General features: G+C 51.1%; 3 protein-coding genes across 8 annotated transcripts; 1 reads left to right on the forward strand and 2 right to left on the reverse strand.

The window, feature by feature from the left end:
* The first annotated feature begins 29,347 nt into the window (after window positions 1-29,347).
* On the forward strand, window positions 29,348-60,949 carry GPAT4 (glycerol-3-phosphate acyltransferase 4). 3 transcript variants are annotated; one of them, XM_019921439.3, is made up of 12 exons: window positions 29,348-29,489; window positions 41,456-42,438; window positions 49,879-49,948; window positions 50,103-50,379; window positions 51,157-51,231; window positions 52,017-52,106; window positions 52,283-52,376; window positions 52,885-53,000; window positions 53,887-53,942; window positions 54,463-54,548; window positions 57,459-57,667; window positions 60,178-60,949. In XM_019921439.3, exons 2-12 carry the CDS (start codon window positions 42,274-42,276, stop codon window positions 60,284-60,286), a joined length of 1,347 nt encoding a protein of 448 aa, XP_019776998.1. In that variant the 5' UTR covers window positions 29,348-29,489; window positions 41,456-42,273; the 3' UTR covers window positions 60,287-60,949. The 3 variants fall into 3 exon arrangements, with proteins under 3 accessions (XP_019776998.1, XP_004314199.1, XP_019776997.1); XM_004314151.4 differs by having other exon boundaries at window positions 29,349-29,489; window positions 50,103-50,403; XM_019921438.3 differs by lacking the exon at window positions 29,348-29,489 and adding an exon at window positions 38,512-38,532 and having other exon boundaries at window positions 50,103-50,403.
* A 15,386-nt stretch (window positions 60,950-76,335) lies between these two features.
* Window positions 76,336-80,437, reverse strand: NKX6-3 (NK6 homeobox 3). Its single transcript, XM_033848916.1, has 3 exons — window positions 80,056-80,437; window positions 78,080-78,249; window positions 76,336-76,557 (listed from the first exon to the last, which is right to left on the reverse strand). Exons 1-3 carry the CDS (start codon window positions 80,435-80,437, stop codon window positions 76,336-76,338), a joined length of 774 nt encoding a protein of 257 aa, XP_033704807.1.
* Window positions 80,438-83,005: 2,568 nt separating this feature from the next.
* On the reverse strand, window positions 83,006-181,518 carry ANK1 (ankyrin 1). 4 transcript variants are annotated; one of them, XM_033848812.2, is made up of 42 exons: window positions 181,066-181,518; window positions 175,271-175,372; window positions 155,585-155,683; window positions 151,581-151,679; window positions 150,939-151,037; window positions 149,750-149,935; window positions 148,600-148,698; window positions 148,123-148,221; window positions 147,749-147,847; window positions 145,317-145,514; window positions 143,803-143,901; window positions 143,269-143,367; window positions 142,601-142,699; window positions 140,985-141,182; window positions 140,344-140,442; window positions 139,449-139,547; window positions 135,420-135,617; window positions 132,954-133,052; window positions 131,058-131,156; window positions 130,740-130,838; window positions 129,667-129,759; window positions 129,125-129,197; window positions 127,405-127,501; window positions 126,121-126,199; window positions 124,663-124,760; window positions 124,357-124,581; window positions 123,243-123,397; window positions 122,720-122,931; window positions 122,033-122,237; window positions 121,649-121,745; window positions 121,207-121,438; window positions 118,978-119,103; window positions 118,732-118,851; window positions 117,632-117,710; window positions 117,296-117,370; window positions 115,473-115,604; window positions 114,046-114,192; window positions 100,110-100,668; window positions 96,901-97,159; window positions 92,663-92,746; window positions 91,578-91,718; window positions 83,006-85,351 (listed from the first exon to the last, which is right to left on the reverse strand). In XM_033848812.2, exons 1-42 carry the CDS (start codon window positions 181,102-181,104, stop codon window positions 85,325-85,327), a joined length of 5,622 nt encoding a protein of 1,873 aa, XP_033704703.2. In that variant the 5' UTR covers window positions 181,105-181,518; the 3' UTR covers window positions 83,006-85,324. The 4 variants fall into 4 exon arrangements, with proteins under 4 accessions (XP_033704703.2, XP_073654831.1, XP_073654832.1 ...); XM_073798730.1 differs by lacking the exons at window positions 96,901-97,159; window positions 100,110-100,668; window positions 114,046-114,192; ... (34 more) ...; window positions 175,271-175,372; window positions 181,066-181,518 and adding exons at window positions 91,210-91,347; window positions 93,332-93,836; XM_073798731.1 differs by lacking the exons at window positions 96,901-97,159; window positions 100,110-100,668; window positions 114,046-114,192; ... (34 more) ...; window positions 175,271-175,372; window positions 181,066-181,518 and adding exons at window positions 91,210-91,347; window positions 93,332-93,828 and having other exon boundaries at window positions 91,653-91,718.
* Window positions 181,519-285,355: the final 103,837 nt, after the last annotated feature.

The following is a 285,355-nucleotide window of genomic DNA, read 5'->3' on the forward strand; positions in this document are numbered from 1 at the left end:
CACAGCATCCTGAGAAGCAGGCAGGGCTGGTAGTAGGTAAATAGGTGGGAAACAAGGTGGGCGTTTAGCAATAAGTCTGAACCCAAGTCTCCTTCCTCGGGGCCACCTTGTGGTCCCATGTCACCGTTGCCTCTGCTGTGGAGAGGAGAGGACTGGGCTGCATCATGTCACCCGCCCTGTTCATGCCGGGCAGCACGGAGGAGTAAGGTGGTCACTGAAGCCACAGAGCTCATTGCTCCATTTCCTAGGTCGCGTCTGCAAAGGAAGACTGGTTTAGATAAGCCATTTCGAAATAAAGGGGAAGTTGGATTTCAAAACCAAGTGAAGGGAAATGATGTGGTTTAGTGTGACGTCTTTAACATTTTCAATTTGTGGGGAGTATTTTGCTTTATGGTTAAAAACTCATCACTGGAAGCAGGATGGGACATTGACTTCAAACAGTGGCATCATACCTTATCATAAGCTTGTTGCCAGCGAGATTCCTGAGAAATGCTTGCATGTCCATATCTGCAGGTGCAGCAAAAACATGTACCAGCTGTGACCTTGGAGCAAGACCTGCTGTGTTTACTCTGTGCCCAAACATTGAGGCTTCAGTGCCCCCAACCCCGTGCACATCCACCTTCCGTCTGTGATGGCCTTGAGCTAACCATGAAACTCTCAGAGGGATTGTGAAGTGAGCACATCATACACCAGTACTTCAGATAAATGTTATATGATATCGTTTCTATGTGGAATAAAAAAAATACAAATGAACTTATTTCCAAAACAAATCCACAGACATAGAAAACAAACATGGTTACCAAAGGGGAAAGGGGGAGAGAGGGATAAATTAGGATTTTGGGATTATTTATTACTATACTATATATTAAATAGATAATCAACAAGGACCTGTGTAGCACAGGGAGCTCTACTCAATATTTTGTAATAACCTGTAAGGGAAGAGAATCTGAAGAGAGGGTACATATATATATAACTGAATCGCTGTGCTGTATACCTGGAACTAACACGATATTGTAAATCAACTACTGTATACTTCAGTTTAAAAAATACTTTATATAGGTCTTCCCTGGTGGCGCAGTGGTTGAGAGTCCGCCTGCCGATGCAGGGGACGCGGGTTCGTGCCCCAGTCCGGGAAGATCCCACATGCCGCGGAGCGGCTGGGCCCGTGAGCCATGGCCGCTGAGCCTGCGCGTCCGGAGCCTGTGCTCCGCAACGGGAGAGGCCACAACAGTGAGAGGCCCGCGTACCGCAAAAATAAATAAATAAATAAAAATAAACCTTCATATAATGTTAAGTAATTTATCATGGGAGGCTAAACATTCCAAATATTTGGAATTGTTCAAAATTGATTTTTTTCTTTTTTGTATTATAGTAAAATACACATAACGTAATTGCTGTCTTAATAACCATTTGTAAGTTCACATTCAGTGGTATTAAATATATTCACCTTGTTGTGCACCCATCACCAGCACCCGTCCCCACGACTCTTCATCTTGTGAAACTGAAACTCTGTACCCGTTAAACAATAACTCCTTCCCACCGTCCCTGAAAACCACCATTCTACTTTGTCTTTACGGTTTTGGCAACTCTAAGTACCTCATTAAGTGGAATCATAGTTTGTCTTTTTGTGGCTGGCTTATTTCCCTTAGCATAAGGGAAACCTTGGGAAACCCCAAGGTTTATCCATGTTGTAGCATGTGTCAGAAATTCTTTTTAAGGCTAAATAATATTCCCTTGTACGTATAGACCACCTTTTTCTTATCCATAAATCTGTCAGTGGACACTTGGGTTGCTTCCACATTTCAGCTGTTGTGAATAATGCTGCTGTGAACATGCATGTGCAGATATCTTCGAGATCCTGCTTTTAAATTTTTTGGCTATACACCCACAAGTGGAATTCCTGGATCATAATGTAATTCTGATTTTAATTTTCTGAGGAAGCCCCACACTCTTCCACAGCAGCTGTACCATTTTACAAGGGCTTCAATTTCTCTACATCCTTGCCTATACCTGTTTGCTATTTTTTTATAGTAACCGTACTAATGAGTGTGAGGTTGTATCTCATTATAGTTTTGATTTGCATTTCCCTAATGATTCAGCATCTTTTCCTGTGCTTATTGGCTATTCCTACGTCTTCTTTGGAGAAATGTATATTCAAGTGCTTTGTGCTTTTCTAATCAGGTTGTTTTTATTGTTGATGAGTTTTAGGAGTTCTCTATACATTCTGGATATTAATCCCTTATCAGATATATGATTTGCCAATGCTTTCTCTCATTCTGTGGGTTGCCTTTTTACTCTGTGGATAGTATCTTCTATGCATAAATTTAAAAATTTTTTTCATAAAGTCCAATTTGTTGATGTTTTCTTTTGTCACCTGCGCCTTTGGTGTCAAATCCAAGAAATCATTACGAAATCCAATGTCATGAAGTTTTTATCATATGCTTTCTTCCAAGAGTTTTATTTGCTTAGGTCTTAAATAAATTTAAAGACCTAAAGGTCCTTGATTCATTTTGAGTTAATTTTTGTATGTAGTGTTAAGTAAGGGTTCAACTTCATTTTTTTGCATGTGGATATCCAGTTTTCCCAGCACCATTTGTTCAAAAGACTGTCCTTCCCCCACTGAATGGTCTTGGTACCCTTGTCAAAAATAATGTTACCATACATGTGAGGGTTTATTTCTGGGCTTTCTATTCTGTTCCATTGGTCTGTATGTCTGTCTTTATGCCAATACCACACTTTTGATTACTGTAGCTTTGTAGTAAGTTTTGAAATCAGGAAGTGTGTGTGCTCCAGTTTCGTTCCTCTTTTTTCAAGATTGTTTTGGTTATTGGGGGTCTTTTGAGATTCCATATGAATTTTAGGATGGGTTTTTTCTGTTTTTGCAAAAAAAAGTCACTGGGATTTTTATAGAGATTGCATTGAATCTGTAGGTCTCTTTGGGTAGTACTGACATTTTAGCAATATTAAGTCTTCTGGCCCATGAACATGCAATGTGTTTTCATTGATTTATGTGTTATTTAATTTCTTTCAGCAGTGACCTTCAGTTTTCATTGTATAAGTGTTTTACCTCCTCGGTTAAGTTACTTCCTAAGTATTTTGTCCTTTCTGATGCTATTTTAAATGGAACTGTTTTTGTAATTTCCTTTTCAGATTGTTCACATATAGAAATGCAATTGGATTTTGTGTGTTGACTTTCTATCCTGCTACTTTGCTGAATTCATTTATTAGTTCTAACAACTTTTTTGTGGAGTCTTTAGGGTTTTCTACATATAAGATAAACATCATCTGCAAACAGATAATTTTACTTAGTCCTTTCCAATTTGGATACTTTTTATTTATTTTTCTTGCCTAAGTGCTCTGGCTAGAACTTCCAGTACTATGTTGAATAGAAGTGGTAAAGCCGGGCATTCTGATCTTAGAGGAAGAGCTTTCAGTCTTTCACCATCAAATGTGGTGTTTCCTGTGGGTTTTTAAATATGGCTTTTATCATGTAGAGGTAGTTTCCTCTTCCCATTTTGTTGAGTGGTTTTATCATGAAAGTGTTGAATTTTGACAAATGCTTTTTCTGCATCAGTTGAAAAGATTTTGTGTTTTTTCCTTCATTTGCTGATATGAGCTATTACATTGATAATTTTCATATGTTGAGCCATCCTTGCATTCTAAGAATAAATCTCAGTCATGTGTATAATCCTTTTAATATGCTGCTGACGTCTATTTGCTAGTATTTTCTTGATGATTTTTGCATCATTGTTCATAAGGGATATTAGTCTGTAGTTTTTTTATTGAAGTGTAGTTGATTTACAATGTTGTGTTAATTTCTGCTGTACAGCAAAGTGACTCAGTTATACGCATATATACATTCTTTTTAATATATTTTTCCATTATGGCTTATCCCAGTGTATTGAATATAGTCCCCTGTGCTGTAGTTTGCTTTTCTTGTAGTGTCTTTGTCTGGCTTTAGCATAAGGTTATGCTGGCCTCATAGAATGAGTTGAGAAGTATTCTCTCCTCTTCGGTTTTTTGGAAAAGTTTGAGAATGTTTGGTATTAGTTCTTTAACTGTTTGGTAGAATTCACAGTGAAGCCATCAAGTCCAGGGCTTTTTTTTTCCCCCCCGGTTTGGAGATTCTCGATTGCTGATTCAATCTGCTTATAAAATCTGTTTATATTTTCTGTTTCTTTGTGATTTAGTCTTGGTGCGTTTTGTGTTTCTAGGAGTGTGTCCATTTCATCTCGGTTATCCAATTTTTAGCAGACAATTGTTCACAGAACTCTTTTATAATCCTTTTTATTTTTGTGGAATCTGTAATAATGTCCCCACTTTCATTTCTGATTTTAGTAATTTGAGTCTTCTCTCTTTTTTTCTTAATCCATCAAGGTAAAGGTTTGTCGATTTCATTGATCTTTTTGAAGAACCAACTTTTGGTTTCATTGATTTTCTCTGTTGTTTTTCTATTCTTTATTTCATTTTTCTCTGCTCTAGTCCTAATCATTTCCTTCTTTCTGCTAGCTTTGGGTTTATTTTGTTCTTCTTTTTTCTAGTTCCTTAAGTTATAAAGTTAGTTTGTTGATTCTCTCTTTCTTGTTTTTTAGTGTAAGCATTTATAGCTATAAATTGCCCCCTTAGCACTGCTTTCTCTATGTCACATAAGATTTGGTGTGCTGTGTTTTTCTTTTCATTTGTATCTAAGTAGTTTCTAATTTTCCTTGTGATTTCTTCTTTGAGCTATTGGTTGTTTAAAAGTGTATTATTTAAGTTCCATAATTTTGTGAACTTTTCAGTTTTACTTTTGTTATTGATTTCCAGGTTTATCCTCTTGTGGCCAGAGAGGATACTTTGTATGATATTTATCTTTTCAAATCTATTGAGACTTAATCTGTGGCCTAATATATGGTCTGTTCTAGAAGATGCCCCATACGCACCTAAGAAGAATGTGTACACTATTGCTGTTGGGTGGGGTCTCTGTATCATATATGTCTGTTAGATCTAGCTTATTTTAAGTCCTCCATTTTTTTTCCTGTGTGTTCTGTCCATTATTGTGAGTGGGTATTGGTGTCTTTATTTTTGTGGAACTGTCTGTTTCTCTCTTCAACTCTGTCAGTTTTTGCTTCATGTATTTTGATGGTCTGTCACTAGGTGTGTAAATGTTTATAGTTGTTATATCATCTTGCTGTATTGAACCTTTTATTAATATATAATGTCCTTTGTCTCTTGTAACCTTTTGTGGTTTAAAGTCTATTTTGTCAGATATTAGTATAGTCACCCCTGCTCTCTTTTGGTTACTAGTTACATGGAATGTCTTTTTCTCTTTCATCTTCTTTGTGTCTTTGGATCTCAAGGGAGTCTCTTGTAGATGGCATATAGTTGGGTCATGTGTTTTTATTCATTCTGCCAATCTGTCTTTTGATCGGAGAGTTTAATTCATTTACGTTTAAGGTAATTACAGATAAGAAGGGACATATTTCAGTCATTGTGCTGTTTGTTTTCTATGTGCCCTGTAGCCATTTTGTCCCTCATTTCCTGCATTCCTGTCTTCTTTTGTGTTTTGTTGATTTTTTTGTAGTGAAATGTTTAAATTCCTTTCTCATTTTTTATACTCTATAGCCCTTTTCTTTGTGGTTATCATGGGGATAACATGGTAAAGCTTTAACACTCTAATTTGAATTTATATCAGCTTAACTTCAGTAAGTTTTTATAAAACTGCTCCTTTACAGCTCTGTCCCCACCCCTTTCATTTGCAGATGTCACAGAATTGCGTCTTTATCCATTGTATGCCCAAAAACATAAATTAAAAATTCATTGAAATGCATTAGTCTAGATTTAGAGTTACACACCAAAGTTACAGTAATACTAGCTTTTACACTAGTAATTGTTGGGAGTTTTTTTTCTTAAAATGTGTTAGTCTCTTACTTCATGTAGAAAACAAAAAGTACAGTTACAAACCATTGTTACAATGATGGTAGCTTACATAATTGCCCATGTGTTTGCCTTTTTTGAGATCTTTATTTCTCCATATAGCTTCAAGTCACTGTCTAGTGTCCTTTCATTTTACCCCACAGGACTCCCTTGAGCCATTGCAGTTGTTGTCTGGGTGGAGAGACAGCTTCCTGGCACTTCCTGCTCTGCCACCTCCCAGAATCCTCTGAGAATTGATTTTTTTTTAAAATGTATCTAATCAACTAGCTCTGAAAGTACTCTCACCTTGTCCAAAAAAACCCTTCATTTCTTTAAAAAGCAAAATCAGTATTCTTAATATTTAACAGACTTGATTTCAAATAACTTAGTCGTTTCAAAAAAATTGAATATCCTTTCCGCAGCAGAAAAACAACTACTGGGGGTATTCAAAGGCAGTACAGATTATCAATATAGAATATCAAAGGCACTGTAGATTCTGAAGGCAATAGTAATATCTAATGTTTATGATTTATTTACTATGAATCAGACGCTCATATGCTTTAAGTAGATAAACCTGTAAATCTTTACAACCACACTACGCAAGGAAAAACTTAAGATTTTTGGAATGAACAAAAGAGATTACTAGATATCCGTTCAATGGGATGCTTGAGCCTTGTAGGGTGTGTGACCACGTCTTTGAATAGGCTATTTTACAACTCTCTAGAGGTAGAAGTTAATTCATAGAAAACTGATAGTAATGTGAATATTCCCTAACTGTTGCTATGCAAGTGATTCCCATTCATGGCAATGCAAATGAATTTTGTCCTGTAGAGAATAAAGCTAAATCCTCATTTGAACTGGTTTTAACATTTTCCTGATTCTGTCATTAAAAAAAATAAGTTAATTCACTTCACCATACAGTAGAAACTAACAAGACATTGTAAAACAACTATACCCCAATAAAAAAATTTTTTAAATAAAATCATTGGCACATGTTCATTTTACATCTGTCCGAGAGTCAACAGTTCCTACTGTTAAATACATTTTTTAAATGTTTCATGTATTTGTAAGGTAGGTAATACTGATATCCCCATTTTATAGATGGAAAAAACAGACAGATCCACTGAAGGCCACACCCAGCTACTAGGTAGAGAAGGTGGGTTCAGACTCCGGTGAGCTCAGAGCTCCAGATTCCATCCTCTTCATTACCTTGTAATACTCTCTCCACAAAAGGAAAGAAGATCCAAAAGTATTTTGAGCCATGAGAGCTTCACTGGAGTAAATTCAAGTCTTCCATAAAGACTCCTTGGGGGAATAACCACTACCATTCACATGACTTTAGAGGAGATGGCATTTTTCTTAACATGGGAGTATTTTCTGCTTTAAGTAGGTCATGTTCTATATACCAAGATGCTCACGAATTCTCCTGGCTAAGACAAGGAAAAACAATATCAATTCAGTGCACAGTTACCTAAGCCTGGCCTCTTGTCCAATTCTGTTAGGTTCTATGAGAATGAGGACAAAAGTAAATGGCTATTTCTGCCCCAAGGAATTTACAAGGAATCCTAAGAAGACTTCCTAAGTAAATCTGAAAATATGAGATTGTTTGACTCAGAAGAAAAATTGTCCTAACAGCCGGGACTAAAAAGTTTGAAAGGAAATGATTTTCTTGGGTTCAGAGCTTTGTATATGACAGAATGTTTTCAGTGAATGTTTAAGTGGGGTACTGCTTGGGACCCAAAGTTGTTCCCAGCTCAAATGTAAATTTTTTAAAACTTCTACTAACTGCTTCTGTCATCTCTGAACCTGCAATTTTCCTCAAGTATAATTCTAACCATGTCATTGCTTCTCTTAAAAAGCCTCCGTGGTTACTTATTGCCTACAGGAAAGGAAGGGGGTGAAAGAGATTAATATTTTTTGAGCATCTGTGTCCTGGACAGTGGACTGATTGCCCTCCACAAATTACCTTGTTTAATCCTCATAACAACCCTGTAAGATAAGCACTAGTCTCACCATCCTATCCCAGCTTCCTGGTTAAATTGTATTTTCTCTTCCCCTGAATGGTTTCTAATCTCCTTTTCATACTTACATTTTTACTATTTTATCTTTCTTAAAATCCCACCAAGATTCTTTGGGGAATTAAGTAAGGTATAAATAATTTCACATTAGTAACACTGGGGCCAACAAGATGATTTGGGCATGGCTGCAATCTAATTTCCAGAACAGGTCATGAAAATAACCTAAATGAAAAATGGCATATGCTTCATCTGACTTCATCGTTAACAAACGGCCATAGCTTAGCTCTGTTTGCAGGCATGGCTGCCCTCAACCTCTGGGCAAGTCGGTTGCTCTTCAGTCTGAATGAGACTGTAGCCCGCCTCCTTCATTTTTATGAAAGATCATCAACTTTGCCATCTTCTGGTACCTAAAGCTTCCTGATCTCCAATCAACAACATCGCATGTCTGCACTCTGTGGGCTCAGTGATGAGCAGGCTGCTAATCAAGGCATGGCCACAGTTTGATAAGGGAAACGAGAGAGATAGTAAGGACAGTATCATCTGTCTGTTTCTCTTGGTTCCCCCAAGTTTTATTTCTATATCAAACTTGATGCCGGAAAGCAATACCCCTGGGCTAAGGTATAAGTTCCTTGCTTTTAGCGAAGAAATAGCCCTGTGAGCAACATCTCCTGTCTTCCAAAAATTATAATTGAAGACATGGTCAATTACATGACCTATTCTTTTCTTTATAAGGGTCCATGTAATAGATTTTTCTTAGAATTTAGTGCAAGTAAAAGTTTGCCTCTTCAAATGTCTATGATTTATTTATTTATTTTTTAATTTTTATTTATTTATTTTTGCGGTACGTGGGCCTCTCACTGTTGTGGCCTCTCCCGTTGCGGAGCACAGGCTCCGGACGCGCAGGCTCAGCGGCCATGGCTCACGGGCCCAGTCACTCCGCGGCATGTGGGATCTTCCCGGACCGGGGCACAAACCCGCATCCCCTGCATCGGCAGGCAGACTCCCAACCACTGCGCCACCAGGGAAGCCCTATGATTTATTTTTATCAGACAGATGAGTCCTATCACTTCCCCTTGTTAGCCTTCCTAGCAAGGGGCACAGAGGCAATTCCTGTTTCACTGTCTCACTGCAGCTTCCTGTAATATTGCCCTGGATCTTTCCTTAAACACTCTCTGATCTCCTTTTTATACCTCCAATTTTTCTATTTTATTTTGTCTTAATTTAAAAAGAGAGCCCAATTTGGGGAAGAATCAAGTAAAAGATAAATAAGTATGGAGTAGTCACTTGGGCATATATGAGTAACTTTGCGTCCCCAATTTTTAAAAATATGTGTGAGGGGACTTCCCTGGTGGTCCAGTGGTTAAGATTCCATGCTGCCAATGCAGGGGGCCCAGGTTTGATTCCTGGTCAGGGAACTAGATCCCACGTGCCACAAGTAAAGATCCCGCATGATGCAACTAAAGATCCCGAACGCCGCAACTAAGACCCAGTGCAGCCGAATAAATAAATAAATACATTTTTAAAATAAAATAAAATATATATGAGAATGAGCCATTTCACAAAACACAAATTCCTAAGTGAGGCACATCAGCAAAAGTGGTGATAAAGGCAAGAGTCGTAGAGTCCTGTCACTCTAGAACTCTAAAAAGAGGGAATAGGTCACGTCAATGATGCAATAAAAATAGTAGTTGCCGGGCTTCCCTGGTGGCGCAGTGGTTGGGAGTCCGCCTGCTGATGCAGGGGACGCAGGTTTGTGCCCCGGTCCGGGAAGATCGCACATGCCGTGGAGCGGCTGGGCCCGTGAGCCATGGCCGCTGAGCCTGCGCGTCCGGAGCCTGTGCTCCACAACGAGAGGGGCCACAGCAGTGAGAGGCCTGCGTACCAAAAAAAAAAAAATAGTAGTTGCTAACTGTAACTCCATTCAATTGGTACCTGAACACATAGGGTCAGACACTGTGTGTGTAACCTGCTTGTACCCTGTGCGTTCAGAGGAAGAAGGCTCCTGACCTGAAACAGCATGTGGTCTAGTGAGAGAGACCAACCAGAGCACAAATCCCAGGAGAACATGCTTTTATCGCAGTAGGAATGGGCGTGGAGCATTAAGAGAGAGCATGGGAAGGCCTCCAAAGATGAAGAAATCGCCAAAGCTTCCCAGAAGGGGTGAGGCCGAGCCAGGACTTGAGCACTCATGGAGTTAGCCCGGCCAAGGAGGGAAGAGGCGATGGCTGTTCTGGGTGGAAATGCCACGTTGAAAGGCACAGAAGCCATGGGCACATAGAGCATCCTGGGCCCTCCGAGGAGCTGGCTTGGAGCTTGCAAGAGCATAGGATGAGAGGCAGGGTGTAGCCAGAGAGCAGCTTCCCATTTCACAGGGTCTCATAGGAGGCTTATAAGACATGCATGATGTGTAAGTTTTACAGGAGTCTGATTTTCCATGCTAAAAAATTTGGATTTTTGCACTAAAACATTTGGAAGCCTCTGAAGGACTTTGATTTGATCAGGTTTGCATTGTAGAAATCTGATTTGCATTTAGAAAAACCCCTCTGCTGACTGTGGAGAATGGAGGCCAGACTACAGAGTTAGAAACAGGTGGCTGCGCTGGCAATCCAGGCGAGGAGAAATGAGGACCCGGCAGCACGTAAAGGTGGAGACACAAGGCGATGGGCCGGCATCTCCGTGGGCAACTCTCACGCTGAAGACAATTTATACACTGGATAAAATAGAAAAAGCGTTTTTCTAAAAACATCAGATGGCTAATGAGCTAGTGAGAAATTGTTGCACAAGGTCTAGGGGAAAACAAGTCAGGACAGGTGAGTGAGTCTAGCATTGCCAAGGCGACATGGTAGCCGTGAAACAGCAGTGCGCTTCCTACAGCAAATGCAGCGACCCTAAATCTGGGGTTCACAGACAGGTCAACTCAGGGGTCTGTTAACTTGGTTAAGAAAAACATTACATTTTCTTTTCACTAACCTCTAAATGAAGCTTAGATTTTCCTTCTATTATGAGTCTAGGCCACAAGCCTCAGTGATGTGTGCATGCCTGTGACTTTGTCACCAACAGAAATCAGCTATTTTCACACCACATTTACAGCTGTATGTATCTCAAAATGTTTAGGGACTTCCCTGGCGGTCCAGTGGTTAGGACTCTGCGCTTCCACTGCAGGAGGCACAGATTTGATCCCTGCTTGGGGAACTAAGATCCTGCACGTCGCATGGCATGGCCAAAAAACAAAGTGTCATTTACATTCATCACTATTTCTAAATTGCAGTCACTTTCAGACCTGCTGCTTGAACTCGCTATTTAATGCTCTAATAAGGAAGCACACATATGACTCTATCGCAAGGTTTTTATAAATGTTTTGTTAACTGTATTTCAATTTAACGGGCTTCCTCTGTAACTCTGTATATTTTTTTCCCCTTTAATTTTTTTCTATTTTCTTCTTTTATTTTTTGTTCTCTACATATTTTATGTTTTAAAAACCATCGTTCTGAGAAGGCGTCCACAGCTTCATCAGATTGCCAAAGGGACAGAAGAGGCTAAGCACCCCTGGCCTGGTGGAACTGAAACGGAGCCGTTTGGTCCTTCCCTGCCCCCCACCCCATGTCCTCAGCCTACCTTTTGTCTGTGGAAAAACTTTAGCTGAAGAATAAGTTTAATCAGAGAAGTGAGAAAATGCAGAAACAGAGGAAAACAGTCAAAGGAGACCAAATAATAACAGTTTAGTCATTAAGCATAGTTAAGGATCTTCAGTTCCTCCTTAAGGGCTATAGATAATATTCTGAGCCATGTCCTGTGAGCTGTCTTGTAGATACTGAAACCCCCACCAGATGGAAGAAGTTAACTCCATGATGACCAGGCTGTAGCCATGACATAAGCTGCCACAATTCCAAGAATTGGCCTCAAAGAAACGGAAACAAACCGACCCTGGAACTGAAGATTAACTGTACCTAAAACAATCGAGATGACACTGGTCAGGCCACCACATGACCAATTTCATGATGACTGTCAGAGCTGACTGTGCTGTTTCTGCATGTAGCCCCCTCCCTCTGTCTATAAAAGCTCTGGCCCCCTGGGCTTCCCTGGTGGCACAGTGGTTGACAATCTGCCTGCTAATGCAGGGGACATGGGTTCAAGCCCTGGTCTGGGAGGATCCCACATGCCGCAGAGCAACTAGGCCCACGAGCCACAACTACCGAGCCTGCGCGTCTGGAGCCTGTGCTCCGCAACAAGAGAGGCCGCGATAATGAGAGGCTCGCGCACCGCGGTGAAGAGTGGCCCCCGCTTGCCACAACTAGAGAAAGCCCTCGCACAGAAACGAAGACCCAACACAGCAAAAATAAATTAATTAATTAATAAACTCCAACCCTCAACATCTTCTAAAAAAAGCTCTGGCTCCCTGATTGTTGGGGGGCGGGGAGTTGGCCTTTGGACAGGTGTCCACCCTCCCCCCGGTTGCTCGCCTCTGAAATAAAGCAACCTTTCCTTTCCTACCAACACTTGTCTCTCTCGAGAACTGGCTTTTGAGCGGCAAGCAGCTGGACATGGGTTCGGTAACAGAAAAAGTTAGAGTCCAGGGCCTATGGAGGTTGAGAGTTCTGGTAAACCACCCTTCATTCAGTATCAGGACTCTACAAGTGCAGGTGAATTAGAAGCACACCAACCCCTCACACAGAGATTTTAGGCCAGCTTTGAATCCAGTGGATGGTCCTGAAAATTTCAAACTCGTAAATTAGATTAAAGCAATCCAGGCACCTGATAGGACTAAAATCATCTCTGAGGAAAGAGAACATCCTAGGCCTTAAATGATTTCTATACATAATTTTTCAAATACAATATCTAACATAGAGATAACTGGCCATAAAAGGAAAAAAAACAAAGGGGGAACAGATAACAGAGACGCAGGTCCTCCAGATGGTGGAACTAATAGACACAGGCTGGAAACCGACCATCCTCATGGAGATAAAACACGAATGCAAACATTTCAGGGAGGAACTAGAAGGAATACAGAGTAACACTGCAGATTTGAAAAAGAATGTTAGCAAAGAGCAAGCCTGAGAGAAGGGGATGAGCACTTAGATTGGAGGTGGGTGGGAATTTGAGTAAAAGAGAGAGGAAGCTGGGACTTCCCTGGTGGCCCAGTGGCTAGCTCCCAATGCAGGGGGCCTGGGTTCAATCCCTGGTCAGGGAACTAGGTCCCACGTGCAAGCCGCAACTAAGACCCAGCACAGCTAAAAGAAATAAGAAAGTAAATATTTTTTTAAAAGAGAGAGAGGAGGCTGGCTACCCATCTGATCTGGGTAACTGTGAAAACAACAATGCCATTCATTGGTACAGGATAATGTAGAACAATTTTGTAAGGTGGAAGTGGAGTAAAGAAAGTGATGGGGGCTTCCCTGGTGGCACAGTGGTTAAGAATCTGCCTGCCAATGCAGGGGACATGGGTTTGAGCCCTGGTCCAGGAAGATCCCACATGCCATGGAGCAACTAAGCCTGTGCACCACAACTACTGAGCCTGTGCTCTAGAGCCCGCGAGCCACAACTACTGAGCCCATGTGCCACAACTAGTGAAGCCCGCGTGCCTAGAGCCTGTGCTCTGCAACAAGAGAAGCCACTGCAATGAGAAGCCTGCACACCGGAAAGAAGAGTAGCCCCTGCTCACCATAACTAGAGAAAGCCTGCGTGCAGCAACGAAAACCCAATGCAGCCAAAAATAAATAAATTTTTAAATTAAAAAAAAAAAGTTACTCAATCCCTCTGTTAAAAAAAATATAAAGAAGAATTTTTAGAGTAATGCTAAATAGTTCATTCTTTAAAAGGACTAAACAGTAATATAATTACTTACACAGCAAAAGAAGTGTTCTCTGAACATGAGGAAGTCTCTAGACTACAAGGAAGATAAAATTGTAGACTGGGCAATGTTACAGACTGAATGTTTGTGTCCCCACCACTGCACCAACAAAATTCATGTGTTGAAGCTCCAGTACCTCCAGGTGTTGGTATTTGGAGGTGGAGTCTTTGGGAGGTCATTAGGTGTAGATGAGGTCATGAGGGTGGGGCCCCTATGATGGGATTAGTGCCCTTACAAGAAGATGAAGAGCCCAAAGTCCTCTTTCTCTCCACCATGTGAGGACACAGCAAGCTGGCAGCCATATACAAGCCAGGAAGAGGGCTCTCATCAGAACCCATCTGCACTGACACTGTGACCCAAGTCTTCCAGCCTCCAGAACTATGAGAAATAAATGTTGTTTAAGCCACTCAGTCTATGGTATTTTGTTTTACCACCCCAAGCTGACAGCAAACAAGAGACCCATGGAATTTCCATCCCTGGGAGCCTCTAAGAAATGTATAGCCCTGTCCTCTCTCAGGTGGGAACCTGGGCTTTCCTCACTGCTTGTGATTCACAGCCAACCACTGATGGCTTAGACTTCAGTGACCTTTAAAATGAACCTGCTCCATTTAATGAATTAACCAGAACAGCTGGGGGTCTGGACATGGTGATGAATGAGACCATCAATTTGCATGTGATAATTCAAGGCATATACTAGATCTGATGACCCAATTTGATCCTGATTTTTAAGGGGCAAATTAGTTTTGTGGGATTAAAAAATCCAGGAGGAAATGGTTGTGGAATTACTCAGCTGAAAAGAAAAAGGAAGGAATTAAGCAAGTTTTTTTGTTTTATTTATTTACTTATTTTTGGCTGCGTTTGGTCTTTGTTGCTGCCCGCGGGCTTTCTGTAGTTGCAGAGAGCTGGGACTACTCTTTTTTTTTTTTTTTGGTACGCGGGCCTCCCACTGCTGCGGCCTCTCCCGTTGCGGAGCTCAGGCTCCGGACGCGCAGGCTCAGCGGCCATGGCTCACGGGCCCAGCCGCTCCACGGCACGCAGGATCCTCCCAGACTGGGGCACGAACTCGTGTCCCCCGCACCGGCAGGCGGACTCTCAACCACTGCACCACCAGGGAAGCCCTGGGGCTACTCTTTCTTGCGGTGCATGGGCTTCTCATTTGGTGGCTTCTCTTGTTGCAGAGCTCGGGCTCTAGGCGCATGGGCTACAGTAGTTGTGGCACGTGGGCTCAGTAGTTGTGACTCACGGGCTTAGTTGCTCTGTGGCATGTGCGATCTTCCCAGACCAGGGCTCGGACCGTGTCCTCTGCATTGGCAGGTGGATGCTTAACCACTGCGGCACCAGGGAAGCCTGCAAGTTTTTTTTAGTGAATGTTAGAAGACCAAAAATTTATAATATTATGACTAGTGGGGGGAAAGCAATGGAGTCTTGTAAAAATCAAGCTGCTTTGGGGCTTCCCTGGTGGCGCAGTGGTTGAGAGTCCGCCTGCCAATGTAGGGGACATGGGTTCGAGCCCTGGTCCAGGAAGATCCCACATGCCGCAGAACAACTAAGCACGTGCGCTGCAACTACTGAGCCAGTGCTCTAGAGCCCACGTGCCACAACTACTGAAGCCCCTGTGCCTAGAGCCCATGCTCTGCAACAAGAGAAGCCACCGCAATGAGAAGCCCACGCACCGCATCGAAGAGTAGCCCCAGCTCGCTGCAACTAGAGAAAGCCCATGCTCAGCAACAAAGACCCAACTCAGCCAAAAATAAATAAATTAATTAATTTTTAAAAATTGCCTGTGAAACTGCTCTTGCCATCTACATAAGCTTTGATAGCAGTGCCAGGATCATGCTGAGCTTGGCATCAGCCAATACAAACAGAGGAAAACAAACTTACACAACGTAGGTCATGAAAACACTTACTGAAAGTACAAGAAAAAAAGAAGCCAAATCTAGAAAAGCACAGTCCAACTACATTCTGTTCCCCTACAGTAACTTGACACTTAAAATAGTGAAAAAGTGGATAACAGGGAAATAAGCAAAGCTGTAACAGACTGACATTGACAAAGCAAAATAGAGGTATCTATAGAATTATCAACATAGACTCCAAGGCGAAAAAGACTAGATAGGATAAAGAATTTTATCATCCATTGATATGGGATGAAATCACTTAGAAGATGTAATAGTGATGAGTCTTCACACACCGAATAAGACAGTGTTACAATAATATGAACCCTAAACTGTTGGAGAATATACGGATTTGAGAAAAACGCAAACCTCATAGGAGACTTGAACTCTCCTTTCTCAGAATCTGAAGATCAAATTGGGGAACCTCATTTGAACAAACTGAGAAAACACTTGCTTTTTTTAAGAAAATTTGTTCACATACTAGCCAACAAAGAAAAGCTCAATAAATTCCACATTTTCTGAATGCTAGGAATTAAACCCCAAGATGGTCAGCAACCTTGCCAGTTTTGTTCACCTTTGTACCTGAGCACCTGACACAATGTTTAGCACACAGTAGGCATCCAAAAGTATTAGTTTCTTAAGGAAGGAAGGATGACCCACAATACAACACAAAAGCAGCTTGAAGAATACATCCTCCCCCCCAATTAGAAATTTCCATTACACTCTTCAAAATAATTCTTGTGTCAAAGAGAAAACTGAAATGGAAATTAGAACCGATTTAAAAGTAAATGACAATAAGAGTACTGTGTATAAAAATGTACAGTTTAGGGCTTCCCTGGTGGCGCAGTGGTTGAGAGTCCGCCTGCCTATGCAGGGGACATGGGTTCGTGCCCCGGTCCGGGAGGATCCCACATGCTGCGGAGCGGCTGGGCCCGTGAGCCATGGCTGCTGAGCCTGCGCGTCCGGAGCCTGTGCTCTGCAGTGGGAGAGGCCACGGCAGTGAGAGGCCCGCGTACCACCAAAAAAAAAAAAAAAAAAGTACAGTTAAAAAAAAATGTACAGGTTGTCTTTGTGGACAATTTACACTTTTAAATGCATTTCTTGGAAAACATAAAAGATTGCAAATAAATGAAATAAAGTATTCTGCTGAAGAAAGTAGAAACAAAGTATTATAAAAAAAGAAAAAGGGAAATCATAAAATGAAAACAAAAGAAAACGAGCTAGACAAAAAGAAAATCACTGCCTAAAAAATTAAAGGAAACCTAGTCTGATCATGAAAAAAATAGAAAACACAAATAAAGTATATTAAGTATAATAAAAGGACTGCAGATAACACAGAGATTTTAAAAAATTAATAAAACACTATGCTCAACTTCACATCATTAAGTTTAAATTTAAAGTTTAGAAGAATGGCTGATTTTCTAAGAAAATACAAAGGATCAAAACTGACTCAAGAAGAAGTAACATCACCTTGGTTGGTCAAATATTTCCAAATACATTTTCCTAGTCTTTTGTTTGTTGATTTTTTTATGGTGTCATTAGCCATACAGAATTTCTCCCACCCCAAAACTATACAAATATTCTCCGATAATCCTTTCTTATGACTGATATTTTTTTAATTAAATTCTTCAGTTATTTTTGGTGTGAGGTAGCGGTCTACCTTTATTTTCTTCCAGCTAGATAGTCCACTTGCCAATGTCATTTATTAACCTAAGAGCTACTATGACTTAATTTAAAAATATACAAATGGCTTACTATAAAAATTGGCCAGAGGTTGGAATATGCATTTGATTGAGAAGGAAATGGAAATGACCAATAAATACGTGAAAAAATAATACATACCATTTTTGTTTAAAAATATAATCAAAACAATCATGAGATACTGTTTTTCACCTATCATATTGGCAAATATTTAAAGTTTGATCATTTTTAGTGATGGTGAAGGTACGGAAAAAGGGTAATTCTTCAAGGTTATTGGTGAAATTATAAATGTATTCAGCCTCTCTGGAGGCAGTTTGGCCATACTTAACAGAATTTTTAATGTGTACCTTTGAACTAACAGTACTCATTCTAAATATCTGTCAAGGAGAAATTCTCACACATGTACAAAAATGTATGTATACAAGAATGTTGGTTGGACTATTTTATTAGCCAAAAACATTGAGAATCCCTTAAATGTCAATAGTAGAGTATGGTGGACCCATATGATGGACTCCCATGCACCAGGGTGGAAAATAGGCTACATCTATAATATACTAATATGAAAAACGCACATTGCCTATATGTACTCTGAGGCCATTTTTGTAAGAATAAAATCTCCAAACCACTTTATAACCAACAACTTTACTTTCTTGCTGTTTTTTTTTTTTGAAATAAACTTTTGATTGATTGGAGTAGAACATACATACAGAAAGTTACACAAAGAACATACCTGACTTACCCCCACCCAGATCAAGAAGTGCATTATTATCTAGGAGTCTGGAGCACAAGAGAAAGGTGCAGGCTAAAGGCAGAGACTTGGGAGTTAGCATAGGAAAATAATTGACTATTGTCAAAATCGGATAAAGACATCCAAGAAAAAGGTATAAAGTGAAAAATGTGAGGGCTGAGGACTTGGGGTACATTAAAGCCTAAGGGGTAGGGAGAGTATACTCGGTCTGCAAAGGAGACTGAGAAGGATGCCCAAGGTAAGAACCCCAGGAAAGAGACAAGATGTTGGAATAGAAGGACGTGAGCTCCTATTCTTACAAAAACACCAAAATCACAACTAACTGCTGAACAACCATCGACCAAAAAAAAAAAAAAAAAAAAAAAACCCACACTGGAACCTACCAAAAAAAGATAACCTACATCCAAAGACAAAGAAGAAGCCACAACAAGATGGTAGGAGGGGGTGCAATCGAGATAAAATCAAATCCCATACCCTCGGGATGGGTGACCCACGAACTAGAACCCCAGGAAACTGGTCCACCACCTGAGACCATCTGATCCAGCAGAGGCTCAAAGCCCGCGAGTGCCATCCAGGTACACAAGTGGGATGCGTTATCGATGTACTTTGTATACTATGACCCTGTAACTCCAGCCACAACTGACTGAACCAGAAATCATTGCCCAGGGCTCTGTGCCAGCTCTCAGTATTGGTCAATGAGTGCCACACCCAATGACCCCCAAGTCTCTTTGGATCACACCTGTATCGAGTAGTACATCAACACAGAATCCAAAATGGAGAGAGAAGGCAGTAACAGAAGTGTGATTGGGAGGAAACCATGGTGCAGAAAAGCGGCCAGAAAGTGGGTAGCTTGGAGTAGCGTAAGGAAAAGCAGCAAGGCTGACTCTCACAGAAGCAGAGGAGAGAGAGTGCCGTGGGAACCCTGGGGAAACTTCTCACTCCTGGAACTGGAAGCCTGTCTTTCACAGCTGAAAGGGGTTCAGTCTCATCACCGTCCTTCCTCTCCCTATCACAGGTGACCCTAAGCCTGCCTGGTCAGGGACGGAGTGCCACCGCCTGCGCAGAGTGTCTGAGTCACGCTTCTTGTCACCTTTTCATTTCCCCAACCAAGTGTTTAAGACATGAAAGGCCTGATTGGCTGCGTCCCGGGCCGGTGCCTCAGTGCGGCTGGCCCTTGGGGGGTCAGGAGCATATAAATAGTTCTTGCTGGGGAACCTGGTCTCAGACAAGAGGAGAGACATCTCTGCCACCGCTGCTGCCCAGACCCGAGTGGGGTAAGCGCTCCTGCGTCCAGGAATTGGGAGCTCCCTGGGCGCGCAACGCTCTGCCCCTTCCTGCCTGCGCTTCTTTGTATCCACTTTCATCCGACACGTGTGGGCCGGCGACCCAGGGGAGGAGAAGTGCAGTGATGGGGCGAGGGGAAGGGGGTAGGCGGGCTGCAGTTGAGAATGCCTGGCCCTTCTGCCCTGTCATCAGAAGGCCCTTCCTTCTCTGTTCAAAGGTCCCTGTGCTGCCGTGTCACCCGCGCGCCGCCCCATGCACCTGTGCCTCCGCCGCAGCGCATCCCCGCAGCAGCGCCCCACGGACCGTTCCAGAGGAGCTGCGTCCCCGGTCATCCTTCAGCTCCTGCCTAGCATCGCCTCCTGAAGCCCGGAGACCCAGAAAGCGGATGGTGTTCGCAGACACCAAGGGGCCCTCGCTGACGTCGGTGCACAGATTTGAAGATGCTGTGGGCGGAGAATCAGAGGAGGACTCCTGCCGCGGGTCCAGCTGCGCGCGCCCTGCACAGCCCAGCTCGCCAGAGCCAAGCCTCTAGGCTCCGGGCTGCCCCGCCATAGGAAGGACTCCGGGTTCCCGGGAGGCGTCTTCAGACCCCTCGGGCGCCGGGAGCAGTGTGCGGGGCCGGGGTCCTCCTGCGAGGCGCGGTGCGGGCGCGCGGGCTGGGATTCCAGAAGGTGTTGCAGATGCGCATAGCCTTGGATGCCTGGGGTCTGTCCTTGAAGCGCCGCGTGTCACACGCCCGGTGCTGGCGGAAAGGGCAACACGTTCGCGCGGTGTTGCCGCGAGGCCCCCCGAGGCGGGGGGCACCATCCAGTCCTACTCCTTTTTAGAGTGTGTTCAGAGCTTTCGAGGGACGATGATCAAGGGCAGAATTATTGCTTGGCGCCTACTTCACAGTCCTGCTCATCGGAATGAAACTGAACTCGGCGAGGGCCCACAGACAGAGCCCTCGGGGATACTTTTTATGTGCAAAGCTTGAATCTCTTGCCCAGGACGTGCGCCTTTCCTCTCTTCCCTGGAGCCCATCTCAGACCCTTACAGCTCCTGCATCACAGTGGGCAGACAGGAATGACGCAACTCCTAGTCGTCCAATAAGCCTGAATGCCTTGCATTCTTACCTCACAAGGTCAGGAAGTAGACCAAAGAGATGAGATTTCCTTTAGGAAGATGCCACCAATGGCGCCCTTCACCCTCTGCAGGAAAGCTTTTGGAGTGTGGAAACAGAAGAAATGTAAAGAAAGCTTTTCTATATAATTTGTTCAAAGGCCTGGCAGAGAGTGTCCATGAGGATGGTGTGGAGGGTAGGAGGGGTGAGGGAGGGGTTCTTTGCATTAAGGCAGGAGGATGCAGCGCAGAAACAGCCTCTTTTACTTCCCTCCCTGTTTGGAAAGGTCTCGTTTTCTGGTAACTCGGAATCGTCTTGCTTCTTCAACTTTGGCCAAGAGAAATATTTGTTAAAGTATTTTCAAGTTGTAAACACTTGACCTTTCCCCTCTTCAGCAGATAAGAGGCAGGGACAAGTTTGTCTACTTTAAGTAGGTAGACTTTAAAAAATTAATGGTTTAGTACCGTTTTTTTCAAGCCGTAATTTACTGAGGCCCAGAAGGCTGACCTTTGCTCCCATGGCCACCCACACTTTCCCTGTTGTATTTACTACCCCGTATTGAAACTGCTGACTGAACTGTGCCTCCTGTAAGGTAAAGAATGTTGCCCACCATCCAGCTCTACAAGAATCAAGTCATTAGCCAGTGCAGTCCCTGGCCTACAACACACTCTGAAAGGAATTCAGGGCGAAGACCAGGTTGGGGCACTTCGTGCTCTGCGAAAACAGGCCAAATGAGCCCTTAGATAGTTAGAAATATTGCAGGAGACATTTTTTATGAACCTGGGTTCATGCATCTTCCTCTCCTTAGACAAGCACTAAAATCATTAACTGAGACACCTGCTCTTCCTAACGAGCAGTAACCTTCTGCTGAGATGTATGCTTGAGTGCACATACCCTTTTGCCAGAATCACACGTATGCTGATCTTATCTCTTCGGAGCAGGTGCCTCAGAGCTATCTGAGAGGCTGTCTCCCAGGCTATAGTCCTTAATAAGTTCCCCAATAAAGCTGAAACAGCTCTCACGTCGTGGGGTTTTATTTCAGTCAACAACTCCCTCAGGTCTGGGGAGGCTGGGACAGGCCTGCCATGTACACTGCAGTCCCCGAGCCTGGCCACCACTGAGACGCCCAGAATGTATGGGTTGGTATAATACATGAGTATTTGTGCCAAGCATGCCAAGTATGCTTCTAGCTTCAGTTTACAATATTCTGAGATCTTTAGGCTTTGGAAGATTTTAATCTCTTTTCAGAGTTTGTTCATTTCCTCAGTTTATTGTTCATGGATGACAAATTTTAAATAACCATGCTTTTCAAAAAATCTTTATCTGCTCTGATCCTTGACTTGTTGAGCTACAATTGTTTGTGCCAGTGGCTGGCTATATAAATGCAGTCATAGTGGTCGAGCAAGCAACCTTCTCTTTATTTTTCTCCCTAAAGGGCCTGCCCTGGCCAATTCACTCTGTAAAACAACCAGGTGGTTAACATCGTAAAGAGAGAGGCAGCCAAACACACAGGCTTCCAGGGACAGTGTGAACACAGCTGCAACTTCCTCATCTGAAAAGGGATGCTATTGTGACCGCCCCCGTTTCGTCCCCATCCCTATATCCTGCCTCTAGTCCTGACTCCATTAAGGAATGATTGGGTATAGGGTAGGTGGTCCCCACAGGTATGTTGTCAGGATTGGGGAACGAATGCTCTCTGAAATTAAAGCTGGTAAGACTTGTCCATGAAAAAGTTAATCAACAGTCAACCTGGGGCTTCCCTGGGGGCGCAATGGTCGGGAGTCCGCCTGCTGATGCAGGGGACACGGGTTCATGACCCAGTCCAGGAAGATCCCACATGCCGTGGAGCGGCTGGGCCCGTGAGCCATGGCCGCTGAGCCTGCGCGTCCGGAGCCTGTGCTCCGCAGTGGGAAAGGTCGCAGTGGTGAGAGGCCCGCGTACCGCAAAAAAAAAAAAACAAAAAGAAACCAGTCAATCTAAGAAAGAAATGGAAAATTTTATTCACGCCAACCTGAGGATTATAACCCAGGAGACAGTCTTTTAGAAGGCTCTGAGGACTCTTTCGAAGAGGTAAAGGGGAAAGCCAGTATATGTGTGATTTTGGCAAATGGTTTATGCAGCCACGCAATCATCTTGGTAGAAGGTTACTGCTGTTCACGATGAACAGATATCTTAGTTAATGGTTTTAGTGCTTTTCTAAGTATGGGAAGATGCAAGAAACTGGAGTCATAAAATTTTCTCCTGAAAATATCTAACTGCCTCAGGGCCAGTTTGGCCAGTTTTCCCAGAGCACAAAGTGCCTCATACTGATCTTGCCCCAGAATTCCTTTCAGGGTGTCCTGTAGGTCAGCGACTGCAGTGGCTAATGACCTGATTCTTGTAGAACTGGATGGTGGGCAGCATTCTTTATCTTACAGTCCCCTCCCTTGTGGTCTTAATTTCGACCAAGGTTTGGGAAGCATTTCATGACCAGTTCGTCTCACGTCGCTAGGAATGCTCATTCCCAGGCCAGGCGAGGATTTTCTTGATGGGCCTCTCAATGTGCTATTACCGCATCTGGTCCTGTTCAGAGCAGCTCAGAGCCTCTGGATCGCCAGTCTTACTAGTCTCTTGTGGTCCAGGAAATGGTTCCCTCTTCTTGCTTCTTCCCTTATCTAGAGTTACAATATAGTGCAGTCATTGATCTTATAGAACTATATAGTTCATCAATCATTTCAAGTCACCTAATAATCATTAACTTTATTTGAGACTCAGTCACACATTTGCAAGAAACAATAATCTTGTAAACTCGGCAGAATACAAGTATCAATAATATAGCTAGTAGCATTAATAAGGTCATAAGTCAGTATTTAAGCTAAGAACTTCCATTAGGTGTGGCCTAGTGTCTCCCCAGGTCATCTGACCAGTCTGTTCTACACGAACCACTGTCTTTAAGGGAAACAATATATTGGCATTGTACAGAAAGCTCACCAAAGGTGTCGGCACATACAAGGTGAGTGGTGGGTCATTATGACCCCTTACGAGATTGAGGAAGGAATGTTATCTTCTAAGGAGTTACATGGCTGGCGCCAGAAGAAGAAAAATGGATCTATGTGGCAAGTATTTCTGCCATCGGAGAGGTCTGGTTAACTTACAAAACAGATGCACAGTGCACACTGGAGGGGAGAGAAGAGGCCTCAAAGGACAGATTTTATGTTTAAATTTTGTGGGGTTTTTTGTTTATATTTATTTTATATGTTATGTTTAACTTTTTGTTTATTTTCTATTTTATGTTCCATTTTTGTTTATTTTTGTTTTATTTTATTTCAATTTTATGTCTGCCTTAAAATGTGAATTTTTCTTTCATCAGTGTCAACAGAAAAAGTAAGTAGCCAGCTATAAAGGTGACTTACCCCTAGAAACGTGTTGTAATACATTTGTAATGAAATTAAGGTTTCTAAAATCTCATCAATGAGCCTTTGAAAAAGTACTACTCATGTCAGAACTCACCACTGTGGAGCGGAAGTCTGGAAGACCATGTGGGTCTGGTCTCACAATTACGGGGACCTGGAATCTAGGTTTTTGATATTATCTCCAATGATGTTATACATGCCACCACAGCCATAGCTAACAGGATTGAAAAAAGATGCTATTCATCATCATCTGTGAATTTTGCAAGCCTGTAGTGCACTTTGAATTAATATTTGGTATTTTATAAAGCCTTATCTTGTAAATTGCACAACTGTGCTCATTGCCCCCTTTTCTGTTAGAATTGTTGATTTTGGAAATATGCACATGTACTATATGTCACAATATTAATCCTGTAATTCTTTTTTCATAGTGATAATCTCAAAAAAAATGAAAGTGGCTCAGGACCCTCTTGACCTCTGAAGACTCCAGACTAAGATAAACTGGTCTAATTTATAACACCCTTTCTTATCTGGGTAATATTTCCATTCACTGAGCTCTGATCTTTCTGCTGTTAAGAACCCCTTTTACTATTTTTCCCCACACACAATGTGTGTTGTCTACCAAATTTCATGCATTCAGTACTAGTTCATTTCATGATTTCATTAACTGCGTAAATAATTTGTCAAGTTTCTGATGGTTACATTGTGTAGTTTTTACTCATTCAACAAACATTGATTGAGCAAGTGCTATGTGCCAGATACTAACTACTAGGGATGGAAAGATGAATTTAAAAAAATCACAGTCCAGGGCTTCCCTGGTGGCGCAGTGGTTGAGAGTCCGCCTGCCGATGCAGGGGACACGGGTTCGTGCCCCGGTCTGGGAGGATCCCACGTGCCGCAGAGCGGCTGGGCCCGTGAGCCAGGGTCATTGAGCCTGCGCGTCCGGAGCCTGTGCTCCACAACGGGAGAGGCCACAGCGGTGAGAGGCCCGCGTACCGCAAAAAAAAAAAAAAAAAAAAATCACAGTCCAGTGAGGGAAGCCAGCCATATAAATAGATAATAAAAATGAACAGGGAATTCCCTGGCTGTCCAGTGGTTAGAACTCTGTGATTTCACTGCCTGGGGAAGGAGGGCGTGTGTTCAATCTCTGGTCAGGGAACTAAGAGTGTTAGGGGACACGAGGGAGAAATCGGAGACCACTTCCTGTTGGAGTTGCCCGCTATCATGAGTCCCTACAAGCTGAGCAGATGTTTGCCAGAAATTGCATTTTAGTCAGCTTAAGTGGCCTTATTTACATATGTAATTTCCACTAGACTTTTTGAATTAAAGCAACTGAAGCTCCCCTTTTCTTTTCTTGAGACTCTCTGGAAGGCAGCCCATTGTCTTAATGGAGGTGATAATGACTGGTGGGTGTGAATTTTAGAAAATGGAGAGCCTTAATGGAGGTGATAATGGCTGATGGGTGTGAATTTTAGAAAATGGGGAGCCTGGCGAAGAGGAGTAGTTTCCCGTATTCATCCAAGAGGATGCTTTGCTCAACCAAGGATTTTTCAGCTACGTGGCAGGTAGAATGCTGTACAAGTAGAATTTCGGGGTGTATCAGATTGCCAGAGCCTTTACAGTCACACATTTCCTTTCTTCTTCTTTTTGTTATCGTCAACAGCAACCTATTGGTATTGATTTGGTTCCCCAAGTAGATTTCCTACCGCTAAGGGTATGAACTGACCTATGGATTCTATTATCCCAGTTATATTATTCTACTATTCTAGTGAATTAAGCATTTTCAATTAGCCACCTAAATTAAGAAATAAGCCTTATCTTATTATCAGTGTCTCCTGTTGGCTTGATTACTACAGAGCAATCCCCAGAGCCGGATCATCCTGCTGTGAATTGGCAGGATTGAGTCTGTGTGCATTCACACTGAGGACCACAGTGTGGATACAAACTGAGAAGCTTGTCTTCATTTTGCTCTTAACTGCAAGGTCCTACTTAAGACCGAGTGTCCTTGTATTAATCTGATCCAACACGTATATCATCCATATTCCGAGGATTCTTAAATTTATATTACTAGCCTGGATCTCTCCTCCCAACTCCAGACTCATATGTCAAAGAATAGCATCTCAAATGGTGGTTCCCCCGAAGTTAAAAAGAGAACTACCACACAATTCAGCAATCCCATTCTGGGGTATATAACCAAATGAACTGAAAGCAGGAACTCAGATATTTGTACATTCACGTCACAGCAGCATTATTCACAGTAGCCAGAAGGTGGGGGCAACTCGAATGCCCACCAGTGGATGACCAGGTAAAGAAACTGTGGTCTACACCTACAGTGGAATATTACTCGGCCTTAAAAAGGAAGGAAATTCTGGATGAAGCTGGAGGGCATTATGCTAATTGAAATAAGCCAGTCACAAAAAGACAAATATTGTATAATTTCACTTATATGAGATATGAGTACTCAGAGTCATAGAAATTGAGAGTAGAATGGTTGGTTGCCTGGAGCTGGGGGAAAAAGATTAGGGAGTATTTGTTTAATGGATACAGAGTTTTCTTTTTACAAAATGATAAATTTCTAGAGATTGAGTGCACAATAATGTGAATATACTGAACACTACTCAACTGTATGCTTAGAAGTGCTTAGGATGGTCAATTTTATGTGTATTTCACCACAATGAAAACATTTTTCAAAAAGAACCCAACTTTTGCTTAATTTGGCCTTTTCTCTAGGGGCTTGGAAATGAGCATCTCTGTTGCTGGTTGTGGATTCACCTCTCAATAAATGTCAAAGGCTTTGCACACATAAAGGTGACTTGGATGGGAGAGAAGTTATACAGCACACGAATGGGATTATTCTGCTGGGGGAAGGAGTATCATTTTTTTTTTTTTTTTTTTTTTGGCTGTGTTGGGTCTTCGTTGCTGCATGTGGGCTTTCTCTAGTTGCAGCGAGTGGGGGCTACTCTTTGTTGCGGTGCGTGGGCTTCTCATTGCAGTGGCTTCTCTTGTTGCGGAGCATGGGCTCTAGGCACATGGGCTTCAGTAGTTGTGGCACACGGGCTCAGTAGCTGTGGCTCGCAGGCTCTAGAGCGCAGGCTCAGTAGTTGTGGCGCACAGGCTTAGTTGCTCCGCGGCATGTGGGATCTTCCCAGACCGGGGCTCGAACCCATGTCTCCTGCATTGGCAGGCGGATTCTTAACCACTGCGCCACCAGGGAAGTCCAGGAGTATCTTTTAAAAGGAGTATCTTCCCAGTTCATAGCACCGTGTGACATACACACAGCAAACACAGTGATTGCAGAGGCGCATTTTGGGAAATGAGTTCAAAGTTAGGACGGCGTGGGAGGTTATTAAACTTCTCACTGAGCTCTTAAACACTGTGATCCCCTACTCTTAATGGACTATCCTTCATCAGGTTTTTTAAATTACTCAGGTAATTTTTGTAGTATGAGAGTATATTCATTCTAGAATGTGAAAATTCCTTTAACAATAATCTAAAAGTCCCAATTCACCGTGACAAGGAGTTTACTGTTGGATATAAGCTGATCATGCTATAGGCAAGAGGCCTCCTCTGTAAGTAAACCTACTTTGTGTCTAACTTTTCAAGCTGCCTGCTCATTTTCTCTCTCCCATTTGTATTCCTCATGCCTAGAAATGACCATGACAGAGATGTGACCAGATCACTGACCTTTGCAAACAAAAGTTTGGAGCCTAAGGGAATTATATTAACCCGGTTCTTATTGGCTTCCGCTTTGGAGAGAAGTCTTATTGCCTTCCTGCACTCAAGAAGTTTAGAGATGGTCTCAGGGAACGTGTACATATTCTCTCGCGCATGTGTGTGTGTGTATGTGTGTGTGTGTGTGTGTGTGTGTGTGTGTGTTGATACCCAACAACTGAGTCTACTATTTGGTTGGGCAAAGAATCAGTCAACACTATTTGTGTTCAGTCTCTAGTATGTGTAAAACATTTTTAAATTTCAAAATTATTATGTACAAAGAAATGTAGTGTATGGTAAGAATTGTGAGGAAATTTAAACATGAATATATATGAGCAAAGCAGGTGAATGGATGACTTCTACATTTTGACTGATTCTGGATCAAGAAAGGAGAGCAGATATAAGAACTCAAAGAGCATTTATGATGGTGGTGGCCACTTTAAAGCCCTATGCCTCGCATTGATGATGTCCAGTTTCTCCTTTTATGGAACTTAATCTATTTGAAGATTAGACATAGCCATGCATTGTTTGGCTTTGCATCATTGGGACCAAAATTTGTTAAATGAATGGATAAGTGATTGAGTTAATGAATATGGGATAAGTCCCACAGGTGTGGTAGCATTTAGCATGGGGATGAGCGGTCCAGTGTTTGAGAGCAGAGCCATCATTGTTATATGATGATTTTGAGGTCTAAGAATATGGACTTTACCCTCAAGCCTTACTATCAGATCATTTAGCATGGATTGGCAATCTGACAGCAGTGTGCAGAATAAACTAGGAGGGAGGACTTGATCTTTTAAGAACAGGAAGGAAAAGGGCTAATTTTTTTTTAAGGAGAACCAGTTTTAGGGCAGATGATACAGGTTTGGGTTAGGCGTTTGAAGTTTAAAGAGATGGTGAGCAATACACATGCAAACTCTAGCAGGCAGCAACTAGAGTTTAGCAGAGAGGTAAGTTACAAGTTGAGGTAGACGTTGGAAAGTTGCAGCTGCGAGGGAACAGGGAGATGCCTACACCAACCCTTTAACTCCTTGGCTTCGCTAGTTGGCAAATGAGACTCGGATGATGATGGTGGTGGTGATGACAGCTAATATTTCTTGAGCGTGCCGGCCGCAAGCTAAGTTCTTTCCATACCGATCTGTATCTCACTGTATACTCACAACAGCCCCAAGATGACAAGGCCATTTGGTGACTTCAAGCCTTTTCTCGCTAATCAGGCTGATTTCACTCTCTCCAGAACCTATAAGAGTGTTCTTTGCGGGAAGCAGCCAGCGTTCGGGCCCTGGCGCAGCTCAGAAGCGTGGAGACCTCTCTTTAGGAAGTGCTCCCCTTATCACAGCAGGAGTCTCGGGGGCACGCGCCAGGCGAGGAGCAGGCGACCAGGGCCCGGCGCGCACAGTACCGGTCTCTGCAGCAGCTGGCCCGGCCCAGGCAGCGGTCCTCGCCCGCCAGGTGGCAGCTTGGAGGGTACCGGGCGCGCCCACTTGGGGCTCGGGACGCGGAGCCCCGCCTCCTCGGCCCTCCATTCGGTTCTCCGTCTGCCCGTCTCCCCGGCGCCCCGCCCTTCGGAGCCCCGCCTCCCCATCGCCCCTCCCCTTGGCGCCCCGCCTCCCCGCCTCCCCGGCCCAAGACTTGGCGCCCCGTCTGCTTATCTCCCGGCGCCCCGCCCCCATATCCCCGCCCCTCGGGGCCCCGCCCAGCCCGACCGGGCGCGCGCCAGCGCGTGGGTACTGGGCGTGAGGTTAGACGACGGGAGGGTGGGGACTGGACGCGAGGGTCACGTCAAGGCGGCATAGACAAAGGGCGGGCGCGCGCACGTCCTTACGCACGCCTCGGCCGGCGGCGGCGAGGGCGGGGCGGACGGTCCCTGGAGGGATTTGCCTCCTGGAGCCTCGAGGAAGGTGAGTACGGTCCGGCTGGCCCGTTCCTGAAGGTCACGGGCGTCTGCGGGAGCTGGGGTTTGGGCCGGCGCCCGTGAGGGCTGCGGTCGAGCGACCCCGCTCCCTGCGCCCCCCACCCCACGGCGTTGGGAGGCACCATTGCCGCTGCCGGGGGGTTCCCGGCGCCGGAACGTGCCGCCCTCCCTGCGGTAGAGCGGGCCCGCCCGTCCCCGCGGCGCCCTCCGGCCCGCGCCCCCGCGTGTCCTGCCGAATCCCGGCCCCCGCGGCCTGCCCTCCGCGCGTTCGGGAGGGTGAAAGATCACGGGGAAAGGCCTTCACCGTGACCGCTCAAGTTCTTTGGTGTCCCTGGGATGTACGTTTTCCGCTCCTGTTCTCCAGAGGATCCCCATTTTGCTTTCTTCAGGATTTCTTAACCCTCGATATCCCTTGCCTCTCCGTTTTGATTTCACGCCCTGCGAAGCATCCTCCTGCCGGAGGGTCTTATTTCCTCACTCTCCGTGTCACAGAGGGCTTTAACTTTCGCAGTTGAAAAGTTAGGGAAAATATACCGTATGAAACATACTGTAGTTCTGTGGAAGTAAGCTCCATGCTGTACTACATACCAGTGCCTCACGGCTCAAGGCCTCTGTGCCGCGGACCTTCTCGCTGATAAGTTTCTTGAGATCCGTTGAAGAATTTGCTTTCTGGTTCATTTTCCTTAATTTTGGCTGAAGTTTGAGTACGTCTGTTTAGTTTCATGTCTTGTAGATTCTATCTCAACCCAAGGGAAACGGTATGAAAAGCAATTGTCCTTATGCCAGAGATGGTAGAAAAGAGTCCTGTATTAATGCCAGTTCGGTATTATTTTCTCACTTTGACAGTGATGTTTTTTTCAACCTTGTATTATGCAGAATTTCAGACATGGAAAAGTAGATAGAATAGTGAGCCAGCATGTACCCATCATCCAGCCTCAAGAACTCACCTGTGACTGAGCATGTCTAATCCACATCCCCCTTCCGCGCGCCCCCATATCTCTGGGATAAATCCTTGATGTCAAAAGTAGCTTGAGAGGGCTTCCCTGGTGGCGCAGTGGTTGAGAGTCTGCCTGCTAGTGCAGGGGACACGGGTTCGAGCCCTGGTCTGGGATGATCCCACATGCCGCGGAGTGGCTGGGCCCGTGAGCCACAACTACTGAGCCTGCGCGTCTGGAGCCTGTGCTCCACAACAAGAGAGGCCGCGATAGTGAAGAGGCCCGCGCACTGCGATGAAGGGTGGCCCCCGCTTGCCACAACTAGAGAAGGCCCTCGCGCAGAAACAAAGACCCAACACAGCAAAAATAAATAAATTAATTAAACTCCTACCCCCAACATCTATTAAAAAAAACACCATGTTCCTTCAATGAGCCAAGTCCTTTAAAAAAAAAAAAAAGTAGCTTGAGAGTCAAAATAAAAATCTTACTTTATGGCTTTATGGAGTAAAGCCATAACTTACTTTTATTGGGACATAGTCTATTACAAGTACTTCAAGTCCAAAATACATAATAGCATTGGAGAAGCACCAGAAAAGGGCATCTAAAAATTAATTAAGTGGCTGGAGGACAGGTTAAAACAGAAGGTATGGATGAGAACTTCCAGATCATCTTGTCTTTTTCATTTTTGATGAGCCCTCAAGGCCCAGAGAGGTTCAGTTACTTGTCCAGATCTACAGAGAATGAGAGGTTGAACTGAGGCTGGAAAAGACATCTCCCAACTCCGCATCTAGTCTTTCTCCTGTACCATGCTGCTTGCATTTATGTTGTTTCCTTTGGGAAAGAGAAGTGTGTGGAAGGGCTGTAACTGAAAACTCTTCCGATGAAGGGCTTGGGTAGGCAAATATGAACCTTTCCACCAAAATATGGAATAATGAAACTAGGGGATAGGCCTTAAATTATTTCTTAAGCTAGATTTGGGACAAGTTGAAGAGTTCTCATCATAGCTTTTAGGAAACATGGGAAGATGCTGACCTTAAAAGTGGAAATCCAAACAGAATAAGTACAAGCTTTAAAAGATTTAGATGACATTCATAGCTATTGAATGAAGAGTGACTAAGGGAAACTGGAATGCTTTTTAGGGGGTGTACCCCTGATGCTCTGCTCTTGTGGCTGAGAGAACAGTAGCGCCCTCCCATAAAAACATCCTTCCTTGCCATGATCAGGTAAGAATCCTGGGCTGGGTTAGGCTTTTTTTTTTTTTAAACAAAACCATGGTTTGTATTTCCTAGCACACTTTAGGCAGTTAAGTTTCCATACCTCAGGAAAGACAGCTAAGTTCAGTACTTGGGCCTCAATTTTTTTTACCCTTAAATGCTACCTGAGGGATGCTGTGAACAAGGGAATCCTTGTATGTAGACTTCTTGGAGTTTGCTTGTAAGTTCAGTTTATATGATATGACATAATTGTTTATAAATTTATTTTCAGGATGGACTTTTCTTCTGTGAGTTTGTGACCTAAATACAGTAGTTGTCATGCACATCCAGTTTATGGAAATGCCGCTCAAATGAACAGCATCAGGGTGTCTTGGTAAATCATTGCCCCTGAAGACATGAGGGGGTGGGGGAATTGTATGTTTTGGCTGAGGGGTTGGTGTGTGTTGGAGAATATTTGGTCCTGGTTAAGCTTGAGCTGTACTGCAGAATTGTTTCTTCACGTAAAACAACCTCATCGTGGCATGTCATTTACTTCTTACTGTATCACTACATTCATGGCGAGGACCTGAGCAAATGTCATCAGTTCCCTGTATAATAATGCTTACTCTATAGCATGATGAATGCTTTTTAAGAGCACAGAATTTTAGAGTTAGGAGGAGTGTTGTAAGTGCTTGGAGTTTTTCGTAAGTCCTTAAAGGTACTCTCTCTTTTAAAACACATTGATACATGCACACGCCACCCAGCCCTACAGGCTGGTTTGCTCTCTGGGAGCTCTTTTTATTTTGTCTTCATAATAGTTGTTAGTGTGTTTGCCTTCTATTAAACTGTTAGCTCAAGATCTGCAATTCTAGAATGATGCTTTGTAAAAAGTAGGCACATGATACGCTTTTGTTGACTTTTTGAATTAAAAAAACAGAAACCAAAAAGCTGGTGGGGAAACTTAAATCCACAGAAGGTGAATGACTTATTGAAGGTCACACAGAGCAGAGAGTAACAGAGCTCGGCCTCCAACCTCAGACGACTCCTGAGTCCATTTCTCAGTCCCTTCCTTTGCACTGTTCTCTTCACACCTCCGAGGAGTAGGGCGGGGAAGATACTATATGTATTTTTTCCGTTACCAGTTGGAGATACGTTATCTTCAGAGTCTGCCTTAAAACTTTGTGGTCAGTGCTATCCAATAGAAACATAACACAAACCACACGTATAGTTTTTAAAATTTTTTAGTAGCCACTTTAAAAAAAAGTAAAAAGAAACAGGTGAAGATAAGTTTAATAATATATTTTATTTAACCCAGATTATCTAGAATATCACTTCAACATGTAATCAGTGTACAAATTATTAACGAGATCTTTTACATTCATTTTTTTTACCCTAAATCACTGAAATTCCAGAGTCTGTTTTACATTTACAACACGTTTCAGTTTAGACTAGCCACATCTCCAGTGCTCAAGGGTCAGACATGGTTAGCAGCGGCTGTGTTGGACAGTGCAGAATCACTGTCAGCTGAGCAGAAAGATGAAAGAGCATTTTATGTTCCTGGTAATATACAGGTCTGAGGTTAAAGTAGAGTTTGTGGTTTTGGTGACTTTTCTTTGCACAATTAGGGTTGTTTCAACCTTGTGGCAAGTTGAACCAAGAAGTCTGATGTTTCACAAATTTTGTGCCTTTGTGATGAAATGCTTTCTCATTGTAAAGAGACTGCTTAGTCATGGGAGGGAAGGTTTGACTTTTAAAAAATGGCTAGTGATAAAACTCAATAATAAAATAACCTGATAAAAAGTAGGCAAAAGATCTGAGCGCTTCACCAGAGAGGATATACAGATGGCCAATAAGCACATGGAAGATGCTTCATATCATTGGTCATGAGGGAAACAAATTAAAACCGTGAGATACCACCTAACATCCATTAGCATGTCTAAAATTAGAAAGACTGATCATATTGAGTGTTGGTGAAGATGTGGAGCACGTGGAATTTTCAGACACTGCTGGTGAGAATTAATGCAAGATGGTACAACCAGTTCAGAAGCCAGTTTGGCCGTTTCATTAAAAGCTAAACGTACACTTACGTCATTCCACTCCTAGGTATTTACGCAGGAGAAATGAAAGTATGTCCATGCAAGGTTTGTAGGTAGCGACTTTATTTGTAACAGTTGCCAGCTGGAAGGACCCATCACTAGGTGAGTGAATAGAGAAGCTGTGGCCTGTTCTACCAAGGGAAACAGCTCAGCAATGGGGAATGAACTGTTGACACGGGCAGCAGCATGAATGATTCTCAGAGTGATTATGCTAAGTAAAATAAACCAGACTCAAATTTTTGAAAAAAGAAGGCCAGGAAGTTGCTTCCAGTTACATATACAGTACTCAGATGTCAGAGCACTGATTTTGAAATGGAACTCTGAGAGCAGCGTTCGGGTTGGGTAACGAAACCTCTCGGGTCTTATAGTCCCAGCAAATGGAATTGTCCTTTCTTAAACTGATGGCCCCAGAATGTCAGTGTATCCTGTATCTTTGTCCTTTTTTTCTTTTCCAGCTTTGCAGGTTATGTTGCTTTGGGTTGAACTTGGTACCACATTTCTTGTTACCCAGGTCCAGCTGATGTGAGGCCTTTCTAGGCAAGGAGAAAGTACTTAGGGTCAGAATGACCTTAGTTAAGACCAAGACCCTGAAACTGACCATGTTCCTATCTTCTTCCTAGTGAGTTGAGTCATCCTTGAGCCTGACATATCCTGGCTTTGTCTTGGACCATCTGTTTTATCCAGGATTGCTGTTGGCCGTAAGCATATCCCTGGTTTTTCAGCAGTTCAGGTTCACTTCACCTAGCAGCTCTGTGCTGTCCCAACTCCTTGGAAACATTTTTACACCCTTCCTCCTAAGCAGCAGCGTCCTATTCAGGCATATTTCTTATACTCCACTGCTCTGACATGCTTGACATCAAATTCCCCCCAGCGTACATTTCCTCTGTGTACGTGCATTTATTTACCATCACATCAGAATGGGGGCATTTGCTGGGTCTGTGACCTGACAGAGTAAACTAGGAAAAATGGATGGCTTTCCTCTCAAGTGTAACCTGCCCCAAAGCAAAGGAGAGGCCAGCTTGGGGAGCAGAAAGACCACAAGACGGGGGGTTGGGAGGCAGATGTAAGTTCTAGTCCTGCCTCTGTTACTGGCCAATTTTGTAGCTTGTCTCGTCACTCAACTCTTCCAAGCCTAATAATTTAAGCCATTAGAGGAGCTTGCATTAGAATTCTCAGTGATTCACTAATAAAGTTGTGGTTTGCGACAGCTACCTTAGGGATTGTAAACACCTTTAGGCAGGAGTGGTGTCGAAAGAGATTTCTTGTCAGTGTAATGTCATGACTTCTTGGGAAATACCTTCCAGTGCCCCCTTCTCCTTCATAATAACAGGAACTTAGTGTAGCAGTAATAACGGTTAATGTATTTTGAACATTTACCTTGTTCCAGACACTGTGAAATGTGAACATTCTTTTTAGTAGATGTTGAGCAGAAGTTTAAAGAGATTAAGTAATTCACGCAAAGTCACACTCACACTACCAGTTAAGTGATCGAGTGAGGATTCAAACCCTGAAGTGTTTGTTTTGATTCTTGAATCATGAGTCTGTTACCTATTCAAAAATGATAAATACAGTTTTAAAAGTACCAAAAAGATAAAGTGATGCCTTCCTTCCATTCCTAGAGGCGGCTGCCATTGCCAGTCTCCTGTGTCTCTTCCCAGAGATGTGTGTCTTTGCAGGTACACACGCACCCTGTATGTATTTGTCCTTTTCCTCCCTCCCTCACTGTTGGTATTTGCAGTGGACCTTGTTCTGCATCTCACTGGGAGGTTGTTTCTTCTCGGTGCATATGTAGATGTCTCACTCTCTCTCTTTTTTTTAAACAGATGACTAGTATTCCACTGTATCCTTGACTAATGGACAGTGATGTTTCTCTTGATATTACAGACAGTACTGGAGTCAGTAACCTTGCACATACCTCCTTTTGCACAGGGTTTCTCAGCCTCCGCACGGTTGCCATTTGGATACTTCCTTGTTGTGGCAGGGGCGGCCTGAGCTTTTTAGGACGTTTAGCAGCATCCCTGTCCACAGTCAGCGCTGGATGCCAGGAGCCCCGCATCCCAAGTTAGGACGATCACAAATGTCTGCAGATATTACCAGATGTTCCCCAGGGGCTACAGTCAGTCGCCCCTGGTTGAGAACTACTGTTGCAGTTTATCTTTAGCGTAAGTTTTTAGAAGTAGAGTTGCTGGATCTAAGGTTATATGCATTTCAAGTTCTGACGGTGATTGCCGAATTGTTCTGCATAGAGGTTGTACCGTTGTACACTCTAGTCAGCAGTATTTGAGGGTATTTTCTCATTTTCACCAATAGGGTGGGTTATAAGAAACCTTTTTTGCCCCTCACTGTACTTTTAATTCACATTTCTTGGCTTTACAGCTCCCCTTTGTATGAGCACTTAGTGCTTGCTAGGCACCACGGAGTAGTTTTTGCTTTGTGGGTTTTGTGACATACTTTGAAATGCCTTCCCCTCTATCTAGCCCTCTTAAAAAGTTTGGTACTTAGAACTGCAGACAGTGCTCTGGGTGTCTTCTGATCGTAATGAAGTAATAATATGTGCCATTTATTGAGATCTAATATATATAACAGACATTGTGCTTAGTGTGCTTTAAAAATGCATTCTCCCAGTGTAGCCTAAGCACTTATTTTTAATGAAATGGCATATCTTCTCCTTTTTGAGTTCGTATGTGGCATGTCTCTGGACATATTCTGGTAGTAGGTATGGTCTCCTGAAGTGTAGGATGTGTCACAGAGTCATGGAGAGCTAGCAGAAAAGAAGTTTCTATAGCTGCAAATCGTAATAGTCTCTGCCTTGTGATCGAGTCAGAACTGGTTTAGAAGCCCTGATTTCCCTCCTTTATTTTCTCTTCCAGGACTCTTATATTTTTTTTTTAGTTGAGGTGTAGTTGATGTACAATATTATGTAAGTTACAGGTGTACAAAATAGTGATTCACAATTTTTAAAGGTTATACTCTATTTATAGTTATTGTAGAATATTGACTGTATCCTCAGTGTTGTACCGTATACCCTTGTAGCTTATTTTATATCTAATAGTTTGTACCTCTTAGTTCCCCACCCCGATATTACCCCTTCGCCCTCCTCACCGATAACCACTAGTTTGCCCTCTATATCTGTGAGTCTGCTTTTTTGTTACATTCACTAGTTTGTTGTATTTTTTAGATTCCACATGTAAGCAATAGCCATACAGCATTTGGCTTTCTCTGTCTGACTTATGTCACTTAGCATAATGCCCTCCAAGTTCATCCATGTTGCTGCCAATGGCAAAATTTCATTCTTTTTTATGGCTGAATAGTATTCCACTGTATATATGTACCACATCTTCTTTGTCCATTTATCTCTTGATGGACCCTTAGGTTGCTTCCGTATCTTAGCTATTGTAAATAATACTTCAGTGAACATTGGGGTGCATGGATCTTTTCGAATTAATGTTTCTGTTTTCTTTGGATAAATGCCCAGGAGTGGGATTGCTGGATCATATGGTAGCTCTGTTTTTAGTTTTCTGAGAAACCTCCATACTGTTTTCTATCGTGGCTGCACCAGTTTACACTCCCACCAACAGTGCAGGAGGGTTCCTCTTTCTCCACCTAGGACTCTCTTCTTGTTGGCAGTCATCGAAGTGGGCAGTGACGACTGTGTATGTGCCTGTTTGCTGAATACTTGTCTCTAGGCACTGAATGCCTAATGCCTAACATGGTGTGTGGCACGTAGTTTGTGCCCTGATGTCGTCACCCTGAGAACTGAGAAGCCCTGGAAAGTGGGCCAATGGGGGCCCAGATTTGCCATTCAGTGGGTTGAAGAGTTTCATTAGCTTGGTGGTGGACTGCCACATTCCTAGGATGAGGCCATCTTCCCTCCTAAGAGGCTCAGAACTGGTTGGGTCTTCTCTTTTTCTCTGGACCATATGGACTGTTGGGGGAACATTGGTCCAAGCGACTCTCAGTGGATTTGGCTGAAAGGTGTGGAATGGAAGAGAAGGGGTAACTAGTGCTTTGAGCTGATAGCTTCCCCTGCCTCCTGCCAAGGAGTCGTGGTTATATTTACTTGAGGCAAAGTGATAGCCTCTCTTACAAGAGCATTTATCTAGAAATTGTGTTGTGATGGAGTTCTCATGTGAGCAGTTTCCCGATATTTCCAGAGACCAAAGTCTGTGTTAAGGGGCCTTAAGACGCCAGCACCTCTGGCTGTGATGGCTGGTCCGCTAGTCCGCCAAGACGTTTGGAGGCCTGTTTGATAACCAGTGTGCTGGCCTCATCTTTGCCTCTAAGAATTCACGAGAGGATTGTTTAATGTTGGCCACAGAACTCATTTGGCTAGTTGCTGTTGCGAGTCCTGGAGTCTCTGGGGGTGCGGGGAGTGGAGGGCAACGAGGGGGAGGTCACTGCCTTGGAGGGGAGGAAAGAGCAGCCGGGACAGAGGTCTGCACACTGTTGCTCTAAAGGGTCAGATAGTAAGTAGTTGAGGTTTTGCTGGCCGTGGTCTCTGTCACATGTTATTCTTTTTTTTTTTTTTTTTTTTTTACAACTCTTTAAAGATGTAAACACCGTTCCTAGGACACGAGCCTTGTAAAAAGTGGCCCAGGTTTGTCCTGTGGGCCTGGTGTGTCCACCTCTGAACTAGGTGACGAAATTATTGCTAAATGTGTTTACTTTGATGTTTTGGGGACACGAACCCAGAATAACCTTGGAAATTCTCAGTTGATTGTGATCCAGAGGAACGTGATCTAAGCTCTGGCTTGGGACGTCAAAGTGACCCCGGTGTTGGTCACGTTTGGTTCATGGAACTCAAGGTAACCTTGGCTAATGTGACAGCAGCTGTGCAGTGGGGCAGGGATGGGAGAGTGGGACAGAGGTGTGGCCCTGGAATTAGGCTGGAATTGGACAGGTTTAAGGAATACAGTGACTCAGCGAACTGACTTAAGTCTCAGAAATACCTCTAATTTCCTGAACGTCCGTTGGGATGTCATTAGAAATCTGGCATGTACTGTCAGCTTGGCCAGTTTTTAAAAATGAACGAGCAGGTTTGTACCTTGGATTCTGAGAACACCAAATTCCGATGCGCGAATCCAGATTTGTCTTGTGGTTTTCCTCCGATGGCAGGAAGTTCTGTCGAGCAGGCCTGGCGTGAAGGCCGTGTTAATGTAGCTCAAGGTGGTTTGAAAGCTAGGAGGGCCTGGTGGCTAAAGAGCGGGGCTGTGAGACAGGCGCACGTGTCCAGATTCCTCCCGTGCCATTTATAGCTGTGTGGCTCCGGGCGACTTTGTCCTCTAAGCTCCGCTCCCTCACCTCTCATAGCCGTGATGGTAACTCCCCTGTGGGGTTGTTGTGAGCATTCAGTGAGGACGGCGTGTGCATTCAGTGAGGACGGCGTGTGCACAGTGCTTGTTGTATTAGCTCAGTGTCCGTGCTGTGAGCAGTCAGTAAACGTTAGCAATGATTATGGTCACGTGAAAGTGGAAGAAGTGGAGGATCCCTGCCACTGAAACGTTGTCTTTTTAATTTAATTGCTAGATGTGTGGGATGTAATGGGAGCAGTTAGGAGTCAGAGAACGGGATCCGTGTCTCCCTCGCTTAGTTTCCTAACTGGTAAAATGGAAAGAATACATACTGACAGGTTGTGAGATAACATGAGAAAGGGCTTTGAATCCTAAACAGCACTGGACAGAACTCAAGGTGAAGTCAGTGACCTGTTCATTTGTTCCATTTCTTGAACGTCTAAAAGTATTGGAACCGAGCCAGAAGGTGATTGGCGTGAGGCCAAAATGTTTGCCAGAGAGACATGATAGGATGTTCCCAAGTTCAGAACTTGGAGTGGTAACTTGTGGTTAAGAATGAGTAATATAAAATTGAAATAGTGAAATTTAAAAAAATAAGTGGCTGTATTAAGTAAAAGAAGCCAAGAAGGCTGCATACTCTGTGATTCCAACCGAATGACATTCTGGGAAAAGCCAAACTATGGAGACAGTGAAAAGACCAGTGATTGCCAGGGGTTGGGGGTAGGTAGGGGTGAATAATCTGAGCACAGAGGATTGTTAGAGGAGTGAGAATACTCTGTGTGGTGCCTTAGTGGTGGATACATGTCATTATACATTTGTTGGAACCCATAGAATGTACAACACCAAGCGTGATCCCCAGTGTAAATAGTCTTAAAGAACAAAAAAAAGGGTGTCCAGAAAGGCTGCAGGAGTTAATCTATGTAGAAAACGTGACAATGTCTTGTAATACTGAAACTGTATTTCCTAAGTCAGAAGCGAAACACAAATACTGTGTATTCTTACATAAATGTGGAATTCAGAAAATATGAACTTGTAGAAACAGAGAAAAGAATGGTGGTTACCCAGGATCAAGGGGTAGGAGAAGTTGGGAAATGTTGGGCAAAGGGTAGAAACTTCCAGTTATAAAATAAATAAGTTCTGGGGGTCTAATGTACAGTGTGGTGATTATAGTTAACAACACTCTATTAGATACTTGAAAGTTGCTGAGAGGGTAGATCTTAAATGTTCCCACCACACACACACAAAAGGTAAATATTTGGCTAATACTCTGTGGGTGTCACGCTGCGATATGCAGGTGTGCAATATGTAGGTGTATCAATCATGCTTTGTACTCTGCAGACTTGCTCAGTGTTACCTGTCAGTTAAATGTCAGTAAATCTGGGGGGAAATAAATAAAAACAAGAGTTATTATTTTTTTAAAACCTAGATTTCCTTTTCCCCTGCAATTCCATTTCTAGGAATTGATCCTGCAAATATGTTTGCATGTGCATTTTGTATGCTAAATCGTGTAGGCACATTCATTACATTATTTATAACAAAAAAAAGGGTAGAAACATTGGTGTCCAACCTCAGGAAAGCAGTTAACCAAATCAGGGAACGTTCTTAACAGTTGAGAGCCATGCACCTTCAGAGAGTAAGGGAGCTCCGTGTGCACTGCGGGAACACTCTCCCAAGACACGTTAAGCTACAAAACAAAACAAAAAGCAGTGTTTGTGGTGTGCCGTCATTACTGTTGCCTGGGCGCGAGGTGGGCCAGAGTCATTTCCTCTTGTGTGCGTAGAACGTCTCAGGAAGAATACGAAGCTGGTGATGCGGTTGCATCTGTGGACAAGAACTCTGGGCAGTGGGGGGACAGGTAGGAGGCACGTGTACTCCGCCTAGTACACCCTCCTTGTCTTTTGAGATGCGTCTTATGTCCATGTATTTTCTTTTTCTTCTGTTTGAAGTCTACGGTATTGATTTTTTTTTTAATTGAAGTATAGTTGATGTACAATGTTGGGTTAGTTTCTGCTGTGCAGCCGAGTGACTCAGTTATACATACACATTCTTTTTCATATTCTTTTCCACTATGGTTTATCCCAGGACATTGAATATGGTTCCCTGTGCTCTACAGCAGGACCTTGTAGTCCGTCCAGTCTATATGTAATAGTTTGCCTCTACTAACCCCAAATATGCATACATTTTCTATTAGAAAAGTTTGAGCGGCCACAGGTCGTCGTTTCACCGGGGTTGAGAACTATGAAACATCTGTGGTTCTCCTCCACACGCGCGTCTGCCACCTGTTGCTCTGCACAGTCCCTTTGACCTTGATGTTGTGAGAACGGCACAGGCTCTAGGCTGACCCTAAAACGCGCCGGGCCCCACCCCAGAGCATCGTGATGTGTCTCCCCTTGGTTTGTGTTTGTGTGACGGATGGTGTTTCTGTCTCCACCTCCAGCTTCGGCAGCATGTGAGCAACTTCTTGCCAAGGACCCGGGTCACCGCTGAGAAGGGCGCCTTAGGGAGAAAAGTATCCAGAGGAAACCAGCGCCAGACGCGTCTGGAATTCCACGCACCGCAGGCAGCATGAGGCGTGCCGTGCCAGCACCTGCGGCCTCCTGGCACAGCCTCTAGCTCTCCAGAGAGGAGGGTCCTGGGAGCAGTGCGCCTGGAGCCTCTCCAGGGGAAGCACGGGGCCAGGTGTGAACCCTCTATGATGGACGCAATTTCAGCTTATGAAGGAGTTTTAAGGAGAACAGTTATTTAACTTCCACATATTCATGTTCGCTAGCCTTCTGTGGGAAGCGCCAGCAGTCGCCCTCCTCCGCTGGAGTTATCAGGATTTTTCTGGCACCGAGTTGAACTCTTCTTGGTACTTCTGGCAATGACACATCCTCAGGAGAGATTTATCTGCTAAATGCTCTTGGACAGGAGAAAAAGTAAAACTCCTGGAAGCAGCGTGAGAGTAGCAGAGCCCAGATCGCGCCCTCGCCGCTCACTCGCCCAGACACTCTGTCTGGCCTCGGATGCTGGCACTGAAGACTGACCCTGCCCCGTCCACCCCTGCAGCCCATCTCTTCTGGGGGGGGCTGGCCGCCTCGGGGGCCCCCTTTTGCTCTCATCCTACTCCCAGGCTCTCTGTTCCGGCCGTCGAGTGAGGTGAACTTGGGAATGGAGTTGGTGCCCCTCCCCAGGCCGGTGCTGTCGGAGAGGACCATCTGAGGCCGAGCTTTGTTCGTGGGGAGGAGGGCGCTGGCCTGGCCTGCATCCTCCACCATGTTCCTGTTGCTGCCTTTTGACAGCCTGATTGTCAGCCTCCTGGGCATCTCCCTGACCGTCCTCTTCACCCTCCTCCTGGTTTTCATCATAGCCCCCGCCATTTTCGGAGTCTCCTTTGGTATCCGAAAGCTCTACATGAAAACTTTGTTAAAGATCTTTGCGGTGAGTGTGCTGTTTACAAATGGTTGCTTCACGGAGGAGGGAAGAAGTACCATTAGCAAAAAGAGCTGTTCTTGTCTGGTTGATTGTGAACTCGCTGCTGGATGTGGGGAGAGTTGGGAGAATGGGAAGGAAGTGGCATTTTGAGTAGAAAGAATAACTAAACGTGAGCTTGTGAAAGCCTTCAGCAGTCTTTCTTTTGAGCTAAGGGACTTGTGTGTTTGGTCTGTCTGAGCAAAGGCATCTATTCCATGACCCCACACCTTGCCTGTTTATTTCAAACGGAGGGCCTTAAGAATGAAAGAAAAAGTCACTGCAACTCAAAGCTGCTGCTGGCATATTCCCTGACTGATAAGTATGGGAGAGTCTTTTCTCTCTTTCAGATGTTTATCTTAATACGTTCTTGCACTTCAGACAAAAAGAAGTAACAGAAAAGGGCATTTGATGAATTTTTCTATTTTCTGAAAGAGGAGGAGAAGAGTATATTTCTTAACATATGTCAGAACTTAAGTCGTTATACCAGTGAACAGAACTGGTCACAGTGGGAAGGAAATGAGTGAGAAGTGATATTTCCTGGAAGTTGATCTCTGCCACAAGCCTCTTAACTGTCTCTTCAGAGATGTGGTGGTTTATTAGCAGGATCTGTTTTCAGTAGTCACCAGATCTTCAGGTTCATCTTTTCCATGGCTGAGACCATAATAGGAAACACAGCGCAGTTATATTTGTTCAGATAGTATCTTACGGTTCAGAATAGTCTCAGTCGTTTTCCTTTGGTTCCCTGTATGTAATTCTGCAGTGGCCCAGGGTATCTATCAGTGATAGACTTAACCAGTGAAGAAATAGTGACTCTGGAAGATGAAGTGAGCTGTATGAAATGCTACATTACAGCAGGAAATATTTTTAGGTATATTACTGAATCTTGAGTTTTGGTATTTTATATAAGAATATGACTTTTTTTCACATTAAAAAAATGGAGGTGAAGTTGACAGAACCTAAAGGTAACCATTTAAAGGGAAGGTTCGCCGGCATTCGCGGTAGTTGCCGCGTTGCCGGGCCACCACCTCTGTGTGGCTCCACAGCACTCTCAGCTCTCCGGAAGGAGGCCCCACACTCACTAAGCACTTGCCCTCCTTCTTCCCCTCCCCTGGCTCTGACAGCCGTGCACCTGGGCTCTGTCTCTGGCTTGGCCTATTCTGGATCTTTCATTTTCATGGAATTACATGAAGTGTGCTCTTTTGTGGCTGGCTCCTGTCATGTAGCATAACTTTGTAACATGTTTCAGTACTTCGGTTTTTATGGCCGAGTAGTATCCCACTGTGTGTCTGTACCATAATCCGCTTACCCATTCATCTGTTGACGGGCCGTTTTCACCTTCCGGCTGCTGTCCGTAACGCTGCTGTGGTGCGCTTGTACTTACTTAAGTACTTACATTCAACAGTAAGATTTCTGAGCCCTACCTATGGTCTCTGGGGTTGTCTTGCTACTCAGAGAGTGCTCTGAGACCAGCAGCTGAGTGTCACCCAAGACTGGTTAGAAATGCAGGTCACAGGCCCCCTCCAGACCCACTGAATTAGGATCAGCATTCCAGCGAGCCCCAGGTGCACAGTAAAGTTTGAGAAGTAGTAATCTTGTCAGTCTTTAGTGTTTGTTTTAATTAATCAGGAAATGTAATTTTCTTAAACTTCAGTCCCTGAAAATCTTCAGTAGAACCCAGGGTTCCTGTGAACCACGTAACTACCCATGCCCGTTTGCCACTGAAAAACGTACATCAGTATAGAGTGAGTAGAACAGCTGATAAACTTCTAGGAGACAACAGTGAGTGATGTCTAGCTTTTATTCAAGTTTATAAGCAACTGATTAATTCATAGACCTATGGAAGTACTTATTCTTAAAACATAAAAATAGGAGTAATCAGACCAGAGTTCTTTGGTAGTAGCTAAATTTTTAAAATTTGGACCACTTTGGGTGGAACAAAAGACCTAGAATCCATGTACCTTCCCTATTCCATTTTGAAAATGTCCCCTCAAATTAGTATTTTAAAGTTCATAGCCAAGTAAGTCCTTATTACTATTGACTGTGTTTTTCAGATGTACGTTCTTGTGGCTTTTAATGTCGATTATAATCATATATTTTTGGGCCAATCCATGGGACAGGTAATCTTTTTTTTTTCCTTTTTTAATTAATTAATTTATTTATTTTTGGCTGCGTTCGTTGCTGTGCGTGGGCTCCCTCCAGCTGCGGTAAGCGGGGGCTACTCTTTGCTGCAGTGCGCGGCTTCCCATTGCAGTGGCCTCCCCCGTGGTGGAGCATGGGCTGTAGGCGTGTGGGCCTCAGCAGTTGTGGCTTGCGGGCTCCAGAGCGCAGGCTCAGCAGTCGTGGCACGTGGGCTCAGCCTCTTGGCAGCATGTGGGATCTTCCTGGACCAGGGCTCAAACCCGTGTCCCCTGCATTGGCAGGCGGATTCTTAACCACTGCGCCACCAGGGAAGCCCTTAGTTGCCGCAGAGCAACTAAGCCCGTGCGCCACAACTACTGAGCCTGTGCTCTAGAGCCCACGAGCCACAACTACTGAGCCCGTGTGCCACAACTACTGAAGCCCGCACACCTAGAGCTCCGCAACAAGAGAAGCCACTGCAATGAGAAGCCCACGCACCGCAACAAAGAGTAGCCCCTGGTCGCCACAACCAGAGAAAAGCCTGCGAGCAGCGACAAAGACCCAACACGGCCAAAAATAAAAAAGAAATAAATAAAATAAAATAAAATACACCTAAACTTGTGGGTGCTTTTTAATAAAGACGAGACCTTTATTTTGCCTTTTTTTATCCTCTTCATCCCTTCCTAAACTGGGGTGCTATATGTAATTTTGCAGTTGGAAGGAAGCTCAGAGATCATCTTAATTCCATGGGTCTCTTCCTAACTATGCATCTGAATCACCTGGGGAGTGTTTAAAAAATACTTGTTTGGGAGCACTAGAATCTCCCCAGAAATTCTGATTTCATTGGTTTGGGTGGGCATTTTTAAAAAGCTCCCCGAGTGATTCTAGCATCTACCATCAAAAGGTGGAGTCTGATTGCCCTCCTCTTGAGTTGGGGACCTGCCTTGGGGACTCGTTTCTAACATATAGAATGTGGTGGCCGTGACGCTGTGTGACGTGTGAGGTTAGGTTAGAAGTGGCAGTATTAACTTCCATCTGCCTCTGGATACTTGCCCCTGGAGCCCGGCTGCCACATTGTGAGGAAGCCTAGGCCCCGTATATGTGTTCCATATTCCAGTCCCAGGGGAGCTGTGACAACCAGCATCAGCTGACACCCAGCCGATGCCGGACCCTGTGCAGTTTGCAGATTCATGAGCAGAATAGATGGTGGTGGTATTTTAAGCCAGTGTTATGGGGTGGTTTGTTACACAGCAGTAGATGACCAGACAAATAATAGTAAAGAATTTTAAACATTCATTCATGTCTCACAGCTGACAACACCTTAAAAATTTTTTTGTTACCTTTCAGTCTTGGCAGTATTTTATGGCTGTGTTCATGGCATGTACATTTAATTTTATGTCTGCATTTTCTTCTGGGATCTTATAAGCCAGTTTTACAGTTTAGTAGGTAATCTTCATAAAGATGATCCAAGCTGGATGTCTGGTAGTCCGTGCAGTACACATACCTGTGCTTTTGGGGGACCTAGGTCGGCGCAGCTTGACAAATGGTTTCCCACGATCAGCTCATCTCCCCATATAAAGGAACCTTGGGGTACCTGCCAAGGGGGGATGTGTGCATGGGCGGGTCCTCCAGGTCTTTCCTCCTGGAAGACAGCTCAGTGCAGGTCCTTTTAATGCTGAGTTGCGGGAGATGGTTGTGTGCGGAGGGCAGCGTGTTACTTAAAGTACCTTAGTTGTCCTCATGTTCGTGCTTCACACTTACCCTCAGTACAGTGATGATGGGCCAGCTGTAATGAGCGGCGTCGAGCTCCACATCGGAATGGGTTGGAAACCAGTGATGGCCGTGAGGGGGGTGAAGAGACTGAACAGGTCGCGGGGTCCGGGTGGGATAGGCGTGACTTTTTGGAGGGTTTTTTACCAGCTCTGGAACTTGACCGAAGTCCTCAGACCCTGCAATCTACGTCCTCCTCTGGGGAGTGGGAGCAGTAAGGCCTCCTTCACATGGGTCCGTGCCCCCACCCCCCGTCCCAGCATCACCGGGGGTAGCTTAAAGGCCGAACTGAAGGAGATGAGAGTGGGATTATGGTGCTAGGGAGTGGTTTTAGGTTCAGGTCTGTCTTTCATACGGAGACCTTGATGAAGAGAAATACTGGGAGCTGGTAAATTAAATGCAGCCCTTACTGACTGCCTGCGAAGTGCAGGGCGCTTGGTCAGCTTCCGCTGGGTTCTGCCTCCTGCCCCTCGAGGCAGTTATAGTTTAGTAGGAAAGACAGATGTCTGCATACAGAACTAATTCAGAATGTGACGCCAGTTAAAATACACAGGCGGAGACGAACTGTGACTGCAGGAATTGGTTAGGTAGCATTTCATGTAAGATTTGGCCTTTGAACTGGATCTTAAAAGAGAGAAAGCATTCTAGAAGTGCAGTGGGTAGAGGCGAGAAAGTGCGGTCTGGTTTAGAGGCAGTACCTAGTTCAGGAGAGAAGAGCCTTTGGGGGCCTGGAGGGGATGTTGCATGGTGAGACGGGAGTGCGCGTCCACACGGCCTGGAGGGGGGAAGGCGGGGGAGAGAGCTGTAGGTGGGAGAAGCCGCGGGTGGATGAAGGGGGTGGCCTGACACTGGCAGCCAGGGAGGACCCTTCTCAGGCGGGGAAGCTTGGGGACCATGGAAGGAGGGCCGGGCGGAGGGGAGCACATTGGGGTCAGGTGTGTGAGGCTGCCTCTCGCTCTCAGGCCGGGTGTGAGGATGGGGGGACTTGCACACGGTCATGCCCAGCAGGTGATTGGAAACGTGAGGCTGACGCCGCTGTGCAGTCAGGATTGTTGATTTGACAGTAGCTACTGAGAGATTCCCGCGGAGCAGGGAGAGGGGATGTCGTCGCTGGCTGGGCGGTGGCCGGTGATGGGTGCTGGGGTCTGGTTCTTTGGGTGTCTCTAGTGCGGTCGTGCGAAGTGCGGTGGAGGCTGGCTGAGAAGAGGGGCGGGTCTCCGCTGAGATTAGTGCTGCAGAGACTGTCAGGCCTTCCGGTGCACTCAGTTCCTAACCCGCAGTGCTCAACAGCGTGCAGTAAAGATGCACTGTGGTGCCGCCCACACCTCTCGGGGCCGGGCCTGCGTTCACCTGCGAGGGCTGTGTTGGGTTTACTGTTAGCTCGAGTGCAGCATTGTCCTTGCCCCTAACAGTCTCTGTCTGGGAGGTGCTGAAAAGGGAATAATTAAGTAATCTGGTCCTGAACATCCCGGATCAAGAGAACGGAGGGGGTTGTGGGGAAATGACCTCTGAACCCGGAGCTCTCGCTTTTATTCTGGGCGTCTGGACGCAGTGCTTCTTGAAGTGAAGCTGGAGAAGCGTAGCTCTCCATCGCCCTCCCGGGAGTCACCGCAGCAAGGCGAAGGAGCCCGTCGCGAGCGCTGGCCCCTGGCGGCCCCGCCCGGCGCTCTTCCCCTGCTCTGCTGACCTTGGACGGTTCTCTCCTCAGCGCAGAGACATTTTGAGGTGTGCCTGAAGTTCGGAAAAGTAAAGCTCGAGTACAAAGCGGGAGGGCAGGAGGATATTTGTGACAGAGCTAGGGGACTAGACTCTCATGCAACCAGCACCTTTCCAGTTAAAACAGAAGCCACAGCCTTCCCGCACATTCCGTCGTGAGGCGTCCTCACAGACGTTGAGTCCTAGTGATCCAGCGGCCTGAAGGCAGGTGCTACCTGCCGCTTAGAAGCGGATCCAAGTATCAGAACTGTCAGTGCAGAACCAAGCTTCTCTGGCTCTGTGCTTTGCAGCTCCAGTGCAGAGTCCTGGCCAGAATGGACAACCCTCAGCTCTGGTGTGCCGGGCTTGTTGTAAGCTCTCTCGCCCCTTAGCCACCTCTTCCCTCGATGACATTCCCAGATGGAATTCATCTTCCTCCGTTGTAGGAGCTAGGTTTACATTTTCTTCTAGAAGGAAATCACCTGTGCCAGAAGCCATCAAGGGTTAACTGCCTGAAGTGGGCTGTGTGAGTTTTCCTGCCCTAGACTCTAACTGGGTGACTCTGTAAACTCTGTTTTCTCTAGACAGTGGTGTTTGAAGAAACTTCCAGATGAGGTCAGACGGCTGATTAAGCTCGTGTCCTGCTCCTGGCTCTGATGCCTTGCTAACACTTCAGGCTCTGACAGCAGAGTCTCACCAGAGGCTTTGTGCCGTGTGGATTCTGCTGCGTCATGGAATGATGGGGTTCTTTTCTACCTTGCAGAACTGTGGAAACAGAAGTGTGAAAACACACCTTTTAAAATGTCCGTTCTGTTTCCTTGACTCACTGCGGTCATAACTTTCTGTTCTGCGGTACCACGTTGCGGGAGGGTGGACAGGAGCCCGTGTGTCTGCCTCTCAGCATTGGAGAGCAGGAGGGACCCAGCCTCTGGCTCTCTTCAGGCAGCTAAAAGGATTTTAATGAAGGAAGGGAGGATCTAGGAAGAGCCTCACTTTCCTGGAGCCCATATTATTTCAGTGATACTGAGGACAATTCGGGGGGTTTGCCGTTTCCCGAGTTCTGTCACATATGGTCTCATTGGATCCTCGTGAAGTAGGAGGTTGAAGGACCATCATCCTGTTCTGTGGATAGAAAAGACTAGCACCCAGAGTGTTGGAATGAGTTGCTTAAGGGACACAGCATAACTGTCAAACTTGGGATTTGAGCCTAGTTTTGTTTTTGTTTTTTTATCTCCAAATAGTGTTTTTTAATACCTTTTTTTCTTTTAAATTTTATTTTATTTTAAACACTAAGCTATTCTCAGGCTTTCTGTGTCAAGTTTGTGGGGTCTCCTGTTAAAGGTTACCCAGAGGGTGAATGGGCAGTCCAGACATATATATTATTTAAATCCTTTATCGACTCGAAAACTAAAATTGTTGCTTTCTTGGAATAATTTGGAAGGCAGGCAGCACCGGGTGGCGGGCAGTAGCTTAAAGGGTGCTTGGTTTTGCTGTTGGTGAAGCGCTGCTGTTTGGCAGAAACGAAGGAACCCATGAGGTCCGTGGACTGTCGGACCTGGGAGGCCGTGAGAATCGAGGCCCGAGCAGCTCACCCCAGCTCCTAGTTCCCTGCTCGTGACTGCCGGGGACGTGGCTTTCGGTCCAGGTTATCTGGGACGGGTGTCCTCTAGGAGGAGAGGGCTCCAAGTTTCCTTCCAGAGCCAGTGCTCTCTCGGCCGCAGTCTGCTCTCGGGGCACCGGGCTGGAGTCTGTCACGGAACGGAAGTGGAGGTGCCCCCGAGCGAGGAAGGGACTCATCGCGGTGTGTGGCTGTTCCCTCCGCAGTGGGCGACCTTGAGGATGGAGCGAGGCGCCAAGGAGAAGAACCACCAGCTCTACAAGCCCTACACCAACGGTAAGACGGGGTGTCCGTCCCCCTGCGCAGCGGCCCCCTGGAGCTGCGTTCCCGCGCGCTTTCGCCCCGCTCCCACTCGTCACTGGTGAGCACCCTGAGCGTTCCCAGCGTGCTTTCTCCCAGTGGGCCGCTTGACCGGGCTGTTCTCTTGCAGGAATCATTGCAAAAGATCCCACGTCACTAGAAGAAGAGATCAAAGAAATTCGCCGGAGTGGTAGCAGTAAGGCTCTGGACAACACTCGCGAGTTTGAGCTCTCTGACATTTTCTACTTCTGCCGGAAAGGGATGGAGACCATCATGGACGACGAGGTGACAAAGAGGTTCTCGGCAGAGGAGTTGGAGTCCTGGAACTTGCTGAGCAGGACCAATTATAACTTCCAGTACATCAGCCTTCGGCTCACCGTGCTCTGGGGCTTAGGAGTGCTGATTCGGTACTGCTTCCTCCTGCCCCTCAGGTGAGGCAGGGCCTAGCCCGTTGCCTGATCTGCCTGCCCGTGCCCCCGGCCCCTCCGCTTTGCTCTCCCACTTTAGAGAGGAGGACAGTACCGTTCTCTCACCGGCCAGGCCATCTGGCTCTCGGAAGGCTGCACCGGGGCTTGTCCTTTAAGGGCCCTCGGATTGTCTGCGTATCAGACGTAGCTGGGTTTCTCAAAGACAAATTGCTTGTCTGGACTGACTAAACACAGGGACGGGGAACACGATGTTCTTCCTGGCCGCCCCTCCCCGGGCCTGGCTGATTCTGTTCCTGCAGCTTCCTCTCCAGGACAGAGGCAGTATTGATCTCCCAGTGTTTCTGTACCACATGCTATTCTGAGTATGTCTTGTCGGCTGCTGGTACCTTCGGGCCCTATTTCCTATTGCTTCACAGCGAAGCTGGGCCAAAGGGAAGGGTAAGACCACAGGGCAGCAGGTGCGTGAGGGCGGCTCAGCCATCAGTAGGCCGTCCCGTCGTTCTGGCTGCTGCCAGTGCCTGCGGAGAGGGTGTCGGCTGAATGCCAAACCCGTGGTGTCCTGCCACCCTGGAAGCGGAACGCCCTCTGCTTCTGATAGGCCTGCCCGCGTTTCTAGGGACCCGGACTCCTGTCGGGGTCCAGGTGATCAGATCTTGCGGGGGGGTTTCGTGACGCCCAGTTCCATTTTCACACGTCCAGTTCTGTACTCGGGGCACAGATTTGTCTGCTGTGTTGTAACTTGTCTTCTCGTTACAGGATAGCTCTTGCTTTCACGGGGATTAGCCTCCTGGTGGTGGGCACAACGGTGGTGGGATACCTGCCAAACGGGAGGTGAGCAGAGCGCGGGCATCCGAGTCTACAGGTACTGGGGGACGGCTCCCATCTTGAAGGCCAGGCCACTTCTTTGGGCGTAGCCCAAACCACAGACTCTTAGAGGGAGAAAGTAACCCAACGACAGCAATGACATAGGCAGGAAAGTTTTCTTCCAGCTGATCTTGCTCTGTGACTGTTCTCTTTGCCCTCCAGCCCTCACACTCTTCCCATTTTAAAGACAAAAGGGAGAAACCACAAGCCCGTAGTGTCCAGGACTAGCAGGTTTTATAGCATGTTGTTGAGTTTTGAGCATTCTGCTGTGTTGATGAATTGGTAAGAGGATAAGACGTGTAGGTAGGGCCTTTTTGTTTGTTTGCTTTTTTTTTTTTTTAATAAGAGAAATGGGCTTATTCTGGGAAGTTATGGGGCTGGCAAACCTCTCTTTTCCCCGGGCTGGTGGGGAGGTTTGACTCTCTGGCCTTTGCCTTGCCTCTGGGTGTTGACCAGCAAGAAGGAAAGGAGTCTAGGAGACTCAGGTGAGCTGGAAATTTTAGGGCTGTGAATTCTAAGCCCATTACCTTGTGTGAATTTGAGTAGCCCTCATCATTTCCTTCTTTCTTTCTTTGCCTGTAGACAGAAATATGCTAATACAGAGTTTTACCATAGACACTAATATTTGTAAAAATACTCCTCAGTCATAAAGGCCATAGGCAGTGATGGTTAGATGGTTGGACTCAGCACCTTTTCCTGTCTTCCTATATGTATGAAAAATAAAAACAGAAATCTCTGTCCTGTTGTCGCAGGTTTAAGGAGTTCCTGAGTAAGCACGTTCACCTAATGTGCTATCGCATCTGCGTACGAGCCCTGACGGCCATCATTACCTACCACGACAGGTGAGGGTGCTCGGGGTGGGACAGAGGGGTGCGCTGGTGTAACACGGGGGGCTGGCAGCCGGCCCGTGGGCCCTCAGAGCGTCGTTAGAGCCGAGGAAGCTGCTGAGGCCAGGCGGGAGTTCCAGATGAATTGTTTCACACTGATTTTTGTTGCTTTGCCTACAATTTAAACGCAGGAAGAACCGGCCTAGAAACGGCGGCATCTGCGTGGCCAATCATACGTCTCCCATTGACGTCATCATTTTGGCCAGTGATGGCTATTACGCCATGGTAAGGCCTCTCTCTGTTGCTCCTTTAGGCTGGTCGGGGCTGGGAGCTCTTTCTTAAGGGTGTGAACAGGTAAGCACGTTTTTATACACGGGCCTGACCTAGGTTGTTGCCTTTGTTTCTGTGGCCTTGGGGACTCCTTGGGACCTGGATGTTGTGAGCAGAGTGAGCACCGTGGGGAGGGGTGAAGGTGGGGAGGGAGGATTTGAAGGCACTGGGCTCGGGGGCTTTGGATAATCCGCCCAGGGAGGGCGTTGGACACAGGTGTGCTCTGCTTCACGGTTCGTTTTAGGGTTTTCAGCTGTGTTTTTATCAATAGTTACACATCTCTGGTATCACTGATTAGAAGGAGAATTTAAATTCAGAGAGTCTAATGGTGGTTTCTGAACAGTGAGAGCCTGTGGTTACTGATAAAGCGTTACGGGGTGAGAGGTTGGGGTCTGTGTCTCAGGGGACCTGGGGGCTTGCGTGAGGACGGCTTCGCTGCCCTTGCTCCTTTGTCTGAGAGCAGGTGGGGCAGGTGCACGGCGGCCTCATGGGCGTCATCCAGAGAGCCATGGTGAAGGCCTGCCCCCACGTCTGGTTCGAGCGCTCGGAAGTGAAGGATCGCCACCTGGTGGCTAAAAGGTAAACAAGTGACACACAGTCTGCGCTTAGGGGAAGCTGTGCGTCTACAGCCTTCTCCACTGAGCCCCAGCCGCTTTCATAGTAGTGTTTTTCTGAAACAGGGAGTATAAAAAGTATCAAAACCCTAGTGTTATTACTAACCCAAGGTAGTAATGTTTGTAACCTTTTTTATTCCTTGTACCCATTGTAATGAACACTGTATGAACTTTTAATGTGATTTGATTTTTTTTTAAATATTTATTTGGTTGTGCTGGGTCTTAGTTGCGGCTTGCCGGCTCCTTAGTTGCAGCACGAGGGCTCCTTCGTTGCGGCAGGCGGGCTCCTTAGTTGCGGCTTGCCAGCTCCTTAGTTGAGGCATGCAAACTCTTAGTTGCGGCATGCATGTGGGATCTAGGGAAATCTCAAAATGAATTCATTGTCACAAATGAAGAGACACTGAAGGCAACAGAACAGAGTGCAGCTCTGTTTTCAAGGTAAAAAAAAAAAGTAAACATGGTGCAAGTGATGGCGAGAGCTTTGCCGTAAATTGAGAGGAAGCAAGCATGGCTGTAGGAAGTCGGGGGTGCGCGTTTCTCGAGGCTGCTCTTTGCCGGACTCTGTGGAGGGTGAGCCCTTTAGACAGTCCTAGGTCTGAGCCATGGTCCCTGTGCACAGACTCACGTACTTCATTGAACAGCTGTGCACATTAAGTAGTAATCATCCGGTGTTCCCTGTCCTTGGGAGTTTTGTCTGTTAGCCCATGGGTTTATAAAAGAGAGGGTCGTGTTTGTTAACCTGCTTTTATACCACGTCCAGCGTCACGTCTAGGCAGGGTATCGATAGACGCCTTTGGGTGATGATGGACGTGAGGCTGTCTGACCCTTCGCTTTATTTTCCTCTTGTAAAGGCTGACCGAGCACGTGCAGGATAAAAGCAAGCTGCCCATCCTCATCTTCCCGGAGGGTAAGCTTCTGTGTGGGGAGGCCGTGCAGGAGGGTGAGTCCAGCGTTGTGTTGGAGCCCGGGCCCTCACCCTTGTTGGGGGGACCTGTCTTCACTGAGCAATGTGGGGGACCTTTAGATTGGTCGTGGGACTGAAAACTCAGGGGATTCAGAATATGGACTGAGAGTGCCGCCGTGTGGCGTTCCCCGTCGCGGGAGCCCCTTCTCTAGTGTTGCTGACAGGCTCCTTGAGCTTCCTGCAGGGTCCTCCCTGGACCCTCCCGAGTCGGCCAGGGCCTCTGGCCTCTCATCTGGGCTGCCGTGGGAACCAGGGAAGACGGTCCTATAAGAAGAGAAGAGGAAGCAGCGCAGTAGTCTGTTCATCTGTTTTCAGTGTGCGTTCAGGAGCTGGGGAGATGACAGGTTTATCCTCATTGAAGAGCCATTAGAATGATTTTTATTATTATATTTAATCATTAAACTCCTAATCTCTGGGGTAAAGGACGGAAGGAAATAGCATTTTACTCTCTCCTGCGTTTTAGGAACCTGCATCAACAATACATCTGTGATGATGTTCAAAAAGGGAAGTTTCGAAATTGGAGCCACAGTTTACCCTGTTGCGATCAAGGTACGAGCCCTCTGAGGCCAGGTGATCACCGCTGCCGCTGTGACGCACAGCGGGGAGCTGGGCCCCCTCTGCATGGAGCAGCCCACACTGCGGAGCCCTGAGCTTGGCGCATCTCCCCCACTGGTTCCTCTTTCCTCCTAAGCCCCGCCGATGTGGAAGGCAGTCCACCTGAGGGGCTTCCTGCGGGCACGGGGCTGCCCAGCTGGGTCTGTGCCTTTGGTCAGTTAGAGGTAAGGGTGGGTAGGTGCAGATGTGTCCTTGCTGCTGGAGGAAGAGACAGCCCTGCTGCTGTGGCTCCCGTGGTTCGCGTGGCATATGACAGACCGAAGGCCTCTTGTGAAAGTAAAGGGGCCTTAAACAAACCTGTTAGTCTGCCCCACCTTTTAAGAACTTGAACCTCTGAGAGTCCAAACTTGCTTAGGAAGATGGGACGCACTCAGCCAGTTTCCCCTTTTCCTCCTCCTCTCTCTCCCCCCTCGTATCCATCTGATTTTATAAATAGATACACATAATTATTTCTAAAAGAATGCTGTTACACTACTTCCTCAAAAAAAACACAGCCTTTGTCACTATGTTTAGAGTATTTAGGTTGACGTCTCAGATCGGGGTAAGAGTGAGTCAGAGTTGCTGTTAGAATTTAGTCTTCATACTTTTGCGAGCGTCTTTTGTCTGCAAAGGCTTCTGAAGAAATATTCCTCATTGTCACCTGGCAGCACAACTGGGGCATTTGGGGGAGGAGGTGTTCTTCTTGGTTAAGCGAACACTTTCCAGCCACGCTGCTTTCCCAGGTAGGCCGAGCACCAGGGCAGGGATGGTGAATGAAGGGTGGCTGCACAGTTACAGGTCCCTGGACCAGGGCTGCCCACGGGATTCGTTGAGGGTGCTGGGTCTGGAGCAGCAGAAAACGTTCTGTTCGTATTGTGTGCCGTGGGTGTGGGAACGGGGAGAGATGTTTGCATTGCGTGCGTGCGTCCCACAGTTTAATGTCCTGGGAGCCCAGTGCCTCACCCCACGTGTTTATTAAAAACCGGTTGCTGCACAGAAGCCCTTCCTGCTCACTCCAGAGCATCGGTTCTGTGCAGCTGCGTCAGCATCACCTGGGGGGGCTGTGAAAAGGCAGATCGTTGGGCCCCACGCCTGGAGTTTCTGAACTTGCGTTTCTGACCCGTCCCTGGGCGCTGCTGACACTGCTGGTCGGGGACCACACTGAGAGCCTGCTTGCTCTTCGCCACTTTTGGAACATGGACCCTTGGACAGTCGTGCCAGCTCCAGAACACGGCGTATAAATTTTCCTTCCACCCACAGGTTTATTAAAGCTCACATGTGATTAAGAACTTCTGCCTCCCAGATACTTTTCTAGTTTTTGTGAAGACGTCATTGGTAACCAAACTTGCATGACCTTAGCGGTTTTAAAGCTCTTGTTACATTTCCACCAAAATTAAGCCATTGTCTGACTTTGAGGAATGTATTGCTGTTTTGAACTTTTGCCTTGTTTTTCTCTCTACGGTGTCTGCCCAGCATGGAATAGGGAATCAGCCCTCAGCTAAGGTTTCTCTCCAGTCATGCCGTGTAAACTGTAACAGCACCTTCTTCCAGTCACGCACACTAGCTCCTGTTTAAGACTCGTTCTTCTCCCACGTTTCCTCGTGGTGTTATAACATGAACCCTTTAAGCCTTCTGTAGTTACATCCGGATTTTTTAGTTTCTATGATTAAGTCTAAATGTCTTCATTTCTGTAGTCAGGTGTGCAATTAGGCAAAATGCTCTAATTTTTATTCTGAGAATCATAAAATTTCGGCTTGAAAGGCCTGAAAAAAAATCATATAGTTGTAACCCAGCCCCCTCGCCCCCAAGTGTGAGAACCTGCACTCGGCATCTTGGCCCGTGTCCCTTCCCAGGGTCTCCGGGGAGGGGCGTCCTCCACACTGGTGGCAGCTGGGTCCTGTGAGGCCGCTCGTGAAACTGCATCTCCTTTGGTTTTTTCACTCGGGTCCTGGGTCTTTGCTTCACAGTCACACCCTCCATGTGACGGCTTGTCTCTGAGCCCTTCAGACGTGCAGTGGCAGTTCAGCCCTAACCCTTTTCAGGCTTTCTCCTCAGGAACCGGTTCCTCTCGCTGCCTCTTGTGTAACTTCCTGCGGCAGCTCTCCCTCCCGACTCGCCTGCACTAGCTCTTCTCTTTGGGGAGAATGAGGGTCGCAGCTGCGGCCACATGGCTCACAAAATGCCCCTGAGGCACAGCCCTCGCCTCCCTCGGAGCGGCTGGCAGGTGGCAGTATCTGACGCCCGCCCGCCCGCTGTGGCCGCTGCGACTTCCTCGGGGCAGCGCGGCCTCCTCACACAGACAGGCAGCTCCGTTAGAAGCGCTGTGACACAAGCAGAGCTTTCGAGTTGTTTTCTCCTTGGTCTGGGCACCAGAAGCGATCTTTGAAAGCTGGCGGTTGTGTAAGAAAGTCTCTCTCTGTGGAGGTACGTGTCGGTCTTTGTGAGTGTGTGACGTGACAGGAGGGGTTGATGGAGCCGGTGGGGCGAAACATTGGGGGTTGTTGACTCAGGGCGTGGATCCCTGGAGGATGTGCTCCTCTTCTGTGTGCGGATGCGCCTGAGGACTTGAGGAATAGATAGTAGACACCTGTGAGTGAGACAGGCCCCCTGGATCAAAGAGGGAGGACCTTGGAGGAAGGCTGCTGGTCCCCCTGAGTGATCTGCGCTCGGGGGTGGATGTGCTAGGTGTCACACCTGCGCAGGTGTGGGGCTCCTGCGGAAGCGTCCACGTAGGGGGCTGGGAGCAGCGTCCTAGTACCGGTCCTGCCCCGGGCATGGCAGGGAGCGTTCAGCAGAGCTGCCGTTGACGCTCACACAGGTTGGAACTCCTGACTTCTCACTGTCCGGCGTTCCCTTGTCTTGCAGTACGACCCCCAGTTCGGTGATGCTTTCTGGAACAGCAGCAAGTACGGGATGGTGACGTACCTGCTGAGGATGATGACCAGCTGGGCCATCGTCTGCAGCGTGTGGTACCTGCCTCCCATGACGAGAGAGGCCGAGGAAGATGCCGTCCAGTTCGCAAACAGGGTGAAGTCCGCCATTGCCAGGCAGGGAGGCCTTGTGGACCTGCTGTGGTGAGTCAGAGCCGGATCTTAGCAGCCGAGTCCAGGAGGATGGGAATTTCTGAAGCAGGTGCTGGGTGGTTGACTCCATTTACGAAGGATCCTCCTCTCCCTGGTGTGAAGAACGAGCCCACCAGTCCTGGAGAGTCAGCAGTTTGACTCACTCTCAGAAGCCCGGGATGTTTGGACGCAGCGGTGCGTTTGGCGCCCCTTCCTGGGGACACAGTCCACCTGAGCACCGGGACAGCCCTGTCTCTGCGGGCAGGGACTCCGTGCCAACCTGGAAACCTCAGAGGAGCATTGGGCTCTCTCATCTCGTGTATTTGGCAAATTGCACCATCCTTAGAAAGGCCAGTTTTGTTTTTTTGTAGCTTGTTACCTACTAGAGCCGGAGTTAGCAAACTTTTTCTGAAAAGAGTCAGTACGTATTTTAGACTCTGGGTCACATGGTCTCTGGTGCAACTGCCTGACTGCCATTGTAGCAGGAAAGCAGCCAGAGACAGTCCAGGAGCGGGTCCGTGTGCCAGTGAAACTCCACTTACAGACGTAGGCGTCGGGTGGATTCAGCCTGTGGGCCATGGCTTGCAGACCCTTACGCTAGGATATGAGGTAGTTATACTCCAGCTAACAGGAGGTTGATGTGGTTGAACACTGGGTCAGGGGGACTGATCCCCGCTCCTGGGACCCTTAGGTTTAAGTGCAGGGGTCAGCTCTGGAGTGCATTTGACTGACTGGGCGTTTAAACTGACCTGTAACCTTTTTTTATAAAATTAATTTTGTTATTGGAGTATAGTAGATTTACACTTGTGTTAGTTTCTGCTGTACAGCGAAGTGAATCAGCCATACATATGCGTATAGCCACCCTCTTCCAGACGCCACTCCCACATAGGTCACCACAGAGCACAGAATAGAGTTCCCTGTGCTATACGGTGGGTTCTTCATAGTACTTATCTTTTCTATATCATAGTGTGTATGTGTTAATCCCAATCTCCCAGTTTATTCCTCCCCTCCCCTTTCCCCCTTGGTAACTGTTAAGTTTTCTACATCCGTGACTCAATTTCTGTGTAAATACGTTCATTTGTATCATTTTGTTTAGATTTCACATATAAGCGCTACCACGATTTTGTCTTTCTCTCTCTGACTAATTCATTCAGTATGGCAGTCTCTAGGTCTGCCTGGCCCTTTTTAAAAATGCTGACGTTTATTGGGCATCTGCTGCGCGCCAGACACAGTGCTGCTGCCGCTGGTCTGATCATCTCACCTCACCCTCAGTAACTCCATGAGTAGGAAAATCATTACTGCCATTTTTCAGATGAGAAACTGAAACTCGGAGAGGTTAAGTAACTGTCTTTCAAAGCTACAGAATAAGCCCTGGAGTCGCATGTTGAGCTCAGGTCTGACCGGCTTGAATGTTTAGCCACTGCCCCACGTTCCCTGTCGCTGAAGCCCAACGAAGACAAGGGTGGCCGCTTTCCAAAGGAGGCCTTTGCTGGGGATTTTAAAGGATGTGGCAGGTGTCAGGGCTCCCAGGGTAAGGCGGGTCCGGTGGTGAGGGCTTCACCAGAGACGTTTCCTACCAGCCCGCCTCCACACTCAAAGTGTGAGAGAAAGACTGCGGTGGGCTTGGGTTTGCATCAGTCACTGAAGATGATGATTCTAGGGTGCAGGCAAGGCGTTGGGGTGTCTGTCAGGTGGGAGGAGACTTTGAAGAAGCGAATCCACGTTTAGAGGATTTCTTTGGGGCTATTGGAGGAGGTGGGTGGTTAGCCCCAAACTCTGCGTTACTTCCATTCCCTTACGGGACCATCCCTTGAGCGCGAAGAAGTAAGAACTTGTATTTTCCATTGTGTTCATTTGCGTGAATTTGGAGAATCCCGGCGTCTGAATTGTACAGATTTTATTTTACAGATCAGTTTTACAGATTCATTATAAGTCCTGGTATTTCTTAAAGCTTGGCTCACCTTCCATAAAGCCAGGGCCTCCTTTGCTTTCTGTAAGGTGAGGATGAATGTTTGAGCAGAAAGAACTTTTAACTCCTTGGCAGGTGTGAGCAATTAGAAAGTACCCTGGATAAGAGGAGTGAGCTCTGACCCCAGGGCAGGGGTGAGAGTTGTAAGGCGGAGAGGGTGGGTCCCACAGGCCCAGGGCCGGTTTCCGAGGCCACTGTGACGAGGGAGCCGCTGCGACTCTGGCAGGCTTCTCCGGGCGGGAGCGGCACGGGCGGCCGGTGGGGGCACACCTGGCCGGGGCGCAGGGCAGCCGCGGGGCTTCTCCGGGTGGGAGCGGCACGGGCGGCCGGTGGGGGCACACCTGGCCGGGGCGCAGGGCAGCCGCGGGGCTTCTCCGGGTGGGAGCGGCACGGGCGGCCGGTGGGGGCACACCTGGCCGGGGCGCAGGGCGGCCGCGAGGCTTCTCCGGGTGGGAGCGGCACGGGCGGCCGGTGGGGGCACACCTGGCCGGGGCGCAGGGCGGCCGCGAGGCTTCTCTGCTCTTGCATCCAGCCCTCCTCTTTCTCTCGTCAGGGACGGTGGTCTGAAGCGGGAGAAGGTGAAGGACACGTTCAAGGAGGAACAGCAGAAGCTGTACAGCAAGATGATCGCTGGCAACCACGAGGACCGGAGCCGGTCCTGAGCCCGCGCTGCCGCCCGGCCACCTCCGCCCGGGACGCAGGCGCCATGGGCCGCTGTGCGCACAGGACTCTTCGGGCTTCTTCGAGCCGCCCGGGCCGCTCCCAGGATGAGCTGCCTTCTTGTTCCTTCTCCGCCGAGTCGGCGGGAGGAGTGCCATTAAAGTCCCTTCCCCACCGTGCCCGTGTGGCCTGAATGCTGGGCGAGAGCCTGCCATCCCCACTCGGGACCCGGGGTGCGGTCTGTCCCCAAGACCCGCCTGTGGGCGGGGACCTCACCAGGCCAGGCCCGCCCCGAGGAAGGCGCAGCCTCGGGGGCCCCGCAGACTCGAGAAGAGAACATGTGGTCTGCAGGGGCCCTCGGCAGACTGACGGTCCCCGGCCTGGGCCGCTGGCCACGGGGCCGGGTGGGCATGGGGACCGGTCCTCCCACTCCGGCCGCACTCTGCCAGCTCGGCCTCAGCTGCCCCGCTGTCCCCTGGGCTGGGGGTGTGGCGACACCTACCTCACCGGGTTGCTGTGGCAGCTCACGCGCTACCACGAGGGGAGGCCGGTCAGCTCAGCGTTGCGGCTCCAGGGCCGGGGTGGGGCGGGACGAGGGGAGCTGGAGCTGCCCACGGGGCTCCGGGTTTGTTTCTGTGAGTAAATAAAATTGTCTTCGATGGTGACTGAATTGCGGGGTCTCTTCCTTCACGCGCACGCCCCTGGCTGTGGGCCCGAGCAGCATGCTTCCCAGCAGCAGGCTGGTTCTCTGACTTGAGCCGTCGCGAAGACTTGGCTTCTGGAGCAGGGACTAACGCAGGTGGGAAGAAGGTAAAGCCCTCGTGTTAGGTGTTTGCGTAGCTCTGGGTGATTTGGGATTCCCCACATATGGCTGCCGTGGGATTGGAGGTGTGTGACGGCGGGTGGAGGGCGTGCAAGGCGGTCTGGAGGTGAGGGCGGGGGAAGCGACAAGAAAATCCCCGGACAGGGCAGCAGCGGGGGCTCTGGGGGTTGGGTGCCCTGTGGGCTTCACGCAGCAGAGGGAAGCCGCTGGCCGCCTGCGCCAGCCTGTGGTCACCTGGAGGCAGGTCCGAAGCCAGGCCCCTTCCCCCTTATGGCTTCAAGGCTCGCCTGAGTTCACATCCCTCAGGGGAGAGCTGCCTCTCCCCCAACTTCTCTGTCTGTCCATCCGTCCCTCCCCGCTCCCTGCTCTGGCAGAGCAGCCACCACACCCTTCAGGGTTTTGCCGCGGCCGCGGGGAGGGTCAGCTGTCCGAGCCGCCCTCCAGCCTCGACGAGGGGAGGTGGTGGCAGTGAGCCTGGCTCCAGGGGCTTCTGACCTCAGTCTGAGTCTCCACCCAGCTGCCGGCTGCTCCTGTCCCCTGGATAGCCTCTCATTTCCTCCTACCCGCCCCTGCCAACGGGCAGGAAACTCTGTTTCTCTTTCTATTCCATTTATCTCAAACTAAAACACTGTTAGGACAGTAAGAACAGCCTCTTATGAACTGTTTTACAAAATGTGCAAGAATAAACAGTGAGTTTTAGTCTTTTGTAGGCAGTACTGTTCAGTGTTTAAAAGCTGTCTGGGGACTTCCCTGGTGACACGGTGATTAAGAATCCGCCTGCCAGTGCAGGGGACACGGGTTCGAGCCCTGGTCCAGGAAGATCCCACATGCCACGGAGCAACTAAGCCCGTGCGCCACAACTACTGAGCCTGTGCTCTAGAGCCCGTGAGCCACAACTACTGAGCCCATGCGCCACAACTACTGAAGCCCATGTGCCTAGAGCCTGTGCTCCGCAACAAGAGGAGCCACTGCAATGAGAAGCCCGCGCACTGCAACGAAGACCCAACGCAGCCAAAAATAAATAAAATTTTAAAAACCAACAAAAACACCATTAAAAAAAAAAAGCTGTCTGGAATGATCTTTACAAACTGGTCTTAAAGATCAAGTTCCATTTCTAAAAGTTCCCTTTTCTTTCTGCCATTTAGTACGTTTATTTCATAATTTTCATAGGTACTTTTAAACATTTTGCTTTTAGTTTTCTTACATTCTTTTCAGCACATCTGTCTGTTGCTGATGACATAGCAGAGGACTGCAAGAACCTGGTGTAAAATTGCTGCTATGTAAAGAAATACTTGTGGAGACTAATGATTCTTTTCACTGTTACCAGCTGAGAAGGGATGTGAATTACACCCCTATAAATAGAAATTTTTATTTAATGCTTGTTACAAGAGTACAGAATCATCAGACCACTCCATCCTTTTAAATTGGGGACCCTGCAGGCCCCCAGTTGTTCATAACTGGCTTGGGATAACTGAGTCGGTCTTGTATGGTTAAACCTCCCGACATTTAGGAATAACAACAATGAAGCAGGTAAAGCAACGTAATGTACAAAATACGCCCACTTCTGGGATCCCAGCACCCGGGAGGACAGGTCTTGGAGTGAAACCAAGTGGTAGTAAGTAGTGGGATGAGTACTGGCCAGCATCAAATCACCTTCCCGACCTGCTACTCATTTGCCGTTTGGGCTTTATTTCTATTTCCTGATCCATAACTTGGGACTTGGGCTAGGTGACCCCTAAGGCCCTTTCCACATCTGAAATGTCTGTAATTTTTAAACCCCTAGTTCAGACAACTCTGAGCTGTAAAGTCATCTGGGTTCAGACATAAATGAGTTTGAATCCTCTTGCTTCCTGCAGAACACTGGGCTTGTGAAACTCCTTCAGAGGGTGTCACAACATGTCAGAGAGTCCCCAGGGTTTTAGGTGGTAGTGGGGCTGAGTGGATTTGATTGTGCATCTTGGGAAGACCTTTTTTCACTGAAACGTGAGCTATTTTTTTTCCCAGCAGGTTGGTGAAGGAACTTTGTGAAAAGGCTGGTAAGATCCCCCTGACGGGAAGCTCTGTAGAAGGCTGTCTCCAGGCTGGGGCCCGGATGGGAAGCTCTGTAAAAGGTTGTCTCCAGGCTGGGGCCCTGATGGGAAGCTCTGTAGAAGGCTGTCTCCAGGCTGGGGCCCTGATGGGAAGCTCTGTAGAAGGCTGTCTCCAGGCCGGGGCTCGGGGAGCTCAGCTTGGCCGAGCAGTCTGACGTGACGTCCAACTTCAGAATTTGATTCTTTACTGGGTCAGACCCCACTGCCGGTCGCCGCCCTGCAGCCCGATGTGAATGTGTGTGTGTGTGTGTGTGTTTTGGGGGGACGGGCCGCAGAGGCCTGAGTGCCCAGACCAGGCCGGGACGAGCCCTCGGGCACCACCCCAGCTCAGCCCTTCACGACAGCACCTCCCCAGCCATGGGCACTAACCCTGCTGTCCTGTGGAAGTCCTCCGGGTCTTTAAACCCTGGCGTTTCCTTCCTGGAGTTGACCTCAGTGGTCTGGGGGATGGCGCTTCCAGTGGTCCCTGATGATCAGAGTCCACGGCGTGGCATGTCCCATCCACCTGCTTTGCATCCCGGGCGGCCAGACTTGATTTCTCTGGTTGCACTTGCCCTGAGTGGCCCGTCGCCCGGGCTGGGAGGGCAGCTGCACGCACACTGCCTCTGGACGGGCCCAGAGACCGCCATCCCGCCATCCGTCTTGCGCTGCGCTAACCCTCCTCTCCCCCAGTCAATATGTCTCTCTCCGATGGGAAAGTTAATAAATTTTGCTCTAGATTAAAAGTATTGATCATTTCATTTGTAAACGATAAATAAAAAGGGGGAACTTTTCATCGCAGCAGGGGTAGCGTCAGGTGTGTTTTGCGGGTGAAATTGCGCTGGCTGTCGAGGGGGTGGGCTTCTTATATGCATTCCAGCCGGCCAGCGGCATTGATTTCCTATTAGTCTCCCAGCACCACCCAGTACCACATCATTCCGGTACCTGCTATTAATGGTCTTTTGATAAATAATCACTTGTAAGTCAATAAATTTTTATTAAACAGTGTGGCTCTTTGATTTATTAAAATCCGACCATGTTTGTCTGGGAGAAAAAGGATGCTGAATTGAAGTGGAGGTTTTCATACATCTTCCTGACGCCGAGCGGTCACGGCACTCCAGAGAAAAACAATTGCGTTTTAACAGAAACGAAACAGCCGAGTTTGGAACTTGGGCCCAGGGAAACTTTATCTCCAGCAGCCTTGAGGCTCACTCTGCAGGCAGCAGCTGCAGGCCGGGGGCACCGAGTCAAGAACTTGCTGTTTGCTTCCGAGAGGGGCGAGGTGCCGGGGCTGGGCCCCCGCGATTGCCACCTGGGCAGCACAGACCCTCGTGCTGCAGGCGACCCGCCATGCACCCTGGAGTAGTCACCCTGGACGGACAGACGTTTGGGATCCATGAGAAAAGTTGGACGGCGGGACCTCTTAGCTTCCTCCCTGGTCAAATCACCAAAGTCACATCTTGTGGCAGGAAATGCCAAGAGGTGGTTCATGTGTTAGGTGGAGATCTGGCTATACGGATTATCTTAGAAAGTGGGCTAAAGAGTTGAAGATTGGAGTCTTTTTTTGGTGAGATTGTCATTGGCATAAAATTCGCTGTAAAGGATTTGGCAAGTTTTCACTGAGACTGATATGGCCCCAAACAGACTTGTGTACAGAGAGGCCCAACCACTGGGTACAGAACCAGAACTCCCAGCCCGGAGGGAAGTATGAGACCCGGGAAATGCTCTTATTAGGACTGATGGCCGTCCCCAACCCTGCCCTGATCCAGGCCACTGCTGCACCCTCTTTTCCATTCATAACCAGCGTGACAGGTGTTAACGGGAAGGGGCTGCTGAAGCGAGAGTGGCTAGTAAGAAGTTCAGCTGAGGGCTTGAATGTTTTTAAACCTATTATAAAACGTTTAAATCACACTTTAAGATGTTTTAAAATTTTAATATTTTAAACCTGCTGCAAGGTTTCTCTTGTTGCTTGAGTTCCTTTTCTGTCCTGGTCTTGGGGGTGACAGCTGCGGCATCGGGGACCCTGAAGGTGGGCAGGATTCAGGTGCGCAGGGCAGGTGAGTGGTGACACGGCTGTCCTGGAGCGTGGCCCGTTCTGCCCCATTTTGAGGGGTTGCCCGAGATGCCCAGCCTCTCCCTAGAGGAGCTTTGGGTCCTGTCCCTAGGGGTTGGTCCCACCCACCCCTAGTGGGGCGTAGAGGTAAGCCCAGGCCAGAAAGCCACAGGACAGCTGTCTAGAACGTGAGTAACAGTAAGTATATTCTGCACTTCACACGTGCACAGTTCAAGTCCACTTTCAAGGTGAAACTGGAGACGTGGCCCATGCTTCACCTGGGCTTCACTTCTAGCCTTTGTTAATTCTCCCCGACTTCCCTCCCCTGTCCTTGCTCATTCAACTCTGCGTTAGGACTTCAGTGGGGCAGCTGGAGAAGACTCATCTTAGGGTTTCTTGTGCTCTGTGAGTTTCCTTCCGGGAATTCTGAGTCAAGTACATTAACTTGGGAGAGAAGTGACTCCTGCTGTCCGGCTTCTGTTCCAGCTGACGGCGGGGGGTCGGGGGCGAGTGAGGTCGGCACAAGGAGTTAGAGGGGCATCTGGCCAGCGCCAGGCAGGCACCTGCCGCTCCTGTAGGCACAGCCAGGCAGGAGGCGGCGGGGAACGGTGGACGGTGGGAAGCTCTGTTTCCCTAGAGAGTAAGAGTGGCGGCCTGAAGCTTCTAGAATGGAAGACCCGGTGATCCCGGAGACCTGTGACCCCAGGGTCCGCAAACTGCACTTCACTGCACATAATGCTCCGCGTACTGCAGACTCAGCGCCGAGGGGCGGGGACTGGGGTCGGGAGGTGAGCTGGTACCGTCGCATCAGATGCCATCCGGAGCCCTGGGGCAAGATGTTCTGCTCCCCCCCCCCGCCCCCTCCCGCCCTGTTTTGGGGGTCTGGACAGACACCGACCCTCCCGAGCTGAGGAGCGGCTCTGCAGGGGGGCCGAGGGCGCCCAGCTCTTGCGGCGCCTACCCGGGCTCGGGAAGGGCTGCGAGCCCTCGGATTGATCCCCCAGCCGTGATCTGTCATTTCTCCGAGGCAGGCGCTGTTTTCTCTTGCTTCAGGAGCCCCTTCGACACCTGCTTTATTTTTCTTCCTGTGCTGACGTGACGGGAGACAGGTGTTAAACTACTTAATCACTTTAAAATTGTTTTAATTTTCTGGTTTTTATTGATCGCTCCAGCACCAATTAATCAGCTCACTGGACCAGGCAGTTAGTACATTAAAAATTGTCAGGGAGGCCGTGCATCTTGCAAAATGTCTAAAAAATATTCGGCTAGCAAATTTCGTTTTTCTTTGGCACGCAGCAGCCCTTGGGCCGCAGAACTCCCACTCTCGAGGGGCCTCCGCCTCTGGGGCTCGAGTCCGGGAGTATTCGGGGTGAAGGGAGCTTCCGGTAGGAAGGACGGAAGCAGGTGCCTGTTTCATCACTGATTTGCATCTTTCCTTCCACTTTTGTTCTCTGCTTCCAGAACAACATTGGATCTCCTTTCCCCAAGAGGGTTGGTAATTTTCGGGGATGCAGTGCTCGCTCTGGACCCCATGTCTGGACCCCGAGGACTCTGCTATCTGTAACTGCCCTTGCGACTGGCCGGGCGCCAGGCCCGCAGCCAGGGTCCCTTTCCCCAGCACTTTTAACTTGTCCCGCTGACGCCAAAGCCACCTCTCTGGGGCAGCGGCGCTGCTATACTTGGTAAACTCTGTGGCAGGTGGCTGCGGGTCACGCCGCCTTGTCCCTGGCAGCCGGCAGTGCGCCTGAAGTCCGTCCATGGAATGTTCTGGACAGCCCCACCCCGTTGGTCACCCGGTCCTGTGCGGCAAACCTTTGCCACTTGTCTTTTATCACCTGATTAACTGCTTGGCTGTACTTTCTTTTTTTAAAAATTCATTTATTTTAAATTTAGATTCTATTGGCGTCTAGTTGCTTTACAAGGCTGTGTGAGTTCCAGGTGTACAGCGAAGCCATGCGGTTATACATATACATATATTCATTCTGTTTTAGATTCTTTTGTACTTTCTAAATTAAATAAAACGTGGACCGAATAAACCAGGGGCTTCCAAAATCATTTCTTGGGGGTAGAAATTTGTTTTCCGGTTTTCCCATTTTTGCCATTTTTTGCCACTCACTTTCCAAAAGCGAGCACCTTATATCTTCTGTGGCAAATGAAGTATCAAGCAGCCTGTCTGCGTGGTCTGAGTTGCTTGTCCCCTTCCAGTGGGTACCACCCTCGCAAGCATCTCTCACCCATCACACCCTCTTCCTTCTACTCCCAGCTGACTGAGGGAAGCTCTCTTTCTCTTCTTCTCCGCTTCCTTCCCCAACCCTTCACTGTTCAGTCTGGGGCCCCCTCTGGAACCAGGGCCTGCAGCCCCATGTGAGCCGGGGGCAGGTACAGGCAGCGCCTGCCTGTGGCTGGGGGACTTATCTCCCCCGGCACCCGGCCGCACCCGTGCTTATTAATTGGTATATGACTGGGCTCGGGCGTATAATCTCATATTGATTTTCCCTCTGGACGCCACAGCTTTATTTGCTCACATCTGCCCTGTGTTTAATTGGTGCTTTGCTCTGGAAAGGAGGGATCTTATCGGCCGGTTTGGGTTCTTTTCCTGGGGCACACAGGCACACACACACCCTCACACTCAAGTCAGTGGCCCAGCCCGGCTGCTCCCTGCCCCTCCCTCAGTGAGCCATTCCAGGGGCGGGGCGGTGGAGAACGACCCAGAAGGGCCTTCTGGAGTCTTCCCGTCTTTACACTTACCCTCACGCGCGTTGTACCTGATCCCGCCTGCAGTGAAAGTGCCTGTGTGAGGCTTACTGGGGAAATGCTGGCTTTGGAGTCAGACCTGGGTTCAAACCCACCTGCTCTCCATGTGTGGCCTCGAGGCTAACCTATTGCATTTTTCTGCACTGCAGTACCTCCCTTTTTAAAAATTTATTTATTTATTTAGTTGAAGTATAGTTGATTTACAATGTTGTGCTAATTTCTGCTGTACAGCTTGCCGTATCTTCTTTATCTGAGAAAAAGGCAGCATACCTGCTTTGGAGGATTCTTGGGAAATATGGGTCAGTCACCACACACAGTGCCGGGCACTTAGTAGGTGCTCAGTAAACAGTGGCCCCATTCAGCCCGTGCTGGTGTGAGAGATCATAGCCTTGTGTGCTGGGAAGAAAAAGAAAAAGGTGTCTCTCAGCCACTGTGTCCCCGCGGGGTAGGGAGCATGTGTCCCTAGGCCCACGGTGCAGGGAGAGAGGCTCTGCCCCGATGCACTGCTGTTACCACCCCCTTGTCTGCGGCCAGCACCTGGGCTGTGAGGTTTTGTTTTTCTCTTCTAACTACAGTCCCGCATCTGGGCGGTCCCGCACCCCACCCTGGGGTGTTCATAGCAAAGGGAAGACATAAAGGCCAGAGGTAAACACGAATTTCCTATTGACACAACATTAATTCTCCTGCTTGGACAGGTGAATGTGCTTTCACTCACTTTACCAAGATTAATGATGTGTGTTTGCCCACTAAGAGAGGCCTAATGAAGGGCCCTGAATGAGAGCCTTCTGGGTTGGCTGTGGGAAAGAGGCCGGCAAGCTGCTCTATGTGGGGGGCAACCAGCCTCTCCACCACTGCCAACATCACCGCCTTCCCCCTGGAACTAGTAGGACGAGACAACTGTTGGTTTAAGAATGTGTCCTGGGGACTTCCCTGGTGACGCAGTGGTTAAGAATCCGCCTGCTAACGCAGGGGACACGGGTTCAATCCCTGGTCTGGGAAGATCCCACAAGCCGCGGAGCAGCTAAACCCGCGCGCCACAACTACTGAGCCTGCGCTCTAGAGCCCGTGTGCCGCAACTAGTGAGCCCATGTGCCACAACTACTGAAACCCACGCACCTACAGCCCGTGCTTTGCAACAAGAGAAGCCACCGCAATGAGAAGCCCGTGCACCACAGCGAAGAGTAGCCCCCGCTCGCCGCAACTAGAGAAAGCTCGTGTGCAGCAACGAAGACCCAATGCAGCCAAAAAATAAATAAAAGTAAAAAAAAAAATTTCCACATATCAAAACATTAAAAAAAAAAAAAAGAATGTGTCCTGCCCCAGGGGGTTCTGCTGGAGGTTAGCCCGCCCAGCCCGCCCCCTCCCTGTCCTCTGAAGCTCTCTTTCCACCTGTGCAAACTGGGTCCTCGCCCCACCTGCCCCCAAAGCTGTCGTCAAAGGTCGGGTCAGCCTCTGGTTCATTGCTCTGAAGAGTGACAGAGTATTGGAGGGGCCAGGTCAGGGCATCTAAGGTGGGGTTTCTGGGAGAGAAGCATCAGGACCACCGAGGATGCTCTGAGCCCTTAGGGCAGAAGGCTCCTGGGCCTGCAAGTGACTGGTAACAAGACTGGATCTGAGCAGCTTCTGTTCTGTTACTCGTAGACTCAGCACAGCTCAAACATGGCAAGAAGGGGCCTGCAGCTCGACTCTTCTCAGCAGAGCAGCACAAGACAGATGATAGAGGAGGCTGCAGGGGGTGGCACGGCAGGGGGTGGGAGGCAGCTGCTACTCCAAATCCTGGACTCTTAGGGTCTCTGGAGGATTTCCTCAGCCTTGGGGGTGGGGCGGACAGACCACCCATCTCCTCCCAGGCAGCCTGAGCCGGCAGACATGCCGCCACCCACCGGCCGCAACATAAGTGTGGCTCCCCACCAGGGCTAGGCGCTGCTCTCATCAGGAATCTGATCACGGCTTGGAAGAATAAAAGCTGGGGATGGGAGGTTTAACACAGTCCCTTCCTGTCACGAAGGATGGTCCATTACCGGGGGCCAGAGCCGAGAGAGGAGAGCTGGGGAGTAAAGAGAGGAAGTGCGGGGACAGCTGTCAAGGAAGGAAGGCAGGGAAACCCGAACCCAGGGCAGCTCCCCTTTGGCCATCTGTCCCCATGTCCCTACAGGCTCCCTGGCAGGGCCAGCCTATAAGCAAACAACAGGGGTAAAAGAAACATTTTTTTACTCCAATAGTGTTCTTTGAGCTGTAAATTATAGAAACCCAGCTCAACCAGACTGAAGACAAAAGGGTGTGTCTTGTCTCCTGAAAAGGCTAGGCTTGGCTGAAACACTGTCACCAGTTCAGTCCCGCTCTCAGATCCTCTTTCCACCGGGCTGGCCCCTTCCCGGGCAGGCCAATGGCCAGGCCACTTGGCGCTCCAGGTAGAGAGGGAAGCGGGCACTCCCCAGAGCAATCTGGTCCTTCGCTCATTGGTCGGGACTGAGCCGCGGGCCCATCCCTGGACCAATCCGTCACGTGACCAGGGAGTGGCATTCACTGATTGGCTTAGAGTGGTGTCAATCATCCGTGCCCGGAGATGGGGGTGGGTCGGCCTGCCCACACAAGATCAATCAAAAAAATGGCAGGTAGGTTGTTCTCCAGGGTGGCCTTATCAGAGGCCGCAGGGGTCCACACCCGGCGAGCCCAAACCACAGAAGCGCGCTGTGCCCTTTTCCTCCTCGCAGAGGGGAAGCTGCCGTTTACTGGGCAGTGCACAGCACTCTACAGTTTTCCCGCAGCTGGGCTGCAGAGCCCTCTGCCCTGGCTGTTTTCACCGTGGCATGTGGTGTCCCGGCTAAAGCAGCGCTGGAACTGCAAGGCCAACGCTGCTTTCTCTTCCAGAACATAGAGGCAGCGGGTTAGCAAATTCCTTAGTTAGGGCAGGGTCTCTCCCAAGAGCCCTTGGAGGTTTGAGTGTATCAGACCTTTCCATAGTATCACAGGCACAGGACTGATGCCAGTGGCAGCAGGAAACCAGAAGGGTCCTGCCATCTCTCTGTCCTTCCTGAGGAAGAAGACCCAGACCCTTTGCACCTTTTCTTGCACCCCTGCTGCCTTCCCTGACTATGTGGGTCTTTGTCTCCTGGGCAGGAAGGAAAAGTTGTAGAATTCAGCGTGGGTCACAGAACAACTCAGGGAGAGCCAACGTGAATTGAAGTCAAGTTGGGCTTCTAAGATCACCATTTGCCAAATCTGTCCACTGCCAAGTCCTGGGGCACTTGTTAACCAGGCATATTCCAGGGCCACACCCGCCCAGAATATCCCGGAAAGGCCCTGGGTAGCTGTATGTCTGACAAGGCCTAGCGTCAGGCGAGCTTAGGAGACTGCCTAAATGAATATTTTCTCCGGCTGTGGCGTGTCTGCTCCACCCAGGGATACTGGCCATCAGTTATAAAGCATCAGAAACCATACCGAGAAGAACGGTGTTCACTGTAACCGTGCACTGCAGTGCCCTTGGTCAGGGAGCCTTTGATGAGGGGCCCTCATCTAGTCCGCTTGTGTGCGCTGCAGTGCCCTTGATCAGGGAGCCTTGGATGAGGAGCCCTCATCTAGTCCGCTTGTGTCCTCTGTAACTTGCAGGTCCTCATACACCTGGCAGCTGACACAGCCCTGGCCTTAGAATGGAAAGACAAGGAGTTTTGACCTTGGGTACGTAGATTCATAGCATTTGAAACCATGTAAAACACAGCTGGAACCTGACTGTGAGCAAAAGGAGAGATCATTCTGGGGACAAGAAAGCAGCTGCTACAAGGCACACGCAGCCCTCCCAGGCAAGGCCAGGGCCACCTCAGGTGCGGGACGAGGCTCAGAGAGGCCCAGAGCCGAGACGCAGGGCGGCAACTCTTAGCAGTGGCTGACAAAGGAGAAAGGGGGATTGCAGAAGCACAGGTCCCCGTGGGCATTTGGTGATGGGATAGAAAGCCCAACTTAGGTCAGTGCATCTCTATGTATCTAACAGTTTTTTGTTGAGCACCTAATTTGGGCCAGGCTCTGTGCTCTGAGAAAAGGAGGGTCGTCCATACACACTCACACGGTCATGCCCGCCGTCCATCTTCTCGCGCCTACAGACCACCTGGGGATCTGGCTGCAAACGCAGATTCGGATTCGGGAGGGTTGAGATGGGACCTGAGAGTCTGCATTTCTAACAAGTGCCCAGGGCAGGCTGCTGCTGCTCGTCCATGGACCATGTCTTAGGGTATCGAGGCTTCAGAGCAGGACGTATAGACCCACATGCCTTCAGGGATCAGGCAGGGGATGGACCCTGTGGGGACCAGGCCGGGGATGTGCCAGGAAATCGTGAGGGTCACTCACGGCACCAGGCTTGCTCGGCCTACAGACCAGCTAAAGTTTCTGTAAATGCACTGTTCTGCCCCCCAAACAAACACGTCTGCAAACTGAATCCAGCCCTCAGCATCTGACTTGACTCCGTGCCCCAGAGTCCAGAACCTCAGGCTTTTGGCAGGTAAATGAATCTGGTCACACGCGAGGCCTTCCATAACCTCCCGATAGCAGCTGACCTGCTGGGGCTTGAGTACTTATAGGAATGGGTAGCTGTGACTTTGAACCTGCCTGTCCCACTGTGAAGAAGACCCGCTTAGGACTGGCTCTGCCGCTTCCTGGCAGAAGGAAGGAGAGGGTGTGAGCACACCGCTATGGGAATGCCCGCCCCCTTTTACACCTTGCAGGTGATTTCAGTGCATCTTCTGCTGGGTCTTGCTGATAACCATATCAGCTTCACTTTACAGATGAGGAGACTGGATTTCAAGAGGTTACCTAACTTGGTCACGGTGACCCAGCGACTACTTGGTGACATGGGGACCCAGACTCGGGCCTGTCGGCCTCCACAGCCCTCTTGAAATAACATAGCAGATACTGTTGGGTGTCTGTATATGCCATGCATGCTCGTGAGTTCTGATCTTACAGAGACCGTGTGAGGTATGTATAATTACTCCCATCTTACAGATGAGTAAACTGAGGCTCAGAGGTTAAGTCACTCGCCCAGTGACACAGAGAGTGGTGGCGCCAGTGTTCGAGCCCAGCTCTAACTGAACCCAGTCCCCTCTGCCATGCTCAGGCAAAGACTCGGGCTGGCTGGTATCTGGGCTCAAATCCTGGGGGTGGCTGAGAAGGAGGAGGGATTGCCAGCAGTGAGATTTCAGTCCCCATTCTTTTCTTTGATTGTTGCCATTGGGATATGGCCATTCGGAACCTGCTAAGACAGTGTCATCCCTAGCTTCAGCCCCGCCCTGCTCGGGACACGTCAGGTCTTTCCTACACTGGAAGCCGCAAGCGGGAGGGCTGTGGACGGGGCAGAATCTTGCCTGCCTTGGGAGCCTCCTGGGCTGCTGGCAGGGCAGGACTCGGTCGCTCTCAGGAGCCTAGGGCTGAGCGTCTTTCTCTTTATTCATCCCACAGGAGAAAAGTTTCTCCTGTGGTCAGAGGGAAGTTGCCAGACGCATGAATATTCTTAAAGTTGTGTAGTTTTCTTTAACTCAGCGTATACAAGAAGGCCCTTTGTGACCAGGAATGGAGAAGGAGAAGGGGGGCGCTATGACTTATGATTTCTTTATGATGGATGAAGTGAAATAGTCCTGAGTTCCTCCCAGCTACACACACACACACACACACACACACACACACACACGAGTGTGCACGCATCCACAGAGGGCAAAATTTATCCAAATTACCCTCGGGCATCTGGGCCATTCACCTGTGGCTCTTCTCCTCCTTCAAACTGGGAATCTGGTCCCTAGATGAGGCCTGAGCAGTGCCTCTTCCTCGCTTGACCCCATACTTGGGAGCAGGGGTGAGGTAGGGGGACTCCAGGAAGGCTGGAGGCCTTGACTCAGAGGTTCCAGTGGCAGGTGTCCCAGAACTTGGACATTGGAGGAAGTTTTGTTTAGCTCAGCAAATGTTTCCTCGGCAGAAAAAATTTTCCCTTCACTTGATATAATACTGACCCCAGACAATGTGAATCAGACATGCAAGAATTATAGCTATAATAGAGTGTTAGGATTGTAATACACTTATGAAGAAGGCAAACGAGCCCAGTTTTCTTGTCCCTGGCTTCTCCCCACGCCTGCCTCATGACTTTGCACCTGCATTATGTTGAAAGCCTCCTCTGGCCAGCAGGCCCCAGACTCTCCTCAAAGTGCTCAGGAAATCCTGGGCCCCGTCTGGCTCACAGAGTTTTTCGTCTCTGTGGCTGTACCCGGAGGGTCCTTGGGTCCTCCCAGGTGGCCATCCGGCCTGCTGCAGCTCAGGACCCCCGTGTCAGCTTGTGGCCAGGAGCACGCAGGGCAGGTGCGTCCTTATTTCCTTCCCACCTTACGTGGAGAGGGACCGAGTGTGGGCCTCATTGTGGAATGAGGATCACAGCTCAGAAGCATCCTATATCTTCTTGCTATGGCCCTCCATCCTCCGGGTCCAGCAGGGTTATGATGAAGCCTTGGTGCTGCTGTTTCCAAGAGGCCCCGAGCTGCGGTCTCCCTCCCACCCTCCTTCCCGCTCCAGGCCAACTGCACCGGCCCATTCTCCCACCCTTTGGGGCCCAAGGGACCACAGAAGGACTTGCTGGGACAGCAAAGGGGGCAGGCTTCTCACAGCTCGGAGGCCTCCTGGAGCTGGCATAGACGGTTACAGCTGGAAGGTCCTGAAAGCACATCTCATCCCAGCCTCTGGTTTTACAGGAGAGGCCTGTAAACGGCGCCGCCCCTCGCGGTAGACGTGAGGGCCTGGGCGTCAGCTCAGGGGGCCTCATCCCACTTCTGGAACTTGGTGTAGGTACCTTCTGGGCCTGTGTTTTCTCATCCATGCAAGAGGGACAAGCCCTCCTCCCGGGTTTCCGGTGGGGTCACGTGACATCGTCGGGCCTTCCACGTGGGAAGAGTTAGTAGGTGTTCAGTCGTTGTCATTGCTGCTATTCTCTGCCCCGGGATCTTTTCCTTACGGTACCGAATTCCCCACAGATAATTTCCCCCATGAGGCCATGAGCTCCTACAGGTCAAGGACCCTGCTGAACGCCTCTCGGGCTTCTGTACTATGGCGCTGCCTGGCGCATACCACCGAGACTTACCCACGCCTGCAGGTCTCCTGATTCCCAGAGCCCTGTCCCCTGGGGGCAGAGACGCTGCCCTCTGGAGGGGCCCCCCGGCAGCTGGCTCGCCGGGGACCCCACAGACAGTCTTTCGGAAACACATGAGCCATGGGGAGGTTTCTGGGACTTTTATTTTTACCCTTTATTTGTTAAAAGCCAGTGAAGATGGGCGACTGCTTGGTGCCTTTTGTGCTGCATTCCTCTAGGGCCTCACCCACCCCGCCTGCTGCAGCCCCCGTCCTTCCCACCTGCTGGGCAGCGCCCTCCGCAGCACCAGCTCCAAGGCCAGGCTGCTGGGTCCTCCTGGGAAGGGAGGGTTGTGGGTTCCATGCGAGCGCCTCCCGCCAGGTCCTCTCCTCTCCTGCGGGGGTGCCCCATCGGAGGAACAGGGGCTTCTGAGGTCCCTCCCTGCCCCGAGTCCCTCCCCGGCGGGATGCTCCCTTCTCTCTGGGGGTCCTGTCTGTGCACTGGCAGGCACCGAGGGGAGCCCAGGTGGGAGGCTTTGGGGTGCAGCATGGGTGCCGGCGTTTCCCACCTTCTCTCTGCCTCTTACCCCAGTGGGCGCTTCTAATCTCTTCCCATCCTGGGTTGGGGGATTCCCCTCTGAGGGCAGAGTGGAGAAGGGATCACAGGAGGACAGCTCCTCCCAAGGGCACGATCCTTGAGTTGGGTGTCAGGGGTATTCCTTCTTTGCTGGGACCCATTTCCCCTCCCTGGGGTGGGTTTCCTCCCGCCTGGATTAGGTTTTGGGCTCTGGCCCCTCAAGTGGGATCCTTCCTGTGCCAGGGTCCGAGGAGGGTCCCTGGACATGCCAGCTCTTCTTCTGCAGTCAGCCCACAGGGAGACCCTTGCCGGAGCCAACGGTTTCCCTGGGGGAAGGCTCCCCCGCCCCCACAACTGCCACGGTGGCGTGTCTGGGACCCCACAGCCAGTGTCCTGGCCGCAGAGCCTGATCGCTTTTCATCTACCTGTGTACTTAGAATCTGCAGAGCTGGCAGGGCCAGGCCTGGGCCCACAGAGGTGCAGGACGGCGGAAGGTGTGCCCGGTCTCAGGACAAGTTCACGTCTCCCTCTTTGCCCCCTCCTCCCTTAGGAGACTGGCCCCCTCCCCCCCCTCCTTCCCCTCCGTCTCCTGCTTCTCCCCCTCCATCCTCCCCCCTCCCCACTCCTCCCCCGCAGCCCCCGTTAGCCTTTTGGGAACCGCGGGGACGCGGAGGCCGGCGGGGTCAGCTGTGCGCGCCCAGGCTGAGCACCGAGAAGGCGGCGCGGTGCTTGCGGAGCAGCAGCCGGATCTTCTCGTCGTCTGAGTCGGGGTCCAGCGGCTTGTTGTACTCGTCGTCATCATTCTCCGAGGCCGCGCGGTCCCCTCCCGAGGCCCGGGGCGTGGAGGACGAGGGTTCCAGGGCACTCTTCTTCCGCCACTTGGTCCTCCGGTTCTGGAACCACACCTGGGAGGAGAAGGGCCCTGAGGACACGCTGGCATGCAGCGTGCACAGGGCCCCTTTGGGGAGGGCGGCTCCACTCGGTGGCAAGTATCCCCCTAGCCTCATCTTTTTGTGTGTGTGTGCGGTACGCGGGCCTCTCACTGCTGTGGCCTCTCCCGTTGCGGAGCACAGGCTCCGGACGCGCAGGCTCAGCGGCCATGGCTCACGGGCCCAGCCGCTCTGCGGCATGCGGGATCCTCCCGGAACCGGGGCACGAACCCGTGTCGCCTGCATCGGCAGGTGGACTCTCAACCACTGCGCCACCAGGGAAGCCCCCCCCCCCCCCGAGCCTCATCTTGATCGTAAAATAAATGGTTCAGCAATGGACTAGGCTGTCATAGTCACACTACTTTTTTTTTCTGAGGGGGGCAATAAAATAAAAATAAATGTGAGTGCAGCAGCCCTTTCGTCTTAGCTCCAAGCCTCCCTGCGGTGAATCTGCCTCTCCTTTGCCATCTGAGTACTTGGGTGGAAGGGGCTGACGTGCTTTTAACCTCACAGACCTTCACTGAGCTTCATGAATCATTGCCCCCCAAATATAAAAATAACACGTGCTCATTACTGGAGACAGAAGCGTGCAGAAGGGACCCAAAGAAGCGGAGTGGTACGGAAAGGCCTTCCTCTTAGACTCGGCGCTTCCTCTCCTTGGGAGTTAACGTTGGCTGGAGGGAGCTGCCTGGGGGTTGGCCGGCTGGAGATGCAGCGCCCTGAGGGAGCCCAGGCCAGGGTCCCCGGCTGCCCCTGTGCTTCCTTCTCCCCTCAAGCCCGTCGCCTTGTCACAGTGCCGGGCAGTTACAGCATAGCCCAGAGCTTGCTTCTTTGGTGCCCCCCGCCAGAGCCCCTCAGGGAACAGTGAGCCTCAGGTTGCCAGGGGTCCCCCCGGGAGCCTGAGGGGACAGAAGCTGCCTCGCCCACCAAGCTCAGGCCCGAGGTGTGCAGTGTGAGAGGCAGCCTTGCCCCGAGCTGAGCAAAGAGGCTCAGACTTCATGGGCAGGCGTGGGGGGCAGTTATCTTCACTTTCGAGTTTGGTGAACCAAGGTGGGCTCGTTTGCCTGGCTAACGGAACAAGCCTGAAGCCAGCTCTGATCCGGCCCGGAGGCTGCCATCAGCTCTTGAAACTTCTAGCCTCGACGTGCAGAGGAGGGGAAGGCATGAGGTTAGAGCCCTCTAATCCAGGGTACTCACTTACCAGCCGGTGACCTGGGGCAAAAGGCTCAGCTGAGATTGTTTCTTCACCTGTAAGATGGGTAATAAGGCCCACCCGCCAGGTTGCTGTGAGGTTTAACTGGGCTGCTACACATAAGGCTCTCAGAACAGGGCTCAGGAGATGACAGCCATTTGGCGTTAGGGTCATTATTACCGTCTTCAGGGCTAGGTGGGCAGGCGGTGCCCAAACACCAGGACGGCCTCCCACTGAGCTGCGGTTGCCAAGAGAGTGGGGCTCCTCGCTGCCAGGCAGACACCTTCTTGTCCCTCACACACTCACCTTGACCTGCGACTCGGTCATCCCCAGCGAGTATGCCAGCCGCGCCCTCTCGGGACCCGCCAAGTACTTGGTCTGCTCGAAGGTCTTCTCCAGGGCAAAGATCTGGTGCCCCGTGAAGGTGGGCCGGGTGTGCTTCTTCTTGTGAATGCTGTCGCTCAGGGGGTCCGGGGCTGGTGGGAGGAAGGAAGTGTGCGGTTCGCGGGGTTGGGGGTGCCAGCCCTGTCCTGCCTCTCCCACAGGGTGAGCGCCCGTACGGAGAAGCCGCTGAGGTTGCAGGGGCGCGGTGGCACCTCTCACCCAAGCAGCACACCTCCACCATGTCTGGGTGGGCGGGGACCCCGAGGGCGCCTGCCCCAGGTTTCAGCTGATTAGGGCCAGAGGATGCTTGGAACTGGGTCTCCTTGTGTAATGCCCTCACTACGCAGTGATGCAGCCCAGCCCGAGGGGCGGTAGGAGTTTCCTCTGGGTCTCAGGGATGTTCCTTCAGGTCACCGAGAAACGGACTTAGCACCTTCCACACACCGTCAGGGCCCCAGGGGCCTGGGAGTTCCCCACTTCCTTGCTCTTGAGATCCCCTTTTCCAGGTTTTTGGGAAGCTAGAACCCTAAGTTCCAAGTTACTGCTCTCCCCTGCCACCAGGCCTGGGAGTCATGTGGCTTCAACCCCATGGAGAGTCCGGACACGGAGCCTCAAGAACTGACCCCTGCCCGGCCAGGGCAGCCTCTCGGGAGCTCGGCGTGGGGGGCGGGGGGGCGGATAGGGACCAGGGGAAGCAGAATGCCCACGTGCAGGGCCTTGTGCAGTGCAGCCGACCCTCACACCCCATGTCCTCACTTCACAGGTGAGGAAGCCGAGGCACAGAAAGGAGACGAGGCCTCCTGAGGGGCTGCCACCCTCAGTCCCCCCGCCTTGTGTTAATCCAGCCACTGACTCAGATACTTCCCTGTGTGTATACGTGCATGCAGGGTTGAAGAGCAGGGGTGTGGAAACGGGGTGTGTGTGGGTAGGGGGACATGGAAGTGAGAGACAGGGACAGCTCAAGGCCTAAAGCACCCACAAACCAGGTTATAGAATAGCTTCCAAGAGATGAGGTCTCGGCCCCCTGTGGGACTCGCCGTGTTTCAGGCTGACGAGGGGTGTGAGGGTCCCGAGCAGCACAGTGGGCGGAAGGCAGGTTGCTTTGGGCTTTCCTGGGCCGCCCCAAGCCCCTGTGCCAGTGGAGGAGCCCCCAGGTGGGACGGAAGTGGAGGCCCCCTCTGCCCCTGCCTGATCCGGGCCCAGGGGTGGCTCCTGCAGCCACGGTCACTCCCCCTGCCTCCCGGGTGACGCTCCCCTGCCTGTGCACGACCTGCCACCTCCTCCAGGTCTGACTGGCATCCTGGGGGCCCCGGACCAACTCTCTGAAAACCATGGTTTGGGGATGGGTGGGTGAGGCCCCCCGACAGCGAGGGCCCAGTGGGGCTGGACTCAGCAGCTGTTTGCGGAGGCTGGGTGGTACGGGTGCTGTTGTTGACATAAACCCCGAGGAGCGAAGCAGGCCCCCTTGATGGCAGCGGGACCGAGATGGGCTCAGGGTACATTCTGTGTCCCTGAGTGCTGCCGGCGCACGCGGGGGGCTCTGGGCAGGTGATGCAGTGGCAGATTCTCGCTGGGGACGGCATTTGCCTGCTTGGACGAAGTGGTGACACGGGCTCTGGGCGGGAGACGGAAGGTGAGCAGGACCGTACACAGGGTGGGGGTGAGCCGTGTGGTCTCCTGGGACCCCGGCTTCCCCAGGAGGGCAGCTGGTGAGGAGTGAGGGCGGGGGTCAAGATGCCCATCCGAGAGAAGCCGGGGTGGGAGGGGGAGGGGAGAAGCCTGTGCTGCACCAGGTGGAGGCCCGGACCCTGGGGTCTGCCCCAGGCTGTCGGATGGAGGCCGAGGACCCCTGTGAGCATCCGTTCCCGTCCCCTGTCACCCCCCCTCCCCGTACTCACTGTTGCCGCACGGCCGCCCACCTCGCCAGTCCTGGCCCGTGTCCGCCCAGCAGTTCCGGGTCCGGGTGGGGTACTCGTTCCCCGCCTTGGAGAAGTTCCCCACCTGGGGACCGTAGTAGACCCCCTGGGAGCCGAGCCCACCGAAGCCGGCCACGTGGGGGTAGCCGGAGAGGAGGCTGCTGTTCGGCGCGGCCACGGGCCTGCTGAGGATGTCCGTGATGCCGTGCGGGGTCCCGGCGGGCAGCTGGGGGCCCAGCCCCTGGGGGCTGAGCTTGTAGAAGGAGTTCTGCACAGAGTACTGGCACACAGGGGCCTTCACCTCCGAGAACTGAGCCAGCGGCGCGTTGTTCAGCAGGAACGGGCCCTGCAGGTTGGACTCCATGGCCCCGCCAAAGGGCCAAGGGGAGGTGGGAAGCCCAAATGCAGACCCCTAGAGCCCCCGAGCTCCGGCCCAGAATCCCATGGCAGCTCCGGAGGGTCAAAGCTGCCCGAGCCCCAGGCCGCCCTCCCACCCAGGCATCCAGCCCAGCCCTTGCCCGGGGCCGCGACCACGTCAGCCGCGGGAAGTCAGGTGCTCCCAGGGCAGGTGCGAGCCCTCTGTCCCTGCCCGGCCTGGGGAGAGGCGGCTCCCCCCGCCTCAGCTCAGGCCCCTTCTCTGCCTCAGAGTCTAGGGATCCTCCATGAGAAGTTTCAAGTTCAGAGAAGCAACATTTCCCTGATAAAGATGGGGCCCATTAGAATACAGACCCGAGACTGGCTGAGCTGCTCCAGCCGCGTCGCCATTGGTGGAAACCCTCACGGGCCTCACATTGGCTTTTCCTAGACAAATTGCACTTTGAAAGATTGACTGTAAAATCAGCCAGCGTGTGTGTGTGTGTGTGTGTGTGTGTGTGTGTGTGTGCACGCGCGCGCGCCAGAGAGAGAGAGAGAGAGAGAGGGAGAGAGAGAGATGGGCGGGGGGGTGTGGGGAGAGAGGGGGGGAGAAAGAAAAGAGAGAGTGCTCTGGAACCTATGTTCATTCTCAGAGGGTCCACCAGCTCCTGGTCCCCCAAGTGAGCATCTAGGAAAAAGCGCTCCGGGGGGCCCCCCCTGCGGGCTCAGGGGATGCTGTTCTGAGGTGTCCAGGCCCCTTTCTGTGCACATGCCCAAGCCTCTGGGGGAGTGTGCAGTCTGGACACGATGCTTCGCTTCCCTCCTCCGTGCTGGGCCGGGTAAGTGGGGAGGCTGGACTTTGGGGCCTGAGAGCCTGGGGGTGGGAACCTGCCCGGCAGCCTGGGGCAGGGGGTGGGAGCGGGGCATCTCTGGGAGTGCTGGCTGCGGGTGCTTCCTGGCTCTGCCTCTGCCTCTGGGCAGCCTTCCCTGATCCCTCTGTCCTCCCTTTCTCCTCCTCTGAGGACTCATTTGTGCCTCTGTCATGTTCTGCCTGGCTGGGCACCTGGGATGGAAACCTCTGATGGCTGAGATGGCCGCTGATTCAGTGGCGGCGCCTGTGCCGGGCTCTAGGTTGGTGTTCAGTAAATATTTGACGGATGAGACTAGGTTGAATCGCCGAGCACCCATATGACTTTCTTTTCCTAATGAATTTTTACAACATACAAGGCTCTACTGGGGTCTCTCTCCTGTTTTACCAACAGGGAAAATGCAGTAACTAACTTGGGTCATTTCTGCACGGAGCAGCATGCTTTCCTGCAGTTTTTTTAAAAATGGCAATCAGCATGTCGCTGGTCCGGACACGCAAAATGACAGGAGAAACAGCGGCTGCCTGACAGATGGACTTCTGTCCCTCCTCTGCCTGGCGGTCCCAAAGCCGCTTCTGACCAGCCCACGGTCACCCTCTGGCAGGTGGAGACAAGCCTGCTCCCAGGTTTCCTGCAGGAGGCCAACGGCGCAGGCTGAGGGGAGGCTCCCCTCTCACAGAGAGCCGGCTCTCCCCATGCTGCTGTTATCTGCTCGGGCTGGAATTGGCCATGACCCTGTAGCGTAGATGACGTAGGTTAACACAAGAAAGACCCCAACAAGGCTGTGGACCTTGTTTTTCTGGAAGTTTGGATTAAAAACGAGAAAATTTCTTATCGGTCTGAATTGGCTGCACTCCGAAACTGCCCATCACAACCATTTGGGAAACAGCTCCAGTTCCCAGTGTTGCTGCAGGAATCACCTAGGCATTTGTGATCCTGAACCTGTGCTTTACAAAACCCTCTGGGCGAGGCCAGTGCACAGCCATGGCTGGTCCCTTGGCCTGGATGTCTTTTCTGATGCTGAGAGAGAAGCTTCACAATCAGAGTGAGGGCGGGGAGTGCTCCTAGGACACTGTGACTGTGCTTGGCCACCCCCCGACCCCCCACCAATGATGGGAACTCGTGAGGAGGAAAACCTGCAGTAAATAATTTTATTCTTATTTATCGCCAAGCTTAACAAAGGCATTTGTGTTCAGGACTCCCAGGATGACAAACTGAAGAGACTTTTGCAATCGCTTAATCCCTTCCCCCATTTGACAGATGAGGAAACTGAGGCCAGCTTGGTGACCAGCCTTGCATGAAGTGTTAGGAGCTAGTTGGGAACAGGGCGATTTTCTTGGAAGTTCTTGAACTCTGAATGGCATTGCCTGCAGTGGCCAGATGCCTTCACAGGGAGCACTGTGGGGGAGGTTCCCCCTTAGTGTATGCCCACTGTGGGCTCAGCCACGTACCCTGGTGCTTGTGGTGCGCCCCCCTCCCAACATCTTGGACTTGACCCATCACATGGTCCTCAGGTGGGACAGAAATCTGCTCTACCATCTGCGGGCTGGGGAGTGCCTCTCCTAGAGTGGGTGGTCCTGATTAAGGGGCTGTCCAGGTTTCCAGAGAAGGTGGGCGCCTCCCTGCAGACTGATCACCCCCAGACTCCCCCAGCGCCCCCTCTCCACACTCCCCAAAGATGCGCCGGGAAGGAGAGATGGAGGCCTGTGCCATGAGTCGAGTTCTTTATTAATTTTGACATTTGTTCAGCTGGTGTAGGGAGAATGGTCTATACATCAGAGTGGAGTGGGGTGTGCGGTGGGAAGTCCCTCCCAAGAACAGAGCGTGTGGGAGTCAAGAAAAGAATCATTTTCATAACAATTTAAAAAATCAAGGTGATTCCAAAACTTCTAAACAGCGTCTAAGGTGCAGACTGCAGCATTCTCTAGGCATTATGTGGCGACCCCAAACCTCTCCCCTACAGCTCCTACTAGCAGCGAACGCAGCATGCCGCCGAGGCCCGGGGGCCGGCGGGCCAAGCAGCCAAGCCAGACAGAGCGACGAGCCAAAGCGCAACCGGGGCCGGGGCCGCGGCTCTACAGGAGCTACTGGGTCGGCGGCGGCAGATCGCGGCGGGAGGCGGCCCTGCGCCTGTCTTCCTCGGCCTTCACTGAGTCCGGCCGGCCGCGGCGGGGCGGAGGGACCGGCCGGCGGGGATGCTCTGCGCGCGGCCCCCGCGGGGGTTGGGTCTGGAGCTCGCGGACCGACGCGCGCGCTCAAGCTCCCACTCCCCGCCCGCCCCTCGGGGAGCCCGGCCAGCCCCGCCCGGACCCACCAGAACACTTGTGCGCCGGGGCCAGCCGGGGCCTCGGGGGTTGGGGGGCTCTGACATCGAGGGAGCTTCTGTGCTACTTGGAAGGTTCGGCTGTGTTCTGAAGACATCTCGGCAGAGAGGCAGGGAGGAAGGTGACCGGACATCCACACACAGTGGCCCTCGGGCGGACGAGAAGAGCCTGCAGTCTCCCTCCTGGCCCGGAGGGTGCCGCGCGGGGCAGGCGCGTTGTGCTGATTTGGGCCTCCCTCTGCCGGGGGCTCTGGTGTAACTTAAGGCTCTTCCCCGATGGCACCGAGGCGAGGAACAGCCAGCCGCCGTCTCCGTCCTGCCCTGACGGGGCCCTGGCCCAGGAAGGTCTCCTTCCAGGCTGGGGCCTCCTGGTGGTCAGCCGTTTCTCCCCCTGCGCTGCCTCTCCAGGGGGTTCAGGGTGGGGTGTTGGTCAGATGGGGGCACTGAGGCTGCCCAGCCCAGGCCCCGCATTCCCGCGGCTGCCTGGACTTACAGCACCAAGTTCGCTCTGGGAGACCTCGGGGCGGCGGCTGACCTGAGAACGGGCAGGTGCGTTCCCTAGGCCTACTCCCTTCCTTCCTCTTTCACTGAGAGACAGGCTGTACTCCTCCCACAGCTTGGAGAAGTCCTCAGGAGCTGAGCTGTTAGTGCTTTGTACATACTGCTAAAGTGTTTCTATTGGTTTGCATAGTATTTATTGTTTTTCATATACACAAGGCTGCTTACTGTACAGTTGACACTTTGAACACGGACTAGGATATAAGTGCTTGAAGATATAGAAAACCTCTTCTCTATTGAACATGCTGGTGCAATCCTGGGACAGCCACCGGCCTTCCCCCAGCTGGGAGTGAAGACCCTTCCGGATGGGCACTGGCTCCCTCGGAGCCCTACAGCTAAGCCTGGGGGTCCTCGCCTCAGAGTCTTAAGTCCCTAACACGAGGAACCCCGAATGCACTCTGAAGGTAATGATTTTCCATTGGAAGATGATTAATACTGAAACTGGCAGAGAGAGAGAGAGCGACAACATAAAAAATTTCCAGTTTATCCACAGGAGAGTCTATACAACTTCGGATGTCACAGTAAAATCTGTGTGTATACTGAGCAGAGGGGAGAGCGGTGTGTGTGTGTGTGGTGTGTGTGTGTGTATGCGTGTGTGTGTCCTGATGCCATGTAGAGAGTTCTGGAAGGTTCGGTCCACAGGGCAGCGGCAGGGCTGGTCACACGTGGAGCGTGGAGGTGTGGGGAAGGCTGGTGGATGAGGGTAAGGGATTAAGGTGTGGAACTGATTTCATGTCTAGTTTTCTTTTCTTTCTTCCTTTCCAGGAAGCTCACATGGATTTCTTACAGATGAGGTTGAAAAAAAAGTACCCTGTAACAAGTCGAAATTGAAATGATTTAAAAAAATATCTCATCCCAGCCACAAAAGAGCCCTTGTTTGCTGCTGCGTTCCGTGCTCTCCTGCGCTTGTTTTACGTCCCCCTCTCTCTCTCCCCCCTCTTGCTGCTTCTGTCCAGACTCCTGAAAGAGATCCACCGTCGCCAGAGGCAGGATAGAGGACTGTAGGTCATGCGTCTACAGTCGGTCGTTCATGCGAACAGGTGACTAAAGGACGTCCCTTACAGAGGTCATGCCGTAAGCCTCCAGGGATGTGTGCGCGGCTTCCGGGGCCTCGGTCCAGCTCTCGGGTGCGTGGCAGAGTGTGTGGAGTTCAAGGGTTGGGTGTCGAGGTGTGATCCTGAGGGACACACAGAGAGGAGTCACTTAGAATCTAGAGGCGCAGCTCCCAGCCAAAACCCACTATGCAGAGTTTTGTGCTGGCGGCTCAGGCAGGGGTGAGTCAGGAAAAGCAGCCTCCCCAAGCCAGGCAGGAGCTGAAAGGCACTGAGCTTGGCCCGGACCTTCCTGAAACACCAGCCATCCTTATCGCACTGCCCGACGCAGAGGCGGCCACTAGCTCCGTGCCCATCGATGAGCTCCCCAGGAGACCCTCCTGTGGGGTACTCTGTGCCCGCGCGGTCACCTGGGGAGATGTCCCCATGTACCCAGCACCTAGGAGAGGGGCCGTGTGCTCGAGCCCAGCAAGGGCCAGGCTAGGCGGTGGCAGCACCCTGGCTTGCTCGGTTTGGTTCAGCCAACATGCATTGATGTCTCCTGTGTGCCAGCCTGGGGACCCGGGGATGGAGCAGACACGGCCTCGGGAGCTCACGGCCTCAAGGGACCTTAGCGCCTCTTCGGCTCTGGTCCACAACCCTTACTGTCGGGGCCTCGGGCTCCTCTCCCCGTGCCCTTTGGACGGACAACCTCTATTGGGGCAAAGAGATCTTTGAAAACCAGATGGCTTCTCCCCAGGGGACTATGTATGTTAGGCTGGAAGACAGCAGCTTTGCCAGAGTGAAGTTCAACGCTGCAGCCTGGGAATCACAGAGACACGGGGCTCCTGCCACCCCGTGGGGCCTGCTCTTCCAGCCTGGGGGAGATGGGGGGACAACCCCATCTCCAAGCCCAGCCACGCAGGGTTCTGTCTGCAGGGACTTAACGTTAAGAGGAGCTGACAATCTCCTGGGTGGGGTGGGAAGTCACTTGAGGCACAGCTGTGTCCCCGGACAGGGAGCTCGTCGTGGGTGCTGCCAGTGCCAGGGCTGGAGGTGATCAAGGGGAACTCGACCCTGAGTGGCTCCCCAGGCATGGAGGGTGGGGCTGAGCTCCTCCCCAGAGCAAAAGGCCAGGCCTCCTACTGCCGTGGCTTGAGCGAGCGGTTGTGCGGGAGGGGACTGTCCCATCACCGCCAGCCAAGCCCCTCCTCCAAGTCCAAAGCCTGCACGCCCGCCTTTGTCCTCGGCTCCCCCGTCAAGGACACCATCCAGTCTCCACTCGGCTGAGGTTCTGCCCACCACCCTTCAGACCTCTCCTCCACAAGGCCTTCCTGAAGCCTTCAGCCTCCCCTTCTCTGTCCTCTCCTGCTGCTGCCTTGCGTGCAGAGTAACCTCAGAGTGCAGTGAAGAGTATGAACTCTGAAGCCGGTCTGCCGGCGTTCATATCCTGTCTCTGCCAAGTTCCTGCTGTGCGGCCTCGGTCAAGTTACTTACACTCTCTGGGCCTCAGTTTCCTCTGCCGTAAGACGAGGGCAGGAGCAGGACGTACCTCGTTTGATTGTCGTGATGCTGGAGAGCTAACGACCTAGGAAGTGCTCAGGATACTGAGCGGTACTGGATGCCGCCGTGCTTGGGCTCCAGAAATGCCCTGTCCTGTCTGTCCTCTCTCTTGTCTGCTTACTTCCCTGGCTAGAGTATAAACACTCTGAGGGCAAGAGCAAAGCCCTTACCCTTCCTACCAGTCCCACAGCGCCTGCCCCAGCGCTCAGCACGCCACATAGGAGATGTTATGAAAGCTTGAGCCTGGGGAAGACAGGCTACCATCTCCCTCCCACTCTTCTGCCCGGACACAGAGCAGAGGAGAAAGTTCAAGGCTGAGAGGTCATTCTAGCGTAACCGTTCTTCCCATCTCTGGGTGAGCTGAGGCTCCAGGAGGAGCAGGGACGGGCCCGGCGGGAGCCCCCCGGCAGCAGCAGGGGTGGGAATACAGTGCGTCTCTATTAGTCTCTAATAGAGCCGCAATCTGCAGCTGCGTCCAGTACTCTGCCACCGCCCTGGGTGCCCCCGGACCCGGTCTCACCCTATAAACGCTTAGAAAATAGCCTCCTGCCACTTCGAGTGGCTGTGCCGGTCGGGCTTTTTTCCTCGTGTCATCTCTCTGTGCTGTGCCACCTGCCCCTCCCCCGCCAGCGCCTGCGGCTCTCGCCTCTCTCCTCTCTCCTGCAGCCCCAGACTCTGATACACCTGCCGGGGCTGGCGAGTGAGGGTGGACTGTCGCTTAAAAGAGCAAAGTAAAACACGACCCCTGGCCTCCTTGCCCCCTCCTGTTGAGATTACTAATAGGCGAATTTTCAAATTTACTAAAACACTCTAGTCAGTCAGAGCCAACACAGGTCTTGCAACCACAGTGCCTAAATGGAAAGTGTCTCTTAAAAAGGGAAACAAAACAACAACAGCCGTCGCATGGGTGGTACCACCAGCGCCCGGCCAGGTGCCTCTAACCCGAGGACACAGGCTGCCTGCTCTCCGCTGTCCTCTGGCAGCGCCGACACCCTGGTTCTTGGACCCACGTACTTGGGCACAGCTGCTACTGTCTGCTGCACCCCATCAGGCTTTACTCCACAGCTATTTTCTAACTGCTTAAGTACAACCAGAAAGCACCCCTCACGCCCACGCCGGGCCTCCTGCAAAATCCTTCCCGAGGTTGGGCGTGATTGCAGGGGAATCAGAGCAGGCGCCTAGGATTGGGGTGTTCGGCCCTTTGGGGCGTTCCACGGCTTTGAACACTGTCACCATCACTCATCTCTGCTCACCCTTCAGGTGTAAATTCTACAGCTGTGCCACGGCACCTCTGGGAGGTTTGGGAAGGAAAACCAGAATTGGTCCTAGTAACCCACTCTTCAATCGGCATCAGAATCACTCGAGCTTACGGCCAAATCCCGAGCTCCAGACCTGTCATGCAGTAGGTGCGGGTCAGGGGCCAGGAGTCTGCATCCTAACCAGACTCTCGGGCGACTGGGATGCGGAAGGCACTTTGAGAATTGGTGGATTAGGACTTGACAATTCAGAAAGTCCTCTCACGAAGAGAAACCCATCATCGATCGCCATACAAAGGGAATATCGGCGTTACTGCCATTTCACAGCTGGGGCGCCTGAGGCTTGGGAGAGGTCAGCTGACCCGCCCCGGGTCACGCTACAAGGAAGACCTGCAACTGGTTGAGCGCCAGAACACACTGTTCTTACCCCTCTCAGCCATCCTCACAGTTACCCTGGTTATTTTTAAGCCTTTTTACACCAGTGTGACACACAGAGGGACTCATTTCATCCTCCCTCGAGGAGAGGGAAGCTTAGGGAGTGAAACAACATGTAAGGTAACCTGGGAACTGGAGGAGCCAGGCCTGGACCCTGGGCCCCAACCCACTTTCACTCTCTCCGAAACAGTCAATACCCCTTGTTCACAGGAGGCATGTTCTCTCAAGTCGCCAGGAGCCCTGAATTAGCCAATACTGGGACCACCGCTCCCGAGGACAGTACAGTGCAGGGTTCCTGCCAGCCTCTGGTCACAACGGTTTTGTCAACCAATGAACACACAACCTTGTGTGTCTCTCTTTAAAGACAACGTATTTCATGTACAATTGACCCTTGAACAATGTGGGTTTGAATTGCACGGGTCCCCTTCTGCATTGTTTTTCTCCAATAAATACAGTGTCTGCATTTTCATTTTACAGACCTTTAAATGAACTAAGTGTGGGGACAAGTTTGTATTGGATTACAGATCACAACACATAGAAATAAAAGAACTAGAGTTTGAGCCCAGGATTCTAGCCGCGCTGTTTCAGCTTCCCGCCCTGGGGGTGAGTCTTTCATCAGTTCCTTTACTTTTGAGGCAGAGAGAGGGGTGCTGGGATTTTCAACTGCCTGGGGGTTGGTGCCCCAACCCCCGAGTTGTTCAAGGGTCAACTGTATACTGTTGCTTTATGAACACTGCACTCACGTCCGACAGAGCTATAACTCGTGCCTGAACGAGGCTCCCCTAAACACGACTTCCCACGCACGGCCCATCACGGCCCTGCCGCTCTTAGGAAGACAAGACAGCAGGGCCATTTCAAACAGCGAAATCACCAACAAACAGCATAAAAATGCAAAAAAAAAAAAAACCGTGACACTGAATAGACCGCAAAAAGGGCAATTGTTCAGAGTGTGAGCTGAAACGGGGACAGAGAGAAGGTCTCCTTGTTTGACCTCAGCTGAGAACAGGCACGCAGGGCATTCAGTGCTTCACCACTGTGCGCGCGTCCCTGAAAGGCCACGGGAGGGAAGTGCTGGGAGCGCGACGTTTGGGGGTACAATAAACTGTAGCTAGTAGGCGAATTTGCAAGTTTGCAGTCATTTGGAATCCATCAATGCTGGGGGCCGTGCGTGCTTGCGAGTGGCAGGCGGTGCGTCTGGAGGACCAGAGAGCCCTCAGCAGTCTTTGTCTTGTTCAGACGGCAGGCTGTCCCCTGGGCTGTCCCTCCCGCACGCTGGCTTCCGCACCACGGTCCCCACTGCACGCTCCCCTGGCCTCTTCCTGGCAGAGGCCCCGGCCCTGTGCTACGGCCTGGCTGCTCTGCTCCGTGTCCCCTAACACCCACGCCCTGGGGTGGGGGGTTCAGCCACTTTGCAGATCACCTACAGAAACATTTTTTGAAAAATGTCTGGGTTCCTCCCTTCCCCTCGCCTGGCTTCTGGGCTGCCTCTCTCCTGTTCAGGAACACCAGCAAAACCTGAGCCAAACAGAAGCTGGGATTGAAAGCTTCAGTCTCTGCCCTAAGGAAAATAAGGCCCAAGAGTGTACTCCACTCTCTGGTTTTTCGAATTACTTGCACCTTTGGACTATTTCCAGGACTGATCACAGCTGACGTCCTAAACCAGCAGCCCGGCGGACCCCTGGCAGTGCGGGGGTTAACAATGTGACCTCCTTAAGCTGCTGAGAAGTCAGGTCTAATTTTATCCTATAACTGGATAGGCCAGACCTTTTTCTTTTGCCCAAGTGCTGAGGGAAGCCCGGAGTCAGCACTTCTGGGGGCTCGGGAGGCGGCGGCCCTGCTTTTTGCCGAATGCGGAAGGGGAGGCTGCTGGCCGCGGGCCCAGAGCCGGGCCCTGGGGGTGTAGGTGACAATAACCCGGTGCCAGCGGGAGCTGGGGCCACGTGCTTCCTGCTTCCGGCCGACTCCCACCCCGACGCGCCCGGTACTGAGCTGGCCCGAGCTGGGCACAGCGAAGGGCCTCGGGGCAGCTCAGTACAGGACCCCTCAGGGAGGACGGAGGTCCGAGCTGGCCCCGAAGCCCCCAGCACTGCTCAGCCCGCTGGAGAGCCTTCGCCGCGTCTTCTCGGCCTCCCTCCCTCCCTCACTGCACATCACGCCCCCGCCCCCCAGCCGGCAGTGCTCCCACAGCCTCCTGTTAACTTTGCCTCTTCCTAGAAAGCAAGGGCGCAACATGCTTCAGGAAATACCAAGGAGGATGGGAGCCTTGGGTTCAAGGTTCAAGGCACAGCTGGGTTCCAGGCCTCTCCCTGTCCAGCTCTTCCTGGCCACGTGCACTGAAACAGCACAGCCTAGCAGACCCCGCTGCACCCTCCAGGGCCCCGCCCCTCCTCCTCCAGACCCCCTTGCTGGGCTTCCAGGGCAACATTCCTACTGAGATGTACCGAGTGCTTCGCACTCACGGAAGCACTTTTTCAAATCTGTATTTTTGCGCTTGCCGAGGAACAGGTCAGCAGGTGCTGCTGTTTTCTCTCGGAGGCAATGGAGCTCAGAGGCACCGTTAGCAGGTGGGAGTCTGTGCTTGGAGCCCACAGCGGTGCCTGGTCCTCCTGTGTCATGCTGGGCAGCGGGAGGGGCTGGGAGGGGAGGGAGTTCCAGGAGGAGCGGGGTAGGGGTGCGCAAGTCCGCAGCCTCTCAGCGGGGCGTCGCGGGGGACCAGGCCATGCAGAGAAGACGGAGAACGACGGCATTACCTCCAAAGAGGCCATTCCACAGGGAGGGGCTCGAGATCACTGTTTCCCCCTTTTGAGGCTGGCCCGCTTCACTATCTGAGCCCCCTTCCTGCCCTCTATCAGGTCCGGCTGCAGGCTACTGTACCCTCTCAGCTCCACCTGGAGACAGCATTGCAGACACAAGGCAGGACAGATCACACACAGAGACGGCAAGAGAACACAGGCGCCCTACGGAGGTGGTGGGAACAGTGCCACCGGGGGCAGGAGGCTCGAGGGGGAGCAGAGAGGTGAGAGGTGAGCCCCAAGGGGGCTGGCGCAGAGGGCAGCAGGAGTCACGGGCCGGCCCCTCGGAAGAGCAAGGGCCTGGGAGGCTGCAGCTCAGGCAGTACCTTGGCGTGAGTCATAAAGTAATCAACACCGGCCTCCATCTCACTAGGGTCCTCCAGGGGCCCCCCAGAAATCACCTCCTCGGGCTCCTGGGTGCCATCGGCTCCGGATGGATCGACGTGGAGAACAACTTTGCGAATGATCTGCAGAAGAGAGGGAGGGCAGAAGGGGCTGGGGAAGCCGGCCAGACAGAGCTCGAAAAGAGCAGGTCCCGGAATGAGCTGGGGGGTTAGAAGCAGCCTTTGTCCCCAGGTGCCCTTCCCTGAGCGGTCAAGATCGGGGACGGCCTCTCGCCCCCATCGGGTGGGGAATTCGCACTGGGCAGCCTCAGAGGGGCTGGAATTTGCGGGGGGTTCTTACTGAGGCTCATGGATGATCGGGGTCTCACCACCGCCCCCCCTGACTTCTATCTCTAGCCCAGGGCGGTCCATCCTGCCTCCTGGTGTGCTGGAAGTTTACGCCCTCCGTCTTCCCCTTAGGACTGGGAGCCCCCGAAGGGCAGGGCGTTCCTGTCCCTGGGATCCACCTGTTCCCTATTCACGCATCCAGATATTCCAACGACAGTCTGCTCTGCACCTACCGCGTGCAAGCAGTGGGAGGTGAGAACACACACGAGCATGAAGCTCCCCGTGCAGGAGGGAAGACGGGGTCCTGCTCTGACCTAGCATGAGCCCCGGAGCAACACAGGTCTGCCTTCTGCCCACACCTAGCACCATGCCCAGCACCCGTTAGGCAGAATCACGTCTCCTGGTGTAAACCTACTGCCAACCCCATGCATTCCCACGTCCTTTTATCTCAGGAGGCCCACAGGGACCCCCGTACTGCTGTCATACAGCTGTTTTCAGGAACAGGCATCACAGGACTAGGTTTGGGGGGTTCCACGGGGCCCGGTCATTCTGGAACCCAGTCGGAGGAGCTGAATTCAGGCTGAATCAGGCAAGGTGGCTGTAAGGAATGTCACATCTGGACTGTGGCAGGTGCCTACCCCTCTGCTAGGGCAGCAGCAAGAAGCTGGGGGTGAGTCCACCACCTTTGTAAGCTTCTAGCCCGCCTGCCTCTGCCCAGCTCAGGGGGACTCTGCACCCACCTTCTTGGTGACGACGTTGCCCTGCTCATCCGTGAAATGCTCCTCTGTCACCTGCTCCCCTGGAATATTCTGAAGCTCATCCCCCTGGAATTAGAGAAAGGGAGAAAACTCAAGATTGATAAGCGGGAATTTGGGAATAAGGACAGAGGATGAAGAAATAAAGTGGCGCCAGCAGTAGCCACAGTCCCACAAGTCCCCATCCTGGCAGGAAACTGCAACTCGGCCGCCAAACCAGGCTCTGCATGAGGGGCACCCCGGGGGGTCCTGGGCCCAGGACAGGAGGGAGCCCTGGGCTCCCAGGAGCGCTGCCCCGGCAGCGGGGGTGGGCAAAACAGGGGCGATTATGCGGGATTTACGGAGACGGAGGGAGGCCCCCGATTTCTACTCCAACGGCACTTGACAGGAAAGAACCCCCTGCCCCAGACGCCTTTGCCCAGAGGGTGACTTGCTGCCTCACTGGGCTGGCTGGGGACAGAAGCAGGAGGGGGCCGGCTTCCTAAGTCCCGGAGCCGAGCTTCCTCTGCCGCGCCGGGGAGTGGGGGGTGGGCCGGGCAGGGAGTGCCGCCCAGCTGCGGCCCTGCACGTTCCACCCAAGGCCCGCCCGGCCTCTTCCAGCAGGCGTCCTCGCCAGCGTCCCGCACATCCCGGCGCTGCCCCCGCCTGGGTTACCTTCAGGAGGACCCGGCGCCGGACCACCCTGGTGGAGATGGTCTCCTCGTCGTCGCTCAGGCCCTCGCTCTCCCCCAGCTCCTTGTCCAGCTCCTGGTGGACGTGCTTCAGCACAAAGCACAGGGAGCCCCGGACGATGTGCATCACGTTCTGGCAGCTGACCAGAAAGAAGCCCAGCAGCACCAGGGTGACCAGCAGCTGGGTGATGAAGGTCCACATCGCCACCTCCTCACCAGTCTGGCCCTCCGGGGCCTGCGCAGCCAGGGGGCCACCAGGCGGGGGGCCAGCCTCTCATTCTCCTCTGGGACTCTGGAGGCCCCCTGGGACACCCTCCATTTTCTCCACGCGAGGGAGGCGGCAGGGCCCCTAGTGGAACTGCCGCCAGAGTGCCCTCCTGCTGAGAGCCCAGCTCTGCCCTCGGCCCGGGTGACGTCAGGCTCCAGTAATTTTAGCTCCCAAGCCAGCTGCTGGGCTGTCCGGCAGGGCTAGAAGGAAGCAGGCAGGTGTGCATGTCCTGGGCGCTGGAGGCGCGTGTTAAAGTCACCGTGTGCGACACCAGCCCTGAGAGCCGGTGGCCCCGTGACAGCTAGAGGCAGCTCTGCCCAGGAAAACTGTCCCGTTCGGACCTGGGAAAATAAGATGTCTCCAGAACGTGGCTACTTGTGTGTGTCCCTGGGCTGCTACTGGCATGATCAGAATGATGTCACCCCGCTCGCTCATGGGATGGGGCCGGCTAACACCCTGGAGGGTGCAGGGTTTGTTTCAAAAATAGCCCCTGGTGAGTGATTTGCTCAGGCCCAGCTCTGGGAGTGCAGGCGTCCAGGGAGGGGCCTGGGAGCCCGTGCAACTCCATCAGCCCCTCTGGCCTCGGTCCCCGCTTACACGGCACAGCAACCCCAAATGCGAGCGTGTCACTGGTGTGTCTATTTAAGGCCTGTCCTTAAAGGCTCTTCCCAGGCTGGGCTGTCAACACCAGGGCAGGAACCATGCGCATTAAACTCAGCTTTGCAGAGCTGACTCCCTAATGCAGCCCAGCAGCTGCGGCTGAAAGGAATTCCCCTCCTGGGATCAGGCCGTTCCTCTCTGGCCTGCAGCCGGCGTGGCAGAAAGAACCAGGAACTGGACCCGGCACACTGACCCTGCGGCTTCCCGCTGAGGGGCCCAGGGAAGCGGGGCGCCTTCTCTGGGCCTCGGTTTCCCCGGCGGTCAAACAGGGGCGGGTTCAGGAGCTCTCTTCCCGTTCTGAGAGTGCCGGGGGGTCGCACGGTTTGTGAGCCCACCGCTAGGGGTGGTGACAGCAAACACCCCACGCAGCCCGTTGCCCAGGAGGGGCTCTGTGTGCGTTTCACACACTAACGGTTACGCCTGCAGCACCCCCCATTGCGTCTCTGATTTTCCCATCTCACACAAAGGAAACAGAGGCACAGAGAGATTGATAACTTGCTACGTGAAAGAGTAAGGAAATGAGGGTCAGATTTCCAGCTCCGACCCCAGCACAATCCTGCCTCATCTCCACAAGAGAGCACCTGGGACACAGAAGCCACACGTGCAAGGGGGCACGAGAGCCCTGGGTCTGAGCCCAGCCTAGGAGTTCAAGGTCAGATGCTGCCCGCCGGGGCCGCAGAGAGGGACTGGCTGCCTTGCAGGTTCAGGCCCCCAGTTATACCCCACTCCCCGACCCCGTGTTTTTTGGGACTCACTGGAAATCCTAGCAAACAGGTGCTCTGCAAACCGTCACCGTAAACAGGGCTCGTTATCATCCCTGGAGCCCTGGCAGGTGATTAGGAAACAGCTCACCTACCCTCCCATCCGCCTTAGGCAGGGAGGTGCTGGCTCACTGGGACTGGGGGTCAGGAGGTCCCAGACTCTCCTGGGCCTCAGTTTCCCCATTTGTAAATGAGGCAGTTGGGCCAAATGACCTAGAGGGTTTCTCTCGCGGTCCCCTGGGGTGGTCCTGCTTCCTCTCCAGGCCTCCCCTCAGCAAAGCCAACCGCAGAGACGCTCCTTCCCCGGGACTCCGGGCGGGGGTCGGGGGCACAGACCCGGAGCGGGGCCATCTGTGCTATGGGACAAGCGCTCACTACCGGGAGAGGCAGCAGAGGGTCCCGTGGAACAGCCTCTCGGCCAAGAACGCACGGGGTGACCTGGGGTTAAAAAATGGGTGCAGCCGCCCAGCCGTCGGTGGTGCGGACTCGGCAGGGATGCCTTCTAAGTACCACCCTGTTTAATTCCTGGCAGCGCGTGGCAGCCAGCAGCCCAGGTCATCGTGGAGCCCGCCTGGTCCTGGGGTCCTCAGAGGTGCCTTCGAGGCTCGGGCTTGGACAGGAGCGAGGGGAGGGGAGGAGAGGGCAGTGGAGGGGAGGGAGGGTGAGGAACCGATGCTGACCGAAGAGAAGAAGCCAGGGAGGGCGGAGCACATTGTTACGTACGCGTTAAAACCACACGTGCACAGAGCAGCGACGCGAACTTTATAAAAACGCACGAATTAAAAAGACACGTTCGTAAGATGTCTGGGATTAACGTCAAGATAACGTGGGGGGACCCCTCGGGGGTGAGGGTGGGGTGATGAAACCAGAGGGCCGCCAGCAGGCAGTGGCAGCGCCTGGGCACTGCGTGCGCGCAAAGGTGACAGACTGTTCTGTCTGGTTTGGTATCTATTTGCAATCTTTCGTAATAAAACTGTTTCCAAAACCACATTAAAATGATGTCTATGGGAATGGGGAGTGAAGATAAAAGCAAATAAATAAAATAAATAAGTAGGGAGGACTGAAGGGAGGCCAGGAGGGCGGAGGGTGCAGGCAGCTGGAGCCTGTGCCGGGATCGCGCCCTCGGTCCCAGCCTGTTCCACCCAGGGAGCCCACCCGCACGGGCAAGGAGTCCCCAGTGAACCCTGGCGACAATCCTTTCTCTACCTCGTTTACACAAGGGCACCCGGGGCGGGACAGTGGCTGGTCCTCGTCCCTACAGACACGGTGGGACCCGAGTTAGCCTGGCCTCCAGGTCTCTGGTGCTAAGCCCTTCTTCCTAAACCACGACGGAAAAAGAAAGCAAACAAAACTAGGGCTTTGGGGCTTCCCTGGTGGCGCAGTGGTTGAGAGTCCGCCTGCCGATGCAGGGGATGCGGGTTCGTGCCCCGGTCTGGGAAGATCCCACATGCCGCGGAGCGGCTGGGCCCGTGAGCCATGGCCGCTGAGCCTGTGCGTCCGGAGCCTGTGCTCCGCAGCGGGAGAGGCCACAGCGGTGAGAGGCCCGCGTACCGCAAAAAAAAACCCAAAAAACAAAAAACTACGGCTTTGGCAACGGCCCTGCAAAGCCAACCTCTGACCCTGTGACCCTGGGCATCTGGAGGGCAGTGGAGGGGAGGTGCCTGGAAGTCTCATCAAGGTGAGCCTCTCCCCTCCCTCTCAGGGATCAAGGAGGCAGACACGTGGAAAGAGAAAAAGATAAGCCACTGCCACGATTTTTAAAGCTGGAAAACACGCCCGGCTAGGGGCCTGAGCAAGTGAGCAGCTGCCCCAGGCCTGGCCCTCTGGCTGGAGCATCAGTGGCGGCTCCCCGCGGGCTCTCACCTGTACGTGGTGGGAGAAGGTGCTGACAGCCTCCTGCATCCACTCGCTGGGGCCTTGTGGTCTCCGGTCCCTGCCGGCCTCGGGCTGCTCCGTGTGTGCGCGCTCCGGTGCAGAGCCCAGGACCTCTTCGTGCTCCCAAGACCTGCTGACGGTTCTCTGGAACGAGTGTGGGCCTTGCAGGGTCTCCTCCCCCCAGGAGCCTTGTGTGGCCTCTTGCAGATAGGAGACGATGGAGCCTTCCGCATCCCAGTCCTGCAGTCTGGGGCCCAGGAAGAGACCGAGGACACCAGTCACCCCCAGTCTCCGCTCTCAGAGACCCTCCCCCTCCAGAGCCCTGGCCCATCCAGGACGGATCCTGTCCCGCCCACTGGAGGTCGGGAGAGCATGAGCTGTCGCACAGCGACTGCCCTGTCCAGAGGCCCGCGTGGGCCATCCTTGCTGTCCTGGTGGAGAGGCCCACGGACACCGGTGGCGCTGGGCCCCACCCTGTGAATGGATGGCTCCACGCTCTGGGCTCCCGAGGCACGTGGCTCACGGTCCCGTCATCGGGGTCCCCACACCCGTCATCCCACCCACCACCCTCCAGCCCCTCAGGTCACTCCCACCGCACGGTCCTCACGCCTGGGCTCAGCTGGCAAAATGATCACCCCTCCCCCTTGACGCAGGCTCTTCCACAGCCTCCGGGACACATGTGCCTGTTTTTCCCTCCCTCTCTGGCCGTTCCTTCTCAGCATCCTTTGCGGGATCCTCCTAATTTCCCTGGCTTCTGACCCTGGAAGGCCCCAGACTCAGTTCTTCTCTGTCTACACCCACGTGCTCCGCAAGCTCATTCAACCCATGGCCTTAACCCCAGATGTGGGTCCCCAGCATCTCTTCCTTGAACTGCAGGTGTGCGTGTCCAACTGCCTCCTTGACGTCTGTCCTTGGGGTTTCTGATGGGCATCGCATGGGCAGCCCAGCCAAGTTCACACTTAGGGTCTTCTCCCCGGACATGTTCCAGCCATCCTCCCACTGCAGTAGATGGCAACCTCGTCCCTCCAGGTGTCAGGCCAAGGACACCCGTGTCGTCTTGGACGTCCTTCTTTCTCTCACACTCTATATCTTATTTGCCAGGAAACCCTTTTGGTTCAACTTTCAAAAACACACCCTGAACACGACCACTCCTGGCCACCAAACAGCCACCATCTCGGTCCACGTCACCATCGACTCCTGCTTCCAGCTCATCTTCCTGCCTCTACCCTTGGCTGTGGCCGGCCGTGGCCAGATCACCTCGCTCCTCTGCTCAAAACCCTCCAATGGTTCTCCATCCCACCCAGGAAATGCCAGTCTCTCCAGGACCCCGAGGCCTGACATGTCTGGCCCCATCACTTCCCTGACCTCACCTCCCGTGATCACCCTGCTCTAGGCACAGGCACCTTCTCGCTGCCCCTCGACTGTGCGGGCCGCACGCTGCTCCGAGGCCTCTGCCCTGGCTGGGCCTTCTGCTGGCTCCGCTCAGGCGTTCACGTCGTTCATCACCTGAATTCCTTTATGTCTTTCCCGCGAGTCACTCTCCGGTGTCCCTGCCCGCCCCGTCCATGATTTCAACCACCCCCTTCCCTGCTTTATTCTTCTGTTTAGCACTTAGCATTAATTAGCATCTCTCTTTTAATTACTTTTAATTCCATTTACTTTATCTGTTTATATCGTCAGTCTCCCCACTAGAACATAAACGTCTTGCATGTAGAGACTATCTGCTTTGCTCAATGCCACAGCCGTGCTCCGAGGCACTTCACACAGGGGCCTGGCGCACAGTAGGCATTCAATACACACTGTTGAGTGAGTGAATGAAATTCATCTGTCCCCATGGGAGAGCTGACCCAGGTCACAGAGCCATCCTGTAACGTTCTGAGGCCCGGCCCCCAGGCCTCTGGTCCCTGTCTAGGGACCCTGCTGTCACAGTGGTGCAGTGGGCGGCACACGGGAACATCCAATCAGTGCTTGTTGAGTGAACGGCCATCGCCAGCGGTTGGAAGGTGGGATTTCACTTGAATCCTCACGGCTCAGTGTGCCCGATTTTCCCGAAGCGTCGAAGGATTCGTTTGGGACACTAAATGAATCCTTGCTGTCTTGTCTCCTAAGCAACTTCGTTTTCCCTCCTGCTGGGGGATGCGGGCCACACCGAGTGGAGCCTGGGGAAGGGCCGTCTGCCCGGGCTTCTGGGAGGAGGATGCGGGTGGGAAGAGGAAAGGAGAATAGATTTCCCACGGCCTGGCTGGATCTGAGCTCCCTGGGTGGCCACAGCCTTCTGGGAGCACAGGAACTATCTCCTTGCTTTAGGAAAATTCAGGCAGCAAAGCGACACAGAGGAAAGGGCCTTTGCCCCTCCCTTCCTGTGCCAGCCCCGGAGGCCAAGGCGATACCTGTCACTGTCTGTCTCTCTCGCTCCAAGCCCCACTCTGCTCTCAGCCCAGTGCTGGAGTGTGGCGGATGTCCACTGCATGCACGTGGCCTGGGGACTCTGTGTCTCAGAGGGGCATCAGGCCATCTGCCTGCACTGCCAACGGGCATCCTGCTGCTGGACCTGTCATCACAGGCCTTCTCGTCGCAGGAAGGATGGTAAGGAGCTACCCAGGAGAATAACCATCTTCAACAGCTGAAGCTCTGTCCTGCCCCTGATAAGCCCGCTGGCCTCACTCCTTCAAAAGGGTGTAAGTAGAAAGGGCAGCCTTATCAGCTCTGTCACACGCAGGCTGTGTGACTGCACACATAGCTTCCCTGGGCCCTGGTGCTTCTAGGTTTCCAAATACGGTTTGATTTCAGCAATCAACACACAACAGCGACGGGGGCCCAGAGCACCCAGCTCAGCTGTACTTCAGGGACGTGGCTTCTCCCAGCCTTACAATCTCTCTCCCAGGGATGCTCTCCCTTCTCCCAACACCCTCAGCCTCTCTCCTGCTGGCCAAAAGATGGGGCTGGCGAGGGGGGTGGGGTGGGGGGTGGTTCTGGGGGAGGGACTGGCCTTTGCAGACACAGCTCCACTCTCACAAGACAGAGGCCTGAGCGCGGGCTGGGCGGCTTCAGAGGCGAGTTGGCGCCTTACTGAACTTATTTGCGCCAGTGTGTTTAGAACACAGCATCGGGGGACAGCGGCGCCCGAGTTCCCTCCGTACTCGCTGCCAGAAGCCCAGGACGGTGAAAGGCATCCCGCACGGCGGCCCAGCCCTTACCTGTCCTGGCTGGAGTCCATCACCCGACTCACGGTGTGGGATTCTGTGATGTGGGCTTGTACCCTCTGCTGGCCTGAAACAAGAGACACTTCATTCCCTGAGCCCTGCCCTGCACCTGTCGAGTCCTCCTGCCTCTCATGACCTGGCAGCTTCTCTTCTGACCTCTGACCTTCCTCCTGGTCAAGCAAATCGATAAGGCCATTTGCGGCATCTGAATCCACTGTGTCGTCCTCCACGAGGTCCAGAGAGCCCAGCATGGGGCCCTGGGGTCCCTCGGAGAGCGCCCCCTCCAGCTTCCACTCGTGGCCGGTGGCGTCCGAGTCCTCGGCCTTGCTGCACTCCAGAGAGGAGTCCTCAGCAGTGACCAACGAGGGCGTGAGGCCCGCGGACCACACCTGCATGTCAGACATCTCCAGCATGGCGTCATGCTCCGTGCCCGCCAAGGGGATGGCGTCTAGGACGGCCACCTCGTTCCAGTACTGGTCTGCGCGCAGCGGAGAGGGGAGCGCGTAGTGCAGGGAGGCGGGGGACAGCAGCTCGTCCTGCAGCGAGGAGTAACCTGGATGGGCAGACAGAGGGCGACATGCTCCAGCTGTGACCTTCCATCACGCGCGCTCACGTGCCGGTCACGCGCGCACAGGCACGGCCACTGAGGCGCATGCGCATTCCGGCGGTGCGGGCCTCCCCAAGCCTTGTGGCTTCTGCCCAGGCACCCGGGCAAGAGAACAAGGCTCTGGGGTCTGAGGAAGAGGGGGCAGCCAGGGGTGAGGGCGGGGAGGGGGCTCCTTTGCTGGACGCAAAGAGAAGAGGTTGGAATGCTTTCTCTTCCAGTCCAGAGCGCGGATCAAGACGTCTTGATCCAGAGGCTGGGGCTCGAGCCGTCCGCAATCAGGTGAAAGCCCCACTGCTCAGTGGCCGCGCGGAAGGCAGGGCTGCTGTCTCTTTGCACCAGCGTCCCTTGGGCACAGCCCTTGGGGGCTCTGTTAGGAATGCACCTCCAAGGGAGGGGGCAGCCCCAGAGCCAGGGTCGCTGACCGAGCCCTGGCGGGGCTGGCGAGCACACCGAGTATCCACAGACCTCGGTGCAGCGGTCAAACGGGAAACTGCTCGGTTTGGGATGAAGTCGCTTAGCCGCAAGCAGTGTATGTGTTCCCAGAACTGTGAATGAGCCAAAGTGGCACGAGGGCGTGTCCTCAGGGCGCACGAGGTCCCGGGCACAATGCTGTTTCCTCAGAACTCTGCCTGCCGATCCCGCCAGGTCAGCTGTGACCCAGGGGAAGGGAGCCGGCGGGCCCAGGCCCCTACCGTGCAGCCCTGTGGTCAGCAAAGCCTGTTCCCAAGCCTGTTCCCTGGGGACGGGCTCGGACACGAGTCGGTGATAGTCTCCCGGTTGGGTCTGGTGTGCAGACCAGGATGCTGAGGGGGCAGCAGGTTTAAGTGTGGGATCAGTGTGCGTGTCCTGGACGGGGTTCCCTTGGGTGGGGCCTCTGCTCTCCTCCAGCTTGGGGAGGGGGGCGGTCCCTGCAGCAGGGGAAGAGGGCCTCTGCCTCCCCTTCGGAGCAGGTGCCAGTCTGAGGGGGGCCTAGAAGGCAAGATTCTCCACTTGGCCCAGCCTGTCTGGGGACCCGGGAGCAGGTGTGTGCTCACAACCTCTGAAGATCCAGCAGAGCCGAAGGGGACCCTGGGCATGGGTGGGGCTGCCCCTGCAGGGTCTCCAGGGACCTTCCTGCCACGTCCCGAGAGGCCCCTAACCCAGTGTCTGCAATCTTCATCCTGCCATTCAACCCTCACCGCTCCCCACCCCTGCATCTGGCTTAACCTCTCTCCTGGCCAGACGGGCCCTCGTCACTCCCAACTGAGCCTCAGCTCCTGTCCTCCAGCTTCTCTGCTTCTGATAGAACTCAGCTGTCCTCCTTCACTCACTTCTTCAACCAGAAAATATGAAATGAGGTCTGCTTCCACGCCAGGCACCATACATGCTAAAGGGTTGGGGATTATAAACACACACAGACACACACACACACACGACAGGTTCTCTTTGTCCTCTTTCTTTCACAACGTTCTCCCAACGACTCCAGCTCACCTTGGATTCCCCCATCTTTGAGCCTGTCCTGGTTCGCATGACTGTCAACTCCAAGAACAGGGAACCTGTCTATGCTGTCCCACTGCAGAGCTTTCAGATGTGAGGGGGACACAGGAGCCAGAACCGATGACCTAGCCCATATGCAGTGAAACCGAAATTGCCAACGATTACAGGTGTTCAAGGTGCCGGCAACCAGGCCACGTGCTTGACATTCATTCTGCCTTGTAATCTTTCCGGAGAGTTTTCCTCCTGACTGATCTCTACAAGTCTACGTGGTTCCAGATTCCAAAATTAGGAGAACGAGAAACAGACCATGGCGGGGGGGCTGGCTGGGGGTAGGGCTGTGCAGTGACAGGGACCAAGGGACCCCTCCAGCTCTGGCCAAACTAGGAGGGACAAAGAGAGGAGGGTGGTGGGGGAAATGGGTGGGTCAGATCTTCCCACGACAGTAACACCAAGTCACTGCACGTGAAACTGTGACCTAACTGGGAAACCAGGGCAAATGGCCTTCCAACCCTCTACAGAAATCTCTCCAGATATCTGCGAGCAGAGCATTTAAGAATCACATAATTTTTTTTCTTCTTGAAAGCATTATTCTATTATTACCATTACTAATTGAGCTCTCTTTCATATGAAATATATCCAACATGTTATTTTTAATTGTCACGACAACATTATTCCTACTTTATAGATTAGGAAACTAGAGATTGAGCAACTTGCTTAAGGAACACAGTGAGAGTGGTCCTTTCACTAGATTTTGCCATTAATATATTTTAAAGATAGCTTCAAGGAGGTATAGTTGGCATACAATAAATCCACATATTTAAAGTAGATAATCTGATCATTTCTGATACAGGGAAACACCCATGAAACCATCACCACCGTGAAGAGAAGGGCCATTCATCATCCCTGAGAGGTTTCCTCAGGATCCTTTGTACTCCTTCATTCTGCCACCCGACTCCCAGGTAACCACTAATCTGCATTCTGTCACTATACAGGAGCTGCATTTGCCAGAATTGTATATAAATGGAACTATACAGTGTGGAATCTTTTTTGTCTGTTTTTTTTTTCACTCAGCCTAATTTCATCCATGTTGTTGCATGTATTGATAATTCATCCATTGTTATTGCTGAATGTCTAGATCACACTGTAGGTATATGTTTAACTTTTTAAGAAACAACCAAAGTTTTTCCAAAGTGATTGTCCCATTTACATCCCCACGAGCAGCGCATGGGCTCCCAGTTCCTCCACATCCTCAACACTTGGTATGTTTTTCATTTTTTTCGTTTTTTGTTCTAGCTCTTCTTATAGATGTGTAGCATATCTACTTATAGTTTTAATTTGTATTTCTCTGATGACTAATGACGCTGAGCATCTTTTTGTGTTCTTATTTGCTATTTGTCTATCTTCTGGGTTAAGTTCAAGTCTTTTGCTCACTCTAAAACTTGGGTTGTTTTCTTATTATTGAGTTTTGAGAGTTCTTTATGTATTGTGGATACAAGTCCTATATCAGATGATTATTAGCCAATACTTTCTCCCAATCAGTAGCTTCTTTTTCTTCTTCATTTTTTTAAACGGTGCATTTTAAAGTGCGGAAGTTCTAAATTTTGATGAAGTCCAACTTATCCATTTGTTCTTTTATGGATTGTACTTCGGGTGTTGCACCTAAGAAATATTTGCCTTATCCAAGATCTCTAGGGTTTTCTCTTATGTTTAACCAAGAATTTTTATAGTCACAGGTTTTACATTTAATCTATGATCCATTTTGTGGTAATTTTTGTATGTGATGTAAGGTGTGAATCCCAGTTCATTTCTGCATATGAATATCCAAGTGTTCCAGCACACATACTGTAAAGATTATCCACTGAGTTGCCTTTGCACCTTTGCTGAAGAGCAGTTTTTCCTGTATGTGTGGTTTTATTGTTTCTGGATTCTATCGTGTTCCATTGACTTATCTGTCTTTATGGCAATACCACACCGTATTGATCACTGCAGCTTTGTAATAAATTTTGAAGTCAGTGTAAGTCCTCCAACTTTGTTCTTTTTCAAAGCTGTTTTGGATGTTCTAGGTCTTTTCCATATGAATTTTAGAAACACTTTGTCACTTTCCACAGAGAAGCCTACTGGGATTTTGACTGGGGTTGCATCAAATATATAGATTGTTTCAGGGAGAACTGACAAAGTATCGAGTCTTCTGACCCATGAACACCGGTGTATCTCTACATTTATTTAGGTCTTTTAAAATTCCTCTGGGCAACGTTTTGTAGTTTTCAATGTGTGTCTTTCACATCTTTTATCAGATTCAGCTCCAAGTGTTTCAATTTTTTTCAGTGCTATCTTAAAGGGTATTCTTTTTTCAATTTCAATTTCCACTTGTTCATTCCTAGTATATAGAATTCAATTGATTTTTTTAATATACTGAAATTGTATCCTGCAACCTTACCAAACTCATTTTTTAGATTCCATTGGATTTTTATATATATCATGTTGTCTGTGAACAAAGACAGTTTACTTCTTCCTCTCCAATCTGGCTGCCCTTTATTTCTCTTACTTGCCTTATTGTACCGGCAGCACCTTTAGGACAAGGTTGAACAGAAGCCAGGGGAGCAGACATCATTGGCTTGTTACTGCACTTAGAGGGAAAGCACTCGGTCTTTCACCATTAAGTGTAATGCTAGCTTCAGGTTTTTTGTAGGTGCCCTTTTAGGGCTCTGCTAGCAGACTCTCCAATTTGGGGGACAGCGATTTGCCCTAAGTCCTCACTTCTCTTACAGACCCTAGAAGAGTTACTGATTTTTCAAACCGTGTAGCTTTTTACTTGTTGTTAGCATGGAGTGGTGACATCCAAGCTCCTTACATGCAGAACCAGATACTGATTTATTTTAGAATATTCAACCATTTTGCATTCCTTGGGTAAACCCCACTTGGTCATGATGCACTTTTATATAGTGTTGGATTTGATTTGCTAAAATTTAGTTTAGAGATTTTTGCATGAATGTTCATGAAGGATATTGGTCTGTAGTTTTCCTGTAATGGCTTTCTTTTTTTTCACCAAAAATGTAATGCTGGCCTCATAGAATGAGTTGGGAAGCATTATGTCCTTTACAATTTTCTTAACGAGTTATTTCTTCCTTAAATGTCTGGTAGCATTCACCACTTAAGTCCTCTAGGCTTGGAGTTTTCTTGGTGGGAATATTGTTTTTTTTTTAAATTTATTTTATTGAAGTATAGTTGATTTACAATGTTGTGTTAATTTCTACTGTACAGCAAAGCGATTCAGTTATACATAAATATACATTCTTTTTCATAGTTTTTTTCTATCATGGTTTATCACAGGATATTGAATATAGTTCCCTGTGCTATACAGTAGGACCTTGTTGTTTATCCATTCTATACATAATAGTTTGCATCTACTAATCCCAGCCTCCCATCCACCCTTCCCCCACCCTCCCTCCCCCTTGGCAACCACAAGTCTGTTCTCTATGTCTGTGAATCTGTTTCTGTTTCATAGATACGTTCATTTGTGTCATATTAGATTCCACATATAAGTTGTATCATATGGTATTTGTCTTTCTCTTTTTTTAAATAAATTTATTTATTTATTTATTGGCTGCATTGGGTCTTCGTTGCTGTGTGCGGGCTTTCTCTAGTTGCGGTGAGCGGGGGCTACTCTCCGTTGCCGTGCGCAGGCTTCTCATTGCAGTGGCTTCTCTTGTTGCAGAGCACGGGCTCTAGGTGCGTGGGCTTCAGTAGTTGTGGCGTGCAGGCTCAGTAGTTGTGGCTCACGGGCTCTAGAGCACAGGCTCAGTAGTTGTGGTGCATGGGCTTCGTTGCTCCACGGCGTGTGGGATCTTCCCGGACCAGGGCTCGAACGCGTGTCCTCTGCATTGGCTGTCTTTCAGCCAATGCAGAGGACAGAAAGGACTGTCTTTCTCTTTCTGACTCACTTCACTTTGTATGATAATCTCTAGGTCCATCCATGTTGCTACAAATGGCATTATTTCATTTTTTATGGCTGAGTAATATTCCATTGTATATATGTACCACATCTTCCTTATCCATTCGTCTGTCGATGGACACTTAGGTTGCTTCCATGTCCTGGCTATTGTGAATAGTGCTGCAGTGAACATTGGGGTGCATGTATCTCTTCGAATTATAGTTTTCTTCAGTCTTTAGTGATGTTGCCTCTCTCAGTCTGGCTGGATGCTTATCAATTTATTGATCATTTCAAAGAACCAGCCTTTGGTTTTATGGATTTTCCCTAGTGTTTTCTGTTTTCAACTTCATTGATTTCCGCTCTGATCTTTATTATCTCCCTTCTGTTTACTTTGGGTTTAATTTGCTCTTCTTTTTCAAATATCTTAAGATATTATAAAGCGGAGGTCACTGACTTGAGAACTTTTCTCTTTTTTAATGTGGACATTTAGTGCTATGAATTTCTCCCTAATACTGCTTTACTGGCATACCATACATTTTGATATCTTGATTCAAAGTACTAATTTCCCTTTTGCTCTCTTCTTTGACCCATGGGTTATTTAGAAGTGTATGATTTAGTTTCCATATGTTTGAGATTTCTCATGTAGCTTTCAGTTATTGACTTGTAATTTAATTTCACTGTGGTCAGAGAACATACTTTGAATGACTTGAATTCTTTTATATTTATTGAGACTTACTTTATAGTCTATAACACGGTCTATACTGGTTTGTTCTAGGGGCAATTGAAAAGAATGTGTATTCTGTTGTTATTGGGTGGAATGTTCTACATTTTCCAATTCCTAATGTCAGTTAGGTCAAGACGAAGGACAGTGTTGTCCAATCTTCTATATGGTTCCTCATTTTTCCACTTGCTCTATCAATTATCAAGATGGAGTGTTGAAATCTCCCACTGTAGCTGTGGTCTTGTCTATTTCTCATTGTGCTTTTCTGTTTTTGTTTCATGTATTTATAGCTATATTACTGGTACATAAACATTTAAAGATTGTGATGCCCTCTAGATGAACTACTTTTTATTATGAAATTATTGTCTTTATCCCTGGTAATATTATTTGTTCTGAAATCTACTTGTCTGATATTAATATAGCCACTTCAGTTTTCTTTTGATTAGTGTTAGCACAGTTTATATTTACTCATCTTTTTACTTTTAAGGAATTTGTGTTTTTATATTTGAAAGGCATTACTTATAGGCAGTATATATTTGAAATTTACCTTTATATCCAGTCTATCTCTGCCTTTTTTTCTTTAATTAATTAATTAATTAATTTTGGCTGCATTTGAGTCTTCGTTGCTGTGCTCAGGCTTTCTCTAGTTGCAGTGAGTGGGGGCTACTCTTCGTTGCTTTGCACGGGCTTCTCATCGCGGTGGCTTCTCTTGCTGCGGAGCGTGGGCTCTAGGTGCACGGGCTTCAGTAGTTGTGGCACGTGGGCTCAGTAGTTGTGGTTCATGGGCTCAGTTGCTCCATGGCATGTGGGATCTTCCCAGACCACAGATCGAACCCGTGTCCCCTGCATTGGCAGGAGGATTCTTAACCACTGTGCCACCAGGGAAGTCCCTATCTCTGCCTTTTAATGTGGGTTACTTAGGTCATTTACATTTAATGAGATTATTAATATGGTTAGGTTTAAACCTCTCATTTGCTAATTTCTACTTTCGTCCCATCTGTTCTCTTTTTCCTCTTTTGGATTAATTGAAATTTTCCACTTTATCTATTTTGATTGCTTATTAGCTATAATTCTTTGATGATTTTAGTAGTTACTTTAGGACTTTAGGACTTTTAGTATACATCCTTAAACTATCACAGTCTACTTTTAAGTGATGTCATATAACGCTTGGCATATAGTATAAGAACCTTACAATAATATACTTCCATATTTCTCTCTCAAATTTTTTGACTTTTGTACCATTGTTGTAATATATTTTACTTTTACACATGCTAGAAACCCAACATTATATTGTTATTTTTGTTTAAACAGTTATCTTTTAAAGAGATTTAAATAACAAGAAAATTATGTATTTGTTCTTATGGTTAGCATTTTGGCAGTTCATTCCTTCGCGTAGAGCTGTATTTCTGTTGCTGTCGTTTCTCTTCGGCCTCAAGGATTTTGTTTTTAAACTTTTCTTGTAGCAGTCACCTCCTGGTGATGAATTTTCAGGTTTTGTGCGTATGGAAAAGTCTGTATTTGCCTTCGTTTTTGGAAGTTATTTTTGCTGGATATAGAAGTCTACATTACTTTAGAGATGTGTTTCTTTCAAGATGTGTTCTACTTTAAAGATATTGTTCCACTGTCTTACATCCATTGTTCCTATGAGAAATCTTATGTAATCCTTATCTTTATCCCCTTGTATATAACAGGTCTTGCTTTTTTCCTCTGGCTACTTTTAACCTTTCTCTGTCACAGGTTCTGACCAATTTGTTTAAAATGTGCCTTGGCATAGTAGCTTCCATGTTTCATGCAGTTAACTGAACTTCTTGGATATGTGTATTTACGGTTTTTGTCAAATTGTAAAATTCTGGGCCATTAATTCTTCAAATACATTTTCAGCCCCCTTCTCTGCTGGAAACTCTAATTTCACAAATATTAGGTCACTTGATTTCCCCACAGCTCACTGATGCTTTTTTTTTTTCTTCCTGTGTTTCATTTTGGAGTTTCTATTGCTATGTTGCCAAGTTCCCTTCTTCTGTAATGTCTAATCCCATTCAGTGTACTTCATTCATCCTATACCTTATAGTTTCATCTCTAGGAGATTGGTTTGGGTCTTTAAAAAATATCTTCCAGGGCTTCCCTGGTGGCACAGTGGTTAAGAATCCGCCTGCCAATGCAGGGGACACGGGTTCGAGCCCTGGTCTGGGAAGATCCCACATGCCACGGAGCAACTAAGCCCATGCGCCACAACTACAGAGCCTGCGCTCTAGAGCCCGTGAGCCACAACTACTGAGCCCATGTGTCACAACTACTGAAGCCCGCGAGCCTAGACCCCGTGCTCCACAACAAGAGAAGCCACCACAATGAGAAGCCTGCGCACCGCAACAAAGAGTAGCCCCCGCTCGCTGCAACTAGAGAAAGCCCATGCGCAGCAATGAAGACCCAACACAGTCAAAAAAAAAAAATCTTCCAAGTCTCTACTTCACTTTTTAAACATCTGAAATAGTTATTAACTGCTTTACCATTCTTGTCTGCTAATTCTAATATCTGCGTCAGTTTCAGTTGATTGACTTTTCTCCTTATTATGGGTTGTGTTTCCCTGCCTCTTTGTATGTATGTCTGGTAATCTTTAATTGGATGTTGTGACTTTTATCTAGTTGGGTGCTGGGTATTTTTGTATCCCTATAACAATTCTTGAACTTTGCTCTGTTATGTAGTTGAGTTCCTTGGAAACAGTTTGATCCTTTTGAGTTTTGCTTTCAAGGTTTATTAGGTAGGAGCATTGACCAACCTAGGGCTAATCACTCTCCATTTCCGAGACAGGACCATTCTGTGCTCCCTATGCAGTGTCTGTGAACGATCAGTCTGCCTATTGGGAACAGATGATGAATATTCAACCAAAACTTGCGGGGAACCTTCTGGAGGTCTCCAGAGCTCTCTCTGTGTGCAGCTGTCTCTCTAGGGAACTCTAGCTGCCCTGGTCTCCTTGGACTCCCAGCGACTTCTCCTGAACCAGGGAGTCTTCTTGGATTTCTCTTCCTTCTGCCATGACTTAGAAACTCTTTCGAGGCAGTGATCTAGGCAACTGTAGGGTTCACCTCATTTATTTTCCATGTCTCATAGATCACTGTCCTTTGCTGCCTGATGTCCAATGTCTCGAAAACCGTTGTTTCATATAATTTGTCCATTTTTTGCTTTCAAGCAGGAGCGTATATTCAGTCCCTGTTGCCTCATCTTGGCCAGAAGTGGATGCATCACAGACAGTCCCTCAGATACGGCCGGATAAACATGTTCACTCCTGGGAATCTCAGTAAGACTTCATAAAGGCTGGGAGAGGGTAACTCTGCTGGTCACAGAACACCCGAGGCTCATTCTTGGTGACTTTTCCACCTTGAAACTTCCTGGGGTTCATGTGAATGGAATTTCACCCAAGCAAAAATGTGTCCATGAAGGGAACTTGTGCAACCCTCCCCCAGGACTTCTTTCTGCCTTGTGTTTTGTCCTGGAGGCCCTCCCCTGGTCGCAGTGTTTAGGGGCTACGCCCCCTGCTCCCTCTCAGTCTCCAGAAGACCCCGCTGACCCCACTCTCACCCCCGAAGCGTGGATCTGGGGCTGTAGGTGTCCATACTCAGTGGAGTGGGGATTACTGCTCATAGGGGCCATGCTCAGCGAGGGCCGTCTCACACGGTCTGGGGTGGACCACAGCACAGGAAGGTTTGCTGAGTCCCCTGGGTTGAGCTCCAGAAGTGCCTGTCTCTCTGGCAGTCTCACGTGGCCCTGCCATACCTGGGCCACCAGCCCATCCCTCAGTCTAGAGCTCTCCTCTCTGGGGCTGCCTTTTGGGGAAATCAGGTAACAGGCAACCAAACACACAGCTTTGGAGCAGAGCCGTCCAGCAGTGGCCCGCCCCCCAGCCTCCCCTCATCTGGGCTGTCACACTGGGTCTCCGTTAACCTAGGCCTAACGCTGCCCCCACTAGTTTGATGTCAGCAGCAAACCAGACAAGGGTGGACAGACAACCCTAACTCAGGCAGGAGCCGCACTTCACTAGCTGTGTTCACTAAGAGTCCGTAGAAATGAGACATACTGTATTTCTAAGTAGACATTGTGTCCAACTCATCACACCAAATGGAGTTGACCAAACAGGATGTGAGATGTCCATTTTTTCCTTTTACATGAGAAATCTGTTTTATTTTTAGGAACATGCTTTTTTTTCGCTCCACGGGCAATTGTTTTTCATGTTTATTCCAAGGGCCTGGGGTAGTTCCCTCCTGTGCAAGAGAAGCAAACTTGCTTTTTGACTTAAAGCCCCTTCTGCTCTGGCCAGTCCAGGCAAACACAGCAAGAAGAGCCAGGAAGGAAGGACAAGAGACCTCAGGTTCCTATCTTCCTGACACCACAGAGCAACCAGTCACTGCCTCGAGTGCCCACAGGGAGGCTGAGACGAGCAGAGAACGAGGTAAAGCACACAGGAGGCAAGGTGCCGCCGTGGCCATCGGCGCAGAGGCCTGGGCCGGCCCAGGACAGAAAGCCAGAGGAAGCGCAGGAGGCTGCTGTCCCCCTGTCCTTCCACCTCTGATCCCTCCTGCTCCTTCTCTCCGGGCCAGAAGGGCACCCACATGTGGGATGGTCTTCCTGGGACTGCAAAGAAGGCAGGAAAAATACACAGAAGCCAGCTCTGGTGCCCAGAAAGGCAGGATGGACCAAGCGGGCGTCTGCTTCTGAGCGTCTGCTCCGGCCTGGGGGAGCGTGCACACAGGGCACACGGCCTGCGTTTGCCGGGACACCTGCTGGACGAGGGGGTTCAGAAGGGCTGACAGGCGACAGAGCAGCCAGGAAGCACAGAAGCATTCAGAGTGTGACGTCTGCAACCAAAGCAGGGGAGGATCCCTTGTAAACTTGTTAGACCTTGTGACCCCTCTGCTCCAAACCTCCAGCGGCTCTCCATCACTCTCCCAGCAAAACCAGTGTCCTCAGGAAGGCCTGGAAGAGCCGCCCTCCTGCTGCCCCTGCCCTTTCTTCCTCCCCTCTGGCCCCTCACTGTTCTGCGGATGCACCAGGCACGCCCGCTCAGGGCCACTGCCCGGGACGCTTGTATGGTGCTCTCTCCCTCCTCTCCCTCCAGCCTTTGTTCAGATGCTACCCACTCCCACCCCACTATTTACTTCCTCAAGCCCAGCACTCTGATCCCCCTTGCTTGAGTCTGTTTTTTCCCAGCATCTACTTGCTAGTGCATTATACAATTCACTTAACATATTATATTTTTGTTTGCCTCTCTACACAAAAGGTAAGCTCCATGAAGGCAGAGTTTGGGACTTTTCTTTCTTTCTTTCTTTCTTTTTGTCTGTTTGAGAACTGACTTATCTGCCCCGCTTAGAACAGCCCCTGGCATGTGGCAGGTGTTCAGAAAATATTTGCCAAGTGAGCTGACCAACTGCACAGCCTTTCCACAGTCACGGAGCACAGGACCCAGGCCCATGGGGGGTCGGACTCTGCTCAGGCGTTAGATGAGAGTCTCCAGGCCCAACTGGAATCCTGAGGCCAGCGGAGACATTCATAAACGCCTGGGTCCGTAACTGCCCTTTTGAACAGTTTTTTTATTGTGATAAGAACACTTGACATGGGCTCTATCCTCTTGACAGATTTTTGATTGTTGTAACTGCCTTGTTTATACTCATGTAATTTTATGGGCCTGGTGTCCGTAGAACTGGGGGACAAAACCCCCAAAACTTGAGTTGACTTGATTGAAACAGCTCTGGGGATGTTAAGAAACCCAACCAAGTCACCGGTTATCACGTAAAAAAGGGAGAAGTGTTCTGTCACTTGACTTCTCCCAGTTTGCAGCAATCAGCCCCCTTCCCTCGCTCCTAGTGAAAGGGAGTTGGTCACTTAGCAGTCCCTGCTGTGTCCGCCTAGTCCCCCAAGAGCGGGGAGAGGGCCAGCCTGGGAGCCCTCAACGCTGGGTCTGAGGGGCAAGCCTCCTCCGTGGGAACAGCCCTGAGGGCACACAGGTCCCAGCAGGCAGCGAGGGCGCCCCAGCATCAGGGCGGGGGCCCTTGGTGACATGCATCAGTGGAGGCTGAGGGCCCCTGAACACCTGGCCCAGGTGAGACAGTGGAGACAGGCAGTGGGGGAGAGAGCGGACTTGCAGGCCAGGTGAGGTCAGAGGCAGAAGAGAAAGGCCACAGCACGCAGTCAACAGATGAGCCCTGTGCCCAGGGGCCCTGGATGGCATGTTTCAGGAGACACAGGATGTGGGAGAGTCACCAGTGTCAGGGGCACAGCATCCCCCCGGACAGGGCCCCTGTCCCCACCTTCCACTCACAAGACCCCCGCCACAGGGGCCCACACAGCGCGCGCACGTGCGCAAGGCCGGGAAGGCTGGTGACCTAGGAGCTGGGGGAGGACAGCGACGCAGCTGCGGGATGGGGCATGTGCCGGCCTCATGGAAGCCGGTTCACAGAACCATATTGCTTTTCAAGGCCTGTGAGGAGCCTCAGGTCTCTAATCCAACTTGCTGATTTTAGAGAAGAGGCTGATGACTCAGCAGTGGAGTCAGGCGGAAAGGGGATAGAAGCCAGCCTCCCGGCTCCCACTGCAGGGTAGGGCCTCCGCCCTGCTTCTGCACCCCTGGTCAGCGACAGAGATGGAGGGGCAGTGGGGGTCCCGGCCCTGCTCCTCACTTGGCCGCTTCCCCTGCTAAAAGGAAGGTGTCCTCAAAGGCCGCAGGGGTGGGTGCTGGGGGCAAAGGTCAGGACCCCCCGGGGCCCGGTCACATGGGGGCTTCTTGGCATAACGAACCACATCAAAACGAGTCAGGGGAAAGAGATGGGGCGAGAAAAAAGGGAGAGAAAAGCAGAGACCGGGCTGAAGAAAAGATCCCGCTTAGTCTCAGAGAAGGGGCGGCAATAGGGCTTCAGGACGCCCCCTGGCTGGTCCCCATGGGACCTGCGCCAGAACCTAGCGCCCTTGCGTCTCCCCACCGACTGGGTCGATGGGTGCGCGCATGCGCAGAGCTGGGGGGCGTGCGGCACGCGGGGCGTTGAGCGGGGCCTCGGCTCCTCCCGTCCTGCCCGGGCCCCGGGCGCCCCCCACCACCTCTGCGTTCACCACCGCCCGTCCAGAGAGAGACTGACCTCCGGTCACCGGGAGAGAAGGTTCCAGGGAGGGTCAGGAGGCGGCGGCTCGGCCCCTTCGTCCAGGAGACACTCACCATTCATCTGGGAGGGGGACGACGAGTAGTCCCGGTCCGTGGGCCGGCGGTCGGGCTTCAGGTTGCGGCCCTGCCTGCCCGAGCCCTCCAGCATGTTCACGATCTCGCCGCGGTCGATGTGCCGCAGGGCCGCGTACAGGTTCTCCACTGCGGGCAGAGGGGAGGAAGGAGGGCGCTGGGGGGACCGCTACCCATCGCAGGGCGCGCGGGACGCCCGGCTCTGAACTCTGGTGGGGTGGGGGGAAGACTGCGAGGAGGGGGATTGCAGGCCCCCGCTTTTGTCGAAGTCAAAGCAAACTACCTCTTTGGAGAAGACGGCAGATCTGGGGACACTGCGGTTCCCGTCCGGCCCACGCAATGAAGCCAAAATCGCGGTAAAGCGAGAACACGAATGTTGTTGTTTTCCCAGTGCATATAAAAGTTGTGCTTACACTACACTCTAGTCTATTAAGTGTGCAGTAGCATTCTGTCTAGAAAGACAAGGCATCTACCATACCTTTAAAATATTTTATGGCTAAAAAACGCTAACTGTCCTCTGAGCCTTCAGTGAGTCTTAATAGTCACATAAGGATCACTGATAACAGATCAGCGTAACAAACGCAATCATAATGAGAAGTTTTGAAATACTGAGAGAATTACCCAAATGTGACAGACACGAAGTGAGCAAATGCTGTTGGAACAGACCTGCTGAATTTGATTGGGAAAAAAACACAGTATCTGCGAAGCGCCGTAAAGTGAGGTAGACCTGTGTTTTGTTATCCTTTAACCGATCTTTTCCAGACCCTAACAGCGGCGAATTTCAAGGCATGGGAAGTGTTTTTTTGTAACCTAAGAGGAATACTACAAGAAGATGAGTGAGAATGATTGGATTCTGTCTTCTGGAAATCCTTGGTCCTTGCCAGCTGATTTGCCATGCAAACGTAAACACTCAATTTCCCCTTAGCGCTTTGTATGCGGGAATGGGGTGGAGGAGGGGCTGAAAAGAGTGAGACAAATCTTCCCTCCCCCGTTGGAGAAAATCCTGGAAGAAGAACTCCATCCGAGGGGTGACTCCTCACTGGGCTCTGTCCCGAGGGGACAATCCTCATTTGTTTGAGAAATTCAACCGGAAGGCACACACCCTACACAGATGCTGTCTGTCTTCTAGGGGTCCTGGTGCGCTGTGAACTCATTCTGAGGATGGGAAGAGATCACGGCCAAGATTCTCCAAAATCCCCTCCCGGCAGCCTTGCCCAGAAGACCAGGGATCCTGAGGGGTGCATGTGTGCGTGACTGTGCGTGTATGTATGTGTGAGACAGAGTGTGCAGAAGAGATTGGTTCCAAAGGCCAACACCACCCAGGGAATTTGGAGGGAGAACTACTTGGTGAGAAGAGGTCCTGGCACAGGCTTTGGGGAGAGAAGGCTCCCCAGCCCATCGGTACTGACTCTTTGCATCTTGGCCTTCACGGATGACCCAGAGGTTCAACAAGGCCACGCTCTGCTCCAGCAAGGAGTTGGGGTTCTCCACGCGGATCCTGTTGATGTCATCCACGCTGAACTGCAGCTCGCGGGCCAGCTCTGCGCACAAAGAACGAAGACCGGGTGTGAGCCCAGCCAGAGCCCAGCCCCGGCCCCCGAGCCCGCGCGTGGAGTGGGGCGCCCGGCAGGGACCAGGAGATAAAGAGCAGTCTCCCTCTGGATTCGGTATTCCTTCTTCCCAAGGAATACCTGGTGAAATGCTGACACTTACACTGTTGTATCCCCCGGGAACGAGCCAGGAGGAGGCATGTGCCCAGGAGAGTAAATAGGTATTGAATGAATGAGACTGAGCCACTTATCCAAGGTCACAGGACAGGCTGGGGCCACAGCGGGAGAGGGACGGACCCACTGACTCCCTCGGTGCTGTGGTCTGCGCTGCATGCCACTGCCTTTCCCGGGAGAAGCAGTTATAATGGAAATGCATTACTGTGTTTACGTTTCTTCCCGGAAAGGCGTTATTCACATTTAAAATGAAAATACAATTTCCCATCTAAATGCAAGGCAATACAGAATGCTAGCTCTTCCCCTCCCGTGATTTTTATTGTTATTTCTCTCAGGTGCTTTAGATGAGAGAACAGCATCGGAGTCTCATTTCAAGGATGAGGAAGACCAGAGGGGAAACTGATGGTGAGAATCAGCATATGCATGTACCCCCTCCACACACACACACACACACACACACACACACACACTCACACACACCACACACACACTCACACACACCACACACACACACCACACATACACTCACACACACCACACATACACACTCACACACACCACATGCATCACATATGCACACCCACACACAACACACAAGCCACACACATACACACCACACATACCACATCTCTCACACACACCACATACAAGCCACACACACAAACACACACAAAACCAAGAAGCAGCAGCAGATGTGCTTTTCGGGCTTAAAGGAGGAGCAGTCTCAACTTCTACTGTGAGCTCCGCCACGCCGCCTTCCAGGAAGTTACTGCTAAGGTTTCCGAGCTTGTCTGAAGCCCTCTCTGCAGGTGGCTGAGTGAAGGGGGCCTGTTCATCCAAAATCTCACAGGAAAGTGGGGATTAAGTCACAGGGCCTGCGACTGAGTAGGACGCAGCCTGAGCTGTCACCGCCTCAGTTGCGTCAGGTCTCCTCTCATGGTGGACGGGGCTCGTGTATGACTTCAGCCACGGCCAGAGATGACAAATGAAAAACGTCCAGACTTGATCTTCTTCCCTCCCTTCCCTCAGCCACGCCAGCCTGTGGGGCCAGCGGCGTGTGCGGGGCCGGGGCGGTGGCAGGCAGGCGGGACGCGCATGTGCGGGGCCGGGGCGGTGGCAGGCAGGCGGGACGCGCGTTTTTTGTTTCCTTGTTTGTGTTCTCGGTTTGCTGGCTTTGCAGGGCTCTGTCACTAACTCACTGCACAACTGAAGTCCCCCCAGTTAGCTAGGTCTCAGCCTCCCCATCTGTAAAATGGGCAGCCTGGATCCATGCTAAGGTCTCCTGTAACGTCTGCAGTTGAGTTTCTAAAAAGGAAAACCAGAGAGAAGTGGGGGAGGGAGGGAGCCCCCCTCTATTGGTAAACCATGGCGACAATCCCAGATCAGGGGCACACCGGTGGAGGGAAGAGGTTTAGAAACGCCTTCACCAGCTGCCCTTTAGCGGAGAGGAGGTGCAGAGGTAGGTGTAGACAGGCAAAGTGCTCTTCTGCCCCAATTGCCCCACTCACCGGCCCAGCTGAGGCCCAGGTGCTCTGATATAGTAGCCATCTTCATGTCAGCCCGGTCTGCGCCGCTGAGGACACCTGGGGGGAAGCATCGCGTTCCATTTAGTAGCCTTGGCGGGACACAGAGCCGACAGGCGTGGGCGAGGGACCTCAGAGGGGCTCGGGGCCCGCTCCATGTCCACCCGATTGCTGGCTAGGCCTGCGAGGGTCAGTGGAGACCCCAGCCAAGGGCTGAGCCAATGGTGTCAGCTCGGAGCTCCCGTCGGGGTGAGGGGACGCTGCCTCCCTCACCGCCCCCGGGAAGGGAGTGAGCACAGAGAGTCACAGAGAGGTTGGTACCCAATGTGGACTCGCTGAGGATGCTGTATCTCAGGGCCAGTGGCGTCAGGGTCCTCCTCCGGTCATCGGCTCCACTGCCCTGCCAGAGAGAGACCAGGAAAGAGCGCTGTGGGTGCAGGCGGGGAGGACGCCTGGCCTGGCAGGCGATGGGCAGCTGCACTGCCTGGAGCCTCGACACACAGGGTAGAAGTGTGGGCAGAGGGGGGGCGAGAGGGAGTCTTAACGTACTTTATTATTATTATCATTAAGGATAAGCTCACACGGCCCTCATCACGTGCCAGGCCCTGCTTGATGGACACAACTCCCTATGAGGTAGGTACCATCATTCCTCCCATCTCACCGGGGAGGAGGAAACTGAGACCCAGAGGGCAGACTAACCCGCCCAAGGTAACTCAGCTAGTAAGTGGGTGGAGCTGGAGTTTGAATTTTTAAAAAAGTTTTTCTTTTTGGATTCCTTTCTGCTCAAAAGACCGGTTTTTGATGCCCAAGCCTTCGCACGCTGTGGCAAAGCACCGGGATGCTTGTTCAAGGCTGTGGGAAACCCGCCTGTGAAAGGGAAGTCGGTTCTCCCTAGTCCTCAGACAGAAAGGAGAAAACGAGCCTCAGATATCTGGATGTGACCTTGTTTGTCTAGTTCGGCATGAAAGGCTGATGATGAAACTGACAGGACGACACCAGCAAGAGAGACCCTCCCTCCAGCGCAGCGGAGACTCAGCTGCTCCCAGGCACCAGTGACGCTTGGTGCCCACACCTCTGCTGAGCTCAGAGCCCTGGGCGAGCGCAGGGCTGAGACACCAGGCTTCCCTTCTCTGAGGGCCTGGGCAAGACAAGTAAGTAGAGGAAAAAGAGGCTCCAAAAGAGCCCTGACGTGGCTGGGACACCTTGAGCCACCGGCCACCCGGTTGTCAGGCCTCGCCTTCCAACGTCCTGGAAGGGGCGTCCTGGGGAGCTCGGGGCCTCGGTGTAAACACGCGCGTCGCCCTCACACCCTGACGTTTGTTCCCGAGCTTTGCGGGAAGGGCTAGGCCACAGCCCGTGTCGGGGGAGAGCCCAGGGCCTTTCTCCACCGGTTCGGCTGACAGTCCCGGCAGGGCGCTCACCTTGGTGCAGGGTGGCATGGTGATGTTTAGGTGGCAGAGGATGTGCTGCGTGTCCTCGTACTTCATCGCCTTGCGCAGGAATGACAAGGACCCTGCTGGATCTCGACTGCTGTCCCTCACCTAGACTCGGTCACACAAAAGGGAGAGTCAGGGGCCGCCCCACTGGCCACCAGCCCAGCTGGCTCAGAACTCTCCACCTCCCGGACTTCTAGACCCGGGCGAGGGGTGGGCGAGAGGAGGCCGCACCTTGACAGGAATGGCCAACCGGCTCTCCCGGAAAGACTGGAAGAGGAAACTCCGCTGCTGCGCGGCCTTCTTGATGGGCACCAGGTTCCCGGAGAGCTCTGCGAAGAGGGGCATTCCTTCCAAAACCTGCAGGAAAGGGAAAGCAAACGCAGCTGGTCAGGAGCAATGCCCAGATGCCCGGGCCCGCCTGTCCGCTCCCGTCTCTGCTTCCCCACGACCCCCCAGGGGCCGTGCTCTGGGAGGCCCCACTGGCTGTTTCGGAAAGGTTATGGTGGATGCTTCCTTCCTTCAGAGGAGTTTATAGTAAGCAGGACTCTTCATGTGTCCCTGCATGGTTGGTCAGCGTTGCTGTCAGAATACTCTAGAATTCCACTAGGAAATCACAATATGGCTTCTGAAACACATTGATCTCTTTTAACACCATCCAACCATGTTTACTTTATATGAGTGCCAGGAGGACCACGTTGTGGTTTAATCTCACCCATGATATAATGATCCCTACTGTGTATATAATGCTTTCAACTGAGACGTTATCGTGAACCCATTTGACAGTGGAGGAAACTGAGGCCCAAGGAGACTGGTTAGTGCCCAAAACAGCATTAGAGGCAGGTCCCAGCCCTGTGGTCCTTCTTCCGGGCCCTCCGAGCCCCCAGAAGGCTCAGCACAGCCTCTGAGGCCAGATCTTCAGAAAGGTCCTGCTTTGTCACACATCTTAACCTGAGTGAGGACCCTGGGATGGGTAACAGGTTCAAACCTAGTCCCCGTTCTTTACTGCTCCCCCATCTGCCCAGCCCCTCCCCTGCTTCCTCATCTGGGTGCTGCAAAACCCCTGGCGTGGCAGGGAAAGTGGGCTCTGTGGTCAGACTCCTGGGACAAATCCTTTCTCTGCCATTTACTTAGCTGTGTGACCTTGGGCAAGTTGCTTAACCTCCCTCAGTCTCGGTTTCCTCATCTGTAAACGGGGGATAACAAAAGGACACACAGTTATGAGAATCAGGGGAGATGACGCCACTCAAGCACTTTTTGCTTTGGGGCCACACGGTGCGGCACGCGGGATCTTAGTTCCCTGACCAGGGATTGAACCCGTGACCCCTGCAGTGGAAGTGCGGAGTCTTAACCAGGGGATGGGCAGGGAAGTCCCACTCAAGCACTTTTAAAAGTACCTGGGGTGTAAGAACTTTAATAAATGTCAGCTCCTAGCACCACAAATCACTGGGCTGACAGCCTGCTCTCTCCTTGACCCACATGGTGTCCCTCGGCTCTGGGGAAGCTTCCCGCTGATGCTTCTTAAAGGGACATGGCTCAGGAGCCCCTTTGCAGAGGCCGCCCTCCTGATAGCCCTGGGTCCCAAAGGCGCCGGCTGCCCGCGAGGCGGGAGCCCAGGGGGGCCAGGCCCTACCTCTGTGTCCCTGCTCCGGGCCACGAGACAGGAGCCCAGGGGGGCCAGGCCCCTACCTCTGTGTCCCTGCTCCGGGCCACAAGACGGGAGCCCAGGGGGGCCAGGCCCCTACCTCTGTGTCCCTGCTCCGGGCCACAAGGCGGGAGCCCAGGGGGGCCAGGCCCCTACCTCTGTGTCCCTGCTCCGGGCCACGAGACGGGAGCCCAGGGGGGCCAGGCCCTACCTCTGTGTCCCTGCTCCGGGCCACGAGACGGGAGCCCAGGGGGGCCAGGCCCTACCTCTGTGTCCCTGCTCCGGGCCACGTGACGGGAGCCCCGGGGGGCCAGGCCCTACCTCTGTGTCCCTGCTCCGGGCCACGAGACGGGAGCCCAGGGGGGCCAGGCCCTACCTCTATGTCCCTGCTCCGGGCCACGAGACAGGAGCCCAGGGGGGCCAGGCCCTACCTCTGTGTCCCTGCTCCGGGCCACGAGACAGGAGCCCAGGGGGGCCAGGCCCCACCTCTATGTCCCTGCTCCGGGCCACGAGACAGGAGCCCAGGGGGGCCAGGCCCCTACCTCTGTGTCCCTGCTCCAGGCCACGAGACAGGAGCCCAGGGGGGCCAGGCCCTACCTCTGTGTCCCTGCTCCAGGCCACGAGACAGGAGCCCAGGGGGGCCAGGCCCTACCTCTATGTCCCTGCTCCGGGCCACAAGACGGGAGCCCAGGGGGGCCAGGCCCCTACCTCTGTGTCCCTGCTCCGGGCCACGAGACAGGAGCCCAGGGGGGCCAGGCCCTACCTCTGTGTCCCTGCTCCGGGCCACGAGACAGGAGCCCAGGGGGGCCAGGCCCTACCTCTATGTCCCTGCTCCGGGCCACCTCCACGAAGTTCTCGTGCTGCTCCAGCGTCTTGTCCACCCTGTCATCCGTCGTCATGCAGTAGCAGCGCAGTCGCCCTTCTCGGGGGTCGTTCATCTTGGCGAAAATGACAAACTTGGCCATGTAGGGCACCGCGGTGAGCTCCTTGTACAGCAGGGTGGCGAAGTTCACAGCTTCAGCCGTCCGAGGGCAGTCCGACAGCCAGAACCTGAAAAGAGGGCAGCCGTGAGCCTGTCCCTAAGTGCCTGAGGGGGAGCGTCTCCCCCATCCAATGGCCTGTAAGCCGGGCGGTGGCCTCTCTGACAGCCCCGGTGGTGGGGTGGGCAGGTGACGGCCTAAGCATGGCCACCCATGGGGACAGCGCTGCCCCCTCACGCGGGGCCCGGGGACCCATGGCGCCGGGCAGGCGGGGTGTCACCTGGCAGAGACGTTGGTGGTGAAGGTGGCGCACTCGTTGGCGTACATGAGCTTGGTGGTCCCCGTGATGTCTTCCCACTGGGCCTGGTCTGTCCCTCCTGTGACAGCAGTAGAAAGGGCTTGGGGGACCGTCTCCAGAAGCCAACGCGGGACGTGCACACCCGGCCGTGGCCCCGAGAGCACACCTACCCCTCCGCCCCTCCCCTCGCAGCAGCCCTCCTCCGGGGTCAGAGGGCTCTTCGGGGACAAGGCAGCTCTACGCGGACGCAGCTGCTCGTCCCTCCGAGGAGCCCATCACTCCCTAGCTCTGTGTCCTCCCGTCTCCCCAGGTGTCGTGGAAGGAGCTGCTGCCCAGAAGGCGGGGCGGGGCGGGGGCACCGCTCACCAATGACGCTGCAGAGCAGCCGCAGGCTGGTGGTGTCTCCCTCCCCGCTGTCCCGAGGGTTATCCGTCCAGGAGGGCGGCAGTGGGACGCGAAGCCCGATGGGGCGGTGGAACTTGCGGCGCCTCGGCTCCACGGTGACAATGGGGCTGAACGTGGCCTGGTTGCCCAGGAGTTTGGTGACCAGCTCATCGGGTACGGGCTGGGCCTGTGAAGTGCCGAGGGGGCACACTCAGCCCCGGAGCAGCAGAGGGGCTCATGGACGGAGGAAGAGAGCGGCTGTCCAGGCAGGTGCGAAGGCTCCCGGGGCGGGTCCCGCTCCTGCTGACGGCCAGCCCGGCTGTCCTCTCTGAGCCCCCGTCCCCATCTCCTTGCTGCTCCCCACTCCCGGGGGCCTTGCTCTGCTTCAGGCACCTCTCCAGGAAGCCAAGTGGCTTCCCCTCACGCTAAGCCTGTGGTTTAACACGTTATCTGGGGTTTTCTGCAAGTTACCAGGGCGTCTGCCCTATCTCACCCACCCAACTTTCTTCTGAGCTTCAAGGTCAGGGCTCTAATGGGACTTTTCAGGCCCTAGACCAACGGGTGGAGATGTCCTGGGGAGGAGGGTCATCTCTGAGCGCCCTGACGCCTTCCATCCCTGAACCCGGTCCAGGTGATGGGGCCCCAGCAGGTAAGGAGAGGCTGTGTCACCTGCAGGGCCAGCTTCACTTTCTTGGTGACAGCATTTTCTGGGAAGGTGGCCTGCACCAGGGGGACGAGCGTGCTTTTCAGGGAGCCCCCCTCGGGGCCGATGGTGTCGTAGTCCTGGTAGAGCCTTGACATAATCACGAAGTACAAGGGGAAGTCGGTGGTAACGATGCGGCAGACCCTCTTCTTCTCCAGCTCCTCCAGGCTCCCCAGCTCTGCAACCACAGGCCCGTGCCCGCCCATCACCATGGTGGCTTCCCAGGGCCCCTGATCCCCACTCTGGCGCCCCCTCCCCAGGCCCCGGCAGGGGCAGGAGGCTGGGCCACCTGGAAGGAGAAAGGTCCTGGCCCAGGGGGTCCTGCACAGGACACCAGGCTGCAGGGGCCCGGGCGCCGGAGCTGGGCCACGTCTAGCCTCTCAGGGGGTCCCACACTCCAGGAGACCCCGACAGCCCACCCCAAAGTGCAACCCCAAACCCCGTCCTCCAGGAGGAGGGCTGTGCTCCGGATCCCTGGGGCTCGCGCACCTTCGTCCATCCCATTGAGGATCTGATCCAGGTAGCTTTCTCCGTAGCGGTTCTTGTGTTCCTTCCACACGGAGCCGTTTTCACTCCGCAGCACCACGAGCTCGCGGTCCCCACGGCCTTGGGAGGCGAAGTGGGGGACCTCCACGATGACAGGGCTGGGGGGACAGGGGACAGTGGAGAGGGGCCCGGACGCAGGTGTGCGTGCCGTGTGGGCGGCAGCCATGGGCTCAGTAGGGAAGAGTAGCCGGGTCCTGCCTGGAAAGAGGCTGTCCCGTCTGCAGCCTGGTCCTCACAGTCCGATAGACCCGCCTCAGGTCCCAGAGAACCCCCACCCCCGGACCCTCTAGCTACCCACCAGGCCCCAACCTCAGTTCACAGGGGGCTCTCCTGCCATGGCCACACGGCCGAGGCTCAGCAGAATAAAGCTGCCCCTGGACCTGAGCCCGAGGGCCCGCCTGACGTCCTAGACGGGCGACCCAACCCCTCTGAGCCTCAGCTTCCTCCCGTGTCAGTGTGTGAAAGGACATTTCCTTGGGAGGACGGCTTTGAGGACTACATGTGAAGGGGAAGTCAACGTGAAAGCGTTTCACAGCTGCTTTACAATCGGTGGATGAAAGCTTGGCAGCGGGGACAGGCCGTGGATGGAGATGGGAGGGCAGGGCCTCCTGGGCAAGACCCGTTCCAACACAGAGCCCGTGGCGCCTGAGGGATGCAGAGCTCCAAGGAGAAGCCCTTCTGCTGCGGGAAAGGTGAGGAGGGAGCCTCTGAAACCATCAGTCCTGTCCTTGGGGGCCATGCTGCAGGGCCGCCTTCTAGGAAGACCGTTTCAGAGCTTAAATAATCAAACCCTGGGGGCCCCGAAAGTGGCCATCTTCATCCCCCCTCTAGTGTCACACAGGCGCTGAGGGCGTTAAGCTCCCCCTGGGGAACAGACTCCTACGTGTACCTAGAACAGGCCGTGGAAGGAACACATGGACCCCTGGCTCTGACCGGTCAGGACACAGAGAACACGGGTGCGGGCTGCAGGCTCGCCTCCCCTCTGCCCGGGCTGGGCTGGGGCTGCGTGGTCGCAGCGCAGCAGGGACAGGTCGGGGGCATGGGAGTGACCTCTCACCTCAGGAACTGGACTCCCGTGGGGCCCAAGGCGATGACCCTGCTGGCCAGGCCCTCCTCCTCGGCCAGCGGGGGCGGCGTGGGCAGCTTCTGGGGCTTCACCAGGCGGCAGGTGATGCGAGTGGGTGCTGCGCACGTCCGGGGCGGGACCACCACCCTCAGGCCATTGTGCCTGCTGCCCCGCATGGAGCCCCCGCGGGCGTCCACCATGAAGCTCACCAGGAACCTAGGGCACAGCGGGTCCGTGTTGGCTTCTCCTGGGTGGGCAAGCAGGGCCAGAGCTGCCAGCCCCTCCCAGGCCACTCACCCTGTGTGCACAGGGCTGGCCACCGGGCTGATGTTGTCTGAGGTCTCTGTGGCCGGGCTGCTGGGGATCAGCGAGTCTTCATCATACTCCTTAGACGCCTGCAGAGGGGACAAAGGCCAGCTGTCCTGTCACCCCCGGGCCACGGCTGATGGTCTCGGCCAAGGTCGGGGAGGCTCAGCCGTGAACCAAGGGGCCCAGCGTAGGAGGCGCTGATCTGGAAGGGCTCCCACCACACAGCTGGGCCCTGCGGTAGTCACCCTCCCTGCACTCTGAGCCCCTCCCCAGCTGGACCGTCTCCTCCCACATCCTCCCACCCCAGACGGGGCACAGCGGGACGCCAGGAGACCCAGGTTCATGCCTCGGGTTCATGACTTAGGCAAGGACTCAGGGCACGGTTGGCCAGGGAACAGCAAGACCCGGGTCCGCTCGGACCTTCTCACTGTCGTCTTCGGCGGCCCCCGGGGAACGTGCCACTGCAGCCCCAGGGCCACGTTTGACCGGGTCTCCCAAATGTCACCCGGGGCGTGACACCAACGTCACACCACTATGATGTGCCCGAGGGTGGAACGGCGGATTGGACGGCGTCACAGCCGCCTCCCTCTGGCTCCACTTTCGGGTCGAGGGGATGCGCGTGCCTTCAGTGGCAGGGGAAGAGACCAGCCTCAGCTGGAAAACGGACAAGCCCGGCTCGGTGATCGGGCCTCAGCGTGGCCGGTCCCAACCTTCAAATACCACACTGCTTTCTTTTTACCCTAGAAAACCCCTTTGCCCAGGTGACAAAGTGCCAAATGGCCTAAAATTAAACCAAGAGGAATTACATTGTTTTAAACCATCCCACCGATCTTGGAGACAAATTCAGGTGGCATCCAGGGAAGCCACAAAATAGGGTATTGTAATGAGTAACAGCCCACGCCGGGAACAGCTCTCCTTGACGTCCTCTTTCCATCTGTATTGGTATTTTAAGCTCCCGGTAATCCCTTGAGGAAGGTGAGGCAGAAACTGTCCCCTTTTTTTATGGACGTGAAAGAAAAAAAGCTCAGAGTTCCAGAGCCGCCCGCAGCTTCACAGAGTGCAAATGCAGCCTCAGGCTCCCTCTCTGGCGCCGGGACCCTTGGCCCCAACAGGTGCATAAGGCGTGTGCTCAGGGGCTGTGGCCCCGAGAACATGGGCTTTGGAGCCAAAACTTCTGGAGCCAGTTCTCAGCCCCACTGAGACCAGCGTGAGGGTGTCCCAAACGCCCTTCGGCTCTCGGAGACCCAGATCATCAACAGCTAGGATAAGAGCACTGACAGCACAAGTGCTACCAAGAACACGTGGAATCTGGGACCTGCGGGGCTTGGTAAACGCTGCCAGCTCTCAGCTATGAGTTCCTATTGTCCTGCAGGTCGTCTCAAAACAATCACTGTCCAGGGGACCTGCTCCCTGCCAAGGGGAAGTAAGAGAAAGGATGCTTCTTACCTGCTCTGGCTCTTCAGATCTGATCACCACTGTCTCAGGTGTGACGCAAGGAATCCGAGGGATGGCTGGGGATTCCACCCTGTGTGCCGAGAACGTTGGGACATCAAGGGATGATCCTTATGAGTAGCCCCCCTCTTCCACGGAAGGCCTTAGTGAAACACTTCTGTACCCCCAGGATCACCTATCCGATCCGACCGCTCGCCACCACCTGAATCCCACTGGCACATGTGGTACATCCTGGCCTTCACACACTGACCAGCCTCCTCCCTCTGCCCCCATGCCTGTCCCCAGAGCCTGACTGTCCTGGCTGAGTGAAGGACCTGCCTCCTCCAGGAAGTCTTCCTGCATGCACCACCCCTGTTCTGCAGCCTTCGACCCCTTGGTGAGGGAACCCTCGCTCTGGCCATTACATCTTATTCTGCGTCACGATCTGTCCACTGGGTATGTGTTTTGATTCTACCAATATATCTGTAGGTTCTCCGTGGTCAGGGTCCGAGTCTCAAGTTTCTTTCTAAACGAAGTTCAGTAAATACTAATCATAGTTTTCCTTCTCCTTGGTCCATTGCCCTATTTTGTATAAGCCCTGGGACCAAGCTGGCACACGCCTGTCTTTTCAGAAAATACCGAGGGCTCAGTGTTTCTAGAAAGTTGTCACTTTTAGATTCATTCACAAAGTCCCCGGGTGTGGCGATGCACCCACGTCGCAATAGCTCACAGCATCTCAGGGAGGAATGAGAAACACAGGCAGACACAAACCCTCCATGGGTCTTCCCTAATGGACAGGCCAATGGAGGGACGTGGCCAGCCTCTGAGGCCAGCTTGGCAAAATTCCTTTCTTTTTTTTATTATTTAAATTCTTTTAATTGAATGAAAGCTTTTAAAAATTCTGTAGTGCTTTGCAATTTTCAAAAGTTTCACACACATGATTTCATATAATCCCATAATGACACTTCCCCCCCCGCCCTTTTTTGGCAATGGTTTCTAATGGCAATCTCCCTTGGTGGATTTTTTCTGGTGAGAAGCTGAGTGTGTGAGAGGGGGAGGGGTATGGAGACTGAGCGAGGAGAGAAGGAACAGTGGGGGGCAGGGACCCCTGAGAGGGTGGCTTGCGGTAGGAGAGACCTCTGCGCCTGCCTGGCACCCCTGGTGCAGGGCTAGCTTATCCTAAGGTGCTGGACCAGCGCTCCGTCCGGGCTCGGCCTTCCTGGAACCTTCCAGCTCTGGAATCTTCCTACTCAGTCCCCGGGGTGGACCTTGACCTGCCTCGGCGTGAGCATTACTTACACTTGGTCCAGCTTCGGCACAAAATCCAGCAGCTCTTTCTCTTCATCTATATCCCTGGTATCCTGCTTCTCAGCCTTGAAGCCAACAAGTTCTTCCCCTGAAACCGCACAAGTTTAAGTGAGTGACAGGACGGAGATTCCCTCTTTCTTTTTCAAAAGAAAAGAGGGAATCTGCTGCTCTTCTCAACGCTCACCCCGAGGAGTGGGGGAAGGTCTCAGATGCTCCAGGAGGACCATAGCAACGTCTTCAACCAGCCCTGACCCTGTTCCTCCAGCCCTGGCACCTGGAGCGGGGCAGCCAGCCCCTGATATCTTAGTCTGCACCAGGCTTTGGAGAAGAAAACAGTCCCATCAAAAAAAAGAACTTTTTCTGCCTGACAAGTTCCACTTCAAAACAGCCCTTGTGGCGTGTGCACTGACACCAAAGAAAGAGGTGCTTCTGTTCTTTCCGCACCACACGCAACAGAAGAATAAACAACTGTGGAACCAAACCCATCCATTTTGAGAGGCTCTAGGAACTTTAATAACCATGGCGGCTGAACCCTCATTATTTCCTAAGCGCATCACCAGGAGGTTCAAAGTCTGTCTGCAAACCAGACTGCCTCTTTGTTTCTCTCGCCTCCTTGAACTGGAGTTGGAGCCCTGGACCTTGCAGGGTCCTTTACTGCCCCTCAGCAGTGTGTGTCCTGGCGTTGTGATCTGGAGCCGACAGGATGGAATCACAGCAGCTCATGCAGTTATGATCACAGACACAGTGGCATGGGCACAGACACAGACATGGACAGGTTGGAGCCGCCCGCCAGGGCACGGATCTTACGGATGGAAATTTCCTGTTTTAGTCAAGCTCTGATTGTTATGAAAACCAGGGATGGATTAGTGAGATCTTGGATTGCTTAGAGTGAAATGCACTTGTGAGAATGGACCACAGGGAACAGAAAGTGTTTCATACCCATTATAGTTATATGAGCAGTTCCTGGAAAGCAAAGAAGAGCCAAGTTTAAGGATGGATAGGATTGAAGTCAGTTAAATTAAGAGGCATATCATCAAAGGGGATACAGGAGAGCTTTCATCGCCTAGCTGACAAAACTACATGACCCCTGGGTTACTGATATGCAAGGGGCCAGAGAGAAATCTGATCCAGCCCCACCCTTTTTTATCACGATCTTTCTCTTCCAAGTTCAGTGGGAAGACAGGCTTGCCTGGGGCACGAAAAATGCCATAAGTACCCGTGGCCACAGAAGTTGAAACTATAGTCATTTCATAATGACTGACTGTCGACCCAGCGGGTGGTTAGAAGAGCAGCTTATGAAAAGCAATTCTTCCAGATTTTAAATGAAACAAGCTTTGTTCAAAGCACAAGGAACACACCAAGTGGAATTTTATGACAGCTCCTTACAGCTCTGAGAGTTGACTGAGTTGAATCACAGTCCTTGTATGATATAGGCAGACACACATGTATTTGTGAAACTTTGTGGGATTTTATATTTTAGTCCCTGCGATGTAGATTTCCTTCTTCTAAAATCACATTAAAGGGGTCTTTTGGATAACGGACAGCATCTTTAGAGCGTGGTTCTGTCCAGCTCTTACTAGGTCGGCAGAGGTGGGCATGCTGTGAGGTGCCCCGGGGCGACAGCAGGGTCCCCCCCACCGGAGTGTTCAGAGCCCCGAGCACCCCTTTCAGCCTGACTTGACCCGGACGCGGTGTTGATCCCAGCCTGTACCTTCATCTTCAGAGACGTCCAGGATCTCATCCACCGTCTCGGGGAAGCTCATCCGGTGCTTGTCGCTGACCAACTAAAAGGAGAAAAAGCAAAGACTTCAACCCAAACACAGCAGTGGGCCCTTTCACCCATTCAGCAGTTACCTGGTTATGAGTGTGGAGACAGGAAGGAGACGGCAAAGGATGTTTGTCCCAAATGAAGAAAATGACAGCTAAGAGGGTCTCTGGGGTCTGGCAGGAACCGCAGAGGGATGAACGGAACCCCAGCTTCCCGGCGCCTGGTACCTGCCCCCAGTCCCATCCAGGGCTACCCGCTCCGGTCTGGTGGCGGCCCCTACTCCTCCGGCCGCTAGGTGGCAGTAAAGACCCGCCTGATGAAGGAGGAGCCCCGCCCCCCGCGCCCCGTCCCCAGTTCTTTTGGCTCTGAGCTTCCCGCGGGAATCCTAGGACACCTAGGCTCCCTTTCCCGGGGTACCCCAAGGGGCGCCCTGCGGCCAGGCTGTGTGTGTCCGGGGTAGGGGTGCAGGGGAGGAGCAGACGTACCGCGACACTGGTTTCATCGGTGACAACCTTGAGCACGTCTGTTACAGAAATGTAGCCCAAGCGCTTGGCTATGGCCAGAGGTGTGGTTCCATTCTGGGGAGAACAGCGGAGGGAGGGCGAGGTCAGACCGAGCTCACGCCCCAGTCGTTCATACCCAGAGCAAGACCGCTGCACACGCGTGGGCCCAGATGTGTGTCGCCGACGCCCACAACGACGCTGCAGGGCGAGAGGAGGCCACAGTGCGCCAGCCTTGAATGGGAGCAGGGGAGATCTTACCACCAAAGTCAAGGGTGGTCAAGAGGAGAGCCAGAGGGAAGGTCAGGGGGGCACCAGATGCAGTTGTAGGAATAGGAGGGCACCGGGCAGTACTGCCCATGGCTCCCAAGGCCGGTTCTTTGGGTGTCAGTTACTGAGCATTCAAATAGTTAGAGTAATCCACATACTTCAGTGAACTCTTCTCAGGCCAATCAGAAATCACGAGTCACCAGAAACAGGGGAGGGGCCTATTTCTACTCTGGTTTTAAAAGGCAGAGCTAAGCGACACTAAACGGATACTGAGGCTTTCTTTTCTTCTAAGTTCTCTGGTCCCAGGGGGTGCCCCGCTCCGATTCAGCCCCATCCACAGTTACACGGTTTCAGCAACCGCACCCACAAAGGCCTGCACGCTTGCTGAGCTGGAAGCGGCCGCGGCGACAACCTAGTAAAGCTGACAGTCGCGTTATCCAGGGCAGGAAGTTCACCCTGAACAGTGACCACGGACGTGGCTGAAGACACCGAGGCCCCCAAACCTCACACACCACTCAAGACATTTGGCTTTGTTCACTCCCACAGATTTCAGAAAGGGTTTTGACAATATTTTAAAAAACATAAAAAGGGGGGAGGGGAAACAGTGCTACCAGGATAACCTTCTGTCTTCCAGAAGGAGGAACTAATCCCAACAGCCCACGCCCTGGGGAGCCCGTCCAGGCCCCAGACACACAGGAGGATGACCCGAGTTTCCCTGGTGAAGGGATAGCGCATGGGGCCGCCCGTGAGAGCAGGTCTCTGAAATCAGGAACCGGGCGGGTACTTACCGAGCTGACCTCGTTTGGGGAAGCACCATTTTTGAGAAGCAGTGTCACGATGTCTGTATGGCCTTGTTGAGCTGCCTGGTGCAGGGGACTGTATCCGAGCTGTAAAGCAGGCAGACATTTGGCAGGGTGAGCTAGCTACGAGAGAAAGCACTGCCCACCTGCCACAGAGCGTGTGCGTCTTCTGTGTGTAACGTAGAAAGGCGTTTTCCCCATTTCCTCCTCCAGCGTCAAAGCTGAAAGTTGTGGTGGGGCCCCAAGTGCGCCCGGAGTGACCCTGGCTGCATCTGAACTTGGCACTGCTCTCAGGCAACCCAGTACCTTAGTCTTGGCATTGACGTCCGCCTGGTGCTGTAGCAGGAACTTCACCAGCCTGATATTCCCATAATGGCTCGCCACGTGGAGTGGAGTGTAACCCATCTGGAAAGCAAGAGAGGAGACAGGGTGACCAGCAAGGCTTCGGGGGACACCACGAGCCGTTCTGAGCTGGATGGGAATGAAAGTCTCACGACAGTGGTGACTGAAAGAGAGGATGGACGAGGAGGCCCTTTGCAAGGTCAGCAGTGGGGCACCACGGGCCTGGGAGGGACAGGGCTCGGTGTCAGTCAAGTGCAGTGTGAGATGACTAGGAGAGACCCAAGTGGAGAGGTTAAGTAGGTGACTGGAAACCGACACTGAGCCCGGGGAAGAGGGCAAGGCAAGGAGGCACCTGAGGGGAGTTGAAAGTCTTGGAGGTGAGAGACATCCCCCAGGATAAGTGTGGAGAGAAAAAGTGGGGCCCATGGACTGAGGCAGTACTTACAGGGAGGTCAGAAAAGAGGATGGGGAGGGAGCAGCAAAGAGGAGGGAGGAAAGCCAGGAGAGGCCCGTGTTACAGAAGCCAAAAGGGGTCAACCCCAGAAGGAGGGAACCGCCAGCAGACCCTGGGAGAGCAGCAGACTCAGATGAGCACAGACAGCAGTGCAGAGATCACTGCCGACCCAGACAAGACCTGCCTTGCACACTTATTTCCACTAGAAAGCTGAAATCCCACTGAAAAACTCCCCAGAAGGCTGTCTAGGTTACAGAGTTGTACCATAATGGAATTTATAGGAACTGGCCATGGCTAGAAATCGGTGGCTTTGGGCATTTGTTCATTTGAGTTTTGTCTGCAGAGGAGGTAATTGTCAAGAAAGCCATTCTGCTGAATATTTTAATGCTCCCTCCAAACGCCAACAAGCCAAGGCTCTCTGGGCTCCTCAGTGTCCCTGGGGAGCCCGGTCCCAGAGGTGATCTGGACCCAGACCCTGCAGGCTGGATCTGGAGTGATGGGATGGCTTTGGGACCCCCAAGTTCTAACCCACAACATAAGATCTCTCAGGACAGTACCCCAAAAGACAAAACCAGGCCCACAAAAGAAGCCTCAAAGATCCAGAACATTCTTTGGTTTAAAGCAGGTTCCTTTTGAAGCTATAGGCAGCTGGGGATAAAATATGTCTCTGGATTTTTCTCAGGGAGGCTTCAATGTCACACTGCTGCCCGATGTGCCGGAGGAACGCTGGAAGGGGCTGGGGCTACAGGGTCGTCACTTTGTCCCTTCCTTTGAATACAGTTGCCTTTTGGTGAAAAAGAACAAAATGTCACTTCTTCCAGGAAGCCTCTTCCTTCCACCAAATGGAAACACCCTCTCCTCCCTCTGTGCTCCGTGGGTTCACGAGAAGCCCCCTTGCACCGCATATCACACCGGCTGTCCCTTCCTGACTCTTATGTCATCTGCAGATGCCTTGAGGCTCATTGCACTGTGTGCTGGGCACTGGGTCCTCCTCCACCCAACCCCCACCCCCAGAGCTCCCTGCACACACAGAGGCTCAAAGAATGCTGACCTGCTTTTAGCCAAATGCCGGAGTAGAAGGGGCGGAATTTTCCAGTGCATCCTGACATGTTGATACCTTGCTCATGTAAGACAGGGCTTGGAATCATGATTAAACGTCCTTTCACTACAGAGGATCAAAGGTCTAGCCAACTTTTTAGACTCCCCACTGGAAAGCGAGCCCATTGGCCTGGGGTCCTCAAACTCCACTGCCGCCCCTAGGAAGTGGCAGACAGGAATGGGCCACTGGGTCCTCGGGGTATCCAATATCCTCAGATGGACCAGTGATGGAGGCCAGAGTGGGTAGGCCTGTGGGTGCAGGGGGAAAGGGGAGTCCCTGTGGACAGAGTGCCGGCTGCTGGCCTTACCCGGGTGGCGGCGTCCACCGTGACACCATGTTTGATCAGCACGTCTGCCACTGGAACGTGACCTTCTTGTGCGACCAGATGAAGGGGAGTGAGTCCACTCTGGAAAGGAAAAGCAGTTCATCAGCTTGGAGCCAGGAAAGAATTCCAGGCGACACTGAAAGAGCACTGAGGTTTGGGAGTCGAACTTGGCTTTGCACGCTCCAACCAGTTGTTTGACCTTAGACAAGCTCTTCTAGCCCCGCCCCCCCATCCTTAACTAAAATATGAGGTGGTTAGACTGAATCAGAGGTCAGCAACAGTTTCTGTTAAGGGCCAGATGGTCAATATTTTAGGCTTGTGTCTCTCTTGCAACTACCCAGCTCCGCCAGTTATAGTGAGAAAGCAGCTATGCCAACACGTAAATGAATGGGCATGACTGGCTTCCAATAAAACTTTATTTGTACAAACAAGTGGTGAGCTGGATTTGGACCCCAGGCCGTAGTTTGCTGAATTCTGAACTAGATGAACTTTACGATCCTTTCCAGTGGTAACATTTCCTATTTCCATGACTCGAGATGAGCTTCAAAGCCTTGGTTTGCTTATCGAGAAAATCGGGATTATAACTGACGAATCTCAAGGGCAAAGGAAGGCTCACTTGAGAAAACAGACGAAAATGCATTGTAAACCACGGCGGGACATTTAAATGCAGCCTGTGATCAGCACATCCCAGCCAGTAAACAGGGTGGAGGATCCTGCTGGGACCGAAACCCCCAGATTCCTGGAGTTTTCATCACAGCTTTCTCACGAGGATGGTGACGCTCCAGCGACCTTGACTGACACGTGCGCATTCACGCAAAAATGCCAGGAAAGGCTTCCCTCCCCCGGAGCCCGCTCAACACGCCTTCCTAACCGTGGGGCAAACAGGGCTGCAGCTCCTCTGTCATCGGAGCCAGTGGGCAGGGCCTGCCCCCTCTCCAGAGACTCCACTCGCCCTCCCCTGCCGTCTGCGCTTCCCCCAGGCTGATGGGAGGCCCAGCTGAAGCCTGCGCAGGCAGGTGGGGCTGCCCACATAAGAACAGGTCCTGGGTCGGTCACAAGCGTCCGGGTGCCCTGCCTGATCCTTGGGATAACGCGGTAACCTGACTGGTGAGTGTGGATGTGGATGAGTGGGGATGTCTCAGGGCAGGGCACCCCCCTCTCCTCCTGGCTCATTTAAATGGTACCAGCAAGAAACCAAGAGTCCTGTCCAACACAATGGTCCTGCCCTAACAGTTCCCTCCTGGGGTCACCTGTCCAAAGCCATCCCGATAGAGCCAATGGATCCACACGCTTTTAAGAAATCTTAAGTTACCCTCAAAACGCTTGCCTTTCTGAAACTGTATTATGTTCATCTGTCGTCTAAAGAAGTGACTCTTCATATCGTATGATTCCACTTGTACGAAATGTCCGGAACAGGCAAATTCATAGTGACAGAGAAGAGATTAGTTGCCAGGGGACGGAGGTTTGAGGGAAATGGGACGTGGCTGCTAATGGGTCTGAGGCTTCCTTTGGGGGTGATGGAAAAGTTCTACAGTTAGACAGTGGTGGTGTTTGTCCAATTCTGCAAATATACCAAAAAACCCACCGAATAGTACAGTTCAAAAGAGCGAATTTTATGGTACGTGAATTATATTTCAATAAAATTGGTGTTTAACAAAAGAAGTGACTCAGTCTTTCTTGGGTCATGCGTTCTTTTGAGAAGCTGATGAAAACCATGAGGGTGTCCCCTGGGAAACGGCTCCCACGCCCATCCTCCCACGTGCCAGGTACACCACATAGAGGGTTTCCTGCTCACACGTCAACAGTCCCTGGACTGAGACTCCATTGAAGGGACAGGTTGGCACTGAAAACAATATCTTCCTCACAGAAAAAGAATATTTAGTCCCAGCTTACTTAGTACATTCCTGAATGTAGACACTGGCCTATACTTGGGAAAGCATGCAATGGATTTCAGTAGTGATCTTTTTGTAGATTCTTGAGTCAACCTCTTTAGAAAGGACCAGCCAAAGCTTTGGCATCAGGTAGGCTTGGGGTCCTGCAATCTTGGAATAAGCAACCTTTCTGAACTTGTTTATTCATTTACAAAACTGAGATAAAACCTACACAGGGGGACTTCCCTGGTGGTCCAGTGGTTAGGAATCCACCTTCCAGTGCAGGGGACGCGGGTTTGATCCCTGGTCGGGGATCTAAGATCCCACATGTCACGGGGCAACTAAAGCCCGCGAGCTGCAACTACTGAGCCCATGTGCCACAACTAGAGAGAAGCCCACACACTGCAACGAAGAACACGCACACACACACACACACACGCGCGTGCACGTGTACGTGCGCATCACCTGATTCAGAACCGGGGCACACAGCAGGTGCTTGATCCTGAGATGCAGTGTGTCGTCAGCTGACCCCCCAATGTGATTGAGTCTGTAGGGATATTTGCAGACGCGTGTTTACCTTGTTGCCCAGGTTGCCGTTGGCCTGTTTGGAGAGCAGGAGAGCCACCATGTCCGCGTGACCCTCCTGGGCCGCCAGGTGGAGGGGTGTCACGCCTTGCACGGACTCTGCGTTCGCCGAGCCCCCGTACTGCAGCAGGTTGCGGGCCACCTCCATCTGGTTCTGCTTGGCAGCGATGTGCAGAGGGGTGTAGCCGTTCTGAAATAGAAGGGGCCACCGGAGCCTGGTTACAGGAGTGCTGAGTTGACAAGCTTAGCACATGCCTTATGTTTTAGATCCTCTGAGGAGGGGCCAGGAGGCCTGGTTCCGGGCTGGTGTCACCTGGGAGGGCCATTTCAGTAAACAAACCAACCAACCGAGTCCATTTGGTTTGGAGAGGCTCCCAGAGCCAGCAAATGCCCTACCCGTTCTCTCCATCTATCTTCTGTGGTTCTGTGGTTCTTCTCTGGTTCCCAGAGCCAGCAAATGCCCTACCCGTTCTCTCCATCTATCTTCTGTGCACAAGGTGCTCTGTCCCAAACAGATGCTAGGATTCAACCAGGCAGCAGGCCTATAGAACACCCAGCAAGCTAGGCACACAAGTAAATGAAAGGCTTCCATGCCCTCTTTCCTACAGTGAGAAACATGCCCCCCAAAGCCAGTTCATAGAGGAAAGGAACAGAGCTCTTCTCTCCTCGTGATGTTGGGCCAAAAGCTCCCCCTGGGCCTGGTGGCTTCAGGCAGGTGGCGTTAAGAGTACATGTCCCCAGCAAGGGACCTGGGGCTGTGGAGTCAGTCCTTGGTCCACTTTAACCGGCCATGTGACTAGGGGCAAGATGGTCAACTAGACTTCCTTTCGTATTTTTTAAGCCATTGTAAGAGGACAGTAACATCTACCTTGTTCTTAAAGTTGTTGAATGGATCAAATATGATAATATATGTGAAGGTGCTTTCCAAAATTGAGATATAAAATTAATAAAACCTTTGTATGGTTTTGCAGTGCCCTGGTTCACAAATCTGTTAAGTCCGTTATGAGATGAGGAGATCGGTCCCACAGTAAATCAGCTACGTCACTGTGCACTCTCTATTCAGCTGGCTTTCCTTTCCCCTTTGTCTTGGGAGGAAGACTTTCTCAATGAAGGAAGCAGTGCCTGGGAGCAAACTCCATACCCCACTGCAGGCAGCCTACTTTGATTATCACTGTTGGAAACCACTTCCACCTACATCATCCTTTTTGAGCTTCACTGCAACCCACGTACAGCAAGTAAGACAGGCATTTTTATTACTACCCTGCTTTCTGGATAAAGAAGCCAGTTCTCGGAGAGGTTAAACGCCTTTTCTAGTGTCACATAGTAAGTGAAACAACGGAGAACCCAAGTCTGGTCTTGTGACTCCAGATTCCAGGTTCTTTCAACTGGAGCAAGATTCCACTTGGAATCTCCGTAAAATGCAGATTCTGACTCAGACGGGATAGGGAGGCCCTGGACTCTGCATTTCCAACAAGCATATGGGTAAGGCTGATGTTGTCGGCCACAAAGCATTCAGGGCTAAGGGGGATGCCAGGCCTGAGGACCCCTGTGCCGGACCCAGGAGCTTCCAAGCATATGCCCACCCAGTCCTAGAGCAGATGGCATAAGGCATATGGTCTCCTGCCACGGCCAGCATCCTTCTGGCCATCCCACAGAACTGAATCTCCTTTGCCAGCCACTGCCGTATTGTGGAAACCAACATTTCTGATTCTGCCAGGATCCACTGATCAGGGAAAAGAAACAGAAAAAAAGGGGCCGACCAATACAGTAAAATCCCAGTTTAAAGCACTGGGGGACACAGTGAGACCCGTCTGTCTGCAAAGTAGATTTTGGGGAAAGGAAAGTTGTCATCTACCCAAAGAATAAATTGAATAATAAAAATCATTCTCTCTGAGTAATTATGTAAGATGATTCATCCTACTGTTCCTCCTTTTAAATTTGATTATGTTATGAGAAAACATTAAATTCTTTGTAGGTTGTGTTCCCCTGACAAGATCGGCATTTTGACTGTAATAAAATTAATTAAACAAAATGAGTTTTGTACTGTATCAAAAGGGAGCAAAGAAAAGCGGTGTGGTTCAGTGGATCAGGCCTGGGATTTGGAGTCATCCCCAAATGGAGATCCTTCTCTCTGAGTGTCAGAGAATCTTCCGACTCCAGAGCCCAGGTCTTTTAGCTGGAGCTGTGCTTCTCAAACTTGAATGTGTGTGAAATCACTTGGGATCTTGGTAAAGTGCAGATTCTGACGGGGGGGCCCCAGATTCTGCATTCGTAACAAGCTCCCAAGTCAGGATGAAATGGGGTAAGGCCGCTGCTCACCTAGGGTGCCGACTGCAGCCTGCCTTCCATTCCCTGCATGGAAGCAAGGATTATTAGGGCCTCTTTTACTGAACAAAGGACAGGAACTTGAGTACTTATTCACGTTAGCATTATCAGGAGTCCAGGCCACTTGGGCAATGGAGGATGTCCGCACTGGAAGAACGGCATCCCGTCCAGGTCAGGCTGCCAGGTGACCCGCAGTTAAAACCAAGATACAAGAACAACCGTCAGTCTCAGATCAGGGACCAACCCCTGTGAGCTTTCTCCAAGCTGGGACTACAGGGAATGAATGACCTTCTGTAGGTGACAAGGACGAGGGGCAGGGAGGCAGGAGCGTCGGGGTGGTGGTGGGGGGAAGAGTCAGGAACGGTGTGAGCCAGTAAAAGGCTCCTCTTCCCCAAGGAAATGCGCTCGTCCAAAGGAATGCGCACGCTGGAGAGAGCTCTGCCCAAACAGTAAAACAACATTAGCATCAAAATTAGAAAGGGGTGGGTTTGGTTTGGGTGCAGAGAGACTTGCATGTGAGATTCTACAAAATTGCCAGACTGCTTTGGAAACTATTTTTTGCCATGGAAACAAAACCCATCTGTGCAGGGTTTGTGCTTGGATAAAGCTCCCTTTAAATACCATGAGCCTGGTTCTGATGTCTTTTATATAAGGAGCGGTGCGAGTCCAGCGTTTTATTTTTAGAAGCAGGAGTAAGTCATGTCCCAGCAGGGCTGCATGCTGTCTACACAGTGATGTGGGCTCTGCTACAACAGCGCGGGACCGGAGCCCAAGGAGAAGGGGTGTCTGGGAGATGCTGTGTCTGCAGGAACGGGAGGCTGTAGAATTCAGATGAGCAGCCGTCCTGAGAGGGGAACTGAAGCCCCGCCCTGCCTTGCCCTGCGTCCCCGTGGAAGTCAGCAGGCGTCGGCTGGAATCACACTGACCCACCCATGGCTCCCTCCTGCCACAGGGCTGAGCACTGTGGCGCGCTCAGGGACCGCGATGTCCTTTGCACCCGAGCCCTGCCCCCTCTCCTCGCCCCTCATCTGCGTGGCCACCAGCCCCCTCGGCCCCCCTCCCCTCACAGATCCTGCACACCTTCTCACCCCACAGGAGACGGCCTGTCCCCCCAAAATGATCCTCGTGCCCAGCTTTATCCCTGTACCTTGTAGAGCGCCTTCTCAGTCCACTCTTACATAAGCCCCATCCACTCTCTACACTCCGGGTCCCTCAGGGGCGATGCACCACCCATGGCTCTGAGCATCTCAGGGGCTGGTGTGAGGGTGCACGCCAGCCACACCTCAACGTGTAACGTGTGTACAGAAACGGCACCATCTCAGAGCCGGAACTCCAGAGAGAAACAGATGTGGGGGGAGACTCCGCATTCAAGACAGGTTCCTCGCTCCAAGGTTCTGGTGAGTTCACCCCCAGCCCTGAATATTCTCCAGGTGTGGCCCTGGTCCCGGAATCCACGAGCACGCTGTACATGCTGACCTCTGACACCAGTTTGGGGTACACATTAGTTGTGTAAAACGAGCTCCACATCTGCGAGGTGACCTGTGGCTGAGAAGCGCTCCCCACTTCCCGGCCCGCTCCGGCTCCCAGTCAGCAGCCATCGCACTGCAGGCAATCGGGCTGCTTCTGCACAGCCCTCCCTGAGGGGTGGCGGCCGCCTGCTGTCCCGGGTGGGGGCGGGGTGGGGCAGGAGGCTTACCCAGGCCAGGCTGTGCGGGGAGCTGCCCCGGGGAAGCAGCAGTTTGACAATGTCCAGGTGGTTGTGGTGCACGGCGACATGCAGGGGCGTCAGGCCATTCTGCGGGGAGATGGACAGGGGACAGCCTTCGCTCAGGGGACATCCCACTGGCCATGCCTGTGGCTCCAGGCAGCACCACGTGGGGATCCGTATCACTTCTGTTACACAGGAAATCTGCTTGACACCATTTCAGAGCCAGTCTGGAGCTGAAGTCACTAAAGAACACACCAGCTGGACCTGGGTCACCTCCGCATTCCTGGGGTCACCGCCTCAGTCCTGGGGTCACTGCCTCATTCCTGGGGGGTCACCTCCTCAGTCCTGGGGGGCCACGTCCTCAGTCCTGGGGTCACCGCCTCAGTCCTGGGGTCACCGCCTCATTCCTGGGGTCACCTCCTCAGTCCTGGGGTCACCACCTCATTCCTGGGGTCACCGCCTCAGTTCTGGGGTCACCGCCTCATTCCTGGGGTCACTGCCTCAGTCCTGGGGGGTCACCCCCTCAGTCCTGGGGTCACCGCCTCAGTCCTGGGGTCACCTCCTCAGTCCTGGGGCCACCTCCTCATTCTGGGGGGTCACCGCCTCAGTCCTGGGGTCACCGCCTCAGTCCTGGGGGTCACCTCCATTCCTGGGGGTCCTAGGGGCTGATGGGGCAGTGCAGCATCCTCGCTCAGAGGGGCCACCGGGTCTTTGTAGAAGGGCAAGGCCTCTGTCAGAAAGATCTGCCTCCCCAGAGGCCATTCTTCCTGGACGGCTGCCCATGCGCAAGGGGGACACAGTCGGCTCAGGCAGAGATGACCACCCAGGTGCAGCTGCCCCTCTGCCCCGGGTCCACCCTGGCAGGAGGGAAGGTCAAGCTCACCTTCCCGGCGGCGTCTGGGTGCGCGTCATGCTCCAGCAGCAGTTGTGCCGCGCGCACCTTCCCGTACTTGGCCGCCACGTGGAGAGGGGTAAATCCTTTCTGAGGAGAAACACAGGCCGTCGGAACCGTGGGGAGGCCCGCCATCCTCCCTGGAGAAAGGGCCCGCGGCAAAGGAGGTGTCCCACCCCGACTGGCGTGGAGACACCAGTAGAATAAAGGGCGCAGAAGGTGTGATCCCGCTGAGACTCCCAGAGCCCCGGGGGCTGCCACCTGCCCCTCTCGTGACGGAGTCAAAACCACTGGTGCTGTTATTTGACAGCCAGCTAGTTGCGGGCAGGGCCTGGGCCGCCAGCCTTCTCGCATCCCAGAGCCTGTCTGGTCTGGCCAGAGCAGATCCTGAGCCATTCCATGATAAACAGACGAAGGCTGGTGGCTGGATGAGAAACGACAGTTCACCTTCCTGGGGAAGGACGGGACACACCCAGCTCACAGGTGGCGGCCAGTCCTGTGGGTCCATTCCTTCCAGCAGCCCTCAGCACAGTCAAGGCAATACGGAGGACCAGATGGGAACGCCCTCCCCTGCCCCAGGACCAGCTGGGACCAGCCTGCCGCTCTGGAGAACGGGAGGAGGAATGCTGTACCTTGGTCATGCACGCCTGGGACGCCCCCTTTTCCAGAAGGGCCAGGGCCGTTTCCACGTGGCCCTCTCGGGCCGCGATGTGCAGGGGGGTGTGCCCGGCAGTGGTGGCCAGGTTGGGGTTGGCGTCGTTTTCTAGCAGGAGCTTCACCATGTTTGTGTGGCCAATGCGAGCTGCACAGTGAAGTGGGGTCTGGTCATCCTGGAACCCAAAGCGAAAACAAAGAACAGGGAACACAAAGGTTACCTAACCCAACTCTTCATTTTATAAAGAAGGCAGGTGAGGCCCAGAGAGGTTAAGTGACTTTCTCAAGGCTACACAGCTAGTAAGAGGAAGAGCTGAGGTTCAAATCTCTGAGTTATGTTCTATATAATATGTTCTATATTATTTAATCCTTATAACAACCTTTCAAGTTAGTTGTTATTCCTACTTAATTGCCCAAAGGCTCAGCCTTCCCATCTGTAAAATGGGAATAATGGTATTGACCTCATAGGGCTATGGTTAGGATCAAGCAGACAGCGTGTATAAGATGTTTCACACCACGTTTGGCACACACTATACATTGTGGTTGCTCTTACGGGCAGACCTTGGAGACATTGTGGGCTCAGTTCCAGACCACTGCAATAAATTGGGTAACAGAGTAAAGCGAGTCACATGAATTTTTTTGGTTTCCCCGTGCATATAAAAGTTATTTACACACTATTACACTCCATTATGTGTGCAATAGGATTATGTCTAAAAAATACACTTACCTTAATTAAAAAATACTTTACTGCTAGAAAAATGCTATCCACTTGACAACACGGGGTTGCCACAAAACTTCAAATTGTAAAAAACACTTTATCTGCAAAAAACACTTTATTGCAAAAAACACTTTATCTGTCCACACTAAAGTGAAGGGCAATCAAACAAGGTGAACTGTACTGTCTCGCGAGTCCTGTCTAAGCATCCACTTGTCTTTCTGTCTGAAGGCTACTCTGGTTTTCTCTACGCCAGGGGCAATGGGAGGGTCAGACCTGGGGAAAGATGACTTTTCATCCCAGCTCCCGCCCCCCCCCCACCCCTTCCAGTTTCCTCCGGAAGCTGAGGGGGTCAGTGGGCAGGGTCTCTGTGTAACTGGGCCCAGCTAGGGGCCTCCTTCCCTTGGGTTTGTGGCTCAAACCCAAACCACAGTCCTGACACTAAACAGAGGCTCTGTGGTCTGTGCGGTAGGAAAGCCTGATCCTGGCCAAAGCCAGATTGCAAACTCGGCATCACTCAGTACCTCAGAGATGCCTTTTACATCGCGAGGGCATCTTGATTTTCACCGGCAACGCTTTCTTCAAAAAGTTGCTTCTCTTCTGAAACTGTGACTGTAACCACCACGCAACCTTTCAGCCCGCCCCGCCCCCCCCCCCGCCCCCCGCAGTACTGTTTCTTGGCCTTTTGTTGATGCCAACACATCTCTGGGCTTCTCAGAACCCTTGTAAAGCAGAACCAGAGCGTGTGCTGCAACCCAGCAGGTGTGACAAGGAATCTCGGCGCCACGAGCCCTGCAGCCTGCTCTCCGATCAGGGAGGATTGCTCCTCCCGCGCTTGAATTACTTCCGTCTGGGATCCCTCCCACCTCCAGAACCCACCTTGGCCTTGGCATTGACTTTGGCTTTGTTCTGGAGCAAATATTTGGCCACTTCCGTGTGTCCTGCTCTGGCTGCCATGTGTAGCGGGGTCTCCACTTTCTGTAAAATAACAAAATTATGGAAGTGTTAACACCTGCTGGGTTTGCAAAAGGGCACACACAGGGCTCCGCAGTGCCAGCCTGGAGTAGCTCGGCGGACATTCCTCCAAGAGGTGGAGATGCCCCAGCAAAAAGCAACTTCAGCCTTTAGTCTGCTGATGCCTGGGTGTGTGTGTGTGTGTGTGTGTGTGTGTGTGTGTGTGTGTGTGTGTGTGTGTGTGTGTGTGTGTGTGTGTGTGTGTGTGTGTGTGTGTGTGTGTGTGTGTGTGTGTGTTACACTTAAAGGTAAACCCCAGAGCTAAGGAATGTTTAAAAACATACATGTATTCCCAGATACCACTCACAGACATTCCCAAATGATCGTCCAAAATAAAACCCCCAAGACTTACACATGGGTGACACATTTAACTGAGAAAGCGTCAGTACATACAGTCATCTCCCCAAGTCCGAAGCGCCTGCTATTCTGAGAATTCTACCTCCGTCCTCGAGAGGAGAGCTTGGGATCGCTGGCAAACGCTCACCTCTGAGCCCTCCGTCCACAGGAAGGGCCTGCTCTCCCCACGGACTCACCACATTGGAGACGTTGGGCGATGCTTCCCGCTGCAGCAGGCTCTTCACGATGGGCAGGTGCCCCATGAAGGAGGCCACGTGGAGAGGTGTCAGGCCAGACTGGAACAGACCAGACAGGAGTGAGACGGGGGAGACTTGCCCACTCCTCCAGACACATAGCCAGATGGAGCTTAAGCTTTCCTGCCTCTAGGGGCTCCAGAAGAGTCTTCCAAGGAAAGGGAGTTCTAGGAAATGGGTCTGCTTCTAGGAAAATGGCCGGAGGGGGAAAAAAACACTGCAGGGTGATTCCACCCACATGTACAACTCAAAACATTTTGCAGCTGACCTTGGACAGCTCCCTGAGATCTGACACCAGCTCCTGGTCTTAGCGACCCCTGATGTATTCCTGAGAGTTCTAGACTAGCACACACACACACAACACACACACACACACACACACACACACACACACGCAGCCACAAAGAACAACTCTCAAGATGGCTATTGGAAGAAGGCCCGCGGAGACCGTCCACTCGTCTGCGGAGTTTCTCCTACCTCAGTGACAGCATCAATGGAGGCCCCCGTCTTCAGCAGCAGCTCCATGACGCGGATATGGTTCTTCTTGCAGGCGATGTGTAAGGGGGTAAAGCCATTCTGCAGCCCCACACAAAGGGAGACAGGCAAGCAGGGGCTCGCACTCAAGCCCAAGGAACACCCAGACCACCCTGCTGATGGAAAGGGAGCCCCTGCCCAGCCTAAACGTCAATCACTGTGAATCACGGAAGGGGCGGGTGGCTCTCACTGTGCACCAGGCGAGGTCCTGGGTATGTTGTCTGTAAACCCTTTTTCCAAATTTCGTCACATTTTTGGACGCACTGAAAGAGCCTGCCGTTTAAAGTTTCCTTAAGGGGAAATTTACAATAAAGAGAACTGCTGTGAAGCCCAGCACGTTCCCTGAAACCGCCGTGCGTTTCTAGTCAAATGGGTTTCTGAACCTCAGCCCTGCTCGAACATGATACGCTAGGATGTAAACTCCACCAGGGCAGGGATTTCTGTTTGTTCGCTGGGTTTTGCCCGTCTGCTTGTTTTTTCAGTGCTTTAACCCCTAGGGCAGTGGTTCTCAATGTGAGGGGAGGGGACTTTGTCTCACCACCCAGCCCCCGCCCCGGGGACACTTGGCAATGTCTGGAGACGTTTTTGATTGTCACAAGGAGGGGAGGAGTGCTATCAGCGCCTAGTGGGCGGAGGCCAGGGATGCTGCTAAACATCTATTCACGGGTCAGTCTCGCCACAACAAAGAACATCGGCCCCAAATGTCAGTAGTGCTGAGGTTGAGAAACCCCGACTACCCCAGACAGTGCCCCGCAAGTGGGGACTGCTCGGTGAAAGCTTTCTGAACAAATGAATGAATAAATGAATGAACGAGCCATCCTGGCGGCCTGGAGGCTGTCCGGCCTTCTAAATTCTCCTCCTCTGGGAATGGGCAGAGGGGAGATGGCGGGTGTGGGCAGGCTCCGTGCAGCGCTCCGGCCCCGCCAGCAACTTCCCCGGGAGCCCCCGGCCTGGGGCGAGCGAAAGGAACCACAGTCCCAGGAGGGAATTTGCTTTAGGCCTGAACTCACCTCTGCTCAAGCACCATGACCACTGTGAGCCCCTCTGCAGAGGAAGGATGCTTAGCTGAGCCCATTTCACTCGCCCCCAAAGCAGGTCAAAAAGCCAGGCAGTCACTAGAAATCACCAACCCTCAGCTCTGGGCACGGACGGGAGTGACATCCCGCATACCTACCGCACACACTGCTTGTGAGTCAGGTGTCCTGGGCCCAAACCCACCCAGACCTCAGCCTGTTACGGGGGCTCGGTCATTATGTGTGGGATGCGGCAGGGAGTAAGGTCACATCCGCCTGTGCGCTGCCACGCCCCGTGGGCCTCAGTGCCCCGCCCCCTGACACTGTCCCCGCCCTGAATCTCCAGGGCAGCTCCAGGCACCAGTGGGTACCTCCCTGGGGGGCTCAGCCATGCAGCTCTGGCCCTAGCCCCTCTGGCTCCTTTTCCGATAGCCTCCTACTCACCAGGGCTCTGGAGTTTGGTTTGGCCCCTTTATCCAACAGGACCTTGGCCACCCTGTGGTGGCCGCAGTGGGCAGCCACGTGGAGCGGGGTCAGGTGGTCCAGTGTGATGTCGTCTATCTCTGCATTGTATTGCAATAGGAGTCGGACACAGTCAAGGTGGTCTCCCTGAGCCGCCATGTGGATTGGGGACAAGCCATTCTGGTGAAGAGGGAAAACAACCAGTTGCATAGGAAATGAACATGGAAATTCAAGGCAGGCAATGATTCCAACCTCACTTCCCACCTCCTCCCTACACAGGGCTTCCATGTGGCTCCCGGGTGAGCCTGGTTCATTCCGGCCTCCGCGTTCCTGCTGGTCTCTGATTGCAAACCTCCTTCTTCTCACCCCACCAAATCCTCCAGGCCCGCTCTAGCCAGGCCCACGTCTTCCACGAGGCCTCCCCTGGCCACCTTTGATTCCTGTGGGCTTTTCTCATCTGTACCCCTCACTCGGACCGTACTTATATACTTGCCGAATTGTTTTCATAATTAACTTTTCAGGTGTATGTATCTTCTCTCCTTCCTTAGAAGCTTCTTAAGATCAGTGACTGTGCCTGGTATCTCTTACACGCCCCACGCATGCATGTAACACACACAGTGGTCCTTAATCAGTGTGGTCTTGAATGAATGCATGATGCTAAAATGGAATTTGGATCTAAAACCCTCCGTTCTTTGTCCTTGACAAGTGCACATCACTTTAAAAAACTGTTAAGGATCCTCACTGTTTCTTAAATAGCAATTTATTTCAAACAATTAAAGACAGAGAAGACTCACTCACTCATTCATTCAGACATAAATTCAGCAAATATTAAGTGATTAAAGTGCATCAGTTATGGGATAAGCTCTGGGGAAACAGAACAGACAGAATTCCAGGCCAAGGAAGCTGGCAGACTAGTAGGTTAAAGATGGGAAAAGAGATACATTGTTGCCACTCCGTGTGGTGACATCAGGAAGGCCTGATAAAGCACAGAGGAGCAGGGGAGTGTGGAGTCATGATGGGGTCGGGGGGACATGCGGAGAGAAGGCTTGCCAGGGAGGTGATCCCTGAGCTAGGACCTTGCCAGGAAGACGACACAGGAAGAGCATCCCCGAGAAGGGAATGGCGTGTGCAGTGCCACAGAGGCAGCCACCCTGGGACCCAGGGAGCTCCATGCAGGTAAGCACGCGGGAGGCCAAGGGCATAGAGCTGGACTCCAGGGGCAGGCAGGAGCTGCACCATGAAAGCCCCTGAGCGAGGAAACTGGGACGTTAGGTTTTAGCAAGAGACAACTGAAAGCAGGATTTTCAGCGAGGGAGGAACACAATCAAGCGGCATGACAGCTATTGTTAGTGACTGAATTGAACTGTGTCCCTCAAATTCACATGTTGACGTCCTAAAGCCCAGGACCTCGTGATGTGGCCTCATTTGGAAACAGGATCATTGCAGATGTAGTTAGTTAAGATGAGGTCACTGGTGTAGACCTTAATCCAATATGACTGCTGTCCTTATAAAAAGGGGAAATGTACACACACACACACACACACACACACACACACACACACACACACGCGACAGCCTGGGCCGTGAACATGACCCAGATTTCAGCGAGCTCCACTGAACACTCACATAACCCTCGGTCAGGGAATAAACTGCTCCTATGGTGTAGAATCTTATGACAGGGAGCTGCGCACAGAAAACCTCGGGAGTGGCCATGGGTGGGTCTGGTTTCTGCCTTGCTCTGCTCTGACCACCTTCTAAATTCACCCCAAGAACGAGGCAGTAGGCCTGGAGGCGGTGCAGGCAACACCAGGTAGTCTGACAGCTTCGGCCCCAGTAAGACTCAACACCTCATGTTAGAACTGAGGGCTGGGCTTTTGCTCTGGCCCCGAAAGGACCTCGAGAAGAACCGTTTTGTTTTCTTTTCAACATCATCCAGTCCGGCCCAGGCCCTGAAGACTCCCCGAGTGCTTAGTTCCTGTCTTTTCTGGAGCCAGGGTAAAAGAGATGAGGCCTGATCTCGAGCTGTACAGACACATGACAGCCCATGGGACAAATCCAGCCTGCTGCCTGTGCTTGGCAAGAAATTTTTACTAGAACAGGGCTGCTAGTTTGCACGTTATCCATGGCTGCTTCCCCACTACAGTGGTAGATTTGAATTGTTGTGACATTGACCAGGGCCTGCAAAGCCTAAAAATATTTACTCTCTGGCCCTTTAGAGAGAAAGGTGCCAACCTTGATCTAGATAATAATTAGAGCCGAGTGCCTCCTGTGTGACAGACATCAGGGTCAACGTCACACACACTGCTGAGTTAGTAGAATTAGCATCTCTGTTTCTCAGAAATGGGATTCGACCCGGGTCGGCCTGAGCTGGAGCCCCGCCTAAGAGATGCTCCTTGCAGAAAGGAAGCTCGCACCTTGGTTTTGGCTTGGATGGGCGCCCCGTGGTCCAGCAGGATCTCTGAGATTCGCAGGTGCCCATTCCGAGCTGCACAGTGGAGAGGTGTCAATTCATCCTTTAAAAGACAGTCAAAAAGAGAAAGCCCCAGAGGCACCCATCAGAGGTCGCTGGAGAGAAGGCACCTGTGGCATCATTCCAGCCGGAGAGGCACGAGAAGGCTTCCTTAAGGACCAGCCCGATGGAGCAGCCTGGTCTCCAGCTGCCCCTGTGGGCTGTTCTAGAGGCTGGACGCCCTTCCCTAGCTGGTCATGGGGAGCCCACTACCTGGGTGGAGCCCTGGAAGGCAGCACTCGCTCCCCTGGCCTTGCCGGGCAGCTGGCTGGCACCCACCTTGGTCCTTGTTTCTATCTGGGCCCCGCGGTCCAGCAGAAGCCGCACCATGATCACGTTCCCCCTGCGGGAAGCAATGTGCAGCGGCGTGATGCCGTTCTGGAAGGGAGGAAGGGACTGGTCAGGGCGTGTGTCCTTGTCTGGGAGGCAGCTGCTCTGCGCCCTGCTCCCCTGTGGCCCTGCCCCAGCCCAAGGCAAGCGGTCATCGGAGCCCACTGTCAGGACTCTTCTCGCCTAAGACAGATTTCAAAGCCTCTAAGGACACGCCAGCCTCTTGGTTCATCACAGCAAGCTGGCTGAGCCCAGGTCCCCCAGAATCAAAAACACAGGCTGCAGTTTCTTAGAAACCCACCCAGGGCTGCTTCACCCGCAGGCACGTCTGCAGTGCGGGGATGTCCTTGGTGCCGCAAGAGGCGGGCACTGGGTTCTAGACGCCCAGTCCCCGCATGCATGGGCGGCCTCACCAAAGGGCCTCACCTGGGGCGTGAAGTTGACACTGGCTCCCCGGTTGAGGAGCAGCTGGGCCACGTTGAGGTTCTCGTAATGAGCTGCGATGTGGAGGGGGGTGAATCCCGTCTGGCACACAACAGAGGGGGACAAGGCGTCACAAGCCACATACTGTCATTTCTACCTCAGAATCAGCCTGGGATTCTGAAAAGCCGGCAGGACCAGAGGACCTCACACAGCAGGCAGATTCAGAAGGAAGGGGTCAAGAGATGTCCCACGGCAATTACATCCAAAAGTGAGGTGCTACCTCTGGGGACCCCCAGTCTCCGTGGTTCACATGGACAAACCATGGACCAGGGTCACCTCCCACCCTGCAGGCAGGGCCCGTTCCTCTGAACGGTTACTTCTGAAGAGATTTTAATGAATGAGTGAGAAGTGTTATGGGGTCCATGACCTTAATCCTCGGGACGGTTCCAGCCCCCATAGGGGTGCAGTGGCCCCTGGGTGGCCAGCTGGGTGGCCCTTTGACCCTCGGTGGGTCCCTTGTCATCCTTCTGTTCCTAACCCCCGACCACGCCTAACCATCCAGGCAGCAGCTTTCCTGGCGGAACCCCGTGACCATGGGGCAGGGGCCTGTGTGACTGACTCAGTGCAAGTGCATTCGCAGCAGGAGGGAGACATTAAGTTTAGACGTTAAGTCTAAACTTACAGGTAGTGAAAACATCAGACAGCGTGTGCAGATGGCGGGCTGTCCAGGCCCCTGGGAGGCCCCTCTCCGGTCCCATCTCCATGTGGGAACCCTTCCCTCCCTCCCTCCAACCGGGGGGAAGCTGGGAAAAGAGCTGGAATAAACTTCTAGAACACCACCGGGGGGGGGGGGGTGGACTGCAAAGTCCTGCTCTGGCCAGAGGCCCCTCCCGCCCCGCCTGGACGCTGTTCTGGGTGACCTGGAGCCACAGCGAGCACACGTCCTTCAGCGTTGCCCGGGGGTTTAAAGGGGGGCGTCCCCTGTGGCTCTCAGCTGGCTGGTGGAACGGCGGGCGCAGCGGGGCGGGTGCTTGGGGTGCACGCTGGAGCTTCTGTGGTCTGGCTGGTTCCAGGTAACTGCCGGAATCGGTGGAGACCCCGAGGGCCCCGGGTCCGGGCCCCGGCATGATCCCGGCCCCGCCGGCCGCCTCACCTTGGAAAGCACGTCGGGGTTGGGGTCGTTCTGCAGCAGCACCGCGGCCGTCCGCGTGTCATCGTTGCGGGCCGCGATGTGCAGGGCCGGCAGGCGCACCTTCCCCTTCGTCCCGTAGTTGATGAGGTGCGCCACCACGTTCTCGTGGCCCTGCTGCAGGGCCACGGCCAGAGGGGTGAAGCCGTCCTGACCGGGGAGGGGGAGAGGAGAGACCGTTGGCTCTGACCGTCCTGACCACTCGGTCCTCAGGGCAGGACACGCGCTTTCAAGCTCAGGGCTCTTGCCCTGTGCCCGAGAAGACCTCCCTCCTCCACAGCCTGCGAGCTCGGCTGAGATGCCACCTCCTCCCTGCGCCGCTCCTGGCCCTGCTTTCGTGCCTTGCCGTCTCACGGCACCTCCAGGAATTTCCCTTTGGCGCGTATTTAACTTTTCCTTTAGGACGTGCTCCTAGTCGGAGCGTTGATGAGAGTTTTACTGCCCTGTCTCTTTGCCTCCCTCTCACCCCATCACCCGGTGTCAGGACAGTGCCGTGAACTCACGGCCGACCAACATTCCTTCATTCATCTCACAAGTATTATTGAACGCCTACCAAACGCTGGAAACCACACCAGGCACCGAGGTTTCAGTTGTGAGCTACTGTTATTAATCTCCTCGGTGTGCGCTAGGGGCACAGGGCCCCCTGAACTGGCAAAGTAGATGTCATCTGATGCTAAGAGTCAAGAGAAGCTTTGGTTCCATCTAGTCCGATTTCATCATTTCACCAGTGACAAAACTCAGGGTCGAGTGACCTGTCCAAGAGTGTACGTGGGTTCCCGGCAAGAGCCTTTCTCATTAAGGTCCTAGGCAGACCTGTCACCCACACGTGCGCACGCACGCGCGCACACACACACACACACACACACACACACACACACGTGCACGCACGCCTCCCACCCCAGCCCGGCCTCCAGTGTTTTTCACAGTGGGAATGACAGGCTCACCCCTGCTGTCACTTCTCTGGCACGTGTCTGGGCATCCCTCAACGGCCATAACTTTGTCTCTTGCCCCCTTGCAGGGTCCAACAGCACCCAGGACATTGATCATGGCAGAGAATGCATCCCAAGCCATGTCCCAGGAACACACTCCCCTGGGACCGTGTCCTCCCCCCAAGAGACATTCAGCCGTGAGGCCGCGTCCCCAAGGTACTTACTTCTGTGGCTACATTCTGATTAGCTCCGTTTTCCAGCAAAAACTTAACCACCTCCAAGTGATTCTCTTGCGCTGCCATGTACAGGGGTGTAAAGCCTTTCTGCAGGCGAAGAGAAAAAGCCATTGGCATTCGCCCACGTTAGTGACAGACGCTAAGACCAATGCAGGATCCTCCAGACTCGCAGACAGCTCTCCCTGCAACCTGTTTCCACCCAGCCCTTGCGGCAACATCCCCACCTGCGTCTCCAGCTATAAAAACACACGGACACTCTGCAGTGGCGGAGCGGGGTTACTTCAGAAGGCCACCAGGTGGGGGCGATCCTCTCCAGAAGTCTGCTCCTGCCCCTCCCAGAATGGTCAGCCTCTTCTGCACACCCACCCCCCGCTAATTTCACTCCTTTCCTCATCCCCCCTCACGTCCCCCCATGCACAGATGAGCCACAACTAAATATATTATTCAGCTAAAGGAACAGAGACGGGGTCCACAATGACCCACCCCATCGTGCTTAGAACGTCCACCGTGAAGCAGGAAAAAGCAAGAAGGTGCTTGGGGACATTTGAATACATTTGGACTCCGCCACACAGCGTGTCCACCCGGGTGAAGGGTACGGGCAGCCCCACCGCCCGGGGCCCTGAGCATCACCTGTGACTGGGCGTTGACGTTGGCGCCATAGTTGACGAGCTCCCGCACCACCTGGTCCTGACCCGCCAGGGCGGCGATGTGCAGCGCCGTGTTCCCCTTCTGAAACACGGGGAGGGAAGACAGGAGGTTCCCAGGGGCCCATCACAGGTACAGGGCTGTCACAGGTGTGGGATAAGGGTGTCGTCTGCGGGGAGGCAGCGGGCTTCCTTTATGGCCCCAAGGGGTGGACAACACACACTTTTGTGCCTGACCCATCAGACATCATGAACAGCCCTGGAAACCCAGGGAGGGAAGTTCTTCCCGTTCTCCTGAAAAAAGAATGCCCCAGAACAAGAACGCCAACTTCTCAGCACGGATCTGCTGCTCTTGGGCTCGGCGTCCCGACACCGGCCGACGGGCAGTCAGGATTCCCCGGGACACCTGCGGAAGAGCTGCCAGGCCAGCTGACTCCCTGGACGTCCGGCTCCTCCCGGGCTGTGGCCCTGCAGGACGGGGCGGAGGCCCCGAGCTCCAGGGAAAAGGAGGCCACAGATCCCGCGGGCCCAGCTCCCTCGCGCCATTACAGCAACACGCACCGGCCAAAGGCTGGACCAAAGGGGGCACGGGGTGAGGGGCAGTCAAGCATCAGATAGAAGCGGGAAGGGCAGAAATAGGTAAAGGAGTTGGGGGGAGGGTTAGTAAAAGGAACTATATAATGTACGTAGAAGAAAAGAAAAATATAAAACCAAGTGCGCAAAAATAAACAGAATAGAACCTGGCAGAGGAAAACACAAGGAAGAATATGAATAAGTAAAATACAGTGAGTCAGAGTTCACCAAGTCGGAGAGGAGAGGAAGGCCGGAGAGAAGAAACATTAGAAGCAAATGAAATTCACAGCTGTTTTAAGGTAAACTTTTCAGAAGCTGAGAACTGGTAACAGAGACTAAGACACCAGGCAGGCTCTGAAGGTGGTGGTAGTGGGGGGACGTGTGAGGTTTCTTGTTTGGATCCATCCTGGGCATTTAACAGCACTTCCTGGATGGGCGGGCTCAGGTCCGGCAGGCGGCTTCCGTTTCCAGGATGCGCCTCCCTGCCAGGCTCCTTCCTGCCTCCCTCCCAAGTCCCTCTCCCCGACGTGATCCCACGGGCATCCCTGCTCCGGGAGGGGCAGGCGGGGCAGGCCCACCTGACAACGTCCATCAAACAGGGACCACAGCTGGACCCATCTGTCCCTCTGCTACTTAAGGCGCACAGATCTCACACGACCTCACATTTTCTAATTCAGACGGCATATAGTTTTTAACTAAACTACATGAACACTTGCCAATCCAACTCAGGAAACCCACCAAACAGGGACTTCAAATCTAGTCTGTGCGCTGGGGCCACCGGCCACTGGGAGCCAAGCGCCTCCCCCAGGGGGTCTGAGCATCACAGGGCCACCCGGTGCCCCAGGGCTCATGTTTCTGTCTCTAAAGCGTGGCCTGTTTCAAGCAGGAGGGTCCTCTCGTTACCTCCCAAATGTGTCTTTCTGATTTCTCCTTAAGTCCCACTTGATAAGCAGAAGGGTTCTTCCTCAAATATCCATCAGAGAATAAGTGTCAGAAATGAGCATAAAGATGCTAAGTAATCTTTTCTCCTTCGAAGTCCGAAGAGCCTCCACTTAGACACCTTGGCACCTGGGTCCAACTCACTCGCTGTACCAAGTGGAGCAGGGCTGCTGGCACCAGAACCTTCTCTAGGAATCAGGACTCAGACCTCCACGCCTCCCCACCTAGAAGGAGGCATGCCGTGTCCATCCATCCACTCACCACACGCTGAGCACGTGTGTGTCAGGCACTGGGCCAGCTCGAGAAGGGAATTTCAAACATTTCCTTCCGTCTGCCCCTTCCTGCCTGAAATCCCACGACGACAGGACTCGCCCCATACAAACCCACGTGGAGGGAAGCTGGCCAGGGAGAGATGTGGAGGCCTGGCCGTGGGACTCAGCCCGTGACGTCTTCAGAACCTGGGCTGAGAGCAGCCCTGGTGAGGAATGCATGCCCCCCTCCACACACACATGCACGCGCCGCAAGGCTCAAGGAGACCCCCAGCCTCAGGTCCGGAGTCACAGGGAGATGGTTTTTTTCTGCTCCTCCCGCAGCATGAAGGAACATGCCCTCAAAGAAGCAGGAAAAAGTACTTAGCTATATTTGGATCCACAAAGACCCAATTTCTCCATTTCCAGGGAGTCCCAGAGCTCACGGCAGGGAGGGTGGCTGCAGTGGGTGCTGAGTGAGTGCCCGGGCTGGGGAGGGGGGTGCAGGGGGAGGCAAAGAATGCATTTGTTTCACGCTTTTAAATTTTCTAAGCACAGTTTAGGAACCTATATTGGTTTTGGCTTTTTAGTCTTGTCTTTTTTAATCTCGCTCCTGCTTGCGAGACCCGTTACAATTCCCCAATCTGTTGTGGCTCTTGCTTTGCCCACGGTTTCAGCTTCACCCTTTTTTTCCTCCCTCTGTTGGGCCCTCAGAAACCACGTTGGCTTATACAATTTCTATAAATACAGAGACACACCAAGCGTTCGCTTGCAGAATACCGATCCAAGGGGGAAATTCGGAGAGAGTAAACGTGCTGAAGCGTAGTGTTTCTGCAGCTCTTGTGGGGATGCCAGGGGGAGGACAGCCACTCTGGCCACCACAGCCCGTCAGATGGTACCATGCTTGCGGCCAGGCAGCTGACAGCATCGGATGAGAAATAACCACGTCCCTTTCATCCGCAGAAGAAGCCGGGTGGAAACAATTGGTATTTGTCACGGGGTTAGAAAAAAAATGCTCTGTACACGTTCAGAAAGAGCAAATCAGTCTATTTCATCCGTGAGATCTTTTCACCTTTGGGAAATGACATGAAAATTACAGAATTTTCCCTCGAGAGATGAGTCTACCTTCATAATATTTTGGAAGTTCACTTCATAACCATAAATTATATCTGTTCTCTACCTGTTGTTCTTCTGGTTCTCTGCTCACGAGGTGGTAACTGCGTGGAACTGAAATCGGGGCTGTGTGTGAGACCACGCTGAATAAACAGCAAACGGAAAATAAGAGGCTGCAGGGACCAGCCCAGGAAGAAAACCATGGGATGTAACAAAGGAAGGGGGAGAAGAGGAAACAGTACTTGACACGGTAAACAGAGGTGATTCTTTTGGTTTCATTTTGTTTGTTTTTAAAAGCTGGCTGCTTGTTGCTTAGTAAACAAATAAGATGCATAAGAAATGAAACTGATTTTGCAACATGTAGGTGCATCAATTTCATGACTGCAGTTTCTGGACTTAAGTCACTGGTGTTTATAATCTACTGCTTTGGGGAGAACCGTCCTGCTGTGAGAGGTGTGACATCACACAAATGCTTGCAGTAAACAGAACACTGTTCACTGTTCAAGGGACCCAGTAAGGAGAGGAAATGGGTTTGGGGCTGACCAAGGAAGACTCAGGGTTGGAGAAGGATGTGGAGAAGGACTCTTCCACAGCCCTCATGAACGACATAGTCACCAATATTTATTGATTTCTTCCTATATAGGCATTATATATTCACTACCACATTTGATTTTCATACCAATCCTGCAACTACATATTATAATCTCCATTTTAAAGATGAGTAAACTGAGGCTTCTCACTGGCTGAGTGACTTGCTTCAGGTCACAGAGTATGAAACATCTCAGCGAGGATTTGGACCCAAGGCACCTGCCTGTGGACCTCTTAGCTTGGGAAAGCATGAAGCCATGGGGCAAAGGGTTTTATTTTTAGATTTACAGTCGAGTGATGAGGATAAAGGCCCCCTGAATCCTTGTGGAAATGGGGTCCTGTGTTTTTCAGGTGACTTCAGGGGCTCACAGGACTAGGAAGTGACTGGAAGGATGAGAGGAGTTCAGAATCAGGCTTGGGTCTCTGTCATGAAGGGCTGGTTTCTGTGTCTTTAGGGTTTGGTACGATATGTGAATTTTGATGGAAACCTCCCGCCCCGCCCCCCACCCCCTGCCACCAAGAGACGTACCTTGGTTGTCGTTTCCAGGATGATCTCTTTGTGCAGAAGTTCGACCACCATCTTCACGTGGCCTTCTTTAGAGGCCAGATGCAAGCCGTTCAGCCCATTCTGTGAAGAGCAGAGAGGCAGGGACGGCGGGGTCAGAGGGTCCGTGCGTCCTGCTGGTCCAGGCGGCTGGACCGAGGTCCCTGACCGCGAGGGGCCGTGCAAAGGGCCCGAAGGGGAGACCCCGAGTGGTGTCGACATAGGCGCAGGGCAGAGCCAGCCTGTGACCAAAGCTTGTCTGACAGTTAAATTTTAGGGGAAAAAAACCAAGCAAACATTTTCCAGGGCCAACCATCAAGTCCACAAAAGCAGAACTCTCACTGGGTAGTTAAAGTTCCAGCCGCCCGGGCTCTAAAGAAAGCAGCCAGCGCAAGCTCACTGGTCCCCTCCTGCTTCAGACCCTTGTGACCCTTGCACTTAGATGTCTTGAAACTTTCTGGCAAAAGCCGCCTTCAAAGAGAGCTACTCAGAACACAAATAACTGACTACACGATGGAACTAGCTTTCAGTTCCAATGGAGAAGTAGATCTCGGCTCCGCACAGAGAATGATTTTCATCAGTCAGTGATCTCCACCCCCCTCCCTCTCCACCAGCAATCTCCCCTCTTCCCATCTCCTCCTTCCTGTCTCCTCTGCTGGTCAACTCTGTTCTCCCACGTCCCCTTTCGGGGGGAGCCCAGGGCCACCGTGGGCTCTGGCTGAGAAGAAAGACCCTCATCACCAAGATGGAGGGGTTGGTTCCTGATGATGTGAATGGAGGGGTCCCTGGCTCACCCAATATCTCTGCATCCCCACCATGGGGTCCTGAAACTCCCACTCTCCCTTTGTATCAGGGCATCATTTTCAGGAGATTCCAATTAAAACACAAATATTCTGCCTGGGAGTTCTAGTGCATTAACCCATTAACAGATTAGCCCTATTGCTTTGCTAAAACCAGCACTGGAAAGTACTGAGTGATTACTGCTGTAACGCTGTAACCTTTGCAGCTAGTCCCGCTAACCTGACAGCAGTGCCTCATGATGGGAGAATGGAACACGTATAAGAGGGCCTTGGACGGGGCAAATATAACTGGTGCCTTGGGTGTCAGAGAACAGCCCAGAGTAGGCTTGAAGGGAACTTTACCTACTTCCTATTTAGATCGGACCCGCCCTGCGCCCCAAACCCACAGAGTACAGCTGGCCAAATCTTCGCCCGTCAGCACAGCCAGCCTTGCCAGGGTGGGTGTATGTGGAGGGGATGGGAGAGCCCGCTGCAATATTTCCTCTCGCCAATGCCTGAAAAGCTCCGTTAGACTTCTTCCTCTTGCAGACTTTGGACACCGTGAAAATGTAGGGTCCAAAGCGGTGTGAGTAATCCACACCCCAGAGTGAATGAGTTTATCAGATAAAGGCGAGGTCAGAGCCCGTTTTGATAACAGAAAGGGAGAAAGTGGTTGAAGGCAAGACAGCAGGTCTGTGACTGCAGGAATCTGAGGGAGGGGAGGAGCTTGGGGCTGAAGCCAGTTCCCCTCAAATCATTCTGCAAAATACAAACTTGCAGAAAAGCCTTTGTCAGGCGACCCGCTCGGGGGGCCTGGAGCCACTCTCTCCAGCTTTGCGTCCTGACTGTACCCCGGGGAAGGGTCTGCACCGGAGGGAGCCCCTCCTTCCCCAGCGCTGCCATCTGCAATCCCCTCTTCACACCCGGCAGCGCCTTGTCTGGAAGGTTCCGGGCGCTGAGCGCAGGCACCCTGTGGTCATGTGGGAATCCGGGGTGGGCATACCACTGTGGGCGTCACAGTCTGCTCACTGCAGGGGACTCGGCTGGGGCTTCGAGCGTGCGTGTGCTGACCGCGGGGCTTTCAGCGCTCCCGGGGGGTGCAGTCACTTTCCAGGAGCAGTCGTTGGTCCTGAATGCCTCAAAGCTGGGGAAGTGGCCAGTCTACAAGGAAAACACTAATGTTTGCTGCTAACACCCCAGGGGTGGCTGTCCCTGCTCTTTGGAGCCAGAGTCAGGATCTCAATCCACAGGGATTCTAGACACACAGTCTGCCCAGAGGATGCTGGCGTCCAAAGGGTTATTGGAGATCCCTGAATGCTGAGGAAACCAAGGCCCAGAGAAGTCAAATGATTGGTTCAGGTCACACAGCCTTTCTAGGTCACAGCCACATATAGAACCAACCTGGATGCCCCAGGAAGAAAGAGTTTGGGGCTTTTTTTTAACCCGAGGAAATGGTATGTTTCTTTTCATCAGCTGATGAAAGCACAGGTTCCCTTTGTGATTACCAGGCAGCTTAGAGGGACTGCTCAGTCACCATAACCATCCGTGTGGGACTGGTCACGACTGCTGTAGGTAGTCCCCAGGATTTTACTCGCTGCCCTGGTCCCTAGGAAGCCCCTCTGCTTCCCTCCCTGGTCACACACCCCCTCCCAAAGCTGAACTCTGGCAGAAGGCAAGGGACCGTCTAAATATCAATAGATCTGTGTCTCTAATAGTTTTACTCAGCTTCCAGCTCGGATCCTGGTTCAAAGATCTCTTCTTTATGACTTTATTTTTCTTACTTTATCTTTGATTTGTTTCCAACATAGTCACACTAAGTTACTTCCAAGTCCATTACTGTGATGATCTGAATCCAACTCCCTCACCAGGGCCACAGAAGAAGCCCATGTGGCACAGCTATGACGGGTGTGCAAGAAGACCCAGGAATCTAGTGCAGAACAAAATCACACAGGGGCATGGCTATGACAAACTCCTGTCCCAACTACGGTTACCTCACGCCGAGCAGGCACTAAATCCGCTTCAGCGAACGTTTACTGAGAAGCTGTTCTGCGCCTGGCACTACGCTAGGGATGCCTGAAGCACAAACCCTGACCCTCAAAGAACTCAGTTTAAGACAGAAAGGAGATGCATAACAATAAATGCAAAATCACGTGAAAAACGCCCAAAATGCAGGTAGAAGACTGAAAGTAGCACAGAGGAGAAAGGAGCTGCTTGCTTAAGGGGTCAGGAAAGCTTCGCAGAGGGCTTTTCGGGGCAGTCTGCACACAGCCAGGGGTGCAAGTCCGTTAACAATGGCAACGTGAGTTTAAACATGTCTGAGTTTAAATTCTAAACCCATGAGCTCAGGTTTTAGAAACTATGCTCCCGGCCCTTCTCATCAAGGGCCCTCCTCTTTCTTCCATGAAGCATCTGGATTCCAGGACCGTACAAACATCCAGACCCACTGCAGCAAGTTTTCTCCAGCAACTGGCCTCAGCAGATGGATGGATGGCCACATCCAGCAGCTGAGGTCGCTGAAAGCCTGAAAGCAAGTTTAGGGCATATGTACCCAAAGGAGCTTGTACAACTGTCTTATTGGAGGCATAACTAGTCTAGGCAGGAGACCACTTCCAGTATTTCAAAAGAGCATTTCATGGATAAATACTACATTTCATACTTTCTTTTTCTTTAAGCAGACTTGTTATTGCTCAGATCTGAAGTGGGGAGGGGTGCAAATTCTGGGAGCTGCTCGTTCTTAACTAAAACTATGGACAGAGACGAACTGCAATCTACCACCTCTTTAAAATCAGGATCCGTGTGGTGTGTTTGAGTCAAATCAAGTTTAAGTTATTGGCTAAGAGTAAAAGGCAGGCCGCTGAATCTTCCTCGCACCTTTGCAGCTAGTCCCGCTAACTTGACAGCCACTCCACTCCACGCTGAATGGCAGACAGAATACTGAGGGGGATCACGGGGAGAAATCACATATTTCCTCCCCCAAATAACTGGGTGTAGAAGATAAACAAGAAGGAGGTGGAGGGATATTAGAGGAACTTCTTCAGCTAAATTAGAAGCTAGGGAGCAAAGCAGTAGCTACTTGTGGGCATTTTTTTTAACCACACGCTTTTCTCAGGAAAATGCCAGCTTGCCACATTCTTCTTCCCAAAGACACCTGCTTCTGTGTCTCCAGTTACGTGCATGTTAGACTAACTGATTTTGTTCCACAGCCCTTGACTGCTCTTTTCTGTTTTTCTTTCATCACTCTTTTTCTATTTTTTGTTTCAATTTTGATCATTTCTACCGACATGTCTTCAAGTTCTTTGATTCTTTCCTCAGCTGTGTCCAGTCTACTCTGGAGCCTGTTGAAGAAATTCCTCATTGCCATGAAAGTTTTTAAAAATTTCTAGCATTTCATTGGGCTCTTTCTTACAGTTGCCATCTCTCTGCTGAAATCCCCTATCTGTCCATGAACAGTGTCCACTTTTCCTACTAGATCCTTTAACATATTAAGCATAGTTATTTCAAAGTCCATCTGATAGTTCCAAAATCCAGGTCATCTCTACGTCTGGTTCTGTTGATTGCTTTGTCTATTGACAATTCTTTGTTGTTGTTTTTTTCTTACTGTGTGTATTGTAATTTTTAATTGAATGCCAGACACTATATATAGAAGAGCAGTAGAGACTGAAATAATTTGTGCCTGGAAATGGACATGCCTCTGCTTCTGTGAAGCTGTTAGCACAGGGCTGAGGATGGGGGCTGAGTCAATCTAGTCAGGAGTTGACCTGCATCTGGGTTTTGTTGTTACCACGGGTGCACACGGCCTTCAGATTATTCCAGAGGTAGGCTGCTGTCACGCGGAGCTCAGAGTAGGAGCTAAGGTGCCAGAGGGCTGTTCTGTGATCCTGAGTGCCGCTCAGCTTCCAGCCATCCTTATGTTGCCTGTGCCTCAGTTGGGGTCTTTCTCCACGCTCTTGCCCCCTGCCAGCAGTCCTATGCTCTTCCTTGTTTCAAGGTAGGAGCAGAGCTTCTCTTTTGTCCTGCTCCAGCTTCAGTCTTAGGCAGGCGTTGCTCCTGGGCCTCAAAGGTGGGATTTTTTTTTTCATCATTTTTCCCCTCTTCTCTGCAGCAGCAAAACCTGCCTTGTCTCTATACTTGGTGCTGAGTGAGATTCCCCTGCTCCTCCCCCAGTGGCAGCAGACCTCTGCTTTTTATTGGTATAAGGCAGTTAGTTATTTGTCCCAAATGGCTTCCCGCCCTCCCTGGGAGTACAGGGGGTGTGCCTCCCCCTTTACTGAAGCAGCACTGTGTCTCTGCCTGTCCTGGGGCTGGAAGGTTTCCTACCCTCCCCAGGGGCAGAGGGAGTTTGCCACTACTCCCCCTCTGGAGAGGGGATTTTGCCTGAGGTCTGAAGGGGAGAGGGTCTGTTTTGGCTTCACACAAGGGAAGGGTCTGGGGCCACGCCCCAACCCCACAGCCACAGGCACCACCTGCTCTCCTGTGCTGCCCATGGGTGTCCTCTGGCCTCCTGGTTTACCCCACTATTTCTCAGGAGCACCTGGTGGAGGCCTGGGGCTCCAGACACACTCAAGCCACACCGGCCTGCGGGAGTCTGTGACGACTTCGCTTGTATGGTAACTGCTTTTCTCTCCTGCTTCTGCCAAAGCTGAAATGGTGGCCCTCTCCCCAGAGGGCTCAGCGCTTTCTGGAATTCAGCTAAACGTCCATTGCCTTGTGGCCTCAGCCCTCTGATGGGCTCAGGGAAAACTGTCATTCTGTAGATTATCCAAGCTCTTCTCTCTCTGTTAGGGTGGGAGCAACGTTCTTCGAAGCTTTTTACATCCTAGAGACTCCCTATCCTGAGCCCCTGAGGCCACCTGGTCCCATATGATCTCGTCCCACATGGTCTTAACACGGCAGACAACCATTTTAGGATCTTTTGGGCAAAAATGTTCATGCCAAACATGCACACCTGGAGTTTCTCATCTGCCTTTGCTCTGTTTTTTCCAGGTAAAATGTCAGTCTAGAGGATCCTTCTGAGCAGTAATCTGTCTGATGGGAAGGGAGGAGATCTCAGCCAGGCCGTGTTTCTTTTAACATTTTTAAGAAGAAGAAGAAGAAAAATAAAGTCTCATTCAGCCTGAATGATTTAATTTGGAGTATTTTCTTGTACCAACTGTGAGAAATTCCACTGGCAAAATAGACAATTCCAGACATTTGTTCTCAGTAAATGATCCCTCTGTTGCACGTCTCCGATTGCCCCAATTACACTAATTGATTTCTCAATGTACAAATCCAGTAGACGTGTCACAGGAAACTAAACTCTCATCCTGTCCAGAGCAGAGGACGATTTCAAACCGAGAGGCCTTGGTGTCCGGAGATCCTCTGCCTCTTTGAAAACTCCAAGAACACCTCCGAGGCTGCTGCTGGCGTTCTCGTGTGGACACGCCCCGTTCCACTCCTTTTCTCACACCCGGTGATTTCACGCACACACACACAGGTGGCCCTGGAGCAGCCTCGGGCTGTGTCCTGAGGACCCTCCTGCCCACCTGCCCCTGCCGCCCCACAGCCCCTGAACCTCATGATTCCAGCCCCTACACCCTTTCTTTGAGCTAAGCAGTGTGTGCTCCTGTAGCAGCTGGGAAGCATGGCCTTTTTATTCATAAGCACCTACTACCCTGTTATTGGCTCCGCTTAGCAGATTAATTGGCTGCCCTATTATCAGAGGCTATGGAGCCTTGGGCAGGGGAGGCTTCGATGGGGAAGGAAAGGAGTGGAGTCCTGGAAGAATAAGCCAGAGCAGCAGCGGCAGAGAAGGCCAAGAAGCCGAGGGCCCCAGAGGGGAACAAGACGCAGCGGGGGAGGGGTTTCTAGGTAACTTGCCTTCAGGCCACACCCACTTTACCCAGGCAGTCAGCCAGGAGTGAAGGTCTCGCCCATAAAGGACAAGGATGTATACACAGAGGATCTCGCACCCAGTTCTTATATTTTATATGCTACTTTCCCATCCAGTCCGGATCCTCTAGTAGCTTGTTATATCTGTCCAGGGAAGATGAGCGTTATACTCTACGTTACGGAAGCTTAATTCCCCGAATAACAACCCGCCTGTACATTCGGGACCTCTAGCTTTGCTCTATTATTGGTTCCTATCTGTGGGGCACGATCACTGACATTACATATTTCCAGGTCTGCAGCCCTGAAACAGAGTAGGAAATAAAAATCTAAACAGGGCTATGGAGAGAGAAAAGGACTGAAATGGTTGCCATCCCGACTCCGAATCCTGAAATTGATGAGAAAGAGAGAAAGAGGGAGGGAAGAAGGAAAGGCAGAGACCATGGAAACCAAAGACAGAGGGAAAGATGAGCAACAAAGGTGACGGGAAAGGAAAGACGGAGCGACTGTCACTCTGGGCTCAACGACATGAGGGCATGAATGAAGCTGCTGGCAAAGAAACTGCTACAACAATATAAATCTTGGGTCCTCTCCTCAAATTGCCTGCATTAAATTTTCAGCCCAAACAGAAATGAAATCAAAAGGGAACAGGGGTTTTCCCATCTTCCCTTCTCTTCTTGTTCCCGTCCCTCACCTCCCAGCTGGAAGATGCTGGCATCTGAGGAAGCAGGACAGTGAACCGGAGGGGTGCCCTGCAGAGGCATCTGAGAGGGAGGAGGGGGCCGCTCTGGAGTGTTTGGGAGGTTGGCACATCGAGCGAATAAACAAACATGTTAAGGATGATGCAAATCCATGGAAGTCAGATTTCTCACTGTCTGAAGGGATTTAAAACCTGGAAAGAAGAAAGGCTGGGAAGAACCCTGAGGTCTTGGACCAGGATTACAAGTATTGGCTTGATCTCATGGGTTTTTAAAAATACACATACACAGATAGATGTAGAAACAGTTACAGATGTGTGTACACACATGACTAGCAGTAGCAGCGGGCACACTGAGTGATCAGATTTTGGTGTCTACGTACCAGCCTCCACTGAAAGGAAACAGGGGGCCTTGGAAAAGTGGCTGATCCAGGGCTGGGGCAGGGCAAGTACAAAATGCCACTGGGATAACTTATGCCAGAGAGTAAGGAAATCAAGAATGATGCAAACACGTCACATAACACAGAAGCCCGCTTATTGAAAGGGCTCCCAATGGCCTGGTTTAGACCTGAACATCAAAATAAGCCATGAGAGTATCAGATTACAACGCATCAAATAAAACAGGAACCCATGAGTCTGAAGAGACTCGTTATAAGTAAATAATGAATAAAAAACAAATCAATGAGGGAGAAGGGAAAGCTTATCCTTCAGTGGAATGCCAGCTAATAAACGCAGAAGAAATGATGGAGATGGAGAATCACTCCTTGGAACCACCATAGTGGTAGTGATGCAGGCAGAGGTCATCCGTGTATGTGCCAGGAATGGTGGCTGGGAGTTTGATGAGGGACAGGATACTGGCATTATATTGGAATATTACCCTCCCCAAGAAAATACTGATCAACTACAGAGGGAAAAATTGATGATTTCACAGTAGAAAAACTTGGCAGACACCAACTTCAGCAGGTGATCAAGGCTAACATCCTTGGAGTGGAAAGGGAGCATGATTTCTATGGGATCCTGCTAGGAATGCTCTGCCTCTGCCTGGTCACCAGGAAACATCAGCAGACGCAGCTGAGGTGCAAACTACAGAACGGAAGATGGTCAGAAAGAGTAGAAACAGGCCAAGGCTGAGGACGCATTCCAGGTGGAAGGAGGCCGATAAGACATGACAAGTGATCCCAGAGGGGCTTCTTGGAGAGACTCTGTGTCCTCACTACTGGGTGGTACGCACCGGCTGTTTAGGGGTGACGGGGAACTCCATCATCTGTAGTACATATTACAGATCAATAGAGAGGAAAGGTCGCAGAGAATCTGGGTGAGGGAGATGTGGGGATTCTTTGTACAGTTCTTGCAAATTTTCTATAGGTTTGAAATGTTACAATTTTAAAAAAGAAAGTGGGGGGTAGGAAGGAGCCGTGTGGGAGGGGTAGAAGAGGTTGTCAGAGAAGCGGACGCAGAGCTCTGCGTTACCCTGGGCTCTGGCTCTGGTGGGAGAGGATGGGCAGCCCGTTGCGGTTCCCGCGCGTGTAAGGATCAAAGCCAGAGTGAGAGGCTGAGCACGCACATCCCTCCTATTTCACAGGCCCCGCGAGGGGCGACCTTTACCGGAGGTGAGAAGACCGTTCTAGGCTGGAAACCCCGGAGAGCAGCTGAAGCCCCACGTGGGAACCAGCGGACAGGAGGGCAGGGCAGGGCCCCCACACACCTCACCGCAGCCTCCTTCTGACCCGGCTATCACGTGGCTCCCTGGAGACCGCTTGGTGGGAAAGGTCTGCTAAAAATATATGGCCCTGGGTCTAACACATCGGAAGCCAGAAAGAGCTGAAGCGATTGCTGTCACCCTGGCGGGAAATCAGCCCTCGTCTGCTTTGCCATCCTGTCTCCGGTCCAGGGCCGGGGAAGGTAGAAGCAGCTCAGAAACGGAGAGGAAGGCGTACAGTCAGAGGGAAAGGCACAGGACCAGCTCTGCACGTGCCCCTGCTCTGCTCTATTACAATCGAAGTTTACCTCCTTACCCAGGCAGCGCTTATGATTTAGAGGTTACTGGGTATTCACAAGGAGAAAAACACTTGAGTGCTTTCATTATCTTAAGAAAAAAAGAAAAGAAAGAAAAAACCAGAAACCCACACCTCTTTGGGAGCTCCGGGAGGAGATGCCTCGACCCGGTGCCCTTCCCTCTCCTCTCCATACACACCTGGGCAGCTTCCTTGTACTCAGCAGCTCAGCGGCCGCAGGGGCTGGAGGCCCTTGGGGACACAGAGGAAAGTGTGAGCTCAGGTTAATGAGACAACGGGACTAACGGGACTCTAAAATTCAGCTCAGCAGCTAAGAATATCTCCTGTGGACTAGAAAGAGAACCCACGTCCGAGATCTCAGCATTCCTTTAACAGGATAAAAAGAACCAGCTCTTCAGAAGCAGGGCAGTGGGGTTTACAGGCAAGAACGTCGGACACGGGACGAGGGCCTCTAAACTGTCCTCCTGATGTCTAGACATGTCACTTCACCTGCCAGGCCTCAGCCTGTGAATCTTCAAAATGACAGGCCTGCTTCTCTTAATTCCATAATTCCGGAATCGTGTACGTACTCTCAGAAGACAACTAAAATAGGGGAGGGTGGGACGAATTGGGAGATGAGGTTTGACATAAATACACTACCATATGTAAAACAGATAGCTAGTCGGAACCTGCTGTATAGCGCAGGGAGCTCAGCTCGGTGCTCTGTGATGACCTAGATGGGTGGGATGGGGGATGGGAGAGAGGTCCAAGAGGGAGGGGATATAGGTATACATATAGCTGAGTCGCTTCACTGTACAGCAGGAACTAACACAACATTGTAAAGCAATTTTACTGCAATAAAAAAAAAAACATATGTGTTTTTGCACATAGAGATGCAGAAACACATACGACAAGACTCCTGCCAAACTGTTCACAGTAATTTGGGGGGGTTGGGAGCAGAAGGGGAGACTAACAGAAGACTGACTTTCTGTATTTCTGTAAAGTGTGAATTTTTCAACAACTACCCTGCATTCGTTTTGCTGTTAAATGAAAAATCTCAAAACACACTCAGGGACATGGTTGTCACAAATGACAAAAATGGGCCTGGCACACACCGTGTGTTCCCTAAGAGTTGATGGAACTGAATTCACACACATGCAACCTGACACACACACAGAGCTATCTTTCTTCTTAGTCTCTCGAGACTAAGAATGCCACATCTAGTCTTCACGTTGTAAATTCACGGCAATCAAACCATAAAGTGGACTTTGGAGGGTGTGCTTTCCTTGTAACATGTTCCAGATCCTTCCTGACGATGCTATCACCCTTTCTAGTCCCTCGGATCCCAGAGATGTCCCCGTTGTTGCTACAAGTGGACATTTTTATACACCTGAAGCAGTCAGTTAACTCTCCCTTCACCAAGAGGGAAGGGAAATGAAAACAAAACCAGTCAGCCTGTCCGCAGGGTTCGGTACACAGAGGCCAGGCTAGGGGTTGGGAGGCCCCGGCTCCAGCTCAGGAAGACTCTTTGCCTCTTCACCGACCTCACTTATCAAGCACCTGCTCTATCCACTCCACAGGGGTGATGTGAGCCTTCAAAGCGGCCATGCCTGGAAGGGCTTGGGAAAGCAGAGACACCAGAGAACTGAAATCACCGTGGGTCACTCTGATTCATGTCAGGCAATCAACTTCCTTTCCAACTATAAATTAGCCACTGTAACTAGCAAGAGGAACACCAAGTAGCTCATTTCTGCCACGATGCAGAAGTCATTTACCTATTTAAAATAATTCAGGGGAAGGAGGTTTTCAGGTTCTGTCTTTTTCACTAGTACCTTTTCTAGCAGGAACCGGAGCTCCAGAAGAGTCCCTGGAACCAGGCTCTGAGGCGTCTAGTGTTCCCCTTGTACACCTGCACACCCCGGACCACCACTCTCCCACATGGGGGGGCTGCAATCACACACCCTTCCCCTTGCTTCTTCACTATTCCAGAGCTGCGACAAACAGCACATTTCCAGAAGCCTTAACGTTACCATGTGATCGTATGGTATACCACGTATCGAGAGGCTTTCTGTGTGAGTTGGGGGGTGCAGGTAGAATTAGGGAACAATGTAGTTGAACATGATCTCTACGCCTGTCAGCAGTTCCTAAGCAAAAGATGATGCCAGAGGGGACTTCCCTGGTGGTCCAGTGGTTAAGACTCCACACTTCCACTGCAGGGGGGCCTGGGTTCGATCCCTGGTCGGGGAACGAAGATCCCGCGTGCTGAGCAGTGCGGCCGAAAAAAAAAAAAAAAGATGATGCCAGAGAAGACTAACAGCCTCCATACTGGCCCTGATCCAGATGCACCCTCCTTAGCCTGGTCACCCCATCCTCCCCTCTTACATTTCATGTACCCCAAGCTCACCAACCTCCCCGCTGCCTGTGCCCTTGGCCACCCCTGCCTCTGCACAGTCTGCTCCTTCCCGCTGCAGTTCCCCGTTCCCAATTTCCCTGGCAAACTCCCACTCTTCCTTCCAGGGCTTTCTCTGACTCACCGCAGCCACCACCCCCAGACTAGAAGTGATAGCGGAGCACTCACTGTGAGTGGCTCGCACGTGGCTTAGTAGAGCAGCTCAAGAAATGTGTTGAGTGAATGAATAAGTGAATGAGGACAGCCTCATTCTGGATGGCGCTGGGTCTGTAACCTTCTGTTTACAAGCTGGACTTCTTCACTGGCCTCCAAGTTCTTTGAGAGCAGGGCATGGTTGAATTTAGTGTTTCCCAAGGTCCTGGGGGTGTTCTAAGTGCTCAATACATGTTTATAGACTATGGTATAGAGAACGGGAAGCAACGAGGTCCTGCTGTGTAGCACAGGGAACTCTATTCAATATCCTGTGATGAACCAGAATGGAAACGAATCTGAGAAAGAATATATATATGTGCATAACTGAGTCACTTGGCTGGACGGCAGAAATTAACAGAACATTGTAAACCAACTCTACTTCAAGAAAATAAAATGCATTTTGAAAAAGGAAAAAAATGAATTAAAAGAAAAATGTAAACATACATGTTTGTTGAGTACCTGAACGAGCAGAGAAACTTCAGGGGGTCTTTGCCAGCCCATCTCTCCAAATCCAAAGTTATAAAGCTCAGAAGATATTCAGAAGTAACCTCTAGACCTCAGCTCTCTGAGCTATAAAGTGACACAGAGTTGAATGTCAAGATCTCCTCTAAGTTCTAAGACTATAATTTGGAAAGGTAGCAATTATCACAAATCCTGATCAAAAGACTTGGCATTTGGCTGCTGTAGAAGAGATTATTCTGTAGCTCTTGTTCAGGTGCACCATTTATTTGAAATGCTGAAAACCCTTCACCTTCAAGATAAACAAGTACCCAGCAATGCTGGGTGCATGTGGAAGGCACATGTGGAAATTTAGGGAACATCAGTGGAACTAGCATGGTTTCACATGCTCTCGTGGGCTGTGTCGGAAATTGTTTATGTTTTTGTGATTGCTCAGATGGTCGAGCTTCTGGATACGGCAGCAAACACTGCCACGTATTTGATGAGTGTGGCTGGTGCCAGAAGCACCATCATGCAGGAGGGTCATTATCCTAAGAGGGACTATTTCACGCTGCTCTTAGAAGTGGCACTGCTTACGACGACGTGGATGGACCTAGAGATTCTCATACTAAGTGCAGTAAGCCAGACAGAGAAAGACAAATACCATATGATATCACTTATATGTGGAATCTAAAAAAAAAAAAAGATACAAATGAACTCACAAAACAGAAATAGGCTCACAGATATAGAAGACAAACTTATGGTTACCAAAGCAGAAGGGAGGGAGGGATAAATTAGGAGTTTGGGATTAAAATATACACACTACTGTATACAAAAGAGCTAACCACCAAGGACCTACTGTATAGCACAGGGAACTATACTCAATATCTTATAATAAACTATCATGGGAGAGAGTGTAAAAAAAGAATATATATATGTATAACTAAATCACTTTGCTGTACACCTGAAACAAACACAACATTGTAAATCAACTATATTTCAATAAAAACTTATAAATAAATAAATAAATTTTTAAAACTCAAAAAGAAAAAGTGGCAGTGCTTAGATGGAGTTCCTACATGGGCTAAGCGTCAAATAAATAAGGCTTCATCTTTAGTGGTTACAGCAGACTGGAGAGCTACTGACTGATTTTATGAGCACCTACTACGTGCAAGGCAGAATCCTGACAAGGAGTGCTGAATAAAGCAAAGTCCTCTCCCTTCGAGGTGCCTCCACTGTAGCAGGGAAGACAGACAGTAAGACACAGACGCATAGCAAGTCAGGCAACAGTAAGTACCATGGAGAAGAATAAGACAGGCTAAGGGGATGGAGGCTGCCTGGGATGCTCCAGAAAACCCTTCTTCTAACTCTTTGCCTCATGCCAGCGCTGCAGACAAGGCTTCTCCTGTAGGAGTGAAATTTCCTTTATTCCTATCAGGAAGGCCAATGAGCCAGGGTTTGTGAGCGTCATAAGAACAGCAGAAACCTAAAGTAGTGAGGCTTTTCGCCCCTGGAGTTAGAGCTGGCCGTTCCCAGTGGAGCCCCATGTAGACCGGGCAATTCTAGGAATTCGGGAGAACAGAGGCTCTTGACTTGCGGGCCTCTCGTTCTCTTTTTATTGGGCTAACTGCTAAGCACGTAAGGTCGATGAGTGCATCCCAGAAAGTATGTTTTTTTCTTGCTATGGCCGCCATAATAAAATATTTTAATTTGATGTAAGTAATCTAGCGATAATTCTGAAAATTGGACACACGAGGCTGCTGTTAGTGTGTGTCTAATTACGGAGCCATTTATTCAAGCCAGTATCGACCATATGACACGTCGTGTGCTGGGTGTTGAGGGGCAGAGGCAGCCATGGGCTTCGCCACAGGTCGCTTAGCATCTACTACGACAGATAAGACGACTCTGCTATGCTCTACGGTTGGACACGGCTGAGCTGTGAGGGGATCGGGGTGACGACAGCGGACATTGCTTCAGGCCCTGGGGACAACTGTGTCTTCACAATGGCTTTCGAGCTGAGACATGACCCAACCAGCCCACCGCCATGTGCGAGAATGACACGGTCCCAGGCTGAGTCAGGGCCCCTGGCCCCTAGATGCCCTGTGCCGTGTGTGCTGAGACCACCACAGCCAGGGTGACAACCCTGTGAGCCTGGCGGGGGCAAGTCCCTGGGCTTCGCTCCCAACCTTCTCCCCCCTTATTCAGAGCCCCCTCGGGATTCTGCCTGGTCCCCTGCCTCAGCTTCCCCCCCAAGTCTCCCCGCTTCTGTCCCTGTGCCCCAAGTCGATTCTCCACACAGCAGCCAGGGCGATCTCTTAAATACCTAAGTTAGATGGAGTACCTTCCAGAGGCGTCCCATCACCCTTGAAGCAAAATCCAAATCCTCACCGAGGCCCGAAAGCCCTTCAAGATTCCGCGCCGGCAATTTCTCCCACCTCCCCGCCTACCATGCCTCCCTTCCATCCTTCCACTGCAGCCACACTGTTCTTGTTCTTCCCCAAACAAACCAAGCTCACCCCTGCCCCAGGACCTTAGCTCATCCCCTCCTCCAGGAACACTCACCTCCAGAAAGCACATGGTTCTCCCTTACTTCTTTTTAAATCATCCCCTTAGAGAGGCCTGCCTTAACTACCCTCTAGATGAGGCCCCTTTCCCTCCCTCCTTCATGGGATGTCTCAGTAGCTGATGTTATGTATGTTCCTTTTCTTGCTAACTCTCTGTCTCCTTCACCAGCGATAAATGTCACGAGGGCACAGACTTTGTCTCTTTTGTCTATCTCGCTCAGTGCCTGATACCTGGCACAAACAAGGTGTTTAATAAATACGTGTGAAATGAGCCCCACGACGACACTGGGGGATTAGATTCAACACACCTCTCGGCCCTGTTCTCATGCGCCGACGCCCGCTTCCATGAGTGCTGAGTGGCTTCCAGATCTCTCTCTGGGTTGGACCTCTTATCTGAGTCCCAGGCTCAAATACAGCAATTGCTTACTGCATAGTTCACTGGATTCCTCAAAGACTCCCTAAGAGGATGCCCGCCCAGCCCTGCACACACCGAGGCTGCTCCCGCTTCTTCTGTCCGTGAGCAGTGCCAGCCTCCACGGCCCGCACAAGCCAGACACCCTTCAGCAGGGTCCCTGGAAGCCTCCTTCCCCTCTCCCAGCCCCTTCCAACTCACCCATCCCCATGGCCACGACCCTGACCCAGGCCCCCGACGTGTCTCTCCTGCACTACTGCTGTCATCTTATAACCCAGGGGTCCCCCACCCCCGGGCGCGGAGCACTACTGGTTCACGGCCTATTAGGAACTGGGCTGCACAGACGCTCCCTGTCGCTCGCATTACCACCTGAACCGCCATCCGTGGAAAAACTGTCTTCCACGAAACCGGTCCCTGGTGCCAAAAAGGTTGGGGACCGCTGTTATAACTGGCTTCCCTGTATCCACCTGTGGGCCCTTCCACCTGTCGTGCTCACAGTGGCCACCTGCGGCCTTGTCACTCCTGTGCTTGAATCTGTGGTCGCTCCCCTCGGCTCTTAGGATAAAGAGCAGAATCCTTAACCGGATGCTCTACCAGGACACACGGATGCAGCTGTGCCGGCGTGCAAAGGCTGAAATCCCTCCATCCTTCTCGGTCAGTCCCCCACTCCTGCCGTTCTTGTCCCTCCCCAAGACCCTTCTCCTCACTCGGCAACCAGAGGGTCAACGTGGGGCTCGGCAGGAAACGGTGACGCACACGTGCCCACACTCGTGATGCACACACACAGGGCTCGGGCCCTGGGGCACGCTGACCCAGGTGTTGGCCGCTGTTGACCATTGCCCCTGCCTCTCGGGTCCAGCACAGCCCTGAGGTCACCTCTCCGGCCTCATCGGGTCCCTGTTCTCTCCGCCTGCAGCCATTCTGGCTGCCACTAAACTCTCCAGGCTTTTCTCTGCCTCTGGAATGTTCTTCCCTCCCCTCCCTCATTAACCCCATCTCACCCCTCAGCTCAGTATCTCCTGTTCTAGGAGTCTTCTCTGACCTCCAGCCCTACCCCACATTTTTCTTTTTTTTTTTTTTTTTTTTTTTTTTTTCCCCACATCTTTCTTACACATTCTCCTAACACCCCCTGCCTTTCCTCATGGCTCCTAACATAGTTTGGTCTGCAGACCCATTTGCGTGATTATTTGATTTAACGGCTCTCACAGCCAGTAGACTATAGTTCAGAGACGATGAGGATGATGGCTTTTTTCTTCTTTTAACCACTAATTTCCTAAAGCCCAGCTCTACACGTGAGGAGGTATCCAGGGAGACACTGGCTACCCGGGTCTGAAGGCGGAAAAATGCTTGGATCAATGAAAGACGCGGGTATTCATGGAAAGATACTGGCGTAGGCACATGTAGACATGTGTCCTTGCGTGTGGACTTGTTCTTTTCTATAACTATAATCATGGTGATCAAAATCAGTAGACATAATCTATGCAATAAGAAAGCTGCCCTGAATATTCAGATGTCTCTTAAATAAGCCTCTTTTCACACTGCTTAGCGTTATTATTTCTGAGGATGGCAAACAACTCCCATTCTTTCCACGAGACACACTCTTTGAAAGCGTGTTGCTTATATAAGCATCAGCATTTGCCATATTACTGCTGTCATGGTCCACTGGCTCCAAAGAGTCAAGCAAAAGCAAATTCTCGAGCCACGACCCCAGGACAAGAGCCTGTTTTTATCTTCTCAAAACAGTGAACGCGCGCTTTAAAAAGAAGAAGCTCTCATCCCATAAGGAGGACGGGTCTGTGCGCATCACAGGGCAAGGGCGTTGCCTGGATGGTGTGCTGAGGTTCACCGAGGTTCAAGTTCTGGCCCCGCTGCGCCCCACCGTTCAGTCCTCTCCCCCCTCCCCCGCCCAACACACTCCACTCAGAGCAAAAGCCGAATCACCCGGCAACAACAGAAGGAGGTTCCAGCGATGCTGGCACTCCTGGGCGGGTCTGCAGCTCTGCCCCTGCGGCAGCACAAGACAAAGAGCAGCCGGGCCCAGATCTGGGGGAGGGCGTGAAGGAGCCGCGGGGCTAAACCAGTAGGAGGGGCTGTGCACCACGGGGAGCCCTCCTTTCGCACTCCCGCCCCCCACATCATTTCCTCGCCGGCAGCAGTTAGCAGTTTCCTCTGGCGCTAAGCCCATCGTAAAGCGTGTCCATGAAGCGCAAATATTGCCTCATGCTCGTGGAGCCTGAGATGAACCGAGGAGGTGCCTTAGAGGAGCAACGGCAGAGGGACAGGCCACCCACACGCCGGGGCCTCACCACCAGCAGCCCGATCAGGACCGAGCCCCTCCCGGTGTCATCAGAATCTTCCAATTTCACACGGAAAATCAGCTCTGGCTCAGCGCTTAGGGACATGCAGTTGCCCCCACTTCTGCTAAGTGGCTCCTTTGAGAGCTGGCGTCTTAACCCTTGGAAGGCCTCTGAGGGGCTGGTGCGTCTCAAGTGGGCGCGCTGCGGACACTCAGCTGGGTTTCTGGGCCTGAACAAAGGAAGCCAGAACTCGCATCCCTGCCGCCCAGAGATGCATCCGCGGGTGTCCCCACGGGGCTGGGGGGTGGTTGGCGACACCGCAAGGACAACTCACACAGCCCCTCTCCTGAGCCCTCTGACCTCAGGACTCTCCCGTGGCCCCCAGACTTCGCTCCTACTGTCTCTCCCCATGAAAGCAACGGGTCCAGAGTGTCAACCTCTCCAAAGGCGACCTTTAGGGCTGTACGTTTACTTAGAATCACCTCGAATGTCCTCAGGCCTGTGGACGCGCGCAGGCTGGGATATTTGGGTGGAGGGATGACAGAAGGGGGCTTTGCTTCTCCCCATCTAGTTTGCACCCCCAAGTCTGTCCACACGCCTGTCTCCCCTCTGAAGTTCACGGCCATGGCTGCTCCTTCGTATCACACACCTACTTGTTCCCCATCACACCACCACCCCCGCCCCATCCTCTCTGATCTTCCAGCTGTGGATTTAGACCACAGAAGACCAACTGGATCCAAAAGGAGTCTTGGCACAGGGTATTGTACACCTTAAGTAGGATGAGGGCCAGGAAAGTGAGGCTGAGGGGCCGGGGCCAGAGGCACGCCGCCAGCGGAAAAGTTAAGCTGCATTCCTGGTATTTCCCCTGCTGGCTTATAAAAGTCATCCAGTCCAGCACAACACGGATGGACCCTGAGGACACCGTGCTCCGTGAAATAAGCCAGTTACAAAAGACATACGCTGCATGAGTCCACTGTTATGCGTGAGGTACCTGGAGCAATCAGATTCCTAGAGGCAGACAGGAGGTTGGTGGTCTCCAGGGGCTGGAGAGGAGGGAAGGGCGAGCTGCTGTTTAATGGGTGCAGAGTCTCAGTTTTATGAGATGAAAAGAGCCCTGGGGATGGAGTGTGGTGACATCCATGGATGTACTTAAGGCCACTGAACTGTACACTTACAAACGCTTAAGATGGTCGATTCTATGTTATGTGCTTTTCACCACAATTAAGAACAATTTTTTTAATGGTTAAGATGATTTTTTAAGAAGTCACAATTGGTAACTTTCTTCTCAATCAGAAACGGAATCAGCTGTGTACGTGAACAACTGGCAGAAACAAACAAACACAACAAAAGTCATCCATCCACGGCCCTAGCCACACCCCTGTCCTCCTCCTTGGGAGTAAGATGCTCTCTATTCAGTCAGTGCCTAGATTTCTGGCCCCAAACCTGACTCTGTCTTCCGATCCATCCCGCACACTTTCAGTCCCCTCCCCCTCTCCAAACCAAGCCCTGTCACTCAGCACCAGAAACATCCAGAGAAGCCCTTTCAGCCGCACTAGTTCTCAGTCTCTGTCAGCATAGGACAGAGCAAGTCCTCAGCACTGTTTCCTTCTCAGCCCAGCAGCACACCCACAAAGCCCGCTGGTGGACAAAGGAGATGAATGTCACCACTGACACAGCATCCTTCAAAGGCCCTTCCTCCAGCCCACTTTCAAAGGCCACAAATTTTAAGACTGAGCAGGGACCAGCCAGAGACTTCTAAGGGGAGAGGCCGCAGGGGATGGAGCCGGGTGCAGCCCACACTGTTCGGGCACCAGCGCTTCTCTATGGGGCCCTGGGCCGCTGCAGGGCCACAAACTCCCGCCCTGCTGAAGGTTAGGGCCTTCAGCGGGCGGGAGCCCCGAGGGATGTTTGAGGCCACTGGGAAAAGGTGAACAGAGGCAGATTCAAGCCTTCAGGAAAGGGCACCAGGCAAGAGCCGCTCTTCAGAGACTACATGCCTGCCTGCACCCTGCATCTCACTTACCTGATTACAGGTGTTAATGTCTACCCCATTCCGCAGGTGGTCCAAAGCTTTGTCCAAGTTACCTGATCTTGCTGCCCTCAGAAAGCTGGTAGCAGCATCGGCCTGTAAGGAGAAAGAGAAGCTGTGAGTGGGTCTGTGTGACAAAGATCTCACGATCCATTCAAGCCCAGAGCTGTGAAAAAGGGCCAAGGTCACGGCGGCAGCCAGCACACCCTCCTGTTCAGGTGCCCACCATGGTCCCCAGGCGCGTACGGGCCTGGAGCCCCTGGACAGACCGCTCTCCGCCCACGTGCGGGGCAGCCTTTAGAGCTCAGCCTCCCTTCCTGTTGGTGTTTTTATGAGCAAGCGATCTTGGCTAGGACCCGGGAGGGGCCGGCCTTCGAGAGGGTTCCCATTCCACCAGTGACCGCTCAGCAGGCCTGGCGTCTCACTGCCTCGATGCCTCCACGGGCTCCGCCCTCCTCCTGAGGAGCCCAAAGCGCACTGCCCGGCCCCACCCACTGAGTCACAGCTGGAGGGACCACAGGAACCACACACAAGCTCTTCGGTGCTATTCTGTGGTTTTGTTTTTTAAGTAAACAGCGCGTAGCCCTTACTACGTGCCCAGAACCATTATCGGCACTTGACATATAATACGTATCAACACACACACACACAGATGCATTTCGTCATTTAAAATATCCCCAAGAGGTAAGTACTATTGCCGTCCCTATTTTACAGATGAGGGAACGGAGGCCCAGAGAGCCCAAGTGACTTGTGCAGGTTCACACAGCAGGGAAGAGGCACAGCAGGCGGTCTGGCTCTGCCACCTGAGCCGGCAGGTGCCCCTCGCCAGTTTTCCTGAATGACAGTAAAGCACTTGGGGTCTGTATGCTGAGGCTCAGACACCTACAGGCACATCCAGACCCTGCCCAGGACATTGGTTTGTATTAGAGATGAATGAGAGCTGGGGGAATGGAAGACAACTGCAGGGGCTCCGAGCAGCTCCCCTGCGTCTAGGGGGGCCCTACAGTCTGCAGGTACCTCTGCTCCTGTGTTCTTATCTGTAAGCCAGGGAGGGAGGGGGACAAGGCCTGGCTGTGAAGCTGAGAGGAAATATTATACATGACTATAATTATTACATCAGCACAAGCGCGGAGCACGGTGCTCGCACACGGTGTGCACTCTGGGTGAGTTTAACAGGTGAGAACTGTCAGGTGACAAGCCACGTGTGAAGTGGGGGGAGGTTGGGGTTGGGGGGCTTATGCCGTTCCTCCAGAAGATCCACCCAGGGGTGTTCTGTCTCCTTCCAAGCTCCCCTCCTCCAAGAACGTGGTGTAGTCGGCTGAACCGTGGCCCCCCAAGATACGCCTGCACCCTAACCCCTGGAGCCTCTGAATGTGACCTTACTTGCAAAAAGCGTCTTCGCAGATGTAATTATGTTATGGGTCTTGAGATGAGATTGTCCTAGATTACCTAGGTTGGCCCTAAATCCAGTGATAAGTGTCCTTACAAAAGACAGAAGAACACAGTCACACACACACACGCGCGCACACACACACACGCACACACACACACACACACACACACACACACACACACACACACACACACACACACACACGAGAGGTCGGAGTGAAGCGGCCACGAGCCAAGGAAGCTGGCAAGCAGCAGAAGCTAGAAGCTAGAAGCGGTCAAGAGCAGTCTGCCCTGGAGCCTCCGGAGGGAGCGTGGCTCTGCTAACACCCTGACTCAGACCTCTGGCCTCCAGACTGTGAGAGAAGATACTTCTCCCGTTTTAAGCCACCAGGTTTGTGGTACCCTGCTAGAGCAGTCACAGGGATGACGGTCCCTAAACATGTTAGATTCAAAGTCTACAGCCGACAATCTCAGCGTCCTACAATGAAACCAACGCAGGCCTGCACACCTTCACCAATTAAACAGTTAATCCAGGGCAGGAAAGATTCTCCAGCCTTACAGATCTTCACACCGGAGGGCTGCCCCGTGCCCCCGTCCCTGCCACCTCAGGCGAGGATTAATCTGTTGGTTCCTCATGAGCTGGATTCCCAGAAAAATCAGGCTCAAGGTTCAGTCCCTCTGAAAATGTCTGTCTGTGCCTGCTGGTTCAGAAAGCCTGTCTGGACTCAGCTGTCTGGAAAAAAATATAGTACATTATTTCCCCAAAATGAGAGTATTAGAGAGAGACACATCTCCCACTTGTCCAAACCACAATCATAGGATGTGGGATGAAAACCTAAGCATGGTGGATACAAATAGAGGTAACACCAACTAAGGACACTGTCACTATTCAAAGCATTGAATCTAGGAAGCAAAGGAGAATATTTATGACAGACAGACAAGCAGATACACGGAGGGCTGGGGAAGCCCAATCTGGATGAGGTGAAGAAGGCTCAATAGTTTCTGTTGTGTCTAATTGAACCATGAAATTATAATACTAATATCAATCAGTTCTATCTTTCAATCCTGATCACAACCCGTGAGGCAGGTGTAATTATTATGTCCATTTTAGAGGTGACAAAACTGAGCTCTGGAGAGGTTAATAACACACCCAAGTTCTGTGTTAGTTAACACTCAGGGATTCAGCCCAGGACTCCCTGAATCAAGCCAAAACCTGCCTACTGCCCTTGACCCCGAGGTGCATTCTCAGCGATTTCAAACCTGAGGGTGACCGGAAACCCATGACAGGTGTAGGGGCTGGGAGGGCCCCCATGCCTTTCCCAATTAAACAGTGAATCTATGGCAGAGAAAGGGTCCCTGGCAGGTCCCGGCTCTGACCCTGACCTGCTGCGTTGAGGCCAAGACAGGCCTCTAGGAAGGAATCATCCAGTCCCAGGCCTTCCCTTCCCTGATGATAAAACTGATGGTAAAAATAAAGTGACCGGCTAAGGTCACCTAGATAGTTAGAGGTGAAGTTCAATTGCTAAGGCTTTTTCATTTTCTTTTCAGTCTTCTCTGGGCATAGAGTCGTCAGGACCCAGGTAGGATCCTCAGGGTATCTTACAGGTGGATTATAGGTAATAACGGTGTCATTCCACTGTGTACCCCCCAGTTTTAATTCTACAACTTATTTCCTGAGGTCCTGTTTCAAGTCCAGAATCCTGCTAGGGCAAAGAGAGAGAGTAAAAATCCTGAATATAGGTCTCTGCCCTCGTGACTTGACAAGCAAAGTGATAGAGTTAGAAAGTGATCTATTCCACAGGCATGCAGTGGGCACCTCCTGGGTGCCAGAGAATACTTCAGCTGCAGAGCAAATGGCCCTCTTTGGAATATGAGACCCACTCTTGCCATCTTGTTCTGCTGAATCTCTAACTCAGTTTCCTGCAACTTAATGACCTGTCCTAGGTGCCGTTTCCTGGTGCGTCTAGGAACAGCCTGTAACCCAGTAGGGCAGAAAGAGAGTCAAAAGAATCCAATATGCTCCATTCAGAATATTTACCTGAGTAAATACCAACCAGAAAAACAACAATAATGACAAAATACGAACCAGACTATCTCAGCGCTAGGATAAATTGGACCAGAGTCCCCGGCCCTCCCTGAGCGCCCCGTCCCTGCAGGGCAGCCTCAGAGAGGCCTCTCTGTGTGGAGAGACCAGAGGAGCTAAAGAAAGCCGCTCGTTGCGTCCAGAAAAATCAGTCCACGATGGCCCTGAACCCTGTACCACCACCGAGAGCTGTCACCCCTCTGAGCACCCACACCAAGGCTGCCCACTTGCGCCTTTGCCCCTTCCTCATCTTGAGCTTTATTTTAACCTAATTTTCCCCTTGAGGAAACTGCCGGCACTGAGGGGAGGAGGGGGTCGCACACATCTCATTGCATACCCCGCCCACATCCCTACAGATTAACCCACGTGATGTCCCCGAACTTCTTTTCACAATGAAACAAGTCACCTTTATAAAGCCCTTCCTGTGTGTTAAGCCCTCTGCACCAACGACTTCACTGGCTCCTCCCAATAATCCCCAGAGGCAGGTACTTTCATTGTCTCCTCTTCACAGATGAGGTAAATGGGTCACAGAGACGTTAAGCATCTTGTCCGAGGTCACACAGCGAATCCTGGCTGGGCAGGAATCTAAGTAGTGCTTCCTCACTAGCCATGTTCTGGTGCCCAGAGATTCCACTCCAGTTCAGCTCTGGCCGGAGAGAGCCTTCCGCCTCTCAGCACTCAGAGGCTGTGCCCACTTCAGCCCTCGCTTCAGGAGGAAGGAAGCAGAGGGGAAAGGAAGGGAATGGAATTCCTCTTGGGACTCAAGTTCTCATCAGGGCTGCTCGTCAGAAAAGGGAGGTGAACCCTTGGTTACCTGAGATGCCCGACTATTATTAAACTTGCACTTCCTGAGTGGGGCAGATACGAATATAGCAATAGATAAGTAGCAGAGGGGACTCCAGTGTCCGGGGAGGGAGCGCCGGAAGCAGGGAGCTAAATGTCAACAAGTCTGCACCCAGGGGCAGGGGAGGCTGCCGAAACACCGGAGCCAGGTGGAGTCTAGGTTTAGACCAGGTGGGAGAACCCAGGGCCTCCTCACGCCTTCTCTGGGGCTTGAGATGGCCTCAGTTTTCCCAGAACAAATCATGACTGACTTTTTCAAGGTCTCCCAGTGCAAAATCTCATCTCAAAAGATGAATGGAAACTGAGCTCTCATTAATTTCTGTAAACAGTGATAAGACAGTATCTCCTTCCCAAAGGGTCTTGCTTGGGCAAAAGGCAGAGTCACTGTCAGAACTCCCAGTAGAGGTTCTGGACCTTTTCCTGAGGGGCTGCAGCACATCCGGAAGACCAAGTACAGCAGGCGGCGTTTGGCCTGTATATGGGAGGTGCCCTTCACATCTGAGAGTGTCTTCATACTCAGCGCCCGGGTGCTCCTTGGAGCCCAGGCCGGGCCTCCAAGAAAGAACAGGCAGTGCCCGCCCGCACACACCTGTGTGGCCCCTGCATTAGGCTACTGACGACAGAGAAACAGAAGTGAACCCTGGGCCCCAGTGTGCGCTTTCATTAGGTTTCTTTCATTTTTCTTTCCAGAAAGTTGTTCTATTAAAGGTGTCACTGAGGAAACGAGATGCGTAAGCCAGACTCCCAGGTCCTCTTATGACCTCTCCGCACAAGTACAAGGCCTTGGGGAAAACCCCGTCCGTTCCTGCGCTCTTCCAGCCTCATGCTGGGAGGCTGGGTGATGCAGGATGTGAGAAAAGCCACAGTGGACCCTGACGTTGGACAGACCTGGCGTGAAGCCCCGCTCCGCCACTTGATGCTGTGCCTCGCACAAGTTCCCAGACCTCAATTCCATTAATAAAATGGGGACGGTGCACAGCTCGCCGGGGTGTCCCCCGGCTCCCTCTCACCCCCATTCATTTCCCGCTGACTCTGGACCTCTGGGCGCTCGTGTTTCTAAGGTCTAGGGCTCAGGCGTGCCGCGGGCTTCTCCGGCCAAGGCCAAGGCCGGGGCATCCCCGCAGGTCCGAGTTGGTCCCCGCGAGGGGCGGCCGGTCGCCCCGCACCGCAGAGTCAGCCCCGCGGGACTGTCCTCCAGGCACCTCCGCGCGCCCGCCCGGCCGCCCGGCCACGGGTCCGGCCGCCTCCCGGCACCAGCCCCTCCGCGGCGGCGGCCTCCAAGCCAGAGGAATTTTCCTCTGGATCCCGCTAGAAGCCTCGGCGCCCGCGGACGTGAGGCAACAGTAGGGCGGCTGGCGCGCGTCCTCGCCCGCGCCCGCGCCGGGAAAGTTGGTGGCCGGCGCCCGACGAGCCCGCGGCAGGGGGCGCGGCGGCAGGGACCCCGCCCGGCGCGGGCCGGCCTGGCACTCACCGCGGCGTCTGGACCCGACCTGCGCGGTCGCGCTGCCATCGTCCGGCGCCGGCGCGGAAATCCGAGGCCGCGGCCGGCTCCCCTCCCCCGTTATCTGCTCGGCTGCGCGCGGAGCGCCAGCAAGTTAAGCGGCATCAGGCTAAAAATACAGGCGCCCGCCGCTCGCCTCGGCTCAGCTGGGCTCCGGCGCGCGTACCCTGGCGCCCGCCCGCCCGCCAGCCGCTAGTGGGGCCTCTTCATTTCCTCCTCATCCTCGCGTCTGACGCGAAAGGTAACGCGGAGCGATCTCCGGAGACGAGGCCCCTGCGGCCGAGCCCCGCGGCGCGGGCGCGTGGAGGGCCGCGTCCTGCGGCGGCAGGCGGGAGGCGCACACGTCCAGGCGAGGTGAGGAGCTCCACGCTGCATGGCGCTCCCGCCCTGCCTCTTGTCTCCCCGACCGCCCGGGTGAGTGGGCCCCGGGGCCGGCGGAGACGGCCAGGACGAGCTCAGCAGAGGCTATTTATGCCCCATCACCGATCTGCATGTTTCCAGCTCTTGCAGCGTGTCCTGAGATGCCAGCTCATCAGCCTCTTCCAGCTGCTGCCGGGAGCCGCGAGGCGGAGTGAAGCTGAGACGCGAATCTGTTACTACGTCTCCCTCATCCCCCCAGTCTGACGCTGTTTTAGGGAATGTCACCCAAGGCCGGAGGAAGCTCCCAGATTCTGCTCCGGGACCACCCTCACCTTTTCGTGTGGTCATTTCGGGGACAGATGTCAAGAGCATGTGTGTGTTGGGGGGGGGGGGGCGGTGACACCAGGGATTACGCTGAGTGATGAGCAATGGCCAGCAGAAGCAGTGACAGAGATTGTCACAGCCGCTGGCGATACTGCTTGTCCCAACCTGGATGTTCTGTATCATGAGCCCAGCTTCATGCTCTCTTCAAATAGCAGTTTAGACACGGCACCAAATGCTCTTTTCCCACCCCTCCTGCCCCGAAGCATGGGGGGCACCGGACAGCTGTGTGTTTGGGAAGAATTAACCCACTGAGTACCTATTAGGTGAAGGACATATTGCGTTACCTCATTTAACCGCCGCAGGCGCCTCTTGAGGTAGAAGATGCTATTGTAGTTGTGTGGATGGAGAAGCTGAGCCCAGGGAGGTTAAGGTCAGGACCAAGGTTACTACCAGTAAACAGAGGGGCCACCTGACCCAAAGCCCTTCCATTAGCAACACTGACAAGATCCCCAGCCCAAGTGTGCCCAGTGCCAGGAGGGGACAACGCGCGGGATACCCTGAGGTTAGAAAAAACGGAGTGTTTTCCACGGTAAGGTGCTCTTGTAAATTGGTGGAGCCACTGTGGAAAACAGTATGGAGGTTCCTCAGAAAACTAAAAATAGGACTACCATATGATCCAGCAATTTCACTCCTGGCTGTTTATCCAAAAAAACAAAAACACCAATTTGCATGCACCTCAGTGTTCATAGCAGCGCTATTTACAATAGCCAAGACGTGGAAGCAACCTAAGTGTCCATCAACAGAGGAATGGATACAGAAGATGTGGTACATAGATACAATGGAGTATTACTCAGCCATGAAAAAGAATGAAATTTTACCATTGGCAACAACATGGATGGACCTGGAGGGTATTATGTTTAGTGAAACTGAGTCAGACAGAGAAGGACAAACACTATGCTTTTTCACTTATATGTGGAAACGGAACCGTAAAACAAATGAATATTAACAGAACAGAAATAGATTTACAGATACAGAAAACTAGTGCTTACCAGTGGGGAGAGGGGTGAGGGAAGGGCAAGATAGGGGAAGGGAATTAAGAGGTACAAACTACTGGGTATAATATAAATAAGATATGAGGATGTAATGTACAGCACAGGGAATATAGCCGATATTTTATAATAACTTTAAATGGAGTATAATCTATAAAAATATTAAATCACTATGCTGTACACCTGAAACTAAAAACTAATATAATATTATAAACTATCTCTACTTCAAGTAAAAGAAAAAAAGTAAGGTGCTCTTCAAATCCATTCGACAATTAGGGGAACGTCCCAAATAAATGGAATAAATAAAGATCAAGAGAGAAGGACAGGATGTTGCCGAAAAAGAGTGATCTGAAGTGTATAATGCAACTAACCTCTCCCATGTGGATGAAAACACTGGAATTTGAAGACAGCGGCATCAGAATTTTCCAGGCCTGAGACCCTCAACGCCATCAGAGGACAGGCAACCTCTGCAAGGTGGAAAACGCCACACCCCTGTACCAAAGGCAGGTGTCTGGCTGGGGGAGTCACCACGGCCCCTTCTCCGAGCACAAAAATGCACACATTTTAAAGACACGGGTCACCCTCCAGGTCTCTTGCTCTGTGCTTCTTAAAACTGCTTCTCAGATTTGCTAAAAGCCTCCACATAGAGAGCTTCAATTAATAAATTATGGTTACTGGAACAGCCCTGATCATAGCCCAGTGCAGGATCTCAAGGGATTCCAAAGCACTGTTCCAACATTAATATTTAGAGAGAGAGAAAAATGCCCTACTCAAATGGCAGATGAACAATATAACAGTTTCAAAAGCACTAATTCAATTGACTCACACGATGGACTGAAAAATAGACCATTTTTAACAGCCGTGTTGAAGTGTAACCAACACACTGTAAACTGCATATTTAAAATGTACCATTTAGTAAGTTTATATATATATATATAAAAACATCTCTACAATCAAGACAATGTACCTCCAAAATCACCTCCAAAAGTTTCCTTCTGCCCCTTTGTAGCCCCTCCCGTTGGTCCCTACCCTTGCCAGCACTTGGTACAGTTAGCCTTAATTTAGACATTCTAATAGATGTGTAGGAGTATTTCATTGTCGTTTTGATTCGCATTGCCTCATAACTAATGAGGCTGAACATCTTTTCAGGGGCCGACTTGCCATCCACATAACTTCTTTGGTGATGTATCTGTTCAAATCTTTTGCCGATTTTTAAATTGGGTTGTTTGTTTTCTGATTACTGAATTTTGAGGGTTCTTTCTAGACAGCACATCTATTTTAAAGGTGAGATGAACTGAGATCTTACACGTAACGGGAAATGTTCAAAGTTAAATAGCAAAAATTCCCAGCCCAATTCTGATACCCAGGTAGTATAACTCCTAAGCCCCGGGTTCTTTATACCGTAATTGCTATGGCTTATAGACAATCACAAAGAAAAAGGATGAACTAGTCATAGTGGACCAGAAGCTGAATACAACCCATGGTACTGCTGAGAGAATGGGAGAGGGACTGAGGTATTATCAGAGGACTTGAGTACTCAGGACTGCCAAAAATTCCGTTTGTTTTTTTTTGGCCGCGTGGGGTCTTGGTTGCTGCGCGCGGGTTTTCTCTAGTTGCGGCGAGTGGGGGCTACTCTTCGTTGCGGTGCGCGGGCTTCTCATTGCAGTGGTTTCTCTTGTTGCGGAGCACGAGCTCTAGGCAAGCAGGCTTCAGTAGTTGTGACACGTGGGCTCAGTAGTTGTGGCTCGCAGGCTCTATAGTGCAGGCTCACTAGTTGTGGTGCAAGGGCTCAGTTGCTCCGCAAGGACTGCCAAGAATTCTTGACTCTGGCTGTGACCTCAGTAGGGTTGAGGTTTTGCAACTTAGATACGCAGAGTCGGACAAAGCCCAAGAGGAGAAGAAGGAAACAACTTCAGGCACGTTACCCAATAAGGCCTGAGGTTAAAGGACCTGGGGTGATTGACATTAAAGAAGAGAAGGCTCAAGGAGATAGCCCTTAAGATGTAAACCCCTCCAGCACTAGAGTCTGGGTCTCAGATTGGGACTACTTCTATGGTACCCCTTTCCAGGTGCCATACCCACCATGATTCAATTATAAGCTTCCTACAGGTAGAGGCAGCTTGGTTCACGTGTCCTGTATTCCCAGTCCCTCTGCTTCACTTTTCCCACCTGCTCCCCTATGTGACTAGCACAGACCTGGGCAGTGGTGCTGACTGCTGTATGAACATTTCCTCAGGTCATAAGGAAACTGTAAATCATGGGGTTACATTGATGTGGAGAAGGTTTAGATCAGAAAGAAAGAATTTTGTCCAGTGGTAAGGGATGTGACTTAACAGAACTCATTATTCAGAAAGAGCTGAATCTTTGCTGGGGATCTTCGGGGTAGCAGAGAAACGTAACTCATCATTTGATAGGGTGTAGAGAAGCGCAGGATAAACTAGATGACTTGGAAGGGTTTCTTTGGGCTCTAGGGATTCAGAAAGATAAGCCCTTATTTTTTTTTTACCATTAATTGACTGTCCCTCCTCAACCCTCCATCACTCCCATACCCTTCGACAACTGCTCCTTGCCTGTTTCCTAATTTTTTTCGTACCTTAGGGCTGCACTTTTATTACAGGTATTTAGTGTACCCGGGAGATTGCCTGTGAGAATCACTGAAACCAAAGCAAACAACCAAGGCAAAGGACCAGAAAGGAATTGATGGGCTAAAGAAAAAGACGAGGGGTGCTTGGTAAGGACCCCTTGTTCTATCTTCCAGGTTCATGGCGTGTGCAGTTTTTTTCCATCGTGCTAAATATTTTACCAGCTGTCTCTGCAGTTCCTCACAGACAAGCGTAATGAGGTGCTGGAGGCTATGGCCGTGGAGTTCTTTCCTCCAGGCTATATCAGCTACATCAGGAGGAGACAGTGTGGGGAGAAGAAAGGGATGCAGCATGCAGAACCCCCGGATGGAGTGGGAGCCTGGCACGGCTCCGGGGCCCCCCTGCCACGAACTCCCCCGTGAATTTCTGGCTCTTCCAGAAACTGGGAGGATGATGCTTCTTGCTCAAAAGCCTGAAGCAAAGGATCCCAGGTGTGCGGGGCTCTCAGATGAACCCCAGGATGCTTTGGGGGAACAGAGCTTCAGGCGGCAGCCAGCCTGCACCCAGGCTGGCTCCTCTCTACAGCGACGTCAAAGCTGAGATTCAGGGCAGACCCGGGATTCCAGAGACAGGCCACCTGGCACCTCATGCCCCGAGCAGTGACCACTTCTCTCCCCCTGCAGGTCACTGGAGGGCAGAGGGCCTCCTGCTTCTCTCATTTTAATCCTCTGCAGTCAAGTCAGACTTGGGCCTCACTGAATTGCAACGTCATCATTTGCTTTTCCGGGCATCCTTAAAATACTCACAATTAGCGGGCCGCCAACAGTCGAGCTGTGTAACTTCTGATAAAGGGAAGTAACTTTTCTGAGCATGGGCTTCCTCATCAGTGACATGAAAATAACCTTCTCCTGTCCCCCACCCCCAGGTATTGTGAGGATTATGTAAAAATGCCCAGCACCACTGCGGGCGCGTAGTAGGTCCTCAGTAAACGACAGGGATGCTCTTTTGTCCTCCGCCCCTCCCTTCCTTCACCAAAGCTTGGGTCAAAGGTTAACTCCCGCCTCCCGCTCCGAGGTAGGGGGTGTGACTGATTTTGCTTCTACGCTGGAAAATTAGGGCCCCGTCACCGCTTCTGCAAGGTCAGAACACTCACGGCGGGATACAGGCCCCCAGGCACCCCCAGCACGCTGCTGGAGCCACTGGACCTCTTGGGCTTTCTTTCACTGCATCATTTTCAATTTCCATTGTCTCTGCAGTGGAGAACCAATTCTCAGGGTGCGTGTACAGCTGAAGCCTTGCTCCCGAGCCCAGCCCGGGTCCACAGCTCCTCCCCTGCCGACGAGGCTCGCTTTGCCCCCCGCCATTCTTCTATCTGCGTCGCCCCGCGCGCGCTCAGGGAGTTGCCCCGGCCCCCCGAGTCTCTGTACGAGGCCGATAAGGGCCGCGCGCCAGGAGCCCCGCCCTTTCCACAGAAAGGCTGGCTGGCTTATCACCACCTGGGGCAGCGGTTAACCACCCGGGGAGTCTGCGAACCACCTAGAGCATCGCCGGGCGGGGCCGGGGGAAATGTCTTTCGTCGTGTGTGCCCTATGGCACCCTCCTGCCCTAACCCCCTCCGCAGTTAATTAGGAAGGAACTTCACAGGATAGATGCTCCAGCTGGCGTGTTGAATGAACCAAGAAATCCGGTGTGACTCCTCCAGACCTTTGGTAGTGAGAGAGGAGGGAGAGGCGAGGGAAGAGAGCCTGGCTTGTTTCTCCGTTTAACGCTGTGTGGTGAGCTCCGCGCCAGTTCAGCTGGCGCAAGGATCCCGAGAGCGGCGCCTATTTAGGGAAGTGATCGCAGCCGGGTATCGGGTGCCACGGTGCTGGCACTGGGCTCTGTCGTGTTCCTCTTAAGAGGGTTCGCAGGCCCGAAATCTATTTTTAAACCTATGAGAAGGTGCTACATGGATTCCACGGAGGGCCAGCGTTAAACCCGAGATCACACCGGGGAGACGGGGAGAGTGCAGCTGGATCTCGGATTTTCTGCTCACGTACACACAGGGCTTCCTCTTAGCCCTGGGACCAGACAGATACTGACGGTCCATCGAAAGGATCTCTTTAGTTGCAGGCCCCTCTTGGACGTGACCTTGTGGAATTTGACTCTTGACCATGAACGCTTGAGCTACTCGCTGGGACTATGTTTCAGTATTGAGATTTTAAAAATATACCCCCCGCCCTGTGAAAAATCAACATGCCTTTTTATGTGTCTGTCATCTCTCTTTTGATTTTCAAATCAGGAACAGAAACCCGCACATTCCGCCCGCCCCCCAGCACTGCACGCCCACAGTCAAGTTTGCCGATGCAAGCAAAGCCTGACCTCTGCAGGGGTCTCTGTGCCCACCCCCCGCCCTGGAAATCTCGTCCCTGTGCTGAAGAGAAGGGTGGGAAGGGGGCTCGAGGGGCGAGTCTGCAGGGCACGGGATTATTCTCCCAATAGTGAGAAGCCAACAGGCACCAAACTTCAGTTTCTCATCAAATAACCAGATGAAGGGAACACAATGTTTTATGTACAATAACAGGTTTCAGCTTCAGTATCCATTCCTCTTTTTGGATAAGAAATAGACCTGGAATTCCTAAGGCACAAACTGCCCTGAGAACAAGCACCTGCTTCTGCTGAGCAGTTCTGGGACCACCCGGGACCGCCAGACAGGGCAGTTAGGATGCGATGAGGCATCTTCTCCTGTGCATCTCAGACTCCCCATGCCCAGCACAGAAGCCACTCTCAGTAAGTGTCTCAACTGAATGGGAGCTGCAGCCAGGCCGGGTCAAAACGAGTGTTAGCACGATCCTGGCCACACACCAGAGGCTCAGTAAACATTAGCCAAATTGCAATCTGAACTGATTGATTCCGATTTGTAACTGTCACGTCAGTGAAAAAAAGATCAGATGTCCAGGGCTGTTTGACAGACTGTTCATTTCCCCATAAGCCATGATGGTCCCTGCGGATATAGCCTTGGAACCACTGTCGTTTCCTAGGTGGAGAGGTTACGATCCTAGGTGGACTGGGCTGCAGGCAAGGATCCCAGACCACAGCCCGCACCTCCCAGCTCTCACCCACAGCCTCCATGAGCTGCCAGCCCAGGCCCCACAGAGCAGCTCCGTCTCCTCACTCCCGGGACAACGGGGCAGACAGGTCTGCAGGAGTTCATACCTCTCTGCGGAGGCTGGGAAGGTGGTGAGCTTTCATGAGAGGCATCAGTATCCTGCCAAGAGCATCCCCCGTCGTCAGGTGCACTGGTCCACGTCGGACCATCATGCTTCGCTTTCCCCACAGTGTGAGGCGCTGGCTACGTTCAGAACTGACGCTTCAGAACATGTTGCCTCACTGCTGATTGCGGAGCCCAGACGCAGGGCGGAAATTACACACATTTTGGAAAACGTGTGTGAGACGCTATGCGCTGCCGGGATGGTCCCGTTGACTGAACTATGCCCGCCCAGTGCTTCCACACCTCACGGAACCTGCCCCTGTAGCCTGCTGGCATGGGGAGAAGAGTGTGATAACTGGAGAAAATGCACAACTACACTCACCTCTCACTTGCACATGCTAAGGTGGAAACCCCTTTTTTTCTTTCAGATTGCCCAGTGGGCTTGCGTATTGGCAATGAAACCCATGGTTCCAGAGTTTCTGAAGGGTGCTGAAGTGTCCATTCAGACAGCCCTGCATGGCCACCCAGTAGATCCTTTATTTGAACAGTTCTCCCTAAAGGGACAGAGCCAGGATGGGTGGTGGCCCATTGCCAGCCACCTGGAGACTTTCCTGAAGAGTTCCAGAGGGGCCCCAAGTTTGTCCAGCCTGTGTAGCAAGGCTTTCCCAGATTGGCAGAGGTGGCCTTGGGACATCCACTAGGAACTGGGGCCTGGGAAGATGATGCTGGGTGACCCCTTCCATGCCCTGTGGCCCATAATACTTTACTGTAGTGACAATGCAATACAGATGAAAAGGCAGAAGAAGGAAACGATTTGAAAATAATAATAGCTGAAATGTACAAGCCAGGCACCATTCTAAGCAATTTAGATGTCTTAACACCTTTAATCCTCAACAACCACCCTATGAGGTAGCTTATTGTCCCCATTTTACAGAAGAAAGAGTGAAGGCACAAAGACATTAAATAATTTACCCAAAGTCACCAGAGAGTCCTAGGATGCTTGGGGTGGTGTGTGGAGCAGAGTGAAGGTGGTTGCCCTGGCTTTTGCTTGATTACATGAGCCTAAGGTATTTTTAGGGTATGTGAGAAACGTGAAGTTCAATGTTCTCCAGAAAGAATTGCTCAGCCTTGGAAATTTGAGTGCAACTAGGGCCTCTCTATTAATTTGGCCATTCTCTCTAGTCAGAAAAGACCCCAGCCACTGCTCCAAGGCATGTTCAATGCAGAAATGTTAGACCACTGTTTCTATGAACCCAGGCCCTAAAGTGTTATTTGTTTTGTTTTGTTTTTAACTGAAATATAGTTGATTTACTGTATGATATTAGTTTCAGGTGTATAATGTAGTGATTGAATATTTTTATAGATTACACTCCATTGAGAGTTATTATGACATTTAGCTATGTTTCCCTGTGCTGTACAATATATCCTTGTATTTATTTTATACATAGTAGTTTGTGTCTCTTAATTCCCTACCCCTAATGGTAACCACTAGATTGTTCTCTGTATCTGTGTCTGTTTCTCTTTTGTTATATTAAAGGTTTAATTAGAGATGGTTGAAACTGTCCTTCCCAGAGGGTTGGGAAAATGGAGAGTCTTGAAACTATAAGGTTGACCTTAATCCCAGGCTACCCCAGTTGAGTTCTCTAGAATCATGACCGTGACTTCAATACCAACCCCTTCTGAACCGGGCGAGGGAAGGTTCAAGAAGCAGGAGCTAAGCCTGCCCAGCTGCCATGGGTGCTCAGCCCCGAGGCAGTGGAACCCTTAGGGACCCTCTGCAGTGGAACCAACTTCTCTCCCCTTTCATTCGGGCCTCAATGGTCAAGGGTGGACCCAGCTGGCCAACTGCTGACTGAAGAGGTTTCCTCTCTCTTCCCGGAGCCAAGACATTTCAAGGCAACCAAACCCAATTAAGCTACCACCCAGCCTACCTACAGCCCCCTGAAGTTTGCCATTTTTCCCAACTTGACGACAGGAAGGCAGGCTCGAGGCCAGGAAGGCGAGCATTCCTTCGAGATGCTCTTAAGCCCCTTTCAGCAGGGTACTTAGCGGCTACCACAGAAAAGCACCTTGGCATCTGCCTTCTAATTCTTGGTCCTATTTTCTCTTTACGACCAAGGCAACAGGGCAGATGCCACACGTAGTATCCCACACAGTCTCATCATAGTGTTCTTAATAATTGAATAGAGACCATTATCTTTCTAGTTAATCCTCTCGTGAATTCTGGCTGGCTTCTCTTTCGAATATCTTTTCATGCAGTATATTTATCACCCCTTTTATAATTATTTAAATGAAAAAAGGTGAGGAAATAAGCTATAAGTCATCAGCCTGATCTACATTTCTCTACGTCCTGCTTCATCTGCAGAAAACCCCACCTACCACAGGTGAATCCTGAGGTATGTTTCTCATTTGGACATTTCAAATCTAGACAATGATGAAGCATGACTAGATGTTCCCTCTCTGAAATCTTGGCTTCATATCTTTTGAAAGAAATAAAATGTTATAGATGTTTTGATGTTCTTTCCATCTCCAAAATGTTATGACTTTATGAAGACCTCATTTTTACTCTAAAATCACGCTTGACAACCACTTCCATGAGCTACCTTTCAACAAGACTTTTCTTAGCACCCTGACTTTGAACTCCTAAATAAAGGAAGGATAAGTATTAGAGAAAGAAAGTGAGAAACGGGCAGTGAATCAATTATCACTAATACAACCATTATTGTTTCTGTAATGACTGAGCTAGTCCTTAGCCTTCAGAGAAAGACATTTCCAGGATTTCTGAAATCAGATACCTAGAGGCCAATCAACATTTCCAAGGGAAAGTCATTGTCAATATCCGCATCGACCTTTAGTTCCACAAGCGCTTTTAGGGTGGCGGTAGCGGAGGTCAATTATCGACACTGCAGGACTTAGTGGTACTGATAAGTCTGCTTCTCCTCATTCATTTACCCTTCCAGTCAAACTGCCGAATTGCCATGCGCAATCCGAGAACATATAAGCATATTCTGTGGTTCCTAGCCTTGGGAAGATTGCAAACTAGTACAGGTGACAGATGTAGTTATATGGAAAATACATAGAACAATAAATGGGTTAAAGATTCAGTAACACAATAGCTCAAGAGATGAGTGTATGATCTCTTGAGTGTATGATTAAAAGGAAATGAGGGACTTCCCTGGTGGTTCAGTGGTTAAGAATCCACCTGCCAATGCAGGGGACAGGGGTTCAAGCCCTGGTCCGGGAAGATCCCACATGCCACAGAGAAACTAAGCCCATGTGCCACAATTACTGAGCCCGCATACCGCAACTACTGAAGCCCACGCGCCTAGAGACCGTGCTCTGCAACATAAGAAGCCACCGCAATGAGAAGCCTGCGCACCGCAAGGAAGAGTAGCCCCGTCTCGCTGCAACTAGAGAAAGCCCGCACGCAACAGCGAAGACCCAGTGCAGCCAAAAATAAAAATTAATTAATTAATTAATAAAAAAAAGGAGGAAATGAGAATGTCCATCGACAGAGGAATGGGTAAAGAAGATGAGGTACATATGTACAATGGAATATTACTCAGCCTTAAAAAAGGAAATAATGCCATTTGTAGCAACATGGATGGACCTAGAGATGATCATACTAAGTGAAATAAGTCAGACAAAGAAAGACAAATATCATATGATATCACTCATATGTGGAATCTAATTTTTAAAATGATACAAATGAACTTACAGAAACAGACTTAACAGATATCTAAAACAAACTTATGGTTACCAAAGGGGGAAGGTCAGGGGGAGGGATAAATCAGGAGCTTGAGGTTAACATATACACGCTACTATATATAAAATAGATAACCAACAAGGATCTACTGTATAGCACAGGGAACTCTACTCAATATGTTGTGATAACAGCCTATATGAGAAAAGAATCTGAAAAAGCGTAGATATATGTACATGTATAACTGAATCACTTTGCTGTACACCTGAAACTAACACAACATTGTAAATCAACTAGCCTCCGGTAAAATTCTTTAAAAAGGGAAATGAGAGTTTCGAACAAGAAGTTCCAGGAATTCAAAGGAAAGGTTGAGATCGGAGGGGAATATGGCGCTCGGAGGAAATCTTTTATTGAGCAGTGAGATTTGAACCAAGCCTTAAGGGCCGTCAGTTTTTAGGGAGTCACCGGGATCAATTTCAATGCTTATCTGGAGCCCCCTGTGTTCCAGGTGTTTGGTTCTAGAAGATAAAGGGAATGCATTCTTCCAACAGAAGGCGGGGATCCAGAAACAAACACTTGTCAATTAAAAATATGTATGTTAGTCAACAAAATAAATAGGCCTACTCTAGGAAATGGTGTGAAAATTACGTACAAGAATAATTTATTTCTAACGATAGTACAGGCTTTAAAGTTTGAAATGTCTCCCATCATGAGGTTGAAGGGAGTTTCCATCCCTCACAAAGATGGTTATGCAAAGAGGAAGATGAGATGATAGTTGTTAGATTCAATTCTTTCCTTAAAAAATATTTGTGTGCCTGTTAGGTGTTGGGACTGTTGAGGACCCAGCATTTCCACAGACAGAGAGAAAACCTGCTCTCACAGAGCTTGCCTTCTGATGGGAGAAGGGAAGTGGTTAGGGCCGTAAGTAAGACACAGGTACACGTCTCCTATGGGGAAGTGATAATTGCCAAGCAAGGAAAGGGATGGAGAGCCATGTGGGATGCAGTCCTAGACACACGTGGCCTCTCTGAGGAGGTGACACTGGAGCAGAGGTCTGATTGCAGGCAGGGATGGACATTGTGTGTCTGGAAATGCAAAGTTCGTGAGAGGTAAGCTTGATGCAGTCAAGAAACGCTCTAATGCCCTCCCCACCCCTCTCCCATCACAGGATACACCTCTTGCCGGGTCTGGAATGCCCTCCCCTACACCCACAGATCCTATGCGTCTTTTGATGCCCATGGGACCAGAAGAGGTACTGGTAGAGAAACCAAAAGAAAGAAAAAGAAGTAACATTTTGGGGGTGCTTACTGCATGCTAGGCACTGTTCTAAGCATTTTACAAGTGTGAACTCATTCAATCCTCACAGCAACATCGGAAGGTAGATGCTCTAATTGTCCTTATTTTCTGAGCGGAAAACGGGGGCACAGAGAGGTTAAGAAACTTGCCCAAAGTCACACAGCACATATGGGGTAGAGTCAGGATTTGAACTCTGCAATCTGGAGCCAAGCCCACTGCTGTAAGCATTGTGCTCTAGGGGATGATGAGACTAGAAGCATAGAAACCCTGGGGAACTTGGAGAAAGCAATAAACAAGAGATGGCAGGTCTGGCTGGGAAAGAGAGGAGAGAAAGCCTGGGAAGGTCTCTGCTCTCTAAGGGCAGCTTGGTGTGTTCTATGGCCGTGCAGATTGCAGGCACTTGCTCTAGTGGTCATCTCTCATTTGCTAAGTGCCAACTCTGTCCCAGAGCCCATCAGGGAGGCTGCAGTCACAGACCTTCCTGGGTCTTCCCGGGACCTCACCTGGAACGCAGCTGGCTAATCAGACCAGCTCGGAGGCCCAAGTTCACCTCCTCTTCATTTTGAACCAGTATCTTTCCATGATTTCCTCTTGGACTCTGAGTCCATAAATAGCATGAACATTTTTCAAGTGTCTGTAGGAGTTTGTTGAGTTAACCTGCGTGACTCATTGTGAAAGCATCCAGCTTCTTCTCCTCCCCGGGATGGGATGACACATCCTCCTACATCCCAACACCCCACGCCGGCGGCAGGAGGGGGGGAGCAGACTCCTCTGTGTTACTAGATTCTTCCCACCCACGTGATTGAAGCTTCTCGGGCCACGGGGGGTGGTTTTCCTAGACTCCAAGGCCGCAGTGGCTCCAATCCTTGCCCAGGGAATGGGTGTGCATCTGTGTGCATGTGTATGCACGCGTGCACGTGCGCGTGTGTGTGTGTGACTGTGTGTGAGTGCGTGTGGACCGTCACTGTCGGGGCAACCTCAGACGTGGAGACAAGCAGTGGGTCAGAGGGCGTTAGGCTCCGGGGCTGGGGGCTGGGTGGGGGAGGGTGCCGAGGAGGGCAGTGGCCTGCTGGGTTCACCGTCTTTTCTGTGGGTGGATGTGTTGCAGTTTTACTAGAGAGGTTACTGGAAGCGGGTAAAGGCAGGTGGGCTGGGGAGGAGGCCACACCACGTGTAGGGCGGAGTGTTTTCGGCATTTAACGTCTCACCATGCCTCACTAGAAAACGGGTGGAATCCCTAACCAGCAGTGCTCAAGAGACACTAGAAAACGGGTGGAATCCCTAACCAGCGATGCTCAGGAGAAACGTCTCTGCCCTGTGCTTCTACATTGGTGGGAAGTCTCCCTCTCCAGGAAGAAAAAAAAAAGTCATCCTTTTATGTTTTAACTGGGGGGACTCCATTTGGGAGGCTCGAGAGAGGAGAAGAAAGTCATTGGAAGTTGTGAGGGGAGTGGGGTTCATGTGTGCCCCTCGCCCCGAGCCTTGTCGGCACCTCCACCTTCCCTGCCCTCTGCAGTTTTCCTAGACGGTCAGCAATCTTTGGATCATCCACAAACAATTAGGGGTGCTTCCCTAATTGCTTTGGAATCCCCCTAATTTTTGTGTGATCCGAGAGATCCCCTTCAGGCCGGGTACCACAGGAAGCATCCCCTCCCAGCAGGGGTGCCGCCTGCCTTCTGCTTGGGGGCCACACCCCAGGGATCCCAGCAAGACCACCTTCCCAGGTTCCCTGACCCTGGTGCTCAGGCTCTGCTCTCGCCACCTTCCCTCCCCGCCCTCTTTTTACTTCCACCACACACACCGCTCTTGCCTTCTGCAGAGGAGTCAGCCTGCAGTCGTTCCTAATCTCAACCAGAGTGGAAATCAAAAAGCAAATTCGGAGTCGCACGCTCTGGGTGCAGATGGAAAGGCACAGATCTTGGGACCCGGGAACAACCCTTCAACTCTGGGTCTGGAAAGATGAAGTGATGGGCTCCAGGTCACAGGTCGCGGTGGAAGTAGGACCAGAAACCAAGTCATCCGTCCTCTGGTCCAGTACCTTCCACACCCCTGGATGGCCACACCCCTTCTCCCTGCCATTCCTGGGTGGGAGTGTGCTCAGGACATAGAGCTAGAACCAACAGGCCCAGGAGAGGGGAGCAGGGGAGGGGAGGCACAAGGTCCCCAAGGCCCACAGGGCCAAGTTCAGGTCCCATCCCAGAGTCCAGGGCTTGGCAGGTGAGAGCAAGTGCTGGGAGTAAGGAGCAGATTGAGCGGGGGCTGGGGGCCCATGGCTGTTCCCAGCTCACCTGCATGAGCATCTGGGGAGGCCCCCCTAAATGAAGGCCAAGGACAGAGCAGTCAGAGACAGCTCTGGCCAAATGGGGAATGGAGCTAAGCAACCCAAGGATGTAAATCATTGGTACAAAACAGGAGCTCAGCCAGCATATGCTGAGTCCTTGGTTTGGAGACGGTAGACCCTTCATATGCCAGATACCAGCTTCTTGTACCTGGCACCAGCCTCAGGGCGCCAGGAGCCCTCCGGCACAGGGATGTGCCTGCCACGCCCTCATCCCCGACAGGAAGTCACCCCTCAGCCCACCCCAGTTCCGGGAGAGTCTACCCCTGCTCTGAGGCTGCCTGATGGAAGGAGGAATATTTCCTGCAGGGCTGTTAAACTGAACATGCACACTCTCAAGCCCAAATACAGAGCCAGAAAAAATAGAGTATGTTGTAGAAACGCACATCGGTGTTGATGAGGATGTGCCTGGCGTTCCCTGGTGGGTATTTCAAACTGGGAGAGCAAAAAGCTGCCATCCTTCAGGCTTCCTAATATCACCCCTGCATGTCTCCCTGGATCTGTTTGCCGGCAAGCAAGTCACCCAACCATTCCGCTCTGTCTCCACCTCCGCGACATGAGACCTTATTTCCCAGCGGGAGTGGCATACCGAGTGAGTCACTTCTGCGTCCTGCAGGTCTGTCCCTAAATATCCGTACCGCCCTCCCACCCCCCAGGTACTTCCTAACGCCAATGAGGGAAAGGTGCTGCCTGCTGAGAAGATCTCAGGGGGCATCTCTTGGATCCTTAGTGAATCAAAATCTGAGCATTTTATCTGAATCAAAAGATAGCACATCACATAAATTAATTTTTATTTTATCTTACATGTTTGGAACTAGGACCTCTCTATCTCTAATGACCTATGCAAATCTAAGTAAATAAGATGTAACCCTGGGACTTCCCTGGTGGCGCAGTGGTTGAGAGTCCGCCTGCCGATGCAGGGGACTCGGGTTCGTGCCCTGGTCTGGGAAGATCCCACATGCTGCGGAGCGGCTGGGCCCGTGAGCCATGGCCGCTGGGCCTGTGCGTCCGGAGCCCGTGCTCCGCAGCGGGAGAGGCCACAACAGTGAGAGGCCCGCGTACCGCAAAAAAAAAAAAAAAAAAAAAAAAATGTAACTCTGGATCCCAAATTAGATGAAAGAATTCCATCCTATTCAGCTTATAAAATTTCAAGGATTTCATCGACTTGATCATTAGACACCAGCTAATCAGAACGTCCCAAGATTTTTAACTGCCGTATATACTAAATGGTAGAGGCATTCCTAAAATACCCACACTGGAAAAAGCTCCTTTGCTCATCCCAAATCCATTTCCCCTGATTGAATGATTTTCTCATTTCCGCAGAGAGCTGTTAAACCAGCCATGCAAGTATCAAGGCCCCACAGACCCAGCAGGAGAAAGAAATTAGAGGACGTTTAGATAAGTCAACCCCCTAACAAAGTAACTGTGCACCGAAGTGAACGCAGCACATGGAGTGTTTGTTAACCGAACCCTGCTTCCGGGCTGAGTCATGTATCTTATCATCACGTCATTCAGGGCTATCATTTCCAAGGTCATCTAAGGTCATCTAAGTCCTCCCCCCGGTCCACCTAGCTCCTCTTCCTGACCTTCTCGACAGGCCTCTGATCAAATCCTTCCCTCTTTGGAGAGTTCTAACCATTGGAAAGTTCTTTCCCATTCAAAATTTGGACCCTACATATGTACTCCAGCGATCGATGTCTGCCCTGAAATGAAAATCTGAACACCATCCTCTCCATGGAAACTGAGACTCCATTTCCCAAAGTGTGTTCCCAGGAACACCAGTCTTGTGCAATGTCACCCACTGCACCCCAAGGGTGCGCTGGCCAGGTAAGCGTGGGAAATGCAAACTTTATCCTTAGAGATTCAAAAACAATGGAGCATATTAAGGCTCTGAGTCTTCTTGGGGAAACCCTGATCAGGGGTGTTTAAGCCCATGTTCCCCCATGACATTTGACTCTATTTATTTTCGCCCACGTGAGGAAAGGTTGGTCATTTCACTCTGACTGATGTCCAGCTAGTTAAGCCTTATAACACTTCATTGCTCTGTCGCCCTAGCCTCCCCACTTGACCCCCGTCTCCTCGGCCCCCATGAACTAATAACATAAAAACAAGAACTGCAATAGCAAACTATATTTAGTGGATTCCTTCCTAAGGCAGAACATCCCTTGGGGATGTAATTAATCAATTCCATAATTCTCCTGTCTGGGACACGTGAACGGGATTACATCTTCAGTTCTTCAGTAAGACCTGTGAAACGATTCAGTGCTACCACATGGATACTTTGTTTAGGTGATTGGTGTTTGTCATTAAATTCACTGACAAGTATGAAAGGTAAGGAGAAAATTGGAAACATTTTTAGGTACTTTCAGCATGTACAGTATATCCGAGTCTATTCAGTTAAAGCTTTTTATTTCCTTTTTTTTTTTTGCCTTCCATGGAAGTTTTTATATATTATAATTTTCCTATGCACTTGGGAGCTAGCTACTTAAAGAAGTCCCACAGCGAGGCTTTTGCAAATTAGGTAAACATCCTGCCACACACCTGGTTTTTGAGTTCAGATGGGCACCGCTTACTGAGGTGGTCCTGCTTTGGTTTATAGAGCACAGGGGGCCCAATAAGCCTGGGCTGAAGGAGTGAGTAGAGGGGGTGATGCGAAGTGTCCAAAAGCCAGGCCTGCAGGATCCCGCCACAGAGCCACACACTGGCACCCTGGAGTCAAGCACTCAGCCAATGGGCTCGACAGCTCCCCATGAAATGCCACCACAGGACCCGGCAAGATGGATGCCAGCCGTCCCCAGCCCCTGCCTCTCCTTTTGAGCCTTCTGCTTCGGCAGCTCGCATGAAAGCAGAATAAGGTACTGGCTCAGAAGCCAGGCCCTGGGGCCAGCTTTCCTGGCCACTTATCCTACTCCCACTGCATACTTGCTGTTGCAGCCGTGGGCAGATTCATCTCTCTGTGCCTCTGTGTCCTCAGCGTCACACGCAATGACCTCACAGAGCCGTGGCTGGGATCCTGTGTATCCTGAGAATAGAGCCTGTAGGACATCCCCAGGCCCTTCCTGGTCCCCTTTCCAGCTAAGCTTCCAACCTGAACTCATACCTCCGTTCCTGTCCTGCCCCGAACCGACTGAAGATGAGCTGACCACTCAGGGCTGTCCACACACTCTGTTCCCTCCCTTGGGACACCCTTCCATGCTCTCTTCTCCCTCCACCCTCGACTGTCTGCACCAAACCTGTCCCTTACAGCCAACTTGTACTATCTCTGTGGAACTTCCCTTGATTTGCTCTGCTCGAAGGATTCTCTCTCTTCTGAATTTCCAAAGCCTTTTATCCCTCGTGGCAGGTTCCTTCCTTCTTTAGAATCTTGTGGTTTCTGTACCCGCCTCCTCTCCCCTTCCCGGCTGCAAGTGCTTTTTTTTTTTTTTTTTTAAATAAATTTATTTATTTTTGGCTGCATCAGGTCTTCGCTGCTGTGCACAGGCTTCCTGTAGTTGCGGCAAGCGGGGGCTACTCTTCCGTTGCAGTGTGCAGGCTTCTCTTGTTGCTCTAGGTGTGCAGCCTTCAGTAGTTGTGGCACGTGGGCTCAGTAGTTGTGGCTTGCGGGCTCTAGAGCTCTGGCTCAGTAGTTGTGGTGCACGGGCTTAGTTGCTCCGTGGCATGTGAGATCTTCCCGTACCAGAGTTCGAACCAGTGTCCCTTGCATTGGCAGGCAGATTCTTAACCACTGCACCACCAGGGAAGCTCCTGCAAGTGCTTTAAGAGTGGCCACCCCAGGCTTAATGTCTGCAGCTCCCCAGGACTTTCCCTATCTCAGGAGCTCAGTAATCACTCACCAGCTTGGGAAATGATCCAGAATAAGACTCTGAAGGAACAGGAGCGAGGGCAAGGCCTGCTGGGGATGAGGGAAGGAGGAAATTTCAGAGCAAGGTCTCCATGTGGGAAAGGCATGATGGAAGGGAGTCTTCAGGCAGCTCTGCATGCCACCCTGGGCCCAGGCACAGCTGCCTCAAGAGGAGACCCACTAGATCATGGGGGACCCCAGAGACAGACTCCCCAGCTCAGCCATCAGCAATTTCTCTAAGCAGGGCACACCTGCATTGTTACGCAAACAAAATTAGACACCAACAAACAAAGACTTTGTTGACTTTCAATCAACAACTTGAGGCTGAAGACATGGAAACAACCTAAATGTCCATTGACATTGATGAATGGATAAAGAAGACGTGGTACATATATACAATGGAATATTACTCAGTCATAAAAAAGAATGAAATCATGCCATTTACAGCAACATGGAGGGACCTAAAGATTATCATACTAAGTGAAGTAAGTCAGCAAGAGAAAGACAAATACCATATGATATCACTTATATGTGGACTCTAAAATATGACACAAATGAACCCATCTCCAAAACAGAAAGAGACTCACGGACATAGAGAACAGACTGCTGGTTGCCATGGGGGAGGGGTTTGGGGGAGGGATGGAGTGGGAGGTTGGGGTGAGCAGATGTAAGCTATTTCATAGAGAGTGGATAGACAACAAGGTCCTACTGTATAGCACAGGGAACAATATTCAGTATACCGTAAGTAACCATAGTGGAAAAGAATATAAAAAAGAGTGTATATATTACATGTAGAACTGAATCACTTTGCTGTACAATTGATCGTAAATCAACTATCCTTCAATTAAAAAAAAACAGAAACCTTAAGGCTGCTCTATGCACTACACACTCCAAATATATCCCATTTATTCAACAGCTGGGGACAAAGTTCCCAGTGGCCACTTTGGTGATGAATGGGGTACGGAGAAAGGGCTCGGACAGGGATCCTAATCCCAGAGCATCTATCTGAGCATTGCTGTGTGCCTGAGACGTGCAGGACAACCTACTAACATGAACTCAGTGCCTGACACGAAACTCCTTCATGGTCCTCGGTAGCAAGTGCATGCTTTCAGATGGAGAATCAAGCACTTTCAAAATGAAGTGATTTTTCAAAACACTACAGGAAGAGAGTTTAGATGGCGACTGAAAACCCAACCCTCCCAGCTTGTCAGTTCACCACTCCATCTGCAAATGCTTTTTAACCAAATCTGAGAAAGGCTGCAATTCTCCTTAAAGGCTGTTTCAACGAGGGAGGGGTCCATAAGGAGAAGAACAAAGGCAGCGGTGGAGCACGCGCCACTGACTTGTCATTCAGTGCAACAAACTCCACACATTGTCGCATTTCACACACACACACACACACACACACACACACACAGAGGTCAGAGGTGGTGTTCAACGGTTATTCACTTTTTTCACACCGTAAATATTTATTTATTTGGTCCAGAGCCATCCCAGTGCAGAGGTGCATCGCCTGCTAGATGAGGACACAGCCTGGGGAGGACAGGAGGGCGGCAGGGTCATGGGAGCTGGCAAGGGGGGACCGTGGGACCCTCTCCGGCCCAGGGGAGGGTGGCATTTGGATGGGCACAGAGAGATGGGGGTGGAGACAGGCCCGGCCCAGAGGCCAACAGTCCTGATTTGTTGGTGATTCTATCAAAACTTTGGTTGGGGAAGTTGGGCTGGAAAGCTCCATTCTAACAGGGACGTGCGTGGCAACTCACACACGTGTGGCGATGAGGCAGCCTCCACTGCCATCACTTCAGTGCCGGGGGGCAGGGGGCTCCATGTTCCCACAGACTGGGGTCTGCGCGTGGACCCTGCCACTTCCTGGCTCTCTGACCTGAATTTAACCCCTGAACCTGACAGTGGCAGCCAGGAAAGACACGTGCTATAATCTCACCCCCGAGAGTTAAGCAGCAAAATCAATACCCAACGCACAGCACTGGCTCGCTTCAGACGTCTGCTTGACAGATTGGATGTCTCTCAAATCAACAGCAGTCAGAACATGGCTCACCTGAATACACCTCAAACAAAGAAGAAAAGCAGAGGGAAGAAAAAAACAGCGATGGCCAGAAACGGCTGCTATCAACACCCCAGCCCTCCCCCACCTGGCGCCCCGGAAGACGCTGCTAATTTATCACGACGCTTCCCCACGAGCCTCATAGCGGCTCCAGAATCCTCAGCACAGCACCCCAGGCGGCTGCTACCAACCGGATGGGCGTTGACACAGGCCACGAGACCCATTTGCTACTGCAGTGTTGTTTCACAACGTGTAACGAGTGTGATGCTCTCGGCTGTGGGGCAAGGGAAGATCATCAGGTCTCACCACGGTCTCGATGACGTGTTCAAGATGATTTCGCCCCGTTCCTCTGACTGCGCGCTCACCAGACACTGCTATAACTGACTGGCCATTTAGATTCTCTTAAAGGGACGAACGCACTGACCAGAGAACACAAGACAGCAGGACACCAGAGGACCAGAAAAGCCATCCTTCTCCTTGTGAAGTTGGTGAGCCAGTGCCCACACCAGACTCCTGTGGGTTGAATTAGCATTAAGTCACTTCCCAAAGCTGCTTGTCCTCTGGTTGTGCCTCCAAATCAAGTTGCTGAGACTGCAAGCTGAGGACTGGATCCCAGACCACAGGGGCACCCTTATGATGCCCCAGACAGCAACCTTATTTCCTCGCCCTTCCCGGCTGCAGCAAGACCCGGTTTCCTCGTCGGTAATGCGGGTAGTGATTCCTGGTGGGACTGCTGTGAGCACTGCATGAGCTGAGGTGTGTGACTCGCACAGCGTGGTGGCTGGTACCCTCAATAATGTCAGCCGTCCGTCATCCTCTTAATTAGGACCTCATCCAGTCTCTCCCGGAGAGGGCGACATTTTCCTAACTGGTTTCCACTCCCCACCACTCTGATGGCCCCTCTTCCTCTCCTGGCCAGAGCCAGCGTTCCAGTCGTGACACTGTCCTACCCAAAGCCCTTTGCTGGCTCCCCAGCAGCTGTAGAAGAAAGTCCAGAGTCTGAAGCTGCCGCTCAGAAACATGCACACTCCAGCCTCCAGCATCCTCTGCATCCTCATCCGGTACCACGGTCCACCACCTGCCCATCCCTGAGCACCGGCCTCCTGCCCTGGCCACGCTCATGCCCATGCTTCCTCCGATGCCCGCGCCTTCCCAACCTCTGTGAAGTTCTACTGGTTCTGCCAGGCCCGTGCAAAGTCCTCTTCCTCTGCGGCGCTTCCCTGATCGACTCCCTTGTTCTCCCGACAAGCGGACCTAATTCTGCCTCATCCCAGTCCCCCAGTAATGGCTCACTTACCACTTCTTGAGGATTTTTTAATCTTGTTTCCTACTCAGCAGACTCTGTTGACCTGAATTGAAGATACACTGAAGGTAGAAAGATTTATTTATTTTTTTAATTCCCAAAGTTCTTGGCATGTTGGAAGTTAGGGGTCCAGAGCCGAACGTGTGATTCTCCCAAAATCGTAATAACCAACATTTCCTGGTACGTCAGCCTCCGATCTCATGTACAACTCCAGGACAACCACCATTGTCTCCAGTTTACAGAGGAGAATATAGAGGTACGGGGAGGGTTTATAGCAATTTGGGTATATAAACAATTTGGTTTTTTCACCAAGTTGCTGGTTGAACAACACCGGAATAGAAAACGGGTCTCGTTGCCTGTGTCAACGCCGATCCGGTTGGTAGCAGCCGCCTGGGGTGCTGTGCTGAGGATTCTGGAGCCGCTACGAGGCTCGCAGGAAAGCGCGTGTGATAAATTAGCAGCGTCTTCTGGGCGCCAGGTGGGGGAGGGTTGGGGTGTTAGTGGGAGGGTCATAGCAGCCATTTCTGGCCATCTTGTTTTTCCTTTTTCTTATCTCTGTCTTTTTCTTCTTCCATTGAGCCGTAATCAGATGAGCCATGTTCTGACTGCTATTTATCTGAGAGGCATCCAATCTGTCAAGGAGACATCTGAAGTGAACTAGTTCAGGCGCCACCTAGAAAGTGGCAGAGCAGGAATTCTAACCCAGGTGATCAGGCGGCAGAGCTCAGAGGCTGGACCACGGCGGTCACAACGTCAGCCTTTAGTGATGCTCGTGTGAGACCCCTTGCCCTGCACAGCTTGGGCATTGGGGTGCAGACCAGTGGGGAGACGGGCACATAAAATAATGATTTCAGCATGGCCAGTACGTGAGATGAGGAAGGTTCGCACCCGTGAGCATCGTCTAGAGGGTGTTAGGAAACAGACAAGAGCCGGGAACCTGGCTGTGGGACACAGAGGACCGCTCAGCCTCTGCTTCCTCATCTGGAAAGTGGGGATAATAATACCCACCTCATGGGGTGGTCTCAAGATCACATTCAGATGAAGTATGCAAAGCAAGTGCTACATTACTCTACGTAGATTAATGTAATAATGCAAAACTACATGATTCCGCACAGCGTTTGAAAGTCTAGTGGAGGGCAAGAGAGAAAACCCTGGGCACCGGGGCTGAGAAGCCCAGCCGACTCCTGGGCTGACAGCACAGCCACCCGGATGGCATGTGCATGAGGAGGGGATTCAAACTCCACGCAACTCCACCACTGGTCCCTACTTCCACTTTCAGTCCAACATCATTTATCAAACTCCACACTGTGACAGGAACCCAGACCTCCTGGAACCCACATCCTAGGACGTGTGAGTACCTCGGAAGGAGCCATGGGCCCAGGCACTGTCCTAAGCGAGGGGTGAACTTTTCCTCCCTTTAGCCCCTCTATCCTCCCCTCATCCCTCTCCGTCCCATTCCAGGAACCTGCCCTAAATCCCACTCCCCGCTTTTGCCTAATCCTCGGCTAATCCCACAAGATAAGAGTTAGATCCTTGCTCGAGATCCTATTGGAAAGACGTAAGTGTATGCAATGAACAGAAGACTTTCAGAGATGAAAATCCCTTTAAGAACCTACGGGACGCTTTCTAATGGTGGAACTTCGGGCTTCACAGCTGAAGGCTACCTTTATTTTTATTTATTTATTTTTTGCAGTACGCGGGTGTTGTGGCCTCTCCCGGTGCGGAGCACAGGCTCCGGACGCGCAGGCTCAGCGGCCATGGCTCACGGGCCCAGCCACTCCACGGCATGTGGGATCTTCCCGGACCGGAGGACAAACCCGTGTCCCCTGCATCGGCAGGCGGACTCTCAACCACTGCGTCACCAGGGAAGCCCCAAACGGTACCTTTAAATCACAGCACTTAGACAGACATGTCAGCCAGCCCCGGGGGGTGACATACAGATGACACCCCCCGCCCCGAGCCATTCCCTTCCTTTGGAGAAAAAGAAAACCACAGGTACACACCATGACCCAGCCCACCGGGGAGGTTGCCACAGTGGAAAAGGGAGTGGAGCCCAGAATGGGTTTTCAGAGCAACTGGGATTTGTTCTGATGTTTGCAAATCATCATCCCCTTCCATCAATGGCTGGACCAAAGCCAGCTTCTTTTCAGCTTTTATAGGCATGAGTTTTCCAAAGGGAACTGAAACCAGGAGCTCTTCCTTACAAATTATGCGGCTTCACAATCCATCCGTCCTGGAAAGGCAGAGCGGCATTCTGACCAATACGCTCTTGGGGAGGGGGCCAAAACAGGCTTCCCGCTGCGCGCTCTGTATCCTGGCAACTCTGGTGCCTGCAGTTTCCTTAGGACGGAACCGAGTTCCAGCCACCGCCCCTGGGCAGGAGAGAAGGGCTGGGGGCAGGGGGTTGTTTGCTTGTTTTGTTTTCGCTCATCTCTCCATAAGCGAGTTTCCTGTCGAGCCATCCAGGCAGCCTGCATCCCGCCGCCTTCCCTTGCCGGCTGACAGATTTCAGCAGCAGGCCGCTCAGGCCCATGAGCCGTGGGGCCGCTTCCTCCCTGAATGCCCTTCCTTCCCGGGCCGTGACAGTAAATTCAGGAGATAAATCAGCCTGGGCTCGGAGAGCAAGCCGCAGAGGGGTGGTGGTGGTCAGGGGTGAGTGGGAGGCAAGGGAGAAAACAATTCAGTTTCTCACTGGAACTCTAATTGGTTGTCACTGCCTGTCGGGAAATGATGACAAACTTCGAGCCTGCCCTGGGCCAACTCACGTGGACCTCCATCCACGCCGGGCATCTCAGAGAAACCAGGCTGTATGGCCAGCTGGGCACCGGGCTGTGACTGCGGCTTCTGCATGGGGTCTGCAGGAGATTGATTTTCCAAATAAACGCCCCGATATATTCCTAACACTCAGTCAGGGCTCACAGTGTGGGTAAGTGAAGGAGAAGCAAGAGTTCAGGCTCATTCATTGGTTTTAAACGACTTCATTGAACAAATATGTTTTTTTTCAGCCCCACGTTCAAGACCTGGGTTGGTGCCTGGGAACATAAAGTGACTCAGACATGAGTCAGCTGGGCTGTTCCCTCCTCCTGCCGCCCTGGCCTGTGGGAGATGATACCCGTGTAAATAAATGAAAGACGTGGAAAATGACAAGTGCCTCAAGGGAGGTTCCAATAAAACACAAGGAGGCTTCAGAGGAAGGAGAAACTATCTTGTGCGTTGAAAAAAAAAGTCTCAAGAGCAGAGTATCTAAAAAGTCACACACACAAACCACTAGAGCTCGGACTGCAGGTTTGTGACCAAACTAGTGAGCAGCAATCAGTCGTGAGGTGCTTTTTGCAAGTAACTTTTTGTTCATTCACACATGCAACGGTATTTCATGAGCACCTGCTCTGTGCTGGGCACTGTGCTGTGTGCCGAGGAAACAACAGTGAACAAAGCAAGCACAAGGCCCCACGTGTGAAGTTTACAGATGCAACAGAACAGTTTCCAACTTTGGAGGAGCTAACAGGTCTGGAAACACAGAGTAGGAAGCAGGGCGGGCAAAGATGGGCAGGCAGGGCGGGAGGGGTCCCAGGAAGGAGTTTGGACTCCATCCTAAGAACAAGGTGAAGCCATAGAAGATTCGCAGCAGGGCAGTGACAGGGTGGGATGGGCTCGCTACAGAATCACCTTGGTTGTGTGGAAAGAACGGATCCCGGGGGTTTCCCTGGTGGCGCAGTGGTTAAGAATCCGCCTGCCAATGCAGGAGACACGGGTTCGATCCCTGGTCCGGGAAGATCCCACATGCCGTGGAGCACCTAAGCCCGTGCGCCACAACTAGTGAAGCCAGCGAGCCACAACTACTGAAGCCCACGCCTAGAGCCCGTGCTCTGCAACAAGAGAGCCACCGCAATGAGAAGCCTGCGTGCAGCAACAAAGACCCAATGCAGCCAAAAATAAATCAATAACTTAATTTATTAAAAAAAAGAAGAAGAAGAATGGATCCCGGGGAGCAAGGCCTTCTATAAGAAGTAGACCATTACTACTTTTCAAAACTTAGAGCAAATTCAAGCTTCCCCCTCTGGCAACTCTGCTTCCTCACGCTTACCCAGTAAGCCTTCTGGGCAGCCAGAGCTCCAGAACCTCAGTCCGCTCCATCCACACGGAGGTCCAGAGAAAACAACGAAGGACCTGCAGCAGGAATGGCAACTTGCTGTACTGCGTGCGAATTGTGATTTTATAGTGGCTTCTGTTTCCTTTTTAATTTTACCCATGGCAAGTTTTTAAGTAAAGAGCATCTGTGGCACTATTTATTTTCTCATTAAATCGCAAAGTGTAAGGGAGAGGGGGTTATCAATACCCGGGGGGTGGCCGTGAAATCGATCATCCACAACTATGTCAGCAGTCAGCCTTGTGCATCCCAGAGGAAAAAGAAAGGCTGAGAACAATTGCACGAGAGGTCAGAGATAACTCCGTCCCTCGGAGTTTGGTTTCAAAGGCGTCAGAAGGTTATGGGTCAAGGGATAAGTTGGATCACACCATCTGTCTAATCCCAAGACTGTCTAACATCTCTTATCTTGCTCAGGGTAGAAGTAATGTCCTTCTGATGGTGCACGAGGCCTCACGCATTCTGTACCACTGCCCCTGCCCCTACCCCATCCTTCCCTTCTGCCACCGCTGTGACCCCACTGCCTCTTACTCCGCCTTCGTCTTGCTCCAGTCATGCCTGCCACAGGGCCTTGGCATCTGTCATTTTATTTTTTAAAATATTTATTTATTTATGGCTGCATTGGGTCTTTATTGCTGCGTGAGGGCTTTCTCTAGTTGCAGTGAGCAGGGGCTACTCTTCATTGTCGTGTGTGGGCTTCTCACTGCGGTGGCTTCTCTTGTTGCAGAGCACGGGCTCTAGGTGCACGGGCTCAGTAGTTGTGGCTCGCGGGCTCTAGAGCGCAGGCTCGGTAGTTGTGGCACACGGGCTTAGTTGCTCCGCGGCATGTTGGATCTTCCTGGACCAGGGCTCGAACCTGTGTCCCCTGCATTGGCAGGTGGATTCTTAACCACTGTGCCACCAGGGAAGCCCGGCATCTGCCATTTTTTCCAGAGCCCTGCAGGACCTCCCTCACCTCCTTCAAGTCTTTGCTCAGCGTTTTTTTGTTTTTTTTTAAATAGGAGGTGTAAAAAGTAATATTCTTTGTTCTTAAGAATATTCCTAACCAAGATCATTATGTTTGTTGGTGCCCATAACACATTTAACTAGCCACGCTATACAAGTTCCCCACCTCCCCAAATCACAATGGGCAAATACAATCATCAGCAGTTTGACGTGAGAAATCCTGGCAACCCAGAGACAAGAGGCCTAAAATGCCATCCACGCAGCTGGGCCAGCCAGAAAGGTGAGCCTCCAGCCTGGGCCCACCGGAGCCTCACGGGACAGCGTACGCAGGCATCGCAAATTCTGCTGGTTTCTAAGGGAACCCATCTCAACAGGGATGATGTAACTGAGAAATCTGTAGCTTCTGACAATCAACGCAGTCTGATATTTAAGATTCTGGACAGCAAATTACAATCCTTTATTAATAGTCCTGTGGAATCTAGCTTTGAAACACAACAGCCAAAGTCAACCTCCCTGAGGCCTGCTGAGTGCCTATTTTTTTTTTTTCGGTACGTGGGCCTCTCACTGTTGTGGCCTCTCCCGTTGCGGAGCACAGGCTCTGGACACGCAGGCTCAGTGGCCATGGCTCATGGGCCCAGCTGCTCCGCGGCATGTGGGATCTTCCCAGACCGGGGCACGAACCCATGTCCCCTGCATCGGCAGGCGGACTCTCAACCACCGCGCCACCAGGGAAGCCTCTGAGTGCCTATTTTAATGGCATAAGTCCCCACGCATCTTAGCCCCTGCCTGCTCCCTGCCTCATAGCAACTCTCATCTTTTAATAAATGAGGACTCATTTATTTTGTTTTTAGTCTGTCTCCAGGCCCTGCTGCATCGTCAGTTCCACAGGGCAGGGCTGTGTATGTTTTGTTCACGGCTGCGTCCCCAGGGCCACACCAGGACTGCCACAGTGGTACGTGAGGAGAGCTGCTTAAATGCTGGGCAGACTCTGAAGACGGAGATTTTCCGTTACTTTGCCTTTGTCTTTGCCTCTCTTATCTTTCTTACTTTCTCTCTTTTATTTTTTTGGCAACAGCAACAATGAAAAGCCTGCCTTTCTCAACGTGTTCCGCTCAAGATAAGTCAGCTGATTTTGCAGACACTGGCGGGTGAGGGGTGGCGACCTGGGTTTAGAAGCTCATAATCACTGACCCCTGAAGTCAGGGGTCAGCTGAGTTTAGACAGCCCTGCTTATAGAAACCACCCTCAAGACTTATTTCCTTTCCTAAGGTTTTCACATTCAGCTTCAGAGCAGACCCAGTTTCCAGAGAGAGAGAAACACACAGAAAACAGTGACTCGCACAAGGCAATTTGGTCGACGAAGGCGATCACACTGATTTTAAGCAAGTGGTTCATAAGCCGTTGCTCATTCATTCCTGCAAAACGTCGGGCGTGTATTTGGCTCTGGAGATAGTCCCTGTGTCCCATGTGCCACAGCCACTTCCCTGCGTCCTGAGGTCCGGAGTGAGCGGACCTCCAAGAACTCAATGCGAACCTGAGGCCCAGGTGACCAAGTGAAAGGAACAGACTCTGGTGACCTTAACCTGACTCGTGCTGCTGAAGAGACTAAAACGGGGTCACTGGCTTCCTCCACAGACCCTCCCCCTTCCTGGGGGGGGGAAAAATCAATCATCAGAAAAGCAAACCGTGAAGATGCCAAACCACTAAAAAGAAATTCCCACTAAGTGTCGTTTCCCCCGCACCCGAAGACTTTCAGACGAGGGGAAGGGCAGATGTCCTTCCTGGAGTCGACTCCAGCGTCCCTCTCAGCCTGTGGCCTGGGGTCCATCTCTGGCCTGAATCCACCACCCAAACCAAAGAACCTCACCCTGACCCAGGACACCTTACAAACGGCACAGCTGGACGTACAGTGATACGTCCTATCATCACTGGGAGAATCAGGGGTGGGGTGACCCCTGTAACGCTCTGTGGCCACTTTAAGAGCACCCTCATACCCTCTATCCCAGAGCCACCTTCAGCCCTTCTTTCTTAGACATTTTCCCTCTCCTTAGTCAGCAACATGAATCCGAAGTTCAGTGTTTCAACAACGGAGCAGTCATGACAATGAGGTGACTGGCTTTTGTGGGTCTTTGAGAAAACAAGCCCCTTCCGGACAGGGGTGACCCGGCCCCCTTCAGAGCACCCCCTGACAAGTGCCCTTATGCTCCCTCAGGGCCAGAGGCCTGTGACCCCACACCTGGCAAATGCATGGCTCAGTAACATCAAAGGAAAGCTTCTAGAATCTCCACAGACAGACTGAAGAAATAGAACCCAAAGATTCTTCTTCCCAACCCCTAACGCAGAGAGAACATAATTCAGAGACCCAGGTAGGCGGAACTCAATGTGACAGCAAATTTCGGGCTGTAAAAAATATGAACTGGATTAATTGAGTCAAGCAGAGGCCACCTGCTACCTTCGGCAACGAAGAGCATGAGTGATGATGTGATTGTAAAGCTCAGAGCCCGGGGTGCCTGCCCTGGGTGAGCACACAGGTCCGCTCCTTCCCACCCACTCCTGCTTCCTCATCTTTCCCGAGCGCCCTCTCCCCTCGGAGCAGCTGCTCCAGTACTCACTTTGCTGAAGCCCGGGAAGTGCATCCCTACCAGGATCTCTGAGATCAGTCACCACTGGCTGCGGGAACAGCTGGGGCTGCTGCAGCCACGACACCTCTGCGGGGCCTGGTAGGCTGGAGCCTGGGGACTTTATCGGCAGCAGAGGCGCTATCGGGTCCCGGAGCTGCGCAGAGGGGAGGCGCCCGCCTGGGGCGTGTAGATTGCAGGGGTGCCCTCGCCCGCGCGCTCAGCCCAGAGGCCTGACTCCACTGCCCCAGGCCCCTCGGGCTGTGAGCAGAACGGGCAGCTCCTCCAAGAGCTGGGAGCAAGGGCACCCCTTGCCCACCTCCCCCTGGTTTGGGTGCAGGAGTCCTGCAGAGACGGGGCTGCCTGGAGGAGGCGTCTGGAGAGGACAAAGCCCCCAAGTGAGGGTGGCACCCCATCCACGGGCAGAGGGCTCTCCGGGAGCTGCTTAACCAGCCCTGGGGCTGCAGGGACACGAGGTCTAGGTTTTGACCTGCTTTCACTGGGGCCCCTGTCTTTCTTCACTGCTGATTTGTAGGCAATCTGGGCCTGATCTTAATAACACTGGGGTCCAAAATAACCATGTTCCTGGGAACCAGAGGTGAGTCACCACAGACAGCGGCAGCCAGGGAAGGGGACCAGGATTCTTAACCACTGCACCACCGGGGCTGCTCAGCGGCTCAGCCGTGGCCATGCTCCTGAGGCCTGGCTTGGAAGGCTTCTTTTGCAAAACCTGTCCATTGCCCGATGGGATGAGGGGGCACCTGCTCGGAGTGGCTTTATCCGGTGAGGACACGGTGCCGTGGAATTGCAGTCAGTGGCCGCGGGTGAGGATGAAATGGGAGGCCTGGTGGGTGGCGTTTCCCGTGGGCCTGGGGGTGGCCTCCCCTGTGTGTGGGCCGCCACTTAGGTGTTCCACATCCATGTTTTTCCTTCTACAGGTGTATGGACGCCGCTGAGTTCAGTCCTGCCTGAGAAGGGTCTCTCCAGCCTCCCTCCTGTGCCCCTCGGCCTCCCTCTGGGCTGAGGCTTGTCCAGGTCCCCCAGCGGGCAGCCATCTGGCCTCCGAGCTTTTCTGCAGATCCACGCGGGCCCTGCTGTGAGGCCACAGCTGCCGTGAGAAACGCCACAAAGGCTGCTCTGTGACCCACTGTTTCCACAGCAGCTGGAAGGCCCCCAGTGGAGGCCGGGCCATCCCCCAGCAAACCAGCAGCTGACATGGCTGTGGAGGCCAAAGCAGGCTCCAGGCCACATTTAGACTAAAAATACCCACCACAGTCATTATAGCATAGAATTGAAAACAATGGCTGTTTTTGTTTTTTTTTTTGAGGGGCCAGAAAGGTAAAAAATATAACAAGCAGGTCATGTGAGGCTTGCCTTCAAACAAGTCGACCACAGGACAAATGGTCTTATATGGTGACAATAGTTGTGCTAGGCTGGCTAACAGTGGCAGGGCCCTGCCCACAGCCACTGGGCGTGGGAGGACTTTGCAGTCCTAGGAATTGGCACAGAAGTGCTTAGTGGCGGTTCTGGACGGATCCATGGTTGTCATCAGCGGGGTGATGAGACCAAGAAGCCGTTTCCCCATCCGGGGAAGAGGAGAAACTGTTTTCCTCTTCAGAGTCCCTGAGATCTGAGGAGAACATGCCAGCAACACCTAAACGCAGAGCGTAACAATGACTTAGAAAATGCCTGTAGCAGAAACTACAACTTCAGATCTTTGGCAAGGAGACCGTCAGGCAGGCTGGGCTCTGCGAGGCCCTTGGGTGGTGCTTGCAGTAACAAGATGGACCTCACAGGCCCCTGAGCCTTGAACTTCCAGCAGCTCTGGGTCTCCGGGACCCAGGGTGCCTTGGAATTTACCCCAGAACCAGCCCTGCAGGCAACACAAGGCTTTTCTCCCATGGATCCATCAAGAGGGAAAGGCCAGGGCTTCCCTGGTGGCGCAGTGGTTGGGAGTCCACCTACCGATGCAGGGGACACGGGTTTGTGCCCCAGTCCGGGAAGATCCCACATGCCGCGGAGCGGCTGGGCCCGTGAGCCGTGGCCGCTGAGCCTGCGTGTCTGGAGCATGTGCTCCGCAACGGGAGAGGCCACAACGGTGAGAGGCCCACATACCGCAAAAAAAGAAATAAAAGAGGGAAAGGCCAGGCACACACAGGGTAAACCCAACAACCAGGCTCCACTGGGCTGCAAAGAGCTGGCCTCACAACGCACCGAGGCCCCGATTCTTCCCTGGAGCTGGGTTTCTGTGACAACCAGGCTAAGGGTGGGTGCACTGTGTGATGGGGGATGAAGTGACATTGTCACCCCTGGTCAGCAGACTGCTCCCAACAGCTTTCACAAGTTTTCTGCCTTTCTTTTTTCTTAACCTCTTAAAGGGAGCCACAGAAGCTGTCCCAACCCGTCAAGTGCAAGGCCTGGTTATGTCAGGATCGCAAGGATCCCCTCAAAATTCAGCACTGCCCCCTTCCCAAGCCCCCCCTCCTTTGTTCCACTGACTTATTAATGCACAAGCTTACACCTGGGGCTTTCTATGTGCCAGACTGTTCTAAGCATGTGACATTCACGCATATAATCCTTATACTTACCTGTAAGGTATTCATTGCCTTACACCCAGTTTACAGAAGAGGACGATGAAGCACAGAAAGAACAGGAAACCTACTCAAGAAACAGAGCCAGTTTTCAACCCCAGCAGTCTGCACCCGGGGCCTGGAGGCCAAGTCGCCATCTTGCTTTGGGATGAACACTAATTCCATTCAAACAGTTGGCCAGTCTGTTTCCCTTAATAAGCGTGGAATTCAACAACTGTCTGAATGCTTCAAGGGTTCTTATCTCGGTGTTCCATTTTTAGAAGATGATAAATAAGTTGATGGAAGAGATTTTTAATAGATTTTTAATTATGAAAGTAATGACGGGCTTCCCTGGTGGTGCAGTGGTTGAGAGTCCGCCGGCTGATGCAGGGGACATGGGTTCGTGCTCCGCTCCGGGAAGATCCCACATGCGCTGAGCAGCTGGGCCCGTGAGCCATGGCCGCTGAGCCTGCGCGTCTGGAGCCTGTGCTCCGCAACGGGAGAGGCCACAACAGTGAGAGGCCCGCGTACAGCAAAAAAAAAAAAAGTAATGACTCCTCATTGAAAATTTTTTGAAAAATGCAGGGTATCACCTATAATCTTAGCCCCTGCACCCCCAACACGACCACACCCAGATTTTGATGTATTTCCCTCCAAACTCTCTTTCTACACATTTCTTTATATATATATATATATATATATAAATTTAATTATTTTATTTTTATTTATTTTTGGCTGCTTTGGGTCTTCGTTGCTGTGCACAGGCTTTCTCTAGTTGCAGCGAGCTGGGGCTACTCTTCAATGTGGTGCGCGGGCTTCTCATTGCGGTGGTTTCTCTTGTTGCGGAGCACGGGCTCTAGAACGTAGGCTCAGTAGTTGTGGCGCATGGGCTTAGTTGCTCCACGGCATGTGGGATCTTCCCGGACCAGGGCTAGAACCTGTGTCCCCTACATTGGCAGGCGGATTCTTAACCACTGCACCACCAGGAAGACCCCTGCACATGTTTCTTTTCCTTTAATATTTCTATTAGGAAATATTTCAAACAAAAAGAAAATTACAGAGAATGTCTATACAAATACTCCTGTGCCCATTTCCCAGCTTCATCAAAATTTTGCCACATGTCAGGTTTTCTAAAGAAATAAAACTTAATTGATACTTTTTTGTTGTTTTTTTATGGAATATCATCTCTTGCTCAGTGGAACTGATGGGGTTTACATCTATTCTTTCCTATTAGATTGTGAGGAAGAGCGATTTCACATCCTATTAATATGTTCTCACAAATATATATATATATATTTTCAACTTTTTATTTTATATTGGAGTATAGTTGATTTACAATGTTGTGTTCATTTCAGTTGTACAACAAAGTGATTCAGTTATACCTATACATGTATCTATTCTCCTTCAAATTCTTTTCCCAATTAGGTTGTTACATAATATTGAGTAGAGTTCCCTGTGCTCTACTGTTAAAGGCCCAGTGCAATGCATCTCAATCCCATCCCCTTCTTGCTTAGAGGTAACAACTAACCAGACCTTGGTGTTTATCAGTCCCAATAATTTTCAATACAAAAAAACCCTATTCCATGGAAGGCATAAAGAAAGATATTCAAATGAACACCAAGTACCCTGACCCAGGTAATGAAGAGAAGGTTATAGGTGCCCACGCCCACGTCTTCCATCTGATTCCTTCTACCTTATGCCCTCATCCCGCCCCCCAGATGCAAACACTATCCTAAATTTTGTGTTTATCATTCTCTTGCCTATGGTTTTACCACTTCCAGATGTATCCCTCAAAAATATATTGTTTAGGGCTTCCCTGGTGGCGCAGTGGTTGAGAGTCAGCCTGCCGATGCAGGGGACACGGGATCGTGCCCCGGTCTGGGAGGATCCCACATGCCGCGGAGCGGCTGGGCCCGTGAGTCATGGCCGCTGAGCCTGCGCGTCTTGAGCCTGTGCTCCGCAACGGGAGAGGCCACAGCAGTGAGAGGCCCGCGTACGGCAAAAAAACAAAACAAAACAAACAAACAAAATATATATATTGTTTAGTTTTGCATGTTTTCTAGCTTTGCGTAAGTAGAATTATGCTGTACAGATTCTTCTACTGCTTGCATTTTTTATGCAACATAATTCCTGAGATTCAGTTGGAGTAATTTATTCCTTTCCAGTGCTGGTAGGTGTTCTGTGGGACGCGTATATCACAAATTATTTATCCATGTTGCAGATAATGGAATTTGATTGGTCTTCAGATTTTTGCTATTTACTGCTATGAATGTTCTTATGAGCACTTCCTGCTGCAGGTGTGCGAGATCCATCTGGCGTGTGTGCCAGCGGGAGAGAAATCACGGGATTGTAATTTGCACTCTAGCTCTCAGACCCCGGGGAGCTGTGTGTGAAGCTCCCAAGAGCAGAATATACAGCTTCTCCCCAGTCTGATCATCAGCACTTGCTACTGTCAGACTTTTACACTTTTGTCAGCCGGGTGGGTGTAAGATGGTCCGATGTCGTGGTTTTAATTTGCATTTTCTGGATTACTAATGAGGTTGGGCATCTCTTCACATGTTTCTTGGCCATTTATTTCTTGTCTCCGGTGAAATGATGTGAAGCTCTTTGCCCGTTTTTCCATTCTGTTGTTTGTCTTTTCCTGAGTGAGGTGTAGGAGCTCTTGACATAGTCTGGATACCAATCGTCTCTCAGTTACACGCATTATAAATAGCTCCTCCCAGGGTGGGGCTCAGTTTTTCACTTTTTAAAATAGTGTCTTTTCATAGAGTACACTTGTGGTTGCTAAGGGGGAGGGGGTGGGGGAGGGATGGACTGGGAGTTTGGAGTTAGCAGATGCAAACTATTACATTTAGAATGGATAAACAACAAGGTCCTACTGTGTAGCACAGAGAACTATATTCAATATCCTGTGATGAACCAGAATGGAAACGAATAAGAAAAAGAATATATATATGTATAACTGAAACATTTTGCTGTATAGCATAAATGAACACAACATTGTAAATCAACTATACTTCAAAAAAATAATTAAAAAAAAATAGTGTCTTTGAATAACAAACGTAAGGTAGATAGCTAGTGGGAAGCAGCCGCATGGCACAGGGATATTGGCTCGGTGCTTTGTGACCGCCTGGAAGGGTGGGATAGGGAGGGTGGGAGGGAGGGAGATGCAAGAGGGAAGAGATATGGGAACATATGTATATGTATAACTGATTCACTTTGTTATAAAGCAGAAACTAACACACCATTGTAAAGCAATTATACCCCAATAAAGATGTTAAAAAAAAATAGTGTCTTTGGATGAACAGAAGTTGTCAATTGTAATGTCGTCGAATGAATCCATCTTTTCCTATTTAGTTTGTTCTTTTTCTGTTCTGTTAAGAACTCCATCCCTACTCGGAGCTAATAAACCCATTTTCCTGTATTTTAAGTATTTTCTAGTTTTGGATTTCATATTTAGGGGTTTAAATCCACCTGACTCGTGTTGGTGTGAGCTAAGAATTCTCATTTTTTTCCATATAGATGGGCAGTTATCCCAGCACCATTTTCTGAAGAGTCCATCCTTTCTGCCCTGGACTGCAATTCCTCTGACATCATTTGTTAAGTCTCTGTGTACGTAGGTCTGTGGGAGCTGCCTCCCATCACCCACTGGCCTGTGCATCTATCTCAGCGCCAATATCACAGTCTTCACTGCTATTGCTTCATCATGATTTCAGTGTCATTTGTGATAAGCCTTAATATCAGTGAGGTAAGTCTCTTGGCTTCATCCCTCTTTAAAAGTGTCACAGCTTCTCTTGGCCCTTTGCTTTTCCATGTACATTTGGAAAAAACTCGGTAGGGATTTTTACTGCAATTCCATAAACTTGTTTACCAGTTTCAAGAGAATTGACAACTTTATTATGCTTTGATATATATACAAGGTACAGTGTATCTCTCTTCAGGCCTTCTACAATGTTTTATAATTTCATAATTTTCTCCATCAAAGATCTTGTCCATTTTTATTAGGTTGGGTAAGATAGCCAATACACTATTGAATGGAAGCAGTGATATCAGCCTATTTATCTAGTTGCTCACTTAAATGGGCTGCTTTTAAAGCTTCACCATTAAGTGTGATGCTTGTGTAGGTAACCGTTTATCAGTTAAGAAAGTTACCTTCTAATCTCAGTTTATTAAAGTTTTTAACCATGCATAAATGCTGAAATTAAAGTTTTTGTTCTCCTTTCTGTGAAGGTAGTGCATTGCATTAACAGATTTTTCTAAAGCTAAACTATCCTTGCATTCCTGGGTTAAACCCTTCTTGGCTATAATGTATTATTATTATTATTATTTTTTTTTTTTTTTTTTTTTTGTGGTACGCGGGCCTCTCACTGCTGCGGCCTCTCCCGCTGCGGAGCACAGGCTCCGGACGCGCAGGCTCAGCGGCCACGGCTCACGGGCCCAGCCGCTCCGCAGCATGCGGGATCCTCCCGGACCGGGGCACGAACCCGCGTCCCCCGCATCGGCAGGCGGACCCTCAACCACTGCGCCACCAGGGAAGCCCCTATAATGTATTATTTTTAATCTAACACCACTGAATTAGAGTTGTGAGGTTTTATATAGAATTTTTGCATTCATAAGTTATATTGGTTGTATTAGTTTGCTACTGCCACATAACAAATTACTCCAAAATTTTAGTGTTTTAAAATACACACAAATTTATTACTTCATGGTTCCTGTGGGTTAAGAATTCATGGGCAGTACTATATATAAAACAGATAATCAACAAGGACCTATTGTATAGCACAGGGAACTCTACTCAATATTCTGTAATAACCTAAATGGGAAAAGAATCTAAAAAGCATATATATATATATATATATATATATATATATATATATATATATATATATATATATGTATAACTGAACCACTTTGCTGTATACCTGAAACTACACAACATTGTAAATCAACTATATTCTGGTATAAAATAAAAATTTAAAAAGAAAAGAGAAGAACTCAAGAGCAGCTTATCTGGGTGATCAAACTCAGGGTCTTTCATGAAATTGCAGTCAAGGTGTCAACTAGGGCTGCCGTCACCCAATGGCTCAACTCAGGCTGAAGGTTCTGCTTCCAAGGCTCTGCTTCTCAGGTGGGTCACTCAAATGGCTTTTGGCAGAAGGCTTCAGTTCCTCACTGCATGGACCTCTCCATAGGGCTGCTTGAGTGTCCTCATAACATGGCGGCTGGCTGCTCCCCAGGACACAGGAGAGCAAGGCAGAAGCCACAAGCCTCTTTTGACCTAGTCTGGACATCATACATCATCACTTCTACCAGATTCTATTTGCTAGAAACCATTCACTAAATCCAGCCCACACCCAAGGGCAAGAGTATTGTCAAAGGGAAGTGTAACAAAGAATTTGTGGACATACTTTAAAGCACCACATTGGTCTACTATTTTCTTTTCCTATATTGTCTTCAGTTTTCTTATCATGCTGTGCTAAACTCACAAAATGAGTCGATAGCTTTTCTTCCTTTTCTGCAATGGTTTGTCTATTCGAGGGGTTAATTGTCTGCAAAATCATCTCGCCCTTTGTCTTTTTCAAAGCGAGGGTGACTATTGGCAGGGAGAATAATGACTTGTTTTATTTAGTGTTATACATGTATTCAGGTTACAAGTTTGATAAGAGATCAATATTTTTATATCAATATTCTATCAACATACTCCAGACTCTGAAAACTTTACTCCCATTTTCTTAAACCTTATACATCTTTATCTGCTCAGCACTGGCCTAGTGCTACTGCAAAATTCTTACATTCAGGTGAAACACTAAAACAGAGAAGTGACCTCACTCACTTAAAAAAGTATTTCAGCATGAAGAGCTGGGGAAAGTAAAAGGTTAAAGAGGTTAAATAATAGACACTTAGTTAATAACAAGTAATCCAATGGTAGACAGTCACTCATTCTGGTAAATTTAGGATAGTGACTCTCCAACTTTTTGGTCTCAGGACTGCTTTATCTTTTAAAATAATTGAGGACCCCGTAGAGCTTTTTCTTAAGTGTGGGTTTTATCTATTGATATTTACTGTATTAGCAATGAAATCTGAGAGTTTTTCTAAACTAGCGTTTACTAATTCACTTGAACATGGCATAATAAACCCATTTCACATTAACATAGGTAACATTTCTATGAAAAATAACTGTATTTTTTTTAAATGTCAGAAGAGGGTCATTGCTATTTTTGCAGATCTGTCTGATGTCTGGCTTAAAAGAAAAGGCAGCAGAATTCTCATCTGCCTCGGCATTCAGTTGTTGTAATATGTTGTTTTGGTTGAGGTACATGGAGATCTGGCCTCACTCAGGTGTGTAGTTGGGAAAGGGAAGAGTATTTCACAGCCTTTTAAGTTAATCATATAAATTCTAGTTTCAACCTTGGACACACACCCCATCTCCCACTCCTGCTGAAAGCGCCTGATGGACTCCCTAAGACTTTCAAAACTGCAGATAGGGGCACTCAAGTATTCTCTAACGCTGAGCTATTAAAGAATAATTGCGGAACCGGAGCATGAGAGACTGATCACGACTCAGAGAGCAACCACGCCCGTGTCCTTACTGTGAAAACGAAAGTGCAGCCCAGGAGATAGGGTGACTTGCTCAGGGCTTTGGCAGAGCCTCTACTGTTCCTGCTCCTGGGTGAAAAACAAGAGGAGGAAGATGGAGAAAAGAAAGACACAGAGGGGCTTCCCTGGTGGCGCTGTGGTTAAGAATCCGCCTGCCAATGCAGGGGACACGGGTTCGAGCCCTGGTCTGGGAAGATCCCACATGCCACAGTGCACCTAAGCCTGTGTGCCACAACTACTGAGCCCGCGAGCCACAACTACTGAGCCCGCGTGCCACAACTATGGAAGCCCATGTGCCTAGAGCCCATGCTCCGCAACAAGAGAAGGCACCGCAATGAGAAGCCCGTGCACCGCAATGAAGAGTAGCCCCCGCTCGCCACAACTAGAGAAAGCCCGCGCGCAGAAATGAAGACCAAATACAGCCAAAAATAAATAAATTAAATAAATAAATTTTTAAAAAAAGAAGAGGAAGAGGGTAGTACAGCAGCAACACAATTCTAAGACAGGCAACTCCAAGAGACCCCTCTTGTATTGTTTTACGTGCTGATTTTCCAACAGAGGGCTTTTTCAGGCCCTTCTCTTCCTCAGAAATCCCTTGTTAGTGCTGCATCGGACCATTCTCTCATTTTGAGCAGTTTCACCATCAGAAGTCAGGAGAAAAACAGGTAATCAAATTCAAATCGACAGAACTGTACTTCTTACCCTTTCAAGAGGAGGGGTGGAAGAATTAAGTTCTTGACAATAATAATAATAACCTTTATTAAGCTCTTATCATGAGCTTGTTCATTCATTCATTCATTCACTTTTCTTTCTTCCCCCTTCCCTTTCTCCCCTCCTTCTTTCTATCTTTCAATGTTTACCAAGCACCTATTACATGCCACACATGGAACCAGGGACACAATGATAAAGAAAACAGACACAGTCTAAATGCTTTGCATCCATCAAATTAGACCATCAATTTGATGGGGTAGATGCTGTGATAACCCCCATTTTCGTGATGAAGTAACCAAGGTAGGAAAGGTGCTTACCAAGGTCATGGAGCTAGTGAAGGACTACATGTCTTACTCTGGAGCAGTTTCCCTTCACCACAACGGTGCATTGTCTGCAAATGGCTCTCAGTCATTTGCAGTTCATTTATCTGAATTTATACCCCCCCTGAAGTCCAGTGTGGAAAATAGAGTCACTGTTGCCCCACCCCTTTCAACCCTCTCACCTTCTTTCTCTGAGTGTCTAACTCAACATTGTGACCTTATACCCAAGAGTATGACATTGCTGCTGCAACTTGACAGGAGATGGAGCTTAAGAGATGGCTGTGTGCTGAGCCATGATGGATCCCATGGCGATGGTGGTGATGGTGATGATGACAGTGATGGGGCAGGGTGGTACCCAAACCTCCGACCATCTCTAAATAGTCCTGAGATAATCATTAAAAATCTAAGGACATTAAGTTCCTCTCTTTTATTTTTAAATTGGAGAATAAAACACTGGTCTTCAAGGGGCCTGAGTTGAAGAAGGTCAGATTCATGTCGGTGAAACTTCCTTTTCTACAAGTGTCTACAAGAAGGAGAAGAAAGGGGAGAGTTGGATTTCCTTGTAGGAGAAGGGGGGTGTGGAAGAGGAGCAGGAGGGGGAGGAGGTGAGGGAGGAGGTGAGGGAGGAGGTGGGGGAGGAGGAGGGGAAGGAGGTGGGGAGAAGGGTGAGGAGGGGAAGGGAAAGGAGGAGGGGGAGGAGGGGGAGGAGGTGGGGGAGGAGGGGGAGGGGGAGGGGAGGGGGAGGAAGGGGAGGGGAAGAAGGAGGGGGAGGGGAAAGGAGGAGGTGGAGGAGGGGGAGGAGGGGAGGAAGGGGAGGAGGGGAGGGGAAAGGAGGAGGGGGAGGAGGGGGAGGAGGGGGAAGAGGGGAGGAGGAGAATGAGGAGGGGGAGAAGTGGAGGAGGTGGGGGGGAAAGAGGAGGGGGAGGAGGGGAAGGTGGAGGGTATCTTTCTGGAGAAAGAGCCTGTGTGGCCTATCTCCAGGTCAGCAGCTCTCTGCTCTGAGCCAGACCCAAAAAGTGTCCTCATGGATGGAATCAGGGCACGACCTCCTCTGGGGCACAGGGCTTTGCTTCCTGCTGCACCGACTCAGACATCCCTGCTGCAGACCCACCACCCAACTTCAGTCCCACCCAAACTCCCATGGATGTGTTTCCACTCCAGCACAGCTCTTCCTGAAAAAAACACTGGACTAGGAATCATAGGGTCTCGGTTTTAATGGAGCCTTTGTTACTTCGGGCCATGGAGCGTGGGACAGGCCACTCACCGTTTCTGAGCCTCAGTGTTCCTCACCTACAAAATGGGTATAAAAATACCTTCCCTGCCTGCTTCGTGGGATTGTTATGAGAACAAGTGCTTTAGTATGATCCACTGAACAATGCCATGCTCCAGGGTTACGTATTCCCATGTTCCTACAATTCAATAAGCTAGGGCCATATTCAAAATGCCGGTAGTGGGCTTCCTTGGTGGCGCAGTGGTTAAGAATCCACCTGCCAATGCAGGGGACACGGGTTAGAGCCCTGGTCCGGGAAGATCTCACATGCCTCGGAGCAACTAAGCCCGTGTGCCACAACTACTGAGCCTGCGCACCACAACTACTGAAGCCCGCACGCAACTAGAGCCCGTGCTCTGCAACAAGAGAAGCCACCACAATGAGAAGCCCGCGCACCACAATGAAGAGTAGCCCCCGCTCGCTGCAACTAGAGAAAGCCCGTGCACAGCAACCAAGACCCAACACAGCCAAAATTAAATAAATAGATAGATAGACAGATAAATTTATTAAAGGACTTCCCTGGTGGCGCAGTGGTTGAGAGTCCGCCTGCCAATGCAGGGGACACGGGTTCGAGCCCTGGTCTGGGAAGATCCCACATGCCATGGAGCAACTAGGCCCGTGAGCCACAACTACTGAGCCTGCGCATCTGGAGCCTGTGCTCGGCAATTAGGGAGGCCCGCACACAGCGATGAAGAGTGGCCCCCGCTCACCGCAGCTAGAGAAAGCCCTCACACAGAAACGAAGATCCAACACAGCCAAAAATAATAAATAAATAAATTAATTGATTAATACAAAAAAATTATTTAAAAAAATGCCAGTAGCCTCTGGTACCCAATCATTCCCTGTGTTGACTTCCCCATCTGATCCAATCGGGAGGAACATGCTTATGTTTTAAATACACACGCAACGAGAATTTATCATCAGATAAATGTTTTTTAAAAACCAAGTAGTTTAGAAAAAGAATAAAAGTAACTTGTAATCTCACGGTTCGAATAGAACTACTACTGAGAGGAAGGTTGTATCAAAACAGGGTTGTCAACCCCAGCTGTGGAGTCAGACGGACCTGGTTCTGCCCCTTCGCAGCTGCACAGGCTTGGGCTCCTTACTAACTGCTCTCAGCCCCTGAATGACCTCCCACTGTGGGATAAGAATACACCTGCTTGCCTCGGGGGCCGGTGAGAGGTCTAAATTGGATAACGCATGTGTGGAGCCTGCCCTGTAGCCAGTGCTCCAGAAACGTTAGGGGGTATTACTATTCAAGTGACTACACCCCAGACCTCTAAAAATGCACACATGACACATATGACTATATATGTGGCTCCAAAAATAGGCTTCATGGTGTTTTATATCCTGCTTTTGTTAACAACATATGTCATATTTTTCAATATGAAATATTACTTCATATTAAAATCAGATGTGAAAAAAATACAGATCTGCTCATCTTTTATTAGCTGCAGAGAAAGGGTTCTTAAGAAGGTTTGCTATTTCACTTAACCCATCCCCTATTGCTGAACACTTAGGTTCTTCCTAAAATATTTTGCCAGTTTAAACAATGTCACAGTCAATACCTTTGTGCTCTTGAATGTGATGATTTCTTTAAGATCGTTCCTGGGTTTTTTCCTAGGCTGGCTGGAGTCAAATGTTATAAACATTTCTGGGGCTTTGATGGGCATTGTCAATTTTCCTCCAGAAAATGGGTGCAACTGTTTCCCGGCACCTAGCTGGCAATGGGGATTTATTATTCTTTTTAAACTCTTTGAAAAGTGAGGTTCTTCCAGTAGGATTATCACCCCACACCACTCACCCAGCTGCGTGCCAGCCCTGCGAGTTGTGGTCTGGCCTGGGGGCCTGATGTGGACAGCCAGACTCACCACGGTGATGGGGCTCCACCCAGGGCCTGTGCACCCTCAGGGATGGCTTTTGAGAACCGTCCTTATCTGGGGAGTAGCGCCAACTCCCCACTGTGCTTGCATTCCTTACTGCTCCTCTGTGTACATATTACAAGGTAAGGGCATGACCACCTGGTTGGGCGGTTACACATCCTGGCTTAGCAGAGATTTATTTACATAATTATCCCACCCTTTGAGGAGCCATGAAACAAAACCTGCATTTACAGCAAATATGCACCTCTGTAAAAGAACCTCCAAAGCAGCGGGAGGTTTCCATCTTATAATAGTCATGGTAATAATGTACATTTGCAGAGCCGTTTGCAAACGCATCGGCTCACACTGTGAAATAAAATCCCGGATTTTTTTTTTTTTTTTTGCGGTACGCGGGCCTCTCACTGTTGTGGCCTCTCCCGTTGCGGAGCACAGGCTCCGGACGCGCAGGCTCAGCGGCCATGGCTCACAGACCCAGCCGCTCCGCAGCATGTGGGATCCTCCCGGACCGGGGCACGAACCCGTGTCCCCTGCATCGGCAGGCGGACTCTCAACCACTGCGCCACCAGGGAAGCCCCCCGGATTTTTTATTATCATTAAAAATGATGATTATTATTTGTTTTACAAGGTGGGGAATGGAAACGCAGAAAATCAAACTGGGTCGCCTTGGTCCTGCAGCTCATTAGTGACTGAGGCTGGAATCCATCCTTCCGACTAAATCACAGACTCACACTGCACGGCTTCCCCTACTTCGTGAAAGTAAATCGATCATGTTGTTGGGGGTTAACTGATCACAGGTGCTTTTTCATCATCATTTTAGAGTGAACCATAGGTATCTGATGGATGGGGGGGGGTGTATGTTAGGGGTGCAGAGAGAAGCAAAGGGGGAGGGAGGGAAAGAAAGAGAGAGAATTTCCCTCCGGAGTCCCCCCAATTCTAACTTTACCCTTGATCTAATGATAATAACGTTTGAAGTGTGGACTGTTCTGTCTCCCAGTCATTTTCCACCTGGAGGGCGTTTAGACGCATCAATTCTTCAGCTGACGTTTCCGATATGGCGCAGTTTGTCTGATCATTTATAGTCTGGCATTTCCTACGTCTAGGCAGTGTTTGGGGAGAGAGTCAGCCACACTGACAAATGCTGACGGTTCAAAACTCAGCTGAATAATCAGTGGATCTAAAGTTTCACGTTAGAGGGTATCAAGGTTGAAGATGGATTTTTATTCCTCCCCCAAAAGGCAAATCTCAGGTAACAGCAACTCATGCTGGTTCTCTCCGCCCCTCAGGCCATGGATCCCGCCTCTCTGGAAAGGAGCTGGTTTCCACAGGGAAGCCATCTGCGGCTCCTCCACGGAGGCTGCCCGGAGTCAGATCAATGACTCTTTTAAGGGCGGCAAACACGCTGTCTACACCGTGGGTCCAACGTTTCACACGCACCATGGAGCTCAAAGTGGTAACAGACCCTAAAGGCCATCTAGTGCCAGAATCCCTCTTCAGAGGGGGAGTCAGAAGGCCACCTCCCCTTGACCCTCCAGGATGACTGCTCCAGAGATTCAGAAGGCCCTTCCTACACGCTGGGGCTGCAATCCTGCACCTCCTCGCTGTGGCTCCCCCTCCGCAGGCCACCTTCCCTCCCGGCCACAGCTCTAGGGCCTTGCCCCAGCCCTGGGCAGCCGGGCAGGCTTGGGTACCCTCCCTAAACCTCAGCGTGTCCAGCTGTCTGGTGGGAATGAGCACAGTGGCTACCTTGCGGGGCTTCTGTGAGGACTCACGAGATCATGTGTGTACAGGCTCACCACGTACGTAGCGTGTGCTCAGGAAACATAGCTATTATTATTATCATTATCTTTATTTCCTCCACACTTACTTCTAGGCTGCCTGTGTTTCTCCAAGTCTTTCATCTGGAGAGCCTGATGAAATATTCCAGCATGTTCCAGCACAGGACACAGGGCAATCACAGTCTCCATTCACATGAACGCACGCAACGCTCCCCTTCCCCCAGACTTAGGTGAATACGTTCGCTACGTCTGCAGGCAAACTGGGGGGTTAACTAGTGCCCACCAAGGATGGGGCCTAGTACACATCACCAAAGCCCTCTCCTGGGGCTGGTAAAGGTCCACCAAGTAATCCACTTTGGGTATGGTTGTTCAACTAGTTCAAGTCACCTATCATCACCCAATCCAAACCGTCTTCAGTTTTCTGCATTTTATCCACAAAGACATCTTGAGCAACTCCGCCAACACAAAACACATACGAAATGGACAATCGGAACATGATATTAAAAGTAACTATTTCAGAAGTTCGAGGGTTTCCCTCCTCCCTGAAATGGGTGGTCCCGCTCGCAGGATCACTCTCCCTCGAGTACGCTCCTGATGCCAAATCCTGGCCACATTTGTTTATAGTAGAACCACTTTGCTTATAATAGAACCGCTATGTGGTGCCCAAGAAGTACTCTGCTTTATTAGAGGTATTCGTGTACATGTTGGTCTCCTTTATTAAAAGGAAAGCTCTTTGGGGGCAGAGATTCCAACACATTCATCATTAGATGTCATCCAAGCATGAGATCTTGAGCACAATAGATGCTCGCACACTCCCGGTCAAGTGGACCATGAACTTCACACATTCCCGGTCAAGTGGACCGTGAACTGTGCGCATGCACGAAGAAATGAATGAACGAACAATTTCTCCCAATAAACCACTGTCGAGTATGAAGAAGCAAAGGAATTCAGCTGGGTGGATTCATTCCTGCTAGACCCATGCCAGCTGCCAGAGACCGTGATTTCCCCTAACTGGTCATAAACCATCTGCTTAATAAGCCATGCTAAATTTTTCTTCCAGGAATGTGGCACTGTGAAATCTGCTTTCTTGAAAAGTGAGACATCTACCCGCCCCCGGTTTTCCTCTCCAACTTTTCAGGATTTCACCGACATTCCCCAGAGTGTCTCTGTGACCTCACATCCAATGTGCTCAGCACCAGGGAGAACATGTGTCTGGACAAGAAGACCTGGACTCATTTCACACGCGTGTGCTAACACAGCAGCTGATTGGAAACAAGATGGATCAGTGCCGTTGCGTAGACTTTGCAAAGCCTCCAAACTTTTTCAATTGCACACTCCTGTTAATACAAGTATTTCTGAGCATATACCTTCAATATCTGGCTATTATTTACCCATAAATCTTACACGTGTACGACTGTACCAATGCATTATGTACATTATAAAGCACACAATGAGATCGGAACTGTTAAAGGATAGATATCTTCCTCCTGCATCTTCTTGCACACCGATGGGGATACATGGACCCCAGTTTGGAGACCACAGGACTGTCAGGGTCATGAGCCAATTCTCCTGCAGGCCAGAGAGATTCACTGCCCTGCACAGCCACCTAGCTTGTACCCTTAACCCTCTAAGCATCTCCCAAATCGGAGCCACTGGTCACAAGATGGAAAGCCCCAACACGCGGCAGGATCGGCACCCCTTTATGGGGAGCGCAGCTCGAGAGCACGGGCAGCCGATGCCAAGTTGGGTGTGAGCCCCACTGAGCCACAGACTGTGACTGGGGACCGCCCAGGGGTGACTTATCCTGGGCAAGCTGCTGAGGACCACCAAGCTCCATTGCTCATCTATAAAGTAGGAAGGCTAGTACCTACGTCTCAGGCTGTTACGAGGATTAAATGAGGTAACAGGTGCCACGTGGGCACAGAACTGGTGCCCAGCCAACAAAGTCTGTCCCCTGTCACGTACAACGCATGGTCTTTTTATTTAGAAGGTGGTGTCTGGAAGAAACGAAGCCGCTCAGATCATATCAAGAGCCCCCAACTTGATGCATGGAAGTATTTTTCTTCTAGCCGGTGGTTGAAGATATAATAACTTAGAAACGCTGGAAGGGACAATCTAGGGGCAGAGAAGTGGTTGGTGTAGATAAGGAAGGGAGTGGGGCTAGGAGCAACTTGAGAAAAAAGTGCCCAACTTTGGGGAGAAACAGACATATTTACTCAACTTTCCCGCCCTCCACTTTTTCTCCAGTGAAGCAATCTTTATGTTAGAGATATCTTTTCCCTGTAGTTTTATTTATATTTCAAATGTATCCTACAACACTGAAGACATGCCCAAAGAGGATACAGAAACGTATGATACGCAGCTATACATCCAATACTCAGCTCAAGAAATAAAACACTGGAAACAGTTAAACGCAACTTCCTCCCAACCAATCATATTAATTCGGTATTTATCACTCCACACACGTCTATACCTCTTTATAACATATGTATGTATCCCTAAGCAACCTCTAGTATTTTACCAGTGAAGAAGTGAAGTATTTTTAAACTTAAAAAACGTCTTACTTTACATCATTTTGATCGCGTTGCTTCATTAACTCATCCACACAACAGATATCTATAAAGCGCCTACTATGCTGTCTGTGTCACGATGAATTATACTATGAATGGAAATCCCTTCACTTCCCCAGAAAGATGTCAGTACCAACTACGTGAAAAATGACTCCTCTGCAAAATCATTTTCAGACTTTGCAAATTCCTATTGTTTCTATTTCACTATCTCTTGAAAGAACCCACTGCTCTGTTATTAGGCTGAGCAATGAGGGATACTGTGCTTTGAGAAATGAGGCATAAAAAAATGTCACAGATGCCTCAACGGGTTCTCCCCTAGAAGGCCGGCTTGGTGTCCAGGACAGGGGGGCTTCCGTCTCGAACCCCCGCTCCAGAAGGCTTCAGCTCTAGACCACAGAGTCCAGAACAGAGTGGGATTCTCCTGAATCGCATCCCAGAGAGTTTAGTTGTGGAGGCATCTGGGTAGGAATTCATGCGAAAGACCCCCCTGACCCTCCCAGCTCCATCCACAGGTAGCTGTGTGTGCAGAGGGCTGGCTACAGACCTGCTGTGAGGCCTGGGACCGTGTGCCCAGGCTCCAGCCATGCGTCTCCTCGAGGGTGAACACCTCAAGCCCCCGCTTCTTGCCTCTCACGGGTCATCAGTGGTGGGGCGAGAAAGTGCGGTCAATTTCACCAATCCCCAGCAGAGTAGCTGGGGTGACTGCTGCAGCCAGTCCGGTTCTCTTTTCCACGGGCTTCTGGAGTTCACGATGCTCTTGTCCTTGGGACGAGATACATAGAAATCCTTCTATGAACGTAAGTGATCAACACGCTATTCATCTTTCATTGCAATTGTTTGTAAGTTGCAAAACTGAGTCCAGTCTCTGTGCCCCCAGAATTGACCTTGGGGGTCACGTTTTTGGTTAATCACACTCACACAGAGGTGTTCACCGACTGCACCCCTTATTCTGGGTGGGAAAACCACCTCCAGCCCCCAAGGGACGGAAATCAGTGACGTTTACCAGGGAAAATCTAATGTTTCTCGGGTCGCTGGATGGGTGAGTCCCGGTTAAGTGAGCGGTGGCATTAGCGCTGATTCTGTCCTAAGCGAAATGCGGCGAGGTTGCTCTTCCGCGCCTGGAAATGGCCATGCAACGCCCCAGGGCCCTCTTGATGTGCCCCCCACACACACTCAGGGCCACCCGTGTGGTCAAAGCTGTCCCGCTGGCCAAGCGGAGGTTCCCGGAGTCCTAGGCAGGCGCTCGGCACCAGGGAACCACCACCTTTCCGGGCGGGACTTTGGGACAGAGCGATGGGATCTCACCCCAATCCTGCCTGCAGCGATCACGGATCCATCGGTCCCAACCCAAAGACGCCCAGAAACTTGGGAACTCTCACCACTTGCTGATGGAGGTTTTGGGGCTCAGGGCAGCCCCCAAATACGCCTCCATGGCATATTGGTTACTTTGAATTAAAGTTACCTGAGAAATGCAAGAGGCACACACTGACCCTCCTCTCTGTTTCCCTGAAAGCAGGACATAAATCTTCCATGTGAAAGGTGCCCTCCCCATATCTGGATGTAGGAGGACACCCTTGTCGCCAATGTTGGGTAATTGGGGCCAAGAATCCTGTATAAACAAACCCTGGTTCCTCTTTAAGTGACGACCCTGAGGCCAGTGAAGAACTCTGATTCTTCACTAACCGAGCCCCCAAACCCTAAGTTTCTTTGTCCTGTCAATTCCTCACAATTTTAACGTTTCCTTGTGTAAAAAGTATAAAAGCTTCCTGCTTTGGCCACTTCTTAGGCCCCATTTCTATGAGCCCTTGGTGGGCACGAGTTGAGATTTGTTTCTTTTTTCTCCTGTGTGTCCATCTTTTGTCAATTCTATTATTAGCCCAGCCACAAGAACTCAAGATGAGTAGTGGGGGATTTTCCCTCCCCGACAGAGGGCATCCAATCCTAGGGATGGAAAAGGTCATCTCAGGGCCTCTCAGCGCTCTGGACAGCCCACTCTTAGATGCTTTATCTTCCCTTTCTTGTCTGTACAATTGCCCTATTTTTCTAGAAAAGGTTTTCTCTGGCCCAGCCAGTTATCTCACTGTCCACGTCACACTGGGGCCGAGGCTCTCGTTCCCTTGGTTCTGAATCATTCACTGTGACCGCCTCTGAGCTGGTCCTCCCCAGTACCCCCCCCCCCCGCCTCCCCCAACTGCTGGACAGGAGGTAAACGCAGCCTGCAGGGCACTACCCTCTCCACACCACCCACTGGCCCTCACCTCCCCGCCTCTGGGGCCAGGCTGTCCACCCACACATCTGCCCAGTGCTGGTCTGCGTGATCCCAGGCACACCCTCCCTGGGCGGCCAGGTGTTGGCCACAGGTACATGAGTACATCCCTCTCTTAATAAGGAAGACAGCGTTTTGTTTCCTTTTTCTGGCTATAAGACTAAGTCATTTCATTATAAACAAAAAAATACCAAGAAGTAAAAAAGGGAAACTAAAAATCACCCATCATCCCTCTATCATGTGACAAGCATTGTTTATATTTTGATACCTTTGCTTGCAGTTTTTTCTTGCATATGAATAAAACATATTTTTTCAAAATTGGATTTATACCGTGTATAATAGTTTGTACGCTGTGATTTTTTTTTCCAGCCTCACTCCCACAGTAAACACATCACTCTTATTCTTGCCTCTGTATCTCAGGCACACTGCTCTCAAATTCCCCTCCCCTCCCCTCCATCCATCTAAGTTTCCCCCTACCTTTAATTCCCGGTCCTATAAAGCCTTGCCTGATAATCCCAGTCTGTATTAATTTCATTCCAGTCAATATGTTCTGCCTTTGTTATACAGATTGCATAATTCAGTGCTTCATCTAGCATTTGTCTTTTCTAGTTGAATTGGTCTTATGTCCCTGTAATTAATATAAGCCCGTAAAGGTCAGCAACTGTGCCTCACACACAGTAGGTGCTGAATAAGTATTTGCTGATGTTCAGACAGCTTCGTATTTTGCGAATTCCATTACTCCCCCTGCCCTCTGTTGTTTGTACACAGAAGTGGAAATTCTCAGGGAAGCCACCAGAAGTCAGGAATAAACACCAATCTCATGGTAAAAACACTTCTGTCAAGTTGATCCTAGAAAAGTATTGGGCTCACATCTTGTATTTTCCTAATTCAGCCCTTCCCTTGGCCGGTGGAGGAGACATAACATGGTTCGATAACAAGAACCATCCTGGACCTTTCTGGACTGGAGTTTCCCGAGGGTGGACCATCCCAGAGCTGGACCGGTTCAAGCATCAAGCAAAGAAATAATGAGGTGCAAGCTCTCCTTCTCATACTCTCTTCAAAACTTAAAAATGAATGAAATAAAAAGGTCGTCAAAGGAAAATTTAGGCTCGATGGGATTGCAAATTAAGAGTCATTTGCTAACATTGAAGTAGCATTTTTCTGACCCTATTTTGCAAAGGCTATTCCCTCCCACTCCCACACAAAGATTCCTCCCCCACCCCCAGCTGGAGCAAGAAAGAGCCCGGGCCCCGCTTGCTGCAACTCACCTATTAGTGATAACAGACCAAGATAATTCATGAGTCCAGTGCTGTCCCAGGGCGGCAGAAACTAAATGGAACACTTCCTCCCTAGCTCACCAGGGGAGGGGTGGGGCGGATTCTAATTCCAGACCTCGGCATCCACTTGGAGTTATCAGTTTTCCATCCATTGATGTTTAATGCTCATTTTCACATGAAAGGCTGTGTGCCGGGTAACAAAGAAACAGGAAGTCTGGATGCTCCCCCTTCCCTCCAGACCCTCTGCCATTCCTCCCCGTGCACCCCACCCCTGACCCTGCACTTGCTTAGTTATCTGTGTGACTTGGACACATCACTTTACCTCTCTGAGCTACTTTTCCTTTTTCATACATGCATGGCAGCCTTCTTCCAACATTCTGTGAAATACCTTCTCCACCTTCCCCATCTCATGCTCCAGATTTCAAAGTGCTGTCTGAGGGGTGTGATGTGGCGACAGAGGGGCAGGCTCCATCTGAGGACACCAGCCTCTAAGTCCTGCCCGACTCCCCTTCCCTGAAACAGCCACCCAGGCACACCCCAGATGTCACCTCCTCCAGGAAGCCTTTCTTTCCTTGTAATTATATCATCCCCACCACCACCTGGAATGAACCTGCTCTGTGCTCCAAGTGCATTTTGTTTGTTCCTCTGTGGTGAGTCTTATACCCACGCTATCTGTCCTGCAAACAGGGGCACTGAAATGCCCTTGGGTGCAACTGTTACTGGATTAGTCCTGCTCCCAGGGCTGGGGAGAGGGCACTGGTAACAAAAATAGGCGTTGTTTCTCCCGCGTGCTCCGCAGCCCTTGACATTTTGGTGAGACAGTTACTTTTCATTTCCCTTTAAATGTTCCACGCAAAGCTGGAGACTTTGGGGGCAGGAGTTTTGCAAAACGGGAGGGGAGGGTGGAGGTGCTGGAGGGCTGCCCCTCCTCCTGGAGAACCTCGAAAACGACAAGGGGAGGAGGGGTTCCCCATCACTTGGCCCGCCGCGGAGACCCAGGCCCCCCGCCCCCGTCCCCGCTCCGGTCCAGCAGCGCCCCTCCGCCCGGCGCCGGCCTCCCCGCAGCGCCCCCTGGCGGCCGCTGGGCCGTCTGGGTCCCACCGGCCGCAAGCAGAGGACAGGCTCACTGCTTAAGATCAAATGAAATTAATCCTATCTTGACCGGACTTTAGAACCGTTAGTGGGGGGCTCTGGGGGGACGGTCCCCCGCTCACTGCACAGCCTGCCACCATCTCGCTGATGTCCCCTCCCGGCCTCCTCCGCCTCCTGTGGGGACCACTGTTTACACAGCAGGGGCATTTGGGGGAAGCACCTTCCCAGAGCTGTGAGCTGCTTTTCAGAAGCTTCCCTCACAAGGCTTCAAGGGAAACCCTCAACTGCGGTGTCTCCCAGAAAAAAAAAAAACATCTGCGGTTTCTTCCTGTGGCTTCATGATCTTAGACGGTGTTTCTGAGGATCACAGAACAATCCTCATGAGGCGGCGCCATCACTACCCCCATTTCGCAGGTGCAGAAGTTGAGGCTCAGAGAGGCTAAGTGCTCGAGGCTATGCAAGCAGTGAATGGAGCTGGCTTTGAACACAGGCAGTCCGACTCCAGAGTCCCAATCCTCTCCCTAAGCTCTGCTTTCTCCTGGTCTAACCCACTCTCCAAGATCTGGCATTTAGAGTTCCCTAGCATAGCGTAAACTGTCTTCCAAAATTGAGATTCTATTTCGATTCTCCATGTGAAGTGCACTAGGGGACCTCACTGTTCAAAGGACCGCCATCCCCCAAAGTGGAGTGTTACAAAGAAAAGCCTGACCTGGCAAGTCATTTTGTTTTTATTAGTGAGGTTCCCATACCCTTGCCCATATATTCCTCAGATAATACAAATGAAAGTACCTAGCAGGTTTTGCCTGGCACGCAGTGGGTACTCAATATTGGTTGAATCTAATTTTGTGCCTGCATGAATGCACCTGGAAACATCCACTCGGCCACCACCTGACTTCTCGGCTTGAGGGACACCACGGGTCCCTATGCAGAAGCAAGTGTGTCAAGCTGGGACAGTCAGTATACACCCCGATGCGAGGCCGCCAGAGCACGTCTCCTTTCCTTCAAGATACACACATTTCTTCAAGGTACACAGACCACCAGATAAGCAAGCAGTTGCTCTCTGGGGTCGTCTGTTCCTGATGAGAATTATTGAAATAGGAAACTATTTTTAAGCTAAATCATCAATCAAAAGTACTGTCCATTCTGGCATGGCTGATTTCCACAGATAATAAAATCCCATCACCTGCTCCAAAGAAAAGGTGACCTACATAACAATGACAGTGAGAATAACAATTAATCCTCCATGGAAACGTTCAAAAGCTGGGATTGTAGTCAAGGCAAGATTCCCAGGGAGTATCAGGACCTGCTGTCTTGATTCTAAACTTGGAGCAGATAAAGGAAGTGCTGCCTGGGACTCGAACTTGCAGGGACAGGACACAAGTCTCAAACGACAGCCAGGCGCTGGGGTACGATGTAGTCAGAACTGAACGAGACAAAGCAAACGTAACCAGTGCCCAAGGGGAAACCAGTTCCGTGTGGATTCTGCTTGAGAAGGTCTCAGAAGAATCATTTAGTAGGTGAATCACAGAAGAACTCTTTTGTAGGTGACTCCATCATTGCCAACCAACCGGGGCGAGGGCTGTGTCTGGGGTCCCCTCAACCCTTGAAGAGCAGTTTGGCTCGTCGATGTGTCCGTGTTTACACAACCACTTGGCTTTCTCCACCAAATGGATTAGTTCTTTTGGTCATGTTCCTTATCAATGGATGTTGAAGCTCCACGGTGGTTGGCAGGTGTGTCCCCAAAGGGCCTCCCATGAGAATGAAGTCGCAGCCGAAGCTGACGAAGGGGGGGTGTAAGACAGAGCAGAAAGGTGACCCGGGAGGGGGACACCCAGGCTCTGGCCTGGCCCCTGACGCAATCGGCTCTAAAACTCTGCAGTGGTCCTTTGACCTTCTGGGTCTCCATCTCCCAATCTGGAAAAATGCCATACGGCAATACGGTGTCATCGACCAAAGAGTGCGGGAGACTGTGAGCACCCACCGGGCTCCCCGTGACCATCGGGCCCGAGAGCGTCCTATAACGTCAGACATAGACTCGGCATGTGCTAGCAAGCCCACTGGGGGGTGTGTGTCCAAGGTTAAGTGAAAACCTATGTTCACACAAAAAACCCATACGTGAATGTCTATGGCGGCTTTATGTATAATGGCCCCAAACTGGACTCAACCCAGATGTCCTTGGCGGGCGAGTGGGTGAACGCTGGCACGTCCATACAGCGGATCACTACTCAGGAATGAACCACTGATACAGCCAATGGCACCGATGCCTTTCAGAGGCACTGGGCACGATCCCGGTTATGGGCGAAACCAGGCGCGGAGAACAGCGCTGTGGGTATGGGTCGAGGAGGGCCTGGCCAGTGAGGGGCAGCGTGGAAGAATCTGGGGAGCGACAGCGTTGTTCTGACCTTCACTGGGACGGCACAGGACTCCGTGCCTTTGTCCCAACTCATAGGACTGAACAAAAAGAGAGGTGGATTTTACTGCTATTGAATTTTTTTTTAAAGTAAAAGTTATTTTAAAACTCAAGCCCAGATCTTCCAAGACTGAAAAGAGAGGAGGGCTCCCCACTGGGACGAGAGAGGCAGGGAAAGAGAAGTGGTTCCCAAGTGAACTCGGTTCCCTGGGACCCACTTCCCACACCCATCTGCGGGCCTCCATGGGTACTGCTGCCCCTCGAGGACCACACCCTGCCCCTCCCCCAATGCTCTCAGCCCTCAGACTAAAGGCTTGGGGCCAACAAGGGGGAAGGAAACCCAGAGATTAACACCCAGCTCATGGGCTCCCTGCCTAGCTCTGCTCGGCACCAATGGGACAAAGGCCACTTCTCCCACCGCCAGGCTGGCCAAAGACCCGAAACCCCAGGAAAGCAAAGCCAAGAGGAGCGACCTTGGTACCTGGGCCCAGCTTCCCAATCCCCTTCTCCTGAATGAGGACCTGCTTCGGATTGATTGACACCGGGAAGGCCCACCCCCTTCAAGGGAGCCGTCTCCACCAGGATTGCCAGAGAAAATACAGGAAGCCTCATAAATTTGAATTTCAGGTAAGTAACGAGTAACGTTTTGGTGTAAGTATGTCCCGTGCAGTATTCGCATGTGTTTTTATTCGCTAGATCTGGCAACCCTGTCCTTCCCCCTCCCGACCCCCTCAGTGCAGCCCCTCCTACCAGACGTCAGAAGGTAGTTTGTTACGTCTCCATCAGTCCAGATCCCCGCCCTCACATTGCCTGCCTCCTGGCGCATCCTCTGGGGGTTACACACCGGGTCTGTTAGGAAAACCTGTCTACAAACCCGGCCCCAAAGCAGACTGGGGCCCTGGGGAAGGGGGAGAAAAGGCAGGGCAAAGGGCATACCCTCTTCAATTTCTACCCCCCAGCAGAAGCTGGACTCCAAGGCCAAGTGTGGGCAGGTAGGTGGGTGCGTGGGGAAGGGAAACCCAGCCTGATACTCTGCTCACAAACAGGCTGGGGCGAAGGCTACCCTGCCCATCCGGGGCCCCCATCCAGGATGTATCAGACCCTAGAGATATCAGGGGTCACGCTGTCAGATGGACTCTGCCACCAGCCCACCTCCTGGGTCCTCCCAGTCACCCCTGGGGGACTCACACTTTCTGAGGCCCTGTGATTATAACAGGTGTCTGGGGGAGGTACCATCCACAGGCCCCCGCCATGCAGGGAAGGGGGTGCCGCTTCCTTTCTGGTGCCTTTTATTTAGCCATTAACAGAGGGAAAATCTGTCCGTCATTTATATTAAAACTCCAGCAGATGCGAAGCAGCTGCTCTCCATCTATGGGGCTGATGGAACAAGGTTAAACTGAAGCGCCGGGGATTTGGGTTTGATTAGATCTCGGGAAGCAGTGGTGAAAAGAAAGATAGTCAAAGGTAGGAACGGTCCCTGCTTACAATCGGTCATCTCTGCTCCTGGGTTCCCCAGACGCGGGTGAGAGTTGCCTGCCACTCGAGGGGATCACGTTCTGGTGACCACCAGCGCCCAACGGGCCGTGCTGATAACAGAGCTGGGAGCACAGCGGGGGCTGAAGCAGGAGAGTTGGCCGGGTTTCCTGGAGGCCATGTCTGAGCTGAGTCTGAAAGGACAAGCAGAGGTGAGCCAGGAGGAGGTGGGGCTGGAGACTGGAGGAGGATGGAACTCCAGGCAGGGGACCCAGCTCGGCCAAAGGCATGGAGGCAAGAAAAGCAGAGAGTGTCCAGGAAACGGTGTGGCTGGAGCAGAAAATTGGAGCGAGGCAGGAGATGGGAGTGGAGGGCCTGGTGGGCTTGGCGTGACAGGTTAGGGGGTCTGACTGGATCCTGAGAGCATGAGGGTTTTTAACAGGTCAAAGTGCCAAGTCCAAGTGCATCTCAGGACGGGTGCTCGGAGGCAGAGGGGCGGGGCTGGCCTAGGCTTAGGATGCCGAGGTCTTGAGTAGCAGACTGGCTGGCAAAGCACTCGGGAGGCGATACAGCAGACCTGGGGATGAACTGGGTGTGGGAGGAGAGGCAGCGGCGGGGAAGGTGCACACCAGCTTTCTAGAATCCATGGCCCTTCAGGCTTTGAACACCAGTCACCTAGCGGGGATGATGTAAATGAAGTGGCTCTGACGTCAGGGGGCAGTAGTGGGGTTTCATTCTTGCAAAGTCCAGCAGCACCCCAAGCACCAGCCCGGCCGCTCAAACCCGTCCCCAGCCCGACAGCAAAGTCCGCTCTGCAGAGTCTCCAGCCTGGCCCCGCCCCGCCCCCATCGTTGCAGCATTGGTGCACAGGTGCAGCTGGACCTGCATCTGCAGAGAGGTGATCAGGGCCCAGAACGGACTTTTAGTGGTCACCACGGGGATGTCCTGAAGGCATCAAAGAGGTCACACAAAGTACAAGAATGTGGCCCAATCTTGGTGGAAGCACTGGCGGATGGAACCCCAGGTGAGGATTCTGGAGCACCTGCCCCTGTTCTGGAGCTGGGCATCCTTGTCTGCCCAGTGAGGAGTATGCAAAGGCCACCGTCCTGGGGGGTCCGAGGAGCCTGCTGAGGGTGAAAATGAATGAATGCCGCTCAGTGCTGCCGCCTACTGCTCTCCTCCTGCCATTGCATACACTCAGCATCACTGATCGCCCACTCCCCAGATGCACTTCCCAGGGCAGGGCTCTGACTGGGAGGGTCACAGAGCGCCAGGGCCAGGCTAATTCCCAGTAACTGAACTTCTGAACCGAAGGCAGGGAGAAGGCGGGCGTAGCTGGAAGGAGGGAGGTGTCCCAGAGACCAGTGAGCCTTTTCACATCCATTCGCAGGAGTGATGGGTGATCACTGCTGGGAAGACATTCAGGCCGGGGCTGGAAAAACACCTGGTCATGGTGGGCGGGTGGGGGGGGCGGGGGGGAAAGGGGCGGGTGCTTCAGGAGGCAGGAGGCGGAGCATGGACCAGATCGCGGTTGGCTAACTTGGGCCCCCAGGCCAAATCCAGCCACTGGCTGTTTTTGTACAGCTCACTAGCTAAGAAGGTCTTTTCCATTTTTAAATGGTTGAAAAAAGTCAATCAAGAATAACAGTTGTGACAGAAACTGCATGGTCTGCAGAATCTAAGGTATCTGCTGCCTGGCCTCTTACAGAAGTTTCCTGACTCCTGGCCTAGGGTGCAGCTGAGGTCTCTCCCATCTGAGATGTTGACCGGGGCCAGGCTGCCCGGGAACATCGTCACCCAGAGGTCCTGGTTCCTCCAGCAGACCGGCCCCACCCGCCCCAGACCCTCACACGCAGCATCCAGCCCGGCCAGTCTCCTGCGAGCCCCGACCACGGAAAGCGGACAGGAGCCGAGGGCAGGGAGGGCGGAAAGAGCTGGAAGGGAGCAGCCCGGGTCCACGTGCTGCCCCCCAGGGCCCTCTGCACCCAGCACAGCTGCTCCAGTGTGGGAAGGGGTGACGCTTCCCCCTTGGACTCTGTCGGGATGACACGGCTCTCTGAGGCCTCAGAAAAATACTTGAGCAGTTCTGGTGGGCCCAGATTCGCCAGAAAGTTCCCCTGTGCCCAGCACAACTCACAGCACTTGTCAAGATGACCTCCTTTCACGCTGCAAATCCCTTCTCGATGAGGAAAACCTGCTGATGATTCAGTTCCTTTGTTAACCTCAATTTTTTTCAAAAAAGAAGGAAGAAAACCTCAGTTCTTGCCCTTACGGAGGGGAGAGGAAGTCATCTGTAACATAAATGAATGAGGCAAGGTTTTCACCCTCCAGGGATTCTTGTTCTGTCTCCTGTCTGCAATGGCAGGAACCATCTGATTAAAGCACTAGCGCCCCATGACGGGTCCTGGTGCTGTGAGCACAGCCCGCGTGCCGGACGCCGTGCCAGGCCGTTTACTGACAGTACTGTCCCAGCAGTGCTGGCCGGGCTCCTGCTTTCCCCCCGGGGGTGGTGTTAGGGTGCCGAGTATCATGGGATCCTAGGCCAAGTTCCATTTCTCAGCGCCCCGGCTTCTAATGGCAGCCTGGGCTAAGGGCCGTGAGAGCAGGGACCTCTGGAAAGGAGGGCAAGGGGAAGTGGGGCAGCACATGGGCCTGGGTGTCTGGACGCAGAGGCCGTTGTCCTGGCTCTGCAGTCTGCAGCTGGGGACGCCTCCTCAGAGACTACTTGCATGGATTAAACAAGGTTACACCCGCAAAACGTCCCCCTGCAGAAGACCCCAGGTGAGTGTTAATTCCCCATACATGTCCTTGACCCCAAAGCTGGAGATCACATCATCAACCCCTTTCCCACAGTGTGGTTCTGAGGCTGGGGTGAGACGAAGGAAGCGATAGAGCTATAAACTACAAATCTCGACAGTAGTGTATTCACTCAGCAAACACTGATTAAACAGCTACTCGCTGCCACTTCCTGGCCTAAGGTCAGGGATGACGGTAACAAGACAGAAACAGCCCTTGCTCTGGCAGAGATTAAGTCTACTTTTCATAATAAGGATGCTGTGCTTTTAATTACTGGAGCACATGATCTTTGTGTTCAAGCGCTGGGGAGCAAATGCATGGACCCGTGGACACACATTGTCAGTGGTCTTGTGACCTATGGATGGATATGTGAGCCTTTGTTGCTCTACCTGTAAAATGGGATAATGTTTGTGAAAATTAAGTTGAAATAATATACATGAAAGCATGGAGCATCGTCTGTGGCACAGGGCAGAGCTTTAAAAAAAAAAACGTTACCTTAATCGGATGACACCCCAATAAACAATATAGGGAAGCGGAAGCATATTCACCTTCAAGACTGAGGCTGTGGGGAAAGCTTGGGTAACCTGAGTCCCCAGCGGAGGGGGGACTGCACCTCAGAGGCCACCTCCTGCACACTTCCATGCCTCCCCATTGGTGACCTCTCCTGAGCCCCTGATCAACACCTTCCACAAGGGCCGTGCCCACAGATGTGTTAATGACACCAATCACTCCTGTTTATTGAGCACTTACTATATGCCACACCTGTCATCTCATTTAACCCTCACAACAATGCTCTAAAGAAGTGGCACTGTTATCCCCATTTTACAGATGGGGAAAGTGAGGCACAGAAAGTTTTGGTAAATTACCTGAGATCACACAGCTGGTGGTGAGAGTGTTACCGACCAGCGTTCTTGGCCTTCCCTAATCAATAGAAATTGATAAGAGGCCAGGCAAGGAATTTGGACAAGGCTTTATTGGGGCCCCTGCTGCAGCAGGGTAAAGCGAGAACAAGTAACATCTTCCCTTGCTCACTCCCCAAGGTGAAGGGAGCTAGTTCCTTACATGAGGTCAGGGTAGGGGTATGTCCAGGGGTCAGGCCTGAAGGGTGGCTTAGGTGCTCTGCCCACCCCTTTGGTGGTGGTGTGTGCAGGGGGCATGTGTAGTACCTGCTTTTGCTCCAAACACCCTGTTTTTATTCCCAGCTCTTCAGAAGTGACAGTTGGGTTTTGGTCTTTTTGTATTTTGTCTTTCATAATTTGCCCCAGCTGTGCATGCACGGAGTTATTTTTAGTCCCTTATTGTTTCTTTGTATTTTGTTGCTGGAGGAGACGTCTAGGCCTACAGCAGAGGGTTCCTGGTCCCAGCCTGTCTCAAGAGCAGCCAGGATTTGAACCCTCGTCCATCTGACCTCAGAGCCTATGGGTTACCCATGGGGCTATAGGACGGGAATCACCTGGGAGGGTCAGGGGGCCGGCAATGAGCCCAGCTGCCTGTGAAACATACTATCCTAATGAGAGCTGAGGTTTGTGAAGAATTTACTATGTGCCACACACTCTTGTACTGTGTCTTAAAGAGATCTTAAAAGTATAAGAACAACCACACCACCTGCATCAGTTAGGAACGGTGCTGCGGAAGAGAACTCACCTGTCTCCTCCGTGTGTCAGTGATTTCCAGACACAACGGATACTTTTATATCAGAACCACAGTGGTGACTTGGTGCCGGGCGCGTCCAAGCTCTCTACACAAACTGACTAAGATGGGTGCTGCTGGCACCCTCCTGTCGACTGAGGTGGGGATGCCGAGTCACGTGGCAGGGCTGTGGGCTGCAGGGGCACAGCTGGATGCAGGCCCAGGCGGTGGGGCCCCAGAGCCGCCCAGCACCCCTCCCGAGCCTCGGAGGCTTGGCCTCCCCCGGTCCTGGACACGGCTTCCATCTCCGGCTCGCACAGATGGGTGGGATGAGAATTCCTCTGATTGAAATTTTGCCCAGGAAATTGGTGTATTTAGCTGCAAATCCTCACCCACTGCAGGAACTCCCCAACATAAGGCTTGGACAGCGTCAGCTGGGGGCCTCGCCCTCCCCAATGACTGAAAACAACCAATCAGCCAAAATGACATCCTAGAAAACAAGTGGCCACCAGTGCTCCCCAAATGTCAGCGTCATCAAAAACAAGGACGGTCTGAGACACTGCAGAGCCAAGAGGAGCCTAAGGACACACGATCCTTGCAGTGTGGCATTAGGGATGATATCCTGCAACAGAAAAAGGGCGTGAGGAAAGGACTGAGAAAATCGGAATAAAGTTGAATTTAGTGAATAAAACTGTATCAGCTGTGGGTCATTAACTGTAACAAATATACCACACTAATGTAAGATGCTAATAATAGGGGAAACTGGGTGCGGTGCATATGGGAACTCTCTATATGTGCAATTTCCTGTAAATCTAAAATTGTTCTAAAACTAAAGTGAATTATAAAAAATGCACACCCATTAATGATACTACTTAAATTTACAGTTATGTCCACTTTTCATATTTCAATTTGTCTTAGTCAACTTGGGCTGCTATAACAAAATACCATAGACTGGGTGGCTTAAAAACAGACACTAATTTCTCACAGTTCTAGACACTAGAAGTCCAAGGTCAAGGTGCTGGCCGACTCGGTTCTTGGTGAGGACCCTCTTCCTGGATGGCACACGGCTACTTTCTGGCTGTGTCCTCACATAGCTCAAGTTCTGCTGTCTCTTCCTCTTCTTATAAGGGCACTAACCCCATCATGAGGGCCTCATCCTCATGACCTCATCTAACCCTAACCACCTCCCCAAAGGACTCACCTCCTAACACCATCACGCTGGGGGTTAGAGCTTCGACGTACAACTCTGGGGAGAAAGCACTCAGTCCATAACACAGTTGACTTTAATAACGGTATATGAATGCCAAAAAAGAAAAAAGTGGTCCATTCAAAATGTGAGTGATCCTTCCTACTGCCGCACACTTGTCAGGGTGGCTGTTATCAAAAGAGATAACAAGTGTTGGCGAGGATGTGGAGAAACTGGAGCCCTTGTGCACTGTTGCTGGGCAAGTAAGATGGTGTGGCTGCTTTCGAAAGCAGCATGGAGGTTCCTAAAAACATTAAAAACAGGACTACCTTGTAGTCCAGCAATCCCACTTCAGGGTGTGTATCCAAAAGAACTGAACTCAGGATCTCAAAGAGATATTAGCATTGCCGTGTTCATTGCAGCATTATTCAAAATAGTATGGAAACCACTCAATACCCATGGACAGATGACTGGATAAAGAAAGTGTGGTGAATACATGCGATCACTATTACTCAGCCTTAAAAAAGGAAGGGAAACTTGCCATTTGTGACAATATGGATGGACCTAGAAGACATTATGCTGAGTGAAGTAAGTCAGACGCAGAAGGGCAAACACTGCCTGACCCCACTTGCACAAGGGACCCAGAGTAATGAAACTTACAGACACAGACAGTGGGATGGTGGTTACCAGGGCTGCGGGAGGGGAAATGCAGCCACTGTCCAGTGGGTACAACGTTACAGCTATACAGGATGAGGAAGTTCCAGAGATCTGCTGTACAACTTTGTGCCAATAGTTAACGATACGGTATTGTGCGCTTAAAAACTTGTTAAGTGGGTAGATCGCACGTTAAGTGTTCTTACACACACACACACACACACACCCAAAACTATAAGAACAAAACAAAGGGACACACGGAAACTTTTGGAAGTGATGGACATGTTTATTACCATGATTGTGGTAATGGTATCATGGGTGTACACCTATGCCCAAATTCATCAGATTACATACATCTAACGTGCAGCTTTTTAATATATCAGTCATACCTCAATAAAGCTGAATGGAAGGAAGGGAGGGAGGGAGGGAAGAAAGAAAGAAAAGAAAAAGAGAAAGAAAGAAGAAGAAGAGGAAAAACAAAAAAGAAAGAAAGGAAGGAAAAGAGAAAAGAAATAAAAAGAGACAGGAGGGAACAGGAGAGAAAGAAAGGAAGAATGAAAGCAGAAAGAAGGAAGGAAGGAATAAAGAAAGAAAGAAAGAGAGGGGGGGAGAGAGAGAGAGGGAGGGAGGGAGGAAAAGTGATGCTTCCCGCCGATCATCAGGGCCCTTTCCTTCTGTGGGGCACGCTTTGGCAGGTCCTGTTGGACGGGAGCAGCACACATCCCTCAGCCACGAGCTCTGTCTACTGGGAGCATCACTTCCAGAAAAAACAGCCTAGAGATGGGGTGACAGCCATGCTTAGAGCTGGGTGGAAGCTAGAGGGCGCTGTACCAATCACTAGCCCGGCCACCCTGGAGCCGGAGAAGGACACGGGGTGGCAAGAGGGCCAGGACTCAGCGGGTCCTGGGCAGAAAGAGGGGACGCACAGGGTGGCTTCTTGGATGCACCGTGGCTTTCAGGTAAAGGTGTGGAGGCGGGCCTTGGGACCCCAGGCAAACCGCATGTCTCCTTTAAGACTCAGTCACCTCATCTGTTAGATGGAGACACTCAGAGCAGCTGCCTCTTGTGGTGGAGATTAACCGAGAGCGTGTGTTAATACTGAGATAGGAGGCCCAAAGACCTAAGCGGAGAAGCAGTTAAAGCTGCTTTGCTGGGCAGCTGGGCCAGGGGTGGAAGGGATAGGGGAGGGACCGTTGCTTTCAATGAACCACGTGCATCCATTATTTGGATAAAGTTACTTGGAAAGTGTGTTTAAGGGTGAGATTGTGCACGTAAAGCTCAGCCCAGTGTCAGCACACAGAGCCAGCGCTCGGCACTGGTGCAAACCGGGTGGCCAGGGTCGGAAGATTCCTTCTGTCACACGAGGCAATCCCTGGGGCTTCCTGGGGAGGCCAAAGGATGACGGTGATGGGAGTCTGGGGAATCTCAAGGAGGGGGACCTGAGGATGCTAACTTGTTTACCAAACCCCGGAACACACCGCAAGCTGATCTCTCTCGAAGTTTGAAGGTGGTGATCTGGAAACGAATTTACAGCAGCTTATAAATGCATGGACTTTGTTAACCCCAGATACACTGCGGCCTGGAAATCAGAGAGAAGGAGGTTGGGAGGGCTTCCAGAAATCTTCCAGAAATCATGAAACCATACATTTGTCACTGAGGAGGCCAGTAGGCGTGGCAGTGTCGCTGGTCTTCTGAAGCTGACGTCTCAGAAACCAGCTGTGCCCGGCCCCATCCAACCCTCCACCTGCCAGACCCTGGTACCCTCTCTGGGACGTCCACAGGCAAACTGTGGGTGTGACCTGGTCTAATAAGGACGGCCGGACACAGGTGCAACATTGGAGTTGTGGGCGTCCAGGCAGACCCGGGTCATGAAGGAGGATGGACAGGGTCCCGGGCCCCTGCACCTGCTGACCCAGGACAAGCCAGCACACGTGACAGCCCCCCCGACCTCCATCACCCCTGCACACCCCCTACCTCACCCCTACACACACAGGCACACACCAGCCACAGCACACACACACGCTGCCATGGAGGGGTGAGCACAGAACACAGAGCCGGGCTCTACTGGTCCCCGGCACGTCACTTAATCTCCCCACAGCTCTGGGTACAGACCTACCTCCAAAGAGACTTGATAAAGAACAAACAGGAAAAAGGTCTGTGAAAGAGCTGTGTAAACCGTAAATCAGATTATAAATGTACGCCGTGGCTGTCATTAAGCGGTTGGTTCTGTTCTCAGCACATCGAGCGAGGCCTACAAGCAGGGGCGGGGTGGAGGGGCAGGAAGGGCTGGGGAGGGCGGGTCAGAAGCAGCAGCCTGGAAGGCGCCCTTGGGACCACCTTTCTGGACCCACCTGCCCCTCCACGGGCCAGAAACCAGCCCTGCGCAAGCCACAGGATCGCAGGGAAGGAAAAAGGCATCCTCACTCAGCTAATCCACCAGCTCATTTTTATTCTGAAAGAGACACTCCACCCCACAAAACAGCAGGGCAGCCAATCTCATCATGCAAAGATGGGAATTTCTTAGCTGACGGATGCTTCATTCAGCTCTCATCCTGCAGTGGACCGCTGGCTGGGGTTTTGCCGCAGGACCTGCTTCCCTAGAAGGCCTAAGGGACCCCCAGTGGGAAGGGGGCACGGGGGTGAGACTTGGCGGGGGCGGGGGGGTTGATTGTGAAACGGTGAGTCACTCCCTTCCTGCCGCAGTTCCCCGCACTCCGTGGGGGGGAAGGAGGAATGATTAACACTAGGAAAGCAGATCATTTGTCGAGAGGAACGTAAACGGTGCCTTCCTACAATCCGCCCAGAGCCCAGGCGAAAGGAAATGAGCCTTTCTGCCCCTCTTCCCCGTCTGTTTTTCTCCCTCCCCTCCCAAAACTATCTCAAACATCCCAACACGATCTTAAGCTTCCACATGCAAAAAGTACACGTCACTGCATATGTCCCAGAGACTTGCGGAATGTTTATACACTGGGGTCACCAACAAGTCCCACTTTCTTCCATCTTTTCCCCCCGCCTCATCCCCAAACCCATCTCTGCCATCTTGTCTGCAAAAGGGGCTGCTTCAGATTTCAGTGCTCATTGTTCACAGCACCTGAGAATTCTCGAGCTGTGGGGCACGTAGTGATGAACCAGACCAGGTGCTCCAGAGGGAGTCTGTGCCGTGCTGTCTCCCTGGGTCTAAAATCGGACAAACAAGTCCCCCTTGACCATTGTAGAGATGAGAAACAGTCCCAGAGCGTGGCTGTGGCCAGGTTCACACAGCCTGCTCTTGACACTTCCACGTTGACCCATCATACTGGCAAGCTGGTCCACTGGGCTGACTCATCTTCCTGCCCTAAAGACCCCTTTCCAGCAGTACTCACCCGCAGGTCAGGAGCAACAGATGAGCCAGGCCTGGAGCTAGGACACAGCTCTGCCGAGGCCCACGTGGGCCACAGCACATGCAGGCGCGTGTCACCTGTCCCCATCTGAGCCAGCTCCAGAGACCAGCAGCTCTGAAGGCTCGCAGGGCCTGGCATTCATCCCAGGAACAGGGGCCAAGGGCAAATCGCTTCTTAATTACTGCTTACAGTGCAAGTTTTTGCTTTGGCCTGGGCAACGGCCAACCCCGCACACACATCGAGTCTCTTATCAGCCTGCAGTGAATTGATCTTGGGAACTGAGCCTTGCCCCATCCATGGATTCCACTGTAACTGGAGAAGCAGCAGCAGCCGTCTCCAGACGCAGGCTCCTCTCTGCAGCTGGCGGATGACTGAAAGCCCTCTTCCTGAGCCCCTCTCTCCCCCCTCCCCTCCCAGGCCCTTCAGACAGTCTGAGGCCATGCCTTCCTTCTCAGGAGCCTCACCACTCAGCCTGGCCTGTACCACGTGGGCTCCTTCACAGCCACAGAGCAGTTTCACAATCATCTCCTATTGGGTCTTCACAGACAACCCTCCAAGGATTTAGGAGAATATATATTAGGGTGATTATCACATCAGCATTGCCAACAAACAACCCCCAAATCTCAATGGCTCAACACAAATATGTCCGCTCCTTGCTTATGTCACTGTCTACTGTGCACTGGGTGGCTTTCCAGGTGGCTATCCTCCAAGAGACCTCTGTCTCTAATGTTCACCTGGGGAGGTAAACGTGAGGAGGATGGCACAGGTGGATTTGTGGTGAGAACGCATACACAGTACTTCTGCTCACAATTCATTGGCCAGAACTAGTCATGTGACTGCTAAATGCAAGGGAGGCTGGGAAATGTAGTCTTCCTGTGGGACCAGGAAGAGGAAATGGACAGGTGAGCATCTAATCACTCTGCTCCAGAGGGATGATGACGCTTTTCTTGTGCGGGCAGGTACGTAAACATCATCTCATTCAATCCCCGTGACAGCTCACTGAAGATTATTCATCTTTGTTTACACATGAGGCGACTCAGAGAACCCAGGGCTCTGACTCCAAATCCCCTACTCTGACACATGAACATGGTCTCCCTGGACAAAACCGAAACAGTGTAGAGAAGACCAGAATCCTTTTTGGCCATCCTACCTTCCATCCCAAATCCCTCCCAAATTCACTGTTGTTGACAGTTTGATGCGTGTCTTCGTGGACCTTTGTGTGCATGCATTTATATTGCGTGAATGTACTCACAGTGATTATCCGATTGATTTGTCATTTTCTTTAAAAAATAGACCGGTACTACGTACATTATTTTGTAACAAAATCTAATGCACACCTCCTTATAAGTATCCAGTGTTTGATCACCAGATCACCCAACCTCCCAGATTTCAACCAAGGAGTAATTCTTTGGGCCTAAGGTACCATCTCCATAAGGTCTTGGCTAAAATGCAAATACCTCCCAAGAGAAATGTAGAGCACGAAGCACGAACAGGCATTCACACCTTAGCTCAACGTCACTTGTCTCTGTAGAGTCAGACCCAGGAGGGCAGGGCCAATGTCTTCTCTTGCCAGCAGCCGGCCCTTGGCCCATTGCCTGGTTTGGGGACCCTCACATCTGTACCTGAGACTCTGTCCTATGTCGACTAGACTCTGTCCTATGTCGACTATCTTTTAAACCACCCAGGATATTGGGGGCTGGGAAAAATAGGTCCCTGAGGGTGAAGGAAAAACTCACCCTTTTGGAAAGTGGGATTAGACGAAACCAGTTTGAAAACAGTCCGAGTCTGGACAGCTGAGTCTACTGTGCCCTCAAGTTACCTTGTAATCTTCACAATAACCCCTGCTATGCAGAGGGTCTGGTTACCCCCATTTTACAGCTGGAACGGCCAAGTTCAAGTGGGAGGTGGACTGCCCAAGGCTGGCTGCACAGTCATTCCCCCACCTGCACGTGAGGCTGCCTCCCCAGGCCTGGGGCCAGCAGCCCACCCTGAAGCTTTATTTAATGGGCTTCTACTCTCCAGTGCCAGACAGGGCCCCAGGGATTTGAACCAAACCTAAAAATGATCTGAAAAGCGCTAAACCGTATGAACTTTGAACCAAGTTTCGACATCATTTCATTGACCTCTGAACCACATTCGGAGGGATTACTCTCTCTCCTGCCCATCCTTGAAGACCTAACAGAAACCCAGAAACCCCTCTTCCAGATAAGGCTGCCCTGATGGCTCTGCATGAAGGGATCTCTTCTCCTCTGAACTCAGGGTCACATAACGTCTGCACAGTTAATGGGCCGATTAATCCACTTCACCTTGTGTCAGCTCTTTTTCGGTGCCAGGCTGCTGTTTAAATAATTTGTTGTCATAATTTATCAGGAGCTTCTGTTGTGTCTCCCCAAATAGAGGATAATCTCCTCGAAGGCAAAGGCAAACACCTGACCTTGACCGTGAGCCCCCAGAACGCAGCCGGATGACTTGCATGTGGAAGGTTCTCAACACACACTAGGGGTTTTACATCATTTCAGCATTTTAATACTTTCATATGTAATACTTTATATTATTTCCATCTAACAGGATAATGCCTTTTCTAAATGATCTCTTTAGCTCCTTTCATTAGCTCATGTCAATCACAATTTTTTCTCTTTTATCCTTTTAACTCTTTTTTACCAACCATGTTTAAATTTGAGAAAATGAAGTCACCACCAGCATAATAATCATCATCACCATCATCATTACTACCATCATCACCATTATCATCGCCATCACCATCATAACTATCATCACTGTCACCATCATCCCCATCACCACCATCACCATCATCACCATCACCACCACCACCATCATCACCATCACCATTACCACCACCACCATCATCATCTTCTTCACCGTTATCCTCACCTATTGAGGGTCTGCTATTGGTCAGGCACTTGCTGTAAGCAGTCAGCATCACAACAATGATCCCAATGTTCCCTTGTCCCACTGTTACTATCCCTTCACCATCACTCAGACGTCTTTCACAGAGTCCTCCCAGTAGTCATATGTTCGCTCACGTGTATGAGGTCCTCTCCACCCTGCATTCAGGGCCCTAAGCACAGGACATGAAGCACAGCATTTAATCCTCTGTAATGCACTGTAAGTGCATTTTCCCCCATTTTGCAGATGAAGAAACTGAGGCTCAGAGGGGCTCAAATCCCTGGGGCAATGGAGACACTTCAGGTCTCACAGCAACTTCTTTAGCATGTGTTACAGTGCCCTGTAATGAGTGGAGATTCAGTGAAAACTCTTCTTCTGTGTATATTTGACATTCTTCATAATAAAATTTAAAATAAAAAGTTATCTTTCCAAGCAAGAGAATAAAAGAATGTTATTAAAACAGGTATCAGACCCAACACCTTCACTGATGTATTCCAAGTATGCAGTATATAGTAGATGCTCAATAAATAGTTACTGAATGGAAAACAAATGAGTGAAAAGCTTGTGCAATGTGCTAGGAAAGGAAGCAGCTGAGCCGGAGCCAAACCCCCGGTGGGCTTCACCCCAAAGCCCACTTGCGCATCCCCACGCCAAGGCGATGAATCGCCACCACAAGGAAGTCCTTCGAAGGGATTCCAGCGGTCTCTGGAAAGGAAGGTCCCTCCACAGCAATCTTCCCTGTGTCTCCTCGCTCAAAATGCGCTCCAGCACCGGAGCTGGCTGGCGCGCCCGCCTTCTGACAGTAAGATGCCTTCCTATTCGATCTTAGTGCTTAGGGATCAACAGCGGCGCTGCAGAGTTCACAGAAGGAAATCGATCGCATCTGGATCAATATCAACAGCACGGCACGGTCATCAGCTTACTCCGCTGCGCCTCACTATGCCTTCCTCTCCCTCTCTCTTCTTTCTCCTTCTCTCTCGAAGGCTACTCCAGGACCGAGAACAGCACAGAACTTGGGAGACATGGCTGTTACAGGGTCAGCCGGAAGGCCAGGGCCCACCTAGCCACCAACTAGACCTAAATCTCCTGGAACTAGACCCAGGGGACCCAGAGGTGCAGAGAGGGTTCTCACGAGGCTAAACCAACACCAGGGCCTGGCACAGGGCCTGGCACAGAGCGGGCTCTCAGCCATGCTCATCCCCTCCCTCCCTCCTGCCTGCGGCCCTGCTTCTCAGCATCTCTGCCTCTAGGGATGACTCCTTCGCATCCAAGTATTGAAAGCTTCCGCCAAATGCAAATATGTTTGCCGGCGCAGCTCAAAACAATAACCAGGATCCGGGGCTCTCAACACATGATCCTCGGGTCTTCAGGACCTTATCGGTCAGATACCGTCACCCGGCTCTGTAGCTTCAGGGTGAAGGCTGCTGGAGCACGATCACGGTAGGTGGTTGAGCCCCGGCCACCTACCTGAGAGGGAAAATTCAAGTGGAGGGAAGGAGAGCAGAGTTTGGGATGCTGAGCCTTGAAGGGGAGGCCGGAGGCACAAGGCTGCCTTGGGAAGGCATCTAGGATGCGAGGCAGCTGTACTCTCTGGGAGGCAGAGAGTCGGGGCTGTTCGAAGTCATTAGCCATGAAACAGAGAGTGGGCCAGTAAGAGCGAGGGGCGCACCCAAAGCTTCTGGCCTGGGTGTCTGGGGCGGGGAGCGTGAGGGGAGCAGCTTGGTATAAAAACTAGATGGTACCTGTGCCGTTCCGGTGTGCCCGCACTCGTGAGAGATTCTGCTGCTGGATCTTGGCCCTCCCCACACAGATCACAGGGAGAAATACCACCTTTAGGAGACGGTAAGAACAGCCAAAGTAGGGACACGAATGGGAGAAGTGGGGAAAACACAGGATATCCCAGTTGGGTCAAGGGGCTCTGCACCAAATCACCCCGGGCTCTCCCTAAACGTGGCAACCCCGCTTACAGAGCGTCTGCTGCTTGCCTGGCGCAGTCCTGGTTCATCCTGCACTTTCTAAGGGAAACAGCCTCATCACAGAGTTGAGCAATTGCAGGCACTGAGGTTGGATGAGTTTTCTAGGACACAGCTGGTGGCTGATGGAACCAGCAGCCAAAGCCAGTTTGGCCTGGCCCCCTCCTGGTACCCTCACCACTTAGGATGTGGATTCGTCCGGCTCCTAAAGGCCTTCCGTGAAGAAGGCTGCTCTTAGGCATCCCTGCAGCTGGCCTGACTCTCCGAAAGGGTCTCCCAGCCTGAACCCTGAGGATTGTGATTGGGACAAGTTATTCCTCCTTCCCTTCTCTTCATTCACAGGTGGTCCCTGCTCTGAGCAGACAAAATATACAAAAATCCAAACCTGGAAAAAAAATTTTAATTGCAAAACAAGAGAGAGAGAGAAAGTATTCATTTAACCAAACGGGTTCTTTGTTTTTACAGGATTCCCCTAGTGCTTTCAAAAATAAGACTCAATTTACAAAATCCATTTGACACTCAACTTTTCAGGAACAATACTATCATCAGTTTACAGGAGAACAAAACTGTTCTCGTTCCTGCTTTCCTCCTGATACCGACATGCCAAAGAGAGTCAGGGTTTGCTGAAAAGTGATTTGCTTTACAAAAATGTTCTGGCAACTTTGCTTACATCGTCTCTTTAGTGCAGTGTTCAAATAAACTTCTGGGATTTCTGCATTGCGAAAACCAGCAAACTTGAAAATACTCTAATGAGATCAATGAAGTATATTTTAGATTCTTCCTTCTTCTGGGGTCTGAACACTTCATGTTTTTCTTCCTCTGGGTAATTTTTCAACTTGAGATTTTATTATTGATTTTGCTCTAGGCGATATTGATGTACCGCTCCTTTTAAAAATCACATTTATTTTAATTTTTATATCTTAAAGATGGTGAAAGGATGAGACTAGAATAAACTGCTTCTTGTCTTCCCTGAGTTCAATCCCCTCACATCCCCGCCACCTTGTAACAGACAAGAGGATGGGTGTTCCTGAAACACAAGGTCACCTCCCCTTGGGTTAACATTGTAACGTTGTATCGGTTAAGGAAGGTGTGTCACCGGCTCATCCTAGGCATAGGATACAACATACCCATTTCCCCATACAGGACAGGAATACTTTCTCCTTATCAGCCTCACTTTTAATATAGTATTTATTCACTAATTAATCTTGGATTAAATATTTGGCTATTTATTATGGCTGCCAATCTTGCCAATTAGTTAAATGGCAAAATTACATCTTTCTGCTGCAGACCACTGCTTCTCACTGGGTGGTACTAGGTCCTGTGGGTGGTACAGGTCCTGTGTAATCTCAGGAGAAAGAGAACGCTCTTAATAGAAAAGCTCACATGAAGAGGAGGAACCAAGATGGTGGAGTAGAAGGACGTGCGCTCACTCCCTCTTGCGAGAACAGCAGAATCACAACTAGCCGCTGGACAATCATCGACAGGAAGACACTGGAACTCAGCAAAAAATATACTCCACATCCAAAGACAAAGGAGAAGCCACAATGAGATGGTAGGAGGGGCGCAATCACAGTAAAATCAAATCCCATAACTGCTGGTGGGTGACTCACAAACTGGAGAACACTTGTGCCACAGAAGTCCACCCACTGGAGTGAAGGTTCTAAGCCCCACGTCAGGCTTCCAAACCTGGGGGTCCGGCAACGGGAGGAGGAATTCCTAGAGAATCAGACTTTGAAGCCTAGTGGGAATTGATTGCAGGACTTCAACAGGACTGGGGGAAACAGAGACTCCACTCTTGGAGGGCACATACAAAGTGGTGTGTGCATCGGGACCCAGGGGAAGGAGCAGTGACCCCATAGGAGACTGAACCTGACCTACCTGCTGGTGTTGGAGGGTCTCCTGCAGAGGCGGGGGGTGGCTGTGGCTCACCATGGGGACAAGGACACTGGCAGCAGAAGTTCTGGGAAGTACTCCTTGGCATGAGCCCTCCCAGAGTCTGTCATTAGCCCCACGAAAGAGCCCAGTTAGGCTCCAGGGTTGGGTTGCCTCAGGCCAAACAACCAACAGGGAGGGAGCCCAGCCCCACCCATCAACAGTCAAGTGGATTAAAGTTTTACTGAGCTCTGCCCACCAGAGCAATAGTCAGCTCTACCCACCACCAGTCCCTCCCATCAAGCCTCTTAGATAGCCTCATCCACCAGAGGGCAGAGAGCAGAAGCAAGAAGAACTACAATTCTGCAGCCTGTGGAGCAAAAACCACATTCACAGAAAGATAGACAAGATGAAAAGGCAGAGGGCTATATACCAGATGAAGGAACAAGATAAAACCCCAGAAAAACAACTAAATGAAGTGGAGATAGGCAATCTTCCAGAAAAAGAATTCAGAATAATGACAGTGAAGATGATCCAGGACCTCGGAAAAAGAATGGAGGCAAAGATCGAGAAGATGCAAAAAATGTTTAACAAATACCTAGAAGAATTAAAGAACAAATGATCAGAGATGAACAATACAATAACTGAAATGAAAACTACACTAGAAGGAACCAGTAGCAGAATAACTGAGGCAGAAGAACGGATAAGTGACCTGGAAGACAGATGGTGGAATTCATTGCTTCAGAACAGACTAAAGATAAAAGCATGAAAAGAAATGAAGACAGCCTAAGAGACCTCTGGGACAACATTAAATGCAACAACATTCACATTATAGGGGTCCCAGAAGGAGAAGAGAGAGAGAAAGGACCAGAGAAAATATTTGAAGAGATTATAGTCGAAAACTTCCCTTACATGGGAAAGGAAATAGCCACCCAAGTCCAGGAAGCACAGCGAGTCCCATACAGGATAAACCCAAGGAGAAACATGCCAAAACACATAGTAATCAAATTGGCAAAAATTAAAGACAAAGAAAAATTATTGAAAGCAGCAAGGGAAAAACGACAAATAACATACAGGGGAACTCCCATAAGGTTAACAGCTGATTTCTCAGCAGAAACTCTACAAGCCAGAAGGGAGTGGCATGGTATACTTAAAGTGATGAAAGGGAAGAATCTACAACCAAGATTACTCTATCCGGCAAGGATCTCATTCAGATTCGATGGAGAAATCAAAAGCTTTACAGACAAGCAAAAGCTAAGAGAATTCAGAACCACCAAACCAGCTCTACAACAAATGCTAAAGGAACTGCTCTAAGTGGGAAATACAAGAGAAGAAAAGGACCTACAAAAACAAACCCAAAACAATTAAGAAAATGGTCATAGGAACATACGTATCGATACTTACCTTAAACGTGAATGGATTAAATGCTCCAACCAAAAGACACAGGCTTGCTGAATGGATACAAAAACAAGATCCATATATATGCTGTCTACAAGAGGCCCACTTCAGACCTAGGGACACATACAGACTGAAAGTGAGGGGATGGAAAAAGATATTCCATGCAAATGGAAATCAAAAGAAAGCTGGAGTAGCTATACTCATATCAGATAAAATAGACTTTAAAATAAAGAAAGTTACAAGAGACAAGCAAGGACACTACATAATGATCAAGGGCTTAATCCAAGAAGAAGATATAACAATTATAAATTTATATGCACCCAACATAGGAGCACCTCAATACATAAGGCAACTGCTAATAGCTATAAAAGAGGAAATCGACAGTAACACAATAATAGTGGGGGACTTTTTAACACCTCACTTACACCAATGGACAGATTATCCAAAATGAAAATAAATAAGGAAACAGAAGCTTTAAATGACACAATAGACCAGATAGATTTAATTGATATTCATAGGACATTCCATCCAAAAACAACAGATTACACTTTCTTCTCAAGTGCGCATGGAACATTCTCCAGGATAGATCACATCTTGGGTCACAAATCAAGCCTCAGTAAATTTAAGAAAACTGAAATCATATCAAGCATCTTTTCTGACCATAAAGCTATGAGATTAGAAATGAATTACAGGGGAAAAAACGTAAAAAACACAAACACATGGAGGCTGAACAATACGTTACTAAATAGCCAAGAGATCACTGAAGAAATCAAAGAGGAAATAAAAAAGTACCTAGAGACAAATGACAATGAAAACACGACGATCCAAAACCTATGGGATGCAGCAAAAGCAGTTCTAAGAGGGAAGTTTATAGCTATACAAGCCTACCTCAAGAAACAAGAAAAATCACAAATAAACAATCTAAACTTACACTTAAAGGAACTAGAGAAAGAAGAACAAACAAAACACAAAGTTAGCAGAAGGAAAGAAACCATAAAGATCAGAGCAGAAATAAATGAAATAGAAACAAAGAAAACAATAGCAAAGATCAATAAAACTAAAAGCTGGTTCTTTGGGAAGATAAACAAAATTGATAAACCATTAGCCAGAGTCATCAAGAAAAAGAGGGAGAGGACTCAAATCAATAAAATTAGAAATGAAAAAGGAGAAGTTACAACAGACACCGCAGAAATACAACGCATCCTAAGAGACTACTACAAGCAACTCTATGCCAATAAAATGGACAACCTGGAAGAAATGGACAAATTCTTAGAAAGGTATAACCTTCCAAGACTGAACCAGGAAGAAACAGAAAATATGAACAGACCAATCACAAGTAATGAAATTGGAACTGTGATTAAAAATCTTCCAACAAACAAAAGTCCAGGACCAGATGGCTTCACAGGTGAATTCTATCAAACATTTAGAGAAGAGCTAACACCCATCCTTCTCAAACTCTTCCAAAAAATTGCAGAGGAAGGAACACTCCCAAACTCATTCTATGAGGCCACCATCACCCTGATATGAAAACCAGACAAAGATACTACAAAAAAAGAAAATTACAGACCAATATCACTGATGAATATAGATGCAAAAATCCTCAACAAAATACTAGCAAACAGAATCCAACAACACATTAAAAGGATCATACACCATGATCAAGTGGGATTTATCCCAGGGATGCAAGGATTCTTCAATACACGCAAATCAATCAATGTGATACACCATATTAACAAATTGAAGAAGAAAAACCATATGATCATCTCAATAGATGCAGAAAAAGCTTTTGACAAAATTCAACACCTATTTATGATAAAAACTCTCCAGAAAGTGGGCATAGAGGGAACCTACCTCAACATAATAAAGGCCATATATGACAAACCCACAGCAAACATCATTCTCAATGGTGAAAAACTGAAAGCATTTCCTCTAAGATCAGGAACGAGACAAGGATGTCCACTCTCACCACTATTACTCAACATAGTTTTGGAAGTCCTAGCCATGGCAATCAGAGAAGAAAAAGAAATAAAATGAATACAAATTGGAAAAGAAGAAGTTAAACTGTCACTGCTTGCAGATGACATGATACTATACATAGAGAATCCTAAAGATGCCACCAGAAAACTACTAGAGCTAATCAATGAATTTGGGAAAGTAGCAGGATACAAAATTAATGCACAGAAATCTCTTGCATTCCTATACACTAATGATGAAAAATCTGAAAGAGAAATTATGGAAACACTCCCATTTACCACTGCAACAAAAAGAATAAAATACCTAGGGATAAACCTACCTAGGGAGACAAAAGACCTGTATGCAGAAAACTATAAGACACTGATGAAAGAAATTAAAGATACCAACAGATGGAGAGATATACCATGTTCTTGGATTGGAAGAATCAATATTGTGGAAATGACTATACTACCCAAAGCAATCTACAGATTCAATGCAATCCCTATCAAATTACCAGTGGCATTTTTTTTACAGAACTAGAACAAATCATCTTAAAATTCGTATGGAGACACAAAAGACCCCCCAGTAGCCAAAGCAGTCTTGGGGAGAAAAAACGGAGCTGGAGGAATCAGACTCCCTGACTTCAGACTATACTACAAAGCTACAGTAATCAAGACAATACGTTACTGGCACAAAAACAGAAACAGATCAATGGAACAAGATAGAAAGCCCAGAGATAAACCCACGCACCTATGGTCAATTAATCTATGACAAAGGAGGCAAAGATATACAATGGAGAAAAGACAGTCTCTTCAATAAGTGGTGCTGGGAAAACTGGACAGCTACATGTAAAAGAATGAAATTAGAACACTCCCTAACACCATACACAAAAATAAACTCAAAATGGATTTGAGACCTAAATGTAAGACCGGACACTATAAAACTCTTAGAGGAAAACATAGGAAGAACACTCTTTGACATAAATCACAGCAAGATCTCTTTTGATCCACCTCTTAGAGTAATGGAAATAAAAACAAAAATAAACAAATGGGACCTAATGAAACTTCAAAGCTTTTGCACAGCAAAGGAAATCATAAACAAGATGAAAAGACAACCCTCAGAATGGGAGAAAATATTTGCAAACGAATCAATGAACGAAGGATTAACCTCCAAAATATATAAACAGCTCATGCAGCTCAATATAAAAAAAAAACCCAATCCAATATTAAAAAAAAAAAACCCAATCCAATAATGGGCAGAAGACTTAGACAGACATTTCTCCAAAGAAGACATACAGATGGCCAAGAAGCACATGAAAATCTTCTCAACATCACTAATTATTAGAGAAATGCAAATCAAACCTACAATGAGGTATCACCTCACACCAGTTAGAATGGGCATAATCAGAAAATCTACAAACAACAAATGCTGGAGAGGGTGTGGAGAAAAGGGAACCCTGTTGCACTGTTGGTGGGAATGTAAATTGATACAGCCACTATGGAGAACAGTATGGAGGTTCCTTAAAAAACTAAAAATAGAATTACCATATGATCCAGCAATCCCACTACTGGGCATATACCCAGAGAAAACCATAATTCACAAAGACACATGTACCCCAATGTTCATTGCAGCACTATTTACAATAGCCAGGTCATGGAAGCAACCTAAATGCCCATCGACAGACGAATGGATAAAGAAGATGTGGTACATATATACAACGGAATATTACTCAGCCATGAAAAGGAACAAAATTGAGTCATTTGCTGAGACGTGGATGGAACTAGAGACTGTCATACAGAGTGAAGTAAGTCCGAAAGAGAAAAACAAATATCGTATATTAAGGCATGTATGTGGAACCTAGAAAAATGGTACAGATGAACCGGTTTGCAGGGCAGAAGTTGAGACACAGATGTAGAGAACAAACGTATGGACACCAAGGGGGGAAAACCGCAGTGGGGTGGGGATGGTGGTGTGCTGAATTGGGTGATTGGGATTGACATGTATACACTGATGTGTGTGAAATTGATGACTAATAAGAACCTGCAGTATAAAAAAACAAACAAGAAAAACAACTAATACTAAACTTTCTTTGGGTTATTTGTATGGAAATATGTTAACATAAATGTTTCCGACATTACATGAAATTTCTAAAAATCTTATGTTCTGGTATAATGTTATAAGTCATAATTCTAGTTATTACTTTAAAATGTATATCTCAGAAATAACTAAAAAAAAAAGAAAAGCTCACATGAAATGGAGGGAGGGGAAGCAGGAAGAGGGGACTTAGTGTATGTGACCATTGTCTTTTTTTTTAATTGAAGTATGGTTGGTTTACAATATTGTGTTAGTTTCAGGTGTACAGCACAGTGATTTAGATATATATAGATATATAGATATATACACATATTCATCAAAGTTAGTGGCCTATAATTTTCTTTTTTGATAACGTCTTTGTCTGGCTTTGGTATCAGGGTGATGGTGGTTTCATCAAATGAGTTTGGGAGTGTTCCTTCCTCTTCAGTCTTTTGGATGAGTTTGAGAAGGATTGGTATAAGTTCTTCTTTGTATGTTTCGTAGAATTCCCCTGTGAAGCCATATATATATATATATATATATACACACACACACACACACACACACACACACACACACACACACACACACACACACACACACACATACATATATATTCTTTTTCACATTCTTTGGGATAAACATTACACACTACTGTATATAAAATAGATAACCAACAAGGACCTACTGCATAGCACAGTGAACTCTACTCAGTATTTTGTAAGAACCTATAAGGGAAAAAAATCTGAAAAAGAACCTGATCTAACTCTGAATCAAGATTAAAACTTGCATCTGCTGGCATCCACATACCCCAGCTTGGCCCCAATTCCACTGAGTCAACCAGGAGGCCAATAACACCTCCAGCAGAACCTAACTGTCTGAACCTAACCTCCATATCACCTAACTGTCTGAAGACCCAGAAGGGATTCTTGTAAGAACAAACATCCTATTTGACAAGTACCTTCTGCTTTTCAGAAGTGTCTTCATATACACCTACCCACTGGATCCTCACAATGGCGCTGAGGAGATGGCGGCCGGGCAGGGGGCACATCAAGGACCTCGGAGCCACTTGTTCCCAGGCCAGGAGAGTCAGCACCACCTGCGAGCATTTTAAAAACACAGAACTCTGGGTCCAGGCCTACAACTCAGAATCTGCCTTTTAACAGGATTCCTGGGGATTTGTCTGAACATTGATGTTGAGAAGTGCTGCTCTAGTATTTAGACCTCAGAGACTATGTTTTATTCATCTCTGTGCTCTGGACTGTGGTGTTGGTTAATAGCTGATACTCAAGAAATGTTAGCTGAACAGATGATAAATGATAGATAGATAGATAGATAGGCAGATGCATGGACAATTGTACAAATAAACAAGATACGCTCTGATAGGACACAGAAAATGTTATGTGATCAAAGCCACAGATGTGTGGGCCAAGTAGAATCCAGGTCATCTCTAGACTCATTCTCTTTCCATTTTTTATTTCACGGTGAAGAAAGTGGGCTGCACGGCCTGACAGGAGCCTGCCCTTTAGAACTCGCTTGGGTGGAGGAAGATGTACAATGAACCGTACTGCACAGAAGCCATCCATCCTCCCTTGGTCAACATTTCAGATCACTGGGTCATGTTTAGAGAGAATTTTTCACAGTCCAATTCAATGAAAGAAGCCACTTGATGTATAGAGAAACGCACAGAGTCACTGTGATGTGTTTGTTTTTCAGCCACGTTGGAAATCGAATTATTCTGAGTAAAAGAAGTCAGGAGGAAGGGCTCTGCCTACCCAAGATAACCGACTCTATTTTTATAGAAGTGAACACCGTGACGACACTGGGTTATCTGGATCTGGACGTGGCTCTGAGCGCGTCCTACAGCCTGGACACAACTTCCCCTCCGCTCGCCTGGCATCAGCAAGATCGCCGGAAAACATTAACCAGAGAGGGCAGAGCCTCCCGCGGAACCTGCCCCCGCCAAGTGGAAAATCCTGCGGCTCCTGGCTCCCTACCGTCCACCTTCTGTCACATCCAATTCATCACCCAGCGTAGGACGGGCATGGAGACTGCAGTCTCCATGGGTTTAGAGCCAGGACATCCTGAATCCTGAACTTCAAAGGGGCTTTGAGAGACCTTCTGACTCTGATTCCCTCCTGAATACACATGAAATTCTGCCAATGACCTATCAGAAGTCCACAGACGAAATGTCCTTTGGGAATCTATCTTCTGTCCCTCTAAACTGGAAAACTTTAACCTTTTTTTGAGTCATGGAACCTGCGAGAAACTGGCCCGTGGAAGGCTCCTCTCCCTCTTCGAGGGAAAATGCACATAAGCACACTTTTTGCTTTTAATTTTAAGGGAACTTCTTGAGAGCTATTCACAGACTCTCTAGGGTCCAGAAATTCTAGGTTAATAATCCCTGATAGAAATGCAAGCTTGAAGCCTTTTGCTCTGGTTTTTTAAACATGACTGGACCTCATCAAATGTTGACACCAACGAGAATTGATTTAAATCTTTGGCCTAAAGCTTACTTAGGAATTAGAGAGAAGAGGTTTTGCGCAGGGTGGGAACTATACGGATTCTGATCAGAGAAACTTGGGTTTGAGTCTCAAGTCTTCATTTAATAGCTCTGTGTATTGGCAAAGCCACTTCGTCTCTCTGAGTCTCATTTTCTCATCTGAAAAGCAGGAATAGTAATACTACCTCCTAGTTTTCAGACAATGCATGAAAAGTGACTACTATGTATTACACTGATGCTTAATACATATTATTCCACAGTCCCTCCCTCTCTTTTCCTTTCCCTTAATGAGAACTGACAGAGCCCCCCAAGAAAGCTTCTTCCCCTAAAATACCTTGAACCCCCTCTTTGACTCGTCCCTTTGCGCTAAGACATTGATTGATGGGCTTTGTTAAAAATCTACCTTGGGGGCTTCCCTGGTGGCGCAGTGGTTGAGAGTCCGCCTGCCGATGCAGGGGACACGGGTTCGTGCCCTGGTCCGGGAAGATCCCACATGCCGCGGAGCGGCTGGGCCCATGAGCCATGGCCTCTGGGCCTGCGCGTCCGGAGCCTGTGCTCCGCAACGGGAGAGACCACAACAGTGAGAGGCCCGCGTACCGCAAAAAAAAAAAAAAAAAAAAATCCACCTTGGATGAGGAGGTAATGCCCACAAATGTCGAGAAACATTTGTTTAACACTTCTTTCCGCGTGAGTCACCAGGGGAGGTACCGTAGGATGGTCCTCAGATTGTAAGTTGAAAGGAGTGTAACCCATCCAAAAAGACCACGTGACACAGGTGGTGGCTACCAAGTGCCAGGGGAGCCATTCAGACGGTGAGTGCAGACACTGAGGGGCACCTGAGGGCCTGGTGATCAGAGCCTGGGCTCAGAGGGCAGGCAGACCTCTGTTTGAAGGCTGGCCCCCCGACTTACCACCTATAAAATACAGGGCAAGGTCATCTTAGTCTCCTGGTCTGAAAAAACAAACAGAAAACGGCAACTGTAAAACCTGCTTCACAGGGTTGTGCATGGATTAAATGACTTGCTTACATAAACACCAAGCCTGGGATGCCACTTAGAGCATTGAATACCTCAAGGCTGTGCTCATGCCTGTGTGGGGTGAGGGTGACGGAGGAGGCTTTGGGGGTGATGGATAAAGAGCAGAGAGGATTCAGGGCAGGCGGAGGTGGGGAGTGAGGGCAGACATAGGAGCAGGAGGCCTCCCACACACCTTGCCTCCGTCATCAGAGACGGTGCCCCGGGGAAGAAGGATGCTGAACAGGGGACCAATGCCATCAGGTTCTGGGGGTTACCCATCCGAAAAGGGCCGGCCTGGGTGGCCTCATGGGGGTTTCTGAGGCCCTGAGGTGCCCCACGAGAGCCTAGGCCCAGGCCACAGGCTTGGGCACAACGGGACAGCAGGTGGTTCCCCAGGGCTGGGAGGGCAGGAGGCCGGTGTGGCCCCGGGGCGTGGCTCTCTCACAGGAGCTGAGTCTCTTAAATCCAGATTGCTTCAGTGGCCACCTTTTTCGACAGTTACAGACTACGTGCTCAACAAATACTTACGATTTGATTGACTTCTTCCTTGGCTACTGAAACTATCTGTGCAGTGCCTCAAGCACACGGCTATGAGCGCGACAGGGCCAGCAGAGGTCGGCCGGGCCGCAGCAGTAAAGGGCAGCAGCTCGACGTGAGTCTGGGCCCAGTCAACTGGCAGAGTCAATGTGTCCGCAGACCAGATTCCCTAGAAAACTGCCAGTGCTCCGACTGACCTCTGCCGCCGAGGCCTCCCTCGCAGTGAAGAAGGAAAACAGAGGAGGCGGACATGATCAGAGAGAAGGGTCTGGAACAAGGACCCACCCTCCTGACGCCTAAATCAACAAACAAGACAGATATAGACAGAACCTGCTCAAATATTTATGACACTAAAGGGGGCGGAGCCAGCGGGGCGGGGCCTGTGCTCTCCATGGACTCTTTAAAATAAGTCTCCAAAGCCTGGAGGTGCCAGGTCATTAAAATCTTGTCTCTTCGGGCCAAGAATAGCTCAAGATTTATGCCCCACATTGGAGAGTCCTGCTCGGCCTGGATGCTGCCTCTGGGTAAGAGGAACAACTTTGCTGTGGCTTTGACCAGCTCCAAGGCTGAGGCTCATGGGCCAGGCCGCCCAATCTATAAAGGGGCGAGAGCCTCCCCAGCCAAGGAGACGGAGCAGTCAACAAACAGTCAAGGCCAAACCTAACACCCTTAGTGAAAACGTGGCCAGGACAAGACGGTGACCCCCGTGAAAGCACTCAGGAGACACCCAGATGGTGAGGGCTGCGCTCAAGGCCGTGAGTCGTGGTGGAAATGTTAGCTGTGTGACGTGGGCAGGTCACTTAGCCTCTCTGAATCTCAGGTTCCTCATCTGCAAGACGGGAGTAATAAAAGTCCCCAGCTCATAGGACTGTTGTGAGGATCAATACAGGCAATGCCTGGAACCAAGGAAGCATTCAACAGGAATCGTCGTTTTTAATGTCGGCATCTCTCCCGAATTCGGGGGAAATAAATAAGCGAAGGAGCGTCCAGGTGACTGAGAACATTCTCTAGGAGGTGGTGTTCCTAGGGCACTGTGGGAGCCAAATGAGAAACAGAACAGGGTGAGGCAGGTCCTTGGAGCACCGCCCCTGTGTGCCCAGAGCAACACCCAAGGTCAAATAAACATTTCCACAACCAGGTGCAACGCTGCAACAGAAACAACGGGGACGGGTCATGTATTCTCAGCAGCTGCTTCCAGAACGCCCCTCTGTCATCGTAACAACCTCAGAAATGCTCCCTCCTAGAAACACTGGGATGAGGGGCTGAAATACTAGGCGGGTCCCTGGAACCACGGCTTCGCGGGAAAATCCACAGGAGCTGAGGTCTCCACGCATGGCCGCGGAGGAAGGCTGTCTGGGCGAGATGTTCTCGGAAGAGACAGACCGACAGACACCAGCCTCGGGTGGAATTAACTCTCAAGGAGCACAGCAACGATGTGCACTGGATACAGCAAAGCTCTCCTCTCGATGAGGTGGGAGCTGACGGGCATGGCTTACGGGGTGCAGACTTCGACAGTCCTCACAGGATCCCGGGGGGTGGTACTTCCCAGAGTAGTCTGTGGAAACCATCCTAGAAGGTGCTCCACTTTTAAAGGGGTCCAGAGTCGGAAGCGTTTGGGAAACCCTGCCGAATGGAACCCCCCTCGTCCATTTGCAATGCCAGGGGAAGACACCAAGGACCCCTGCAGCTCATCTGAGACTGGAAGCGTGTTTGGTTTGCGGAAGAACCCACGGAACCCACTTTGGCGGTGCCACGGTGGAGCTCTGCTATGCAAGAGAAGCCGGCCTGGGGGCCCCCACTATGCAGCTAAGTCAGCTGTCACCTCCTGTCCCCAGGACCTCACACTCATGATCCACCAGCCCCCAGCCAGCCCGCCAGGGACAGCTAGGCCTAAGGACCTTGCGACGCTGCAGCAGAAATGAACACAGGCGGGACCCCGGGGTTGGGGGGTGTGGTGTGCGGCCGCTCTCTGGACTCCTTGCTAAGTCTTAAGAGAGACTTGTATCTTACCTTATTAGCAGGCCTTCTTAGAAAAAGCACTATAATCTCGCTGGCTAAGGGTAATTTCCAAACCGTGGACAGCTTGATGACCGTCCTGCCAGGCACTTCAGGTTTGCAAATATTTATTTTCTGACCAAAATGACATCATACAACATCTACTGCTTGGTAATTTGCTTTATTTTCCTGAATGCACATTAGTACATGCATTTTATTATGCATATCCATACATAATAAATAAAAATACGTTGTTTGCATTTGATAACAGCCACAGAATCTTAGCTTTGGGCACGAAGGCCCTGGATGGGTTAGTTGAAAAGTCTCCCGAATAGCACCCTTGTGAGAGAAGTGTCACTAACCCGTTTTGTGGATGAAGCGACTGAGGCCCCACGTGATGCCTTAGGAAGGTCAGACAAGCTGTAAGAGGTGGACTGGGGCCCAGAGCTGAGGCCTCCTGCCTTCTGAAATGGCAAATAGTCTTCCTCTTCAGCCTGTTTTTAAGAGTCTTGGGACTGAAAAAGTGCCAGAGGTCAGTTCATATTTGTTCGTATTGTATAACATTAGGTACAAAGAATGAGCTGGCTTTGTATTAAGTGCTTTCTTTAACCATTTCCTCCAAAAGTCAACTGGAATATTATTTCTCCCATTGCATTACATACGAAAAAGCCAACACGAAGATTTCCTTATTTGAACCCCCAGGATAATTGTCAGTGGCCACAGGGGCCGTGGACAACTGGTCCTGCAGAGGCGAGGTGCTGGCATGTGTGCCCGGCTGTGAAGGAACCGTCTAAACACCCAGGCCCTCCCTACCCGGGGCTCCTCCTTCCGTAGAAAACAGCCTCACATCAGAGCGCGGGATTTATTGTCTGGTAACCATGCTGGCTTGCGTCGTAAACGACAGCAAACCACAAGCACTAGTTCATCATCAATAAAACAAACGGAAGAATTTAAGGAAAATTAAGCCCTTCAGGGAGATTAGCATGGAGAGGGTGAAGCAGAAGGGGGAAATGATCGCTCAGGCCTCCCCATCACCAGCACCATGGGGGTCATTGAACCCGTGGACGGTGGAGTGTGTGCTGAGCGGTCCAGGACCACTGCTGACCCAATCCCCCCCCGCCCTCTTCCAGGCGTCCTGATCCAAGCTGTGAACACATGAAGCTAAATGCCTGGGTTTGTGTGAACTCTTTCCTATTAAACCTTCCGCACCCCAAGCAACTCAGCTCTCCCCCTGAGGAAAGGTGTGTCTCTGGCTGGAATGTGGACCAGCCTGATCACAAGCTGACAAGAGGCCAGTCGGGGTAACTTTCCTTCAGGAAGCCTTGAGCCCTCAGGGACCCAGGATACGGTCCCCATTCCTGCCATCCACTTGTGGCCCAGCTGTGAGCTCTGGGCACGGGCCCGGCTGCAGATACCTCTGGCTCTGTGTCTCAGATCCACGGGTCTCCGAAGACTCCACGAGCTTCGGATCCATGGACACGAGCTGCCTGCTGCACCCAGTTTGGACTCACGAACACAGATGCCTGAGTTAGCATCAGCAGGGGCAAACTTTCTGTTTCAGTCTTGGCAAAAAAAACAGAACTCACAAGGCCGCTGCCAGCTGCGCTGGTGAGGGCTAGCAGATTTCACTCCCATAGATCCAAACGTGAAACACTTGGCCACGCATCCCGTGGGATTTTACTCTTTTATAGGAACAGTATCACATACTCGCTACGTGAGTTACTATAAACTCCACACTTTCCGGGGTTGTGTTAACTCTGCAGGTGCCGCGGGCCCCGGCGTCCAGTGAGTCTGAGGAGGGGCTTTAAACCACCGTCTAAAGATGGTGGTCTTGGGACTTCCCTGGTGGCGCAGTGGTTAAGAACCCGCCTGCCAACACAGGGGACACAGGTTCGAGCCCTGGGCCGGGAGGGTCCCACAGGCTGAGAAGCAACTAAGCCCATGCACCACAACTACCGAGCCTGTGCTCTAGAGCCCGCGCGTCACAACTACTGAGCCCGCTTGCCACATCTACTGCATCCCCCGCACCTAGAGCCCATGCTCCGCAACAAGAGACTCCACCGCTATGAGAAGCCCGTGCACAGCAACGAAGACCCAACGCAATCAAAAATGAACAAGTAAATATATTTTAAGAATTTTAAAAAATAAAAGATGACGGTCTCCTTGGCGCAGCAGGGCCTGCACTGGGCTGAGCTGGGCCTTCCCCTATCTGTATTCCTAGCAAAGGGCCCGGTCCATACACAATGCTCGGCCCATCTTCCCTGAGCACATAACCAAGGGAACGTTTGTCCCCCACTATGCCCAGCACGGTGTTTGACTCCAAGCTGGACTCGGTGGACACCTGCTGGTTGAGTAAGTGAATGGCTTCCTCACTGACCCAGCTGGACCTGTGCCGCGCCTTCTCCCAAGTCTGTGTCTCTGTTCCAGCGCTTCCTCCTTTATGCCAAATCCATGCTCCCCAAGGGCTACCCGAGCAGATGACCCGGGGGTGCCTCAGGCTCCCACCTCCGCAGCGCCCCTCCTCCCCACCTAACGCCTTGGAAACAGTTCCTTTCCACCCTCCACTTCTTCCCTCAGGCTTCCATCACCTCCCAGCTGGACCACTGTATCACCTGCTAATCGCCCCCAGGCTCCTTTTCAGCACCATCACTCCCCTGTCCCTGCACCGTCCCCCAGAGCCGTGGTCCACAGCGATCCCAGAAAGTCCTTCTAAAATGCCAGTGTGACAGGGCCACTCCACGGGTCTCCAACACGCCTGGTGTACAAGCCGGTTCACGCCCGGCCACCACCAGCCTCTCTACCCTCTCTCTCCTCTCCGCCACTGGCTTCCATTGAACTTGGAGGGACCCTGCAGACACCCCTTCAGTGGTCCCCCCTCCTTTTTTATGTTTCCTTTCCAAATACACAGGGCCACCCAGTGGTAACCTGTATTCTCTTTTGTATCTGCCTTCACCTTTCCCCAAATCGAATTTTCTTTTTTTTTTTAATGGGGTGAAATATATGTAAAGTAAAATTTACCATTTTAGCCACTTTTAAGGGTACAGTTCAGTGGCATTAAGTATGTTCATATTGTTGTGCACCCGTTCACCTCCATCCATCCCCAGAACTCTCTTCATCTCGCAAAACTGCAACTGCGCCCATTAAACCGTAGCTCCCAATTCCTGCCTCCCCGCTGCCCCTGGTGACCACCGGCCTGCTTTCTGTTGTGATGAATTTGACTCCTCTAGGACCTCATTTGAATGGAAGCATCCAGTATTTGTCCTTTCGTGACTGGCTTCTTTCACTCAGCATAGTGTCCTCAAGGTTCATCCGTGCTGTAGCATGCGTCAGAATCTCCTTCCTTTTTAAGGCTAAAAATAATATTCCATTGCATGTATTACTACATTCTGCTTCTCCGTTCATCGTCGATGGACACTTGAGTTGCTTCCATGTTTCGACTATTGTGAACAGTGCTGCTGTGAATGTGGGTGGACAGATATCTATCTGAGTCCCCGCTCTCGATTCTTCTGGGGCATATATACCTAGATGTGGAATAGTTGGATCAGATGGTCATTCTGTTTAATTTTTTGAGGAACCACCAGACTCTCTTCCATCCAAATGTCATTTTTTCCATCCATCTCACCTACCGATCCTGAATGCGGGCGGACAGACCCCAACCCCCGGAGAAGCAGCCAAGGTGCGAGATGCTAAACGTTCCTCAGGAAGCCTTGGAGTGAGACTTCTCAGGGCAAGAGTCTTTGTGAGAGGGGGAGGGCCAGGCTAGCCCCACGGCTCTGAGAACGCTCCTCTCCCCTCGTCTTATGATGGGCTTGTTCCAGGGTCGAAGGGGGCGAGAGCTGGGAGGCAGCCGTGAAGGTCTGCGGAGGGAAGAGCTGTCTTCTCGGAAATAAGCCACTCAAGGGCTACGCGGAGATGCTCGTGCCCTGTTTCCCATGGTGTCCAGCTGCTATCATGAGACCAGTAAAAATCTCTGAAAATGCTGTCAGCCAGGCCTCAGGAACAGCGCTTCTGAAAGGGGGGGATTCCGGATTGGGCAGCCCACCCCTCCCCGACCCAGGTGCCGTCCATTCTGGCCACAGCCTACGACAGGCCCTCCGGGTCTCGGCAAGTGGGTTCCCTCCACCCGGAGCAGCTGCCCTCCCCCTCCAGCCTGCCGCCAGTCTCTTACTTACGCTCCAGGATCTCATTCAAGCACCACCTTCTCAGCGGAGCCTTCCCAGCCGACCCACAGGCTAGCTATGCCCGCCTCTGTGCTCCAAGCTGCTCGGTACATCGCCATCAGCCGGCTTCCGGTTTGCTTTCCATCACTCCCACGAAACTGTGTTCCTTTGTTGAAAACACCTCTCCGTATCCCCCAAACCTAGCACAGTTGAAGCTCTGTATATATTTTTGGACAGGCGAAGGGTATTTCTGAGGCAGGTTTGAGGCCAAGAACACTGGTATGAACTGAGATAGGGCCGCTCTTGACCTCGGCACTATTGACGCAAGGGCTGGAGAATTCTTTGCTGGGGTGGAGGGGGCTGTCCTTGTGCATTGTGGGATGTTTAGCAGCATCCCTGGCCTTGACCTGCCCACTTGCAACAACTGAAATGTTCCTGGACTTTGCCAAATGTCCCCCGGGGATGGGGGTTGGCGGGGGAACCACTCCCAGGCAGAACCACTGCACGGAGAGGATGTAGGTTTCGGGCAGGGTCCCCTCGGGAGCCTTTTAAAAGTGCACGGCCTGGGGCTTCCCTGGTGGCGCAGTGGTTGAGAGTCCACCTGCAGATGCAGGGGACACGGGTTCGTGCCCCGGTCCGGGAAGATCCCACATGCCGTGGAGCGGCTGGGCCCGTGAGCCATGGCCGCTGAGCCTGCGCGTCCGGAGCCTGTGCTCCGCAACGGGAGAGGCCACAGCAGTGAGAGGCCCGCGTACCGCAAAAAAAAAAGTGCACGGCCTGGATGCGGATTCCAACGTATGAAATCTCATCAGAAATATTCACCACATTCATTATCATCTCGTGAATGATGTATAACTTTATATATCTTGTGAATACTTAAGAAATGTACCTGGGAACCTCTGCCAACAGATCGTCTGATAGGAATCTTCAATCATTTGCCATAGATCTTGACCCCAGTCTGGTTCATTATTTACAAACCTCACTAAAGCCTGGGTTGAGGAAGTGCTGCAGCAAAGCGGTTCCCTTCCAAATCCTTTTTAAAGAGCTTAGAAAATTTGGGTGGTAGAGGGGAGCGGAGGGGAGCAAAGCCCCTGGAACAAAAGTTTGTTCCAGGGCCCAAAGGCCCAAACTTTCAGATGGAAGAAATTTCACACAAGGCCTATTTAACAGAAGAGGACGAGGCTTGGGGAGGGAGGAAGAGGAAGAACCCCCAGGGTTTTAGCACCAGGTGAAGCGTGTCCTAATCAGAAAGGGGCAGGAGGAATACTGGCTAAACATGTTTCATATTCTCGAGTTCCATATACACTGGTTTTCTCTGGGGACCTTCCTGTGCCGAGAGGGGAGAGTCATGGGCCCAGAGCAGGGAGAGAGCAGAAAATGGCAGCCACCTCATCTCAAAATCTGTGCGCCTGGACAAGCTTGGTCTCCAGGGGCTCCCAGCCCTCAGGACTAGCAGGTCCCCCCTACCTCATGCCATCTTTAAGGTCCCAGGCAGGGAGGCAAAAGCTGTGATTCTGGAACGTTCCCGAGCAGAAGAACCATCAGGGATCTTGCTGAAAATGCAGACTTGGGGACGGCATCCTTGGAGATATTCGTTCCGTTCTTCTGAGGCAGGACCCAGATGCTGCATTTTTACAACAGGCTCTGCACCCTGACCCGGGTGAGACCAGGACCACCCTGAGAGGTGCCGCCCTAAGGAGGAAAGCAGCCCAAGGACTTACAGGGGCTGCGCCCCTGGGGGCCTGGGGACGCTTTCCAACACGCGGATCCTCTGTAGCTGCGGTCAACTGACACAAGAGTTTAAAATTCGGTGATACCGTACACAGTAAAAGTGGATGTCAGTCAAATGGTGACTAGGAGTTACATGTATTTTCAGTTTTGCCACAAATTCAAATGTTCAATCATTTAGCAATAATGTTGGTCTCTCAAACTTTAGCATACAGAGACTTACCTAAGAAGAAAGATCTGAAATACAGATTCTCGAGATCTACCCCAGAGAATCCAGTTCAGTAGATTGAGGAGGGCAGGACTCTGGGATTTTTTTTTTTTTTTTTTTTTTTATGGCTGCGTTGGGGCTTCTTTGCTGCGCGCGGGCTTTCTTGAAGTTGCAGCGAGCGGGGGCTGCTCTTCGTTGCGGTGCGCAGGCTTCTCATTGCAGTGGCTTCTCTTGTTGCGGAGCACAGGCTCTAGGCACACGGGCTTCATTGCTCCACGGCGTGTGGGATCTTCCCGGACCAGGGCTCGAACCCGTGTCCCCTGCATTGGCAGGCGGATTCTTAACCACTGTGCCACCAGGGAAGCCCAGGACTCTGGGATTTTAACAGGCACTGTGGACAACTGGGATTCAGGTGGTGGCAGGACCACACTGCAGGGAACCCAAGTACAGCTGCCAGGGGCCTCTGGTTACCCCCTAGCTCTACGGGTCACAGATCAGCAAGGCTGCCAAGGGTCCACGAAACAGGCGGCCGTGGGCAAGAGCATCGCTAAGAGGCTCAATTCTTGGGACGATGAGCAGACACGAGTTCTAGAGAGTCAATGAAATCGGTTGTGAGTCTGTGCAGGGGCAAGCTGGGAGAGGCTGGGGGAGGGGCGGGCGTGGCACACAGCAGCGCATCCCCGTGGCTCCCACAACGCAGCCCAAGCTCGCACCCACAGAGCTCCTGGTCCTGCTGGAGATGCTCTGCAGGGCACCCGGGTGCTGCATCCCAGGGTGCACAGGGCAAGGGGCACCACTGGGGAGAGTGGGTCACTGCCTCCATCTGGTGAAAAGCTCTATCCAGAATCCAGGACAAGCACGTGGCCTGTCTGTCCCTTCCCGTCCTTTTCTCTCCTTGTCCTCCAAACTCATGTCCAACAGTCACTGTCACTCAGGAAGTGCCCTCTCTACAGCCGCCATGTCCAGAGCAAGTCCCCCTGTCTCCTCCCAGACCACACGCCCACCCAGGCCAGCCCCTTCCACCAGGCAGGCCCGTTACCCACTCCCCTGGAGCTTCGGCGGAGAGCACGACTCGCCTGCTCAGACCAATGTAGACTGTAACATAGCTCTTGTATCAGCCTCCAACTTCTTTCTTTCTTTCTTTTTCTTAATTTTTATTGGAGCATAGTGGATTACAATGTTGTGTTACTTTCTGCTATACAGCAAAGTGAATCAGTTAGACATATATCCACTCTTTTCTAGATTCTTTTCCCATGTAGGTCATTACAGAGTATTGAGTAGAGTTCCCTGTGCTATACAGTAGGTCCTTATTAGTTACCTATTTTATATGTAGTAGTGTGTATATGTCAATCCCAATTCTGATTCATTTCTGAGTCTGAATCTTCTCTCCCCAGCTGGCTGGAAGCCACTGGAAGATAGAGCTCTGGATATGCCCGCCTAATTTCCTCACAATTCTGGGCAGGGGCTGGGTCCACAGTGGGTGCTTCAACCAATCCGTACTGAATAGACTCGCCCCCCTCCCCCTCTTTCCCACCAATCATTAGATCCAAGCACCACTTCTAAGGCAGCACACAGTGGAAAATGGAAAGAGGGGGATCTTTGCTGTGGACCAACTGGATCCTAATTCCAGGTCCACCACTACCCATGCAATGCAATCTTTGGCCAGTTACCTAACTTCTCCGAGCCTTGATTTTCTCATCCTTAACACGGGGGTGGAAACTCAACAACAACGACAGAAAAAAAAAAAATCCGATTCAAAAATGGGCAAAGGACTTGAGTAGACATTTCTCCAGAGAAGATATACGAATATGGCCAATGAGCACATGAAAAGATGCTCAACATCACTAATCATTAGAGAAATGCAAATCAAAACCACAATGAGATACCACCGCACACCTATTAGGATGGCTACTATCAGAAAAGCAGAAAACAATAAGTGTTGGTCAGGATGTGGAGAAACTGGAACTCCCAAACGGATGTTTGTGTACCATGTTCATGGCAGCACTAGTCACAATAGCCAAAACATGGAAGTAACCCAAATGTCCATGTCCATCGACAGACGGATGAATAAGCAAGACGTCATATATATATATATATATATATATATATATATATATAATGGAATATTATTCAGCCTTAAATAGGAGGGAAAATGCTGCAATATGTTGCAACATGGATTAACCTTGAGGACATTATGCTAAATGAAATAATCCAGTCACAAAAGACAAACTCTGTATAAGTCCACTTACACGAGGTACTTAGAGGGGTCAAATTCATGGAGACAGACAGGAGGATGGTGGTTGCCAAGGGCTGCGGGGAGGGGAGAATGGGGAGTTACTGTTTAATGGGCACAGTTTCAGATCTGTGAGATGAAAAGCTCTCCGTGGATTCATGGCAGTGGTGGTGGCACGGCAATGTGAAGGTACTTAATAACACTGAACTTAAACATGGCTAAGATGGTAAATTTCAGGTTATATGTATTTTGCCACAATAAAAGAAAAGAAAAATGGGGAGGGTCATATCCAGCCTCGATATTCTCATAAAAGTCAAACGAGGTGTGAAAGCATCTGGCGCCCCCTAAGTGTTTCCTTCCTTCCCTCTCCCCACCAGTCATGGAGACACATGCCCTGGACCCAACAGTTCCAGCAAAGGGGGCACGGAGTGAGGTGACAAGCCCACCGGCCTGGGGTCCAGGCGGCCGGCGTTCTGCCTCAGAGGCTCCCCCTTTCAGAGCTTATTCCTCATCAGTAAATGAGGGGGTCCCCACCAGCTCTGAGAGCCCAGAGATTCCAGGGTCCAGAGCCCCTCTCCAGGGATGGTCAAGGGTTTCTGAGTAACACTGTCCACAGCTTGTGACCCCAGGCACACAAGTTCAACATGGGCTCACCCACATGTTATGGGATGAATTAAGTTCCCCCTACACTGCCCTCCCCCCAAAAAACAACGATACATTCAAGTCCTAACCCCCAGTACCTCGGAATGTGACCTTATTTGGAAATAAGGTCTTTACAGAAGTAGTCAAGTTAAAATGAGGTCGATATGACCGGCGTCTTACAAAAGGGGGAAATGTGGACACAGAGACAGACCCGCACATGGGGAGAAGGCCACACAAACGTGAAGGCAGAGATGGGGGTGATTGTCTACAAGCCACGGAACACGGAAGGTTTGCAGCAAACCACCAGCAGCCAGGAGAGAGGCCTGGAACACTTCCCCGTCACAGCCTCAGAAGGAACCAAGGCTGCTGACACCTTGATCTTGGACTTCCAGCCTCCAGAACCGTGAGACAGTAATGTTCTGTGGTTTAAGCCGCCCGGTTGGTAGTGCTTTGCTATGTCTGCTGCCCTAGCAGACAAATACACCATGTATGTAGAAGCCCCGCTAGACGGCGTGTGTCTGGAGCCTGGGGGGAGGCACACAGCCACAGTAGCTGCCATGAGCAGAGGGCAGGGGCTGTGCTTGCCGCAGAGCCAGGCATCGTGAAAAGCCCCTCCCGAGGGCCCCGGCTTGGGCGGAGAGCCCCCTGGGGTGGGGGAGGGTCAGGCCCAGGAGAGGCACCCACATGCCGGAGGACAGGGCCCACACGCCGGAGGACAGGGCCTCAGCGGCCCCAGGTGGTTTATTATTTATAAGCTGCTGTCATCACTCTGCTCTAACTCTCTTCAGAGAGTTTTTAATATTTCAGAAACAGATGAGTCTAGCATCGCCCAAGCTGATTCATACTCTTAGTCACACACATCACTTCCTCCAAAGGGATGCGGCAAGATGACTTCAAGTTCAACATCTCAGAGGCTGTGCAGAGGGAAGAAGCCGGAACACAGCCGCCGGGAGCGCCTGGCCTCGCTGAGCCCAGCTTGCCCCTCCGTCCATCCCGCGTCTCCCTACCTGCCGCGGTCCAGCTCCATCTGCCGGGCACTGGGCCAGGCTCTCTGTGCATACCATCCCAGGGACCCCTCCAATGCCACTATGCCCCCATTTCAGAGAAAAAGAAACTCAAGTCCAAAGAAGTTCAAAAACACGCCAGAAGCCCCCCTGGTGGTGATCTGAAGCCAGGATTCTAATCTAGCTCTAAGGCCCAAACCCCCAGCTTTTCCTCCTAACTGTGCCATCCTTCTGGAAGGGCACTCCGGGCCAAGGTGACAGTGAGAGCAAAGATCCAGACAGAGTCAGACCCTGAGAGCCACGGGGACACGTCCAGCCATGGGAGTCTGATCAGCGCAGCTGCGGCAAGTGCCAGAGGGGGTGGGCGGCCCTCGCTCTATCCTCAACCTGGATCATAAAAGGAACGGAAGATTTCGTTTTTGAAGGTGAAGCACCTGCAGAAAGGCTTCACAAAGCCTCGGAAAGAAGGGAGGTTTGCCCAGGTCTCTCCCTGGAATGGTCTTTAAGAGATTTTCTGGCGTCCCCCTTCCCACACGGCTACCCACTGCCCTGACCCCAAGTCTCAGAGCCCATCCTCCCCTCCATCCCCCCCAGTGGCGGAGGCGGCAGAGGGCCCATGTCCCTGGGGACAGAGGCAGAGGATCGGTAGCTGAGCCACCAGCAACGTGGACACATAACAGGGATGGGTGGTGCCCAGCTTTTCGGACCTCCCGGGGTTGGGGGAGGGCAGCTGCACTCTCGGGTGGACGAGGCAGTGGAAGTGCCCCTTGGGCATCGAGGGGATGCCCTCATTGGGCCGCAGCGACTGGGGCCACTGCCACTTATCAAGGGCCCACAGAAATTTGGAAATGCCTCTATTTCAGACCCTGTTTTTTCTCATATCCATCATAATTGGTTTCTACTAAATTAAATTAAATTTGAACGGTTGACCTGGGCCCAGGAGAAGGACAGTGAGTTAGGCTAAGAATTGGGTAGCAAAGGAGCACTTCCTGAGGTCGACCTGCCCATCTTCACCGCACCCGGGTCGTGTGCCCGCAGGCCCTTGGACAGGCCCTCGGTGCTGGATAAACACCCCACTCTCCAGGGCCCACGAGCACCCCCCAAGTTCCCTCTGCCTCTCTTTTTATCTCCCCAGGCATGGTGTCCTAACAAGGAGGTGACAACAAATGTCCTTGTCACTCCCTGACTGGTCTATAACCAAGAAGGCCCTGGCGGTCTCCACATCCGTCCGCAAGGACAAAAATTCACCCCTGAGGGCTTTGCTTCTGGCTCCGGCCTCAGCTCACTCTGCCTTCCCTACAGTGTCACGACTTCCTGTGTTTCTCCAGGATGACAGGCCCTCCAGGGGCTGTTCCTGCAGGCACTGGCCCTTTCACCACGGGTGTCCAACTCTGAGACAAAAAGCGTCATCCCAGCTGCTCTTGGGACAGAGGGGTGGGAGACCGCAGTGGCCCAGGGGGGAGGCCTCTTTCATGCCCGAGGAGGACCCTCCGGAAAATGTACTCCAGTCCACTTATGGAGCCTGGGGTGGCAGGTTGGTGGGCACAGAATCAGGCTGGAAGGGCCGGGGATGACCAGCTCCCCCTCTTCCTGGCCCCCCTCTGCCCTCTCCTCAACGCCAAGCCCTCCTGCCTGTTCCTCCAGGCCCTGGAGGCCGGAAGCTGGGTCTCTGCGGCCCGCTGGCACACGGCACCAGGCTCCCCGCACACAGAGGCTGGCAGAAGCCGCCGTGGCTTAGGAATCTGGGTGGAGAGCAGGGCGGGGATGATGCACAGAATGGGTCTGCGTTAGATGCTCGGTCTCAGGGCTGACACTGGACACCTAACAAGGTGAGAAGAGAAAAGCGCCACGTGGCCCAGGTGGGTGGAGCCTAGACTTGGCCCCAGATCACCCGACCCCCAAATCCCGGCTCTCTCCAACGGGCCACCCAGCGTCAGGGCCAAGGCAGTGCCACAGTCAGACATGTGCACACATAGGAGATGGACCCTTGCAACGTCCTGCTCACTCTGTCCGCTGTGCCAGGTCCCCGGTAACTGCTGCCAGAACAACTGGCAGCCCACGGGTCTCTCTTCCTAAGCGCACGGGGCGCGCGGCCACTTACAGGAAAGCGCAGGCTCTCCAGTGCGGGACAGATTCCCGCCCGTCAGCAGGGCGCCGTGGTACCCTCTCTCCCACAGGGATTGCAGCTTCTCTGTGCTTTTTGCTGTGTTTTCAGGTGATCTAATGCAGCAAGTGCCAGGGGCAGGGGGGCAGCCGGGAGGGAGAGAAGGGCCCAAGGACACCTCCGCCGCTTTCATCAGCGGGTTGCCCCTGAGGCGCCCCCTCGGGCCCAGCGCATGCCTGGAGCGGCCTGGGGTGGCACCTTTCCACCAGGACAGGAGCCCCTTCGCCATCTACCTGCGCTCGCCTTGCTGCCCAAACACAGAAGCCGATCTCCTTTCCCGCAGGCTGTGGGCAGCCCACGCACGCTGGCCGTCCTGTCCTCACGCCTGTGCTCCCACTGCACCCATCCCCCGACCCAACCTGGAAAAGGGCTGACCTCGAGCTTGCGCCTGAGTGGGTGGAGGGCTGTGTTTAACATTTCCTTTAACCTCCAAGCCACGCAGAGGGGTTGAGGAGGGACGGATGACCTATTTTACTAGTAAGAAAACTGAGGCTCAGATGAGCTAAAAAAGCCCGTGGTGTAGCTCAGATTGAGGGGAGGTCTGTCCAGCCCCAGAACCTGTGTGCTTTCCTTTTACACCAACCACTAAAAGGTTCGACTTCCAACCCGAACGCTGAAGAAGGCAAAAAGAAATCTCCAAGATCCCTTTACCTGGTCCTCACTGGATTGATTGATTATTAAGAAACCAAGATTTGTTGGGTACCCCTCACATTTCTGTACCACTTCTAACTCTTCCGACCAGTTTTCCGCACATTATCACTTGTTTACGGGATGATCCATCAGGGTTCAGGCAGGTTTTGTGGAATTTTTTCTTTTCAGTAAAGGCCACTTGATCAATATAAAGCTAGTGTAAAATGTAAAACTAAATGTGATTTAGTGGAAAGACTCATTTCAAAATTTGCAAATCAAAATCATTTCTGTGTCCAATATTTTAGAAGAACAAAAATATTTTATGGACCTTCCACACTGTCATAGAAGGACCCCAGCAAAGGAATCACCAGGCACAGCACAGGTCAGAAAAGCGAGACCCCTGGACTTCCCTGGTGGTGCAGCGGTTAAGAATCCGCCTGCCAATGGAGAGGACACAGGTTCGAGCCCTGGTACGGGAAGAGCCCACATGCCATGGAGCCACTAAGCCCGTGCACCACAACTACTGAGCCGGCGCTCTAGAGCCCGCGAGCCACAACTACTGAAGCCCATGTGCCACAACTACTGAAGCCCATGTGCCACAACTACTGAAGCCCACGCACTCTGCAACAAGAGAAGCCACCGCAATGTGAAGCCTGAGCATTGCAACAAAGAGTAGCCCCCGCTCGCCGCAACTAGAGAAAGCCCGCACACAGCAACAAAGACCCAACGCAGCCAAAAAAAAAAATTAATTTTTTTAAAAAAAAAGAAGAAAAGAAAAGTGAGACCCCAGCTGCAGAAGTACACACACGCTCCTGACGTGAACTCCAGGCTGGGTCGGGGGCCGGGTCTTTGGAGAGGTGGCACACCTGTGCCCCTGGTGGCACACCTGGGCTGTGGAGCCTGCAATATCCCTCCTCTCTAAGCTGTGGGACCTTGGGCAGGTTTCTGAATTGCTCTAGGGTCTCAGTCTGCCCATCTATAAGAGGAGGCTGATGGTATCCAATTTACAGGAGGGTAGAGAGCATGCATCACTTCGTTCAATAAATACTTATTAAGCGCCTACTGTGTGCCACACACTCTTCTAGACTCTGGAAATAGAGTAGTGAATGAGGCAGACAAGGTCCCTGGTCTCAGGGAATGTATCTTTTAATGCAGGGAGGGGGAGGCAGATAAAAAAACAGAGACAGGATGATTCCAGATAATGAAGAAAATTAAACAGTATGATGTGATGGGAGATGGACAGTCGGTGGGGGATTGAGTTGGGACTTCAGAGCGGTCTTTTCTAAGGAAGTGACATTTGTGCTGAGACAGACAAAAAGGAGCCAGGAGCTCCGGAGGACAGAGACACAGACAATGTCAAGCACCAAGGCCCTGGGCAGGGCGGGGCACGGCGGGGCAGGTGCGCCTGGGGAGCAGATCACAGGCAGCATGTGAGGGGGAGGCTGGGGCTTGGCTGTCACACCTGGTACCCAGCCGGGGTCAGCGAACCGGCGGCTGCGGTCACTCCTGGCAGAACATAGTCCACTAGAAGCACAGGCTCCGATATTCTAGAAGGTGGCAGGTCCAGCAGCAGTCCCAGACACCCACTCCCCTCAAGCGCATTCTGAGACCTATGTAATCATCCCAAACGCCGTCTGCAACAGTGACAAAAACTAATAGAGAGCTTCCTCTGCACCAGACCCGGAGAGCAGGGATGGCTCTGAATAGTCGAGCCCGCTAGGAAGACAGCACCCAAAGATTCATTGTGCACCCAGCCTGGCGCCACAGTCATGGGCAGCGGAGGGCGCTTCTCTGCATCTCCAACTTCACCTCTGACGGGGGAATGGGAGACTCATCCCCTGCACACATGGGGACACACACCTGCCCTGTGGTCCAGGGCAGAGAAGGTGGAAGGGGGAGGAGCTGGGGGCTGACCAGCTGGCCTTCTCGCCAGAAGCCACGCCGGAATCTCACCTTGAGCCAGGGTCGGGGAACTTGTTTATAAAAAGATGCTCCTCTGAACACCCCAGCTGCCACGGCCAAGGTCAGATCACACCCAAGGTTAACCAGATAGAAATATACAAGTGCCGTGGCCCACGAAGACAATCTCATGGCCAGGGCCGGCTGCGTACTTTGCGTGGCCCAGTGCAAAATGAAAATGCAGTGTTAAAAAATGAGGAATAATTCAGAATAACCATAGCAGAGCATGAAAGCAAGCACGGGACTTATCAAAGGGCAGGGCCCCCTGCAATTTCAGGGGGTCCCAGCCTTGCTCACAGCTCAAAACACGAGGCACAAAGTTTTCAAACTCCAGCACTAGTGACACAGAAGCCACCGAGGACTCAGACCCATATGACCTGGTAACTGACCCCCACCCACCCCGGTCCCCTGGGGATGGGGTCCTCTGGGCCGAGTTTGCTGTGAGCGATCAGATCAGATAATGAAGGTGGAAGGGCCGGGGTGGCAAGCGCTACACAAACAGAAGGGATTACTATTATTCACCCAGACCGGCAGAGCGCTTGGATCGCTGAGGAACATTGACATCCCCCAGCAATTAAGTCAAATCAGCATAATTCCAACAAAACATCTAATTTTAGCTATGTGTGACAATTCCCCCTCAGCAGAACAGACACTGCTGTCTCTTATCAGAGGCGCGGGAAGGAAACCTAGGCGCTGTGACACAGGCCTTCCCCCGAGGCGGGCACCAGATTGTTTCTATTTTCACAACCGAAAGACACGCTCCTGGACGGCTGCTCTCACACCCCACAGCCCAGCCATGCTGCTGGCACGGCTCCTCCAAGCTTCCCCAGAGACTGAGGGGACTCAGCACTCAGAGCAGCAGCACCCCTGCTGGAGGTGAGGCCCTGAGGCTCTTCCATGGACCAGTCCTCCAGCCTCAGTTTTCCTGTCTGTGAAATAGGGGCAATAATGCCCCTCACCCCTCCGTCCCTCAAAGGATCCTTTAATAGGTTGATCATCATCCTTCTCTCTCTGCACATGTGTTGAATGTAAATCACCAGATTCATTCATTCAGCCAGCAGGTTCTGGGGATGCAGAGATGACCACGGCACAGCCTTTGTGTAAGGTGTAACAAGGAAACAGCATTTAACCCGGGGCTTGGCAAGCTGTCACCTAAGGGCCAGATCCAGCCTGTTGGCAGTCCTTGTACAGCCCACAGGCTAAGAATGGCTTTCACATTTTTAAATGGTAGGAGAAAAAAAAAGAATAACATCTTGTAACACGTGAAAATGAGCTGAAATCCAAATTTCAGTGTCCATAAATAAAGTTTTACTGGAACCCAGCCATGCTCATTCACTTGCATACTGTCATTGGCTGCTTTTGTGCCAGCATGGCAGAGCTGAATACCTCCAACAGAGACTAAGAAAATATTTACTATCCGGCCTTTTAAAAGTTCACCCATTGGGCTTCCCTGGTGGCACAGTGGTTGAGAGTCCGCCTGCCGATGCAGGGGACACGGGTTTGTGCCCGGGTCCGGGAAGATCCCACATGCCGTGGAGCGGCTGGGCCCGTGAGCCATGGCCACTGAGCCTGCGCTCCGCAACGGGAGAGGCCACAGCAGTGAGAGGCCCGTGTACCGCAGAAAAGAAACAAAAACAAAAACCAAAAGAAAAAACAAACAAAAAAAAGTTCACCCACCTCCGGCTGAAACAAACAAAACAATGACTGCTGTGATAGTGAGATTAGCAGGGCCGATGGAACATAAAAGAGGAGGCAATTATTTCTGCTTAGTAGTCAGGGAAGGCTTCCCGGAAGAGGTGGTAGTTTTTCTGGATTTGAAAGATGAATAGGAGTTCATTGGGAGGCCAAGGGGAGGAGGGTTTCGAATTTTGTGTGCAGCATCATGTGTATGAATAAGGCCTGGGGGGGTACGGCGGCAGCATGTAGGCAACGACCCTGCACGAATTTAGAGATGAAGAGTGGGAAGGCAGGGGAGAAGCTAAAGCTGGAAAGATGGGCTCAGACCAAGTATGAAGAACACAGTGTGCCTGCAAGGGAGTTTTTCTTATTCCCTCTTTCCCCAAGAAAGAGCACAATAAAATAGTAGGTAACTAAGATAGATGATAGATAGATAGATAGATAGATAGACACGCTTGGTAACTCAGGGGCAACCAGACCTTGCCTCCAAATAGTACTCAGAAGGCCCAGGTTCAGGCCCTGCTCAGCTGTGCCCCTGGGAGAGGTGACCCCACCCCAACCCAGGCCTCAGTTCCCATGTGTAGAATGGGGAGGTTGTACTTGACGAAAGTGCCCCTGAGGCCACAGATGCATGGAACAAACTCAGTGTCGACAGCAGGCCGTGGCTGGCAGCGTACCAGGCCCTGAATGCGCCCCAAGCTGCACGTGGCACCGAAGAGCACTAATGAGGGCAGTGGGATGAGGGCCTGTTGGAACAATCTATCCAGGGCACGTTTCCTTCCACCAGGCCCAGAGAGGGCTGAGGCTTCTGCGCCCAAACCCCGCTCCCTGGCAGCCTCCTCCCTGCCGGGGTGCCCGGCGGGCCCCGCATGAGGCAGCCAGCCCCTCCACCTGCAGTGCAGAGGGAAACATCCCATCCCTGCTGGCTCTTCCATGTGCAGCCTGACCTTGGTGGGGCTGTTTCCACGCAGAACCAAAGGACCAGAGTCCCTCATCCCTTCTCTGAGCTCCTCCTACCACGTTGTTCTCAACGAATCACAGCTTGTAAGGGTTGAGGCTTCTCACCAGGGCACACAAGAGCCGAGCCTGGAGGCCTGGCTCTAGTGTTTGCTTGGCCACAAACAATAGCTATGAGATCTGGACAAGTCATTTCCTTTCTCTGGACTGCGGTTTCCCCATGAAGAGGCGGGGGTGTGAGATGCTATGTCAGCTCGCCTCCTCCAGGCCCTCTATGCTACAGGTGAGAAAACAGAGGCCCAGAGAGGTGAAGCGATGTGCCCAAGGTCGCCCAGCCACTTCCTGAGAGGCAGAGTCAGGGCCAGCTCTCTTAGTTCCTAAAGCTCCCATTACAAACAACGGGTCAGGTACTGCCTTGTGTCTGTATCCAGCTCCAAGTCTCTGTCTGTCTGGGCGCTTCTGGGGGAATGTATGCCTTCTCTTCCCAAGTGGTTTGGAGGCCCACACGAGGTGGGATGTATTTCATCCTGCAGAGTCAAGGAACTGGCCTGTGGAGCTCTCATCTGTCTCTAGGCTCTGTGTTAAGCGCTTGTAAAATGTTCTCCATTTTTGGCCTCTCATCCCTTAGGAATATACTTCGTTCTGTGTTTTCCTCATCACAGCCCTAGAGGCAGTAAGGTGAAGGTTTTCGCATCAGGCAGCTGGTGTGAAACCCAGCCCTGGCTCTGATCAGGTGTGTGACCTTGGGCCGGTTGCGTAACCTTCCTGAGCCCTCCAGTGTCCTGTAAAATGGGCCATGCAGCCAGCCCCTCGGGTTGAGTGGGCTCAGGTGAGCCATGTGCCCCTCGGGGGGTCCCCTGCTGTCCCTTCTGTCCTTCATGGAGAGAACACTGGCCACCAATGGCCGGGCCTCGCTGTGTTTCTGAGGGTGGCAGCTGATGGATGCAGAAAACAGAAAACGACATGAATTTCAATCCGCAACACCCTGCATCTGCTACTGCCTGCTTGTTACAAAAATCCAGGACTTCAGAGAGAGACAGCCCCAGGTTGCAGCCACAGGACAGGCACACCCCGGTGGTGTGAACCACACTTAGTCTTCCCAGTCTCACTGTCCTCCCCCGTGAGAGGGACCTGGTACCTGCCTCTCTGCAGGGCCGCTGAGAGCAGAGCAAAGTAACGCACGGGCTGCGCTGGCCACCCGTCCAGCTCTGTGTGACGATGGCCACTGTCCACGGGGCTATTTGAGGCCTGAGACCCGGGCGCTCATCTCCCAGGAGATGCAACCACTGGAGAAGGTTCCGGATGTGAGATCCCCTTCCTGGGATGTCTCTCCTTCCCCTCCCAGGCCCAGCTGAGCAGCCCCTGGAGAAAACTGGACTGGTTTTCAGTCCCCTGGGCCACTGTATCCCCGGGAGAAGGAAAGGGCGACAGGGGCAGAGACTGAAATCAAAAAAGAGCTTCAGTTGGGGCTAAATTGCGGGACTGTCCTCTCCTGAAAATACTGGCTCCTTGGAGTCTCAGTGAGTGACAAAGCAGGGATTTTCCAAATTACACGATTCATCTCTAAAAGCAGTGTCTCTGAAAAGCCAGGACTGTCTGACACACCGCATGGCGTACCCCGCAGTGCATCCCCTGTCCTTTGGGCTGTGGGTTTGCTGAGTCTGCTTTCCAGGAAAACGCAAGCAGCAAGGGCTGCTTGAGCCCCTCCCCCATCAGAGTCAGGGCCTCCTGGGCTCCTCCGAACTCACGGAGGACGCTGGCTTTGCTCACGACCTTGAAAGCAGGTGACAGACCCAGTCGCCGTGCACTGAAAATAGCAGGAGCCTGCGTCTTGCGTTCTCCATTCACCTGCGCAGGTGTCCTCTGCCCTCCCAGACGCTGCTCTTTGTGACAAAGGTAGGAGGTGGCACCAAACTGGCTGCAGCAGGAAGTCTGAAGAGTCACGGGGCTGCCTGTTTACACGGGCTTTCCAAGGCCACGCACCCAGGAGACCAGATCTGTCAACCTTGAGCACGGCCACCTTCCAGCAGCCCGTGTGACCCTGGCCCCTTGCAGCACGCCCTCCTCTCCTTGGCCTGCCCACGACAGCACCAGCCTCATGGAAATGACACATCGGGTGGGGGGAGTGTCCACGCGCTGAACCAGCACCCTGGGCTATGCAGTATTTCACATTTGCCAACATCCCTACGCCCTGGGGTCTGGTATCCATCAGAGCTGGACCTTGACACCCGACAGCCTCCTGCATCCAGATGTCCCGCCCAGCACACCTTAGGCCAGGGCAAGCTAGCTGGCCTCTGGGAACCATTCTGCTCTGGCCTTGGAAATTCACATATTCACGGAATTACCAGCGCCCCCAGAAGAGCCTTAGAAGCTCGCTAAACCAATCCCCTTGTTTTAGAGGCATGGAAACCGAGGCTCGGAGAAGTGTCCAGAGCTACGCAAGAGAGTGGAGAGAACCAGAACGCATGCCCACCTCTCCTCACTCCACGGCCTGCTCTTTTCATCCGCAACCACGCGTAGCTAATGCTCGCAATTCTGGGGGTGATGGGAGAGGAAGGGGAGGTCCGTACCATCCACATCACGCACGGGCGTCGTCAGCTGAGAAGTGCAAGGTAACGGGCCCATACTCTTGTGTTGTCCTAGGCCTTGGTTGAAAGCGCCATTATCTGTGAAAGACGGCCGAGTGGGAGGGGGTCCTGGACACGGCCTCACCGACCTCCCTTCTTCTATGGCATCTCTGACCCAGACTCGGGAGAGCTTCTTGGAGGAGGCGGAGCTGGGCATGGGGGGGCGGGGTGGTGGTGGCAGGGCGGCACCACAAACCCGGGGGGCACAGTGGGGGGATGGGATAAGCCCCCAGGGGTAGGCAGGGCGTCCACAACCTCGGAAGCCATGGGAAAGCGTCTGACTTTATCCTAAAGGTGATGGGAGGGAAGTGGAGGGTCTCATGAAGGGGAGTGGCACCGTGGAGGTTGCGCTGGATGAAGGCTGTATCGGAAGAGCGACCAGGGGAGGCTCCGGCAGGAGCAGTGGAGGTGCAGGCCAAGTGGAAGAAGC

The sequence above is a fragment of the Tursiops truncatus genome, chromosome 21 (assembly GCF_011762595.2).
Source record: "Tursiops truncatus isolate mTurTru1 chromosome 21, mTurTru1.mat.Y, whole genome shotgun sequence".
NCBI classification, from domain to species: Eukaryota; Metazoa; Chordata; class Mammalia; order Artiodactyla; family Delphinidae; genus Tursiops; species Tursiops truncatus.

Bases quoted from the DNA above. Each gene is read 5' to 3' on its own strand.
- GPAT4 (XM_004314151.4), top strand. From the start codon at position 42,274: ATGTTCCTGTTGCTGCCTTTTGACAGCCTGATTGTCAGCCTCCTGGGC. The intron at 49,949-50,102 runs GTAAGACGGGGT...GTTCTCTTGCAG, and splicing joins CTACAAGCCCTACACCAACG to GAATCATTGCAAAAGATCCC. The intron at 51,232-52,016 runs GTGAGCAGAGCG...CTGTTGTCGCAG, and splicing joins GGATACCTGCCAAACGGGAG to GTTTAAGGAGTTCCTGAGTA.
- ANK1 (XM_033848812.2), bottom strand. From the start codon at position 181,104: ATGGCAGCGCGACCGCGCAGGTCGGGTCCAGACGCCGCG. The intron at 151,038-151,580 runs GTGATGCTCAGG...CTTCGCCTGCAG, and splicing joins ACGTCAACGCCCAGTCACAG to AAAGGCTTTACACCCCTGTA. The intron at 127,502-129,124 runs GTACAGGCTGGG...GTGCGGTTTCAG, and splicing joins GGACGTCTCTGAAGATGAAG to GGGAAGAACTTGTTGGCTTC.
- NKX6-3 (XM_033848916.1), bottom strand. From the start codon at position 80,437: ATGGAGTCCAACCTGCAGGGCCCGTTCCTGCTGAACAACGCGCCGCTG. The intron at 78,250-80,055 runs GTGAGTACGGGG...TCCTCCCACCAG, and splicing joins TGGGCGGCCGTGCGGCAACA to CCCCGGACCCCCTGAGCGAC. The intron at 76,558-78,079 runs GTGAGTGTGTGA...TTCTCCTCCCAG, and splicing joins TGACCGAGTCGCAGGTCAAG to GTGTGGTTCCAGAACCGGAG.